The sequence below is a fragment of the Bufo bufo genome, chromosome 2 (assembly GCF_905171765.1).
Source record: "Bufo bufo chromosome 2, aBufBuf1.1, whole genome shotgun sequence".
Taxonomy (NCBI): domain Eukaryota; kingdom Metazoa; phylum Chordata; class Amphibia; order Anura; family Bufonidae; genus Bufo; species Bufo bufo.
In genome coordinates this window covers 803,668,637-803,956,994 of record NC_053390.1, presented here as the reverse complement: position 1 = coordinate 803,956,994, position 288,358 = coordinate 803,668,637, and the positions used below count along the sequence as shown (strand labels likewise).

Below are 288,358 nucleotides of genomic sequence, written 5' to 3'. Positions count from 1 at the left end.
GCAATACAATAAACAGGGTCAGTTCAGGCATCGGAGGGTGTATATGGGTATATAGGCAGATTTTAGCAGACGGGAAGACAACAGAATACAGCACATCTTTGCAGGAACTTAGCAAACCAAGGAACCTATTGCTCAGGCACTCTCCCACTGGGGATGGTGCCTGAAGTACCCTAGGGTTTCTAAACATTGGCTGGTGAATTGGATGCATGCTGGCCTCTCAGAGACTGAGAGAACGCGCGCATGTCCTACGGACACGAGGAGAGGCTTTGCCAGAGAGCAGGCCCACCTGGAAGATGACTGCAGGGGACGGGTTAGAACAATCTGAGAAAGTCATTTAGCTTAATGACGGGAAGTTATGCAGCCACCTATTGAGCAATTTTATTATTGCAGTCTGATCAGCTACCTCTCTAATTAGCATCTTAGGCCTCTTGCAGACGGACGTTGTTGTTCCATTCCGTGCATTGGGGACCGCAATTTGTGGTCACCAATGCACAGGCAACGTCCGTGTGGCGGCCTGGATGGATCCAGACCCTTTCAACTTTTTACATAACGGAAGCACGGATCGTAACCCCACGGAAGCACTCTGTAGTGCTTCCGTGGGGTTCCATTCTGTGCTTCCGTTCCGCACCGCATCTCCGGTTTTGCGTACCCATTCCAGTTAATGAGTCCGGTGCCCCGTGTATTGCGGAACCACCGTATACGGCCGGCAGTACGGCCACGGGAGCACAACGGCTGTGTGCAAGAGGCCTTAGGGGGAGATTTATCATCTTCCTCGCTCTAGAAAAGTGGCTTTAAAAAGTCACAAGCTGTGTGTTTACTCTTTTTAACTGCAACTTTTTAAATGCCAGTTTTCCAAAAGGGGCATGGCAAGTACGGCAAAGGGGGGTGGCCAACAACAGAGACAAATTTATCTTCATTTACAACAGTTTTATGGTGTAAATGAAGCCAGAAATCTACTGCAGATCTGAGCTGCCGTAGATTTCTGTTTAGGCGCATAGCCTACGCCTCGTCATAAAAGTGGTGCATTCTCCGGCAGTACAGGGGATTTTAAAACTGGCAAAGTTATTTCCTGTCTTTGCAAATATCCCCCTTTGTGCTGAAAAAAGCTCTTTGGAAAGACCTCCCCTAAGAAGGTCCTTCAGTTTCAGTGAAAGCATAAGTAGGAGTGCTATGCATGCCTCATGTGCAGAGTGAGAAGAGAATGAAGGAGTGAGCTGGTAACTGCTGCTGGAGACAGATCCAGTGTGTTCCTGCAGGAACTAGCAGAGGTGGTTGCTACTGCCACAAAACCTCAGGGAATTGCTAGCGCAAAAGAAGCCGAATACCGCATAGAGTTTGAAATAGGAGCTCAGGGATAAATAGAAGCTGCCTAGTCCATGCATTGTGAAGGCAGCTGGGGCCTGTAAAGGAAACAAGCCTATAATAAAGACCAACCAGCTTGTAAGCAATATTGTGTGTTGCAAAGCAGAGATACTGCTGCAGTTAAGTGTGTGCACAATGGTTGTAAAATGAGTTATCGCGACCTGGAACTGTGTGTGTCCCGAGGCAGAGATACTGAACAAATCGGGTTCTGATTGCTCTATCTGAACCTGATTCATTTCAAAACTTTGTTTATAATATGCGTTCCATACTGCAGTAAAATGTAGCCGCTCCGCTGAGGCCTTCTTTTTCTAGCCACAAGTAACACAAGACTTGCTTAGTCTCGTGCTTGCACTGTAACGTCACAGGCACGAGACTAAGCAAGTCTCACGTTACTTGTGGCTAGAAGAAGAGGGCCACAGAGGAACCCATACATTTTTCTGTGGTACGGAGCCCATATTCCTAAGAAACAAGCTGCTTCTGAGGTGTCTGACAGTAAATTATGTCCAGTTTAAGAATGAGACTTATTCCAATATCCCATATGATCCAGCACTACATGATCTAGGATGCTTCAAGCATCAAACTCCAAGACCCTCAGCTTTCTGCAGTGCTAAAGTATTGCTAAGCCCTCACAGTGGTACAAATCCGTGTAGAGGCAAACGTGGAAGCATGGAGATGATTCTTCTCTCATCCAATCTGAGAATGACATGGAGAAGGGTAGACATTCCAGCTACTGGGTCATAATACAGTAGTATATCCTGCCTCAATGCAAGGTACATCACTGTGGACCAAAATGCTGACAGATGTGATCTTCTGTTAGGGGTTGTGAGTAATGTCAAGTTTTCTTCTTGAAAGCTGGTCCTCTCTAGCTATGAGGAAAAGTAACATCAGTATTCAAAACTTCTCCCCTTCAAAAAAGGGGAGAAGTTGTTTCTGTTCTTTATACTTTCTCTCCTTTTATGATCTACTTCTGATTTTGGTTTGCAAAACTGCATGCAGAAACCTCTCTGTATGGCTGAACCCTTAGTCTACTCAACAGTGTCTTATTCTGCTTCGATGCTCAGTACACACCATGGACCAAAGGTTGATCTCTCAAGTGAATCCCTTCACCATTGTTTGGAGATTCCCAAAAGTCAGTAATGCTTTACCTAGAAAAATATTTAGAGATTTCTAATGGTTTCCTTTGAGCAGTGCCTAAATAGTTTGGTGACCCACAATTTTGGAACCTAGATCTTAGCTTGATGACCATCACTGAAGTCATCATGTGACAAATTTACAAGAAGGCTACAAATGTTGGCAACATTTTCACCTCAAAAAGTGGGTCATCCAATCAGTCCAGCAGCACCATGCTTGCTATCTTTGAAGACAGAGATGTAACTTGAAGCACCTGGATCCCAATGCAGAATCAGTCAAAGGACTCTCACCTACCACATGCCGCTCATAATACTGGTGTTTTTTGGTAGCAGAGGAGGTCAGAACTTAGGTATAACTTGTCCCCCTGTACCCCCAACAACATCCTGTCCTTAGATGCAATGTTACAATAACCAAGTTATCCATGTGACCACCACCTTGATCCCATCATGCCATCAATGTGGACGCCTATGTTGTCTGTGGGTACAGAATTTTATTCCCCAAGAAGGAAAAAAAATCCACCCGCCTTTTCATACATTTTGAGAAAACGAGCCAAGAACTGAACATTCAGATGAAGAGCCTTTGTGTAAACACGACATCTGCGGCTGACATTTTGGTGCTAAGAATTGTCTGCAGACTGTGTGGAGCTGTATAAATATGCAGTAACCGTCAGTAACAATTCGCATTCGTCTGGTTAACCGCGCTTTGTGGCATCAATTAAAGATGATAAATGTGGGAACGCTTCTCCTTTGGATAGGATGTGTGAAAAGCATTTCTAAGGGCTGTGCAATTATAACAATGGTTGTTTTCTAGGTAGCAATTTGTGCTGATATCGCGTATTATGGTGCTGAAATGTAACATGAGAAAGATATCATGTGCTTTGTTCTTTCTTCATCCATAATAGAAGTCTGAGGATATGGCCACAAGGTCAGGAACCACAGCATCTCATTTCCCAATAGAAGTCAATGGAGAAATAGTTGTCTGAACTTTCCAACTTGTGATGACTGCACTTGTTGTACATGCAGTCAACTGCTCATAAAACATGTCCACCTGCTTGCGGCTGCTGGTCACACTGGTTACACAGTTGATCAGCCGTTTGCGGTATATGTTTATATCATTGACCAGAATGCTAAAGAACCGCAAAAATTCACAACAGTCCATAAACAATCGCGGACAAAAAACACACCCTAAAATCATGACCACGTGTGGCGTTAATGCACTAGAATTGTGTGCAGAAAATCTCTAGCATTTTACAGTAGCTGCAAAGTAGGCGAGTTTTCAATAAATCTCATCCACACGCTGCGTAAAAAAAATTGCTGTGGAAATTGACCATCTAAAATCCACAGCATGTTGATTTATGCTTCGTTTTTTTACAGTGGATTTTGTCCCGTGTGTACAAGGAGAAATTTCCTACGGATTTCTCATTGTTTAAACACCAAACCCACACGTGTTACTTGCCAGATATACGCACTAAAAATCTGCAGAAACAATCGATATGCAACAGGTTTCAATATCCACATAGCAGGTCAATTTCCACAAGGAAAAGATACGGAAATTGTACACGTCATTCACTTTGCGGAAACTGCATTTGTTCCGCACGAAAATCCACGTGGAAAAACCATTTGTGATCAGCAACATATGCAGGTGGGGGATTGCTGATGTCTTAGTCTGAGTTCACACGGGCGTGGCGGGAAAAGGTGCGGGTGCGTTGCGGGAACATGCACATTTTTTCCGCGCGAGTGCAAAACATTGTAATGCGTTTTGCACTCGCGTGAGAAAAATCGCGCATGTTTGGTACCCAAACCCAAACTTCTTCACAGAAGTTCTGGCTTGGGATCAGTGTTCTGTAGATTGTATTATTTTCCCTTATAACATGGTTATAAGGGAAAATAATAGCATTCTGAATACAGAATGCATGGTAAAATAGCGCTGGAGGGGTTAAAAAAATAATAATAATAATTTAACTCCCCTTAATCCACTTGCTCGCGCAGCCCGGCATCTCTTCTGTCCATCTTAGCTGTGTGCAGCTACGGTCATCACATGGTCCGTCACATGATCTTTTACCATGGTGAGGGATCATGTGATGACCGGAGTGACGTCACCACAGGTCCTTTTCCTACACACAGCAAAAAAGAAGACAGAAGAGATGCCGGCTGCGCGAGCAAGTGGATTAAGGTGAGTTACACTTTTTATTATTTTTTTTAACCCCTCCAGCCCTATTGTACTAAGCATTCTGTATTCAGAATGCTATTATTTTCCCTTATAACCATGTTATAAGGGAAAATAATAATGATCGGGTCCCCATCCTGATCGTCTTCTAGCAACCGTGCGTGAAAATCGCACCGCACATCCGCACTTGCTTGCGATTTTCACGCAGCCCCATTCATTTCTATGGGGCCTGCGTTGCGTGGAAAACGCACAATATAGAGCATGCTGCGATTTTCACGCAACGCACAAGTGATGCGTGAAAATCACCGCTCGTGTGCACAGCCCCATAGAAATGAATGGGTCCAGATTCAGTGCGGGTGCAATGCATTCACCTCCCGCATTGCACCCGCGCGGAATACTCGCCCGTGTGAAAGGGGCCTTAGGGCATGTTCACAATGAGGATTTTTCTATTCTGAGGCTGACCCCAAATTTCTGCTGCAGATTTGCGGGAGCACACGCTGTGGATTTAACCCCATTCAATGGGAGCTAATCCGCGTGTGGTCAATTCTTTTTTATTTATGCGGCACAACTGTGGAAAATCCATTCCATATGAACTACGCCGTGGATTTCCATGAAAAACAATAGGAGGCTGAATACATGAGGCTATCTCATAACAAAAAATCTGTGCCATGTCAAAATAAAATCCGTCTTGTGAACGTACCCTAAATTTAATATTCCTTCAAAAATTAGAAAAATTCTATCAAATCAACGTCTTCATGTTAGAACATATCCCCATTAGGATAACTTGCAATCACTCCTGTCCCTGCACGTTTCCTCCTGTTTTTATTTTAGGAAGTCTCCTTCTGTCAGCTTTGGACTGAAGTCCCTTGGACCCAGAATCTGTGTATACAGGACCTCCCAACTTTAGAATAGAAGGAAGAGGGACACTACGTGCCCAAGGCGACTTTCACACTTGTGTTTGTTGCGGATCCGTCATGGATCTGCAAAAACGGTTCTGTTACCATAATATAACCGCATGCATCCGTCATAAACGGATCCATTTGTATTAGGTCTTCTATAACCATAACGGATCCATCTTGAACACCATTGAAAGTGAATAGGGGACGGATCCGTTTTCTATTGTGCCAGAGAAAACGAATCCGTCCCCATTGACTTACATTGTGTGCCAGGACGGATCCGTTTGGCTCAGTTTCATCAGGCGGACAGCGATTTGGTGTCCGCCTCCAGAGCGGAATGGTGAGTGATCGGAGGCAAACTGATGCCTTCTGAGCGGATCCTTTTCCATTCAGAATGCATTAGGGCAAAACTGATCCGTTTTCGACATGCCTCCCCCGTACCAGGACCGCCACTGAAATCCGGGACTGTCCTGCCGGATACTGGAAGGAGGTATGGCTTTAGGCCTCATGCACATGACCATAGCCTGCCTGTGCCTGTATTGTGGTCAGCGAACAGGGGGTCCGCAATATACAGGCACCAGCCGTGTGCGCACCGTATCAAGTGATGGGTCTGAGATCCGAGAGATACGGTGTGGTCTGGAATGGAAGATCGGAAACCTATATGGAGTGCATCCATGGGTTGTCGGATACAGATTGCAGACCCCATTTAAATGAATGGGTTCATGTCTGCAGACAGTGGACACACTGTCGGCACCCATGCATTGCAATATATACACACACACACACACACACATGTGTAAATATATGTATATAAATATGTATATATACATATGTGTATGTATATTCATATATATATTTATATGTACACATACTTAGGCTCCATTCGCACATCCGCAATTCCATTCCGCATTTTGCGGAACGGAATTACGGACCCATACATTTCTATGGGGCCACACGACGCGCGGCCCCCGATCCGGAATTGCGGACCCGCACTTCCGGGTCCGCAATTCCGATCCTGAAAAATAATAGAACATGTACTATTCTTGTCCGCAATAGCGGACAAGAATAGGCATATTCTCTTAGTGCCGGCAATGTGCAGTCCGCAAAATGCGGAACGCACATTGCCGCTGTCCGTGTTTTGCAGATCTGTGGATCCGCAAAACACACACGGATGTGTGAATGGACCCTTAGACAATACATACACACACATACATATAGATACATACACACATATATACATATATATATATATATACACATACGGTCAGTGCCCATGCATTGCGGACCGCAATGTATATACACATATAAATATATTAAACACATGTGCTATATTTTGTGTATAAATATGTGTGTGTATATATATATATATAAAGCAAAACAACAGCACTCTCATTAGATGAAAATAGGAAAAAGATTTTTCACCCATGTGGACGCGATGTTTGTGTATATATATATATATATAATCCAAAAAGCAGGCAGCACTCCAAGGTAAAGGTGTATATATATATACACACACACAAAATCATAGTTCCTGGCTAGATGTCCTGCTTTTACTGTTGGTTGCAGGGGCGTGGCCTAACGGAACCGGTGGGCGTGGCTTAGCGGGTCGGCTGTGTGGTGATAGTGCAGGGGGGGATGGGGATTGACTAAGTATCTTCTGCAGTAGGGACTCTGAAGGGTTTTATCACAGCCAGCTTCTGACAGGAATCAGCTGTTTGTAGAGAGGGAACAAGCAGCTGATTCCTGTCACAGTTGGGGCGGGCAGCAGGGAGCCGACCACTGACAGGAGCAGACTGCGCATGCGCATGGACGAGCTTCCTCTCAAGCAGCCATGGACGAACTCAGCTGCAAGGTAGAGCTGGGCTGAGGGGGAGGGGCTTATAACTGAGAGAGAAGCAGGCAGGTGTGTTTAATGAAGTATATTAGGGACTTTATTTTTTCCCTGCCTGCCACACTGTAGTGGAGAGTATTTAATGAGTGGCCAACCCCTTTAAGGGCCCTTTTTTTTTTATTAGGGGTCCATTATTGTCAGAGCTCGTGCCCAGCGCAGGATCCTCAGGTACTCTGGAGGTCCAGTCCGACCCTGACTCCTGCCTCCTGTACCCATAGTGGAAGGGACTGAAACAAGTCTGTCTTGTATGGAGAGGCAGGGCACTGTGTAGCACAGAGCTTTTTTTCTTCTGATACAAAGCTCCAAATCTAGGTAGACATAGACAACTAATGGTTTGCTGCTTGCAGCTGCCACTAGAGGGAGCTGAGCTTTGTGCGTAGCATGTTATGATTGAGTTCGGTATATAAGGTTGTGCAGAAAACTTTAGGTCCCTTTCTTCCTAAATATAACGGAGATATTACCCCCTTTTACTAACATTGAGCTATAACATGACTTGATTAAAGGGTATTGATATTTTTGCAGCCAAATTCTTTATTGATCCAATGTATCTAAATGAAAAATGATCTGATTATAGTCTCCTACTCTTTTTTGTTTACAGGTTAAAAGGAGACCTATGCGTCTCCATGGTAACAGACTACAAACAAACACTGTGCAGTCAGATCCTGCAGTCATACCCTCTTACTTCTCAGGAAAATACATTTGGGAGATCAGCAAAATGTAAGGAACAGTTGGGAGCGAGGTGATGAGATTACACGGACAAGTCTTGTCCATACTGTTACCATGGAGACTGATTAGGAGCTGTGTACACAAAACGATAAGATTTAAATCAAGACTTATTGGAAATTGACTACATTTCTCACTTTCAATACATTTGTTGTGAAGGTGGACATTATGTGTGGAAAAGGTGACTCCAGGAACAGCAGTTATCGGCGTGGCGCTTGGCTTGATACACAGTCCATAATAACAGAGGTCTAGGCGAGGAGAAGTATTCTGATATACAGTATTAGTATGAGAAAAACTACCCTCACAGATGGAAGTCATTTGTCAGTAGAACTTCAGTGAGATAGCCCCATTTCTCATCCAATAAAGTTTAGAGTCTGTGACTTTCGAAGAATTACAGATTTCCCAAAATGTTATTATTAGTCTAAACAGTAAGCATAGATACAGAAAAGGGATATTTTGATGTGTTTATATAGTTACATAATACGGCTAAAAAATGAAATATGCCCATCATGTTCAACCAAGGGACGGGATAGTGCATGGATAAAGGTCAGGGGTGTGGGTAAAGGTTAGAATTTTGTTGTTTCCACTTATTGATCCAGAAGAAGGTAAAGAAAATGCCATGAACCAATCTACCCAAAAATTGGAAATGTCCCTCCTGATCCCAGGTGGAGTTCAGACTGGAACGGTATTCATACAAGAGATATACCCACTTACAAAAATGGCCAACTTCTGAGGTGTTTATTCCACAGATCCACTGCTCTAAAAGGACCAGCTCCTGAGGTGACTATTCTACAAAATTAACAGCTCTTACTGTGAAGAACCAGCACATGATCTGAATAGTCCACATATCCACTGTTTTCACAGTAAAGAACTATCTCCTGAGGTGACTATTCTACAGATTCACAGCTCTTATAGTGAAGAACCAGCTCATGAGATGAAATATTCCACATATCCTCTGCTCTTACAGTAAAGACCTATCTCCTAAAGTGACTATTCCTCAGATTCACTGCTCTTACAGTAAAAAACCCAGCCCCTTAGATGACTACTCCACGGAGCCACTGCTTTTACTGTAAAGAACCAACTCCTGAGGTGACTATTTTATGGATTCACTACTTTTACAAAAATTAACCACCTCTTGAGGTGACTTTCTACAGATTCACAACTCTTAAAGTAACGAACCAACTCCTGAGGTGACTGTTCTACAGATTCACTGCTCTTACAATAAAGAGACTGTGAACTCATTCTTCTCCAGTCAGAGGCAGTGTCCCCTTGTCTTTTGAAGGCATTTGACATGAACGAAATTGCGGATCCTGAAAAAATGGATGCGGATCCCAAAAAAAACGGATGCGGATCCAGGAAATGTGGATTTGCATCCAATCCAGCCCCACTGAAAGTGAATGGGTCCGCAAATTGCGGAACGAATGCGGACCCAAATTACAGACGTGTGAATGGACCCTTATTGTGATAATCTGTTTTGCCTTTTTGTAGAAAAGTGTCTTTCAATTCTTATGTAAATAAAGGCTTCATTGCATCGAGGGGTGGGCCCCTTGGTGTACCTTGTCACTTCTGTTTTCCAGGCTCTAATCAGTTCTCCCCTTGGCTGACAAGGCCACGAATCATCATTGTCCTTTACCTGGCCCTGTAAGTCCATTCCTGTGTTGCACAACTGCAATGTGCGCCGCTCCCCAGGGCCCTCCGAGCGGTGTAGTGCAGCCTAAATGTCTCTTTATGTGTGTCATGGTGCTCCTACCTGGATACCGCTGGACCCCAGGCTTTGGCTCCGAAGCAATAAAAAGGGGAAATAATTGAGGGATTTGAAAGAATAACTTGAGTCAAGACCTTGAGATAAAGTTCAATGGCAGTTTACTTGAATAAACGTTTCTTCAAACTGTTTTTAAGCTTTGTCTTGGTTCCAGCATGCTTTAGCATGAACTGGCAGGCAAACTCAACTCTGCTTTATCTCTTTCTCTCTGCTGTACTGACAGGCTAGCTTAGTAACTTTGATTCCTTCTTTATGCTGCACTCCACTCTTTAGTCTGACTTAGTTTCAGCCAAGGGACTATTCTCCTGGCTCCTGAGGCTTCCAAGCTTCTGCGTCCATTGCCGGCAGAGCTTTAGGGTGCTCTGGCTGGCGTGGGCACGTCAGGCAGTGACGTGTCTTTTCACTCCCTTCCTCTGTCTAGGGAAGACTAGAACTAACTGGAAACTACTGCCCCACCCTTCCGGCAGGAACCATGACTGGCCCACTTCTGCCCCAAGGGGGATAGAATGGAATGGTAAGTTCCATTCTCTCTAATTATAGCTCTGCCATATTTGCTGCCACCTGCTGGTGAACCAGACACCTTACATGTTATAAACAGTTACATAATATTATCAATGCACAATATAGAGAGGACCTGGAACAAAATACATAAGATGATATTGTGTTAGCCCACTAGAGATAGTAGCAGGGTGCAGGAGTGTTAACACCACTCTGGGGTGTTACACAACCAACCGTTCACGCATGAACAGTAATCATCTGTGCAGCAGAGCAAGTTGAAGCAGATGTACTGTGCATGCTCTGATATCTATACGATTTTCTGTCTTTTGCTAAGTGTATATGGAGCACCATCAACAGCAGAAAAGTATCTTCGTGCAAAATCCTCAATAAGAAAAATATAAAATAATAAAATAATATTAAATATATAGTGAAGTTCCACAACATAAGATATAACAAGGACAATTTATTCACTCACAGGATAAAACCTTTTCAACAGCATATAAAATAGATCATCACCAAAAGTCCAGATATGCCCGACCCGGGTTTCGCTCCAGCTGATATGAAGGTTTGCCCCTGAAGATTGGCGATAACAACGATCTCAGACATTAAATCCTTCATAAAAAAAGGGAAGGCTGGGAGTAAAAAGCGGAAACACAAAAACTGAAAATCATCCAGGGCTGAATGGGTTAATGAACATCATTTATTTTTATCTTACGCTACATTTTAGATGGTTCAAGCTCAGCCCTAGACCTATTGTAATCTACACGTGACCATATATACACTGTGCCATGTATTCCTGTTTTGGAGCCGGATCCGGACTATTTGACACTGCTCTCCACTAGAGGGCAGTGCAACACAATAGCAATGTGGTAGAATGCAATAGGGCTGTGCTGATCTTAGGGTCAGTGACCCGTCCACTCAGGTGAGGTCAGGGAGGACAGGGCTGCATGTCACAGGGACAATATCATGATGTGAGGAGGAGATCTATACAATGACAAGTCACAGACTGAGAGTTATATAGTGAGAGGAGTAGGAATACCAACAGCACAGAGTATTTCAGATGGGAAATATGATCCTGTGGGTGGCAGAAAACTTTACCTAAAGTAAGTATCTACAGTACGAACAGGGTGCAAGGGGTTAATCATGGGGGGGGGGCACAGCAGGAGTGCAGAAAGGAGATAAAGGTGGAGGTACAAGATGTAGCAGGGTTAGCACTCAAGCTCTTAACTCAAATTTCTTAACTCATCGTGTTATCTTGAGACAAAAGCCATTGAAGGTGCTTGCTTAACGCATTTAGTTTAGATAACACGTCTCATAAATCATGAGTGTTACCTCTACTACATCTGAGTGCTGGATACTAGGAAGCTTGATGTAAGAGTATAAATACACGGGTGTATGTGACACGAGTACTGTAGATAAAGGTGCAAATATTGCATCAAACCATTTTTTTTATCATTCTAAATAAAGCTGCTCAAGAATTTGTCATTTCTGCAGACTGTGATAGAAGAGAGGATCTAACATTTTTGGCTCTATACACCACCACAATGGATTTGAAATGAAACGAACAAGATGTGCTTTACCTGCAGACTGTCAGCTTTAATTTGAGGGTATTTACATCCAAATCAGGTGAACGGTGCAGGAATTACAGCAGTTTGCATATGTGCCTCCCACTTGTTAAGGGACCAAAAGTAATGGGACAGAATAATAATCATAAATCAAACTTTCACTTTTTAATACTTGGTTGCAAATCCTTTGCAGTCAATTTCAGCCTGAAGTCTGGAACGCATAGACATCACCAGACGCTGGGTTTCATCCCTGGTGATGCTCTGCCAGGCCTCTACTGCAACTGTCTCCAGTTCCCTCTTGTTCTTGGGGCATTTTCCCTTCAGTTTTGTCTTCAGCAAGTGAAATGCATGCTCAATCGGATTCAGGTCAGGGGATTGACTTAGCCATTGCATAACATTACACTTCTTTCCCTTAAAAACTCTTTGGTTGCTTTTGCAGTATGCTTTGGGTCATTGTCCATCTGCACTGTGAAGCGCCGTCCAATGAGTTCTGAAGCATTTGGCTGAATATGAGCAGATAATATTGCCCGAAACACTTCAGCATTCATCCTGCTGCTTTTGTCAGCAGTCACATCATCAATAAATACAAGGGAACCAGTTCCATTGGCAGCCATACATGCCCACTCCATGACACTACCACCACCATGCTTCACTGATGAGGTCGTATGCTTAGGATCATGAGCAGTTCCTTTCCTTCTTCATACTCTTCTCTTCCCATCACTCTGGTACAAGTTGATCTTGGTCTTATCTGTCCAAAGGGATGTTGTTCCAGAACTGTGAAGGCTTTCTTAGATGTCGTTTGGCAAACTCTAATCTGGCCTTCCTGATTTTGAGGCTCACCAATGGTTTACATCTTGTGGTGAACCCTCTGTATTCACTCTGGTGAAGTCTTCTCTTGATTGTTGACTTTGACACACATACACCTACCTCCTGGAGAGTGTTCTTGATCTGGCCAACTGTTGTGAAGGGTGTTTTCTTCACCAGGTAAAGAATTCTTTGGTCATCCACCACAGTTGTTTTCCGTGGTCTTCCGGGTCTTTTGGTGTTGCTGAGCTCACGGTGCGTTCCTTCTTTTTAAGAATGTTCCAAACAGTTGTTTTGGCCGCGCCTAATGTTTTTGCTATCTCTCTGATGGGTTTGTTGTGCTTTTTCAGCCTAATGATGGCTTGCTTCACTGATAGTGACAGCTCTTTGGATCTCATCTTGAGAGTTGACAGCAACAGATTCCAAATGCAAATAGCAGACTGGAAATAAACTCTGGACATTTTATCTGCTCATTGTAATTGGGATAATGAGGGAATAACACACACCTGGGCATGGAACAGCTGAGAAGCCAATTATCCCATTACTTTTGGTCCCTTAACAAGTGGGAGGCACATATGCAAACTGCTGTAATTCCTACACCGTTCACCTGATTTGGATGTAAATACCCTCAAATTAAAGCTGACAGTCTGCAGTTAAGGCACATCTTGTTTGTTTCATTTCAAATCCATTGTGGTGGTGTATAGAGCAAAAAAAAATAGAATTTTGTTGATGTCCCAATATTTATGGACCTGGCTGTATCTATCTATCATCTACAGTTGAAACCAGAAGTTTACATACACTATATAAAAAGACACATCTGCATGTTTTTCTCGATATCTGACATGAAATCAGAATAATCCTTTCCTGTTTCTGGTCAGTTAGGATTACCATAATTATTATTTGCTAAATGGCAGAATAATTAGAGAGAGAGAATGTTGTAAGGCATTTTTATTACTTTCTGCAAAGTCAAAATTTTACATACATTTCATTAATATTTGGTACCATTGCCCTTAAACTGTATGATTTGGGTCAAACATTTCGTATATCCTTCCACAAGCTTCTCCCAATAGTTGGTCGGAATTTGGGCCCATTCCTCCTGACAAAACTTCTGTAACTGAGCCATGTTTGTTGGTCGCCTTGCTCGCACCTGCCTTTTCAGCTTTGCCCATACATTTTCAATAGGGTTGAGATCAGGGCTTTGTGATGGCCGCTCCAAAACATTGACTTTGGTTATCCTTAAGCCACATTGTAACCAGTGTTCTGTCTTCATACACGTTCCCACAGTGTGCATTCTGACATTCAGCATAAACCATTCCTGTCTTCCAAATAAGAGGACTGTTTTCTGTAGTCTAACTTGTTTATTGGTCAATAGGATTGTGAATTGGTAAAACTGCAAGAATTCAAATGGCTTCTATAAGTATAACATATAGAATAGCATGTACAGTAATACATTGACAGAGAAAGCATATGTCTAAAATGGCTGCCTATACATAGAACTGCATGTCTAGCTAACAGAAATAACTCCCTGAGTGACACTTATACCTAGCTAAACAGCTCTGCATAGTATAATGTCTCTAAAAGAAGGTAGATCTCACTCACCAGATATACTTGCACAAAGATGGTGAAGTTTAAGAAGCAGAACTGCATGGAACAGCTCTGCTGATGTCCTGTAGTCTGTATGAAGACTGGGCTTCTCCTTACCAGAATGCCTAGCACCTCCCACAAAGCGACAATCTTTATTAACAAGAAAACAAGGTGCAATACATTTTTACCACCGCTAGATGGTGCTGTTACCTAACTAATAACTGCAGGAATACAGAAAGTGCAGCAGAATGAATTAGAAATGAAATAGACTGAACTGATATGAATATCTCACTGCTGGAGGCAGAACAATTAGTTTGGCAGTAAGCTTCGGGTCATTGACCATTTGGAAGACCCATTTGCGCCCAAACTTTAACTTCCTGGCTTCAGTATTTCCACATAATCTTCTTTCCTCATGATGCCATCTATTTTGTGAAGTGCGCCAGTCCCTCCTGCAGCAAAACAACCCCACAACATGATGCCGCCGCCCCCGTGTTTCACAATTGGGATGGTGTACTTAGGCTTCTAAGCTTCTAGCCTTTTCCTCCAAACGTAAAAGTTTTTTTAAAAAATTGTCAGACCACAGGACATGTCTCCAAAAAATGTAGGTCTTTGTTCCTGTGTGAATTCCCAAACATTAATCCTGCTTTTTAATGCTTCTTCCTGGCAGAGGTGGCCTTTCAGCCCATGTTGATACAGTACTCGATTCACTGTGGATATTGACACAATCTTACCAGCTTCTGCCATCATCTTCACAAGGTCTTTTGCTTTTGTTCTTGGGTTGATATGCACATGTTGGACCAAAGCATGTTCATCTCTGGGACACAGAACCCGTCTCCTTCCTGAGCGGTATGATGGCCGGACGTCCCCATCTTGTTTGTACTTGCGTATAATTGTTTGTACAGATGAACGAGGCGCCTTTAGATATCTTGAAATTGCACCCAAGGTTGAGCCAGACTTGTGCAAGTCCACAATTCTCTTCCTGACATCTTGGCTCATTTCTTTAGACTTTCCCATGATGCTACACAAAGAAGCAGTGTGTTTCAGGTGTGCATTTAAATTCATCCACAGCTGTGTCTCTAATTAACTCAGATGTTGCCAACAAACCTAACAGAAGCTTCCAAACACATGACATCATCATATGGGCAGTCCCGAATTGTTTAAAGGCATAGTCATCTTTAGTGATGAGCGGGAGGTGCCATATTCGATTTCGCAATATTTCGCGAATATTCGAATGAATATTCGTATTATTTTCGTCGAAATCGAATATTCGTAATTATTTTATTTTTCGCGAATAATATGCGATTAAATTAATCGTATGATTTTTTTAAATATTTTTTTCCTGTATAAGGCAACGTTCCTACGACTATGGCTAGGCTAATATGTGTATTTTACGAAACTTCTTAATATTGCTCTAACTCCGTCTTTTAGAATATTCGTAATATTGCTCTAACTCCGTCTTTTAGAATATTACGAATATTCTAAAAGACGAAGTTAGAGCAATATTAAGAAATTTCGTAAAATACACATATTAGCCTAGCCATAGTCATAGGAACGTTGCCTTATACAGGAAAAAAAATAATAATAATAATTTGTACGATTAAATTAATCGTACGATTTAAAAAAAATAAAAATAAATATACGAATATTCGATTTCGCGAATATTTGGAACTATATTCTAAATATTCACGAAATTGCGATATTCGAGAAAAAAAAATCGAAATTCGAATATTCGCGCTCAACACTAGTCATCTTAGTGTATGTAAACTTTTGACATTGCAGAAAGTAATAAAAATGCCTTAAAACATTTTCGCCCTTATTATTCTAGCATTTGGCAAATAATAATAATATTCTGATTTCATGTCAGATATCGAGAAAAACCTGCATAGGTGTCTTTTTATATAGTGTATGTCAACTTCTGGTTTCAACTGTATATGTACAATGGAATCTGTCTGCATTTTCCATATCACATACCATTTGTAATGACCCTCTTGTTTATGCCTACGGTAGAATGTTCCACCGGTACGTGTCCTGGTGTTTGTTACGTGAGTGCGGTAGAACAGGTCCAGGAGATTACCTTCACTACGCCAATATAAGTGTCACCTTGTACGTGAGCCAGGTTTCTAGTCTTTTTGTGTCTGTGTATCACAATAGACTTCCAGGCTTGTGCAGACTTGCAGACACTTGTGGGGTCCTATGAATGTGAACGTGTAGCGTACAAACCAAGCGTACCCACGCAATTTGGTTCTTCTGTGTAAATGTCATTTGGAAACATTATCCGCCTGGAGATGACGGTAGCTAACCCCTCATTGTTCTGTAAGAAAAGGAACGTGGTGCTGGATTCAACAAGGACATATTAGACTACAGGTACAACTTAATTGGGGGGGGGCACTATTTTAGTTACAATAAGTACTGAGCGGTGGGAACACTTCTCAGTATTATGTAACCCAATTCATTGCTACTTAATGACATGGTGCAGGCTCTAAGTGTTATATGGCCTTGTAGACTACATGGTGAAGCCTGTGCCGTGAGGGTATCTACAACTGGTGCACAGAAGTAAATGGTATAAGGCTATTTATTATTTATGGGACTGGGCCCCATGTCGAAATGTTGTGATGCTGCTTATCAGCTACCTAAAACCACCACTAGAGGGAGCTCAAGCCACTAAGCACACTTATTAAACTGTAAAAAGTAAAATTGAGGACATTTTTGCTCTGTCCCCTAAGACCAACAGAGAATATATGCAAAACACGCTGGAAGGCACAAAAAAAAAAGTTTACTGTTGTCAAGTAGACATATAGATTTGAAATAGCTCCCTTTGAACTCAGTGAGCACCCCCCAGTGGCTGCTAAATGTAGCCAGAATTAAATAATTTGTAATGTCAGAAAAAGCTCTACAGATATACACTGCACTTTAAAATGGCTTTGCATGATGTAAAGTTGGTCATACACATGAGATATCTGTTGCTCATTAGGCTAGCAGTTATCTAATTCGTATAAAGAATGGAAGTGGGGCACACTCTAAAAGTACAGGGATCTTTTATTATATATAACACTATTAATAATAATAAATTGAAAATAAAAGTCACAATAGGATATCAACAAGAATAAAAGAGCAGCAGATAAAATGTTAATACCAACGATGGGATAGGGGATGGGTTTAAGAAATAAAATAAAAAGTAAAATTAGATTAAATCAGACAGTATGAATTGATATAAATATGGATCCCAATATATGAATAAATAAAAAATTTTTTTGAAGATAAAATGTTATGTTCGGATATTCAGTAATAGTCATACGAATAGTTCACTGATCATACTTGGTATATTGTTCCATACAGGGTTTTTCAGTAATATAGATAATCCTCTCCTGCCACCAGTCCTTTTAGCAGCTATTGGTTATAATGGTCGGAGTCCCAAGCGTATGCAGCCTTAAGGTTTTTTTGAACAGTAATTCGGCTGCTCATACGCACAGCGGCGTCCCGCTGTAATGATATAGGAAGCGATCGCTTAGATGAGATATGCAAAGTCTTACCCGAGGATCTTTTACGCTGGATGGTGAGCCCTCGACTCGGCGTGTCTCTCCTAACTCCGGTCTCAAGGGCTGATGTCCAGATTCGAATTTGGCGCCAGTGAGGTTGTTTGCTGCACGTGGTTTGGTTACCTGTCGTATATTAGCGTTTGTTCACTTCGGCAATTCGCTGGTTATGTGGCGGTCTCCAGACTTCCTCAGTCTTGCAATATCTCTCTTCTTGATGGGGGGGATTAGTACCAGACGCGTTTCGGGGATTTAAAGGAATGACCACTGAGGAAGCTAGGAGCCCTTGAGACCGGAGTTAGGAGAGACACGCCGAGTCGAGGGCTCATCATCCAGCGTAAAAGATCCTCGGGTAAGACTTTGCATATCTCATCTAAGCGATCGCTTCCTATATCAATACAGCGGGACGCCGCTGTGCGTATGAGCAGCCGAATTATTGTTCAAAAAAACCTTAAGGCTGCATACGCTTGGGACTCCGACCATTATAACCAATAGCTGCTAAAAGGACTGGTTGCAGGAGAGGATTATCTATATTACTGAAAAACCCTGTATGGAACAATATACCAAGTATGATGAGTGAACTATTCGTATGACTATTACTGAATATCCGAACATAACATTTTATCTTCAAAATTTTTATTTATTTATTCATATATTGGGATCCATATTTATATCAATTTATACTGTCTGATTTAATCTATTTTTACTTTTTATTTTATTTCTTAAACCCATCCCCTATCCCATCGTTGGTATTAACATTTTATCTGCTGCTTTTTTATTCTTGTTGATATCCTATTGTGACTTTTATTTTCAATTTATTATTATTAATAGTGTTATATATAATAAAAGATCCCTGTACTTTTAGATTGTGCCCTACTTCCATTCTTTATACTATTTATTCTCCTCAGACTGGGTGCTGTCTGTTAGTGGGTGCACCTTATTTTAGTGCGACATTACCTTTATTTATTATAGTTATCTAATTCGATTACCCCCTGCACGTGCTAACCAAGAGTGCCTGTCTTGTGAATGGGGAGAGGGTAGAAAGCACCTGCCAGAAACCTCTAGCAGTGGCTTATTTCAAGAACACAAGGATGAGGCAATTGAAATCCATCTGCCTGATTATTGGGAGGCCCTTATACACATTAGATCATCATCTGATTCCATCCAAATCCACAGGTCTGTCACAGAATATAACTACTATAATACTGCTCCTATGTACAAGAATATAACTACTATAATACTGCTCCTATGTACAAGAATATAACTACTATAATACTGCTCCTATGTACAAGAATATACCTACCATAATACTGCTCCTATGTACAAGAATATAACTACTATAATACTGCTGCTATGTACAAGAATATAACTACTATAATACTGCTGCTATGTACAAGAATATAACTACTATAATACTGCTCCTATGTACAAGAATATAACTACTATAATACTGCTCCTATGTACAAGAATATAACTACTATAATACTGCTCCTATGTACAAGAATATAACTACTATAATACTGCTCCTATGTACAAGAATATAACTACTATAATACTGCTCCTGTGTACAAGAATATAACTACTATAATACTGCTCCTATGTACAAGAATATAACTACTATAATACTGCCTCCTATGTACAAGAATATAACTACTATAATACTGCCTCCTATGTACAAGAATATAACTACTATAATACTGCCTCCTATGTACAAGAATATAACTACTATAATACTGCTCCTGTGTACAAGAATATAACTACTATAATACTGCTCCTATGTATAAGAATATAACTACTATAATACTGCTCCTATGTACAAGAATATAACTACTATAATACTGCTCCTATGTACAAGAATATAACTACTATAATACTGCCTCCTATGTACAAGAATATAACTACTATAATACTACTCCTATGTACAAGAATATAACTACTATAATACTGCTCCTATGTAAAGAATATAACTACTATAATACTGCTCCTATGTACAAGAATATAACTACTATAATACTGCTTCCTATGTACAAGAATATAACTACTATAATACTGCTCCTATATACAAGCATATAAATACTATAATACTGCCTCCTATGTACAAGAATATAACTACTATAATACTGCCTCCTATGTACAAGAATATAACTACTATAATACTGCTCCTATATACAAGCATATAAATACTATAATACTGCCTCCTATGTACAAGAATATAACTACTATAATACTGCTCCTATGTACAAGAATATAACTACTATAATACTGCTCCTATGTACAGGTATATAACTACTATAATACTGCTCCTATGTACAAGAATATAACTACTATAATACTGCTCCTATGTACAAGAATATAATTACTATAATACTGCTCCTATGTACAAGAATATAACTACTATAATACTGCTCCTATGTACAAGACTATAACTTCTATAATACTGCTCCTATGTACAAGGATATAACTACTATAATACTGCCTCCTATGTACAAGAATATAACTACTATAATACCGCTCCTATGTATAAGAATATAACTACTATAATACCGCTCCTATGTATAAGAATATAACTACTATAATACTGCCTCCTATGTACAAGAATATAACTACTATAATACTGCTCCTATGTATAAGAATATAACTACTATAATACCGCTCCTATGTATAAGAATATAACTACTATAATACTGCTCCTATGTATAAGAATATAACTACTATAATACTGCCCTCTATGTACAAGAATATAACTACTATAATACTGCTCCTATTTACAAGAATATAACTACTATAATACTGCTCCTATGTACAAGAATATAACTGCTATAATACTGCCTCCTATGTACAGGTATATAACTACTATAATACTGCTCCTATGTACAAGAATATAACTGCTATAATACTGCCTCCTATGTACAAGAATATAACTACTATAATACTGCTCCTATGTACAAGAATATAACTACTATAATACTGCTCCTATGTACAAGAATATAACTACTATAATACTGCTCCTATGTACAAGAATATAACTACTATAATACTACCTCCTATGTACAAGAATATAACTACTATAATACTGCCTCCTATGTACAAGAATATAACTACTATAACACTGCTCCTATGTACAAGAATATAACTACTATAATACTGCTCCTATGTACAAGAATATAACTACTATAATACTGCTCCTATGTACAAGAATATAACTACTATAATACTGCTCCTATGTTCAAGAATATAACTACTATAATACTGCTCCTATGTACAAGAATATAACTACTATAATACTGCTCCTATGTACAAGAATATAACTACTATAATACTGCTCCTATGTACAAGAATATAACTACTATAATACTACACCTATGTACAAGAATATAACTACTATAATACTGCTCCTATGTACAAGAATATAACTACTATAATACTGCTCCTATGTACAGGAATATAACTACTATAATACTACACCTATGTACAAGAATATAACTACTATAATACTGCTCCTATGTACAAGAATATAACTACTATAATACTGCCTCCTATGTACAAGAATATAACTACTATAATACTGCCTCCTATGTACAAGAATATAACTACTATAATACTGCCTCCTATGTACAAGAATATAACTACTATAATACTGCCTCCTATGTACAATAATATAACTACTATAATACTGCTCCTATGTACAAGAATATAACTACTATAATACTCCCCCTATGTACAAGAATATAACTACTATAATACTGCCTCCTATGTACAGTAATATAACTACTATAATACTGCTCCTATGTACAAGAATATAACTACTATAATACTGCCTCCTATGTACAAGAATATAACTACTATAATACTGCTCCTATGTACAAGAATATAACTACTATAATACTGCCTCCTATGTACAAGAATATAACTACTATAATACTGCTCCTATGTACAAGGATATAACTGCTATAATACTGCCTCCTATGTACAAGGATATAACTACTATAATACTGCCTCCTATGTACAAGAATATAACTACTATAATACCGCTCCTATGTATAAGAATATAACTACTATAATACCGCTCCTATGTATAAGAATATAACTACTATAATACTGCCTCCTATGTACAAGAATATAACTACTATAATACTGCTCCTATGTATAAGAATATAACTACTATAATACCGCTCCTATGTATAAGAATATAACTACTATAATACTGCTCCTATGTATAAGAATATAACTACTATAATACTGCCCTCTATGTACAAGAATATAACTACTATAATACTGCTCCTATGTAGAAGAATATAACTACTATAATACTGCTCCTATTTACAAGAATATAACTACTATAATACTGCTCCTATGTACAAGAATATAACTGCTATAATACTGCCTCCTATGTACAGGTATATAACTACTATAATACTGCTCCTATGTACAAGAATATAACTGCTATAATACTGCCTCCTATGTACAAGAATATAACTACTATAATACTGCTCCTATGTACAAGAATATAACTACTATAATACTGCTCCTATGTACAAGAATATAACTACTATAATACTGCTCCTATGTACAAGAATATAACTACTATAATACTGCTCCTATTTACAAGAATATAACTACTATAATACTACCTCCTATGTACAAGAATATAACTACTATAATACTGCCTCCTATGTACAAGAATATAACTACTATAACACTGCTCCTATGTACAAGAATATAACTACTATAATACTGCTCCTATGTACAAGAATATAACTACTATAATACTACCTCCTATGTACAAGAATATAACTACTATAATACTGCCTCCTATGTACAAGAATATAACTACTATAACACTGCTCCTATGTACAAGAATATAACTACTATAATACTGCTCCTATGTACAAGAATATAACTACTATAATACTGCTCCTATGTACAAGAATATAACTACTATAATACTGCCTCCTTGCTGTGAGGACGTGTGTCAGTAGCTCTCCTGAGGCTTTGGATGTCTGGAGAAAGCCCAGGGCGGGGCCACTCTGGGTGGGGATGCTCCCCAAGCAAGGCCCAGGCTCCAAGGCCTATTCTGGGAAATAATTCCCAGACCTCTCACACCATGGATAATTATCCAAAAGTTTCTTTGGAAGGAAGGAATGTTCCGAGTGTTGCCAGTCCCAGTGCAGCAGGAAGCAAAGATGAAAAGAAAATGTTGGAAGTAAAGAAGGAAACATCACTGAGTAAGACCATGGCTGCAGGTGTGCAATCCACCCCACCCGCAGGCAGACAGAGGAGAACATCCCTGGAGAAGCAGACCATGCAGGAGAATCTGCAACAGCCTGTCCTCATGCGGTCTGACCGCACACGTTACGGGAGTGGGAACAGCGCAAAAGTCGCCAACACGACAGATGAGACCAGAGGGAATACTGAAGGAAGGCTTCATGGGGCCACAAGTGCAGTCACTGGGAAGAACCAGGGGCCCAGTCCCCAATCTGGAGATAGCGACCTCGCAGCAGTGACCGCGGCTGCACCAGGTCCAGTGCAAGGACCAAGCAGAGGGACGCCTGTAAGGAGCCATTCTGTGAGTACACAACCCCCCAATACTCAGCGTGCACCTGAACTATGTCTGGCCGAGCGGATCCCAGCTCTGGTCAAGAGACTAGAGACATTAAAAAAGACAAAACTACAGCTGCAGAAACAGATAGATTGTGTCTATAAGCTAAAGGCAGCAAACCCCAACAATCAGGTTGTCCATGACAAGAAGCTGAGCTCCCTCGCTGTGCAGCTCGCTGAGACTGTGCAGGACATGGAGGCTGTACTGGAGCAGATGGGACCAGTCGCTGAATCCTTCAGGAACCAGCAAAGACTTGAGGGACATGGGGGAAGACCTGCGCCAGAACCATCTCCATCTAAACCCAAGTCTCCAACCTGTCCAGATGACACCCAGCAGGCCTGTGCAAGACCAGTCCTCAGACCAGCCAGCTTCCCTTTTGAGAAAGGGAATTTGTACAGAGAAGTGGGAGAAAGTGTCCAGCAACAGCAAAGACCTGCAGAGACTCCTCAAAAGGTACCACAAGTCCCAGCGGTTTGTGATGTGAAGCAGGACTATGGACTCTCGCCTGAAGGTAACTCTGCAGTAGCAGTGCAGTCACCACAAGCCCTGGGGGGCAGTAGAGAGCAGCAGGACTGTGGACTCTCGCCTGAAGGTAACTCTGCAGTAGCAGTGCAGTCACCACAAGCCCTGGGGGGCAGTAGAGAGCAGCAGGACTGTGGACTCTCGCCTGACGGTGACTCTGCAGTAGCAGTGCAGTCACCACAAGCCCTGGGGGGCAGTAGAGAGCAGCAGGACTGTGGACTCTTGCCTGAAGGTAACTCTGCAGTAGCAGTGCAGTCACCACAAGCCCTGGGGGGCAGTAGAGAGCAGCAGGACTGTGGACTCTTGCCTGAAGGCAGCAGTGCGGCAGAGAGCTCACAGGTCATGGCTCAGCAGGACTGTCGGGGCTCTGTAGAGCAGGATCATACTGCTAGTGACTGCATTGATATGACTGTATGTGATGTTACTGATGATGTTTCTGCAGAGGGGAGCGCTTCACAGTGTGTGTGGGATTTGGGGTCATCTCTAGAGTCGGGTCCACCATTAGATCAGCCTTCAGAGGCTTGTGACCCGCAGAGTATTATGGATGATGGTGGGGAGGGGGCTGTACAGTCTGATGCACAGCACTTCCCCCCTTTAGTTACACCAGAAGTGTCAGACCCCCATAGTGCAGGCGGTCAGCAGCCACCACAGCGCCCCCAAGTACAGCAGGAGGGTGGAACTGGTGGTGTCTCCTCTGGTAATGCCTGGAGCCGTGGGTCACCATCCTTCAGGTCTAATGTGAACTATACAGGTCAGGCTTTTAAGAGGAGGAACGTGGTCAGGTTCAGACATAGAGGGGCCAAGGAGGAGTTGCCTGACAGGAGGTTTGTGGTCCGTGAACTTCTGTGCCACCAAATGGGTTTCCTGCCATCTAACATCCTGGCAGTGATAAACCTTCCTGACAGGCAGGGGTATGACGTCAGTTTTAAACTCATGTCTGACCTGGACCGCTTCTGGGCTCATTTCGCCCGGGTGAGAGATGCTGATGGCTGGAATAAGTTCAGCCTCATCCCCATCTCTAGACCAGACACAGCAAACGTCACCATAATATTCTGGAACGAGTCGGTACCACACCAGGATATTGTTGTATGGCTAAAAAGACACTGTGACCTAATGTCAGATCTGACCAAGACTAGGGACGAGGATGGCATATGGACTGGGGGGTGGAAGGTCCTGGTAAAGTTACGGCAGGTTAACAACATCACCCAACATCTGCCCAACTCATTCTTTATTGGCCGGGAGAAAGGGGTATGCTTCTATGCGGGTTAGCCTAGAAAATGTTTTAAATGCGGAAAGGCCGGTCATATTGCGAGTGTGTGCACCCTGGTAAAATGTAACTTATGCGGGGAGATCGGCCATGTCAGCGCCACCTGCCAGAACATCCGGTGCAACCTCTGTGGTAGGATCGGTCACTCCCACAGGGACTGTCCAGACGCCTGGCATAATGTTTGTAAGGACTTCCCTGATGAGGACTTGCTGGAAGTGGCAGATGACCTAGAGGAGGAGACGCTGTTGTCAGGGTCAGCAGTGACACCGCCCGAGCCTCAGCACAACATGGGTGACAATATAGGTGACATAGTGCCTGACCAGTCCCAGCCAGGAGACACTGAGGGGAACGGGGAGGTCACTGAGCAGGTTGTGGGCACGTCATCTTCTGCCCCTGCATCAATAAATCCGCAGAAGAAACGGAAGAAGGACAAAACCAGCCGTAAGCCTGAGGGGGAATGGACCACTGTCCAAAAACCTTCCAAAAAGAAAGTAGACCCCGGGTCAGGTGTCATGACTATCACAAATAGGTACGGTGTCCTATCAGAGTCAGACGCTGAGGAAGAGATGGAGAGAGAGTTAAAGAGGGTGGTAGATGAATTTAATGAGGACCAAGAGGGCGATCCCCCCACAAAAAGGAAACCCCCGCGAGCTAAACGTCTGTCCGAATCAGACATGGAGACAGGTGGTCGGCAGGTGGGCTCAGACTTAGATCTATGATGATGGGGGTAATATCTCTGCTACTTGTGCTTTGCTTTGCTTTGATGGCTGACTTTACCCTTAAAGTGTTCTCCAGTAATGTGAACAGTGTCAGAGTGAGGAGGACCAGGCATGTGGTTTATGAACATCTAAGGTCTCTTGATGCTGATGTCTTTTTCTTACAAGAGACACGTTTGAATACTTTAGGACTCTTACGGGAAGCCGAGCGTGAATGGCGGTCTGGTCCATCCTTTTGGTCACTGGCTGTAGAACCAAGTGCCGGGGTCTCTATCCTCTTTAACACCAATGATGTAACTATACATAGGTTGACAGAGGTATTGATGGGAAGGTGCCTAATTCTGGAAGTTACTATTCGGGGTAGGAGGCTCCGTCTTATAAATATCTATGGTTCGCAGACAGTGACTGAAAGGGTTAACCTTTATAATGAAGTGAAGCCATATCTATTCACATCTATCCCTGTCATCATGGCTGGAGATTTCAATGCCACCAGGACATCTTGTGACAGGACCTCTAATAGGCCTCTTACCAGAGACTCCAAGGTCCTAAACAGAATTATTCAACAGGCCGGGTTGTCAGATGTGTTTGTGCAGGGTGGTCGGAAACCAAAATTTACTTATTTTTGTGGTGAAAGAAGAAGTCGGATAGATTTAGCTCTGGTGAGTCCCACAGAGACCATTGGTGAAAAAGATGAGAAGATCGTCCCTTATTCAGACCATCTGGCCTTATATTTCTGTTTAGGTGTCACAAAGTGTTCTGGGACAGGTAGAGGGTTATGGAGACTTAATTCCAGTCTATTAGAAGACCCTTCGGTTCAGAGTCATGTTCACTCTCTTATACAGAGTCAGCTAGAGAGAGTGGACTTTTATGACAATATAGCCGACTGGTGGGAGGATGTCAAGGATGAGATCAGATCCCTCTTAAAGAGACTGTCAGTTATAAAGGGGAAGAGTAAGTATGGCCAGTATCTCAAGCTGCGGAAAGAATTGGAGTCACTATATTCGGCGGGAGGGGATGACCAACAAAGGATAGACCGGCTGAAATCTGAGATAAGGCAGTATCAGTACAGCAGGTATACCTCCCTGGTTCTTGAACGGGATTATGGGACCTTAGGGTCTCCTGATCCCTTTGAGAATTGCCGGGAGCGAGTGGCAAATAAATCTGTCACCGGTCTCACTGACCCCCAGGGTGTTTTGCAAGAATCTCGGGAGGGTATCCTGGGGGTGGTGAGATCTTACTATGCTGACTTGTTTCAGAGGAAGGTTTTGGATAGAGACAAGATGACCCAATTCTTGGAGGCAACTCCGCTCCCTGATACTAATGATTTGGACTTTTCTCCTTTGACAGCAGATTTGACGGTGGCGGAGGTTAAAGAGGCAATTGATAAGTTACATCTGAAGAAGGCACCAGGTCCAGATGGGATAACAGCAGAATTCTATAGGACATTCAGAGACCTCTTGGCCCCAATCCTCGTGGATGTATATACAAATTGTCTAGAAAGTCACCTGATGCCTCCATCCATGAGAGTGTCCTCGCTGATTCTGCTGTCCAAAGGTAAAGAGCCGAGTGACATCAAGAACTGGAGGCCGATTGCCCTCTTGAATGTCGACAGGAAGATTCTGGCAAAAATTCTGTTTTCTAGATTAGTTTGTCTGTCCTCAGCACTGTTGGCAGGCTGTCAGTTTGGCACAGTAGAAGGGCGGAACATCTCTGGAGCAGTCATCTCGATAAGGGAGATGTTTGAGAGATGTAAAGCCCTGAGGGGTGGGAGATATGTTGTGAGTCTTGACCAGGCTAAAGCCTTCGACAGAGTAGATCATGAGTATCTATGGGCCACTTTGTCAAAGTACGGTATTCCGGGGCATTTCATCGATTGGCTGAAGACTCTGTATTGCGAGGCTGAGAGCTTTCCTCTGGTCAATGGTTGGCAGGGTGATACCTTCAGGGTTGAGGCAGGGGTGAGACAGGGTTGCCCACTGAGTCCACTGCTGTATGTATTTGCCTTAGACCTATTCTTGAGGTCACTGCAGGAGTGTGGTTTTCAGGGGGTGCCAGTCCCCCATTGCCTGCCCCTGAGTGTTGTTGCCTATGCGGATGATGTGACTGTAGTGATATCTAAGCCTCGTGAGGTGGAGATGTTGTCTGCGGCCATCAGAAGTTACTCGGAGGCCTCAGGGTCTCTGGTCAACCTTGAGAAGAGTCAAGCTCTCTGGATATCAGACAGTGATCCAGACTTTGATCTGCCACAATTTGTGAGAGCCTCCACCTATATTAAAATCCTAGGGGTCAAATTTGGGAGGAATGATAACGCCAAACTAAATTGGGAAGAGAAGTTGGAAGCCGGAAATGCAAAGGTTCAGCGATGGAAGAACTGGAGGCTGACCTATAGAGAAAGGGTTAAAATGTTGAAGACTTACCTGGTCCCTGTCTTCTTGTATGTCTCTGTCGTTTTTCCTTTGCCGGAATCTTTCTCCGCTAAGCTCTTTAGCCTGTTCTTCCAACTGTTGTGGGGGAACAGGTTGAACCTGATAAAAAGAGGGATCACCTACCTACAGAGGAGAGAGGGTGGGTTGGATATGCTGAATCCAAGGGTGTTCTTTGACTCCATGTTTCTAAAAGTTAATTTTGGTTGCCTGGACTCAGAGAACAGCTTCCTGTGGGTGAATAGTATCAGGGACTGGATAATGCCTTTTGCAGAGTCTTGGGTGCGAGGCGGCAGTCTCAAGAGGGGTCGATGGACGAGTGACTACCTCCCCCAGTACCTGGACTATGGGCTGAAGTGTGTGAGAAGGTGGAAGATAGAGAAGTCCTACATTGAGGGTAAGCCAAGGAAAGATCTATATGTGAGGGTCTGTAGGGCTTTCTTTTGTTCTCCACTTGTCTTGAGGGATTGTGTGACTAGCACTTTACAAGAAAGTCTGAAGCTCCTCAATGGGAATCGACTCCCCGCCAAATTATTTGACATAGCTTGGTTGTCATTACATGGAAAGCTATTTGTTAGGGGTAACCTGAAATTTTTAAGTGTTTCAGATAGGAACTGTCCTCTCGGTTGTCAGCAGGAGGAGACGATGGAGCACTTAATATCTGACTGCAGGGGTGGGAGGAGAATATGGGAAGAGGTGTCACAAAAGCTAAACATCCCATTACTGCAGTCCCTGACTTATCCTGATATAATCTATGCTGTTCCATCCAGAAATAGGAATGTAGACAGGGGGACAATGTACCTGATCATTTCTGTCATAAAATATTATTATTGGCACATGAGAACCCGCGTGTCTATACACAATGAGCCATTCCACCACACCACAGCCGTAAGCCAAATAATGTCTGAGCTCCAGTGGGTTAAGTCATTAGAGATAAAGAGTAACCCGAATAATAGGAAATTATGGAGAAATGTGTCTTTGGTTTAAAACAGAAAATATGATGTTATTTTGTGTGTTTTTTTTCTCTCTTCTTTTTCCTCCCCAGCAAATGTGGACTTTCTAAGTTTAATATCATTCTATAGTCATTTTAGTTGAGTAGTCATTGTGTGTACAATGCCTGTTATTTTTTTTTTTTTGTAAGAATGTATTTTAATTGTATTTTTTTTGTTTGTTTTCACAATAAAAATTGCCTCCTATGTACAAGAATATAACTACTATAATACTGCCTCCTATGTACAAGAATATAACTACTATAATACTGCCTCCTATGTACAAGAATATAACTACTATAATACTGCCTCCTATGTACAATAATATAACTACTATAATACTGCTCCTATGTACAAGAATATAACTACTATAATACTCCCCCTATGTACAAGAATATAACTACTATAATACTGCCTCCTATGTACAGTAATATAACTACTATAATACTGCTCCTATGTACAAGAATATAACTACTATAATACTGCCTCCTATGTACAAGAATATAACTACTATAATACTGCTCCTATGTACAAGAATATAACTACTATAATACTGCCTCCTATGTACAAGAATATAACTACTATAATACTGCTCCTATGTACAAGGATATAACTGCTATAATACTGCCTCCTATGTACAAGAATATAACTACTATAATACTGCTCCTATGTACAAGAATATAACTACTATAATACTGCTCCTATGTACAAGAATGTAACTACTATAATACTGCTCCCATGTACAAGAATATAACTACTATAATACTGCTCCTATGTACAAGAATATAACTACTATAATACTGCCTCCTATGTACAAGAATATAACTACTATAATACTGCTCCTATGTACAAGAATATAACTACTATAATACTGCCTCCTGTGTACAAGAATATAACTACTATAATACTGCTCCTATGTACAAGAATATAACTACTATAATACTGCTCCTATGTATAAGAATATAACTACTATAATACTGCCTCCTATGTACAAGATTATAACTACTATAATACTGCTCCTATGTACAAGAATATAACTACTATAATACTGCTCCTATGTACAATAATATAACTACTATAATACTGCTCCTGTGTACAAGATTATAACTACTATAATACTGCTCCTATGTACAAGAATATAACTACTATAATACTGCTCCTATGTACAAGAATATAACTACCATAATACTGCTCCTATGTACAATAATATAACTACTATAATACTGCTTCTATGTACAAGAATATAACTACTATAATACTGCTCCTATGTACAAGAATATAATTACTATAATACTGCTCCTATGTACAAGAAAATAACTACAATAATACTGCTCCTATGTACAAGACTATAACTACTATAATACTGCTCCTATGTACAAGGATATAACTACTATAATACTGCCTCCTATGTACAATAATATAACTACTATAATACTGCTCCTATGTACAAGAATATAACTACTATAATACCGCTCCTATGTATAAGAATATAACTATTATAATACTGCTCCTATGTATAAGAATATAACTACTATAATACTGCCTCCTATGTACAAGAATATAACTACTATAATACTGCTCCTATGTATAAGAATATAACTACTATAATACTGCTCCTATGTATAAGAATATAACTACTATAATACTGCTCCTATGTATAAGAATATAACTACTATAATACTGCTCCTATGTATAAGAATATAACTACTATAATACTGCCCTCTATGTACAAGAATATAACTACTATAATACTGCTCCTATGTAGAAGAATATAACTACTATAATACTGCTCCTATTTACAAGAATATAACTACTATATTACTGCTCCTATGTACAAGAATATAACTGCTATAATACTGCCTCCTATGTACAGGTATATAACTACTATAATACTGCTCCTATGTACAAGAATATAACTGCTATAATACTGCCTCCTATGTACAAGAATATAACTACTATAATACTGATCCTATGTACAAGAATATAACTACTATAATACTGCTCCTATGTACAAGAATATAACTACTATAATACTGCTCCTATGTACAAGAATATAACTACTATAATACTGCTCCTATGTACAAGAATATAACTACTATAATACTGCTCCTATGCACAAGAATATAACTATTATAATACTGCTCCTATGTACAAGAATATAACTACTATAATACTGCTCCTATGTACAAGAATATAACTACTATAATACTGCTCCTATGTACAAGAATATAACTACTATAATACTGCTCCTATGTACAAGAATATAACTGCTATAATACTGCCTCCTATGTACAAGAATATAACTACTATAATACTGCTCCTATGTACAAGAATATAACTACTATAATACTACCTCCTATGTACAAGAATATAACTACTATAATACTGCCTCCTATGTACAAGAATATAACTACTATAATACTGCTCCTATGTACAATAATATAACTACTATAATACTGCTCCTATGTACAAGAATATAACTACTATAATACTGCTCCTATGTACAAGAATATAACTACTATAATACTGCTCCTATGTACAAGAAAATAACTACTATAATACTGCCTCCTTGCTGAGAGGTTGTGTGTCAGGAGCTCTCCTGAGGCTTTGGATGTCTGGAGAAAGTCCAGGGAGTGGCCACCCCCGGGGGGGAAGCTCCCCAAGCAAGGCCCAGGCTTCTAGGCCAAATCTGGGAAGCACCCAGACAACTCCGTCAGGGGATGTAAATCCCAAAGTTTCTATGGACAGAAAGTATGTCAGCAGTACCAGTTCCAGCGTAAGAGAAGAAGAAGGAAAAAGTAAGTGTCCGGTGAAACCACCTGCCAGTGTGAATGAAGGGTCACCTGTGTGCAAGACCAAAGTGTTGGAGAGTCCAGAAGTAAGAACCGTGCAGAGTGTGCAGGAGCTGAGACAATCTCCATTGCCGGCCTCAGGTGGACAATCCACCTCCACCCCGGGGAGGCAGAGGAAGACATCTCTGGAAAAGCAAACCCTCCAGGAGAATCTGCAGCAGCATGTGGTGATAGGTTCTGAGCGCAGAAAGTCTGGGGGCATGCAAGCTGTGAAGGAGATCAAAGGCAGTAATGGAGGAAGACCTCAAGGTGCTACCAGTACCGTCTCTGCTACACAGCCGGGATCCAGTCGCCCACCAGGAGATTGTGACCCAAGAGCAGTGACAGCAGCCGCAAAACTCCAGGGACTGCGAGGCTCTGCACCAAAAATGCAGATTCTTGTTCCAGGACAGACAGAAACCTGTACTGCAAACAAACAGCCTGCAAAACTCCCCAGCAGCAATCAGAGGCCTCCGGAGCAGCCACCTGAGCTCCACCTGGCTGAGCAGATCCCAGCACTGGTGAGGAGAATGGAGACGCTGAAGAAACATAAGCTGTACCTGCAGAAACAGATAAACTGCACATACAAACTAAAGGCTGCAAACCCAGGGAAGCAGGCCTTACTGGACAAGAAGCTGGACTCACTGGCCAAGGAACTCGCTGACAATGCCCAGGAGATCGACTCTGTCTTGGAGAAAATGGGACCAGTGGGAGAGACATACCGGAACCAGCAGAGGTTTGAGAAGGACAAAAACTCTGGGACCAAATCAACATCTAGGTCTGAAACCCTGCAGTCCCACGTAAGACCCATATTACAGCCAGCAACTCTTCCCTTTGAGGAGAGAGAGTTGTACAAGAAAAGTACATCTAAGAAACAAGAGCCAAGTCCTGCATCAGCCCCCGGTGAGGTACTACAAGTCCCAGCAGTAAGTACTGCACAAAATGAAAACTGTGGACTCTTACCTGATTACAGCAATGAAGTGGCAGTGCAGACACCACAAGTCCCAGGAGGCAGTGCACTGCAGGAGGACTGTGGACTGACACCTACAGGTAACACTGTAGCAGCACCTCAGGGTGTGTCTGAGCAGGACGCTCAGGACTGTGGGGTGCAGGGGGTTAATACTGAGGACTGTAATGCTGCTGAGATGTCTGATGTCCCTGTGGATGATAATGTCCCAGCTGAGGAGTCCTCTATGGCTGCTGAGATGTCTGATGTCGCTGATATTTCTGTGTGATAATGTCCCTGTGGAGGAGTCCTCTATGGCTGCCATGTCTGATGTTGCTGATGTCTCTGTGGGTGATAATGTTCCAGCGGAGGAGTCATCTATGGCTGCTGGGAACATAGAGAACCCTGGTATTGATGGTGGGGAGGGGGCAGTGCAGTCTCAGGCTGAGGAGTTCCCCCCTTTAGTTACACCACAGGCAGCAGAGTCCCACAGTACGGGCGGTCAGCAGCCCACACGTCGCCCCCCGCAGGATACTGGTACTGGTCAGACATCTGGGAATGCTTAGAGTCGGGGTTCTCCATCATTTCCCTCTAACGCCAGATACACAGGCCAGGCCTTCAAGAGAAGGAACGTTGTCAGGTTTAGACATAAAGGGGCAAAAGAAGATCTCCCTGACAGAAGGTGTGTGGTCAGAGACATGTTGTGCACCCAGATGGGCTTCCTGCCAGCCAACATCCTGGCAGTAATAAACCTCCCAGACAGACAGGGCTATGATATTAGCTTCAAGCTCATGTCTGATCTGGACCGGTTCTGGGTTCTCTACACCCGGGTCAGAGATACTGAGGGGTGGAACAAGTTCAGCTTCATTCCCATCTCTAAGCCTGACACTGTAAATGTCACCATCATTTTCTGGAACGAGTCTGTCCCCCCTCAGGATATTATTATCTGGCTCAGGAGGCATTGCGACCTCAAGTCAAACCTGACCAAGACCAGGGATGAGGATGGAATCTGGACTGGGGGGTGGAGGGTCCTGGTTACATTACACCAGCACCAGAACATCACCCATCACCTTCCCAATTCCTTCTTCATTGGCCGGGAGAAAGGGGTTTGTTTCTATGCTGGTCAGCCCAGGCTATGCTTCAAGTGTGGGAAATCAGGTCACGTGGCGAGTGTCTGCACCATGATGAAGTGCAGCCTGTGCGGGGACATCGGCCATGTGAGCGCCACCTGCCAGAACATAAGGTGTAACCTGTGCGGTAACATCGGTCACCCCCATAGAGACTGTCCTGAAGCGTGGCATAACATCTGTAGAAATCTCCCTGATGAGGACTTGGTGGAAGGGGCAGATGTCCCAGATGAGGAGCAGGAGGAGGAGGAAGCGCTATTGTCAGGGTCATTATACACAGTGCCAGAGACCCCACACATGAATGATACTGTGCCGGACCACCCGCAGGCAGGTAACACCGAGGGGGACATGGAGGTTGTGGAGCAGCCTGTAGAGCATCCAGTGTCTGTCTCCTCGCTTGCCCCAGCACCCACCACTGGGGAAAATAAAATCCTTAAACGGAAAAAAGATAAGTCCAGCCGCAGGCCTGAGGGTGAATGGACCACCGTCCAAAAACCCACTAAAATGAGAGTGGACAGGCAGGCTGATGGAACTGTAACAACCAACAGATACGGTGTGCTCTCCGAGTCAGATGGAGAGGCAGAAATAGAGAGAGAGCTGAAGCGTATGATGGCGGAATGTGATGACGACCCAGGAGGGGATCGTCCCACAAAAAGGAGACCTCTTCATGCCGAGTCACAGGCTGTATGGGATATGGAAACTGGTAGTCAGCAAGAAAACTCTGACCCTGATTTATGATGATGGGGGTTATCTTTCTTCTTCTTCTCCTGATGGCAGACTTCCATCTTAAAGTGGTCACCAGCAATGTGAATAGTATTAGAGCTAGAAAGACCAGACATGCCGTCTACGAACACCTGAGATACCTCAAGGCCGATGTGTTTTTCTTGCAAGAGACACGCTTAAACACCTCAGGTCTCATACGAGAGGCAGAGCGAGAGTGGCAGTCTGGTCCGTCCTTTTGGTCGATGTCTGTGGAGCCTTATGCCGGGGTCTCTATCTTGTTTAACACCCATGATGTAATTGTACATAGACTAACGGAGATCTCGATGGGAAGGTGCCTTCTGCTAGAGATTACCATCCGAGGTAGAAGACTCCGGCTTATTAACGTCTATGGGCCACAGACAGTGAGCGAAAGGACTCAGCTTTTTAATGATGTTAAGCCATACTTATTCACATCTATTCCTATTATCATGGCTGGAGACTTTAATGCCACCACTACAACCAGTGACAGGCCTAGTGGTAGACCCCTTACTAGGGACTGTAAGGTCCTAAACAACATTATTCTGCATGCCGGCCTGTCTGATGTTTTTGTACAGGGTGGTAGGCGTCCAAAGTTCACTTACACCTGTGCAGGACGCAGTAGTAGGATAGATCTGGCTCTGGTGAGTCCTACTGAAGCCATCAGTGAAAGAAGGGAAAAGACAGTCCCTTATTCTGACCATTTGGCCTTGTACTTTTGTTTGGGCGCCACTAAGCATCCAGATCTTGGTAGAGGGCTATGGAAACTGAACGCTAGTCTTTTAGATGATAGCTCTGTCCAGGAATACATTTACTCTTTCTTTCAGAACCAACTTGACAGAGTGGATTTCTATGAGAACATGGCTGACTGGTGGGAGGATGTCAAGGAGGAGATCAGGTCCCTCTTACAGAGACTGTCAGTTAAGAAGGGGAAGAGTAAGTATGGCCAGTATCTGAGACTGCGCAAAGAATTGGAGTCACTCTATTCGATGGGTGGGGATGACCAACAAAGGATTGACCGGCTGAAATCTGAGATAAGGCAGTATCAGTACAGCAGGTACACCTCCCTGGTAGCTGAACGGGATTATGGGTCCTTAGGAGCTCCTGATCCCTTTGAGAACTGCCGGGAGCGCGTAGCTAAAAAACTGATCACAGGTCTCACTGACTCCCAGGGAGTTTTACAAGAATCTCGGGAGGGTATCCTGGGGGTGGTGAGATGCTACTATGCTGACTTGTTTCAGAGGAAGGCTTTGGATAAGGAAAAAGTGACCCAATTTTTGGAGGCAACTCCAGGGCCTGATACTAGAGATTTGGACTTTTCTCCTTTAACAGCAGAAATAACGGTGGAGGAGGTTAAAGTGGCCATTGATAAATTACATCTGAAGAAGGCACCAGGTCCAGACGGTATTACTGCAGAATTTTATAAGAAGTTCAAAGACCACTTAGCTCCAATCCTCGTGGATGTGTACAAAAATTGTCTAGAAAATCACCTGATGCCTCCGTCCATGAGGGTGTCCTCGTTAATTCTGCTGTCTAAAGGGAAAGAGCCTAGTGACATCAAGAACTGGAGGCCAATTGCCCTCTTGAATGTCGACAGGAAGATTTTGGCAAAAATTCTGTTCTCTAGGTTAGTTTGTTTGTCCCGGGCACTGTTGGCAGGCTGTCAGTTCGGCACAGTAAAAGGGCGGAACATCTCTGGAGCAGTCATCTCGATAAGGGAGATGTTTGAGAGATGTAAAGCTCTGAGGTATGGGAGATATGTTGTAGGTCTGGACCAGGCTAAAGCCTTTGACAGAGTAGACCACGAGTATCTATGGGCCACTTTATCAAAGTACGGCATTCCGGGACAATTTGTAGATTGGCTGAGAACTTTGTACAGAGAGTCTGAGAGCTTTCCTCTAATCAATGGTTGGCAGGGTGACACGTTCAGGGTTGAGGCTGGGGTGAGACAGGGTTGCCCGCTGAGTCCACTGCTGTATGTGTTTGCCTTGGACCCGTTCCTGAGGTCACTGCAGGAGTGTGATTTTCAGGGGGTGCCAGTCCCCCATTGCCTGCCCCTGAGTATTGTTGCCTACGCGGATGATGTGACTGTGGTGATATCTGAGCCTCGTGAGGTGGAGATGTTGTCGGCAGCCATCAGAAGCTACTCGGAGGCCTCAGGGTCTCTGGTCAACCTTGAAAAGAGTCAAGCTTTCTGGACATCGGATACTGACCCTGATTTTGATCTGCCACAGTTTGCGAAGGCCTCCACCCATATTAAAATCCTTGGGGTTAAATTTGGTAGGGAAGATAATGCCAAACTAAATTGGGAGGAAAAGTTGGATGCCGGAAATATAAAGGTTCAGCGATGGAAGAACTGGAGGCTGACCTATAGAGAAAGGGTTACTATGCTGAAGACTTACCTGGTCCCTGTCTTCTTGTACATCTCTGTCGTCTTTCCTTTGCCAGAATCTTTCTCGGCTAGGCTCTTTAGCCTGTTCTTCCAGCTGTTATGGGGGAACAGGTTGAACCCAGTAAAAAGATTGGATCACCTATCCAAAGAGGAGAGAGGGTGGGCTGGATATGTTAAATCCAAGGGTTTTCTTTGACTCCATGTTTCTTAAAGTTAATTTTGGTGACCTGGACTCAAACAACAGCTCCCTGTGGGTGAATAGTATCAGGGATTGGATATTGCCTTTTGCAGAACCTTGGATGCGAGGCGGCAGTCTCAAGAGGGACCGATTGACTCGTGACTTCCTCCCCCAGTACCTGGACTATGGTGTAAGATGTCTGAAGAAATGGGGTATAGACAAGTCTTTCATTGAGAGTAAAACCAGGAAAGATCTATACTCCAGAGTATGTAGGACCTTCTACTGTTTACAGCTAGCACTTCCAGACTGTCCAACCTCAACCTTACAGGATAGTCTGAGGCTTCTGAATGGACCAAGGCTGCCCCCTAAGTTCTGTGATATTGGCTGGCTCTCATTGCAGGGAAAACTCTTTGTCAGGGGGAATCTAAAATTCCTCAGTGTGTCAGATCGCATGTGTCCCTTAGGTTGTCAGCAGGAGGAGACTATGCTCCATTTTATATCAGAGTGCTGGGGTGGGCGGACAATCTGGCATGACATATCCGCCAAGCTAAAAATCCCATCATTACAGTCCCTAAAATACCCAGAAATAATTTATGGTGTCACATCTCATGTGAATAACATCGACCGGGGGACCATGTATCTGATAATCACCGTCATCAAATATTACCACTGGCAAACCAGAACCCGAGTGTCCATCCATAACGAACCATTCCATCATACCACAGCTATAACCCTCATCATGTCAGAACTCAGGTGGATCCGGTCATTAGAGGTCAGGAAAAAAGGGGAAAATATAAAACTATGGAGGAACGTCCATCTAGACTGACGGTTCAAGTGTACGATGTAACTGTGTTTGTTTCTTATTTTATTTTACTTTTCTTCTTTTTCTGCTTTAGCTAAAATGTGCTTTTAAGTTACAGTTAATATGCATTTTATTTCCTGATGAACATGTATAATTTATTCTGAATGATGAAAAAGTCTGATTTATTATGATGAAAAAGTATTTCTGTATTTATGTTTGTTTTATACCAATAAAAATTGCCTCCTATGTACAAGAATATTACTACTATAATACTGCTCCTATGTACAAGAATATAACTACTATAATACTGCTTCTATGTACAAGAATATAACTACTATAATACTGCTCCTATGTACAAGAATATAACTACTATAATACTGCTTCTATGTACAAGAATATAACTACTATAATACTACATCCTATGTACAGGAATGTAGCTACTATAATACTGCCTCCTATGTACAAGAATATAACTACTATAATACTGCTCCTATGTACAAGAATATAACTGCTATAATACTACCCCCTATGTACAAGAATATAACTACTATAATACTGCCCTTATGTACAAGAATATAACTACTATAATACTGCTTCATATGTACAAGAATATAACTACTATAATACTGCTCCTATGTACAAGAATATAACTACTATAATACTGCTCCTATGTACAAGGATATAACTCCTATAATACTGCTCCTATGTACAAGAATATAACTACTATAATACTGCTTCTATGTACAAGAATATAACTACTATAATACTACATCCTATGTACAGGAATGTAGCTACTATAATACTGCCTCCTATGTACAAGAATATAACTACTATAATACTGCTCCTATGTACAAGAATATAACTACTATAATACTGCTCCTATGTACAAGAATATAACTACTATAATACTGCTTCTATGTACAAGAATATAACTACTATAATACTACATCCTATGTACAGGAATGTAGCTACTATAATACTGCCTCCTATGTACAAGAATATAACTACTATAATACTGCTCCTATGTACAAGAATATAACTGCTATAATACTACCCCCTATGTACAAGAATATAACTACTATAATACTGCCCTTATGTACAAGAATATAACTACTATAATACTGCTTCATATGTACAAGAATATAACTACTATAATACTGCTCCTATGTACAAGAATATAACTACTATAATACTGCTCCTATGTACAAGGATATAACTCCTATAATACTGCCTCCTATGTACAAGAATATAACTACTATAATACTGCCTCCTATATACAAGAATATAACTACTATAATACTGCCTCCTAAGTTCAAGAATATAACTACTATAATACTGCTCCTATGTACAGGAATATAACTACTATAATACTGCCTCCTATGTACAAGAATATAACTACTATAATACTGCTCCTATGTACAAGAATATAACTACTATAATACTGCCTCCTATGTACAGGAATATAACTACTATAATACTGCTCCTATGTACAAGAATATAACTACTATAATACTGCTCCTATGTACAAGAATATAACTACTATAATACTGCTCCTATGTACAAGAATATAACTACTATAATACTGCTCCTATGTACAAGAATATAACTACTATAATACTGCTCCTATGTACAAGAATATAACTACTATAATACTGCTCCTATGTACAAGAATATAACTACTATAATACTGCTCCTATGTACAAGAATATAACTACTATAATACTGCTCCTATGTACAATAATGTAACTACTATAATACTGCCTCCTATGTACAAGAATATAACTACTATAATACTGCTCCTATGTACAAGAATATAACTACTATAGTACTGCTCCTATGTACAAGAATATAACTACTATAATACTGCCTCCTATGTACAAGAATATAACTACTATAATACTGCCTCCTATGTACAAGAATATAACTACTATAATACTGCTCCTATATACAAGAACATAACTACTATAATACTGCCTCCTATGTACAAGAATATAACTACTATAATACTGCCCCCTATGTACAAGAATATAACTACTATAATACTGCTCCTTCATACAAGAATATAACTACTATAATACTACCTCCTATCTATAAGAATATACCTACTATAATACTGCTCCGGCGTACAATTATGTAACTACTATAGCACTCTAATATACTTATTGTATATGACTATTACCATTGATATATAGCACGTTATAATAAAACCTGACATCCTCCGACTATGTGGTTAATTGCCGTGTATCATATTGCAGGATAAACAGAGATTATTCCCCCTGTCAGTGATGATTTAGCTCTGCTATCTATATCAAAGCAGAAATCTATTAGCGGCTAATAAAATTACGGATGAAGCTCTCCGCTTTTCTGAGCCGTCCCTGGGGGACAATTGTTCCGCTTTGTTTACTTCCCACACTAATCCTACGAAAGGATGAAGATAAATACTTACCCTGTAACCAAACGCAACCGCAAAACTATCTACAGGCAGAATAGAAGCTTCATCCCTGAGAGATTCCATGGAACAACAACACCCATCATTTCTCTAACACACCATTCTCTGCATTGTATCGTCCTGTATGAACTTTATCTTTCAATATATCTTTATTGAGAATTTTTTCATAAATCCAAAAAAATACAGTGATCAGAGGGATCGTACATATCACCCGTGCAACGGGTTATATTATATTACATTAATATGCGTTGTTCGCATGTATCAGGTGGAATCATGTACTCCAAAGATTACATCTGTACAATAGGTTGGTATAGCGTCAGTACAATCCAATGACCATATCTTACAGAATAAACATGGAGAAATGAACGGAGAACGAGAAAATAAATAAATAAAGAAAAAGCAGAGAGGCAGACTCTGTGTAGAATATCGAGGCTTCCGAATATACATCAAAAGCATAAATTAATGCAAGCAAGTATTGACTGTGTAAATGCCCTTTATGTTTATAGGTTGTTAGAGACAATCTATTGATCACTGGAGTTACCACTCCACTGTGCCCACTCCCTTTCAAATTTGCGTACCGCAAAGTTTTTGTGTGCTAACATTTTTTCAAAAGACCTAGTAGTGTCCACTGAGTTGATGATTTCCTGTATGGTCGGAATTGTTGAATTTTTCCAGTTCCTAGTTATAGCCAATTTTGTGGCTAGGAATAAGTGCATGGCAATGGTCCTAAAATCATATGGGATCTCTGTAATGTTAATAAAAAGCAAGGCCAAAGCTGGGTCACTTTTTAGCTCGCGGCCCGTTACTTTTGACACTAGCTGGAAGATGCCAGCCCATAAATCCTTAAACACCATAATATGTGTATAAGGGACCCTTTGCCCCCACGTCCCCTCCAGCACAGCGGCTCCAAGCCAGGATAAATGCGGCTCAATTTCAGAGGGGTAAAGTACCACTTGAGTAGAGTTTTTGAGTATGCTTCAAGGTGAGATACACATTTCAATCGTTTAGTTGCATATGTGATAGCTGTGGACCACTGCGCTGGGGGGATGCTACGGCCAAGATCTTGTTCCCATGAGATAATGGGTGTGGTTTTTACAAAGGAGTTTTTCTTGCCTAAGAATGTATATAGAGGGCGGATTCCCTTCCACTTGGGTTGTGTCAAGTTCCATTGGCACAGGAGTTCCGCATGTGAATGAACCATCAGCGTAGGATTTGTGGCTAAGAGGTGGCGAACTCTCAAATACTTATAAAAGTCATTTTTGTGTATTTTGAACCTTTTTTGCAGATTTTCAAAGGAGTCAAGATCCTTCGAATTGAGCAAATCCGCCACCGTTGCTATTCCCTCCTTTTTCCATCCCTCTAGAGAGAGGTCAGGGATAAGGTATTGCAACGCCTCTATTGGAGTGATTTTTGCTATGGAAACAGTTGTTCTATGATCACTGCCATGGTATCTTTTCCAGGCTTTCAAAGAAGTAGAGAGTAAATACGGGAGGGAATGTGGTGATAGTTCTTTGAAAAGAGAGGCTAACAATATAGCCTTCAGGTTATGAGTAGGGGGCCAGTGTCTGTTCAATATGGACCCAATGTTTGGGATTATCAACGACCCACCATTCCCTAAGTTGGTGTACTCTAGTGGCAAGATAGTAATCAAAAATATTTGGAAGATTTAGGCCTCCCACTTTCCTAAATTTGGACATTATTGATTTAGCGATGCGAGGTGGGCCCTTGTTCCAAATAAACTTATTCAGTAGTTTGTTAACAGTGTTAAAGAAGGAGCTGGGAAGGTCCACTGGGAGAATTCTGAATAAATAAAGAAGCTTAGGGAGCACATGCTGCTGAAAGGCTGCCACCCTGCCCAACCATGAAAGTTCCGTTTTCATTATGTTATCCAATTCTTTCTGGAGGTCTAGGAGGAAAGTAGGAAAATTTGCTTCGTACAATTTTGGGATAGTAGGGGTAAGTTGGACCCCAAGGTATTGAACTCCTGCTGTCTGCCAATCCCAAGAGTAGGACTGTTTTAACTGGTTCAGGGTATGATTGGATATAAAAAGGGGGAGGGCTTGGGACTTGCTCTCGTTCAACTTATAAAATGACAAAGAGCCATATGTATGTATGACCTTTTTTAGCTCATGGAGGGACACGGCCAGGTTGGTTAGGGAAAGAATTATGTCATCCGCATATAGTGAAAGGGTGTGTTGCCTATCACCTATCCAGACTCCTGAGATGTTCCCATTTTGTCTGATAGCTTGCGCTAACCGCTCTAAGGATAAAATAAAGATGAGGGGGGATAGGGGACACCCCTGCCTTGTTCCATTTTAAAAGGATAAAGGGGTCTGACAGTTCCCCATTAGTTAAAACTCGAGCAGCAGGGCCCCTATACAATGCTCCTATAGCTTTGATGGCATCTGCAGGGAATCCCATCTTTTGGAGCACCGAGAAGGCAAACGACCAATTAACTCGGTCGAATGCCTTCTCGGCATCCAGCGTAAGGAACACCGTGGGTATTCGTAGATTGTTGACTCTATCAAGAAGGTTTAATACTCTTCTAGAGTTGTCAGTGATTTGCCTACCCGCGACGAAACCCACTTGGTCAGGAGCAATCAGGGACGGGACAATCTCCGCCAACCTGTTCGCCAATAGTTTAGCGTATATTTTCAGGTCAGTGTTGAGGAGGGAAATAGGCCGAAAATTTTGGGGGGCGGTTGGTTCCTTGACAGGTTTTGGCAAAGTGACAATAGTGGCCTCTAGCATCTCTTTGGGCATATGACCATCTGACATAGTTCTCAATAGGGATGAGTGTAGGTGCGGTCCTAGGATCTCTGAGAAGAGTTTATAGTAGGAGTTAGACAGGCCATCCGGGCCGGGACTTTTTTGATGGGGTAGTTGCTTAATAATACGCAGTATTTCCTCCTGTGTGAAGGGCATGCAGATTTTAGTTTTCTGTTCTTCAGACATGGAAGGCAATGAGAGGGAGTCGAGGAATTTATCTATGTCCTGCTCAGAAGGTTGAACCACCTCCTTATTATCAGCTAGGTTATATAGTTGTGAGTAAAAGGACATGAAACTGTTTGCAATTCCTTTTGGGTCATATATTTTGTGGGTTTTTGAGGGGTTCCAGAGAAAGGCGATCCGGGAATTTTGGGCCTTACATTTGATTCTGTTGGCTAGTAATTTCCCAGCCTTATTTGCTTGTGAATAATACATAGCTTTCACTTTTTTCAGGGACATTTCATATTTATGCAGCATGTGCTCCCCCAGCTGAGCCCTAAGAGAGCGAAGCTCCTCCGAGTGGCTAAGAGTAGGAGATGCTTTATTCAGAATCTCTAATGCACGGATTTTGTTCATTAGATAAGTAGTGAGGTGTTCCCTTTTCTTTTTAGCTCTGTGCCCAAGCTTAATAAAAATGCCCCTAATATAGGCCTTGTGTGCTATCCAGGTGATAGATGGATTATCTACTGAGTTAACATTGTTCTGAAAATATTCAGATAGTGCGGTTTTCACCTCTAGCTGGCAATCCAGGTCGGCCAGTAAATATTAATTTAATCTCCAAGTCGGGTTCGGAGGGCGGTTATATTCTTCTGAGACTGTCACTGAAACGGGTGCATGGTCTGACCATGATATGGTACCTATTTCGGAATTTGTGATAGACAGGAGTGAAGCTCTGTCCACCAGCACAAGGTCTATGCGGGAATACGACAGATGTGAGGGAGAGAAGTACGTGTAATCACGTTCCGAGGCATGGTGTAGGCGCCAGATATCGTATAAGGCCATTTTGGAGAGTGTGCCCGTTAGTGTATTAGAGTCCCTTCTTGTGAGGGAGGATGAGTCTACAGAAATATCTGGGACTATATTAAAATCTCCACAAATAAGGACCCTTCCTTGCTGAATGGATTGGACCTTATTCAGGAGCCTTTGAAGGAAGCGTTGAGGATGTGTGTTGGGTGCATAAAGACTTACCAAGGTGTATAAGACGTTGTTCAGATAACATACGTGAATAATATACCGCCCACCGGAGTCGACACTGGAGGATACCGCAGTATACGCCACCGTGTTTTTGATTGCTAGCAGCACTCCTCTTTTCTTTTTGGTGCAGTGAGCCTGGAGGATAACTGGGAAACATCTGTGTTTAAGACGGTCAGCATCAGCAGCTAATATATGTGTCTCTTGGGCACAGAAAATATCACATTGCAGGGAGAGGGCCTCCCTCCACATCAGGTTGCGCTTATAAGGGCTATTTAGCCCCCTAACGTTTAAAGTGCTAAGCTTCAGTACCATTTTTAATCGTCAGAGCTTTTGGCGCAAAAAATATATCCCGATGCGGAGGGAGGCACAACCCCAGCAGCCAAGGATGCACACCAGTAAGTATAACATAGCATAGAATTCTGCCTAGAACATAAAAAAAGAAGAAAGGTGAAAAGGTGAAAAACGAAAAGTCAGACAAAAACAATGACTGGGAGAACATAACACATAGTAAGGCACTGATTTGTGCCTTAGCACTTTTTGGGGAATGAGTCCTGCCAAAAGCCAGAACAGAGGCTAGTAGGACTGCTGCTCCATATCATTAGAAGCAGAAAAGATGTCCCCTTTAATGTGTTTTCTTGCGTCGTCTATTCTCCACCAATTGCCAATCTCCATAACTATGATGATGCCTAGGAGCCTCAGGATCATGAATGGGTTCCACTGTAATGTTCCATGAAGCGAGAGTTGCTTTTCCCTCAGCTACTGATCGGATCACTACCATTGAGCCCTCCTTGTGAATTAAAAGCTTTACCGGAAAACCCCATCTATAAGCGATGGAGTGTGCTCTCAAGGCAGTAGTGATAGGGGCCAGGGACTTCCTAAGCTGTAGTGTCGCTGCTGAGAGGTCCACAAATAATTTCACCCCCTCATATGGGGCCGGGAGAGTTCCCAATTTCCTTGCGGCCGTAAGGAGTTGCTCCTTAATGTGAAAAAAGTGCACCCTTGCTAGCACATCTCTTGGTACATCATCCGGCAGGTGCTTAGGCTTGACAATCCTATGTGCTCTGTCGATTATCAGATCACTTTCAGCGCTGTTAGGTAGGAGCAAGCGTATCAGCTTCTGTATATATCCTGTTAATTCAGACGTGGTTACATCTTCTGGGACTCCCCGCATTTTGAGGTTGTTCCGGCGGGAACGGTCCTCTAAGTCCGCAATTTTAGCTTTAAGTTGGGTGACTTCATCAGAGAGGAGCTCATGAGAGTCGATTAAAGTGTTATGGGAAGAGGCAAATTCGCCCATCTTCGTCTCCACATGTTCCATCTTATCCCCCAGCTCTGTTACTGTAGCCTGGATCGGGACTAGTGATTTAGCTATTTGTGCAGTGATGGAATGGTGAAATGCTAGAAGCATGTCTTTTAATAAAGTTCCAGAGGCTGGTTGGTCTGATGTCTGCAGACTCTCAAGCGCCTCTTGTATAGATGGGGAACCCGGCTGACTCCCAGATGGGATTGTACACTCACCGGAGTTGCTGGGGCCTCGATACCGTGGCCTCTGTTTGTCAGGGCTGGCGGACGGTGAGGTCTGGGTAATGGCGTTCTCAGGAGGCGCGGGAAGGTCTTCCACCATCATTCTGTGCTCTCTATGTGAGGCTGTAGCTGGAGGGGATTCCACAGGAGGGGTGCTGGATGGAGTATGCTGTTGCTGGTGACCGGACGGAGAGTGCGCTCCTGATGAAGAAGAAGGACTGGAGCCCGGTGTGCTGCGCACTTCTTCTCCGCCGGCGCCATCTTTGAACTTCTCCTGGGTGAAGTAAAAGTTAAGTTTGCCCTGTTGTTTTAGGCTCTTCTTGCCTCTGGTCATCATGGAGGCATACAGGAGCTTGGAGAGATGAACAGGCGGCACTTTGGTGGATGTGAATGGGGTTTAGCAGGACTGTAACGCTGTAATGGAGCAGGAGCTCAGGTTCATGCGTCCATCTCCCTCGGCTGCTTGGCCACGCCCCCCTGTATGAACTTTATACCTGACAAGGAATAAAGCCAGGAGCTGGAGGTGACCGGTGGTTATGGCCAAGGAGGTTCAATGGGAGCTGTGTACATTTGAATGCGGTGAGCTCCCCCTGGTGGTGGCTGCAGAAACCTGACATTTTATAATTTATAGCTGCATGAAGTAAAGCACGGGCTCTCCTAGATAAGGGAGATGTTGTTACCTCTGAATATTACTTACCTGTAAAATAGACTCCTAAACCAGCTGGATTTCAGACCAGTACCTCCATACTGCTTTTTATTCTCTTTTAGTATTGGATGCTTTTTAGTTCTGTTCCACTAGGGTGCAGCTCCAATCAGCAATTCCTAGTTTGCTCTATTATATCAGACCCCAGCGATAAGATATTGATGACCTATTTTGACGATAGGCCATCAATATAAAAATCCCCAGACAATCCCTTTAATTGTTGTACTGGAATAGTGTTCATGCACCAGGAAGAACAGGATGAACAGTATCCTAAATTCCATCATCTTTTTAATTCCAGTGACACGGAAGCAGCTGCTGTCACACCTAACCCTCTGCCTGGCATCAGGTTGTGGCCATCTGAGTGACAGCGCCCTGCAGGCCGATCCTCGCCTGACAAACAGGTTCATTAACCAGGGCCAGCAGCCGATTCACAGGCAGCAGATGCAGACATGGCAGCGAGAGATTAAGGTCTCTTGCACACGACCATATGTCTTTTTCAGTATTTTGCGGTCCGCAAAAAACGGATCCACAAAAATACGGATGACGTCCGTGTGCATTCCGTTTTTTGCAGAACGGAACATCTGGCCCCTAATTGAACAGCACTATCCTTAACCATTATGAGTTCTTTGAACAGAACGGAAATATGGAAATGGAAGGAATACCGTTTTTTTTGCGGGTCCATTGAAATGAATAGTTCCGTATACGGTCCGTATACAGAACGCAAACAAACGGGTGCAAGAGGCCTAACCCTGTAAACGCTGGTTGCAAGTGAAGGAGACATCAAGACAGACCATCACAGCAGTTATTTTGCCAGGGCGTCCGTCCGTCTCATCGCCATATTTTTCACGTAATGTCGTTTTTTTTCGGCAAAATTGTTCCCATGTGTCATAAATTTAAGGAGGAAGCGGATCAAACTCCAGAATGTTCTCCTGCAGCGGCACACATGGAAGATAATCGTGAAATGGTCACGGTGAAAACATGCAAGTATGTAAGGAAAATATGGTACTTAAGACATTAAAGGGAATGTAAACTTTTCTTACAATTTTCTTTTAAACTGTTCTAAATAGCCCTTCACATCATTTTTGTAATATACTTTATTAATGAATTATGCTGTTTTCCATCTTAAAAAAGGACTCAAAGCCCTGGATTTTGCAGCTTCTGAAAAAAAATCACCATTCTGGTACAGTGCTGGCTTGCCAGGCTTTATTGGTGAACGGATTACTGGTTGCAGTGGAGAACGCTGCACAGGACGGAGCACAGATCGCTGTCCTGCCTGTGCTCCCCTCAAGCTAATTCTGGCACAGAACATCAGTGCCCGGTGCCCTGTACCTATGTGTTCTGCCGGGATGTAGCTGAGCGGAGTGGCCTCCAGCCTGTGCCCGCACTCCTCTCAGTTCCAGGCTATAACTACTATAATACTGCTCCTATGTACAAGAATAGAACTACTATAATACTGCTCCTATGTACAAGAATATAACTACTATAATACTGCTCCTATGTACAAGAATATAACTACTATAATATTGCTCCTATGTACAAGAATATAACTACTATAATACTGCTCCTATGTACAAGAATATAACTACTATAATACTGCTCCTATGTACAAGAATATAACTACTATAATACTGCTCCTATGTACAAGAATATAACTACTATAATACTGCCTCCTATGTACAAGAATATAACTACTATAATACTGCTCCTATGTACAAGAATATAACTACTATAATACTGCTCCTATGTACAAGAATATAACTACTATAATACTGCTCCTATGTACAAGAATATAACTACTATAATACTGCTCCTATGTACAAGAATATAACTACTATAATACTGCTCCTATGTACAAGAATATAACTACTATAATACTGCTCCTATGTACAAGAATATAACTACTATAATACTGCTCCTATGTACAAGAATATACTACTATAATACTGCTCCTATGTACAAGAATATAACTACTATAATACTGCTCCTATGTACAAGAATATAACTACTATAATACTGCTCCTATGTACAAGAATATAACTACTATAATACTGCTCCTATGTACAAGAATATAACTACTATAATACTGCTCCTATGTACAAGAATATAACTACTATAATACTGCTCCTATGTACAAGAATATAACTACTATAATACTGCCTCCTATGTACAAGAATATAACTACTATAATACTGCTCCTATGTACAAGAATATAACTACTATAATACTGCTCCTATGTACAAGAATATAACTACTATAATACTGCCTCCTATGTACAAGAATATAACTACTATAATACTGCCTCCTATGTACAAGAATATAACTACTATAATACTGCTCCTATGTACAAGAATATAACTACTATAATACTGCCTCCTATGTACAAGAATATAACTACTATAATACTGCTCCTATATACAAGAATATAACTACTATAATACTGCTCCTATGTACAAGAATATAACTACTATAATACTGCTCCTATGTACAAGAATATAACTACTATAATACTGCTCCTATGTACAAGAATATAACTACTATAATACTGCTCCTATGTACAAGAATATAACTACTATAATACTGCTCCTATGTACAAGTATATAACTACTATAATACTGCTCCTATGTACAAGAATATAACTACTATAATACTGCTCCTATGTACAAGAATATAACTACTATAATACTGCCTCCTATGTACAAGAATATAACTACTATAATACTGCCTCCTATGTACAAGAATATAACTACTATAATACTGCTCCTATGTACAAGAATATAACTACTATAATACTGCTCCTATGTACAAGAATATAACTACTATAATACTGCCTCCTATGTACAAGAATATAACTACTATAATACTGCTCCTATGTACAAGAATATAACTACTATAATACTGCTCCTATGTACAAGAATATAACTACTATAATACTGCTCCTATGTACAAGAATATAACTACTATAATACTGCCTCCTATGTACAAGAATATAACTACTATAATACTGCTCCTATATACAAGAATATAACTACTATAATACTGCTCCTATGTACAATAATATAACTACTATAATACTGCTCCTATGTACAAGAATAGAACTACTATAATACTGCTCCTATGTACAAGAATATAACTACTATAATACTGCTCCTATGTACAAGAATATAACTACTATAATATTGCTCCTATATACAAGAATATAACTACTATAATACTGCTCCTATGTACAAGAATATAACTACTATATTACTGCTCCTATGTACAAGAATATAACTACTATAATGCTGCCTCTTATGTACAAGAATATAACTACTATAATACTGCCTCCTATGTACAAGAATATAACTACTATAATACTGCCTCCTATGTACAAGAATATAACTACTATATTACTGCTCCTATGTACAAGAATATAACTACTATAATACTGCTCCTATGTGCAAGAATATAACTACTATAATACTGCTCCTATGTACAAGAATATAACTACTATAATACTGCCTCCTATGTACAAGAATATAACTACTATATTACTGCTCCTATGTACAAGAATATAACTACTATAATACTGCTCCTATGTACAAGAATATAACTACTATAATACTGCTCCTATGTACAAGAATATAACTACTATAATACTGCCTCCTATGTACAAGAATATAACTACTATAATACTGCCTCCTATGTACAAGAATATAACTAGTATAATACTGCCTCCTATATACAAGAATATAACTACTATAATACTGCTCCTATGTACAAGAATATAACTACTATAATACTGCTCCTATGTACAAGAATATAACTACTATAATACTGCCTCCTATGTACAAGAATATAACTACTATAATACTGCCTACTATGTGCAAGAATATAACTACTATGATACTGCTCCTATGTACAAGAATATCACTACTATAATACTGCTCCTATGTACAAGAATATAACTACTATAATACTGCTCCTATGTACAAGAATATAACTACTATAATACTGCTCCTATGTACAAGAATATAACTACTATAATACTGCTACTATGTACAAGAATATAACTACTATAATACTGCTACTATGTACAAGAATATAACTACTATAATACTGCTCCTATGTACAAGAATATAACTACTATAATACTGCTCCTACACTATATAAAAAGACAGATATGCATGTTTTTCTCAATATCTGACATGAAATCAGAATATTATTATTATTTGCCAAATGCTGGAATAGCACATTGATGCAGAAACTCTCAGTTGAGAGGAGCGGGCACAGGCAGGAGCCCACTCTGCTCAGCTGAATCCAGGCAGAGCTCCTCGGTACAGGGCACAGGGTACCCATGTGCTGTGGCAGAATTAGCTTGAGGGGAGCACAGGCAGGAGCAGCGATCTGTGCTCCACCCTGTGCAGTGTTCTCCACTGTGGCCAGTAATCCGTGCACCAGTAGAGCGCTGTTCCAGAATGCTGATTTTAAGAAGCGTTAAAATCCAGGACTTTGGGTCCTTTTTCTAACATAGAAAATGCATAATTCATTAATAAAGTAGATTATAAAAATTATTTTGGGGCTATTTAGAACAGTTTCAATAAAATTGTAAAAAAAAGTTTAGTTACTCTTTAAAGGTTACATAAACTTTTGCCAACTTTATTTTTTATTATTAAAAACACCTACCGGTAAAAAATAAATAAAAATGATTAAAACTTTGAATTAGATTTGATTTCAAAATTCTAATTTTGCTTTGTGTATGCAGCTCCTATGCAGGACTCTACATCATCATGGATACAAGACTACAAACATAAATAAGTAAGTAAATCCAGTGTGTAGTGTCATCCTCAGACTGGAGGCTACAGACTGATTACTGTCCTTTCTGATTCATTATCCGGGGCTGATCGAGGACTTGCGGAGTAGATTAGGACTGGAGAACTTGTTAGACGTGACCTCAGAAGACAAGCTTATTTCTTAGCTAAACTCATCTGTAGGCTGGGAATGAGGTTGGGACGCAAATGTAGAGACATTTATCAGCATCACTCTGGATTACACAGGATTATAGCCGTAAATTTGATGCGCGGATGAGATGATTTTTATTCCAGGTCAACCCTGGATTTTTATTAGAGAATCTAAAAAAAAAATCAGTAGCTCGCTGTTCCCTGTGCTTTTGTTTTCTCATCAGTTGCAAGATCCTTGCTGGGTGTCAGTGAATGGAAACATTATTCTTTACATTAACATTAAGAGACTTTTTATCCTGAGTGAGTCCTGCAGACGGTTTGTTACAATGTATGAGTGCTGGTCAGAGCTATCAGCCTGGGGTCCAGGCTGCTGTGTTTAGCTTAATGGCAGGTACCTTCCTTGCCTAACCTTATTAGTGAATTGTAGTAATTGCAGCCCACCTTGTACTGTAGTAAATTATACTGCCGTATAGTTTCCACATAAAACTGCTATAATGCTTTTCCACATAATACTATCATATAGTTACCACATAATATTGCCAATTAGTTCCCACATAATATTGCTACATATTTTCTCCACATAATACTATCATGTAGTTTCCACATAATACTGCCACATACAGTATTTTCCACATAATATTGCCAATTAGTTCCCAAATAATACTGCTATATATTTTCTCCACATAATACTATCATATAGTCCCCACATAATACTGCCAATTAGTTCCCACATAATACTGCTATATCTGTTCTCTGCATAATACTATCATATAGTTCCCACATAATACTACCAATTAGTTCCCACACGATACTACAATATATTTTCTCCACATAATACTATCATATAGTTTCCACATAATACTGCCACATACAGTATTTCCCACATAATATTGTCAATTAGATCCCACATAATACTGCTATATATTATCTCCACATAATACTACTATATACTGTAGTTCCCACGTAATACTGCCAATTATTTCCCACACGATACTGCTATATATTTCCTCCACATAATACTATCATATAGTTCTCACATAATACTGCCAATTAGTTCCCACATAATACTGCTATTTTCTCCACATAAGACTATCATATAGTTTCCACATAATACTGCCACATACAGTATTTCCACATAATATTAACATATAGTTGCCACTTAATGCTGCTATATATGTAACGCAGCAGGTGTGGATTCCCTGTGCCACTGAATGGACTTGACTTGGGGCTACTCCTGAGGGTGTTGTCAAGGTGGTCCCCTGATATTTACCATTTCACCCCTGTATGGAGATCTGGACTTCATTTAAGGGGGCATCAGGCCCCTGACACTGACTGGTACTAAGGGGTTCAGCCCATTTCTCTGGAGATTTTTCATTAACACTTTAGAAAGTTTCTTAATATTGCATTTAGGAAGCAAATTAAGTATTTAAAAAAAAAATCAATGTAAAGGTGCCGTAAGTCTTTATGAATCATTTTTTGCACCCACTAATGATAAGGATAATAATCATGGAGCACCATTCCAAGTCTTGGTTACGTATTGTGCCCCTTATAAATTAAAATGTAAACGTGTTACAGATTAGTGAGTGTGGACCCACTGCTCCAACTAACTGGTTTGGCTTTGGGCTAATCCTAAGGGTGTTATTTTGGTGCTTTCCTGGTATTCATCCTTTAACCCCTGCAGGATCTGGACTTCGCTGTAGAGGAGCCACCAGACTGCGTCTTCTTACGATAGCCCTAGTATAGTTGGCAGCTCACCCAATGAGGTCCGGGACTCTGGTGTAAGCACCAGAGGATCTAGGCACATAAAACGCACCAAAACACATCAAATCCATAGGTACATTCTGAATAGTCACTTATACTGATTATGTGGTGTGGCGAAACCAACCTCGCCACTGGGTTTTGGAGAGGCCTGTTTACCAGCCTCTTGCCCTACGACTATGGCCCCGGGACATATTACCCTTCAAACACAGTGTAACAGAACTATGCCGCATGTCTGGACTGTTAATAGGACCGAACGCGGTCAGCGGTGTATACTAAAGATTCTGTGGAACTAAAATCGGATGCGCAAATACACGAACACCGCTGACCCTTACCTTCTTCCATACGGAACTTTCAGCTCCAGAGACTAAGTCCCGTTCGAAGATGGGACTTAGTCGTTTTTCTGCATGAAATTGACCGACCGCACAGCCCAAATCTATGGAACTGTTTTGGGCAGGAAATTGTGCTTGTGGTCGGTCATAAAGGACTTCCACTTAACTTTTGATCCGCTGGAGGGATTTGTGTGATTTTTGGAAGTGGTTATATTTGATGTATGCTTAGTTTAAATATGTAATTTTTATGGAGATGGAATGTATGGTTTTAAAGTTATAGAGTATGTTTAAAAACTGTATTTTTACTGTCTGTGATAGTTATGTTAATCCATAATTATATCACAGACAGAAGGGAGGATTTTGTGTGTTTGGGTGGGGATTCTTGTCCTGTTGTTCCACATGTGTATTGGCGATTTCCCTTTGTCCTGAGAGATAATTGGATTACTCCCCGGTTGTCTCCAGGACAGAGAGGAGGAAACCATGATGCATTGTGGGGATATGTTGTGTCTGTATCCTGAATTGCTACATATCTGTCCTGTGTCGCAGTCTCCCTTCTGGTCCCCTAGGGGCGTGAACGATTGGTTGCTGTACTTACATTGTATGTGTTGTAATATATTGATTGGTTGTATTGTAAAACCCTGTGGGCAGTACTATGTTTTTGGGTTGTGAATAAAAGAGGCTGTACGTGAAGTACAGTCAGTTCCTGTTTTATACCTTCATGAAGTCTTGGCTCATGTTTGGCTCATGGGATAACTACACTCTTGGGGATTGCTATATCATAATACTCCCCTGAGTATAAGCTCTTGTGAGAGCTTGCTCCTCATTCCTGTCTCTGGATTTAGGAGAGGTTCACCCACTGGAGCCTGGAGCCTTGTCGTAGGTCCAGGGTGGGTAGGAGACGGCGGGACCTCCACCAAGCTTCGGCGGTTCGTGGGGTCTGAGGTGCTGACGGTGTCGAGTGGAGTGCTTGGAGTCCTCTGGAAGCACTAGGAGCATCTATCGACGGAGGTACCCAGTCGGGGTGCTAGGCGTTCCGTTACATGTGGTATTTGGCGGAACTTGACTGTAGGGAACTTGGCTGGAAGGCTGAAATACAGGGAAACCACACCACAATCATAGAAGGAGTTTGAATAGTCTCTAATATTGGAATGGCAGATAATAGCAACACAGAATTGAAGACACTAGGAGAGATTGCAGGCAAGTGTAAGGTCAGGAGTACACAGGCAGGATGGGTACACGGCGGGAACACAGATGGGAAAGCAGATTGGACAATGCAGGGAAATCACAAGGGAATCGTTGAAGCATTAAATCTTCCAAACACCATTGCTGATCACAGGAACCATAAAGCTCAGGCACCCTCTGCCTGAGCGTTATGGTTCCTGTGATAAGCAATAATTCTTTGCACAGCAGCAGAGTCTCTTATGCCATAAATGAGTCAATACCTTGCTGTGTGAGGCTTGCACGGCCTGTAAGGTTCTGGACCTCCTAACATGTCTGATCTCTTTCCTTCAGGGGTAATCTTATAGTGAAGCTGCTCCTTTGGCAGCTGTAGCCTCAGAGACTGAGGTTCTCTGAGCTAGGGTCATATCTGCAGGAACGTTCTCACACTTATGCTTCCTGTAGCTTTCCTCAGACTTAGATTCTTCAACACTAAGTAACCATGGGGCAGACCTGGTCCATCGCCCCGGTAACCTAAACAGTCTGACAATTTGTTAACTGTTTGGTTGCCTATACATTGCTATTACGTACAGATATATACTGACAGAGCACAATAAATCACAACATTTAACTCAATAACACTGCTTTAACCCTATTAACTTTAGTTAACCCTTTGCAGTAGTCCCTCCTAGGGTATTGCACATGCTCTTGAGACTGTGCTGGAAGACAGCAGGTATGGATGTGCCATCCTGGAGAAGCAGGACTACCTGTACAATTTGATTAGGCTGCGGGTACCGCCTCATGCTATCAGTAGTGACAAGGACACTAGGAAAACTAGAGAAGACGAGTCAGGAAGAATAAGGAGAGAGTGGTGTCTGTGGCCAACACCTGCAAAACCGTTCACATTACGGGGGTCGTCTTGCTGTTGCATCTCCAGACACCTACTGTCAAAGCAGGTGAAAATAATTTCCAATGGCTTGCCAGATGGATATCCCTGTCAAAGGAAGTATACTTACCTGCTTCGGATTCGTTGGTGCAACAGTGTCTTCACTGCACTTCGATCCCTACATGTAGAATTTTGGCACGGACAGGGGTCATAAGTACAGCTACGGCCTTTGACTCAATGGTGAAGTGTCCCCAACCGTGTCACTGTTAGGTCACGTATTGCTTGAGCCAGTCATTGGAAGAATTGACCCCCATCCATTCTGGATGTTTACATGCGGGGCGAAGTGCAGTGAAGGCAGTGTTGGCCTGAAAGAGCCGGAACCGATCAGTTGGGGATCAGGTAAGTATGCTTCCCATGACAGGTCCTGCTGGGTGAGGGGATAATTAAAACTCACTTAGAAGTTGGACAACCCCTTTAGGTGACTTGGGGTTATACTCTGATAGTTTAGAGTTCCCTTAACTTCATTGAGCAGTGAATGTATGTTCTCACAGATGGATTTTTATGAGACCTAACTTTTTTTTGGACGCCAGTATGTTCATCCACTCAGAGAAGACGGGGCTCCGCGTCAAGTAACACTAATACAATGATGCATGACATGCGCTGATATATGATATATGTGATATCATGACATGGAAAATAATAGAGGAAAGTATCATAACTCATTATGGCCATCTGTGCAGATAAAGCAAAGCAGAGGTCAGGAAAGCAAAAAGTTCCCAAAGTGAAGAGTAAAGCTGAGGAGATAATGGGACGTTCAACTATTCGAGACTACTGACTTATGTCTTCTTTCCACCATACAATACAAAGGCAAAGACGTTCCATCTGTCATGATGCCTAAAACAATCAAAAGTACCTAGAAATCCTTGAGACATCCTCTTAAAGGGGTTCTCCGGGCTTTTATGATTGATAACCTCTCCTCAGGATAGGTCATCGATATTAGATTGGTAAGGGTCCGACACCTGGCACCACCGCTGACCAGCTGTATGGAGGAGAATGTGTGCGCAGTGTCCACGTGCCCTCTCTCTTCCAGCTCACTGCTGCTGTGTCTATGGCGAGCAGGAAGAGAGAAGGGAGACGGCGCGGCACAGGTGTCGGACACCCGCCGATCCTGAGGATAGGTCATCAATATTAAAAGCCCGGAGAACCCCTTTAATATTCTGTGTGTCCTACACTGAAGATGTTACTACCCATATGACTTGTTTTTCCTCCTTACTCTGATCTGCCAGGTCATATTTTCATTTACAACAGGAGGATCAGGATGAACACAACAGTCGGTAGAGTTGTTATTCATTGCATGCACTTAGGGAAGCTAAATTCATGCTCTCAGTGCAGCTTTTCATCTAATACTTGCTCTGCCTCATGAAGCAGGAAACACAGGATGAACAATGCAAAAAGTCCCTCTTAGGTAGAGGAGAGCAGTGGTGGGAGGAATTGTCGGAAGGCTGCCCTATCATTAAAGGGGGGGGGGGGTCAGATGATTTAACCCTGCCAGATGCCAGCATCTGGTAGGACATGTATCAGGCCCCCTTCCTGTGCCCTCTTTGACAATACCAGCATTTCCACCACAGCCATGATTGACTGGCGCATGCACAGTATGATCAGTGACTAGGTGATATATATTGTTTGGATGGTATATGACATAACAGTGGAGGCATGTATACTTTTAAGCAGCAATATAATTCTTTCAGTCCAATGTAGTCTAAGGATGGAGCTTCCTGGCACAGTGGGCATGTTAGGCTGAAGGAGGCGTCTGGCAGTTCTGGTCTCTGCTCTGTTCTGTGGAACCTGTTCCCTTGCATCTAACTGTGGGCAGATTGGGGGGTATAAATATCGGGGTATACAGCTCCTCTTCTCACTCTTTACACTGAAGCCTTCCACAGGGGCGACTTAAAAAGGCCCTGCAAAAACCTAAAAGTGGCCCCCATGTTGTAGGCAGGTGGTAGGGAGGGACAATAGAGGTGGTCAGGACCAGCAATACCACAGTGCAGCACAATATACTGCCCCAGCAGAAACAACTACCACAGTGCAGCACAATATACTGCCCCAGCAGAACCAACTACCACAGTGCAGCACAATATACTGCCCCAGCAGAACCAGATACCACAGTGCAGCACAATATACTGCCCCAGCAGAACCAACTACCACAGTACAGCACAATATACTGCCCCAGCAGAACCAACTACCACAGTGCAGCACAATATACTGCCCCAGCAGAACCAGATACCACAGTGCAGCACAATATACTGCCCCAGCAGAACCAACTACCACAGTGCAGCACAATATACTGCCCCAGCAGAACCAACTACCACAGTGCAGCACAATATACTGCCCCAGCAGAACCAACTACCACAGTGCAGCACAATATACTGCCCCAGCAGAACCAGATACCACAGTGCAGCACAATATACTGCCCCAGCAGAACCAACCTCCACAGTGCAGCACAATATACTGCCTCAGCAGAACCAGATACCACAGTACAGCACAATATACTGCCCCAGCAGAACCGACTACCACAGTGTAGCACAATATACTGTCCCAGCAGAACCAACTACCACAGTGCAGCACAATATACTGCCCCAGCAGAACCAGATACCACAGTGCAGCACAATATACTGCCCCAGCAGAACCAACTACCACAGTGCAGCACAATATACTGCCCCAGCAGAACCAGATACCACAGTGCAGCACAATATACTGCCCCAGCAGAACCAACTACCACAGTACAGCACAATATACTGCCCCAGCAGAACCAACTACCACAGTGCAGCACAATATACTGCCCCAGCAGAACCAGATACCACAGTGCAGCACAATATACTGCCCCAGCAGAACCAACTACCACAGTGCAGCACAATATACTGCCCCAGCAGAACCAACTACCACAGTGCAGCACAATATACTGCCCCAGCAGAACCAACTACCACAGTGCAGCACAATATACTGCCCCAGCAGAACCAGATACCACAGTGCAGCACAATATACTGCCCCAGCAGAACCAACTACCACAGTGCAGCACAATATACTGCCCCAGCAGAACCAGATACCACAGTGCAGCACAATATACTGCCCCAGCAGAACCAACTACCACAGTGCAGCACAATATACTGCCCCAGCAGAACCAACTACCACAGTGCAGCACAATATACTGCCCCAGCAGAACCAACTACCACAGTGCAGCACAATATACTGCCCCAGCAGAACCAGATACCACAGTGCAGCACAATATACTGCCCCAGCAGAACCAACCTCCACAGTGCAGCACAATATACTGCCTCAGCAGAACCAGATACCACAGTACAGCACAATATACTGCCCCAGCAGAACCAACTACCACAGTGCAGCACAATATACTGCACCAGCAGAACCAGATACCACAGTGCAGCACAATATACTGCCCCAGCAGAACCAACTACCACAGTGTAGCACAATATACTGTCCCAGCAGAACCAACTACCACAGTGTAGCACAATATACTGCCCCAGCAGAACCAACTACCACAGTGCAGCACAATATACCGCCCCAGCAGAACCAGATACCACAGTGCAGCACAATATACTGCCCCAGCAGAACCAACTACCACAGTGCAGCACAATATACTGCCCCAGCAGAACCAACTACCACAGTGCAGCACAATATACTGCCCCAGCAGAACCAGATACCACAGTGCAGCACAATATACTGCCCCAGCAGAACCAGATACCACAGTGCAGCACAATATACTGCCCCAGCAGAACCAACCCTCGCTGCAGTGTACAACTACATTGCTTTACTGAGGATGGTTATAACTGGATATGTGGATGTGCATGGTAACATTTATAAGGAAAAATATATGGCATATGGCCAGGCGGTCCCTGGCCTTCCAGACACTGTCCTCCTTGCTCCTACAGACTCCACTTTGCGTCATCTTGCTCTGTCTTATGTGACCATTTTCTGGTCACCACTGCAATGATGACTGACACCATGCATTACTATGTAAAGAAGAGGACCGGCACTCGCAAATGGAATTTTCACTGCTGTGGTTTATTCAGTCACTCTTAAAGACATAGTGACGCGTTTCAGCACATAGAAAGTGCTTTCATCAGACCATACAACACACTACTATCATTGTGTCTTATATACATTCAAAAGGTAAAGGGACTGACGTCATGAGATGTAAGGCTCCTCCCACATGGAGGCCGATACAGGTTCAGTTGTGTGCATACCATAGACCATGGGAATCAATGTAAAGCGGTGGAAAAATTCAAGTCCGCTGAAAATCAAACATAAATCAAAGTATAAGCATTATGCATATTATGCAAACATGATCAAGCATTAGATAAAGCCAGAAATATTGTAATCCCTGTTGAGGCCTCTTGGTTCCACCGTTTGAAGTCGGTGGATCCAGTACGCCTCTCTCTTTAGGAGCATTTTATTCCTATCGCCACCGCGGCGGGGTAATGGTACATTTTCGATCACTTGAAATCGCAGTTGGGATATTGCATGTCTTTTCTCATGAAAATGGTGCGGTAAAGGAAGCAGTAAATTCTCGGTGCGAATAGTGGACTTGTGTTTGCTTAATCTGTCTTTGATGCGCATAGAGGTTTCACCCACATAGAGCAAACCACAGGGACATTTGAGGATGTATATGACGTGTTTGCTGTCACATGTGAACATGCCCTTAATTGGGATCTGTTCACCGGAATGGGGATGTGTAAGATAGGCGCCTTTAATGACACTGGAGCAGTTGTTACAGTTCAGGCATGGGAATGTGCCCTGACGTGGAGTGGTCAGTGTGGTCTGTCGCAGACTGGGTTTAATGGTGCCTATGTCGGCTCGAATAATTTTATCCCGGATATTATCTGATCTTTTGAAGCACATCATGGGCGGAGTCTGGAATGCCTCTATCTGGGGGTATGACCTCGAGACTACGTGCCAGTGTTTATTAATAATGCCTCTGATCTTCTGTGTCCATGGGTGATATTTCACCACTAATGGGATGCGGGGTGGTTTATTTGTTTTCTCTTCCTGCGGTTGATCGAGTTTTTTCTTTTGGGTTTCTAGTAGATGTCTGGGATAGCCTCTATTGAGAAATTTATTGGTCATCTCTTTCATCCTTGTTTGACAGGTGTCAGGATCCGTGACGATCCTTTTTACACGTTGGTACTGTGAAAAGGGGATACTTTTTTTAATTGCTGGGGGATGACTACTTGCGAAGGTAAGCAAACTATTGCGATCCGTTTCTTTAGTGAATAGATCGGTACACACCGTGCCATCATCACTGCGTATTACCCACGTATCCAAAAAAGATATTTTCCGATGATCAAAGTGCATGGTGAACTGTAGTTCACTCCAAATGGAGTTAAGGTAGAAATTGAACTCCGTGAGGGATCGAACGTCGCCTCGCCACACGCAAAACACGTCATCAATAAATCTACGCCAAAATGTACAATGTTTCAAGAATAAAGGATTAGAATAGACAAATTCGCTTTCAAATGATGACATGTAGCTATTTGCATAGGGCGGCGCGACGTTCGATCCCATCGCGGTCCCGCGACACTGTTGGAAAAACGTATCTTGAAATAAAAAATAATTTCTTTCTAGTATGAATTTTAGAAGGGTCAGAAAAAATTCTTTTTGGGGTGCTGTGTGATGGCTGGTGTTGAGCAATCTGGACGCTGCTTCCAGACCTTTGTCATGAGTGATGGAGGTGTAGAGGCTGCACACGTCAAACGTGACGAGTATGCAGTCTCCATCCATTTTAAGGAGGCGGACCTCACTCAGAAAATGTCCTGTGTCGCGTATATAGGAAGGTGATTGTATAGTCAAAGGTGTGAGGATTTTCTCAAGAAAAATAGCAGGGGGGGAGAGAATTGAATCGGATGAAGCCACTATGGGGCGTCCAGGTGGTCTTGTCATGGATTTGTGAATTTTAGGAAGGGTGTAAAATACTGGCGTGATTGGGTGCTGATTTATTAAAAATTCACATAATTTATTATCAATAAGACCTTCTTCTCTGGCCCCTGTCACTATTTTCTGCAGTGTATCTTTTATAGAGTATACTGGGTCCGACTGTAAGGTTTTATATGTATCAGTGTCATTTAATTGACCTAGGATCTCGGATATATAATACTCTTTATCAAGAATGACCAGGGCCCCCCCCTTATCTGCTGGTTTAAATACAAGGGATTTATCATCAAGTAGATGGTTCAATGCATGTTTCTCTTCTGAAGTTAAGTTGTGTCTTATATGTAAATGACCCTGTCTACAATGTTGCAACAAAGTATTAACATCACGTTGAACTAAACTGGCAAAGGTTTCCACAGGGTGATATATTTTTGGTGGTGAGAAATGACTTTTTACTCTCAATGCAAATTGTTTCAGGGTTAGTTGATCACAATGTTCCTCAATACCGATGCGGTCATCATTAGTGTCATTGTCATCTTTGCAAAAATGCGCTTTAAGGCGCAGATTGCGAAAAAAACGCTGAAGGTCTATGTCTAAAGCAAAGGTGTCCAGCGTCCCAGTGGGGCTGAAGGACAATCCCTTCTTTAGTAAGTTCAGTTGTGCAGGGCTCACGGTTTTACTGGATAAATTAACAACTAAGTTCTCTGCTGTACCTGCGATCGTGTCATCCTCGGTGCCTCTGCTTCTCCTATGATGGCGGCCGGCTCTCCTGGTGTTGCTCTTCTTTTGCCGCGGCGCTTGGCTAAAAAATGAGTTGATGCTCCACCCGAGGTGTCGCTGCCAGAACCGGAGGACGCAGAACCTGCTCTGAGGTCTCTTGTATGGAAGAAGGGAATAGCTGTTCCGGACTTGTCCTGCCATCTGTATACGCGCTGTGAGGAATAATCTTCCACATCTCTGAGGAACTTGGAGCGCTTGGTAGCTTCTATCTTCATCTTGAGGTCTCTGCATTGTTTCTCTGTCTTGTCTTGTAAAGCTGTGAGGTCTTCTGCCTTGAGGCAATCTCTCAATTGTTCTTTGGCTGAGGTAATGTGTGCCTTGCATTCTTCTATAGCGATGTTCAGGTATTCCACAGTGAGGACTATTAGATCCAAGGAGCATTTATTTAGGATATTTGCAAAGCGTGTGCAATATTCCAGGTTATTACCAAAGAATGTAGGTCTCAGTTTCACCCGCAAGCCGCGTGGTATTCTTTGAGTGCGGTGATATTCTGCTAAGGTAGCTGCATGCAGTTCTAGTGCGATCAGATGTTTGCTTTCTTTAATTAAGTTCCTGCTTTTCAGTTCACTCGTGGGGATCTGGAGGAAATCTGTAGAAGCTGTAACTTGTGATACGATATCACGGGCTTCATCCTCTGTGTAGGCAAAGTTACTCATTGATAGGAGTTGAGATAGCGTGCTCGGAACCCAAGGCCAGTTAGAATATTGAAGATAAGGGTCGGCACTGCCTTGTGATGGCTGCGGTGCACGTGTCAAGAGGTCGGCGTCCCAGCAAACAATGTAAAGAAGAGGACCGGCACTCGCAAATGGAATTTTCACTGCTGTGGTTTATTCAGTCACTCTTAAAGACATAGTGACGCGTTTCAGCACATAGAAAGTGCTTTCATCAGACCATACAACACACTACTATCATTGTGTCTTATATACATTCAAAAGGTAAAGGGACTGACGTCATGAGATGTAAGGCTCCTCCCACATGGAGGCCGATACAGGTTCAGTTGTGTGCATACCATAGACCATGGGAATCAATGTAAAGCGGTGGAAAAATTAACCATTAAACCCAGTCTGCGACAGACCACACTGACCACTCCACGTCAGGGCACATTCCCATGCCTGAACTGTAACAACTGCTCCAGTGTCATTAAAGGCGCCTATCTTACACATCCCCATTCCGGTGAACAGATCCCAATTAAGGGCATGTTCACATGTGACAGCAAACACGTCATATACATCCTCAAATGTCCCTGTGGTTTGCTCTATGTGGGTGAAACCTCTATGCGCATCAAAGACAGATTAAGCAAACACAAGTCCACTATTCGCACCGAGAATTTACTGCTTCCTTTACCGCACCATTTTCATGAGAAAAGACATGCAATATCCCAACTGCGATTTCAAGTGATCGAAAATGTACCATTACCCCGCCGCGGTGGCGATAGGAATAAAATGCTCCTAAAGAGAGAGGCGTACTGGATCCACCGACTTCAAACGGTGGAACCAAGAGGCCTCAACAGGGATTACAATATTTCTGGCTTTATCTAATGCTTGATCATGTTTGCATAATATGCATAATGCTTATACTTTGATTTATGTTTGATTTTCAGCGGACTTGAATTTTTCCACCGCTTTACATTGATTCCCATGGTCTATGGTATGCACACAACTGAACCTGTATCGGCCTCCATGTGGGAGGAGCCTTACATCTCATGACGTCAGTCCCTTTACCTTTTGAATGTATATAAGACACAATGATAGTAGTGTGTTGTATGGTCTGATGAAAGCACTTTCTATGTGCTGAAACGCGTCACTATGTCTTTAAGAGTGACTGAATAAACCACAGCAGTGAAAATTCCATTTGCGAGTGCCGGTCCTCTTCTTTACATTGTTTGCTGGGACGCCGACCTCTTGACACGTGCACCGCAGCCATCACAAGGCAGTGCCGACCCTTATCTTCAATATTCTAACTGGCCTTGGGTTCCGAGCACGCTATCTCAACTCCTATCAATGAGTAACTTTGCCTACACAGAGGATGAAGCCCGTGATATCGTATCACAAGTTACAGCTTCTACAGATTTCCTCCAGATCCCCACGAGTGAACTGAAAAGCAGGAACTTAATTAAAGAAAGCAAACATCTGATCGCACTAGAACTGCATGCAGCTACCTTAGCAGAATATCACCGCACTCAAAGAATACCACGCGGCTTGCGGGTGAAACTGAGACCTACATTCTTTGGTAATAACCTGGAATATTGCACACGCTTTGCAAATATCCTAAATAAATGCTCCTTGGATCTAATAGTCCTCACTGTGGAATACCTGAACATCGCTATAGAAGAATGCAAGGCACACATTACCTCAGCCAAAGAACAATTGAGAGATTGCCTCAAGGCAGAAGACCTCACAGCTTTACAAGACAAGACAGAGAAACAATGCAGAGACCTCAAGATGAAGATAGAAGCTACCAAGCGCTCCAAGTTCCTCAGAGATGTGGAAGATTATTCCTCACAGCGCGTATACAGATGGCAGGACAAGTCCGGAACAGCTATTCCCTTCTTCCATACAAGAGACCTCAGAGCAGGTTCTGCGTCCTCCGGTTCTGGCAGCGACACCTCGGGTGGAGCATCAACTCATTTTTTAGCCAAGCGCCGCGGCAAAAGAAGAGCAACACCAGGAGAGCCGGCCGCCATCATAGGAGAAGCAGAGGCACCGAGGATGACACGATCGCAGGTACAGCAGAGAACTTAGTTGTTAATTTATCCAGTAAAACCGTGAGCCCTGCACAACTGAACTTACTAAAGAAGGGATTGTCCTTCAGCCCCACTGGGACGCTGGACACCTTTGCTTTAGACATAGACCTTCAGCGTTTTTTTCGCAATCTGCGCCTTAAAGCGCATTTTTGCAAAGATGACAATGACACTAATGATGACCGCATCGGTATTGAGGAACATTGTGATCAACTAACCCTGAAACAATTTGCATTGAGAGTAAAAAGTCATTTCTCACCACCAAAAATATATCACCCTGTGGAAACCTTTGCCAGTTTAGTTCAACGTGATGTTAATACTTTGTTGCAACATTGTAGACAGGGTCATTTACATATAAGACACAACTTAACTTCAGAAGAGAAACATGCATTGAACCATCTACTTGATGATAAATCCCTTGTATTTAAACCAGCAGATAAGGGGGGGGCCCTGGTCATTCTTGATAAAGAGTATTATATATCCGAGATCCTAGGTCAATTAAATGACACTGATACATATAAAACCTTACAGTCGGACCCAGTATACTCTATAAAAGATACACTGCAGAAAATAGTGACAGGGGCCAGAGAAGAAGGTCTTATTGATAATAAATTATGTGAATTTTTAATAAATCAGCACCCAATCACGCCAGTATTTTACACCCTTCCTAAAATTCACAAATCCATGACAAGACCACCTGGACGCCCCATAGTGGCTTCATCCGATTCAATTCTCTCCCCCCCTGCTATTTTTCTTGAGAAAATCCTCACACCTTTGACTATACAATCACCTTCCTATATACGCGACACAGGACATTTTCTGAGTGAGGTCCGCCTCCTTAAAATGGATGGAGACTGCATACTCGTCACGTTTGACGTGTGCAGCCTCTACACCTCCATCACTCATGACAAAGGTCTGGAAGCAGCGTCCAGATTGCTCAACACCAGCCATCACACAGCACCCCAAAAAGAATTTTTTCTGACCCTTCTAAAATTCATACTAGAAAGAAATTATTTTTTATTTCAAGATACGTTTTTCCAACAGTGTCGCGGGACCGCGATGGGATCGAACGTCGCGCCGCCCTATGCAAATAGCTACATGTCATCATTTGAAAGCGAATTTGTCTATTCTAATCCTTTATTCTTGAAACATTGTACATTTTGGCGTAGATTTATTGATGACGTGTTTTGCGTGTGGCGAGGCGACGTTCGATCCCTCACGGAGTTCAATTTCTACCTTAACTCCATTTGGAGTGAACTACAGTTCACCATGCACTTTGATCATCGGAAAATATCTTTTTTGGATACGTGGGTAATACGCAGTGATGATGGCACGGTGTGTACCGATCTATTCACTAAAGAAACGGATCGCAATAGTTTGCTTACCTTCGCAAGTAGTCATCCCCCAGCAATTAAAAAAAGTATCCCCTTTTCACAGTACCAACGTGTAAAAAGGATCGTCACGGATCCTGACACCTGTCAAACAAGGATGAAAGAGATGACCAATAAATTTCTCAATAGAGGCTATCCCAGACATCTACTAGAAACCCAAAAGAAAAAACTCGATCAACCGCAGGAAGAGAAAACAAATAAACCACCCCGCATCCCATTAGTGGTGAAATATCACCCATCGACACAGAAGATCAGAGGCATTATTATTAAACACTGGCACGTAGTCTCGAGGTCATACCCCCAGATAGAGGCATTCCAGACTCCGCCCATGATGTGCTTCAAAAGATCAGATAATATCCGGGATAAAATTATTCGAGCCGACATAGGCACCATTAAACCCAGTCTGCGACAGACCACACTGACCACTCCACGTCAGGGCACATTCCCATGCCTGAACTGTAACAACTGCTCCAGTGTCATTAAAGGCGCCTATCTTACACATCCCCATTCCGGTGAACAGATCCCAATTAAGGGCATGTTCACATGTGACAGCAAACACGTCATATACATCCTCAAATGTCCCTGTGGTTTGCTCTATGTGGGTGAAACCTCTATGCGCATCAAAGACAGATTAAGCAAACACAAGTCCACTATTCGCACCGAGAATTTACTGCTTCCTTTACCGCACCATTTTCATGAGAAAAGACATGCAATATCCCAACTGCGATTTCAAGTGATCGAAAATGTACCATTACCCCGCCGCGGTGGCGATAGGAATAAAATGCTCCTAAAGAGAGAGGCGTACTGGATCCACCGACTTCAAACGGTGGAACCAAGAGGCCTCAACAGGGATTACAATATTTCTGGCTTTATCTAATGCTTGATCATGTTTGCATAATATGCATAATGCTTATACTTTGATTTATGTTTGATTTTCAGCGGACTTGAATTTTTCCACCGCTTTACATTGATTCCCATGGTCTATGGTATGCACACAACTGAACCTGTATCGGCCTCCATGTGGGAGGAGCCTTACATCTCATGACGTCAGTCCCTTTACCTTTTGAATGTATATAAGACACAATGATAGTAGTGTGTTGTATGGTCTGATGAAAGCACTTTCTATGTGCTGAAACGCGTCACTATGTCTTTAAGAGTGACTGAATAAACCACAGCAGTGAAAATTCCATTTGCGAGTGCCGGTCCTCTTCTTTACATTGTTTGCTGGGACGCCGACCTCTTGACACGTGCACCGCAGCCATCACAAGGCAGTGCCGACCCTTATCTTCAATATACCATGCATTACTGTCATGGACTTTGCTTCCAGGCCTGGGCTGAGGCCATCTCTCCGCCATACCCCCAGCAGGGGAATATGCTTTGCTTCTGGTACATCTGGACACAACAGCTGCTCAAGCCATCTAGTGCAACCTCTCGCAGGAGAATGGACGCAGCACTTCTGATCTACATTGGGCCTTGACATACGTCGTGAACTTACCTGATGTCTCCAGTCACTTACGCCACCTTGCATTTGCAACCATACTTCATGGTCAACAGAGCTCCCCAGCTGGTGATCTCTTCTCTGCCTACCTCCAGTCTCTGGAATTGGGCTCTGTGACACCACTCTCCTGCAGCAGCCACCACAGCAGGCCTTCCTCGGCACACACCCCCAGCAGGTGGATAAACCCTCTTAATGACCTAAGATGGCTGCCCCAATCCTTACATACTGGCCCTATGCTCTCTTTCTCCTGGCACTCTCAGCTTCATCAGAACAGCATACGAGCAGTAGCACCACCTATATTCACTAGTAGGGGCCCTCCTGGATGGTAAGACCACTGGGGGGAGGTCGACCCCCTTACAGTTTCACAGAAGGGAAGTCAAGCTTGGTCAAGGGGGAGTCAATTACAATGCTGCAATTCATAGGAACAAACAAACCGTGTCCCTTTAATACCTCACTCATTCTGTAACTGCATTTTTCCCATAGTCCCCACCACCATCCCTTGTAGTAACCTGTAGACTGCACAGTGCAGTCTATTCCCAGGAGCTCAATCTATAGAAACATTCCCATGAACATAACTGGATAATTGGCATCGTAAATGGAAAATAGCAGGATTGTGTCAGATACCCATCTCGCTGATTGCACGGCATGATATTTATATATAGGTCACATATTTGTACTTCATTATATACCATTATCCACCAGAAAGTGAACGCCAGCCTCCTCCATCCTCATGGGGTTGCCAAGACTGAGCTCGACTGACCAACATTCACTGCTCCTTTAAAGAGAGGTTCTGTAGGAGCTTCGGTTTGTCATCCAAAGAAGTTCAAAATGTTGTTCTAATTAAAAGGGTATTCCCATCACAGACAATGGGGGGCATATCGCTAGATATCGCAGTATATCAGTGTGATCAACCAGTGCTGATGGTATCAGACAGTGCAGGGACACATCCCTTTCACTAAGTTCTATTGCACACGACCGTATGGCTTTTTCAGTGTTCAACGGATCCGCAAAAAATACAGAGGACATCCGTACAGAGGACATACAGAGGACATGTTCTATCTTTGAACGGAACGGAAATACGGAAAGGCAATGCATACGGAGTACATCATTATTTTTTTGCGGACCCATTGAAATGAATGGTTCCATGTATGGACCGTATACGGAGCGCAAAAAACAGAATGTAAACGGAAGAAAAAAAACGGTCGTGTGCATGAGGCCAATCGGTACTTTCACGCTAGTGTTTTCTTTTCCGGTGTTGAGTTCCGTCACAGAAGCTCAATACCGGAAAAAAATGATCAGTTTTATCCTAATGCATTCTGAATGGAGAGTAATCCGTTCAGGAGGCATCAGTTCAGTCCCTCTTACGTTTTTTGGCCGGAGAAATTACCGCAGCATGCTGCAGTTTTCTCTCCGGCCAAAAATCCTGAACACTTGCCGAAATGCCAGTTCCGGCATTCATTTCCATTGAAATGTATTAGTGCCGGATCCGGCATTAAGTGTTCCGGCAAAACGGATCCGGTTTAAAAAGGCAGACCTTTAAAAATGCAAAAATTTCATAAATACCGGATGGATCAGTTTTTCCGGATGACACCGGAGAGACGGATCCAGTATTTCAATGCATTTGTCAGATGGATCCACATCCGGATCCGTCTGACAAATGCCATCCGTTTGCGTCGGGATTGCATGGGGTGTGGATACAAAAGAATGCTGGGTTAAGTCAAGAATGTTGTGATGAATCAAAATGTTGGGATGAATGAACAGAATGTTGGGATGAATCAATAGAATGCTGGGATGCTTAATCCGAAGTCGCTTCGTTCAAAACTTCAGAAAAATAGTCTAAGGAGATTTGTCTCCGTACAATATTAGAATGTATGGGCTCCGATGAGCCGAAGTAAGTTATACTAGTTGGAACCGAAGCCGAGTCCGGTTTCAAGTTTTAAAGTGGTTTTCAACTTTGAAAATCAACTACCGAAGTTATTCAACGAAGTCACGTGCGATTTCGTGAATAACTTAGTTCGGCTCATCAGAGCCCATACATTCTAACACTGTACGGAGAAGAATCTCCGTACAGTATTATTCTGAAGTTTTGAACAAAGCGACTTTGGATTAAGCATCTGAAGCTGACTTCGCTCAAGTCTAGCTGAGATCATGAATCAATAGAATGCTGGGATGAATCAATAAAATGGTGGGATGACTGAATAGAATGTTAAGATGAATCAATAGAATGCGGAGATCATGAATCAATAGAATGTTGGGATGAATCAATAAAATGGTGGGATGACTGAATAGAATGTTAAGATGAATCAATAGAATGAGGAGATCATGAATCAATAGAATGTTGGGATGAATCAATAGAATGTTGGGATCGTGAATCGTGCTGGGAGATTAATCAATAAAATGGTGGGGTGAATGAATAGAATGTTGGGATGAAAAAAAGGCCAGAATATAATATTGTGGCTCAAAAATTAATGAAAAAATGCATACTCTCTTGGATACTTGCACACTGTAAATAAAATGTTCTAAATTGCAGAGAACTACTTGTTCTTGTCTGGAATGCTATAGAATTTCCTTATCACTTCTGGTTAACTGGAGATTGAACCCACAGAGCAGGAATAGATGAATCTTTAGCAGGTGAGTTCAACTTTTCTTCATTGGTTTAAAAAACTGGCTGCTCCAATTTTACAGACTGTCGGACATCCCCGTTAAATCTATGTCTATGCAAAGGGATTGGTGCTCGGTAGCCCAACACACATCCAGCTTGTCCAGACCATATGAGCAGTGCTGGCCAATCCAAAGAAATTGTCCTGGACTACTAAATGCACAGTATGTGCAGCGGCCCACAGGGGAGGTGAGAGCATGTGAATAGTGGCAGTCAGAGGATGGTGATAGTAGTACTCACAGTGGCTATGGTCTTCTCCGGCACTTCCTGGGCCATGCACAGTGAAGATAGGGGCGCCTCCTCGGCAAATGCCCTGCTTACAGGGTCTCCTGCCTGTTGGTGTTCCTTTGGCATTGGTGAGTTATGGGGTGCAAGCAGTGGGATGTGAGCCATTTGCTCTCAGCTAGCAGAGGAATCAGGCCCCTAGGTGGCCCTGCTTCAAAGCAGACCACGTGTCTACAGTTCACACCCTACTCAGCCAGCATGGAGGCTAACTCATCCTACAGGTCTGAGCTAACTCATCCGTGTCGGGTCTGAGCTAATTACATAGATCTCTCAAATCCATCAGACATCAGGTAACCGGGAGTTTGTAAGGGATTGTGAATTGACCGTCCATCACAGAAATAAACCGATTGCATATCGGGACATTCTCCTGGCCTTCCTTTGCGGGTAGGGTGCAAGGAAGGGGAGATACGGAGAACTCCAAGTAGGAACCAAATAATGGCGCCATGTTTGGTCTCCACTTGTAGCCAGAACCCAGCCAGATCTGTTGCTGCCAGAACCATCTCCATATGATCTTCCACTGGGGAGCTATGATCCATAATGGGTTTTTGGATTCTTAGCTGCCTCACTGGAGCAAGGGGGAGTGGGATCCTCCCTGGGGGAGGGAGAGGAGTGACCAACTACAGGTGAAAAGGCCCATGCAGGCCAGAGGCCAGGGTCTTTCTCTGAAAGGGGTCACATCATGTAATGTGTTTGGCTATGGTAAACCTGCTGATGTCACTGCTCCCATGTGACTATAGCTTTCATCATCATAACCCAAAGGATTACTCATCTACCCAGTAACTGACTTTCTAACTGTTAACTTTGAATGTACCATATCATCTGTATTTGCACATCTGACCATTGTATATATCTGTGTGTATATAGTGCTGTGTCTAGTGCGCCCTTAAGGCAATTAAATATATAAATTAATCTTGCGCTATTCTGTATCTCGATCCCGAATCCCCACATCAGCGTTTCGTCATAATGTTGTACACTACCTGGAGTTAGTTCCTGACCCGATATAATCCCGTTAATGGACCGAGCTTATATCTAACAAGGAACTGGTGGCAGTCTACTGGGCTGGCAGGGCTCTGTTTCACTGGGGCAGTGAAAGGACCCTCTCAGCTTGTCAGGGTTGTGAGCGAGTGTTGTGTCGCGCTGGAGGTAGCATGGACCATCCTCTCTCACTACCTGTGCCTCTCTGTGCCCATGTGGACAGGAGGTGTCTGTGTAAACTGTGCCGAGCTGATCTTACGTACTCCCGGTGAGGGCGTAACATCACGTCGAGGTGTGGCTTTCGTCACACAATTCTTTACCAAAAACTTTTCAGTTTGCATATACACATTGTTGGAGAAGTAAGCACAATTCTTAAACATTGGTTAAAAGTTCCTGAGGCTGCATATATGAGGGACAGTGTAGACGCTCACTGAGTCACTTTCCAAAGTACAAAAGCTATCTTTCTAATACAGCCAGAGGGTGCAAATCTCTCTCTTCAAATATGAGTCCACTATCCCAGCTGTGAGGTGCAGACCTTTAACAGACTAGCAGTCTGTCTCTCACTTATGACTGCAAGCCTGGAGCCTCTAGCCTAGCCCAATGCTGTAAACTCCAAAGCCACATTACCTTCACAGTCTTGTTTAATGCAGCATCCCTCTTATGACTGCTCTACCATCTTAATTAGATCCAAATCCCTCTCTCAGAGGATGCCACCAGCTGTCTGATCCCAGCTATTTCTAGTGCTTCTCTCTCTGCTTGCTTTTCTCGCTAGATCACACACTATACTGTGTGACTAATGAGAGCTCCCAACTAGAGGGGTGGTCCTGCCACCACCTAGCAACTATATCTAAGGGGAGATAATTAATGCCATATCCATAATTATCAGGGTAGAAATGGAATAAAATAGCATTAATGCAGCAGAGATAAAATATAGCCCCTTTTGCAGTTAACCACTGGGTCACTGCATACCCCCTTATTTTAATATAAAGAAAAATTAAAACTCCTGTACTCCACTAGATTGCTTCAAGTGTTGTATTTTATTTAACAAGCGGATTTCGGCATTTAGCCTTCTTCAGAACACTGGAATAATTTACAGACATGCAATCATTATAAAATAGTGCAAAACATAATTTAATATAACGTGATATACACACAATAATCAAGTACTAAACTGCTGTTCATTGTTTACTACAACTACGACAGATGATACCCCCACTAGTCAGCTACCGGTTACCTATTGCTGCATTATACTACCACAATGTGTTGCCATTGACGATATCCCACCTAATATTACTGCCTTATTGCTCTGATATACTGCTGGCTTTTGAATCTCTTTCCCACATAGTGAATATGCAACACAGTGACTATGCTACATTAATTTCCTTTACGTACGGCTAGATACTTATGTATATGGATTTTATCCAGCTAACCCCCTGGACCCAGCCGAAGACATCCCTCCCCCATTAAGCATATTGCTGTACAAAGATTATTATTGTTTATGGTCTCTCGGGACTACTCACTTTGCAATTCGATGCTTTGACTAGAACATTTTCTATTTGATTATTGTGTGTATATCACGTTATATTATATTATATTATGCTTTGCACTATTTTTTAATGATTGCATGTCTGTAAATTATTCCAGTGTTCTGAAGAAGGCTAAATGCCGAAAACGTTCATTTGAACTGGAAATCCGCTTATTAAATAAAATACAACACTTGAAGCAATCTAGTGGAGTACAGAAGTTTTGATTTTTCTTTTGATTAAAATAAGGGCGTATGCAGTGACCCAGTGGTTAACTGCAAAAGGGGCTATATTTTATCTCTGCTGCATTAATGCTATTTTTTTCAATTGCAACTTGGCCTGGGAACCGTCTCCTGATACCTACGTATCTACCCATTTGGAGTGTTACCCAACCTGTTACCAATTATCTTAATCAAAGCCATTCCTAATGTACAGGGTGGGCCATTTATATGGATACACCTTAATAAAATGGGAATGGTTGGTGATATTAACTTCCTGTTTGTGGCACATTAGTATATGTGAGGGGGGAAACTTTTCAAGATGGGTGGTGACCATGGCGGCCATTTTGAAGTCAGCCATTTTGAATCCAACTTTTGTTTTTTCAATAGGAAGAGGGTCATTTGACACATCAAACTTATTGGGAATTTGACAAGAAAAACAATGGTGTGCTTGGTTTTAATGTAACTTTATTCTTTCATGAGTTATTTACAAGTTTCTGACCACTTACAAAATGTGTTCAATGTGCTGCCCATTGTGTTGGATTGTCAATGCAACCCTCTTCTCCCACTCTTCACACGCTGATATCAACACACATGGGCCTAGGCAACAGCAAAGCCCTGGCTAGCAGGGGCATTAAACACATCTTTGGGATTCCTCAGTTATGGACAAATTTAGATAAACACAGATGACTTGGTATGGACGTCCTTCTCTGGGCACATTGATTTTAGTTGCACATATCAGATAAAACCTTAGATGGAAGGGAAGAGGGTGCAATAATAGAGTCCCAAGGGAGGCCGAATGCTGCGTTCAATGGGAATACTGGTCTACTTACTGTCCTCAGCAGAGGGTGCTGCAGAGTCAGTAGCTGCTGGTGGTGTGGGTTGCTCTTTAGCAGCTGGTGAAGATGGCAGCTTGGAACTGGGGTCAGCAGCAGATAACGGTTCGGATTTGATCATGGTGGCCAGTTCCAGTCGGTAATTAAAAATTTGCATCTGTCTTCTGGGCTGGTGCTAATAGTTGCACATAGCTCGCTCTGCCTCCACTTGGGTAGCTGCAATTCGGAGAGATTCATTAGGCCCTCATCAGAGAAGATCAGTTGGTAAAAGATGTTGGCCCTTGAGACTGTGGTATATCCTATTTGTGATGCCATTTTTTAGATATGCAATAGCCCGCAGGGGAGGCAAGAGGATGTGAGTAGTGGCAGTGATAGCTGCCAGGTGCAAACCTCTAACAGACTTGCAATACGTCTCTCAAGTATAACAGGGAACCTGAAGCCTCTAGTCCAGCCCAATGCTGTGAAGTCCAAAGCCAGAATACGTGCATTACCTTCATAGTCTTGCTTCATGCATTTTCCTTCTTCTGACTGCTCCATCACCTTGATTAGATGGAAATCTGTTCTCCTTCAGAAGATGCCACCTGATTCTTCTGTGGGTCCACCAGCTGTCTGCTCCGGCTATTTCCAGTGCTGCTCTCTTTGCTTGCTTTTCTCTCTACATCACACACTGACAAGTGAAGATCACGTCCCTCTGGATTATTTATTTTAATTTATTTCACAAAATTTCTTAACACATGCCAATATTTTTTGTGAAAACAATTAATGATTCATGTACATAGTTTGTTGCTTTTAAATTTCATTAAGAAATTTAGAGACATAAATGAAAATAAATAATCCAGGGGAACATAATCTTCACTTGATCCTTTATCACAATCACTTGGATAAGTAAAAGAGCTCCAAAGTAATTACCACATTATATAACACGTCAGATTTAACAAATGAAGGCCGAAATTCTCAATGCACACAATGCAGATTTTTTCCGCACCGATTTTGACCTGCGGTGCGGATTTTAAAAACCGCAGCATCTCAATTTATTTAATTTTTCCTGACCGGATTTTCTTCATTCACTAAGGAAAATCCGCATGCGGAAAATCCGCACCAATTGATGCGGATTGACGCGAACACCTGCGGATTTCAGTGAATCCTGACCGTGTGCATGTACCCTTAAAGTGCAAAAAGAGTTTCTAGTCTGGAATATTTATTTAAGTTAAGTGTGCCCTGGGCTCTGCAATAAGGACGGGTCTGTTCTTGGATCTTTAATAAGGTGGAGGCCAAATGTTATATACTACTTTATCTCTAAATCTTTGCAGGGAAAGTATCATCTAGATTTTGTTTTTTACTAATTATATCCAGATGAGAATCCATTTTCGATTTTCTGTACATGATTATGGGGGTAGACATCATGCCAGAGCTTCAGTTAGATATGTGCTTTACAGCAGCCACATTGGTCTAAGGAGACTGTAGTCTGGAGTTGACTCATTGATTTCTATGTGAGAGTGTTGTGGGCATGGTCTATGACCTGTGCAGAGGTGATTGTGTAGGGAGGGGGAGTAGATAAGCTGTGACATCACCTATTGTGAATTAAGTCATTTTCTGCCAGTACATTTGCTTCAAGAACATTTTATTCCATATGTCTTGGGTTTTTATGTAAGATGGGGAACTATGTGACAAGAAGGAAAATTGTAATTCTCACAGTACTATATGAGAGCCAGTAGTGGATGTGAAGGCCTTTTCCATCATTAGGGGTGCAGCTATAAGGGTGTTGTGGTAGAAGACACACCCATCCTTGGTGCCTATGAGGGCCTTCTGCTGCCTAAGTAGACACCAGTATTATAAATGACACATAGTAGATTGGAGACCTGCTACCGATTTTGCACTTCAGCTCTGTCCATCTTGTTGCTGATAAGATACACCAGTGAGGCAAATATTGTCTACTTTGAAAAGTGGGTTGCTAACGAGGACAGAAGGATAGGTGTTTGTTTCCCCCTTCAGCAACTGCAGCAGAGTGGCCCTGAGGAGCTGGTGCATTGGATGAGAGTGGTAATGGCGCTGATGAGATGTTGTGCCACAGTGTGCTACCTCTGGCCTTCACTCCCTGGGGTTCAGTGCGGGGAGTCAATAAGTGATGTGAAGGAACCAGACAGAGATTATGGAACAAAGCAAATCTTTCTTTACTGAATGCAAAAAAACAAATAGCAGCACATTCAGCAGCAGTTTGTACAAAGTGCAATTTTTCATCCCAAATAATAGGGTATGGTGGCAGGCAATGTGGCAGAAGAAGAGACTCAGACGTCTGCTAGTTGACAATGTCTCCTGATCTCTCCTGATTCCCTCCCCCACTGCTGTACTCTGGCACCTATGACTATCGGTGTCCGCTGTATGATGCAGGCTTCTAGCTATGCCAGTCCTGAACTGGAGTGTTGGTGTCTTAACGTGTTACCCACCACCTTGCAGCAGAGTCTGTATAGCTTGATTGCTTGATCACTCTGCTGGCTATGATACTCTGTGGTCTCCAAAATGTTTGTTGCCTGGGATCCTGCAAGCTTTCATGAACAGTTGTCCTCCCGTATGAGCAGAATCTGTGGTCCTCATGGCCTGGAGGTACAGAAGCTGGATCTCGTGCTCCCTAACTCCTCACTCTCTTCCTTCTAACTCTAACTAGCTTTACCCCTCCCTTGGCAGGAAGTCTGACCAGCTCACTCCTACCAAGAGGGGAGTAATGAGAGGCTGAGTCCCATTCCTGTTGCCAAACACTACCAACCGTACCTCACTTGCTTGTGTACAAAGTTATAGCATAAAGTGTGACATAACATGAATATTAAAAAGCCTTACATTATAAACCATTACAATTGTAGGTATGGGGTACTACAGGATCCTTTGGCCAATTGCCCACCGTCCCTGAAATGTCCTCTTATATCCCATAATAAGGACTTGGACATGCTGGGAGTTACAGTCCTCTCCTGTTATACCCCCTCCCTGTAATGTCCTTTGACATTAGTATATAGATTATAATTTCCATTCTTTGTGCGTTGTATCGTCATTGTCCCAGGCGACGTCCTCTTTTTGGGGGTCATGAAAGTGGTCACCCTTGTGCTGCCTGCCTTGTTAATTTATCTTTTATGAGGAAGGAGCTCTATTTTTCTGATACAGAGCTCCAATTGTATCGCACACTGTAGCTATAAATGAAAAAAACTTCTGTCTGCTTGCAGCCACCACTAGAGGGAGCTGGGGAGCTTACTGTATACTGATTATACACCGAGTAATGAAAAACACACTTATGAGCACATTCATGAGATCCTCCTCATCGGTTGAGTGCATTTTAATGTCTCACTCTCTATAATTAGATTTCATTTTCAGCTGGAGGTGAAACATGGAGGACTATTTATACAAAACATCTGACTTTGTGGACTACGTTTAGTTTCGCACTTTCTCTCGGCCATGTTTCACACCGTCCTCTGCCAGCAATAGAGTAATCTGAGCAATGGACTCTATTTTTAGAGCAGACCGACGTGCTTATCATATCAGTGTGGCCAAGTGGAACATAGTGCGGTCTGTCTGGGGAGGCTGGAATACATTAAGGAATAAGAACAGCGTACACAAGGGCGAGCAGATTCGTTTTCTGAATGTAATGATACAGTGCAGAGCAGTCATTCCATTTCTAACCTTTGAACTGTCCTAAGTGTCATATGCTCCATGAATTTACTTTAAGTGTTTTGGTTACTGCTTATTAAACGCTTATCACGAAGCTGTTGAGTGGTGATGGAGCGGGGTGACTTTGGCATTTACCACCCCCAATGTGGAATTTTAGGGTCAGGCAGCACATTTGCTACATACTCCTCCAACCCCATCCTGCATCCACTGGCTGCCACATCGAGGTGGAGAATAAACGGAGAGGTGTCCATATCCATTACCCTCTTTGGGTGCAAACTGGGCAGCTGGGGAGGCACGGTGGCTGGAAGTTGGAGAGAATGGGAGTGGTGGGGATGGCAATAAGGGTAGTTGTAGTCCTCAGGGTGGCTAATCCCTCTCCCTCTACCGCCCCTCAAACCACGCATTCAGCAATGTGAGGGATGCACCTTTTCCTTCCCTCTGGGGCACTGCCTGGTTTGGGGGCTCCTGTCTGTGATAGATAGGTGGGATGCCCTTGGTGTAGATGGGTTTTGCAAGGCAGAAGGACAGGATGATAGCGGCTATCAGATGGATGGTGGAGTCAATGACCAGGCCCATTGGGTTACAATAAATAAAGTCTCTCTATACTGAATAGATGATGGAAGTTGCAGTAAATGCAGTGGTGCTTGAAAGTTTGTGAACCCTTCAGAAATTTCCACATTTCTTCATAAATTTGACCTAAAACTACATCAGATTTTCGCACAAAGCCTAAAAGTAGATGGAGAAAACTAAATCAAAAAAATGAGCGAAAAATATTGAACTTTGTTATTTATTTATTTCCTTTTGCCTCTCACTGACGTGTGATATTAGATCATTTTCCTCAATAAATAAATAACCAAGTTCAATATTTTTCACTCATTTGTTTGAATTCGTTTTCTCCATCTACTTTTAGGCCACACTGGTCGGTATTACTTCTTTTATTACCTACCCTCTGATGGACTCTATATATGATATATTGCATATATATATATTTTTTTATGTGATTTGTTGTAGGAATCTGATTATTCCCCCCAAAATGTATTTTTGTATATTTGCATGAAAGGGTTTTTGGGTATTTCTCCAATCCCTTTTAATGGTGGGGAGGGGTACTACACATTGGCGCCAAATTCATCAATGGGTTTCCTTTTTGGTACATGGCATATCCACTGTGGTTCTTTTCTTTTCTGTTGTGTATATATGCCGCTGCTACTAGAGTTTAAATGTTATTTGATATGAAATAAAGTATTCATTTATAATGTCTTTTTTTTTTTTATCTGATATTTTTTATTAAAATCATTTTTCAAAATTGTACAAACAATAGGGACTCCTTCATTACAAGTAATATTGTAGCAAGATATAAAAATGAGATACGGATCCATTAAGTAAGCCCCCAAAATCCCCATCCAATACCTCCCATCCCCTAGCGAAGAGACGGTCCGCCATTTGTAACAAGAGTATCACACCTCATCATGCTTATCATCTGATAATCAACTAAATCATATCCATCCTATGTAGGTCTTATCTAGATCCAGACCTAGCTACTCAGTCAGGGCTCCTGGAACTTTCTCCAGTCCAACCTGTTCCGATTCCTGTCATATCTAACTCCTACGCAAATACGGCTATCCAGTCACTCATCCCGGTCTGCCCCCCCCCCACCATGGCGAGGGAAGTGTAGACAGGCCCAGGGGAGGAGGACCCGGTCCTGGCGCAGAGCCACTTATCCCATATTGCTGCAAATTTGGCTTCGCACTTCCGCATTGCATACACCATCATGACGGAGTATAACATTCATCCTGTTAAGGAATTGAGCTACCGAGGCAAGCTGTGGACGAATCCAGTACCGAGCTATCAGCTTCCGAGCTTGGAATAATAGGCGTTGTACATCAAGACGCACATCATGGCTCGCAACGTTCACCACCCCCAATAGACAGGCTCTAGGACTAAATGGCAATTTATAATGTCTGTTTTGGTGTGGGATTTGGGGCTGGTTCTAGCTTTGTTAGAAAGGTTTTGTTGTGGACTTTTGTCTGATTTTGATTTTTTACATCAGTTATGGCATCACCCCTTTAAGTGGTTCCCTGGAAGTTTGGGGGTGTCATTATAATTATCAAGAAATCCATAGTTTATGCTACAGACTAAAGAATATTACACAACCGTTTCACAGTTTGCAAAACTCTTGCTGCAGTGTGATACAATCTAACATATGCTTCATTTTAGCAGGGAAAATACGTCGTCAAATCAGAAGAGGAACGGCTTCTCCCGCAGCCCGCCATGTGCAGCTAATGATCCACACCAGGATTCCCTCGACCAGCTGCAATCAATTCCTGTCCTGCGTTAAAGAGGCCTCTCGTTTGATAAAATTTATAACAGAGATGATCTGAATTCCAGAAAGCCTCATGCATGAAGAGTCACCTAATCTATATCGGGTTAATGGAGGTCCAGAAATCAGACAGCCATAGCTATCGATCCGTCAAAGCGCCAGTAAAAAAATCCTCTAGGACACATAACACAATAAATTTAGTGCCTCAAGGAACCAGAAAATCTAGAAAAATAGTGTTACCTGTTTGTACTGATCTGGATGAAGCTTTAATATATTGTTATCTATTTACGTGAATGAGCGTCCAGTTGTCGGGAAGGAACGCTGCCTTCCCCATAATCGTCTGCTTCTCGGGCAGTGTAAACCAGACATGACTTTTTCATTCTTTAGTCAGTTAAAGTTTCCAGGAGCCCCAATGTTTAAAGGGGTGTTCCAAGTTTTTTTTACTGATGACTTATCCTATGGATAGGTCATCAGTATCTGATCGTTGGGGGTCCGACACCAGGAAACCCCCGCCGATCAGCTATCGAGAAGGCAGCGGCGCTCCTGTGAGTGCCATGGCTTTCTCTCTTCTTTTCCTAGGCCATTGACATCATGTTCCTCGATCCTCTGGCCTAAGAGCAGCTCAGCCACATTCAAGTGCATGGGGACGAGCATGATACCAAGCACAGCCGCTATACAATGTAGGGCGCTATACTTGGTAAGCTGGTGCTATGCCTGAGAGCTCCGCTGAATTCTCAGAAAAGCTGATGTTGGACCCCCACTGATGAGATACTGGAAAAAAGTCTTGGAAAACCATTTTAAGTGCCAAAAAGCTACTTTAACCAGGCCTTGCACCAAAAAGAATGTTAATTGTGCATGTGTTCAAAATGCTAATTTGAACCACTTTCTTCAATAGTCTATGTTAAAAATTTTCCACTGTTTTGTTGTGGTGGAGTCTGTAAAACTCCAGTTCGCTGCCCTGCATTTTCTCACCTACAGTAGATAAGAGATCACATTGATCCTAAGAGTGTGGAGAGGGGGTAAAGCACCCAAGTTAGGCTAAGTTCACACTTCAGTTATTTGATCAGTTATTTCCATCAGGTATTATGAACCAAAACTAGGTGGGGGTCAAAAACACATTTTTCCATTATAACTTATCTCTGAGTAGGCTTCACTACTGGTTTTGGCTCACAAAAACTGATGGAAATAACTGATCAAATAACTGAAGTGTGAACCTTATCAGGTAGGGCAGATCACATGGGCTGTATTGTATCAGAATATAGACAGAGGTGAAATCACAGGGGGAGGGAGGGGTAATCACACACTCCTTTGCAGTAGTGTCAGTACGAGGAACAGGAGATCCCTTATGAGCTATAGAAGGTGAAATCAGCCCTTGAATGAAGCTGTGCTGATACATGAGAGCTAGTGAAGACAGCAGCATGCTGGACACACAGGTCCAGGATGTATTAGAAAATGAACGTGCAAAAAGCTGTTTTCCCGAGGTATCCATAACCTTTAAAATTAAGTGTGAATTTTTTGGGTTCAAAACTGATTTATAAAATTATTTAAATGTCACTTTTCTAACCTTAATAAATTGTTGTGACATTTTAAGAGGCAAACTTAAGCCAGGATTTTATTTTTATTTTTTTAAAATTTGCATTTAAAATGCTCTAAAAATCAACCTAATTGCTGATCATCGTTAATAATGGCAGAAATCATTTTTCAGAAAGATGGTAATTTCTACAATGTTAACGTTGTGCCCCGAGGGTTTCAACTGAATATATCAAAAATCTTTTGCTGAACGTGAACCCAAGGGCTTAACGTGATAGACAATGTTAAAGTTCATATGTCATTGAATTTCATCTCACGGCCGAGGAGACGACTAGAAAAATCAATAGCGTCATTTCTTTGTCCAACATTGGTTTGAATGTTACTAAAAATAGAGGAAAATAGTTTCCTGGAGAGATCCATAAATATCCGGTGAAAATGGCCTCTCCGTCCGGAGTCAGATCACACAGACATAAATCGATTAAAGTTGCATTCACAAGTTTTTGTATATGGCTAAATCTAGACAAAGGCTGAGACTGAGTGTGGGAGTGATGCAGAATGGAGGGCAATTGGTTGTCCACTAAAACTTAAAGGGGCTTTTCATTTTTAGGCAAATTAGGGTTATTTTTGCGTATTCATTGAAAAGTTTTGGAAAGTTTTGAAAGTGTCCCATTCACTAACAGCAAGATAAGGTATTGGAAATTGGCAAAGACTTGAAAAACAAAGTCTATGGTCGGGCTAGAAGTGAGGGCTACTATATGTGATTTATAACATTGTGGCAGAGGAGATTTTGGGGTCCCTTAGGGACCATGGTGACTATTACTTCTGTATCCATAACTATGCACCGGGCTAGCTCTAGACTCATTAGTATTAATAGAAAGCTATGCAACAATGTAACATAGATTCCTGCGGTTCTGAGATGGCTGAGCTATGTGCCAATTTCAACTGTATCTGTGCCATGATAACGTAGATACAGTTGAACACAATGGTGGAGAAAGGAGCCGTCACCCCCAGCAGTCACCCGGCTGGTACTCTCCACAGCAGCAGGCGCCATGCGGTGACATCATTCCAGGCTTGTTTAGCTCAGCAGGTTCAATGATGTCATTGCTTCTTGCTTCCTGCTGGTAAAAGCAAGATGTTCTCTGTTCATCAGTGGAATGGGGCTATTTGAGTATTACTTTATTTCATTTTATTAACACTACAGGGACAGTACTATTGAAAGGGGGGCACTAAGAGGGCCTCACTACTGTAAGATGGGGACCATGGGGTCAGCACTACTGTGTGGAGGCACTCAGGGGGCATCTAAAGAAGCGTAACTGTGGAAGCACTAAGGGGGCATAACTGGTGTATGGGGTTATTAAGGGGGCAACACTACAGTGGGAGGCACTAATGGGACATAACTGCTTTGTAGTGATACTAAAGGGGCATAACTACTGGTTAGGGGTATTAGAGCAGCACTGTGTGAGGGCACTAACAGGACATAACTACTGTGTGGAGCACTAAGTGGGCATAACTACTGTGTGGGGGAACTAAGAGGGCATAACTACTGTGTGGGGGATCTAAGGGGGCATACCTACTGTGTGTGGGAACTAAGGGGGCATACCTACTGTGTGTGGGAACTAAGGGGGCATACCTACTGTGTGTGGGAACCAACAGGGCATAACTACTGTGTAAGGGCACTAAGAGGGCATAACAACTATGTGGAGCACTAAGTGGGCATATCTACTGTATGGGGGAACTAACAGGGCATAACTACTGTGTGTGGGAACCAACCGGGCATAACTACTGTGCAAGGGCACTAAGAGGGCATAACTACTATAATGGGGACACTAACAAGCCATTCTTACTGTTTGGGGGCACAAATGGAACTGGGTGGGACTGGAGGTGTATAGATAGTTGTTGGGATTGGAGAAGTGAGGGAAGTGGCTTAATGTGAAAAAAAGAAAATTGCCGCTGATGTTGTCCCTCCTTGGGCTTTTCAAAAGTGAGGAGGTTTGGCAGTTGCTGTCATTGAATAGAACACGTCTGTTTTCATCCAGAGGCTACTCATGTCCAGATGACAGAGGAACTGCTTGTTACATTGCCTCTCTTTTGTAACTAGCTTTGCACTTGTATCAGCTGGACCTGATCAACAGAAGTTTTTCTGGAAAGAAGTAAGAAAGTTTTTATTCACTGACGGCAAGCATGACATTTGAGAAAGAATGAGAAATTGAAGTACAAAGTTGAATTTTCTACCTATTATAATTATCACTGAACGACAGCACTGTTATGGATATAGGACGTCCTTGTCACAGTTCGGATACAGGTGCGTGGAGTCAACTGATGTGTCCACCCTCATTCATTTTATTGCTTGCATTTTGGGTAAAAAAAAAATTCACAATAGGTTTTATTTAAATTTGGGGAGCATTTGGCTTCCAAGACATACCAGTCTGACACCTTGGACTCCAATCCCTCTCTCTCCTCTCCTGAACGATCTTCTAAGCTGATTCATGACCAGATCCAAGTACTGTATATTAGAAAGCTGCAGAAGTTTTCCTTGATATTAAGAGAAACCCATCAGATTACAGGGGATCCTTCACCAGGTACCTGTAACTAAAACAGATCTGCACTTGTATCTATTGTGTAATGTTATTTCTCCAATCAATAATGCCTTTTACTATATGCTTATTATCCCCTGGGTGCAATGAGGATGATGCCATTGCACTTAGTTGCACCCGAGGATCCACTCACTTGCATTGATGACCCAAGCAGTGTAGGCTCCAGTGGCCGGACGCTCCAGCCATGTACAGTGTGTGCGCCGAATGTCCGACCCATCCTCTGTGATGTCCAGGAGAAAGGCCGCGAAAGTCTAGACACACGTTGGGTAACTTATGTGAGCATCCCCTACCTGACGATGCTCCAGATCAGATCTTTACAAATTGCTGTCCTCCTTGAGATGAACATCCATGGGAACATTCAAAAAGTTTTCTAAAATGGTTTAAGGGACACCTTCAAGAAACTTTTGCTGAGTTGAAATCAGGTCTTAAAGCGTTTGTCTCACTCCAGCAAGTGGCATTTATCATGTAGAAAAAGTTAATACAAGGCACTTACTAATGTACTGTGATTGTCCATATTGCCTCCATTGCTGGCTGGATTCATTTTTCCATCACATTATACACTGCTCGTATCCAGGAATTACGACTAGAGATGAGCAAATCGAAGTTGACGAAGTGGAATTCGATCAGAATTTCAGGAAAAATTATATTTGCACTGAATCCGAATTTCCTCACGCTTCGTGGTAACGAATCACATTTTTTCCTAAAATGACTGCTACACATGTGAGGACATGGAGAAAGGAACTCTGGGAAGGCAGGATCGCCCATAATGCCATGCATGCACCCAATCAGCAGCCAGCCCTGTGATGTCACAGCTCTACAAATACCTCCAGCCATTTTGGATTCAGCCATTTTCCAGTGTACTTAGTGCAGGGAGAGACGTCAGCAGGCGCTAGGGACAGTGCTAGGAAAGACTTCATTGTGCTGAAAAAAACGATTTACAAGTGCAGGGCAAGATTATTCAAGGTGTAGGGAAAGGATAGGGAGGAATCATTCCACAGCATTGATGTAGAACAGGGTTTAGTAGGGGAGGTTATAGCCTGAGTAATATGAACAATCCTATTACACCTTGCTGCACTGACTGCGGACCCAAATTGCCATTATACAGCTCTGTAATTCCAGCAAATCGTTCTTGCTATTGGGGTGCAAGTGCTGTTTGATACAGCCATTAACAGGGTTTATTACAAGGAAATATTTCTACGGCTTATTTGCCCTTGTGCGGTGCAGTTATATGTTCTAAAGAATTTTTTGTCTTGTATTAGTGGGGACAAAAAGGGCTTATTAGCCGTTGTGTGGCGAAGTGAGAAAATTACAGCCCTTTTTGGGCTTATTAGTGGCAAAAGAAAAATAGATTTGCCGTTCAACGATGCAGTTATCTGTTCTAAAGCCCTTTTTGTTGTGTATTATTGGCACAAAAAAGTATTTGCCGTTGTGTGGTGAAGTGAGAAAATTACAGACTTTTTTGGGGTGTTATAATTTCCTTTTTATTTATTTATTCGATTTTTTTTGGGCATTAGCAATACTGATGGATCACAATACTGATCAAATGCTGACCGAGTGAAGGCGGATGCTCCACAGACAGGATCCGTTTTTTGGGGGTTATTGTTCTGACGGATCAGAGGAAGGACAAAATAATCAGTGACATCAACACAAGCTTACTGCTGACCCCCTCTCCACTCTGTCGGGGGAGGGCTCTACTTGTATAAGCGTTTAATAGAACAGGTTCTGTAGACATCTAGATGGAATCAGCTGACGACGGTGTAAAAAGAGTGCGCTTGTTCTTGGCGCTAACATTGACCTGTAAGGCTGAGTTCACACTTGAGTTATTTGGTCACGACCACTGCTGCAGCGCAGATATGAGATGGTCGGGACGGGGGCTGCTGTGCATGCATACCTATGCATTCTCATGGTCGTGGCCACCAGAGAGGTCGACACCTTTTCCTGTAATGTGCAAGCACAACCCCTTTAAGTTTTGAAAAAGTAAGTCTGCAAGACACCATACTGCATAGGGAAGGTGCCATTGACTATAGAGATCAGGGGAGGATAGTGGTTAGAAGGGTCAGCATGTACTGGGGTTCCTTCCTATACCCTCTTTGGTTACTTGTTATAGTTGCCCCCTTCCTTTATATACTGTCACACAGTACAGGGAAGGAAAGAGTTGGCCCCTATGCAGCCCTGCCCACAGGAGAGGCTTATAAACCCAACCTTGGGGGAATCAGCCTGAGAAAGTCCCGCACTTCCGTTCTTTCGTTTTCAATCCCTTGCTCCTTGGTTTTTGATAATGTTTCTGGTTACTGCTTTAGAGTCTGCTGTTCTTCTGATGGTAAGTCACAGCTGGTGGTCGGTAGATCATTGGAGATAGTGTATGGAGCTGAGGGTGGACTTGCCCACTGGGAGTCCAGTTGTTGGCATACCCCTTCAGGCATTTTGAAAAGTTATATCTATTACGTTAAGATCTGCATAACAATGTTTTATTAATATGAAAAAAAAAGCTGTGACCGACCCCTGTCCAATAAAGGTTAAATCGTTTTGTGTCTCTATTTTCGGAAAGGGGAGATAGGCACGGGTTGAGGGTCAGCGTTGTAGTTCTCTGCAGTCAATGCATACTATCTCCTCTTCCTCGGATTCTGACAACAAATGGCCATGCTCCTCTGTTTCTTCAAGCTCAGACTCTGAGGAAGAACCTGAAAATGTATTCATCTTGAAAAAACAAAATTCTTCCAAGTTTCTAAAAACTGATGGAAGTTTATTCTTCTAAACTACCAAAAGACGATAAAACAGTCTCTCTTTTTACTTCCCTAAAACATCTGAAAACGTGTTTCCTTCGCAACCATTTATGAAAAAAATTCTTCAAGAAGAATCAAAAAAACCTAAGAAGAGAACTGATGTGGGTGCATGCTTCAAGTCAATGTATTGACTGGAAGAAAAGTTTCAGAATCTTGGGACCAATAAAGTTTATCATAGTATTTAACAAGGTGATCTCTTCTCTCCTCATCCCTTCCTCTGCTTCTTAAATCTCTAAGTGCTGCCAAGAATGATGAGGAAGAGTGAAATTTACTTACCTGAAATTTCCTTTTCCTCGAGTCCGAGGCAGCACCACTTTCCCTCCCATTAAATATTTTTGAACAGTTAATAGGCTTGTTTAAATTTTTTCACCCTGTTCTGTGAGATGGATGGAGTTTTTATAGGACTGGTGTCTTAGGTTTAACTGTTTAACTGTTTTTGTGCTGCTTTACCATGTTCTGCCCCATAGGCTTGTATGGAATAAAACCTTTAGGTGCTGCCTCGGACTCGAGGAAAAGGAAATTTCAAGTAAGTCAATTTCATTTGTTTCTTTTTTTTCTGTCTGGTCTGGGGTCTGAATTCATTTTACAGGTCTGGTTTGGGGTCTTGCCGACATCTTTAGTCTTGGTGTTCAGTTCGGACCTTCATCTGACCGTCACTCAAAAACAAACAGACCAGCCTAATTGGCACCTAATTGGCCCAGGCAAACAGCTGTAAAATGCCTGGACTTCACTGACAAAACCGCAATCCTTCATGCCTTCAAAAGCCGTAAGAATGCCTAGGAATTTTGCACTACTCTATCCTATCACTTTGGATGTGTTTAACCCGGACGGTTCCACGACTACCTTCTGCATTCCGCTGGAAGCGAATGAAGCTTTTGGTCTGATCAATATGGATCTTTTTAATCCACAGCCAACTTGCAAAAGAGATCATTAATCAAGCCCTCGGGATTGGAACTTACCTACCAAGGATTCCCATGCAGGTAGCACCCGCTGGACACTGGAATAGAGCACCCCAAGAACACCTGTACAATCAGACTGATGAATGATAACATGCGCTGTCATTTCCTACTATACTGATGGATAGACACTCTTGATGTGTCGGGTCCTGTGAGTATTGATGTGCTGAACCTTACAGAAGACTGTACTTCGGTACATGTTATGTTGTAGTCTATAATAGTATTGGGCCTTAATGCTTATCTTTTCAACTAGTCAGGGCTGAAGTGAGACTAAAGTCTAAACAGCGAAGTCTCAGTTGAATCTCATGCATGAAAAAAAAGGAATCCAGTGGAATCTATCTGAGCAACGGAGGAAGGAGATTGTTTCTGTTGACTACATTTTGCTCTATGTTTTCTTTTATTGTTTTCACATTTTTTCCTAGCCTAAGTGGAAGTGGGGGTTACAAGGAATTGTCCATGTGTCAGACAATTTGGGGAACCTACTGGGCTTACAATGCCAAAGGTAAATGTCTATGAGGATAGTGTTTTTGGAACATTAAGGGGCTGCGCTGCCCTCATAGGCACAATATCGTTCTCAGGCAGCTAGAAGAATTGAAGCACCATATGGCCTTGTTGCAGGAGATGTGTCTTTCAGCCTTAGACATGCATTGTCTGGATAGGATGTGGGTGGGGACCTAAGAGCAGGAGTTCAGACTTTACCTAACAAACACTTGTCCTACACGAAACATGTTCATTGGCAACATCTGCATGCGGGGAGCCCAGTATCTATAATATTTAGAACAAAAATTTATTTTGCGATCTGACGGCTCTCTTTGTAAGACATCTGGGCCTACTTGACCCCTGGAGACTAATCAGTCTAGAGAGCACAGTATATACCTTTTACTCCACGTCCCACGGTTCTTGGTCTCATATTGATTATCTGTTTACTCACAACCACTATGGAGGAGAAGAGAAGATGCTGCTATTAACATGATAATATCTGATCACTCACCAGTCACAATATCACTTCATGACCATTTTTCCAGAGGACAGGATTTTTTGTGGCGCTTTCCCTCCTTCCTAGTGAATGATGAATTCTTTTAGGAGTTGTTGCCGAGTGGGTTCCTACAGTTCACTGTCGATAACGCGGAACACGCCAATGTTTCATCATTATTCTGGGACATGGCAAGAGCCAGGGCTTGAAGAAAAAGACAAATTTTACACTTTTTACCTCCAGCCTTGCCTTGCACAGAGCTTACACATCTTTCTTGGACTGCCCTATGCCTCAAATAAAAGAGGCATGGCAAATAGCGAAGCGAGAGTATGAACTGTGGTATGAAAAGAAAGAAACTTTTTATAAGACCCAAACGGAAGCCAAGCTCTTTCGTTTCAGTAATAAGTCTTATGGCTCATCACTTAGTTGACTTTAGGCCCTATCTGGTAGGCCCCTCGCAGGCAGGATTTGGTAAGGGTTGCTCCGTCCTTTATAATATCACAAAGGTCTTAATGGTACTGAAAAGTGTTCAACATCTCCCGAGTCCTTCTCTTGTCCCGTCATTATTGACGATCAATGCGGTGGTCGGCCGTGCTGGACAAGTTCCATATCTCGGGTGCCTTTGACACACAGCTCCTAGAACTTGGATAAATATTCATGGTTTCCTGCCTACCCCTTTTCCATTCCAGAAGGGGACGAGACAGGGTTGTCCCCCTTCTGTTCAATCTAGCTATGGAACCTCTGGCAAGTGTCCCAAGAGACCCAACCCGATCTGCACTCTTTCACCATGAATGAGTTTAGCATCAGAGCTTTTCATGCTCCGATGCTCCCCCTTGCCCTGCGCTGAATCGCTTAAGGCAATGGAATTTTCTTAAGATACGGTGATGTCCTGGGATCTCCATGGGTAAGGAGGAGGCTCCTGCCTAGCAGTGAGCCCATTGATGTCATCGGCACTAACGGGCAGTATTTAGTGCTGCCCTGGCCTGTTTTTGTAGTTTAATCTTTTATTTTTCTGTTTTACTGGAAAATTCTAAATAATGTTCACTCTTTTCTATTGGATCTATGCTGCCTCTGTATAATTATTTAGATGTGAACAAATAAAAACTTCCTTAAAAAAAAAGAATGCCTCTGGATTCTACTCATTAGATAACACAAGTAATTAATTGCAGGTTAAACACAATGGAGGAAATAAATCAAAACTGGTGAAAAGGAAAAGTCGAGCTGTCTGGATGCAGAATTCATTTATCAATGGACCTCTGAAAAACAGGAGCCAGAAGCTAACTGTTTGCTAGGAGCAACTGCTTCACTTTCTCGTCGCAAAAGTTTTGATAAGATTAGCTGACACAATTTTTTTATACTATTGGTCCACAAAAAAAAACCTAAAAACTTCAACTCCTTGCCAATCCAGTGCTGGTCCTCAAGCGGTTTCCCGGTCTGAGTGTAGACATCACTAGAGGGAGCTCAAGAGCTTCAAATCACCTGCTTCTTCTTACATGGGTATACAAATACATGATACAATTCTGGCTGTCTGCATTCACCACTAGAGGGAGCTAAATAACTTACTGCATACAGATATTTACCATTGGGTAGCAATACTGCAAGGGAAGATTGGAGGCTTTGTCTATAACCACTGTAACTGCTATAGGACCCAAAAGAGACGCATTGGAAAGTAAAATGTGGAAGAAGCCTCTGTAGTTTGCCATTTCCTTTATTTTAGCCCCAACATTAGGGCTGGAGTGACCAGTAGGGCAATGGCCAGAATTCAAGTAAAGGGTCTCAAGTACATGGTCTCTAAACAATAAAACGGATACATAAGATATATTCTACACAAAACCATTGTGTGAACATTGATTAAGGGGGTTGTTTATCAAACTGGTGTAAAGTAGAACTGGCTTAGTTCCCCATAGCACCAATCAGATTCCACCTTTTATTTTTCACAGCTCCATTGGAAAATGAAAGGTACAATCTTATTGGTTGCTTTGGGCAACTAAGTCAGTTCTACTGTACACCAGTTTGATAAATCTCCCCCTAAGTGTGGTTAGAAAAGGCCGGTAGCGCAGACAACGTTGGATACTGTCATACAGAAACAGTGACTAGCGGCATTATGTTGGCACTGTACACACCATATTAGGGGTCAGCAACCTCTGGCTTTCCAGCTGTGATCAAACTACCACTCCAAGCATGCAAAACTCTCATAGAAGTGAATAGAGCATGCTAGGAGTTGTAGTTTCATAACTGCTGGAGTGCTGGAGGTTGCTGACCCCTGCATTATATGGTACCACTTTTGTATGCTGGGGCTTGAATATTCAGTGTTGTGAACCAGACCCCATTTGGCACAATATAGTACTATATATATGGGCACTGTATAGCAGTATTCCTTGGGTGGCCTTTTTGGCACAATGTATGAGCACTCAGTGGCAGTATTCCTAAAGACCTTGTATGGCACTATTCATATGAATCCTGTATGGCACTATTTATATGGGCACTGTGTGGCACTAATGATATGGTCCCTTTGTGGCAGTATTTCTATGGACCATGTATGGCACTATTCATATCGGCACTATATGGCTGTATTCCTGTGGACACTGTGTCAGTAACCCCATGGATCCTGTATAGCAGTATTTTTATAGACCCTGAAGGACACTACTCATATGGACACTATACTGTACTATTCACATGGGCACTGTGTGACAGTATTTATATGGACTCTCTATGGTACTAATTACGGTATATGGACACTTTTTGAAAGTAATCCTATGGAGCCGGTATGGCGGTATTCCTATAGACCCTGGATGGCACTATTCATATGAGCACTATATTGTACTGTTCATATGGGCACTGTCTGGCAATATTCCTATGAACTCTGATTGGCACAGTACATATGGACCCTGTAAATTCCAATTTATCAGGACACTATCTACAACCTACCGTAATACAAAAATGAACTGGAACTGTTTTGGAAATGTGGCCCTTAGTTTTGTGGGCAATCTGGAAAATTCCTATGATATTGACTTTAAAATAAAATAAACATTTCTTTAGCACCCCATTAATTCATGCAATTAAGAAAAGTTCTATTAGATGGAATTTAAACTGTATCTAAACTTTGGAATAATTTTATTAAAACCTATACTAATTGGCATATACCTGTAGACTGGAATGCGAATTCCCCTTTAAAAGGGGCTGTTCGGAAGACATATTTTTTAAGAGGTTGAAAATGCTGTAAAAAATTTCAATTATAAAGTCATACTCACATCATCTATTCGGTTGTGATTATTCCTGGGTCCTCCCAGTCTATGCTTTCTGGTCCTTCTCAACATGCAAAAAATGACCACTCAGCCAATCACTGGCTGAAGCGGGTGACCACTTTGTCCAGTGATTGGCTAAACCGTCATTTCCAATGTGTCCACAGGGACCAGTAAGCAGGAGGAAGCGGTGGAACAGGAGCGAGGAGGGATAGGTGACATATGACCTTAAATTTTTTTGTTCACCATTCTGAGCCTGTTTTCAAAAAATATCGACCGGACAACCCCTACCATGGCCTTCATAAGCATCCAAAAATGGTGGAACAGAGTCAGGTTACAATGAGTTCATTTTAATGGCCTTGGACCATGGACAGAAGAGTTACGTCAATATACCCAGTAAGACACGGGCACCAAATCAAAAATGTATACTCAGAGGTAAAAGCCAATTTCAGTTCAACCCTACAAACTAGTCTTCTCTCCGGTGATAGGGTTCAGCCACCTGGATACAGGATCCAAACATAACGGATATATGACTAGCAGTATGACATTTTAACATCAACCACTGGTAAGAACACCAAAAACTCAATATAGTCAAGCCACCATCTTAGTCTAATTTTTTTAAATTCTTATATTAATACCAAAAATTCATTTACAATAATTTTTTCTCACAAAATCACACACACCCCCCCCCCCCCCCGCAAAAAGAAACAACAATAAAATCAGGACAATATAGATATATCTAGATATCAGTTTCTCGTAGCCCGCAACAGTCTGCTAGGTCATACATTTGATACTCTAGTTCCGTAAAGTCATTGGAAACAGCCATGGAGATGGACTCCACCTCGTTCTTGTAGGCCGCCGACATGTTGCTCTTCGTTGAGCTGTTCCTTATTTTATTAGAAAGGCTGTTCATTTTTTCTTTCAGTTGAGAAGAAGAGTTTTGGAAAGGAGAGATGAGTTTCCAACCGTTCTTCCTCCTTGTAGTAATTCCATTGTTACCCGGGTTGAAAATAAACGAAGAGTTTCTGGAGGAAAACTCTGCAGGTTGCTCTACATCTGATCCCCTCCTGGAACTGGTCATAGAAGTTCTCCATTGATTGTCGTAGACCCTCCATAGAGGACGCCGTTTTCTACGGCAGCGACATCTCAGCAGTCTTATGAAGGCTCTTTTGAATTCTTTGCTGGAACATGGGTATATAATAGGGTTCACGCAACTATTAAAGTATCCCAACCAGAAGATGACTTTAAAGACGCCATCTGAAGGTCTCAGAGAAGGAAAAAATGACCCTAAAAAGACAGAAAAAGACAAATAAGAACAATGGTTCACTTGCATACATCATAGCACCATAGCTGCTTTCTTCCATATACAGTGCCACACCTATCCACAGGTTGTGTGTGGTATTGCAGCTCAATCTCAGAGACATAACATGCAAATTGTGTCCAAACTAAGGGGCACCTATTCCATTCTCAAATCTTCATGTAACACATTTTGGCAGTGACTGTGCTGCAGATTTCCTGCACATTTTATCGTATAGAAATTTTGAAAACCCCATTCACATGCATTGTACTGTACACCACTGTGGATCTGCATTGTGGAAACTGCACAACAACTATGTGAAAGTCCGTCGCATCTGAACATGGCCTTATAGCGTGCTCGAGTTTTCACAAAATCTTGCATAATGTCTGTACTTAATTGTGGAATCATACCTGTGAAGTCTTGTCTTGCCTAATATCTTCCTCAGCCATTTTATTCCCTGTTTCACTTGCACAGCTAGATGCATTTCTCTCACAAGCAGGGGGTGTCTCACTTCTGTTAAATCTGCCAATGCTGTGTGCAGCAACCTTACTTCCCACTATGTTTGTTTTCTTTTACGGAGGGAGAGATCACACACAGGAGCTTCTCTGCTCTTCAGAAACGGTGTAGAAGCAGTTCCTCTATGAAGCTCAGTAGCTTAGCTAGCTCTGTTACTAGAGATGAATCTACTGTAGCCTGGCAACAGGCAGTGGACTGCAGGTTAGGTGGAACTGAGACCCCTAGTGGCCATGACTTTCTAGCATTTTTTTCTGGTGGATGTTTTTATTTTTTTTAAGTAGTAATTTTAGAAATTTGCTGGATAAACAATTCTCTACTAAATGAAATTGTGCAAAAGTACAGTGACTATTTAAACGTAGGGTGCCCTACCACAAAGAACTTAAAATGCAGTTGAACCTATTGTAAGGGTAAGCTCACTGCTTAGAGATTGTTACAGCTCCACTGAGTTCTATGGTAGCTATGAAAATTCATATCCACTGAGCACCCCCTAGTGGAGGAGACAGGCAGCCAGAGTTTTACTAAGTACTATGTAAAGAGATGCCGGGGATTTGGAATTTATGGAGATTTATCTATGTTTTATGACAGTTGTTGCCATAATCCATTGAAAATGTTTGTAATAAGACTGAACACCATGTTTAGGAAGTTCAGTCCCTGAGATACACATAAGGAAAAGACGGTGAGTCGTACAGAGACCCCAAAAAAGGGTAAAAGAAACAAGATGGGGTCTTGCATTTGTTGCATTGGGTGGGCACACCGCTTCCCTGGTGCAATAATTTTAATAGATCTCTAGTTCTCTCAGTATGGGGCAGACAGTTTTCTATGGGTTGACAGGTTTCCATAAGTTGCTCCTGGCAGCTGCTCCACTTTTACTTTGCATACATTTGACAAAAGATTTAGAAAACCTTTGTAGTCTTTGGTTTATGACAAAAGGGGCAAAGTACATGTTCCTAGGAATGAATTCATAAGTAATGTAATGTATGTACACTGACTCCATCAGCAGAATAGTGAGTGCAGCTCTGGAGTATAATGCAGGATGTAACTCAGGATCAGTACAGGATAAGTAATGTAATGTATGTACACAGTGACTGTACCAGCAGAATAGTGAGTGCAGCTCTGGAGTATAATACAGGATGTAACTCAGAATCAGTACAGGATAAGTAATGTAATGTATGTGCACAGTGACTGCACCAGCAGAATAGTGAGTGCAGCTCTGGAGTATAATACAGGATGTCTCTCAGGATCAGTACAGGATAAATAATGTATGTACACAGTGACTGCACCAGCAGAATAGTGAGTGCAGCTCTGGAGTATAATACAGGATGTAACTCAGGATCAGTACAGAATAAGTAATGTAATGTATGTACACAGTGACTGCACCAGCAGAACAGTGAGTGCAGCTCTGGAGTATAATACAGGATGTAACTCAGGATCAGTACAGGATAAGTAATGTAATGTATGTACACAGTGACTGCACCAGCAGAATAGTGAGTACAGCTCTGGAGTATAATGCAGGATGTAACTCAGGATCAGTTGAGGGTAAGTAATGTAATGTATGTACACAGTGACTCCACCAGCAGAATAGTGAGTGCAGCTCTGGAGTATAATACAGGATGTCTCTCAGGATCAGTACAGGATAAGTAATGTAATGTATGTACACAGTGACTCCACCAGCAGAATAGTGAGTGCAGCTCTGGAGTATAATACAGGATGTAACTCAGGATCAGTATAGGATAAGTAATGTAATGTATGTACACAGTGACTGCACCAGCAGAATAGTGAGTGCAGCTCTGGAGTATAATACAGGATGTAACTCAGGGTCAGTACAGGATAAGTAATGTATGTACACAGTGACTCCACCAGCAGAATAGTGAGTGCAGCTCTGGAGTATAATGCAGGATGTAACTCAGGATCAGTACAGGATAAGTAATGTAATGTATGTACACAGTGACTGTACCAGCAGAATAGTGAGTGCAGCTCTGGAGTATAATACAGGATGTAACTCAGAATCAGTACAGGATAAGTAATGTAATGTATGTGCACAGTGACTGCACCAGCAGAATAGTGAGTGCAGCTCTGGAGTATAATACAGGATGTCTCTCAGGATCAGTACAGGATAAGTAATGCAATGTATGTACACAGTGACTGCACCAGCAGAATAGTGAGTGCAGCTCTGGAGTATAATACAGGATGTAACTCAGGATCAGTACAGAATAAGTAATGTAATGTATGTACACAGTGACTGCACCAGCAGAACAGTGAGTGCAGCTCTGGAGTATAATACAGGATGTAACTCAGGATCAGTACAGGATAAGTAATGTAATGTATGTACACAGTGACTGCACCAGCAGAATAGTGAGTACAGCTCTGGAGTATAATGCAGGATGTAACTCAGGATCAGTTGAGGGTAAGTAATGTAATGTATGTACACAGTGACTCCACCAGCAGAATAGTGAGTGCAGCTCTGGAGTATAATACAGGATGTCTCTCAGGATCAGTACAGGATAAGTAATGTAATGTATGTACACAGTGACTCCACCAGCAGAATAGTGAGTGCAGCTCTGGAGTATAATACAGGATGTAACTCAGGATCAGTATAGGATAAGTAATGTAATGTATGTACACAGTGACTGCACCAGCAGAATAGTGAGTGCAGCTCTGGAGTATAATACAGGATGTCTCTCAGGATCAGTACAGGATAAGTAATGTAATGTATGTACACAGTGACTGCACCAGCAGAATAGTGAGTGCAGCTCTGGAGTATAATACAGAATGTAACTCAGGATCAGTACAGGATAAGTAATGTAATGTATGTACACAGTGACTGCACCAGCAGAATAGTGAGTGCAGCTCTGGAGTATAATACAGGATGTAACATAAATCATCATAGATTTATAGGACAGATTACACAGTACATAGATAGATAGATAGATAGATAGATAGATAGACACCTAGCCTGTATCAGTCTCCAGCGATACAAATGGATACATACTGGTGCTCATTCTATGCCAGTCATAAAACCCCATGCCTGCTCCTATCTGTCTTACATAAACCCCAGCCTGTTGACTTTGGCTGTACCTTTATTCCACAGGCTCGGCTCAATCCTAACAAAGCAGAAAGAAAGGGTTTCAGTTCCATATTTCTTCCAAATATTTAACTCAATTCACTGCTTGGCTCCTCAGCGACTAAGATCAAAGAACCAACCACGACCTCCTGTAAACCACCCAAAACAGTGAATGCGACAACTATTCACCGTGTGGTGAGCAAACAGAGAGACACAGCAGGTTATGTGGAGCTCACATCTGCTCCATCCAAGGCGGAGGAGAACTTCCCTGAATGTTTACCTTTCATTAACTCCAGTCATACACCGTACGTTCTTATTGTAGCAAAAGATAATCACGGCCAGCTCCAATACAGAGGCCCCGGGCGCGGAAAAGCGCGGCACTCCAGCAAACGCAAAGTGAAGAGAATGTTCATTCCAGCCTCCGAATAAGGCCTCTTTCACACGACCGTATGGCTTTTTTAGTGTTTTGCAGTCCGTTTTTCACGGATCCGTTCCGTTTTTTTGTTTCTGTTGTGTTTCCGTTCCGTTTTTCCGTATGGCATATAGAGTAATTACATAGAAAAAATTGGGGCTGGGCATAACATTTTCAATAGATGGTTCCACAAAAACGGAACAGATACGGAAGACATACGGAGTACATTCATATGTGTTCCGTTTTTTTTGCGGACCCATTGACTTAAATGGAGCCACGGAACGAGCAATAATAGGACATGTTCTATCTTTCAACAGAACAGAAAAACGTGAATACGGAAACGGAATGCATACGGAGTACATTTCGGTTTTTTTGAGGAACCATTGAAATGAATGGTGATGGACCATGTGATGAGCGCAGTGACGTCACCAAAGGTCCTTTTCCTCCCAGGTCATCAAAGAAGAAGAAAGAAGACGAGCTGGGCTTCGCGAACAAGTGGATGAGGTGAGTTTAAAAATTTTTATTTTTTTTTAACCCCTCCATCTCTAATTTACTTAGCATTCTGTATTAAGAATGGTATTATTTTCCCTTATAACCAAGTTATAAGGGAAAATAATAAAGATCGAGTCCCCATCCCGATCGTCTCCTAGCAACCGTGCGTAAAAATCGCACCGCATCTGCACTTGGCTTGCGATTTTCACAGAGCCCCATTCACTTCTATTGGGGCCTGCGTTGCGTGAAAAATTCACAATATAGAGCTTGCTGTGATTTTCACGCAACGCACAAGTGATGTGTGAAAATCACCGCTTCATAGAAAAGCACAGCCCCATAGAAATGAATGTGTCCGGATTTAGTGCGGGTGCAATATGTCCACATCACGCATCGCACCCGCACTGAATTCTTGCCCGTTTAAAAGGGGCCTTAGCAGTTTTAAGCCTCCTGCACACGACCGTATGGCTTGTTTTGCAGTCCGTTTTTTACAGATCCGTTCCGTTTTTTTTGTTTCCGTTGTGTTTCCGTTCCGTTTTTTCATATGGCATATACAGTATACAGTAATTACATAGAAGAAATTGGGCTGGGCATAACTTTTTCAATAGATGGTTCCGCAAAAACGGAACCGATACGGAAGACATACGGAGTACATTCCGTATGTGTTCCATTTTTCTTTGCGGACCCGTTGACTTGAATGGAGCCACGGAACGTGATTTGTGGGTAATAAAAGGACATGTTCTATCTTTCAACGGAACGGAAATACGGAAACGGAATGCATACGGAGTACATTCCTTTTTTTTTTTGTGAGAGTCCTGAACGGATCTCACAAACGGAAAGCCAAAACGCCAGTGTGAAAGTAGCCTTACTGTCCTGTGCAGTGACTGGTCTATTGGACTATAACAAATCCCTTCTATTTCTTGACTTTACTATGTTCTCTGCTCTATTTGGCATCCATGAGGTATAACCACGGTTGCTCAGTTTGCTCCTAATGTGAACAGACTCCTGTTTAAAACCATCATCAGTAGAGCAGTTCCTTTTGGCACCAGTAAATTCACCAATCGGGACTGACTTGATAGTGCTGAATGAGTGACCGGAGTCTGCGCGCAGTATGGTGTGGTGTTGCGCGCTGTACTTTTCCTGCGGGTTGTACTTATGACCTTTTGGGTCATCCAGTCTATTTGTAAATTTAAATCCAAACAAAGTGATATGTTCCTGGTGATGATGATGAGTAAAGCTAAGGAAATGGATGAACCTCGGTATGTCATCGCCACGTCATATAAACAGCAGGTAATCGATGTAGCGACCATACCAGAGCAGCCACCGAATAAAGGGGTTAGTGTCGCCAAATAAATATTCACTTTCAAATATTGGCTAAAGATGGCAACACTTTAGCGCCCATGGATGCTCCTGAAATCTGCAACAAAACCTCCTTATCAAACATAAAATAACTGTGTTTTAGGAGATCCCAGAGAGCAGAACACAAAAAATCCCTCAGATCAGAACTATAATCACCACACATGGACAGGAACCTGTCACGGATGGTGTACAGAAAACTAGAAGACACAAATGAAGATCCGACTGACTTGATCCAAAACTAAGGAACCAACGGGTAAGCCCTGTAACAACGCTAGCTCTCTCCCTTACTTTGTCAGCCTATGCAAAAATCTCAATGGTAGAAATTTGCATACCCTCGTTCCTCGACTGTATGACACCTGAACACCCTATAATAGTGAGGGGACACGACCACCGGCTCCCTACACTTAATACGGAGGGAGTCAGGGTCACCTCGGATCAAGCAAACAGGAAAACAAAGATAAATGAACAGACTTATCTGTAGAAGCATCAGTTGTAGCATCCAGCATGCACACACTCCAGGAAGTTGTATAAACCGCAAAGTGATGCAGTATGGGAGGGGATTTAAAGGGATGCAATCAGTGCAACTAGATAACAGCTGAGAGAGGGAAACGAGATGACAAAACGAAAGCAAAACAAAAGAACCTCAAGCAGGTTCTAAAGAACGTCTGTCAGAGCTTCACAGATGTCTGGCGGTGACAGAACCACTGCAGAGCAATGATAGCAGACTGATGGGCTATAGCAGTGTATAATGACCCCACGTCATCTGACAACCAAATATCGTTTTCTGTCCATGAGATATTATTTAATGCACCCTGGACCTGTTTTGCGTCCTGGAAATATCCAGGTATAAGCTCAATGAGCACACTCGTTGAGAGACCCGATTTCGGAAACTATGGAGCGGAGTGGGGGTAGAAGGATCAGTTTATGAATTTTAGGTAATGAATGCAGTACATGTAAAAGTAGGCAGTCAGGGACTATGTACTCGGCGGGCTTGGGGGTGAGAATACCGAAAGAGGTCCCCTCCCCCATCCATCGTGGGGTCACTTTTGAGTTTTTTCTGAACAGATTCATCATTTCACATCTGTAGGTTTAGAGTCCAGTATTACAATAGTTCCTCCCTCGTCCGCCTGTTTCACCACAAAGAAGTGACAGCGTCATTTTGTTCTTTAGTTACATTAGATTAGTTTTTCTGTAGATTTTTAGATAACAATACTAGGTTGCGCTCCACAAGCTCCTGGAACTTGTCCAGGGCTGCAGAGCGCCACTGTATCGGATAAAAAGACTGATTTTTTGTGGTGAAAGAAGTGGACAGAGAGGTCAAACTATCAAAATGAAAGTCTCTCCGTAAAGTCATCAATGCATGTGTAGCAATGTGTTCAGGAAACAAAAAAGTGGAGAAAGAAGACATGGAGAGATGGACACTAGATGACAAGGTGTTCTGCACCTGCTGTCCCGTATCAACATATAAAAAGTGCTTCTAAACAGTTAAATCAGATACATTATAAACAGGAACGGATCCTATGTCTTGTAACGGCGGGTAGACCGCTGACTTTTCTTTATGATGTTTTCTCCCACTGCGCCTCCGTTTTTTCTATTTTACATTGTGCCCTGAATCCTCCACTTGGTGTTTCTGTTTGAAATAGTTATATGTTGCTACGGCTAAGGGTGTTATGTACATCCGAAACGCGTCACAGGAGGTGCAGTATAATAGTAGTTAGATTTTGGTACATAAGAGCAGTATAATAGTAGTTAGATTCTTGTACATAGGAGCAGTATTATAGTAGTTATATTCTTGTACATAGGAGCAGTATTATAGTAGTTATATTCTTGTACATAGGAGGCAGTATTATAGTAGTTATATTCTTGTACATACGGAGCAGTGTTATAGTAGTTATATTCTTGTACATACGGAGCAGTATTATAGTAGTTATATTCTTGTACATAGGAGCAGTATTATAGTAGTAGTTATATTCTTGTACATAGGAGGCAGTATTATAGTAGTTATATTCTTGTACATAAGAGCAGTATTATAGTAGTTATATTCTTGTACATAAGAGCAGTATTATAGTAGTTATATTCGTGTACATAGGAGTAGTATTATAGTAGTTATATTCTTATACATAGGAGCAGTATTATAGTAGTTATATTCTTGTACATAGGAGCAGTATTATAGTAGTTATATTCTTGTACATAGGAGCAGTATTATAGTAGTTATATTCTTGTACATAGGAGCAGTATTATAGTAGTTATATTCTTGTACATAGGAACAGTATTATAGTAGTTATATTCTTGTACATAGGAGGCAGTATTATAGTAGTTATATTCTTGTACATAGGAGCAGTATTATAGTAGTTATATTCTTGTACATAGGAGGCAGTATTATAGTAGTTATATTCTTGTACATAGGAGGCAGTATTATAGTAGTTATATTCTTGTACATAGGCGCAGTATTATAGTAGTTATATTCTTGTACATAGGAGCAGTATTATAGCAGTTATATTCTTGTACATAGGAGCAGTATTATAGTAGTTATATTCTTGTACATAGGAGCAGTATTATAGTAGTTATATTCTTGTACATAGGAGCAGTATTATAGTAGTTATATTCTTGTACATAGGAGCAGTATTATAGTAGTTATATTCTTGTACATAGGAGCAGTATTATAGTAGTTATATTCTTGTACATAGGGGCAGTATTATAGTAATTATATTCTTGTACATAGGAGGCAGTATTATAGTAGTTATATTCTTGTACATAGGAGGTAGTATTATAGTAGTTATATTCTTCTACATAGGAGCAGTATTATAGTAGTTATATTCTTGTACATATGAGGCAGTATTATAGTAGTTATATTCTTGTACATAGGAGGCAGTATTATAGTAGTTATATTCTTGTACATAGGAGCAGTATTATAGTAGTTATATACTTGTACATAGGAGCAGTATTATAGCAGTTATATTCTTGTACATAGGAGCAGTATTATAGTAGTTATATTCTTGTACATAGGAGCAGTATTATAGTAGTTATATTCTTGTACATAGGAGCAGTATTATAGTAGTTATATTCTTGTACATAGGAGCAGTATTATAGTAGTTATATTCTTGTACATAGGGGGCAGTATTATAGTAATTATATTCTTGTACATAGGAGGCAGTATTATAGTAATTATATTCTTGTACATATTAGCAGTATTATAGTAGTTATATTCTTGTACATAGGAGAAGTATTATAGTAGTTATATTCTTGTACATAGGAGGCAGTATTATAGTAGTTATATTCTTGTACATAGGAGCAGTATTATAGTAGTTATATTCTTGTACATAGGAGCAGTATTATAGTAGTTATATTCTTGTACATAGGAGGCAGTATTATAGTAGTTATATTCTTGTACATAGGAGCAGTATTATAGTAGTTATATTCTTGTACATAGGAGCAGTATTATAGTAGTTATATTCTTGTACATAGGAGGCAGTATTATAGTAGTTATATTCTTGTACATAGGAGCAGTATTATAGTAGTTATATTCTTGTACATAGGAGCAGTATTATAGTAGTTATATTCTTGTACATAGGAGCAGTATTATAGTAGTTGTATTCTTGTACATAGGAGGCAGTATTATAGTAGTTATATTCTTGTTCATAGGAGCAGTATTATAGTAGTTATATTCTTGTACATAGGAGCAGTATTATAGTAGTTATATTCTTGTACATAGGAGGCAGTATTATAGTAGTTATATCCTTGTACATAGGAGCAGTATTATAGTAGTTATATTCTTGTACATAGGAGCAGTATTATAGTAGTTATATTCTTGTACATAGGAGCAGTATTATAGTAGTTATATTCTTGTACATAGGAGCAGTATTATAGTAGTTATATTCCTGTACATAGGAGCAGTATTATACTAGTTATATTCTTGTACATAGGAGCAGTATTATAGTAGTTATATTCTTGTACATAGGAGCAGTATTATAGTAGTTATATTCTTGTACATAGGAGGCAGTATTATAGTAGTTATATTCTTGTACATAGGAGGCAGTATTATAGTAGTTATATTCCTGTACATAGGAGCAGTATTATACTAGTTATATTCTTGTACATAGGGGCAGTATTATAGTAGTTATATTCTTGTACATAGGAGCAGTATTATAGTAGTTATATTCTTGTACATAGGAGCAGTATTGTGATACATTTTATAAGGTTGCCTTATAGTATTCCCATTTTCTCACATTGCAGATTATTAATGTCACGGTCAGGAATTTGTTCAGAATTGTTTTTTTTTCATGTATTATTGGGGAATGTCTTTTGCACTGTAGATGGTAATCTCAGTATTGACTAGGATTTCTCTGTAACACAGGTTTGCTGTGTAAAGCATAAAACACTAATATTCTTCGGGGACATTTCCAAGTTCTTGTCCCTTGGAATTTATAATTGTAGAAATGTCTGTGTTTTCTTAGGATTGGCTCACTATACAAACATATCCCTCCAATTATTTATACAAGACTTCAGTCTCACCATCATGTCATCTTCCCCAACTTTTTAAAGGGCAGCTTCATAATTCTGTTCTGTTTAGCTGGCTGGACATATGAACAGTTGTCAAAAGTTGGTGACTAACTGTTAGCATTATGTTTTAAAGCCTATGAGGTGGAAATGTAATGTTACATAACTGCATTGTCTGAACTGGGCCATATCAAGGGTCCCGGGCAGAGGTCCTAGTAGAGCAGATGGACAGGATTTGCCTTCACAAATATATGTGGCAGGGGCTCAATAGAGGAATCTAACTCTCGTTAGAAATAGGACTTTTCTTCTTTGTATGGAGTTATGATGGTGGATCTCGCTTCTTCTTTCCCAGTAACTGGCACCATGGAGGTAAATTTAGTTGGTTTTCATTGTATTTCTATTTTGATGGGATATACAAATACCTTGATCTGAAAAAATATAGTGCTGGCGACATTATCCCTTTAAGGAAATGTATCTAGCTCTTACGTCCTATTCTTGGTGTAATCTAGTGAAAAACCATGCAATTAATCTAGAGTCGCAAGATTCAGCGCATGGACTAATATAATAAATGCAATGAAAACATAATATGAAATGGTTGAAAACAATCCAGAATTAATATATCAGGATTTTAACTGCATCATGAGGTTATAACTTTTTGACAACCCTTGATGTAATCTCACTGTCTCTATGCTTTAGGTAGGGGGGATGTTACACGTCTATATACCGTATATCACTGCTGTAGCACAATGGCTGATTGACTTTTTTCAGCCCCTAACTGGTGCTTGAAGTCATGCTGGGAGTTCCTGTTGGGAGAGGGGAGATAAAGCTGCTCAATTTACAAACTGGACCTGCAGCTTTTCACAAGGCAGCACCAGAGATAACACATTAAAAGGGTTGTTTTTTGAAGACAGTCCATGTTCATGTCTACTATTAGAAAGAATGGGGACCCCCTTCTTTATCCAGAACAGAGACCTGCTAAACAAAGAGCAACTCTGATGGACGTTATCTCTCTATTAAAGGGGCTGTCTCATCATGGACAATAGGGGCATATAGCTAGGATATGCCCCCATTGGATGGGACCCGCACCTATATCGAGAACGGAGCCCCTCAAGGTGGTGGCTGGAGGACTCCGGTCCGGCCACCACCAAGCCGGCTCCTCATAGAATTGAATGTGCGGCCCCCGCTCCCTTTCATTTCTATGAGGCCAACGAGCTAGCGCTCGGCTATTTTCACCGGCCCCATAAAAAAATGAATGGAGGGCGGCTGCGCATGCGCAGTGCTCCCTCCTTCACTTGCGCGGCTCCGTTCTCGATATAGGTGTGGGTCCCAGTGGCGGGACTTGCACCTATAAGACAATGGGGGCATATCCTAGCAATATGCCCCCATTGTCCATGATGAGACAACCCCTTTAGAGCTAGTTGGCTATTCACATAGACTGTATGGCCAGATGTGGCTCCCCAGTGACAGAGCTGGACCAGGTTTCAAGGCCTCAAAACTTTTGGTGACAATTTCACAGAGAGGCACTTTGGGTTCCACCTTATGGTGCCTACATGAGCTACCATACTCTAGCATTTGAATAGACCACCAGGCACACAGATGTGCAGGACAGTCTGAAAGATTTCTATGACTGCCATATCATGACTTGGATCCCTATAGTATCTATATTGCCCATAAAATGGGATGGACAATGTCAGGTTTTCATTTTTTTATTTTTTACTATGGGATCTGTAAACCTTTGAGAAGGGATTGTTGCAAGTGATGCGAATGTGGAAAGTTGGGAAGGATCTTGGGGGAGAATGCTGGGATTTGCTAGTGTGTACAGGGTGCAGTGAGTGTAGCACCATGACGTACCACCACCTTATATATTTTTTATACTATTAAATTCAAAAATTCGTTTTTTTAAACTTCTAGTTTTGGCTTGATGGAAACTTTATTACATCTGTTACATTATAACGATGTGGTCACAAACCTCTCAGCGTTAAAGCCAGGAGACAGCGTTATTTTTTCCTGCTATGATTACATTTTGTTTGTTTCCCCAGAAGTTTGATATGTTCACAAAAAGTGGAATAACAAGCCAGCCATTAAATTGAAAAGCAAACGCTTGATTGCTCTATGTGGTCTCTCCAATCCACAGGGGTGAGATCTCTCCAGCAAATCACGTTTTTTAAGGTTATGTCCCAGATTTTGGGAACATATCAGAAAGCAAGGCTGGCTGCTGCTATTGATGGTATATAAGTAAAAGCAAAGAGTTTACCCGACGGCTGTGATTTCCCAGAAGTGAGTTTTGCAAAAGAAAAACATTAAGATTAATTTTGAACCTACACTAAAAGCGTCATCAAACAAACACTTTGTGAGGGTCTAATTAGAGCAAGGGGAAAAAGCCTGAAAGCAAGATAAAAGGATCTTTCAGGAAATATGTAAAATAAATAACTTTATTATTTATCTTAAAGGATAATACAGGATAAGAGAAACATGGCTTTTTTTTGGGAAACAGCGCCACCCCTGTGCACAGGTTGTGTGTGGTATTGCAGCTCAGCTCCATTGAAATGAATGCTGCTGAGCTGCAATAACACGCAACCTGTGGATAGGAGTGGCGCTGTATTTAGAAGAAAGAATTCATACTTTTCTAACCTTGCACAATCAGTTTAAATATTCATGATATTATGTTCATTGATCTGCATTCATCTTTATATGATGCGAGAGATAATAGTCTATAAACTTTTTGATTTGCAGTCACTCTGCTTTGGAAATTATATCGGTTTCTAGAAGACAGCACAACATATAGCATTGAAATCTTAAGGGTACCGCAATGGCCACATACAAGGCTCCAATGATTTACTAAAAGCACCAGTATATTTATAGAATAACTGTAAAATATCTAAATTTTCATGAAACAAGCTCTTCTTCACATCCCCCAAAACAGGTTTAATTTTCTTTGTAGAATAGTGGGGGAAACGTGCAAATGGTAAAATGAGTATGCCTACTTCCTGGCTTGTAGCCTATAGATTCATGACCATTTTTATAATGGTTGGTAAGCCAATTTGAAGCAAAGCATAATACTAAGGTTGCATGAAGTAGAATTTGAGGATAGCTATCATAGGTTTTTATATGAGTCAATGTTTTGATAGGTAAGTTAGTCAGAAGTAGAGGAATAGATGCAGGTAAAGAAGAATGCATTTTCCTAAACTAACAAGTTCAACAGTTAATGTAAAAATATACTTTCCATAGTCACCTGTTTTTTTTTAGCAGTTTGACATCTATAACAAGAAAGGGGCCTCATTCAAGTACATGGACACTATGCTTACCATTGCCTTTATTTGGTCTACTGGGTTGTTGAGTGAAATATACAACTTGGGTCACATGAAAGTCACATCAAGCAGTTTGGATCATCTAACTCCCTATGGGGTCATCCACGCATAGTATGAAGGTGTCCACCTTTGTGCACTGTCATACAGGCTCTATTGGATGCCTTATGGAGATATTCTCCTCTAGAAGATATACAGAGCTACAGTACAGCTCAATGTACTTCTAACTCTTTACAAATATAATATGTCTGTAATATGGCCATGTACATAAGACCTTAGGAATGGGATGCATTTTTGGCCAAAGTTGGGATTAGATGTCTTTAGAGGAAAGAAGAGACCCCCTTGGTACTATGGAACCCATCTTACAGTAGATCACCATAGGATGTATTTTTGGCTAGAGTTGGGATTAGATGTCTTTAGATGAAAGACGTGACCCCCTTGGTACTGTTGAACTGAGCTTAAAGTAGATAACCATTGAACTCTATGGTTATCTAAGTTCAGTTCAAAGGAACTGCAAGGGGTCCTGGTGTTAGACCCATATCATGGCCACATGGAAGCCTTAGACTAAACTCTCAAGCACATATTGTGGGTTCCTGGTGGAGTCACAACAATGTACGTTTAACTCTATACAAATATAATATGTCTATAATATGGCCATGTGCATAAAACCTTAGATTGTGTTTTCGGCCAAAGTTGGGATTAGATGTCTTTCGAGGAAAGGAGGGACCCCCTTGGTACTATTGAACTGAGTTTACAGTAGATCACCATAGAACTCTATGGTTATCTAAATTCAGTTCAAAGGAACCGCAAGGGGTCCTGGTGTTAGACCCATATCATGGCCACATGGAAGCCTAAGAGTGAACTCTCATGCACATATTGTGGGTTCATTGTGGAGTCACAACATGCTTGACAACAATTTAGGGGAAAATAATCCTGTAAGATTGACCTGATGCTGGTCATTGCTTGAAGCTAGTTACTATTTATTTTCACTGCCTTTTCATGCAAGTTCTAATTGTTATAAAAGATCTCTGCTAGTAATTGCCATTAGCAGAAGGTGATGTTTTCATTAGACTAAGCCACTTTTTATTTTATTTTTTCTCTCGGGAGGTTGAACAATGAGGACTTTAAGACTCTAAATGCTCATGAAAATCACATCAAAACTATAACTCTTGTGAATATAATTGCGCTCAAATTAGAACCGGAATTATTTGGGTTCTTTGAAAAATCTCTTTTTGGCTCCAAATGAACGTTTGTTAGAAGACAAATATTACTGTCAACACTCTCACACGAAGGATTATGTGAAGCTATAAAAGGAATACTCTGGCAGAAAGACAGTGGGGCATTTGTAGTAGAGACCGGCGTTTTAAATAAAAAGTTTTCTGGAGTAAGATGCTCAAATTTAGTAAGAGGCGCCCCTTCTTAATAAATGTGTTGCATCCTATTCTGTCTGTGCGCCACAAACTTAAATCTGTGCCAAATTATGCTAAACGTTTCAGCCTGTGGAGGCCAATCCCCTTTCGATAAGCACCACCGACCTTTTAGAAAGTGGCAAAATCACAGATGAATCGGAAAGCAAATTTTTATGCAAATTTCAATTTAAAAAAAAATTCTGATTTTATGCACTAGAAAACTATTGTACAACATTTGTAAATAGGTCCTGGTGTCTCTTCTGCCCTGGAGACCTCACTTCCCACCACCACCGTGGCCAATCCCCTCTGGCTAAGCACCACTGACTTTTTAGGAAGTGGCAACAGGTTTGAAGAATCAGAAAAAATTAGCACATTTTTACACAAATTTTGGCTCAAAGAATTTGAGCCAAAAACTGGTGTACAAGTTACAACTTTTGTAAATTGGCCCCAGTGTATTCTCTGACCTGGAGACCTCACTTGCACCCTCCACAAAGAGATGTCCTGGCATTTTGGACCAATTTCCCTCTTCAACTTTGTAATTCAGGGTGGTGATCTTTTTGAAAGTAATAAACATACTTCTCAGAGCTCCAGTGACATGTCTTACTGTTTGAAGGTGCCACCACACTGAATCTTATGGTATGCCTGGTGGGGAACTCTGGTTGAGCACGACTGTCCAAGAAATCAAAACCTAAGGTGGACCATTTGAAGGAGTCTCTGACTGTCCTCAGGTATACTGTTAATACTTAATTTGATCTTTGAGAGTTTTGTCTCCTGATACCTGTAGTGACCTGACCTTGAATTGTCTGACTACTATGCTGACTGCATGGAAGTGCATACCTGTTCTGACTGACCTCCGTTACCGAACGTTGACTAGTATGACTACATTCCTGACTGCTCTACGTTACTGCATTCTGGATCAAGCATCGTTACTGTCCTGCACTGTGTATGACTATAGACTACTTGACCTCATCTTCCCCAGTTCATGGACCTTTCCTTACTGTTAGGTTTCTGCATTGACTTTCATTGATGCTGCACCTGGCGAGACTTTCACAAAACTTATGTTTATTAACCAAGATTACAAGACCCATGTATATGAATAGAAGCTTGCAGAATTATAAATGCAGTTCTGAAGTATCAGCATGGAGCTTGTATGTCCTCCCCGTGTTTCCGTGGGGTTCCTCCGGGTTCTCCAGTTTCCTCCCACACTCCAAAGACATACAGATAGGGACCTTAGATTGTGAGCTCCATTGGGGACAACAAGTGATGATAAAGTCTGTAAAGTGCTGCGGAATATGTCAGCGCTATATAAATTCTTAAAATAATCAGCGGGGGTCTGACATCCTGCAACCCAGGTGATCAGCTTTCTGATTAAGATCGCCGCAGAGGTGGGACCAGGCATTTATGGCACATCCATGCAGCCAACACTAGATGGTGTATAAGAAGGTACGCATACAGTTTCTACATTGAACTCTATCATTCACAGTATGTAGAAAGCTCCCCCTAGTGGTGGCTGCAGTCAGAGAGTATTCTATAATTTGGCTCTATGTGCACTAGAATTTTGGATCTATTGAGAAACAAAAAACCAAGATGGTGGACATTCACTTTAAAGGGGACCTGTCAGCTCTACTATGCTACCCTCACTGAGCATTTCTAAATGTTCATTGTGTTACCCTAAACATATAAATTACACTTTAAATTTCATTTGCAGACAAATTAAATAAGTATTAATCATTTTTGTATTTCCTGCCTTTTATGCAAATTAACATAAAAGATAGTGTTGAGCGCGAAATATTCGAATTGCGAATTTTAATCGTGGATATCGCCACTTCGAGAATTTGCAAATATTTAGAATATAGTGCTATATATTCGTATTCGCAAATAGTGTTAAATATTCTAATCACGAATGTATTGCGAATTTATCGCGAATATATTACATTGCCGATTTTCGCAATCAAGTAAACAATGACTGGAGATCACGAATTCTCGAATTTGCAAATATATGGCGAATATTCGGCCAAAAATTTGCGAAATATTGCGAATTCGAATATTGCCTATGCCGCTCATGACTAATAAAAGAGTCATATCTTACTTGTGTGACCAGAGAAGAGTCATATTTTCTCGGAGTCTCGCGTGAGCTTCCTTGCTTCGAGTCAAGGTAAGCACGCCCCCTAACCGTCCCCGCTTTTGTTAGATTGACAGCCTGCAGTGTGGGCGGGATCGCATAAGTCTCGTGCATGCACGGTGAGCTCCTTGTTAAGGCGCGATCCTGTCTCCGGCTGCCGCTGTTAGCCGGGTTTCAGCGGCGCACTGCGCATGCGCGAAACTTATGCCATCCCGGCCGCACTGCAGGCCGTTAATATAACAAAAGAGGGGGCTGGCGGTTTATGATCCATTTTGGTGCTGACAGGTTCCCTTTAAGGCTGGTAACGGGTAACTCGCTTGTCTCTGATTGTAAAGCAGATGCAGTAAGGACACTTTTGAACAGATGAACAGAGAAACCGGATGAAATCCGCAGACTGGAGGCTGCCAGGTAGACACGTCATGGACATGAGGGGTGGGGGCTGCATGAAGTATGCAGAGTGATAGCTCTGCTATTCCAGCGCCGCACACTGTGCATGTCTTGAGGAGGATGCGGTCCTGGGGGACATCATGAAGTATGTAGAGCAATCAGTGAGAACGTGAAGTCTGGAGATTCCCATGTAAATAAATACATGAAACCTAGAAACTGGAGCACAGCAAAGTCCACATCTCCTGCACCTGTGACATGATTTCTCTAAAAAAGGCTCCGTTATATAACACGTCCGGCAGGTCTCCTGCACAACAAGTCCCAGAATATCTTATACCACGTGTTTGGAAACATAAATGACCCCTGTGGTAGTAAGATTTAGTCTGTCACCTGAAGGTCCAAGAATCCAGCAGGGGGTGAAGAAGACACCTTATCTGATAACCTTCAGTCCTTCTACAGCTACACAGTGATCGGGCTGAAGGACATGCACTGTATGGAGAACCGGAAACATCCACCTACAGGAGCTACTATGACATCCCATTCTATCTATCTATTATCTATCTATCTATCTATCTATCTATCTATCTATCTATCTATCTATCTATTCATCCAATATATATCTATTTAATATCTATCTATCTATCTATCTATCTATCTATCTATCTATCTATCTCATATCTATCTATCTCATATCTATCTATCTATCTATCTATCTATCTATCTATCTATCTCATATCTATCTATCTATCTAGATACAAAGCAAAAAAAGGCAGCACTCCAGGTAGTGAAAAAGGTGGACGGTTTATTTACCCAACCAGCAGCAACGTTTCAGCTCTCTCTATGGAGCCTTTGTCTCTCTCTATGGAGCCTTTTTTTTAAATCTATCTATCTATCTCATATCTATCTATCCAATATCTATCTACAGTTGTGTTCAAAATTATTCAACCCCCCAATGCTGTAAAGGGTTTTAGGGAATTTAGTGTACATTTGTAATTGTGTTCAGAATTAAATCTTACAAGGACTTTTTAAAGAACCAAATGCAACTAAAATGACATCAATTGTTTTTGTAATACAGTATTAAATGTTTTTTTTTTGTGATTTCTGCATTGACACAATTATTCAACCCCTTAAAGACTACCACTCTTAAGAACAGAGGTTCATTCAAGTGTTTTCGATCAGGTATTGAAAACACCTGTGGATGTCAAGGAGCAGCAATCAAGCATAATAAGCACCAATTAGGCCGATGTAAAAGGACTGTGATACTCAGCTCCTTCTAGACATTTACTGGTGTGTTTACAAACATGGTGAAGTCAAGAGAATGGTCCAGGAAGACAAGAGAAGAGGTGATTTCTCTTCACAGGAAGGGCAATGGCTATAAGAAGATTGCAAAGATGTTAAACATACCAAGAGACACCATAGGAAGCATCATTCGCAAATTCAAGGCAAAGGGCACTGTTGAAACGCTACCTGGTCGTGGCAGAAAGAAGATGCTGACCTCGACTGCTGTGCGCTACCTGAAGCGCAAAGTGGAGAAAAGTCCCCGTGTGACTGCTGAGGAACTGAAAAAAGATTTGTCAGATGTGGGTACTGAAGTTTCAGCTCAGACAATAAGGCGCACACTGCGTAATGAAGGCCTCCATGCCAGAACTCCCAGGCGCACCCCCCTGCTGTCTCCAAAGAATAAGAAGAGTCGACTGCAGTATGCCAAAAGTCAAGTGGACAAACCACAAAAGTTTTGGGATAGTGTTCTGTGGACTGATGAAACAAAATTAGAACTGTTTGGGCCCATGGATCAACGCTATGTTTGGAGGAGGAAGAACAAGGCCTATGAAGAAAAGAACACCTTGCCTACTGTGAAGCATGGCGGGGGGTCAATCATGCTTTGGGGCTGTTTTGCTTCTACAGGTACAGGGAAGCTTCAGCGTGTGCAAGGTACCATGAATTCTCTTCAGTACCAGGAGATATTGGATGAAAATGTGATGCAGTCCGTCACAAACCTGAGGCTTGGGAGACGTTGGACCTTTCAACAGGACAATGATCCCAAGCATACCTCCAAGTCCACTAGAGCATGGTTGCAGATTAAAGGCTGGAACATTTTGAAGTGGCCATCGCAGTCACCAGACTTAAATCCGATTGAGAACCTCTGGTGGGACTTAAAGAAAGCAGTTGCAGCGCGCAAGCCTAAGAATGTGACTGAACTGGAGGCTTTTGCCCATGAAGAATGGGCGAAGATACCCGTACATCGCTGCAAGACACTTGTATCAAGCTATGCTTCACGTTTAAAAGCTGTTATAACTGGAAAAGGATGTTGTACTAAGTACTAAGATTGAATGTCACTTGGGGGTTGAATAAAACTGATAATGATGTGAGCACAGAAAAGACATTTGTGGTTATTTCATTATAAATGTTATGTTATACAGGGAATGCAGAATTATTAGGCAAATGAGTATTTTGACCACATCATCCTCTTTATGCATGTTGTCTTACTCCAAGCTGTATAGGCTCGAAAGCCTACTACCAATTAAGCATATTAGGTGATGTGCATCTCTGTAATGAGAAGGGGTGTGGTCTAATGACATCAACACCCTATATCAGGTGTGCATAATTATTAGGCAACTTCCTTTCCTTTGGCAAAATGGGTCAAAAGAAGGACTTGACAGGCTCAGAAAAGTCAAAAATAGTGAGATATCTTGCAGAGGGATGCAGCACTCTTAAAATTGCAAAGCTTCTGAAGCGTGATCATCGAACAATCAAGCGTTTCATTCAAAATAGTCAACAGGGTCGCAAGAAGCGTGTGGAAAAACCAAGGCGCAAAATAACTGCCCATGAACTGAGAAAAGTCAAGCGTGCAGCTGCCAAGATGCCACTTGCCACCAGTTTGGCCATATTTCAGAGCTGCAACATCACTGGAGTGCCCAAAAGCACAAGGTGTGCAATACTCAGAGACGTGGCCAAGGTAAGAAAGGCTGAAAGACGACCACCACTGAACAAGACACACAAGCTGAAACGTCAAGACTGGGCCAAGAAATATCTCAGACTGATTTTTCTAAGGTTTTATGGACTGATGAAATGAGAGTGAGTCTTGATGGGCCAGATGGATGGGTACGCGGATACAGACACTAACCATCTTAGCAGGATAGAGCGCATCCATCCAGAGACTACTGCGATACATCCGTACATCCGCAGCACTCACCGATGACACGGACTCGCAGCACGGACCCAAGAAGCAGTGGTTGGGCACAGTAGCCAGTGCGGCACCCTGACTTGTATTTTGCTGAACATAATGAATGCTAATAGCCACTGACTGTGCCGCTAACCGCATACACAGCATTGTCTGTATCTAAGCCGCATTGGAGCCGGTGTTCCGTGATATTTCCCTACCCTCGACACTTCCTGTTGTGACGCGGCCGCACCGGATATGACGTTCCCAGCTTTGGAAGGAGGTGTGCCGCGCCGCGCAGGCGCACAACGACTGGGTAGGGAAATTTCCCACCAGAGTCGGGGAGAAGGGGCCACCTAATGCGCTTACGCCTTACCTCTCAGCTGGACACCGGCCGACACTGCGCATGCGCCGGGAGCCTCACCAGCGGTTAGAGGGTAGGGAAAAATAACGGGCCAGTGCGCAAGCACGGCTAACTACTGCCGTCGGGATGCACCGCGCGTGCGCACCAGCGGACAGGGAGATCTCTTATACTGAACATCCATCCGATCACGTGTCTGCGCAGTGTGGGGGTAGGGAGATCTGATGGCCATTTGTTCTGTTAAATCTCCCTACCACTCACTGCGCACGCGCGGTGTTTGATCATCTGGAGCAAGCTGAGAGGTAAGGCACAAGCGCATTAGGTGGCCCCTTCTTCTCAACTCTGGTGTGAAATTTCCCTACCCGTCGTTGTGCGCCTGCGCGGCACACCTCCTTCCAAAGCTGGGAACGTCATATCCGGTGCGGCCGCGTCACAACAGGAAGTGACGAGGGAAGGGAAATATCACGGAACAATGCGGTCAATGCGGCGGCTCTGACAAGAAATAACCTTTATTGAAGTGCCAAAACAATCTATACGTATTATACGTGTTGTGCCACACGGGGTCTTATGGACCTACAGGGGCGATTGAACCATATGCAGTGTATGATTTCATGTATACTTATTACAGATCTGCAGAGCAAAGACCCCGTGCAGATAAGGATTACACTATATGTACAGCAAAAAACCGTGCACATCATTTCAAATGTGTGTAATTTTAAATGTTATCTTTTATATATTTTTACTTAACTATATAGTATTGTTGCCCTCCTACATTTTAACATTTTTTTACACATTTAAATACCAATTATATCAAATATTATTTAACACTATCTATCCCATATCTATCTCATATCAGTTGAGTCTATGATTATTCTGACGTTCATTCCGTCAAGCTGTTAACCCCTGATCCCCTGGCTGGCCGGCGGCAGCGTGCCCCTATCCGAGGTAGAAGTAAATCTTCAGCGGTCGGTGACTTTACCTTCTCTTTATATCTATAGAAATTCATGTCACATCTACAGATAATCTGGACTAATTTTGTACAGACCTCGTGCTATCATTTACAATCACCACTTATACTCCAGTCACATCCAAAGCCATTACTGACACATTTCTTATGGTTCCTAACGTTCAATGTCCTTTTTGGATTGCATTAATATCTTATGCTCCAGTCACATCCAAAGCTGCATTACCAGTTTTACATGACATGTACAAAGTGAATAGGTCAGCTGGGCTGGTCATGATATACCACGGGGGGAGTCTGGAGGACAACATATATCGGCTGCACGTTGACCGACAGCGACGTCATAACCCATACATAAATGTGTGCTGCTCAGAGGACCCGTCCCTTCTCCTGTCGGTTTTAGTAACCATTTGCATTCCCCATGTAATACCAATTCTGGAGCATGTAGTGTTATGACTGTATGTTGTGCCGTTCCTCTATTATTCCTACTAGAAATGTTTAATTCATTACTAGCATATTGCAATGAAGGTCTAGCTAGATTGTATCAGTTGGGGGGGTGTCCCTGTGCAGGCCACACCCCCTAACTGGTAACACCCATCTGGTCCTTCACTGCAAAGTGCTAGCAATTCATTCATGGCTTCTAGCAGGGTTTGTTTGTGCAGTGATCTTGGTCAGGATTGCTGTGCTAGCATAGAAATAAATGGGGTTTCCGCGTGACTCACTCGTGTGACTCGCACTGCGACCCCGTTCATTTCTACATCGCTCCATTCATTGCTGGTTACCGCTGATCCATTCACTTCAGTCTTGTACTAGTTCTCAAGCCACAACACAATGTAACGTCTCTAAACCGCCACTAGGTGGCAGCATCGCCCAAACCTATAAAAGTCCACCTACCTACACACGTGTACATGAGGCATGAGCGAACTTTATATTTTGAAGTTCGTGTGCGGGTTCGTGCTGTGGTATTTACCGAATTGCGTTATGTCTTATGACATAACGCAATTAAGAGACATTCCGTTATTCATTCCGTCATCATAGAAGTCTATGGGCTGCATAACGGATCCGTCCGGTTTACATTATGCTGGAGTCCTCACGCAGGCCGACGAATACTGATTTAGGGGATGAATGATCGTTACTGTGATCATTCATTCCCCATATCCGGGGGAAAAAAAAAATACAGTTTTGATGAAAGCGCTCACTTTTCCAATCATCAGCTCGTGCGAAAGGGCCCTTAGAAAGGTGTAGAAGATAAAAATTAGAGCCAATGAAATGAGTGATGAGCACCACACCAGCCAATCAGATTGCAGGGACTTGATTCTTCCCCCATTTACCTTGGCAATTTTTATTTTTATTTTTTGTGTATTACGATCCTTGGGACAAATCATTAATAAAAAATATAATTAAAATAGTAAAAAAATATAGTAGAAAAAAAAAAAAGAACATAATAAACAAAAAGCTTCTAAATATTTTTTTTTTGGTCATATTTATTTTATATCATTTTTCTATAACTGTTTATTATGATTATTTCGTTATCGTGTGGAGGATATTGGCCACCAAAATCCAGCATTTTAGCTATTTTGTCCTTTTTATCGGCTGAGATCTGGTTTCCTCTGCGTGGCGTAACCTCTGACCTGACAATGTTATTACGAGGAGTGTGAGGCGTATACAGCGACATTTTACACGAGGCGCAGATCTCATATTACATAGACCCCTATGGGGATGGGGGGGGGGGGGGTAGCCTGCGCCGAGCGCCAGGGAATTTGCAATTCGGATATTAACACACGGTGGCACGTAGAGGACACTGTCTACGTGCCGCCAATACTGAAGAGCTGTGCAAATATCACTTGTGTACCAATACTGGATTACATGATGTCTTATACTCCAGTTACATCCAGAGCTGCACCACTAGCAGCTTAGTTGACACACTGTCTTTCAGTTCCCACCCTCTGCTCTATATACACACAGCACCAGCAGGAGGCAGGAGTGAGCTGCGAGACTGAACAGCCCAAGAACTAACAGGTAACAAGTTTTGAATGCAGCTTTGAATGTGACTGGAGCATAAGAGCATACCTACAGTGTTCTTAAAGTATATGGACATTTCGTGCTAAAAAATACTTTTTTCATTTTGTCTTTATTAAAAATGTTCAGCCGTTTCGGAGATACAAGGCTTAAAAATAAATCGGTCTCTTTGCAGAGTATCAATTCTAAGTCCCGTCCGTTGACGGCTCATCGGGGGGGGGGGGGCCTTGTCTCTGATCTCCTGACCTCTCAAACACTCATTATAGCTAAACTTTTATCCAACTGATAAGACTATGGCTTAAATGAGTGGTCAGGAAATCAGAGATAAGAGCTACACATGAGCCTTCAGCTGACGGGACTGAGAATTGATGCTCTGCAAAAAGACAGATTTTATTAACCCTTGTATCTCAAAAATGGTTGAACATTCTTAATAAAAAAAATTTTTTTGCCGGAAATTAGTAAATTGCCCCGAAGATGTCGAAGCAACGACTTGAGATCGATACAAACACACCTTTTGTAAATTTTCCAAGAAATGGGAGCTCATGATAGGTAGTGGGTATCTGTGAGTTTTTGACTATCTGTATCTGATGTGGCAGGATGTGGCAGGGGTGCAGCATGCACCCCGAGTGCTCTGTGCTAGTAGGGGGGCAGATAAAGCCCTCCTTTATGCTTTATACTGCAGCTTAGCTTTCTCTGATTGGCCTCCATATTGGAAAGATTGCTGCTTCTCTCTGACAAGGGGAGAAGACGAGGCAGTAACATACAGGTCGTATCCCAGGGACAGGAGGTTATTTGCAGTGTAAGGGCTCATGCACACAACCGCATGTATTTTGCGGTCCGCAATAAAAACGGATAATGTCCGTGTGCATTCCGTATTTTGCAGAACGGTACAGTCCTATCCTTGTCCGTAATGCGGACAATAATAGGACATGTTCTATTTTTTTGCGGAACAGAAATACGGTCATACGCAAACGGAGTAACTTTCCGTTTTTTTTTTCGGACCCATTGAAATTAATAGTTTCGCACACGGTCCGCAAAAAAAAAAAAAAACTGAACGGACACGGAAAGAAAATACCTTCTAATAACTAATTATAGGAGAAATGGGCAAAAATTTGAAGAAAATAATCATATTTTTTCCCTTTTCACCCTTGGCCGATGGAATGACGAATCTGACCAGATAACATCTCCAGCCTTGACATAATTGGGCGTCAATGTAACCAGAGGCCCCAGACATGATGCAGAAGGTCTGACCTTCAGAGTCATGTGTCAAGGTCGTTACCCATAATCCTTCATGGTTTCTTAGGTTTCCCCCCCCCCCCCCCCCCAATTATATGAGAAGATGAAGAGGAAAGAGCAGGTTTTCTGGGCTCCGCCAGTGAATGAAAAGCTAATTAAGGCCTGACGTCGTTATCCGGCAGTGAATGATGTAGTCATCAGGCACGAGGGCGGCTCTGATACCAGGCAATTACTCCTAAAAGCAAAATGGACAATGCTTCATGTCAATAAGTCATTTAGTCGTCTTCTATGGAGGAGACACTTGAAAAAATAAAAAGAAGAATATTCGCCGTCTCGGCGCTGTGTGGCAAGAGAATAGAGATATGACAAAGAAAAAGGTCTGTCCTTTCTTGAGGTGGTCACGGCTTTAAACCACCAGGATTCGAGCTTGAAATCTGCACCAAAATCACCAAAATGTGAATGGACAGCGTGTAATGCCTTATTTCTCCAGTGGGGGCAGCGCAGGAAAAGTCAACACTTCCTGCCAGATTTCCCCATGGATCACAGCCGATCGTTGGTGCCGATCGCTGGTGATCCAAGAAGGAAGACACTTTCTGATCACCTTAGGGTCTTCATAGTGGTGTGAAGGAGACCTCTCTCTGGGAAGCCTCGGAGCCATTCAGATGATCAGAGATGCGGTCACATGACACTCTCCTGCGGTTAGATCTTAAAACTAAGGAGTCCGGGAGGCGGAGCTACCTTCTAGTCCCATTTTTTTTTTTTTACTTTTAGGGGCCATTTATTGGGTTTAATGGTGTCAATCACATCTGATATGTAATTTCATGTGAACCCGGCCCGGTGAAAGGGTCAAGGCTGTTCGGGCCTCAAATGATTTAACTTTTTGTGGGTGGTTGTTTCTTAAAGGTGGGGGGAAGAGGGGGAGTGACCAATAAGAGCCAGTTTTCATTCACTGTTAGGAAGCAGAGATTTTGAAAACAGCAACAAAAAAAACTGCTTGTCCTCAAAGTGAAACTCAACCTAAATGTAACGTGATGTTGGAAGAATTTTTTTTAAAAAAAGTGCGTCAAAAATGTTAATGAGTCCGTTCAAGGAGGAGGTTGTATTGTCTTTGATGGTTATCGCCCCGGTATCTGTACATTGACAGGATCTATAGCAGCTCGAGCACTTTGGCTCATAAATAAAATTCCAGAAATACAGTAAAGACTGACACATGTCCATGCCAGCAGTACGGAAGGAGTAGGAATGGAATGTACATCCATCTGAAGAAGGCTGAGTGACCGAGATAACCGCAAAAACTGTTGTACAGATAAGAGGAAGAGTCACGCACTTCAGGTCCTAACATCTGGAAAGGATCCGCACTCCTCCATTCTCTTTCCATGCATCATCCTTTCATCCTGCCGGTTTTACTTGTTCTCATCTCTCCCCTAGTGGAGGTGACCCCCTGCTGTCCTCAGCCGACCTCCGCAGTGTACACATTGGAAGCATCGGTCATGGGCCATACCAATGAACCCCACACGTGCCCGTGAAAAATCGCACATTAATATATAGAGAGCGGGGGAGGGGCGACCAGGTGTGAAAACTGCGCAAAGAATACCTTATAGTGACCAAGACAGATCAGGGGGCATTATTGGTGGGGGGTGTGATAAGCCACTACGGTTCCTTAGAAGTGTCTGCTACATATGTGCCGTACAGTGTCCGCCACACATATCCCCTATACTGCTACATGGAGTCCTGTAGGTCCCAAATAATGCAAGTCACATATATCCTGACCGTGCCACTGATGCCCCCAAAATAACCCACCCAGGCGGACCATTTGCAGAGGGTTGACGATTCTGCAGTCACTTCCACTTGTCTGATGCCACGCTGGGACTCTTCTATCCCTGTCCAGACACTTCATAACAGTTTACCTGCACATTTCAGAGCAGAAATCTCCTAGCATCCCCTGCTTGTTCAGTATCACTCTGAACCAGACTTGATCTGGTGACAGTGAGTGCAGCTCTGGAGTATAATACAGGATGTAACTCAGGATCAGTACAGGATAAGTAATGTAATGTATGTACACAGTGACTCCACCAGCAGAATAGTGAGTGCAGCTCTGGAGTATAATACAGGATGTAACTCAGGATCAGTACAGGATAAGTAATGTAATGTATGTACACAGTGACTCCACCAGCAGAATAGTGAGTGCAGCTCTGGAGTATAATACAGGATGTAACTCAGGATCAGTACAGGATAAGTAATGTAATGTATGTACACAGTGACTGCACCAGCAGAATAGTGAGTGCAGCTCTGGAGTATAATACAGGATGTAACTCAGGATCAGTACAGGATAAGTAATGTAATGTATGTACACAGTGACTCCACCAGCAGAATAGTGAGTGCAGCTCTGGAGTATAATACAGGATGTAACTCAGGATCAGTACAGGATCAGTAATGTAATGTATGTACACAGTGACTCCACCAGCAGAATAGTGAGTGCAGCTCTAGAGTATAATACAGGATGTAACTCAGGATCAGTACAGGATAAGTAATGTAATGTATGTACACAGTGACTGCACCAGCAGAATAGTGAGTGCAGCTCTGGAGTATAATACAGGATGTAACTCAGGATCAGTACAGGATAAGTAATGTATGTACACAGTGACAGCACCAGCAGAATAGTGAGTACAGCTCTGGTGTATAATACAGGATGTAACTCAGGATCAGTACAGGATAAGTAATGTAATGTATGTACACAGTGACTGCACCAGCAGAATAGTGAGTGCAGCTCTGGAGTATAATACAGGATGTAACTCAGGATCAGTACAGGATAAGTAATGTACTGTATGTACACAGTGACTCCACCAGCAGAATAGTGAGTGCAGCTCTGGAGTATAATACAGGATGTAACTCAGGATCAGTACAGGATAAGTAATGTAATGTATGTACACAGTGACTCCACCAGCAGAATAGTGAGTGCAGCTCTGGGGTATAATACAGGATGTAACTCAGGATCAGTACAGGGTAAGTAATGTAATGTATGTACACAGTGACTCCACCAGCAGAATAGTGAGTGCAGCTCTGGAGTATAATACAGGATGTAACTGAGGATCAGTACAGGATAAGTAATGTAATGTATGTACACAGTGACTGCACCAGCAGAATAGTGAGTGCAGCTCTGGGGTATAATACAGGATGTAACTCAGGGTCAGTACAGGATAAGTAATGTAATGTATGTACACAGTGACTCCACCAGCAGAATAGTGAGTGCAGCTCTGGAGTATAATACAGGATGTAACTCAGGATCAGTACAGGATAAGTAATGTAATGTATGTACACAGTGACTCTACCAGCAGAATAGTGAGTTCAGCTCTGGAGTATAATACAGGATGTAACTCAGGATCAGTACAGGGTAAGTAATGTAATGTATGTACACAGTGACTCCACCAGCAGAATAGTGAGTGCAGCTCTGGAGTATAATACAGGATGTAACTCAGGATCAGTACAGGATAAGTAATGTATGTACACAGTGACTGCACCAGCAGAATAGTGAGTGCAGCTCTGGAGTATAATACAGGATGTAACTCAGGATCAGTACAGGATAAGTAATGTAATGTATGTACATAGTGACTGCACCAGCAGAATAGTGAGTGCAGCTCTGGAGTATAATACAGGATGTAACTCAGGATCAGTACAGAATACTGTTCTGGCAAAATGCAATTTGGTGCTCCACGTTGGACAGACCCCCCTTGATCCTTATGTATTGGGACGATCCTGTTCCTTGGTATAGACTGGTTATAGGACTGTAGTGAGATAAGAGGTAGGGACTTGGAGAACACACAGTAAAAGCTGCTGCTGAGAGTTCGATATGAAGGATCTGAAGACTGACGCAGCTGCTTTTAATTTACCTTCTGTCACCCTCTTAGGCCCTGTCATCTCCATCTTGTATCTCACCACTCTGCTGCCTGCCCTGTGCCCTGTGACCCCGCCATGTGCTGAGATCGCCAGCTCTGCAGCGCCCTGGGCAGCAGCTGTGCAGAGACTCAGGCTATGTATATATATATATATGACTGCAGTCCCATGTAAAATTCCACTTAAAACAAAGTAACCATGAGTTATACCACATGACAAACCCAGCTCCACTATATCTGACAAAGTGTACATACCATATGTAGATTCTGCCGAGATGAATTGTTAGAAGAGCTCATTTTGTTTGAAGCAGCAGAGCTGAGGATGTCATTTGGCACAATCCATTAGAATCCATTCATCTCTGCTGCTTAAACTCGGTTGCTGGGGGTCCGACGGCCTCAGACCCCCACAGGCCTCACATATGTACATCTGTGATGCAGTTCCTTGCACAGCAGTGAGTCATGAGCAATGTTCTACAACTTAGGGGACCTCAGTCCCTTAAATTGCCAAAATTTGATGGTCGGACCCCCAGCAAATATAATCCTATAGCATTTACTAGGGTGGGGTCTGCCTGGAAATTAAAGGGGCTTTCCATTTGTATGTCAGTAGAACGTAATGATTGTCTAATAAACAGTTCTGCAAGTTCTTTCCTTTAGCTCTGTCTTGAAATTCCTCATGTTCAGGATCTCTGCTTGCTGTCAGTATATGAACACATTCAGGAGGCTGAAATACTTTACAGGTATAATACTTCTCAGAGTCAGCACAAACCTCTCCCGTCCTGATAGTTTGCTACAATGTATCAGTGCAGGTAAAAGTATCACGCTGGAGTCTAGGCTTTCAGTTCCCTGAGTCCTGATTAGACTGAATACAACTATAACAGACCCTCAGCTGTCTAAAGCACTAGCTTTACATAGAATTTTAGCCTCCGGGTGTAAATGCCAATTACCACTTTCCACTGCTTGCTGTCAGTGGATGAAAACTTCCATTCGGAGGCTACAAACACGCCATGATCTAATACTGTGTGTTTCACAGCTGAAGGTTTGCTACAGTGTATCCAGTTTGCAATGGTTTTGCCCATCTTCCCCTATCTTCGGAGCTTGTTTGCCCACCTGCTCGGAAACTAGGGATAGTCCCTTAATTTTTCTTTACCCTTTTTTGTTCTCTATAGACCATGGTGTCCCCTTTAAGGAGTTGAAAATCATGACTGCTTTCTTCCATCCTTGTCCAGGGGCTGTGTCTAATTTTGCAACTCATTGAAGTAAATGGGGTTGAGCTGCAGTACCGCACACAACCTGCAGACAGGCGTGGCGCTGTTTCTTCTTGACCCCTTTCATTTTGACAGCAGTAGGCCTGGCCTTACAGGGTCCCACGATGTCATCTTCTGACCTATCTATATAAGAAGAGATGAGCGTAGTTCTCAAAAATTCGATTTGGCTGCTTCATCACGAAGCGCTGATGGCGGCATCTGAGCTCTCTATTAAGGACTTTCAGGGGATATTTTAAAAAAATAAAATAAATTGAACTGACCTTATCCATTTGGGCACGAAGAGGCCACCGCGGTCATCTTAATTGAAGATCCGGCCAGCGTGGTGACGTCATATGTCACCACGCATGAGATCTTGCACGGGAGCTCCAAGAAAGATGGCTGCAGCAGCCTCTTCCAGCTCAAATGGATGAGGTAAGTATGATTTCAGGAATTTTTACCACCATGTCAGGGAAAATCGATTAGTTATCACAAAGCGCAAGGAGATTCGGCTTCGCGGTAAATTACCGTATTTTTCACCCTATAAGACGCACCTAGGTTTTAGAGGGGGACAATAAGAAAAAAATACTTTTAATTACACCTCAGGTCAGTCCAGCAATCAGACCCCCAATGTTAATAAGACCCCAATAAGACTCAGATCAGACCCCCAATCAGACCTCAGCTCAGACCCCAATGTGAATGACCCCCAACAAGACCTCAGATAAGAGCCCCCATATGCCTCATATCAGCCCCCACATGCCTCATATCAGCCCCCACATGCCTCATATCAGCCCCCACATGCCTCTCTTTAGCCCTATATGCCTCTCTTTAGCCCTATATGCCTCTCTTTAGCCCCCCATATGCCTCTCTTCAGCCCACATATACCTCTCTTTAGCCCCCCATATGCCTCTCTTCAGCCCACATATACCTCTCTTTACCCCCCATATGCCTCTCCTTAGCCCCATATGCCTGTCTTCAACCTCCATATGCCTCTCTTTAGCCCCCATATACCTCTCTTCAGCCCCCAGTGCCTCCATCAGCCCCAAAATATAATAAAGAAAACACTTACCTTTCCCTGCTCCAGATGCCGCCGCTCCTCAACGCCCGCAATGTGAGGGTCCGTCACAACGCACCCTCACATGTGCGCAGCCTTCACATCAGAGCGCTGAGGACCAGGAAGAGGTGAGTATAGCGCTTTCACCGCTTCCCGGTCCACCGGTACTAATAGCGCTTCCATAATGGAAGCGCTTGATTAGTATTCGCCCCATAAGACGCAGGGGCATTTTCCCCCCACTTTTGGGGAAGGGGGGGGGGGTGCATCTTATGGGGCGAAAAATACAGTAAATTTTTCCTGAAATTCGGATCGAATTCCACTTTGCCAGGTTCGATTCGCTCAACACTATATATAAGACCTTCAGGTTGTTCTCCACATGATCACAGCTGGAGGGTTTCCCAAGGCTTCATAAATACGGATGTGAGAGGCGCTGTCTGTCTGGATCATCTACAGCCGGATTAAATTACCACTTTCCCGGGAAGAAATCCCCGGCGTGTGTAGTGATAATCCAGCACATGTGCCGCGGCCTCCTGTCTCCTCACACAACATAATAGAAACCAGGTAGACATGAGCACAACTTGTTCCGACCGCTCGCCGCCAACAGTGTGAACATGTCACCTTGAGAAAACTTAACAAGTCCTTGCCACGTCCTGAGAGCTGACTTGTCACGGCGTCTTAACCTCAGGAGGAATGGAAGACGTTTGGATGTGTCTTAAAGGGAATCTACCTTTATCATGCCCTTTGTGAGGGCGCGCTGATGTGTGACCTCTACAGTTTGTATTCATCAGTGGTGGCCTCCCCCTACCTCTCTACCCTGTGGATAGGGAGAATGATGTCAGTCAGAGGAGGGAGCGGGGTTCGTCCGCAGCTAATGAATATTGAGGACTCACCGCCGGACTCCTTCCTCACGAGCGCGGCACCTAGTATAGTGTAGATGCCTCCATGTCTGCCACTACCTCAGAAGGTCATCGTAAAAGTGGTGACAGATACCTTCTAAAGAACATTCCCACATGTGAAAAGTAAAATTCAGCTGCCCCATGGAGCCCACAATAATGCACCAAACTCATAAAACCACCACCTTGAGGCTGGGCTTTGCATACGCCCCGCCATTTCGTGGCCCAGTTCACTCTGGACTGTAAGCAGGTATGTTTTTGAGTTGTTTTTTAGATATATCTGTTTATGGGAAACCTGTGAGACAATCAACATGGCCGCCATGGCTCTCTCTTTTCTAGATTCCTGAATGTCAAAAAAATATAAGAGACATAGAAATATGTCAGGCTACTTTCACACTGGCGTTTTGGTTTCCGTTTCTGAGATCCGTTCAGGGCTCTCACAAGCGGTCCAAAACGGATCAGTTCAGCCCCAATGCATTCTGAATGGAAAAGGATCCGCTCAGAATGCATCAGTTTTCCTCCGTTCCGCCTCCATTCCGCTTTGGAGGCAGACACGCTGGTGTCCGTCTGACAAAACTGAGCCAAACGGATCCGTCCTGACACACAATGTAAGTCAATGGGGACGAATCCGTTTTCACTGACACAATCTGGCACAATAGAAAACGGATCCGTCAAGATGGATCCGTCTTGGCTATGTTAAAGATAATACAAACAGATCCGTTCTGAACGGATGCACGCGGTTATATTATCTGAACGGATGCGTTTGTGCAGATCCATGACGAATCCGCACCAAACGCGAATGTGAAAGTAGCCAAACCTATGCCCCACTCATTTAGATAGAACATGTACTCAACCGAAGGCATCTGAATCATAATTAGTGAATACGACACCTCCCATCACACCCCATAATAAATACAGACCCCAGACAAGACCCCTAAATGCATAAAGACTCCAGCAAAAAAAAAAAAAAAAAGACTGTAGATCAGACGTCTAAACAAATTACAGATCCCAGACCAAATCCCCTAAATCAGTACAGACCCTAATCCAGACCACCCGAAACAGAGACCTCACGCCAAACCCCCTCAACAAATACAGTACATACACCAGACTTCTAAACAAATACAGACCTAAACCAAGACCCCACTAAACAAACAAGGACAGTAGTTCAGGCATCTAAAGAAAGACCCCAGACCAGACCGCTAAACAAATACAGACTCCAGATCAGACCCCTAAAGAAATTCAGACTCCAGGTAAGAACCCTAAACAAATAAAGACCCCAGACCAGACCTAAAGTATTAAAGATCATAGATTACCGGTACATTCCTAAATAAATACAGACCCTGGGCCAGACCTCCTAAAGTAATACAGACTCTAGACGAGACCTTCTAAAGTAATACAGATCGCAGACCAGATCCTCTAAAAATATAGACCCTAGCCTAGACCTCCTAATCCAGACCCTAAACAACTACAAACTCCAGACAAGACCCTAAAGGTCCCTTTACACAGCACAATCTGCTGTCGGGAAATGAGGATTTTTGTGTTCGCTCGTTCATCGGGTAATCGACATTTACATTACCAGATCATAGCTAAGGAACCGCAAAATGCATACTGGCTTGTGCATGAGCCCTTAATAGATACAGCTGCCACACCATACTCTTAAATAAATACAGACCCCAAACTAGACGTCTAAACAAATACAGACCAAAGACCAGACCCTAAACAAATTCAGACCTCAGACCAGACCTCCTAAATAAATACAGATCCTAGACTAGTCCTCTAAGAATACAGTCTCTAGTCCAGACCCCCAAACAACTACAAATACCAGTCAAGTACAGACCCCAGACCAGACTCCCTAAATAAATACAGGCCCCAGACCAGCCTCTGCAGATACTGGCCCTTTCTCAGTCCTGCAGTCCTCTTTACTCCAGGGCTCTTCCTCACACAGCATCATGATTCTGTCTGTGGAGGTACTCAAAGTGAGAAGGACTGCAGGAATCGGGAGAGTATTTGGTCAGTATGTAGTACTTGGTTGAAATGACAACTTTTCCGAGAGGTCACCACTACGTTTAAGAGCCTGCTGGACATTCTGGGAAGGTTGACTGGTATGGTTTTGAGGTTTCCAGTCAATAATCGATCACACGGTATTGTGGCAATGATGCACTGGTTTGCATTCTTCCTCAGCGCTTCACCCTTGACATTGCATTCCTTTTAAGAATGACTTCTCTACTTGGACACCTCTGACACACAGATGGTTTCCACCTGACCATGACAGGTGAAGATATACTACAGGCAATGTTATGGGTACAAAGCACATGAGGGGAAGGAATGCTTCTGTGTCACTCAACGTTAGAGGCCAGGAGTTACTACATCCTTTCTCCTTTTTAGAAGTTGACAGAATAAACGAGCAAAAAAGTTCAATGAAATGTGGCCATAGCTATGGGGCCCGATTAGGGTTGCCACCTTTTCCAACAGGGGGTGTGGCTGTGGGGGCATGGCTTAACATGGGGTGTTAGGTCGTTATGTCATAATGTGGCTCCTAGTATTAACAATGCCCCATTAGTGCTCCCTAGTAATGTTAATTGCCTCCATTAGTGCCCCCCAGAATTAATAATGCCATCCATTGGTGTTCCCCAGTAATACTAATGCCCCCATTAGTGCCCCCCAGATTTAATAGCGCCCCCATTAGTGCCCTCAGTAATAGTAATGCCCCCAATAGTGCCCCCCAGAATTAATAATGACCCATTAGTGCCCCCCAGTAATATTAATGCCCACATTAGCGCCCCCAGATTTAATAATGCCCCATTAGTGCCCCCTGTAACATTAATGCCAGAATTAGTGCCCCCACAATTAATAATGCACCCATTAGCCCCCCCAGAATAGCACCCCCATTAGTGTCCCCAGTTATAGTAATGCCCCATTAGTGCCCCCAGAATTAATAATGCACCCATTAGCGCCCCCCAGAATAGCACCCCCATTAGTGTCCCCAGTTATAGTAATGCCCCATTAGTGCCCCCCAGAATTAATAATGCCCCCATTAGCTCCCCCCAGCAATAGTAATGCCCCCATTAGTGCCCCCCGGAATTACTAATGACCCCATTAATGCCCCCCAATATAAATAATGCCCCCTTCTCTGCTTATTCAAAAAAAAACTCACCTTATGCATTTGATGACGCCTCGGTGAACACTCTGCTCATTGGAAGCTCAGGAAAGGACCTGCGCCCCAGGCTGATGATGTTTTGCAGGTCCTGCTGCTTCCAGTCAATGCTGTGAAACGTCATCACACTGGAGTGCAGGTCCTGATCCCGTCGCCATCATGGATGAGGTGATTTTTTTTTTAACACAAGGCAGGGGAGTTAAAGGCTGTACTAAAGAGCGCTCCACAATGGAAGGGCACATTAGTAACATTTCATGTAGGAACACGAACAATTATTATTTCCAGTAGAAAGAAAAATACCTTCACTAGAAGGGGCACTAAAATACCGGCTTGGCCCATGGAGTTACCGGTCGGGTGGCAACCCTAGGGCCGGTACATTTTGTAGTGATATTTTACGAGCCACAAAATAAAAATTAGTTTCACAAAAATAGAGAAATAATTGCACAAAATTATATTCAGTATCACAGAACATAGGGGGAGATTTATCAAAACTGATGTCAAGTTAAAATGACTTAGGGTACTTTCCCACTTGCGTTATTCTTTTCCGGCACTAAGTTCTGTCCTAGGGGCTCAATACCGGAAAAGAACTGATCAGGTATATCCCCAGGCATTCTGAATGGAGAGTAATCCGTTCAGGATGCATCAGGACGTCTTCAGTTCAGTCATTTTGACTGATCAGGCAAAAGAGAAAACCGTAGCATGCTCTGGCGAAAAAAACTGAAGACTTGCCTGAATGCATTTTTTTCCATAGGACTGTATTAGTATTAGTATCAAAATACCGGAAAGCCGGTATGTGCAGACCAAAAAAAGGTGAATAAATTAAATGCCGGATCCGTTTTGCCGGATGACACCGGTAAGACGGATCCGGCATTTCAATGCATTTTTTTGACTGATCAGGCATTTTTAAGTCTTAAGTCTTACTAATGCCATCAGTTGACATACGTTTTGCCGGATCAGACAGGCATTTCCGGCGATGGAACTGCCCGCCGGATCACTCTGCCGCAAGGGTGAACGTAGCCTTAGTTGCCCATAGCAACCAATCAGATTCCACCTTTCATTTTTTCAGAGCTGTTTTGGAAAATGAAAGGAGGAATCTGATTGGTTGCTATGGGCAACTGAGCCAGTTCTACTTTACATCAGTTTGGATAAATCTCCCCCATAATTTTTCCCTGTAATTCCGTAACGCAGAATGACATTTTGCCATGACGCGGTATAATTTGACTTCTGTTATATACTTTATAGCAAATCCATGGGTCTATGTGAAAGTGGCCCATACATATCACATTTTATGGCCTCCATTTTAAGCATATGGCATGCCGTATATGTGAAATTTACGCCCCCCCATAGGGTTCTATGATTAACGTATACTTCTTTTTACTGACTATCTTTCTATGGAATAGAGCTCTCTACGGCGCTATTCCATAGGGGTTTTGCTTACCGTATACTGATGCATACTTACCAACATTTCAGTCGGTAAAATCGTGGGCATCTAGGCCCCGCCCCTGGGAACGCCCCGGTCCCACCTTTGAGGTAACCCACCCATTTTCGCCCCAGGACAGCACAAATTTCCCAGGGACAGTCCTGCAAAATTCGGGACAGTGGGCAACTATGCTGAAGTATCGGCCCAGACGGAGGCTGAATGGACACTGTTTTGACCTCCATTAGAACCCTATGGATACATGCAGCATGTATATTAAGAGCTGGTGTATATACTATACGGATATCACAGATGTGTGTGAACAGAGACTAAGAGCGCCCACAGAATTCGGTGGCCCTACACTATAACCTCTGCATGAAAAAAGTCATGGCGTGCTACATCACGCACCGTATTATGGCGGTATGGCGACTCATAGGGACGCCACGCACCACCATATTGCCAGGGACTGACCCTAATTTTCTGAGACAGTCTCTGCAAATGGGGGCTGTCCTGGGCCAAAATGGGTGGGGGGTATGTAAATTTCATCCATAGGTGGGCAGTCGTTTACGAAGTTGGTAAGTGTGATACTGGCTCGCAAATGGCGAAATACCTGCGTAGTCAGGGCTAAGGGGGTAGGCATAGGCGACCCAAAGGTTTTAAAATTTACCGACATAGCAGGGTGGAGTTTGCATGGAACAATTGGGGTGATACATAAGGGGATGTTCAGTAGAAATTTTTTACAGGCTGAAAAGAAATCCTTGTGTTTTCACCATGTGGATTTTAAATCTGCGGCGTAGAAGTTTGCACTGTATGAACTACGGCTTTTCCAATTGAAATGAAAGGGACACGGTTTTTGGGCATATTTCACACATAATATGTGCATATTCTGTACTAAAATACACGTAGATCCATAAAGCCATAAAATAAAGCGAGAGCTTTCATTTATCTTGAAAAATGAATGCTGTGCTCTAAATGGTTGCTATGGGCAACGAAATCAATTTTAGGAGAGATTTATGAAACTGCCTGTTTGTTGCCCACAGCAACCAATCACAGCAAGGCTTTCATTTTGTGTTCTGTGTTGGAAAAATGAAAGCAGCCCTGTGATTGGTTGCTATAGGCCACAAAGGCTGCTTTTCTTGTAGTTTTCATAAATCTGACCAATCAGCTGCAATTTTCCATAGGTCTGTCACTGACCCCCCCCCCAATCAAAGCAGTCGTTACAGTGCTCATACAACCGCCACGTTGTATAGAGCTGTATTAAGGAGCACCTGTCAGGAGGATCAACGTTATTAAAGCAGGCACACAGTCTGGTATAAGGTTGATCCCGCTGATTAAAATGACACCTGTCTTGTGAAAATCGGATGTGACGTTCCCAAGATAAAAGACATTTTATTCCTTATGCAAATTAGGTCTTCAGTGCACTGAGGGGCGGGCACTAGCTTTTTAATGCTGGCCACACCCCTCAGTGCATGGAAGCCCTCATAAGTACACAGAATGAAAGTCTTTCTTTTTCAGGAACGCAACAACCAATTTTCACAAGACAGGTATCATTTTAATTGGCAGGATCAACCCTACCATGCAGTATGCCAGATTTAACAGAGTTGATCCTGCTGGTGGGTGGGCTTTAAGTCATCCATACAAGCCTATGGGGTCCTACTGTACTCCACAGGATGCCATATTTGGTGGATATTCACTACAATTCATTTTTGGCCGGGTTGTAGCAAAAATCGCAAATGCGCAGAGCCTTTAATCCCAGACTTTACTCACATACTATTTTACTGGGGCCTCAAGCTATTTTATGCTATATCATGCAGCTAATAATGCTCAAATCTGAAAGTTAGCCAGTTCTCTACATAAAAATATGGAGTACGTGCTCTCGCGATGTGAATGGAACGATACCCAGATCTCTTCTCAGGCTACTGACATCTCCTTCGCTTTACATATAGACACTTCACTCTTCCAGGGCTATCAGAAGCATTATACACATATCTTGGGACAGTATCCAAAACTACTACATCATAAATCACCTCAAAATCCGAGCAGAACCAAAGACGTTCCATCATAAAACAAATGAATTGTGACTGCTCCGAGGGAAATAGTTCTTTACAGATAGCAGAAGACAATTGTCTCCATGACGAGGGGTCAGGCCACCACAGTCATTGGTTATTTTGACAAGGCTGGAAAATGGCTGTCTCAAATAAAACCCTGAGCCAAAAAATATGTCAGCGCTGGATTAAACCTCCCCCTCCTTCTCCTTGAACACATTTCTTGACTCCTCCAAAGTGAATATAAATCTGCCCATCAAAAACATGGATAAGGTGAACTGTTTCGGTCACTTTCAGCTCTCGGGCATTTCTTTTACTCGCGAGAAGTCCTTCAATATTCCGTTCAGCTGATTTTACTGGGTGACAACTAGTGATGAGCTGTAGGGGTGATATTCGAATTCACGATTATTTTCTTGATTGCGAAAATCGGCAATGTAATATTCGCGTAATGCGTGCACAATACAGGCGTGGGTCACTTTAGCGAAATTTTTCAATTTGCTAGAAGTTTCCTGAGACTGGAGAAAATGGTTGGCACGGCAGAACATTACAATAGCTTTATATGCAGTTAGAGTGCTCCAATGTATTCGCGATTGTGCAAATCGGCTCTAATAATGCGCATATTTTTGCGTAATACGTGCAACTTCACATTTTAGCAGGTCTGACTACATATTACTGATTGGTGCACTAAGTATTGTTGTGACATCACAGCACTATGTCTGTAGCCTGTATGTATGGAGAGCAGAGAAACAGTAATCCCTATCACACTACCTAACACCCTGCACTGGAACCTATCAGCTACACTATATCAGGATATAACCTACACTTACTATCTCCTACTAACTATCTGTATTATATATATAAGCTAACTAACTAACTAACTAACTAACTATCTAATGTAATGACACAATAAAGCACAGAGCACAGCAATGTCACTGCTCTCTCTCTCAGAACTGCAAAAAACTACTGCTGGGGAGGTTCTTATATAGTGAGGGGTAGGGAGCTTTCCTATTGGTTGCTAGGGATGTTGCTAAGCTCTGACAAAGATATCGCAGCCTTCTCATTGGCCCACAAGCAAGAAGGGAGGTTACTGACGAAAAAAAAAATCTAGAATATTCGAGATTACGAATATATAGCACTATATTCTACATCTTCGCGAATTCTCGAAGTGGCGATATTCGCGAATAAAATTAGCGATTTGAATATTCACGATTAACACTAGTGACAACCACTGGGAGCAGTCATGACACTGCCCATAACGGTTGTCACCTAGTGTATATATATACATTGCTATGGATACATTAAGGGAAACCTGTTGACTTGAAATGTGTGAGCTCTATGAAAGTTTAACTAGAGGGCACAGTTGAGTATCATGCTATAGATGAACAGGTGGGCCAAGTGAAGTGAGTCCTGGCCCATCCTTTAGATTCTAAGACAATGGTGCAAGGGAATGCATGCATACAGCAGATCATACTACTGTTATGAGACCCTTGGAGTGAAGGAGCCCAGCCCCAGTTGATGTTATTCCTTTTGCTATTAGGTGGTGAGAACTTGTGCAGGATTCCTCTCTAAGGCTCAAGATACACTGTCAGTAAACAAGTGGTGAGAAATTGACCCAAGGGTCATGAAAAGAGTATGGATGAGAAAGAAATGCAAGGCCCTTCTGTCCTGTGTAGCAAAATCAGGCATCATCATAGGGGCTTCTTATGGATCTCCTTCTCTTCTGTGTACAGCACTGGGCCATATATACAACTTCTACAGCTCCACGGTACAGTGCTTTAGTCCTAAATTGTACACCAGTGTACCTCCTAAAGAGAAGACACTCTTGCTTGTGGAGATCCAGTTGATGTAGGAAAAGAATGCAATTAGCTCTTCTGTGGAGAGAAGAAAACCTATAGGTGGCACTAGAGAGACCGTTTTCTGCATTTTGGAGGAGAACTAATTTGGAAAGAAGGTATATGAACCTATTGGGACTATGTTGTCGAACAGCCTCCATGCACTGAACTAACCTTATCTGAAATCTTACCAGCCGAGACACTACAATAGCACAGCAACAAATTCCAAACACCTTGAACACACTAGACTCCGTGGAACTACAAATTCCAGAATGCACAGAAAAACAAACTTAACTCAGTGGAAGTACACATGGCAAGCACTATACCTGACACACAAACTGAAGTGAGACCTGGGTATAAATAGTAGGGATCGACAGATTATCGGTTTTACCGATATTATCGGCCGATATTCAGTATTTTGACCGTTATCGGCATCTATTTTGACGATATTCTGATAACGTATTGGAAACACAGATCGCGCTGCTGACAGCGCTCTCTGTGTTCCCTCAGCAGCACAGGGGAGAAGGAAGCAGTGTCTCCCTCCCCCCTGATATGCTGCTGCCGCTACCGCCAATGTGAGGGAGGAGGACAAGAGAAGGGGCGGGGCTGTGGCCGCTGCGCCACCAATGAAGAGAAATCTCTCATTCATTCATATACAGGAGGCGGGAGCTGGCTGCAGAATCACATAGCCGGCTCCCGAGCTCTATGAGTGGTAGCTGCGGTCTGCGGTAGTTAACCCCTCAGGTGCCACGGATCGCAGCTACCGCTCATAGAGGTCGGGAGCCGGCTATGTGATTCTGCAGCCAGCTCCCGCCTCCTGTATATGAATAAATGAGAGATTTATGTTCATTGGTGGCGCAGTGCACCCCCCAAGCCACCCTGTATGAAAAACATTGGTGGCGCAGTGCACCCCCCACCCAAGCCCCCCCCCAGTTTTAATAATTGGTGGCAGTGGCCACAGGGTCCCCTCTCCCCTCCTCCTCCGATGGAGTGTAAGCAGTGTAAGCCTGGGGCTCCGATCAGTTACCATGGCAGCCCGGATGCTATTGAAGCCCTGGCTGCCATGGTAAGCTCCATGCTGCTGTGTGCACAGAGCAGCAGGGACAGTGTGAGATCCTATTCACCCTGATAGAGATCTATCAGGGTGAATAGGACAAGGGTTCTAGTCCCTAAGGGGGTTAAAAGTTAGTAAAAAATAAACACCAAAATATTAAGTATAAATAAAAAAGAAAGATTTACAAAAAAAAATAAAAACTACACATTAACAATAAAAATATTCATTTTCAGCAGATGTGTGTAGGATTTTTTTTTCAAAAATGAAATTTCACAGAATATCGGTATAAATTATCGGCTATCCGCATGAAAGATCACAAATTATCGGTATCGGCCCTAAAAAATCAATATCGGTCTCAACAATCTGTGCTCAACAATCTGTGCTCTACTCTTATCAACCAGAAATTAGACGATCACTAAACCTAGATTCAGATATAAAACAACTGCATAGCAATTGACCAAACAAAGTTGATAACCAGGTAAAACAAGTAGACCCTGAGAGAGATGGGAGAAAGAGGTGGGCTGTCTAAGTGACCAAGTTACACAAAAAGAAGCCCCATGAGAAAAAATACGGCTGCACATGGTTACTGTACATGATTCAGGAGCACAGAAAGTCTTTGCTGGGCTTAAACTAGAAGCAGTGCATCAAATGTATCACTTCATGTCCTTAAATTAGAGTGTGGAAGCAGCAGTGTGGGAAATCAGGTGATATTCTGTATACTCGAGGTATTATGTATAGTACACAAAAATTCACTTGTCTCCAGTCCACAAGGGCGCCTCAACGACCGTGTCATGCTCACTGGCCTGTATTTTAATATACAATAAAAGCTGGCCTAGATGTTCCTGCAGATAAGGAGACTCCAGTGAGTAGTTATCTGTTTTGAGCTTTTATTGGGGCACGATGTAGCCCATGTCTCTAAGAACAAAGCAGTAAAGCTGCTGTCTCTAATGTGCACTGTATGGACTGAAAAACTGGTTCTAAAACTGGAGATTAAAATTATGAAAGTGGAGCACAACCATGATGGAATAGGAAGAAACATAGCAAATAACCCAACATGCTATGGGCCCTGATTTTATGGATTAGTTCCATCAAAAGTTCCTGCAAAAATGATTCTAACACTACACAACTTTAGTCAGGGGCGTGTACTCAGGATGGACAGCCTCTTAACAAAATGGGACCCTACGCTTTGTTCTAGCCCCACATCAGTCTCCACAGGCATTTCAGGCAAAAAAGTTGGACAATGGAAATGGATGGAAGGTGCCATGATGGAAAGTAATAGATTTTGACCCGTGTGATCTATTTCATCCCAACACTAGCCAATGGATGATGTTTCAGAAACCCCTAAAAATACTGTATATAAGTGAATTCTTAAAGAGGTTTTCTCTTTAGTAGGGCTGTGATCTAGTAACTCAACCATGTCATACACACAGCAGCCTCTAATGGACCCAATGCCCCACATCGATATCCCCAAACTTATGGTGGGTCTCTATTACAGTCTATAGGAGCTATGGAAACTAGTGAGAATGTGTCCATAGACCAGTGGTCGGCAAAGTGCGGCTCGCGAGCCACAAGCGGCTCTTTAGACCCTTCAATGCGGCTCTTTCCCACGGCGACCCATCCTGCACTACAGAGGAATCGAATCTTGCCTGTGGGACGCATTTGCGTTCCACAAAGCAAGCGCACGCGCATCACAGTAGGGCCTACTGTGATGCGCGTGCGCTAAAACTAGTTAGCAGACACGCCCTCTCTTGCTTTGTGGAACGCAAATGCGTCCCACAGGCAAGATAACTAGTATGGGGGCGGCAGTACGCACCTCCTAATAGACGTCAGAACGAGGAGGAAGTGACGAGGGGTATTGAAAACGTCCCGGGCAGTGAAATCTGCCAGAGACAGAACACCGCTGCAGGCTACAAGTCAGAGTCAGTGTACCTCCTTCTACCTCCTTCTACCTCCTTTCAGAGTCAGTGTACCTCCTTCTACCTCCTTTCAGAGTCAGTGTACCTCCTTCTACCTCCTTTCAGAGTCAGTGTACCTCCTTCTACCTCCTTTCAGAGTCAGTGTATCTCCTTCTACCTCCTTTCAGAGTCAGTGTACCTCCTTCTACCTCCTTTCAGAGTCAGTGTACCTCCTTCTACCTCCTTCTACAGGTGACTCAATTATTTGGCATCAGCATTTACTTGGCATGTGTTTAAACAGCAAAAGTAATGTCTGCAGACAAGTTTAATAAAAGTAAAAAATGATAAAGATAAAATGAAATAATAATCAAGATCCAAATAAAAGAAAGTACATATAAAAGTATGTAAAAACACACTCTGGGCTCATGCCCACGAATGTAAGGGCGCCGTGCCTGTGCTGCGGACCGCAAATAGCGGTCCGCAATGCACGGACACAGACCATGGGGCAGCTGCATGAGGATCGCGGACCCATTCACTTGAATGGGGTTCGCGATCCGCATCCGACTGCCCGCACCGCAAAAAATTAGCGCATGCTGAAGTGAATGGGTCCATGATGCGGGCTGCACACGGCCGTGTGCAGCCCACATCATGGACCCATTCACTTCAATGGGTCCAGGATCCGGGATATGAGTGCTACAGTGTGCTTCCGTGGTGCTTCTGGCTGTGCCCCGTACCGCAAAAAAGTAGTGCATGCACTACTTTTTTGCGGTGCGGAGGCACAGCCAGAAGTACCACGGAAGCACTCTGTAGCACTCATATCCCGGATCCTGGACCCATTGAAGTGAATGGGTCCATGATGTGGGCTGCACATGGCCGTGTGCAGCCCACATCATATACCCATTCACTTCAGCATGCGCTTCCTTCCTATATATTTTAGGTTTTAAAAATGTGGCTCTCAAAACAATCAATCGTGGTTTTGGCGATATTTGGCTCAGTTGACAAAAAAGTTTGCCCACCACTGCCATAGACAATACTGAAGAGTGATTACAAATGCAGGCATTGGGCATCACAATTAGATCGATGAATATTACAGGGTAGTCATTGTATTGTCTGAGACCTCAAGGACGGATCAACCTCTCTGGCTGAGTTTTTATGTTCAGAGGGGTTCTAGTATTATCTCTAGATCTTCTCTTTGCTGTAAATATGTATTGCGTGGCATTGTTCTATATATTTTGTCCTCCAGCAGAATGATGATTGCTTACATAGTAAACTGCTTTGAAAACACAACTGAAGATTCTTTCCACTTGATGCACTAGATGGTCGCAGGTCAATTAGACTAAGCTGTTCTTTTCTTATTAACAGACATAAAGTACAAATGGAAATATTTACAGTACTTAGCCCCAAACTGTGCACATCATGGGTTGATTTTGAGCTCCATTCCTCATGGGTGGGGTTAACTTCCATAGGACCTCCCCTCTACAAGCACCAAAACTAAAAAATACAAATCAGTGGATAGATCAAAGATCAACTAGGCCCAAGGATCTAGCCTCTTCTTTTAAAAAATGAGAAGAACCAATTAAATATTCCCATATTGGACCTTCTCATCTTGCTATTGGGTTATTGTGGTGGCATGTACCAGGAAGTGAGACACTTTTATTTTCAACAAGTTCCAAGAAACCTATTAAAGGGGTGTTCCCATCTGAAGTATCTTGTGCATTTTCCATAAAATGCCTTAAGAATGATCGACCTCTGCCTTTCAGGAGCACTTGGGTTTCTTGACTGGCTTCCTTTGACGTCTATGCCAGTTACTATACTGGCTCTGCTATTTCTGTAACTCCCGTAAGCTTTTATGGAAAGAGCCATGTGCAAGGACATCTCCTCAACATTGATTAGACTGGTAAAACTGAACAATGAGAGTCACTTTGAATAAAATATATGGGTCATGGACCCTTGGTGTCTTGATAGGTGTCTTGATAGGTGGTGGCCCACCCTGTTAATGTGCCATTCATGTCTAGGCTAGCCTTACACATTAGGCAGAATTTGCCAATTTTGGCATGACTGGACGACCATGAATGATTATGGAGGCCTCCTGAATCTCACCAGAGGGCAGATGTTAGGGTAGAGAATGGCCAGGCAGTGGGAATGCTGCTTTAAACCCATTTTCTTTTTAAAATATTTTTGATACATCTTAAATGCAGCCCAGATGCTTGAATTCTCATGTTCCCTAAATCTCAGTTCGCTCCAGTGTCAGTATACAGGATAATCATGGATGACAGGGCAGACACATAATAGCTTCAGCTGGAACATAGGGTGACATTGGGGGAAGTATCTGGATATCTGTCTGATTGCCGCAGCTAATCTAAGGATTTATCAAAGCTCCAAATGATGGTGATTTTCTGTAAGCATCACCTGCGATCACCGACTCAGAGACACAAGTTAGGACTGACATCATCTTTATTGAATGCAAAGAATTCCTCTGCTATTGGCTTTTCTCAAAAGCTTGGGTTAGAGGTCACCTCATTACATCTTGGCCTTCATTGGCCAATAATCAGATTTCTAGATATTTGGTCTTGTAGATCTTGCAATGTAAATCTGATTATCCAAGGAAAATGATGATTTCCTGTGACATGTAGAAAAACAATAGCAAAGAAGCAATGTGCTGCTGTTCTGCCTTTTAGGGTAAATTGCTTCTGCCAAGGGGGCCATTATGTCTGGCAAAGTGGCGCTTTACTAAAAAAAAGGGTACGTAGTGGAGCATTCTTCTTGGCAACAGGAAGCTTGGCAGATATTGCATGGGACATCCTGTGGCTGGCCCTGTATGAAGCACTCTGGATCCAGCACTGTATGGTACACACTATGACTGGCACTGTACAGGGCACACCAATGTCGGACTAGGGTACCATGGACCCACCAGTAAAATCCATCCTGGAGGCCCACCGTGTAGCTACATGGAAATACTACCTGCTCACACAATGACAGACGGCAGCCTCTGCACCTTTAACGCCCCAGAGCGGCATTACCACCTTTGTATGGCCCCCACTATCTTTAATGGTGCATCCTGTGTCATTTTGTACATCTAATATCATGTCCTTCATAATGTGTATATATATTTCCTTGTAAATGACTGTTAAAGTGTTATGTGCCTGGTTCACCAGCAGATGGCGGCAACAGTGGCAGAGCTAGTTTCCCTGGAGTGGAACCTTCTAGCCATTCCAGCCCTCTCTAGAGAGGGAGGAGTCCAATGTTAGTGAGAGGCAGAGTAGCTTACCCCCTGTTGGGGAAGCAGAAAGCCCTCGTCCCTCCTGGACGAGCCTGCAGAAGTCAGTCTAACCTACCCCATCTTGGGGAGAGGTTGTGTCCAGCTTACCCCTTGTAAGGGAATGGCTGTGTGCCAGCCAGCAGAGCACTGTCTGCTCGGCTAGGCCAAAGAGGAGAAGTAAAAAGCTTCTGAGCCAGGAGGAAAGATTCCCTGGATAAAGAGAAAGATACAGATACAGACAGAGTCAGACTACAGAAAGTTAAGTACAGCAGAAGAGAAAGGAAAAGTTTCTTTTTATTCCAGCCAACATAGCAGAGCTGAGAGAGTACAGATGTAGCAGAGCTGAATGTGTTTGCCTGCCAGAAGTTAAGCCTAAATCTGCTGATAACCAAGATAAAGTTTGGAATACTGTTCTCTGATGAAAATTTATGCCAAGTAAAGCTGTGTTCAACATTAATAAAAGTCTGGACTCCACTTCTTCTACCAAATCCCTCAAATGTTAAACCCTTTATCACTGTTTCGGACGACCACGCTTGGGATTCTGGATATCCAGGTAGGAGCACCGTGACAAGCTCCGCACCTAAAGGGACACTATAGGCAACCCTCATACCACTCTGGCAGTCCTACACCTGGGTTCCACCATCACCTTCTACATAGGGGGACTTGCTGAAATGCAACTGGCGTCACAACAAAAACTCTAAAAAATCTCATAACACCTGTAGAAGAGGCCCCCAGCATCGTTAATAGCCCGCTGCACACCCCCAATAGCTACTCCCAGCATCCATTCACTGATGCACTCCAATATAACCCCAAATTCCTTTCCAAGACATCTTATAAATCTATCTGGAAATGATTCCTTATGAAAGGAACTCAGACAATTTCTTGCTCTACTTGTTGTCTTAACTGATCCACTTCTCTGGCCAAGATATTTATTACCCTAGTGAGGAGCATGACCCCACTGTCTCTACATCTGGCTCCCAAATCCCACCTGTTTCCCATTTCTCTCCATTCTCTATATGGATGTCATATGTAACATGGCTAATAAAATAATACTGCAGTTCAAGGGTTTAAATTGCATGATGAACGCCAAACGAGACGACCCATTACAGTTGCAAGAACCTTGCATTGCCTTCTTAGATGTCAACCTGTCTACAAGACGCTAACAGTGCATTATGTAGTCCATACTATGAAGATAGAGCAAGGAAGTTTAGATTACCGGTATATGTATGTTTGCTTAACATTTTATGAGCAGATGCCCTCCGGCTTAGGATGGTCCACCATAAAGGCCAACTCAACATAAAGGACTTTCACCCGTCAACATTTATCGATGGTCAAAGTGTCTTCAGACTTGTTCTTCCATTACAACTAATTCAATTATTTACTACATACATTTCCTTAAAACAAGAAAGGCCCTAGAGCGAGAATTGACAGAGAGTAAACTGGTTTCAGGTCACGGATAGATGAAGAAGTATAAATAGTGTATCTGAAAAAGATTGTCCGATAAGGAAACTTTCGCTCTCCGCCATCCGCTGCCGTACAGGACTTCAAGTATAGATTTAAGGGTCGAATAGATATGAAAACACTTTGTATAAATGTTAAAAATTCCTCCTTTGCTGCATTCTCCATCTCTGGAAATAAATGGGGTGACTGAACTTTGAAGAAGATAGAAGAAATACGTTAATACGGAAGAACGTATTTGAGAACACAGGGTCATTACCATATAGTCACACTGTATACTTTACATTCTTGGGATTTATAAAACAAGGTCTTGAGGTCTTGAGCTGCCGGACACCTACGGTATTTGTCAATGTCAAGCAGATTCAACTTCCAAAACTTTTCACAAGTTCTGCAGTAAAGTAGTGACAACATGTTTTTTACACATTGTAGTAGGCTGGTCAAGCGTAGCAGCTATCCATCTGAGCACCCCTAGTGGACAACGCTTCTGCCAGACATCTCTAGGGAAGGTTATTCTTCCTGAAAACAAAAGGATCGGGTATATGGAAACCAAAAATCTGCTGTTGGGAGGCTACCATTCATGTTAGATGGTCAGCCAGTCCTGCCAGAATCGGTAGGGTCGGCTGATACACATCAAATGCATAAGTCCAATTGTAGTAGGGGCATAAATGTCCCATAGTTTTCAGAATCTACAAATTACATGATCAGCATTCAGCAATTTATACCTACTTTCAAGCATTAACATATTAGATGACCATATGTAGGGCAGCTTTTAGCATCCACAGAATTTTGAACCTTGGAGATGCCATTATAATACATGATCAAACATGGTTGTGCTGGATTACAAAAACATTGGTTGCTTTTGTCCAAAAACAGTGCCAGGTCTTTCCACGTATTGTGTCTGGTATTCATTTGAAGTATATGGGACTGAGCTGTGATACAACACAGAAACTGTGGAAACAGCCAAAAGCAGCCAAGTTTTTTTTTTTTTAAACTAGGACCTGTGCTAGGACTTCATGCTGGGAGAGGGGGAGAGAGAGCTGTCCCATTCACAGTCTGGACACAGAGCTATTTACATTATGAATTACTGAGATAGGTGCATTTTTGGAGCCTGGGGGCAATTGTGGGTGAGAGCTACAGTACATAGTGAAATCTTAAAATTTACAATTCTTGTTTGATTATTCCACTGAAATCCCAGTGTACTGTACGTGTTCATGATCATAAGGACATGGGACTTTTATCCAGAACATAAAGTGGACTGTGTGAATCGAAATGGGATATTCCCGCACCCAGCGTCGGACTAAAGTCCTTTGGGCTCACCAGAAGAAATTATTCTGAGGGCACACCCTTTGTGTATATAGGATGTTAAGGGCCCTGTTTTATTAGGGATACATTTTTGTCGGAGCTTGGCCCAATGGTGGATCCTTTGGTACTCTGGTGGGCCAGTCCAACCCTGCCCTCAACTCAAAATGACCAGCTCCATGACCGTGGACCGTGCATGAACATGGACCTACTCCCAAGTCCAGTCTATTGTTCTGTTTACTTCCAGAACAAATCCACCAATTCCTCAAATTAGCCCCTTGTCCTTATTTTATCTGGAATCTTAGTGTATTATTTGGCAATGATACGAAACATCCAAATTCCCCAACCTCTTGCGAAAACAGAGATTTGGCAATGAGTCACTGAGCAAACGTGATTTCTGTTAAGCTAAACCACGTAATAAACATTTCCAGTAGTGGTCCATTGCCAAGTTCCCACTTTTTGCATGGAAAACCCCATATTTTCCCAGTATTTTTCCTCAAGTGATTAAAGGGGCTGCACAGGATTAAGTAAATATGGCTGCTTTGGATCAGTGCCGCACCTCTCCGCTGTTTGTATGTGGCACAACAGCTCAGTGCCATTCACTTCATCAAAACTAATTTGCAATATTACACACGACATGGCACTGTTTTTGAACAGCCACGTTTTCCTAATCCAGCCACTACAGCAGGCAGATGAAGACCATTCAGGAGGAGAGGGATTTTTGGTCTTGCAGTAGAGGGAACTGATAAGAGATATGGTGGCAGGAGAAGGAGTCTCTCTCCCACTTGTATCTGCTTCAGAAATGGCACACTAGTGCCAAGTATTGCTAGGCATGTGCAAGAAGAGAAGGCCCAAGTCAGGATTTGCACCTAGGGCCTGAAGATGACCCGAATTAAAGTCCCTGGCTAGGGAAAAGTGACCAAAAGATACTGCATATGCAATAATGGCCCACAGAGAACAGGAGGAGAGAGATTCTTCATCCCTGCAGGTGTGCTACTGAAGAGGACAGCTGCAGATACTGCAGGAGAAACAGCTGGGTCTAAGCAAACCATTCCCAACGTAGACACAAGGCCACCAACCACACCTAGTTACAGATGAGTTTATGAAGAGCACTGGAAGAGAAGTATTCCCCTTCTGCCACAAAGTATCAGGTTAGAGAGCCAGGTCTGTTTGGAAAGCAGCTAGGAAATGTAAGATTAGTGCTGCAGGGCCTGAAGAGGGGAACCTGGCCCTGGCGTTAGCCCCTAGAATCAGGGGATATGTAAGTTGACTTTGCAGGAGCCTGGGAGATGCACTGGTGCTGCAAGATAGAAGAGACCATCCATGAGAACATGGGGCCTGCAGGCCTATAACATCTCCCTTGGATCAAGTAGGTCACTTTTTGCACTGGTGTAATGGAGTGTATATAGTTCAAGGGGTTGTCCGGGTTCAGAACTGTACCCAGACATAACTCCCTCTTCACCCAGGCAGCCCCTCTGAGTTGAGCGTCGGAGGATTTCATGCTCCGATGCTCTTCCTTGCCTTGTGCTGAATCGTGCAGGTCAAGGGCTTTTTCAGCAGATCCGGTGACGTACCCGGTATCACCACGGGTATGCTAGGTGGAGGCTTCCACCTAGCAGTGAGCCTGGTGAGATCACCGGCACTAATAGGCGGACTTTAGCACTGATCTAGCCTGTAAAACAGGCTAGGCCAGCGCTAAAGCCTGCCTATTAGTGCCAGTGACGTCACCGGTGGAAGCCACTGCCTAGTAGTGTAAAAATATAATCTAAACAGCCCTTGTCCTGTGCGATACAAAGCAAGGGAGAGCATCAGAGCATTTTAACTCAAAGGGGCTGCCTGGGTGAAGAAGGGGTTTTGTGCGGGTTCATCTAGGAACCCGGACAACCCCTCTAAAGGACTATGCCTTTAAGAGATTATAAATACTTATTGAGAAACCACAAGGAAAACGGAAAACAATAGGACACGTTCTATAATTTGCAGAACGGCCACACACATGCGGACAGCACACGGATAATATTCGTGCGCTGTCTGCAATTTTTGGGACCCTGTAGAAATGAAGGGGTCCAAGCGCGATACGCAAAAAAATACGAAACGGACCCACATTATGGTCGTGTGCATGAGACCTAAATCACATAATTTTCTTTAGTATGTGATATATTTACAGGCCAGACCAGAGTTTTCAAAACCACAGAACATATTATTTTTTTCCCAGTCAGCGCAGGAATGCAGTGATATTTCCGCAATGTTGACTATGGGAAGACACGAGCTTACTGAAGAATTCCGAAAAATAATAAAGATACAAACCTGATTCCACACCATACAAAGCTGAGCAGATAAAGACTGACATTTAACGTGATATCCCAGAGCCCGGCCCTCACGCGTAATGTTCCCCGTCAAGCCGCTTATCTGCAGACTCCAAGCATAATGAAAATCTAATTGTCCTTTGATCGGCGGCCGGATCGCTTTCAGTATATGAGCCCCGGCAGACAGGAGGAAATATTAAACAATACTTTGGCACGAGGAGATCTGTCCCTCAGGGTCTCTTTGTGATGTAGCAAACACGTTTCAGTGACTGATCTGTGAAATACGATATATCTCGTTCACTCAACTTTACAAAAAAATTAAAGCTTGAGATCATTAAAGCCAGGTTCTGGCACAAAGCTGCTTTAACAAAAATGTATAGAAGAAGTACAGCGGCTCACCTCCTCAGTATATGGAAAAGGTGCTCACCCCCAGGTCCCACCCTCAGGACCGAGTGAGAAATTGAATGTAAAAAGGCAGGTGTGGGGGGGCACACTACAAAAGGGAACACCAAACAACAAATTAATAGTACACTTTATTCCACTAAATTGTGGTAAAATCCTAAAAACATACCCCTAAAATACAAATAAAATATAGACCATATACAAATCTATAAAAATGCACACAAGGGAATGACACGGTTAAATACCCAAATAGCAGCTAGTAAACTTGAGCGGCACACCAATATTGTCCACAGTCGCAAAATGTCCCGTAGGTATCCAAATCTAGTGGATTAGTGTAACACAGTTCTTACTGGGTTACCCCCAATTCAAGCCTGTGGGGCCCAATAGTTTGCTGGGTATGGCCTATGATAAACGGCTCACTACCGCTGCCACAATACCTGCACGTGCTGTCTCTGCTCAGACTCAGCTCGGTCTTACCGGTCTTCACTGCTAATCCTGCAGCGGTGGTATGGAAGGCCGCACACCCGCAGCGTCCCACGAGGTGTGCTTCCGCCTGCACGTATCGTCCCACGTGACCGGGTATCCAAGGAGACCGGATGCTTTGCTACTGTGACGTCAGTATTGTGCGACAGCTTTCACAGCGGCGCTGTTCAGTTCACTTTATCTTCTTTTCTTTGCCGGCTTTGTTTTCTTTGGTATGCGGTGGATCAACGCTCACTCTAACTACCGCCAGACGCGTTTCGGGGTCCCTCGCCCCTTCCTCAGTGGCCTACTGAGTGAACGGATCCTCACTCTTTATAAATGGTTAACTCCACCCCCATCTATAATTGACGGAGTGGATTCACCCTTGATATGGCTATACATCTGTGCATTACCATTTGTATATATTTCAGCAATTCATTACATAAAATATAAATATAAAACAATAAATATCATTATATATCCCATTAAAATATAGGTCATTGGAGAAGACTACTGAAACAAATGGAGAAAACTATTAGAGTGCCATGCACACAAACCGCATTGAGCTGCATGCGTTTTCAATTGCGTAATTGTGGCTCAGTATGCCTAGGGGGTAATTCTGTTACTGTTATGGCTTATTGTAGATTAAGAGGAACCGTCCCGCAAGGAGGGGAGATCACAGTGTCGATAGACGACCAAACTGCGATGTCCCATCCCTACCGGACAGGCCCTCACAAAAACCCGAACACCTCCATCTCAGCATTGAGGCCCCTGGGGATGATGGTATCATATTCAAAAATCCTCCGGGATTCCTGACGTGACATATGTGCAATATGATTCCCACCTCTCCAGGGTTTTTTAACCTTTTCAATTGCCACAAACTTCAACCCAGTAGGATCACTATTGTGTACTACTCCAAAATGTCTGGATAGGGAGTGCGTCTCCAGGCCTTTCTTAATATTTGCCACATGCTCCGCTACTCTCTTTTTTAATGTTCTTTTTGTTCTGCCGATATATTGTTTCTTGCATCCACATTGTAACAGATATATCACGTCTGTGGAATCGCAAGTGAGGCATTCCTGTATTTCCAAACTGAATGGGTTGACAGTCGACTCTACTTTTGTGGTCTTTTTTGGGAAGCTAGTAATTTTGCAATTGGCACACCTCCCACATCTGAAGAAACCATTCACTGCTAACCAATTATCTTTTTTCTGAGTTTCTTTCCTCAATTTCACTGTGGGAGCTATCTTGCCGGCCAAATTGTTTGCCCTAGTATATGTAATTTGAGGGGCTGCACTCAAGAGGGGACCAATGACTCTATCATTTAATAAGTGTCCCCAATGTTTGCGAATACTTTTTTCCATTGTTTTATACTGAGAATTAAAAGGTAGTATAATTCTCAATACCTCATCTTGTGGTGGGGGATCTCTCGCAACAAAAAAATCTTTCCTCTCCATTCTTTTCACTTTTTCAAGTGACCTATCTATCACTTGGACCGGATAATCCCTTTCTAGGAATTGTTGCTTCAACACAGTTGCTTCCTCCTCAAATTGATTATCATCTGTACAATTTCGCCTAAGTCTCCGAAATTGACTGGTAGGCACATTTACCAACCAGCGAGGTAGGTGGCAGCTAGCATATCTGATAAAGCTGTTCTTAGCAACTGGTTTGAAGTAGGTGTTGCAAAATAGTTGTCCCCCCTTTACCTGTATTTCCAAATCTAGGAATTCTACTTTCAGCTGACTAACTGTGGGGCTGAACACCAGATTTTTATCATTCTTATTAATATCCTGAAGGAAAATATCCAAGGATTCAGACGTATTCTGCCATATGAACAGGATGTCATCTATGTAGCGCCGCCACAGTACCAGATCCGTCCCCAGCCTGGGCTTGATGACCTCCTCCTCCCATACAGGAATGCCTCACTTGCGATTCCACAGATGTGATATATCTGCTACAATGTGGATGCAAGAAACAATATATCGGCAGAACAAAAAGAACATTAAAAAAGAGAGTAGCGGAGCATGTGGCAAATATTAAGAAAGGCCTGGAGACGCACTCCCTATCCAGACATTTTGGAGTAGTACACAATAGTGATCCTACTGGGTTGAAGTTTGTGGCAATTGAAAAGGTTAAAAAACCCTGGAGAGGTGGGAATCATATTGCACATATGTCACGTCAGGAATCCCGGAGGATTTTTGAATATGATACCATCATCCCCAGGGGCCTCAATGCTGAGATGGAGGTGTTCGGGTTTTTGTGAGGGCCTGTCCGGTAGGGATGGGACATCGCAGTTTGGTCGTCTATCGACACTGTGATCTCCCCTCCTTGCGGGACGGTTCCTCTTAATCTACAATAAGCCATAACAGTAACAGAATTACCCCCTAGGCATACTGAGCCACAATTACGCAATTGAAAACGCATGCAGCTCAATGCGGTTTGTGTGCATGGCACTCTAATAGTTTTCTCCATTTGTTTCAGTAGTCTTCTCCAATGACCTATATTTTAATGGGATATATAATGATATTTATCGTTTTATATTTATATTTTATGTAATGAATTGCTGAAATATATACAAATGGTAATGCACAGATGTATAGCCATATCAAGGGTGAATCCACTCCGTCAATTATAGATGGGGGTGGAGTTAACCATTTATAAAGAGTGAGGATCCGTTCACTCAGTAGGCCACTGAGGAAGGGGCGAGGGACCCCGAAACGCGTCTGGCGGTAGTTAGAGTGAGCGTTGATCCACCGCATACCAAAGAAAACAAAGCCGGCAAAGAAAAGAAGATAAAGTGAACTGAACAGCGCCGCTGTGAAAGCTGTCGCACAATACTGACGTCACAGTAGCAAAGCATCCGGTCTCCTTGGATACCCGGTCACGTGGGACGATACGTGCAGGCGGAAGCACACCTCGTGGGACGCTGCGGGTGTGCGGCCTTCCATACCACCGCTGCAGGATTAGCAGTGAAGACCGGTAAGACCGAGCTGAGTCTGAGCAGAGATATCATGTGCAGGTATTGTGGCAGCGGTAGTGAGCCGTTTATCATAGGCCATACCCAGCAAACTATTGGGCCCCACAGGCTTGAATTGGGGGTAACCCAGTAAGAACTGTGTTACACTAATCCACTAGATTTGGATACCTACGGGACATTTTGCGACTGTGGACAATATTGGTGTGCCGCTCAAGTTTACTAGCTGCTATTTGGGTATTTAACCGTGTCATTCCCTTGTGTGCATTTTTATAGATTTGTATATGGTCTATATTTTATTTGTATTTTAGGGGTATGTTTTTAGGATTTTACCACAATTTAGTGGAATAAAGTGTACTATTAATTTGTTGTTTGGTGTTCCCTTTTGTAGTGTGCCCCCCCACACCTGCCTTTTAACAAAAATGTATTCTAGAAGTCACTTACTTACATTTTTACATGTAGAATTAACCCCTTAAGGCTAAGGCCACATGGGGAGGAATTTCTGCTGTGGATTTTGCTGAGTTTCCAAGCAAATGTGTTAAATGCAGATTATTCACGGATTTTGCTGGAGATTTGCAGCTTATTGCAACCTAGGCATGAAATGGATTACATTTCTTAAACTCTGATCCACTTTGGAATGCTCATTTCCAATGGTCTGCCCATGTAAAGGTGCCGCTGATCACCCGATGAACGAACGAAACGCCTCAAACGGACAAACTGTTCAGACTGTGTGAAGAGCACTCTGCTTCCCAGAAACAATGAATCTGTATGAGGACTAGCGATAGCAGTAGACATCCTTAGTACACATGCAGTGAAGGTGATTACTACATGTACAGTGCCTTTCAAAAGTACTCACCCCCCTTGACTTTTTTCATGTTTTGGTGCCTCACAACCTGGAATTAACATGGATTGTTTGAGGATTTACATCATTTTTCATTTATCTTTTTTTATTTTATTGTGAAGCAAACAACAAATAGGATAAAATACCAGAAAAAGTCAATGTGCATAACTATTCATCCCCCTAAAGTCAATACTTTGTAGAGCCACCTTTTGCGGCAATCACAGCTCCAAGTCGCTTTGGATAAGTCTCTATGAGCTTGCCACATTTTACCACTGGGAGTTTTGCCCATTCCTCCTTGCAGAACTGTTCCTGCTCCTTCATGTTGGATAGTTTGCGCTTGTGAACAGCAATCTTTAAGTCTGACCACAGATTTTCTATTGGATTGAGATCTGGGCTGTGACTCGGCCATTCCAACACATTTACATGTTTCCCCTTAAACCACTCCAGTGTTGCTTTAGCCGTGTGTTTGGGGTCATTGTCCGGCTGGAAGGTGAACCTCCGTCCGAGCCTCAGATCACGCACAGAGTGGGGCAGGTTCTGCTCAAGAATCTCCTTGTATTTAGCACCATCCATCTTTCCCTCAAGTCTGACCAGTTTACCAGTCCCATCCCCCCAGCATGATGCTGCCACCACCATGTTTCACTGTGGGCATGGGGTTCTTTGGGTGATGTGATGTGTTGGGTTTGACCCAGACATAGTGTTTTCTTAGATGGCTGAAAAGTTCAACTTTAGTCTCATCAGACCAGAGCACCTTCCTCCATACATTTTGGGAGTCTCCCACATGCCTTTTCGCAAACTCACAAAGTGCCTTTTTGTTTTTTGCTGAAAGTAATGGCTTTCTTCTGGCCACTCTGCCATAAAGCCCAACTCTATGGAGCGTACGGCTTAATGTCGTCCTATGTACAGATACTCCAGTCTCTGTTGTGGAACTTTGCAGCTCCTCCAGGGTTACCTTAGGTCTCTGTGCTGCCTCTCTGATTAATGCCCTCCTTGCCCGGTCCGTGAGTTTTGGTGGGCGGCCGTCTCTTGGCAGGTTTGCTGTTGTGCCATTGTTCCTTCCATTTGGTTATGAAAGATTTGATGGCGCTCCTGGGGATCATCAAAGATTTGGATATTTTTTTATAACCTAACCCTGACTTGTACTTCTCAACAACATTGTCCCTTACTTGTTTGGAGAGTTCCTTGGTCTTCATGGCAATGTTTGGTTAGTGATGCCTCTTGCTTAGGTGTTGCAGCCTCTGGGGCCTTTCAAAAAAAGGTGTGTATATGTAATGACAGATCATGTGACACTTAGATTGCACACAGGTGGACATCATGTCACTAATTATGTGACTTCTGAAGGTAATTGGTTGCACCAGAGCTTTTATGGGCTTCCTAACAAGGGGTTGAATACATACTCACATGCCAATTTTTTGTTTTCTATTTCTAAACAATAGTTTTATTTTTCATTTTCATTTTACTTTACCAACTTAGACTATTGTATTCTGATCCATCACATAAAATTCAGATTAGCAAAACATTGAACTTAAGGCTGTAATGTAACAAAACACAAAAAAAGTCAAGGTTGTGAATACTTTTGCAAGGCACTGTAAATGCAGCTCTTCACCTTCACTGACGAGCAAGCAATTGTAATGCTTCCTTCCAAACAATCATCTGCTCACGGGGTGGTGTAAATGCACCTTAAACACTAAGGGCAAGACAGCAACTGTTCTCCTATTTTCATCTACCTTATAATCCTTGGGAAACCCTTAGCAACATGCGATGGGCTCCATATCAGCATTAAATGGGTTGACCCCTGTGTGGGAACATCTGGTTATAATGAAGCGCATGTGGGTCTGCTGTGTCACTTCAACAAATTTGGCTTGGGGCTACTGTTATCTAAGTAGACTCCTTGGTCTTCACCTTTACAGGAATCTGGAAACTGCTGCAGGGTAACCACCAGGCTGATACGTCTTGTAGTATTCTCTGTTCAAGTCACTGCTGATCGAATGGGGTCATGAGACACTGGTGCCGAGCACCAAGAGATCAGGCAAAACCATAGCCAGGGGCAAGTCGGGGTCAGGGCAGGTATAGAACATGCAATCCGATAAACAGTCTGAGGTCAAGCCAGGCAGCTCAGCGTCGGAATGGAGATAAGGCAAGTGTCAGGTAGCAAAGGTCAAGCAGACTTAAGTGCACAGAACAGACAAACAATCTAACAGCACACCTTTGCAGGATACTAGAGTATTAGAACCTATTGCTCAGGACCTTCCTAGAGGGTAATGTGCCTTAAATACTCAGAGGTGAGCAACCATAGGCTAGGGAAGAACATGAGAGTTGGACAGAGCACATGCCCTATGGGCAGTGGGGGGCATCACTGGCATGAAGAAGGCCTCAACCTGCAAGAAAAGGAGATCAACAGTAAGCAAGTGGCCAACCCTGCAAGACAGAGAAAGAGGAACGCTGAATGGTCTGGAGTGCTGGAGTGCTGGAGACCTGGAGCCTTGGAGCGAGTGGCCTAGCCCCTTGAGATGAATGGAGTGGCAGTGGGCATGGACCTCTATCATAACACTGGTACTTTGGAGGGACCAGACTGGCCCTGCTGGTAGGTACACAAATGTTACATAAGGGATTTGTTTTTCTTAGTCAACCATAATGAGCATTTGGCAGAAACCCAAGAATTCCCAAAATACTGAATGGTATCCACTAACAAATTTGGTTTCTTGGGATTGGCTTCAGCAAGTCACTTCAACGATTGAAGAAACCTGTCCAGTCACTGAACCCTAATCAAACATCAAAATAACATAAATGAAGAAACAATTCTCAATGGACGGGTGTTTGTGAGAAACGGATTTGAGAATTGGAAGAAATCTTTATGTTTGTGTGACAACAGACGGAAATAAAATCATGTAACGTTGCAAAATCACTTGCATTTGGCATCTGGTTCTACATTACTTGGCTCCAGCATTTTTTGAGCATGGCCAAAAATTTCCCCTTCCTCTTTAACTTTCTGGCACGTATAACCTTTCAGAGGATATTCTGCCAAATTACATCTTCTGAGAATTATTTAAGTACTTTTGACATACACTTTATGTCTCGCTGTTACTATACTTAATTATTTAAAGAACTGATACCTCAAGTGTCAGCAGTAATTTCCTCCTTTGAAAATCACAGCGAAAAGCTGCAAAGCTAAATCTGATTCTCATTATTAAGGGTTCCCTTGTGAAAATCTTTAACTGACTACTACTTACATCTTCTCCATGATCTAAGAAACGGGCCGCTAAGAGGGTCTTGTAGCTTCGCTGAGAGAGGTCAAAACTCAAACATAACACCAGTAGGGATCTACAAATTTTAATCTACAACACTTTGGGGCCAAGACACATTGTAACTGCACATGTAGTGGGCCCAGGAAGGGGGTAGTGTAGAGGACAGGGGTGGTGGCAGTGGCTATGATGTTGTACCCCCTGTGGCAGTCCTCACTGAGGTGCTCCTTGGGCAATGCACTGAAGGGAGGGCACACCCTTCCTGTCCTCGGGACACATCCTGGACTTTTACGGGTTCCTGCCTAGTGGTGGCTGAGGTGTCCTTGATGATAGATTGATGAGCAGTAGGGGGCAAGGCAGGAGGGAAAGTGACAGGGGCCAGAGGATGGGTGGTGGAGTCAATGACCAGGCCTGTTTGCTTATAATAAATAAAGTTTCTTTTTCCTGGATAGATGATGGGGGTTGCAGTACAAATACATGTAGCAGGCACAGTTCTCAGGTGGACTTTTCCTAAAGGCTGTATGTAGGAGGTCCCAATGATGGTAGTAGCCCCACTGAATCCCTCTCTAGATACAGTACGCAAATTAACCACAGGTGTACAATCACTCTCAATATACTTTCTGCAGTTTCATGTTGCAGGACGCAGTCCAAGATCAGATGGCCAGTCCATCTCAGAAGTCTGGTGGTTGTCAGAAGCCATTAACCCTTTCCACATGCAGTAAAGTCTATTGCCATAAATATGCATTTACCTTACTGTCTCAGTCCAGCACAACCTTTAAAATGGTTCTCAACCTTCTGTAAACATTCAATGCTTTCTTTCCTCGGGGATGGGATGAAATAGCTTTTTGGCGATTTTCCACTTATTACAGTTTCCCGGATAAGGCATCTGTTTAGGTCAAATTTTTTAGCCACACACACAAACAAGTCTTGTCTCTAGCTCAGCTTGCTAGCAACTCTCTACGCTAAATACTGCCAGTTTAACTATTTGCTCCCATACCCAACCTTTTCGAGTACTTTTTGAACAAATCATCATAAAAGTAAACATTTTAAAGTGTTTATGGTATTAACCGTTTAACAGTGAATCATAGAATTAACCCTTTATCAGTGAACGAGTGGGTCACTGCACACAGACCCCTTTGACACTGCTAAGAGACTTTGATAACTTGGAATCTTCCGCAGAGAATGTCTTCAGAATCCATGATGATTTCAAAGAATTCAAGCAGTGGTGTGCATCATCCACAGTGATCACTTACAAGCTATGGAAGTAGGCCTCCATAAATGATAGGTCTCATATTTAACAGGATATGCCCAGAACTAGAATATGCCATCACTTTATAGTCGGTGGCAGTCTGACCCCCACACCGATCCTGGGAATGATCCTGGTGTATCACTGTGTCCCCTTCTAAAGGTCGAGAATCGAGACAGTTATTGGAGATGAGCAATCATACAACTGCTCATTCTCTATAATTAACCCGTGTAAAAGTTTCACCAACCCCTGATGAATGACCAAACAATCACTTGTTGGGTGGAAAAAAAAATGGTGCAGGGGCAAGAATGATTGGGAAGAAACAAGTCTTGTTCCGATTGGGGACTACGGTTTGAGGCCCAAGAAGGAATGCTTATTTATATTCCAAATGGATCCCTGTTGGGCAAGTCTACCATAAGGAAGGATTTAGGTTTAATTATTGATAGTACAATAAAGTTTACCACTCAATGCCAGTCTGCTGCTGTGTTCTAAGCAGTATAACTAGATAACTTGATACTTTAGTTTTTGCAATTTAAGACACATTTTCCCCCCCAAAAGTGGGGTGAAAATGGCAATGCGTCTTATAATACTAGCAAATACTCATGAGCCCTTTCATTATGTATAATGCTTATTGGTATACAGGAGGCACAGGGAGCGGTGACTGTAGTGCTGCTAGCACTGGCTACTCTCTCTGGTCTTCTAACAATTGCCAGCTATGCTGCGTCAGGGTGTAGGGCATGTAGGTGTGCACTATGACCTGATACTGTGCGACGTCAGGTCACAATACTGCTCGGAGACAATAGAAGACCAGGGACTGGTGAGTGCTGGAAGATCACGCTGGTTATGCTGAGTGGTGTGGTGCAGGACAGGAAAATGTATTTATTGAATGTCTGATCTGAAGTTTGATGAGAATTGGGGATCTGATTGGGGGGTCTGATATGAGGTCTGATACAAATTAGGGGGTCTGATCTGAGGTCAGATAGAGATTGGGGTTCTGATCTAAGGTCTAATAGAAATTGGGGGTCTGATCTGAGGTCTGATAGAGTTTTGGGGTCTGACCTGAGGTCTGATACAGATTGGAGGTCTGATCTGAGGAGTTTGGGGGTCTGATTGGGGGGTCCGATCTGAAGTCTAATAAAGTATGGGGGTCTGATTGGGGAGTCTGGTCTAAGGTCTAATAAAGATTGGGGGTCTGATTGGGGGTTCCATTCTGAAGTCTAATAAAGATTGGGGGTCTGATTGGGGGGTCTAATCTGAAGTCTAATAAAGACTGGAGGTCTGATTGGGGGGTCTGATCTGAAGTCTAATAAAGATTGGAGGTCTGATTGGGGGGGTCAATTCTGAGGTCTAAAAGATTGGGGGTCTGCTTGGGGGGTCTGATCTGAGGTCTAAAAGATTAGAGGTCTGATCTGAGGTCTAATAAAGACTTAGGGTCTGATTGGGGGGTCTGATCTGAGGTGTAATAAAGATTGGGGGTCTGATTGGGGTGTCTCATCTGAGGTCTAATAAAGATTGGGGGATCCGATCTGAGGTTTAAAAGTTTGGGGGTCTGATTTGGGGATCTGATAAAGATTGTGGGTCTGATGAGGTTTGGGGCGTCTGAACTGAGGCCTGATGAAGATTGGGAGTCTGATCTGAGGTCTGATGAAAAATATATTTTTCTGATTTTCCTCCTCTAAAACGTAGGTGCGTCATAATCAGAAGCAAAAAACACAGTAATCGTTATAACTGTATTTTAAGCAGTATAACTAAGCCAATTAACAATGTCTCAATGAATGAACAATACTGGCAGGTGAAGGAATTTTAATCTCGTTGTCTGCACTGTCCAGACCTCTCACGGAGTTGGCATCACATACGTCCAACGTATTTACCCTTCGACCGTCACTAATCAGAAATTATGCTGCATTAGGAGTCCATAATAAGCACGTTCAAAAATGTGAAATGGGATAAGCTAATAATTTAGCAATCACATATTTTTTTCAAAAATTTTAATTAGCAGAGCGTTGTATACTCTCCCTTTATAGAAAGCCCTGGGATCCAAACTTTTTTTGCTTTTGATTTTCACTTTTTGTAAAAAAATATCTTCTCATGGAAGGAACAAGTCTTCTAATCTTTGGCACGTCACGTTTTTTTTGCTACGTCTCAAGAAAGTCAAATTCCCGTCCTTTATAATTGTTAGTTTTTCATCCCTGGGTCTTTATTTCTCCTGCTCGAGGAATGGGGACGGTGAGTCACAGTTTGCGCACTTTCATTGCCTGCAGAAGACATTTTACTCTATTTTTAGAATTCCCCTGAGCAATGTCAAAAGTTCTGATCACAGCAGGTTACTTTTATTTCATCCGCAAAATTAACCACTTGTGAAGCAAGGACTTAAAGAGGTTGTCTCATCTGATCTTGTCTAAGGAAAGGCCATCAATGTCAGATAGGTGCATGTGACCTACTCCTATCGCCACCGCTCACCTCTATAGGAGTTTCGAAAATAGCCAAGGGTGGACTTGGTTGTTTATGGAAGTCCCATAGCAGTGAATGGAGCTGTGGTCGTGATTGCATTGCCCCTCTCCACTCTCCACTCACCACTCACCGATATGGGCGTTCAAAAAATAGCCATGTGCACTCGCTTGGCCATTTCTGGAATGCCGCCCAGAGTGATGAATGGAGACGCATGCGCTGATTGCTCTTCTTCACCTTGGGGGTCCCATTATGGAGATAAGAGCAAAACCCACACCCATCTGACATTGATGGCATAGCCTAATGATATCCAATCAATGTGTTAGATGAGCCCTTTAAGGGGTTGTTAGATGTCAGAAAAAATGGCCACTTCTTCCAAAAATACATCAGTCCCTGGGTTATATCTGCTGTTTTAACTATGTCTTTCTAATCCTGTGCAACCCCTGTGGGAACTAAACACTGATCTCATTGTCATATCACTAGAAATACTCACTGAACATTATTTATACTACATATGGGTAAAAATACTGTAAAAATACCGTACAATTCCAGGAAAAAGTAAGTTAACCCCATGGAACCAACAAAAAATGTACAAGCAAGAAAAATGCATCAATCTTTCAATTCTTTCTCTATTGGAAAAGCAAAAACTATAGTGCCTCCAGAGGTGTAACATGTTTGTTTAGTATGGACTCATCTCAGGTTAATTTGCATATGTATCAAATCGTTTTTTTTTACACAATAAAGCACACAGAGCTATGGGGACTGGGTATTGTGGATGTGCTAGCGGCCATCTAGCAACCCATGTCCTCAGCTCTATACACAAAATCCCGGTGACAGGTTCCCTTTAACCTATTTAAACCTCATGGGGAAAAATGCCCCCTCAAAAAAAAAAAGTGTGGCACCATATTGTCCTGATTGAGCCTGGTGACAGCTGTGTGGTTAGTACAGTAGTTTAAAACATCTGCCATGAAGCTGATGATAAAGGTCAGCTTGCCGCCATGCTGTTCTCATCACAGCTTTCAACAGCTGTAGGAGGCTTTGATCACAGGATGTTGGATCCTGGCTGCCATGTGCAGGCTCTTCAGGCCATACCGAGAACATCCTTACATTTTCAGATAGCAAAGATCAAGTAGCCTGCAAGTCTCTAGTGTTTCCAGGACATTTCGAGCCAGGAAAGTATGTGTTACTTATTGTGTTGACTTGAGATACTCAGATTAAAAAGTAAAGATACGACTAGTGTTGGGCTAGCATGCTCGGGCGAACACCAGTTCGTCTCGAACATCGCGGAACATCGCTTTGTTCGGCCGAATATGGCGTGTGCTTGAGCTCGATGCTCGAGGCAGTGTATTTAAATCTAATTTAGCCTCTATTTCTGAAAAGTGTCTGGCGGGATTTGAACTCACAACCTTCTACATTACAGCCAAGAATGTTAACCACTACACTATAGAGCTGCATGGCCAGCTACTTACAAAATAAAATAAAATATGAGACTTCTGCTGTATAGGAATACTTAGTATTAGTAAGTATTCCTATACAGTAGAAGTCTTATATTTTAGTAACCGGCCATGCAGCTCTATAGTGTAGTTGTTCAAGATTCTTGGCTGTAATGTAGAAGGTTGTGAGTTCGAATCCTACCAGAAACTTTTCAGAAATAGAGTGTAAATTAGATTTAAATACACTGGGTGTCCCCAAGCACTGACTCCATATATGGACATAGCTATATATGGAGTCAGAGCAGGGACTCCTAAGCTGAACTAGAGTCCCAAAAAAGAAAAGTCAGTCCTGTGTCCCAACACGGACAATTACTTGCGCTGCTGCTGGTCCCGGAGTAGTGTGGTAGGTCGTGCACACTGATAGGTACAATATGAAGGGTTGTGGAACCGCGCTGCTCTGGACTGTGTCTCCCGATAAATGTGGATGGTATAGGGTGAGCCCCTTTTCCCAGCACCCAAAGGATCCAATCCTCCACAGATCTCCTCTTCTAAGGGTTCAAATGGGATAGGCAGATTAGTGAAGCACCCTTTGCAATCTTTTGTTAAAAGATTTTATTATACTCACAAGAGTTGGTAGACAAACCATGGTCCGGAATCACACCGGCTTATTGATTGAGATCAGCTGGGCTATTTAAGGGCCTGAGTGTAAGCATGCGAGGCAGCGAAACCCGGGTCGGGCAGGAACCTGACGTTCTGATATTTGTATTACATGCTTTTTGTCTACCAACTCTTGTGAGTATAATAAAACCTTTTAACAAAAGATTGCAAAGGGTGCTTCACTATTCTGCCTATCCCATTTGAACCCTTAGAAGAGGAGATCTGTGGAGGATTGGATCCTTTGGGTGCTGGGAAAAGGGGCTCACCCTATACCATCCACGTTTATCGGGAGACACAGTCCAGAGCAGCGCGGTTCCACAACCCTTCATATTGAACTAGAGTCCCGACACCCTCCCCTCTTCAGAGCAGGGGGTGTCTGGTTTAATGCTCGGGTTCTCCTACTGACTTCCATTGTGCTCGGGTGCTCTTTAGAGCACCCGAGCATCGGGAAGTGCTCAACTCGAGCACCAGAGCACTTTGGTGCTCGACCAACACTAGATACGACAAGTTAAATATGGCTCCTGGGATCCTGGCTTGGCAAATCTTACAGAGTGAATGAAGCAAACACACAAAATGGTCCTTTAAAGGTCTTGTTTGCGCGGAAAATGTAGGATATTATGATGGAACTTGTGCTGATGCAGCACCAATGGGACTGGAAGCCACCAAAATGGTGATGGAGCGTGATGAAATCTAACTACCATAAATGTATTGGCTTACAAAGGGATGACAAGGCCCTATCTCAAAATTTACAATGGGACCTCTTCCATGTGGTGGGTCACATGGATGAAGCTCACCATACACAAGCCAAGCCTGCCAATTTCGGCAGAGGCTGCCTGACCATTTACCATTTACTGTTGAGCGCGAATATTCAAATTACGAATATTTATCTTGAATATATCAACTTCGAGAATTTGCGGATATTTAGAATATAGTGCTATATATTCGCTATATCGAATATTCGTCATTTTTTTACATCTGAAAACGTGATTCCTCCCTGCTTCTTGCTTGTGGGCCAATAAGTCATTGGCCCACAAGTAACTTAAGCAGGGAGGAATCATGACTTAAGATGGGAAAAATGACGAATATTCTAAAAAACGAATATATAGCACTATTACGAATATATTAGTTTTTTAGACTATTCGTCTTTTTTTTTTTTAATCTGTACAGTTGTTCCACTTCGGCATACTCCTCCCCGACAAGCGTCCCCGTCACCATGGGAACGCCTGGGGGTTAGAATATACCATCAGGACTGAGTTTTCACGATCTCACTGAGATCGTGAAAACTCAAATCCGATGGTATATTCTAACCCCCAGCCGTTCCCATGGTAGCGGGGACGCTTGCCTGGGGGTTAGAATATATCATCGGATCTGAGTTTTCACGATCTCAGTTAGATCGTGAAAACTCAGATCCGATGGTATATTCTAACCCCCAGGCGTTCCCATGGTGACCGGGGCGCTTGTCGGAGAGCAGTATGCTGAAGTGTACTGTACAAATTTTAAAAAAAAAGACGAATATTCTAAAAAACTAATATATTTGTTTTTTAGAATATTCATAATATGCTAAAACAAGAATATATAGCAATATAGCGAATATATAAAAAAAAAAAGAATATAGAGTAATTTAGCTAATATAGTGCTATAATCTTTTTTTTTTTATTCATAATTTTTTTGCAATCTGAACTTCAGATGAGAAAAAAATTACAACTATTAGACAAAGAAGATTATAGCACTATATTAGCTAAATTGCTCTATATTCAGTTTTTTTCCCGAATATTCGCTATATCACTATATATTCTTGTTTTAGAATATTATGAATATTCTAAAAAACAAATATATAGCACTATATCGAATATATTTGTTTTTTAGAATATTCGTCTTTTTTTCCATCTGAAGTCATGATTCCTCCCTGCTTAAGTTACTTAAGCAGGAAGGAATCATGACTTCAAATGGAAAAAAAAGACGAATATTCTAAAAAACTAATATATAGCACTAAATTCTATAGTGCTATATATTTGTTTTTGACCCACGCCTGTATTGATCGCGTAATATTCGCATATTATGCGATCATTACCTTGCCGATTTTTCGAGTAAAAAAAATGAAAATTTTAACGAATATTCGAATTCGCGAATATTCGACGAACACTCTACAAAATATTCGCGAAATATTGCGAATTCGAATATGACCTCTGCCGCTCATGACTAGTTGTGGAGATAAGTAGTGTTGAGCAAATGGAAGTTAACAAAGTGAACTTTGATCCGAATTTCAGGAAAAATTCGATTTATCACAAAGCCAAATTTCTTCCTGCTTCGTGGTAACGAATCAATGGTGGTAAAAAGAACTAAAAACTTACCTCATCCATCTTGATTGAAGAAACCGCGCCAAATCTCTCGCACGCTGAGGTGTGGCGTCACCATGTCCGCACTGGCCGGGCGTGTGGATGTCATCACGTCAGTGCGCGTGAGATTTGGAGTGTTTTCTTAAATCAAGATGACCACTGCAGCCTCTCCGCGATCAAATGGATGAGGTGAGTATGTATTTTTTAGTTTTTAACCTCTGATTAACCCCTTAAAGGCCTTAATGTGATATTTAGATGCCGCGATTAGAGTTGAATGGGGCATCTAAGGGGTTCAATGACGTGGGGCGGCGTCATCTCTGTTCCCCATGATTGCGTCCGCTACACACAATGGAATGCGATTCGTGACAAAGTACGTAGTCACAAATCAAATTCCTTGTTGAAGTTCGAAGCAGCCGAATCAAATTTTTGAAAACTTTGCTCATCTCTAGAAATAAGGATTGGGCTGTTGGAATTCCAGCCCATCAACCTGACAAAAGCACTAAAATTATTTGCTGCCTGAAGGTCACCTTTGGGTCAACAGTGCAAGAAAGAAAGAATTACAGTATAAGCAGCTATCCACTGGGTCACTGAAAGGTCTATAATTTACCCATGTGCATCAGGTGTAAAGGGATTATTTCAAGAAGAATATTCTATATTTTTCAAACCAGCACTTGGATCTGAATACTTCTTAATTGCATGCAATAAAAAATTATGTATAGTCACTGAGTTATTTAATAAAATGTATCTGTATAGCGCCACCTGCTGTTTGTTCTTTATCAAATCTCTATGTCCACCTCAAGAGCTGTGCCCTTACAGCCAGAGAGCTGTAGAAAAATGGACACACTCCCTGTTCTGGCAGTTTGACATAAATCTAGCAGAGCAATTAGATAATAAATGGGGAGATCTCTGGATCCATGTGAGGTACACGGCTGGTTCTAGCTTTGTTAGAAAGAGATTGTCATGTACTAGATGATATTTTTTTATTTTTGAAATTAATTATGTGATAGCCTCTCTTCAGGTTGAATTTGGGGTATTCAATTCAGTAGAATTTCATTGCCATGATACCTGATCCCTCCATAGGTCTTAATGCTTGCTACACTATATTGCCCCAAACCTAGGTGGTGAAGTTGATGAAACCTAGGGATATTACTAGCTACGTCAATTCAGTGTCTTCATAATTATTGGCCCTTTGATTCCCACATAGCATTACATTCCATAAACAGTAGGCCCCTCGAAAATAATGGGACCCTGATTGCCCTAATGTACATTTGGGCTTCTTAGTGCTCCAATTTAGCTATAAGACCAGCCATTTCCCCCCAGTTGCATGTCCAACATCAGTGGCTATCTCCTGTAATGTTCTTGTGTAACTCTTCCCGGAGCTAATTTCTAAAACCTCTGTACTGAGCCAGGGGTCGTGGGCTCCAATATGAGCACCGATTTGTCAGTGGTCTATTTGTTTCCCCCCTCCATGTGCTCAGACGCCGATTCCGTCCTACCGCCAACTGTAGCGGCTATGTGCCCAATACATGTTATCCATAAATTTCATTGTGTCTGCTTTCTATGATCCTCTCTGTAGCTCGAGCTATGAGCTATGACAAATTGGTGCTCATATTGGAGCCCCCGACCCCTGGCTCAGTACACTCCAGCAAACGGTGTTCATTGGCTCAATAGCACACAGTAGCTACTGGCACCCTATCTGTCAGTAGGCGTTACAGCAGACAGGACATGATCTAGGGCCAGTTACGTAGCTACAGTGTGAATTTGCGTGCAGTGTATAAAATATCCACGCTGCAGTCTACAACATGTAGTAGTCACGGGTCCCTCATCTGTCATAAAGCACCACAGCAGGCAGTTTGAGTTGTAGGACTTGTTACGGATTAACCGATTCAGCATATGACTCCAGGCAATATGTCAGGGTGAGAAGCTACACTCCCTGGCAATTATCTGTAAAGTGGGCCAATGCTAGGAGGGGTTATAAGACACAGAGACGAAATTACATAATGAACATGAGCTTTATCTTTACCTCCTTCTGTATAATACAGAGGTACAGCCACTTGAACAATCACAAATCTCACAGGAACCACTGGATATTGAGTGATATACTATACATTCTTCTGGTATTTACACATATTTCTCATTTCTTAGAGGTCAGCTCGGCTACTCAGGGACGACTTCTCTGTCTCCGCCAGGCTTGGATTGCCCATGTCTTTCCCTACACAATTACTCCATCTCTCTTCTATACAGCTGTCCCAATATCACAGTCAACCCTTCTGTCTGACTGCCATCTATCTATTCAACTGACTCTGTCCTGTTCACTGTCACTTTCCTCTCCCTGACCATTAGTCTTGTTTGTAGAAGGTTCTCATGTCTTAGATACATTTCCAGAACTTTTTCTGATATTAATTGTATTTTCGTACCGTACGTAAAATCTAGACATGTCTCACAGAATATACAAAAAGGTAGGTTTTGTGTCTACTTGACAAAACTGCCACTAGGAAAACAGTTCTTGCCCAGTACCCAGATGGTTGAGTGTTTTTATGAGGACAGTAGGGGGAACCGACTATACTAATGATAGCTGTCTGAGGGTATTCATGTGCATGCTCAACCACCTTAGTTAAGGAGCAAAAATGAGCCACCAGACATCATGGAATTGTTCAAACAGTTAGGCCATGCATCTTACCAATGATATCTTCAAGCACATGGTGGAGGGATCAGCAGCGGTATATCTATGGTGGCACAAAGGTAGCAGTGACATCTAAGCCATGGTCAATGAGGGGCTCAAATAGAGATGAACGAATTGAAGTTGACGAAGTGGAATTTGATCAGATTGGGGTGTATTAGTGGGAAAAAAAGGGCTTATTAGCCGTTATGCGGTGCAGTTATATGTTTTAAAGCCTTTTTGTGTGGTGTATTAGTGGGGAAAAAAGGGCTTCTTAGCCTTTGTGCGGTGAAGTGACAAAATTACAGCCTTTTTTGGGGTGTATTAGTGGGAAAAAAGTCTTATTAGCTGTTGTGCGGTGAAGTGACAAAATTACAGCCTTTTTTGGGGTGTATTAGTGGGAAAAAAGTCTTATCAGCCGTTCAGCGGTGCAGTTATATGTTCTAAAGCCTTTTTTTGTGGAGTATTGGGGGGGGGGGGGCTATTAGCCGTTGTGCTGTGCAGTTATGTGTTTTAAAGCCTTTTTTTGTAGTGTATTAGTGGAAAAAAGGCTTGTTAGCTGTTGTGCGGTGAAGTGACAAAATTACAGCCTTTTTTGGGGTGTATTAGTGGGAAAGAAATCTTATTTGCTGTTCAGCAGTTCAGTTATATGTTTTAAAGCCTTTTTTGTGGTGTATTAGTGGGGGAAAAAGGCTTATTAGCCGTTGTGCGGTAAAGTGACAAAATGACAGTCTTTTTTGGGGTGTATTAATTTCCTTTCTATTTATTTATTTGATCTAACAGTATGTCAGACAGAGAGGTGCCAGGCCCAGCACAGGGGAGTGACAGAGGCCTAAATGTTTCTGGCGCAAGCACAGGTCGCAGCAGAGTAAGGGGGCGTTATTCTTTATTTCTTCATTTTAAAAAATGTATAAACAAGTAATCCTCCTGCATAAAATCAACGCGTTTCAACCATAAAACAGGTCTTCTTCATGGATTCATAGTATAAAGTATTCAGATACAGGCATGTTTCTTTTTTTTTTGAGCAAAGAGGGAGGAATGAAATCAATTGAAAGTGAAAAGAAAGCTCTACACAATAGATTGTCAGCGAGGGGTTACCCTAATTGGATGCTAAAACAAGCCACTGACCGTGTTAACAAGTTACCACGACATGAGCTTTTAACAAAAGAACATAATGAAAATTGGAACAAAAATAAAAGCTCACACCAACACTTACTTTACAATATAATCCTCTTTTTTTTAATCAAGTACGCTCTTTAATTTACAAATATATACCAGTACTTTATGAAGATTAAAAATTACACCACATATCATCAGAATGATTTAGGAGTGACTTACAGGAAAGCTCAAACAATAGGCCAAAAAAATCAATTTAAAAACAAATTATTCCAAATCTCTCACATGGCTATCCAATTTAGGATTTATCCCTGTGGGAATCATCCCTGCAAAACCTGCTCTTACGTTCACTCAACCAAAGACTTCCCACATACCCAAAAAGAAATAAAATATAAAATAAAAAGCTACACAGAAGGCATCATACATATGATCATGTGCACACTATGCAATTTAGCTTACATAGGCAGTACAACCAGGAAACTTTAGGTGCGTTTTCTTGAGCATCTGAATGATATCACAAACAAAAATAAAAATCGTAACATCTCTGGCGCATCTAAATACTTTTTGGAACAACATAATAGTAAGGTTGCGTGCCTCAGTTTAATTGGTATCGAAAAAGTAAAATTATACAAGCAAGGGGGTAGTTTCAAAAAAATATTATTGAAGATTGAAGCTTTCTGGATTTTTACCTTAAACACAGCTCACTCTTATGGAAAGTAATGGCCAGACTGGGGGCGGTAGCCTTTAGGGGGGGGGGGGCTATCATGACGGGGGGTTGGTTTAAGGGAGACCCCAGGGGTGACGATTGGCTAGTTTAATTTAAGGGGCGGGAACTAAGGGGTTAAGTAGCTGAGGTTTGGTTGAAGAAAGAGGCCATTTTGTTTGGAACTTGAGCTCCCAGCCACCCACCCCTTTTTTTGGGGGGGAGGGCTTCCTGCAAAGGGTTGGAGGTAAGGTGGGGTCTTAGGTGGTGGGTTGCGGGGCAGGGTGAGAGTAGGAAGGCAATTTGTCACAGCGGCTGTAGCGGTGGGAGGTCCTTGAAGTTAGAGAGATTCTCAGTTGAGGAGGATGGGAGGGCTCTACGGTTGGGGCTGGACTCCCATGGTTGGTGGTCGGTTGTGGCAGAATTTTGGGGGGCCGTCCGAGCTGGCGCTTAATGGCTGTAGGCAAGGCGGCTCAACCTGGCGGGGTAACTCATTTTGTTTGGGGCTTCAAGGACCTCCCCCATTTGGATTCAGGAATATATGTTATACATATGTTATGGTTATGGTATTTAAAAGGTTATTTATGCCATATGTATTTTATGTTAATAAAACGGCTGCTGTGGCCGATATAATCCAACATGGTGTTCGTGTCTTATTGGGGTTGGTCAAGTCCGGGTTATGAGGGGCTTGGGGGAGGCATGGGCTATTTAAGTAGTTAAAGGGGTCGAGCAGAAAATAAAAACATGAATTATCATACAGATATATTATTACATTATTAATATATGATTGTTTCTCATTCCTGTATTATTGTATATTGTGTAATTATATTATTTACTCATAGATTTTGTTAGTACAAGTCAATCTTTAGCTACAGGCATGTACATCAAGAGTTAATATTATCTACATTTTACCCTACACCTGCACTGCGGACGTTCCTTAACACTTTCAATTGATTTCATTCCTCCCTCTTTGCTTAAAAAGCAGTTACATGCCTGTATCTGAATACTTTATACTATGAATCCATGAAGAAGACCTGTTTTATGGTTGAAACGCGTTGATTTTATGCAGGAGGATTACTTGTTTATACATTTTTTTTAAATGAAGAAATAAAGAATCATTGATTTTACTCGCTGGATCCATTTGGACTTTTTTGCTGCATCTACGTTAGGTGTGAACCCAGCCCGGATCTGTGCAGAGCAGGTCAGAGCACCTTTACTACTTGAGACCTGGACGTTGTTCTATTTACAAGGTCACTTCCAGAGGACTGAGATCCCGGTGTCATTTAGCAGTCGTGTCTTGTCGGTGGGTTTGTCAGACACAACCCTTAGTTAGCATGGCCCGGGAGCAGGCCCTGTGCCCTCACCTGTCCTCAACCTGCCTCTGTCCTTTTCTGTTCCCTCAGCCAGAGAAGTATTATATGCTGTGGGTACAGCTTCACTATACAGTGAGGACGAGCTACTAGAGGACAGTCAGCAGCTACTGCCCAGCCAATATCTGGAAGAGACATCTGCCGCTTCCTCCGGTAGGCTGGCAAATAGTGATGAGGAGAGTGGCATGGGAGCTGGTGTTGCGAGAGTTTAGGCTCCTGGCTCAGAGACCATTGAGGAGGACATCAGTGACATGCAGACAGTACTCGATGATGATGTAGCCGATGGCAATTGGGAGCCGAAGAGGCTTCTTTATCATCGGGAGAAGAGGGTGGAAGCTTGCCCATCAGTCAGCGGCGGAGCCAGCAAGTCGGTAGCGTGGCTGGGAGTCAGTAGGGTGACAGCAGTGGGAGGTCGGGAGTCAAATGTGCCAGGGGTAGACCACCCGCTTCGCAGGAGCCTACCAATCTGGAAAATAGTGGTGCAGGGGTTCACGGAGGCAGCAGCGGTAGCAGTCAGTTAGTGCGGAGTGTTGCGGGTAAATAAACCTACTGGGTGGTGTGGCAGTGTTTTGTTAAGACGCAGGAGGAGGTGAACATGGCAATTTGCCGAATCAGTGGGCAGAAGGTGAAGCATGACCAGGGTGCCAATGTTGGCACCACGGCCCTGCGTAAACATATGCAGCGTCACCATAAAGTGGCCTGGGAGAACCCTGGCTCTGATGTGGTGGTCCAGCCTGCCGCAGAAACTGCTGCATCACCCAGTGACACGCACCCGATTTCAGGTAGTCAAGGCTCCACCACCTCAGCCGAAGGGAGCTGTCTGTCCTTCCCATCATCTGCTGGTCCTGATGATCCTGCTCTTCCTCCTCCTACTCCTCGTCAATCATTCCATCAGCAATCAATCAACAAAGCGATTGCCAAGAGACAACAGTATGCATGCACTCATCCAACGGCACAGAAGCTGAATGTGCTCCTGGCCAAGTTGCTGGTGCTGCAGTCCCTCCCTTTCCAAGTGGTGGACTCTGCACCTTTCAGAGAACTGATGGCTTGTACCGAGCTGAGGTGGAGAGACCCAAGCCGTCACTTCTTTGCCAAAAAAGCAGTACCAGCCCTGCACACATATGTGGAACAGAAGGTGGGCCAGTCCTTGAGCCTTTTAGTCTCTGCTAAAAGTGCACGGCAACGCCGATGTGCGGAGCTGTAACTACATTCAAGGACAATATATGTCCTTTACGGCCCACTGGGTAAATGTGGTTCCTGCCCAGTCACACCAGCAACATGGCCAGATGATGCCGCTTCCGCCTCCACGTTTTCACGCCGTTGGTGCTGCAAAAATGTCCGCCTCTGCCTCCTCATCCACCACCGTATCCTCAGCCTCCACTGCAGGGACAATTCACAGTGCTCCTCCAGCATACCATATGTGCAGGGCTCGGCGGTGTCACGCTGTTCTGCACCTCGTTTGCCTGGGAGAATGGAGTCACACAGGGGAGGAACTGCTCCGTGTCCATCATCAATAAAATCATATCCTGGCTTTCTCCGCGACAACTCAAAATCGGAACCATGGTGACAATGGGAAAAACATGGTGTCGGCGCTGCGTCAAAGAGGGCTGAGCCATGTGCCCTGCATGGCGTACGTGTTCAATCTGGTTGTCAAGCGGTTCCTGAAGCCTTTCACCCATCAGCAAGACATCCTAAAAATGGCCAGAAAACTTTGCATGCACTTTTGCCACTGGTACACCCAAAAGCACACCGCTCTTGAGCTACAGCGGCAGAACGGCATCCCCCAACATAGGCTTCTATGCGAACATAGAAAGGCCATAAACGATTTCTTGATGATGCAAGCGGACAGGAGGGTGTAACTTCGATGTCAGCCAGTGGCAGCTCATGCGTAACACCTGCCATTTGCTCAGGCCCTTTGAGGATTCCATGTTATTCGCCAGGACTACGGGATGAATAAAATCATTCCACCTCTTCATATCCTGGAACAGATGCTGGTAAATCTGGCTGGTCAGGGGACTAGAGACGTGGCGTCTATCTCACGGCCACATGATGCCTGTGGGGGCTGACCTGGAGGAGGAACACATCAATGCACAAGCAATGTGTAGCGAAATGGGTGCTTTTTCTACACAGGTGATAGGAGATGAGGAGCAAGGCAGATGACCCACGCACACCGTAGCAGTATGCAGTGGAGATGGAGGCAGGGAGTCCCTCCAACTCACTTGCGCAAATGGCCCGCTGCATGCTCATTTGCTTGGGTAGTGACAGTGACATTGTCACCATTTGCAGAGTGATGACTTCTGGCTCTCCACCTTGTTGGACCCTCGTTACCGGTCCAAAATGGGGGCCTTTTTTACACCCGCTGAGAGGGAGGACAAACCGAACTACTATAGAGACATCCTATGTAGTCAGTTGGCCGCTGCCTATCTGCGCCATCGTCCATCCTGTCGCAAAGTCTGACCGGGGGGGCCCTCTGTGCTCTCGTTCCACTGCCATGGCTGCTGTGGGGAGTGGGGGAGAGGTAGGAGCAGTACCAGCTCCATCAGCTGCAGCTTGAGTCTAGAGTCGATGGTGAACAGCTTTTTTAACCCGCCTAGTGAAGAAACTACTCACCAGCAGCAGCAGCTAGATCTGGAGCAGAACCTGAACCAGCAGGTGGTAGCATACTTGGACAGCACTCTGCCACCCCACATTGAAGATCCGCTGAACTACTGGGCAGCCAAACTGCATTTGTGGTCGCAACTGGCAGAGTTTGCCCTGGAAAAGCTGTACTGCCCAGCCAGTAGTTTGGCATCAGAGTGGGTGTTTAGTGTGGCGGGGGCAATTGTTACCCCAAGAAGAACTCGCCTGTCCACTGAAAATGTGGAGAGACTGACCTTTGTCAAGATGAATCAGGCATGGATCAGCCAGGATTTCCATCCACCAATGCCTGATGCATCAGATTAGATCATCCATGCTGACTCACCCAAACCTTGACAAACTAGATCGGTTTCTTCTGGCTACCTGCCTCAGCTGCTATTCTGATGCTGCCACACGCCTGATGCCACACATCTGATGCCAAGTGCTCCTTCATACATCCACCATCATCAGCGGGTACCCACCTCCCTACCGGGCCACTCTGTGGTCTCCTCATGCTGCTGCTGCCACCTCCACACTCTGTCATTGTGCCACTCTGTGGCCTCCTCATGCTACTGCCACCTCCACACTATATCACCCTGCCAGTCTGTGGCCTCCTCATGCTGCTGCTGCCACCTCCACACTCAGTCATTGTGCCACTCTGTGGCCTCCTAATGCTGCTGCCACATCACCACTCTGTGGTCTCCTCATGCTGCTGCTACCTCATCACTATGTCACTGGGCCACTCTGTGGCCTCCTCATGCTGCTGCCACCTCCACACTCTGTCACTGTGCCACTCTGTGGTCTCCTCATGCTGCTGCCACTTCACCACTCTGTGGTCTCCTCATACTGCTGCCACATCACCACTCTGTGGTCTCCTGATGCTGATGCCCCCTCTACACTATGTCACCTTGCCACTCTGTGGTCTCTTCATGCTGCTGCCACCTCACCACTATGTCACTGGGCTACTCTTTGGACTTATCATGCTGTTCCCACCCTCCCCACTCTATGACGTGCCACTATTTTGCCTTTTTGGCCTGGTTGATATCATCATTTATTTGACCCTTCTGATCTGTCAGAAGGGTCAAACGGATTCTGTCTATGTAACAGCTGTAAGGCCTGCATGACATGGTCCCATCAGAATTGGCTTACGATTTGGTAGCCAAAAGCAGGAGTGGGTACAAAACACAGAAGACATGCAAATATTCCATTCACGTGTCATCTCTGTTTTGGATCCACTCCCCTTTTTTTAAAATCATTTTGGTCCTGTAGATTTTGTTTAAAACATGCTTTTAAAATATGCAAATTACCTTGCTACCAGCAAGTAGGGCGGCTACTTGCTGGTAGCAGCCGCATCCTCCGATCCTAAAGACGCCCCCTCCGCATTGTGATTGACAGGGCCAGGGAACGAATCGTTCTCTGCTGGCCCTGCCTGTTAGCATTCAATATCTGGCGCCTGCGCCGCGGCCGTACCTGTCTTCAATCGGCGCAGGCGCACTGAGAGGCACCTGCGCCGGGTGTAGATGTGACGTCATCGGCGCAGGCGCATTGAGGATGGAGCGGCCGAGCGAGCGGCCCCCTCTCTTTGCGCCTGCGCCGATTGAAGACAGGTACGGCCGCGGCGCAGGCGCCAGATTTTGAATGCAAACAGGCAGGGCCAGCAGAGAACGATTCCGTTCCATGGCCCTGTCAATCACAATGCGGAGGGGGCGTCTTTAGGATCGGAGGATGCGGCTGCTACCAGCTAGTAGCCGCCCTACTTGCTAGTAGCAAGGTAATTTGCATATTTTAAAAGAATGTTTTAAACAAAATCTACAGGACCAAAATGATTAATTTGATTATGTAGGCATAAATCGCAGTGTGTGGATTATAAGTAAGCAAAAAAAAATATAAGTTTAGTGGGGTGACAGAAGCCCTTTAAGTTATTTCCCCTGGAGAGTTGCAATCTTGAACTCCTAGACTCATCTGATCTAGGAGATTTCAAACTTTGGACCTAAAAAAAATATAATTTGGACCTTATCTAAAGTAAGTTACGGAGACTTTATGGATTATAATGCTTACTCCTTACCATTCACCAAACCCTATAATATTAAGACAGAGGACAAAGGTCTACCAGAATGATGTGGACACCTCCATGGAAATGTCAGAAAGGTTACATTAAGAAGGGGACGCTATATTGATAAATGCACAACTGTAGCTTAGCCTCTAACACTAGACAATACTGTGGCAAGGGAGAAATTACCTAAAACACAACTTTGAAATACGTAATTTGTCTTCCTGCAGAGACAATATCATATTTCATACAGATAAAAATGTTGAATTTCATAGTTCGGATGAAAAATGTCTTCTCCACCACAAAGCAAATGAGGAGTCTTTCATCTACAGCCACAATCCCTATGTCAAAACTTCAGCTCGAATAAGTACTGTTGTCCACTGGAAGCAGTGTTATAGTAATCATTTTCTTGCACTGTTATAGTAATTATATTATTGTCCTGCAGAGGGAGCAGTATTATAGAAGTTATATTATTATACATAGGAGCAGTATAGTTATATTCTTATACATAGGAGGCAGTATTATAGTAGTTATATTCTTGTACATAGGAGCAGTATTATAGTAGTTATATTCTTGTACATAGGAGGCAGTATTATAGTAGTTATATTCTTGTACATAGGAGGCAGTATTATAGTAGTTATATTCTTGTACATAGGAGGCAGCATTATAGTAGTTATATTCTTGTATGTAGGAGGCAGTATTATAGTAGTTATATTCTTGTACGTAGGAGCAGTATTATAGTAGTTATATTCTTGTACATAGGGGCAGTATTATAGTAGTTATATTCTTGTACACAGGAGCAGAATTATAGTAGTTATATTCTTGTACATAGGAGGCAGTATTATAGTAGTTATATTCTTGTACATAGGAGGCAGTATTATAGTAGTTATATTCTTGTACATAGGAGCAGTATTATAGTAGTTATATTCTTGTACATAGGAGGCAGTATTATAGTAGTTATATTCTTGTAAATACGAGCAGTATTATAGTAGTTATATTCTTGTACATAGGGGCAGTATTATAGTAGTTATATTCTTGTACATAGGAGGCAGTATTATAGTAGTTATATTCTTGTACATAGGAGCAGTATTATAGTAGTTATATTCTTGTACATAGGAGGCAGTATTATAGTAGTTATATTCTTGTACATAGGAGGCAGCATTATAGTAGTTATATTCTTGTATGTAGGAGGCAGTATTATAGTAGTTATATTCTTGTACGTAGGAGCAGTATTATAGTAGTTATATTCTTGTACATAGGGGCAGTATTATAGTAGTTATATTCTTGTACACAGGAGCAGAATTATAGTAGTTATATTCTTGTACATAGGAGGCAGTATTATAGTAGTTATATTCTTGTACATAGGAGGCAGTATTATAGTAGTTATATTCTTGTACATAGGAGCAGTATTATAGTAGTTATATTCTTGTACATAGGAGGCAGTATTATAGTAGTTATATTCTTGTAAATACGAGCAGTATTATAGTAGTTATATTCTTGTACATAGGGGCAGTATTATAGTAGTTATATTCTTGTACATAGGAGGCAGTATTATAGTAGTTATATTCTTGTACATAGGAGCAGTATTATAGTAGTTATATTCTTGTACATAGGAGGCAGTATTATAGTAGTTAAATTCTTGTACATAGGAGGCAGCATTATAGTAGTTATATTTTTGTACATAGGAGGCAGCATTATAGTAGTTATATTCTTGTACATTGGAGCAGTATTATAGTACTTATATTATTGTACATAGGAGCAGTATTATAGTAGTTATATTCTTGTACATAGGAGGCAGTATTATAGAAGTTATATTCTTGTACATAGGATGTAGTATTATAGTAGTTATAGTCTTGTACATAGGAGCAGTATTATAGTTGTTATATTCTTGTATATAGGAGCAGTATTATAGTAGTTATATTCTTGTACATAGGAGGCAGTATTATAGTTGTTATATTCTTGTACATAGGAGGAGTATTATAGTAGTTATATTGTTGTACATAGGAGCAGTATTATAGCAGTTATATTCTTGTACATTGGAGCAGTATTATAGTAGTTATATTCTTGTACATAGGAGCAGTATTATAATAGGTCTACTCTTGTACATAGGAGGCAGTATTATAGTAGTTTTATTCTTGTACATAGGAGGCAGTATTATAGAAGTTATATTCTTGTACATAGGAGGTAGTATTATAGTAGTTACAATATTGTACATAGGAGGCAGTATTATAGCAGTTATATTCTTGTACACAGGAGCAGTAGTATAGTTGTTATATTCTTGTACATAGGAGGCAGTATTATAGTAGTTATATTCTTGTACATAGGAGCAGTATTATAGTTGTTATATTCTTGTACATAGGAGGCAGTATTATAGTAGTTATATTCTTGTACATAGGAGCAGTATTATAGTAGTTACAATATTGTACATAGGGGCAGTATTATAGTAGTTATATTCTTGTACATAGGAGGCAGTATTATAGTAGTTATATTATTGTACATAGGAGCAGTATTATACTAGTTATATTATTGTACATAGGAGCAGTATCATAGTAGTTTTATTCTAATACATAGAAGGCAGTATTATAGTAGTTATATTCTTGTACGTAGGAGCAGTATTATAGTAGTTATATTTTTGTACATAGGAGCAGTATTATAGTAGTTACAATATTGTACATAGTGGCAGTATTATAGTAGTTATATTCTTGTACATAGGAGCAGTATTATAATAGTTGTAATCTTGTACATAGGAGGCAGTGTTATACTAGTTATATTATTGTACATAGGGGCAGTACTATAGTAGTTATATTATAGTCTATGTATATATATATATATATATATATATATATATACAGTACAGACCAAAAGTTTGGACACACCTTCTCATTCAAAGAGTTTTCTTTATTTTCATGACTATGAAGGCATCAAAACTATGAATTAACACATGTGGAATTATATACATAACAAACAAGTGTGAAACAACTGAAAATATGTCATATTCTAGGTTCTTCAAAGTAGCCACCTTTTTCTTTGATTACTGCTTTGCACACTCTTGGCATTCTCTTGATGAGCTTCAAGAGGTAGTCCCCTGAAATGGTCTTCCAACAGTCTTGAAGGAGTTCCCAGAGATGCTTAGCACTTGTTGGCCCTTTTGCCTTCACTCTGCGGTCCAGCTCACCCCAAACCATCTCGATTGGGTTCAGGTCCGGTGACTGTGGAGGCCAGGTCATCTGGCGCAGCACCCCATCATTCTCCTTCATGGTCAAATAGCCCTTACTTTCAAAGTTTTCCCAATTTTTCGTCTGACTGACTGACCTTCATTTCTTAAAGTAATGATGGCCACTCGTTTTTCTTTACTTAGCTGCTTTTTTCTTGCCATAATACAAATTCTAACAGTCTATTCAGTAGGACTATCAGCTGTGTATCCACCTGACTTCTCCTCAACGCAACTGATGGTCCCAACCCCATTTATAAGGCAAGAAATCCCACTTATTAAACCTGACAGGGCACACCTGTGAAGTGAAAACCATTTCAGGGGACTACCTCTTGAAGCTCATCAAGAGAATGCCAAGAGTGTGCAAAGCAGTAATCAAAGCAAAAGGTGGCTACTTTGAAGAACCTAGAATATGACACATTTTCAGTTGTTTCACACTTGTTTGTTATGTATATAATTCCACATGTGTTAATTCATAGTTTTGATGCCTTCAGTGTGAATCTACAATTTTCATAGTCATGAAAATAAAGAAAACTCTTTGAATGAGAAGGTGTGTCCAAACTTTTGGTCTGTACTGTATATATATATATATATATAGTAAAATGCTGGAACATAGGAGGTAGTATTATAACCAGTAATTAGTCACATAAAAGTATAACTTTGCTTAACCAACAGACATTGGCTGAAAAATCTGCATTAGTTCCATGTTGATTTGTTATTGATTTTGTTGCAGATTTTTTGCCTACATTTCTGAAGGGGAAAATTCACGGTGTATCCTTCCCATGGGAACATACCCTATGAATATAATAATAATGATAAACAACTCTTCTGCAACATCTAAATAAGTTACAAACAAGTAACTACAGATACTCTTTGTTCCTTCTTCATGCAACCAGCTGCTTTCCCTTTGCCACCTTTCTACAGGGTCACATGTTTCCAAAAAGTGCCAGGCACAGGGACTCTGTGATTTGCAATATATATATATATATATATATATATATACTATTTTCTTTACATAGTTTCAGACACATGTCCCCGGTAGAAAGTGCCAGCTAGATGGGCTGAGTTGGCTTTTATGAGATAGTCTAGTTTAATGGGGTCAGTCGTCCTCCAGAAGCTGGTTGGATGTGTAGGTAACGCCACTTTCTGATTTACTGCTATTGGTTGTTGTATTTCAGGCAGATTGAGTTTTATACAAATGTGAAACTAAGTGAATGATGGGCCGGGAAGTTGTACAATGACTTTTGTCACATATTGTGTGGCAGAGCTCCTTGTCTTATTCACTTCCTTCCCTAAATTTTACTGCTTTAATACTTTTGTGATCTTCTTCTAAAAGTACCTGGCAAATAAGGTTTATAAAATTTGACTGCTCCTCCAACTCACAAAAGTTTTATGTGTAAATCTATTGAAGACGTTTCTTACAGCATAAAAGAAAAATAAATCCTCTCGTCAAAACTTTTCTTGAACTTTTGTAGCAAAATCCTTTGAATGCAGTTAGAGGGTGCACAGACATAGATGAACTGGAGGTCTTTTCTTCCTTTTAATCTCCCCTTTTAATAGCTCCGAATTATTTGTTGTCAGGGATTTAGCCAAGAAACTGCAGTAGAGGGCAATTTATTGTCAGTCGGACCTGCTGGAACATTGCATTGAGCCTTCCGCTCACCAATCACTATGACGCCTCCTGTATTTGTATTCTGAGAATGTCTCCCTCTAATGTGGGTCACTCACTAATTACAGTTTGCAAGGTTTCCAAAAGTACAAAACGTATTGTGCTCGGGAGAGATTTTCAATACAGCGGGACACGCATATCATACAAACTCTTCAGCTTTCCATTCTGTTACAGTTCCTGGTTGATTAATGATGAATAAACAAGACTACAACTCTCAACAACATCAACTTAACCAGTGTTGGCTGTGATAGAGCTCATTCAACCAGACAGCTATGCAAATGTAGTATTCTAGGAGGAAATGATTAGTCTAATCCAAGCACATTCATAGCAGATATTTCCAAACGGTATTTATTCCCAGAATTATAGATGTAACAGTGCTGAATTCTTCATTCCTTTCCTCCCATTCTTCATTTCTTTTCTTTTCCTTCCCTCCTTCTTTTCCTCTTCTTCATTTCCTTCCTTTCTTGGGCTTCTTCCTTTCTTCTTCTTCCTTCTCTTCCCTTCTTCCTTTCCTCTCTTTCTTTTCCTTCCCTGCTCTTCCCTTCTTCCTTTCCTCCTCCTCTTACTTTCCTTTCCTTAACTTTCCTTACCTCTTCTTCCTTTCCTACTCTTCCTTTCCTTCCCTTCTTTCTTTTTCTTCTTCCTTTTTTTACCCTCTTCCTTCCCTTCTTTCTTTCCCTCCGTTTTTCCTTTCCTTTCTTTCCACTTCCCCCTTTCCCTTCTTTTCCCTTTCTTCTTTTCTTTTCCTTCCTTCCCCCTTCCTTCCTTTCCCAAGGTCCAATATAGACTTTAATGTGTATGGCTGTGTCTGTAAATGATCATTCACCAGATGATCGTTCATTCATTGGTTGTTCAGCCATCAACTTATTTCTATGTAATGTATAGGTTCCAAAACCCGACACCCCCATCTATTAGCTTTTTGAAGAGGCCACAGATATTATGCCTACTATTATTATTTATTATTAAAGCGTCATTCATTCTATAGCACTGTACATATAATAAGGGGTATACATACATAACACAGACAATTGCACTAAGCATGAACGAGATGAGTTACAAACTGGTACAGAAGGAGAGAGGGCCCTGCCCGTGAGGGCTTACAATCTACTTGGTATGGGAGAAGGACACAGTAGTTGAGGGTGAAGCTGGTCATGGCGGTATAGAGGCAGCAGGGTCACTGGTTGTAGGCTTGTCTGAAGAGGTGAGTTTTCAGGTTTCTTTTGAAGGATTCCACTGTAGGTGAGAGTGTGATATGTTGGGGTAGCGAGTTCCAGAGTATGGGGGATGCACGGGAGAAATCTTGGAGGCAAATTTGGGAAGAGGTGATAAGAGGAGAGAAGGAGGTATGATGAGGATCGGAGATTGCGTGTGGGGATGTATCGGGAAAGTAGCTCAGAGATGTATGGAGGGGACTGGTTGTGGACGGCTTTATACGTATTTGTTAGAATTTTGAACTGAATTGGCTGGGCAATGGGGAGCCATTGAAGGGATTGGCAGAGGGGAGAGGCAGAGGAGTAACAGGGTGAGAGGTGGACTAGTCGTGCAGCAGAGTTAAGGATAGATTGGAGGGGTGCGAGAGCGCTAGACAGGGGGCCAAAGAGGAGGATGTTGCAGTAGTGTAGGCGGGAGATGACAAGGGCATCTACAAGCATCTTTACAGACTCATGGTTGAGGAAAGCGGGGATGCAGGAGATATTTTTGAGTTGGAGGCGGCAGGTGGTAAAAAGGGCTTGGATGTGCGGTCAGAAGGAGAGGGCAGAATCCAAGGTCACTCCAAGGCAACGGACTTGGTTGACCGGGGAGAGTGTACAGCCATTGATTGTGATAGGTGTGTTGGGGGGGTTGAGCAAGATGGGGGAAAGATGATAAATTATGTTTTATCCATGTTAAGTTTAAAAAAGCGAGAAAAGTAGGAGGATATGGAAGATAGGCATTGTGTGATTCTGAATAGTAAGGTGTAGATGTCTAGACCAGAGAGGTAGATTTGGGGGTCATCATCATAAAAGTGATACTAAAAGCCATAGGACTCTATGAGCTGTCCCAGGCCAAAAGTGTAAATAGAGAAGGGCAGGGGTCCTAGGACAGCAACAGAGAGGGAATGATAAGACTAGTTGCTGTGAGAGTGGGAGACGCTAAGTGTCCGGTCTTTGAGGTATAATGTGATCCAGGAGAGGGCCAGGTCAGTGATGCCAAGAGATGAGAGAGTTTGTAAAACAGAAGGGAAAGGTCAAGGAGGAGGAGGACAGAGTAATGTTTTTTAGTTTTGGCTGTTAGCGGGTCATTGGTGACTTTGATAAGGGCAGTTTCAGTTGAGTGGTGGGGTCGGAAGCCAGATTGTAGTCTGTCAAAGAGGGAGTAGAAGGAGAGTACAGTTTAGAATGGACATGTTGTTCAAGTAACTTTGAGGAATATGGAAGAAGTGATATGGGGCAATAACTCGACAAAGAAGATGGGTCAAGTGAAGGCTTTTTGAGGATGGATGTAATGGTAGCATGTTTAAAACCAGATGAGAAGACATCAGAGGTTAGTGATAGGTTGACGAGATGAGTTAGGGATGGGATAAACACTGTGGTGAGGTTAGGGATGAGGTGGGATGGGATTGAGTTAAGTGCACAGGTGATGAGATGTTATCTGGAGAGTAGAGTGGAGAGTTTCTCTTCTGTAATGGTTGAGAAGTGGGTTTTGGGAGAGGAGTACTGAGAAGTTGTGTAGAGGGTCTGTGGGGACTGTGCACTGAAGCTTTCTCTGATGTTGACAATCTTTTGCTTGAAGTATGTGGCAAAGTCCTCAGCTGAGATGAGAGGTGAGGCGCTGGGGGACGGAGAAGAGACTTCAAAGTGTTATTGTTTAGGGTTGTGGGACAGAGAAGATATGAGAGATGAGAAGTAGGTCTGATTTGCATCAACAAGTGAGGAGTTGAAAATGATGAGGGATTGCTTGTATGTGTTAAAGTGATCCTTAGAATGGGATTTCTTCCATCGCCAATCTGCAACCCTGGAAGCTTGTCTGAGTTTTTTGGTCAGGTTGGTGTGCCAGGGTTGAATTGGATTTTTTGGGTTTTGTTGTTTGTGAGGGGGCAGAGCAGAGTCCAGAGCTGTACTTATTCTGGTGTTATATACAGTGGTGGCAGCATCTGCGTCCTGGAGGGAACAAATGGTAGAGAGTGGCAGAAGGGAGTCAGTAAGCAAGCGAAAGTCAAGAAGTTTAAGGTTCCTGCGAGGGTGTGTTAGCGTGTGGACTGTTGGAACAGCAGAAGAGATCAGTGAAGAGAAGGTGAGTAGGTTGTGCTCAGATAGGGGGAGAGGCGAATTAGAAAGGTTAGATAGGGAGCAGAGGTGGGTAAGGATCAGATCCAGAGTGTGAACATCTCTGTGGGTGGGAGTGGAGGACAACTGTGAAAGGCCGAAGGAGGAAGAGAATGATATAAGCTTAGAGGCGGCTGAGTGGCAAGTGTCAACTGGGATGTTAAAGTTACTCATGATGATAGTGAGGTGAGGATGTCAGCAGAAAGAAAGTGTAGGAGCCAGGTGTTGAAGTGGTCAAGAAAAATGGTGGTTAGGCCTGTAGGGCAGTAAATGACAGCTATTTGGAGGTTGGAGGACGAGTAGAGGCCAACGGTGTGTACTTCAAATGAAGTGAGCGTTATTGTGGGTTTTAACTTTCTTTATTATTATTCCAATATTAACAAACAATTTTATAAACACATATCAATATTAACATCATTTTCCAACCCAAAACCCCCTACCTAATTCCCTCCCCCTCCCATCCCATGATGTGTCCTACTTCTCCACCGGCCCTCCGTAACATGACCGCGGAATGATGGAGAAGGATGGAGAGCGGAGGGAGCTCTATAGATTCCATTCTCCCCAAATTCTACTCCATTTTATCTCAGTATCTCTTTGCTTATACAAAATGTATTCATATCTTGTTGGTATTTACCAAATTTAACCATGTATTAATACTAGGAACATCTCGCGCAAACCAAGAGCGTGCTATTAGGAGTCTTGCCAGAAACATTATTTTGAACAGAAGATTTTTTTTTATATTGGTGACAGCCCACCTTGGGAAGATCCCCCAATACCCAACATTCAGCAGTAAAAGGAATCCGCACATTCAGTTTTCTCTCTATGTAGTCGTGAATAGTCTCCCAATATTGTTTCAACTCTGGACAAAACCAGAACATATGCAAATAATCCGCATCAGGAACATCACACCTAGGACAATTAGAATGATTCCTAATACCACATTTATACCACATTTATTAAGCCAGAGAGGGGTAGCATAAAGTCTATGTAGAATATTAAACTGCACCAAAACGTGATTAAAATTATGTGATACCAGTTTTAGATCCTGAGCTAACTTCTCCTGATCCTCCAAGTGTGTCATTAAACATTTATTTTGCCAAGCCCTCTGTCCCGGGGACCAAATATCACTAAATCGTGCCGTAATTAAACTTTTATAAGGTTGAGAAATCTTCATCTTTTGCCCCAAGTTCTCTATCATTTCATTAAATTGTGTACAGGTGTTAATTTCCAGCCTATTTTTTTCTTTACTACTTAAAAGTGCCGATCTTAGCTGTAAATACCGAAACCATGATCATTTCTGTGATTTTTGTCTTTGTGATAATACCGTGAATGAAACAATATCCCCTCTTCCTACTAACTGTCACATATAAAATATTACCTTTTTGCCAATATAAATCTCTTCTTAATTCAACTAAAGTTTGCAAGTGCTTGTTGTACCACAACGGAGTACATCCAATTGAACCTTTCACTCCCCACCAAAGTCTAATCGAATACCATGACTTCATAAACAAATTCCTGGCGGATTTAAATTCTCTGTCGGAGTCGGTCAATTGATCAGACTCCAATAGCGTAAAAGAAATTGTCATATGGAGATCTATTCACTAAATACTTGCAGAATGGGCTATCAATCCACTCAAGGAAAAAACAGAACTGCGCGGCTAAGAAATAAACCCTGAAGGAAGGGAGATTAACTCCTCCTCTTTCCAAGGGCTTATACCAATAGTCTAATTTAAGTCTTACGCGTTTCCGCCCCCATAGTAAGTCCCTAATAATTATTTCTATTAATTAAAAAAATCTATCCCCAATCCAAACTGGAGAATTCTTGAAGACATACAATAACTGGGGGAGAATCACCATCTTAATTAGAGATACTTTATCAGCTTTCGATAGAGATAACCGGAGCCATGTTGTTATTTTTGACCTTTGCTTATTTATCAATGGAATCAAGTTAAGCGAGATGCAATCTTCCACCCTAGGAGAGATTGTAATACCTAAATACTCAAAAGACTCTGAAATTTTCAGTGTTCATAGGGGCCTCATTAGGGAGTAAAAGGTTATCTAAGGACATGATCCTATTATCCAAAGGCATGAGGGTAGTTTTTTCCCAGTTTACATCCAGACCTGAGACCTCTCCAAATTGATATATCGTTTGAATGATGTTCAACAAAGCAGATTGTGTCTGTTGAACATAAAATTAAATATCGTCTGCATAAAGATTCAGATTCAATTCCTAGTACCCCAAACCCCAGAATCCTAGAGTCCTGTCCAACTATAGCGGCCAAGGGCTCAATATAGATATCAAATAAAAGAGGAGAAAGTGGACATCCCTGGCGAGTGCCTCTAGTCATAGGAAAACTTCTTGTAAGATACTCATTTATATTCAATCTTGCGGTAGGAGATCTATACAGACGTTTTATCATACCAATAAACCTAGGGCCAAAGCCCATCCTATGAAGCACTCTTCACAGGAACCTCCATTTAACTCTATCGAAAGCCTTAGAGGCATCTATAGACAAAATAAATAGGTCTATATGTTCCCAAATCATTAGGGTCTTTACCCTTCTTTAATACCAATGTAATGACGGCCTCTGTCATTGTTTCTGGGCTTTATTGAATCAGAGAGAGTTTCCCACAAATAAGGAAGAATAGTCTCCCTATATTTACGATAAAACTCATATGGAAGTCCATCCATTCCAGTAGAAGAATTGCCTGACAAAATTAATCCGGTTATGAATTAAGACTGTAACTCCTCTGGAATAGCTAGTATTTGTAGAGTTGTAAACCTGTGTGGCCCATTTCCCCCCAAGTCGAACAATCGTATCCTGTGTGAAATGGGTTTCTTCTAGGCAGGCAATAGCTGGTAAATGTCTCCGTATCAAATCTAAGACCGCCTGCCTTTTTATCTTCTACACCAAGCCCCGAACATTCCACGTGAGTATTCTTGCTGCCATTACTTATTCTTAAAGTATCCAATTAATAAATTCCCCGAACTTCGCTCCGCTCCCCACCTCAAGTATAGACACATCATAGCCCAGCCTCCCCTCTGAACCCCCCTTCCCCCCACCCACGAACCCCGTGTCCCCCTTGCTCCATCACTAAAAGTGAACAGACCTCTTAACTAGGACCATCCCTCCCCCATTCCCTCAGCCAAACCTCCAAAAAACAGAAGTAAATAATACAGATTTTAAACATTGTTCCGATCTAACCAATCAGTGGCCGCTTCTGGAGTATCAAAAAAGAGCACAGTATCGTTGAACACAATCCTTAACTTGGCCGGATATAGAAAGGAGTACTTAATATCCTTGGTCTGAAGGCGTTTTTTAACATCCAGAAAAGTGCGCCTCTTATCTTGAACTTCTTTTGAGAAATCAGGAAAAAAAGAAAGTTTACATCCAATATACAAAATCAAAGGGGGATCTCGTGCTCGCCTCAGAATCATATCTCTATCAGAAGCGGCTAGCATCTTAATTATTACCGTCCTTGGCAGCCGCCCCGGAAGATGTTTACCCCCAGGAATTCGATGGGCCCTTTCAATTAAAAATAAGGATAAAAAATGTTCCTTCCCAAAATTATCAAAAATAATAGATTGTATTGTTCCTGCTAGATTTTTATCATCAGCATTTTCTGTTAGACCAATAATTCGTACATTACATCTTCTTGACCGATCTTCTAGATCAACCGTTTTTTTTTCCAGATAATTATAATCTATTTTTACTGTAGTGTTCTCCGCTTTTAATGCTTTCACTTCTTGTTCCAAGTTAGTCACTGTATTTTCTAATTCTTTAATTCTATCACGGATCTTTGTCAAATCATCTTTTATAATAAGGACATCTGTCTGAATTGACCCCAATTGAACAGCCATGTTTTGTATCGCTATTCAATTGTTTTTAACAATAGATAGAATTTCCTCTAATGGAGAGGAGTTGTCCATGGGCATCTCCCCATCTCCAATATGGGGGTCACCCTGAAATGCCTCCTCCGATCTATGTTCAGAAGTGTTTTTTTGATGAGTGAGCGTTATGGTGGGTGGCAGTGGAGTTGGGCTGTAGGAGCAGTTGTCTGATAGGAGAAGACCAACCTCTCCACCATGTTTGCAACTTGGGCTGGGGGTGTGAGTGAAATGAAATCGCTATAAGTGAGTGCAGCAGGGAAGGCAGTGTCAGAGGTTGTCAGCCATGTTTCTGTTAGCTACAATCTTGCATAGTATAGAATTCATCATCACATTGATTGTGGCCAGTGGGATCTAAACTGAAGAAAATTCTTGAGATCGATGACTATGTCCATTTTATATCTGCATCACAGATCACCTTGACAATGCTTAGGGTAGGTTAGATACTGACAACTAATTCACTGGGTCAAGCAAGCTAAGAAATTGTCACATGTCTACTACCATTTTGTAGTCCCAAGCGTAATTTTTTTTGTAATTCTACAGTAATACATATAAAAGAAAAAGAAAAAAGAATCGCTACAAATGTAGATTCATCTTCCACTGTATTATGGTTTTCAAAAAGCCAATCTTGGGCAATTGGCTCAATATTTTAGTTTTGATAGAGAGGGCATGACCCTGATTGTCTCAGAATTCTTGATATAAATTTTAGATATTGAAAGCACAGCCAGAAGAAGACAACTGAAAGCCTACACATTAGTCTACATGATCAGAATCGGAAACCTTTGGCTCTTGAGTTGATGACCACCATATTATGCCAACTGGGCAGCATGGTGGCTCAGCGGCTAGCATGGTTTCCTTACAAGCTGTGGTTTTGGGCTTGAATTCAATCAAAGGCAACATCGGCATGGATTTTTTATGTTCTCCTCATATTTGCTTGGTTTCCGCCAGACAAAATAAAAATAAAAATGATACTAATGGTTGAACCGATATAAGCGCCGACGATCTCTGTACTATTGTATGGGGAGATAATTCTTCTTTAGGTGGAAAAAGGACCATTGGCAGAATCATCAGCCTGTGAGTTGACAACCACCACCAAAACCATTTCACGAGGATGTAACACCACTTTGACTCAGTATGGCACACCCATGACTAACACTAAAAAGGACAATATAGAGAAATGTTATCATAAGGTTCCTACACAAGATAAATTAGTTTTACAAATTTGGAAAAGCATCACATTGTTTTCACGCAATACTTAAACTTCAAAGGGATTTTTTTACTGACTTGCCAAAAGCACAAAAGGGAACAGCTGTCAAAATATGGCTTAAGAAAAATCATTAATCTTATATTTTTCCTCAATAGAATAAAATAATCTGATCTAGAAGTAAGTGTTAGGAATCTTTGAGTAAACAGCAAATTGGAGTCAAAATCTGCTGAAGTGACATGTTTTCTTTGTATTTTTGGATAAATCTATGGGACAAAGCTATTTACTGACATGGCCAAAGGATATAGAACATAGTAATCAATAAGGTTATTCATGCCTTTGTCCAAAGATGAAGGCACAAGGCTGGACACAGCTGTTCGCACAAAATAGAGCAACTTGAAGATGAAATGATCTCCAAAAGGCATAAAGTTAAAGATGACACAGTCTCTTTGTATTTTAAGCAAAAAATATTTATTTCATCATTTACATTTTTAAAATAAGAAAAAAGGAAAAGGGCCTGAAGCAAAAGTTTGGGCACCCTGCATGGTTAGTACCTAGTAGCACCCCCTTTGGCAAGTATCACAGCTTGTAAACACTTTTTGTAGTCAGCCAAGAGTATTTAAATGGCCATCACAGTCTCCTGATCAGAACATCATTGAAAATCTGTGGATAGACCTCAAAAGAGCAGTGCATCCAAGACGGCCCAGGAATCTCACAGAACGGGAAGACTTTTGCAAGGAAGAATGGATGAAATCCCTCAAACAATCATTAAAAGACTCTTGGCTGGCTACAAAAAGTGTTTACAAGAAGTGCTACTTGCCAAATGGGGTGCTACTAGCTACCAACCATGCAGGGTGCCCAAAATGTTTGCTTTGGGCCCTTTTCCTTTTTTGTTATTTTGAAATTGTGAAAGATGAAAATAAAAAATTGTTTTCTTTTGCTTAAAATACAAAGGGAATGTGTCATCTTTAACTTTATGCCTTTTGGAGAATATTTCATCTTCAACTTGCTTAACTGTAACAGTAATTTTGACCAGGGGTGCCCAAACTTTTGCATGCCACTGTATGTTATCACTGGCCAATTGTCTGGCCCAATGAGATCAGATCCTCTCTTCTATATGTATAGGGCTGGCTGGACTAAAGGTGTCCATACACCATAAACTGCTGTTGGTCAAAATCTTGTTCAGATGACAGCTATCTCCTGACTCCTCCATAAATATACACGTTTAGCATGGCAACAGGTTTACATATATAAGGGTGCAAATTCATTTTAGGGGAAAGTTGACCATGCAATGTGTATAGGATCATCTTGGGGGAAGAAGGGTTTGCCATATCGGATTTCAAAATGCCTACTGTCTGGTTCTTCCCATTGTGACACTCTTCTGGCAGTGGCTTATTCTCCTCTCCCCACTGAAATTTTTTTTTTGATCAAGCCAAGTGTGCACATATATAGAGGAATAGCTGCCAGTCTAATAAGTGTTTGGCCGAAAGCTAAAGTCTAAAGTGCAGCTTTAGTCTAAAGTGCATCTCCTTCAGTATAAGTAGATATGCAACTTGACTTTGGGTTTTGGTTGCCATTTCTTGATGAATTAGTCCAAGAAAATCATTTGAAGCCCAAAACTATGACTTCCACTACTTCAATCCCATAAGACCAGGACTCATTTAATCAGACCATGTTATGTTTAGAACCCATGATTATTACTTGTCTACCTCCGGTGGCCCCAATGGTCACTAACGGTCTTGACTCACTGGAAGCTGAAATTTGAATGCAATTAGGACAACTTCTTGATAGAGTTCGTATGACCTTCACGTGCTTGTGTAGTTTCCTAGGTTCTCTAACGTTCTCCAGTTTCCCACCATAGTCTACAATAATTCCAAAAGTTTAATAAGTATACTATTAAACTGACTTTAGTCCGAGTGCAATGTGTATATCTAAAGGCTTATTTACACAACCTGATGTATGGGCCGATTTTCAGGAACGAAGGTTACTATGAATGCTCGTTCCCGATAATCGACCCCTCTAAAGGTGCCGCAGGTCACCCAATGAACGCTTCCTTCCTGACAATCATCTACTCATAGCCCCATGTAGATCCATCTTATGGCTAAAAGGGCTGCATGGCGGTGATACTCTTGTAGCCAAAGATCACAGCCTTGTGAAAATAATGTGCTTTGCAGAGCAATACAATGAAAGTGAAGAGGGTTGCATAGTGATTCAAAATTCTTCACAATCCAACAGCTGGTTTGGGTTTCTTGGCAACTTTTTCAGCAAATTGAATGTTTTCACCAAATTGCGTCACGGCGATTATGTTGCCATGTACAGTAGCATAGGATGCCGCACTTTTTGGCTGCACAACTTGTGGGGTGGCCAAAGCTGTCAGGTAAACCCAGCCTAAAAGTGGCCATAGTCATCAGATATTTCTTGGTAGAGCTAGTCAATTTTGGGGCCACTGAACAACAATCTGAGATTGTAGGTGGCTGGTTGATAAGAAATTGGGAGAAAAAAAATTACTCCAACAAGCTATTCCTTCCAACTCCACCATACACAAACACAATGGGTTTGGAGAAGTTTGGGTTGGGACTGAGGATTGGGTAGGCAGAAAAAAAGGGGATTTGTAGGTGTAGGGCCTTGAATTGGTGTTCTGGAAGTTGCCAGTGCATGCAGGTACAGGAGAAGGAAGGGGTTAAAATGACTGAGAAAGGTATTGAAAGGAATCCTGAGGGGGTAACATATTACATATGTAAACAAGAGAAGTAAGAATTCCAGATCTACAATAGAAGGGCGGGACCATGGCGTTACAATAAAAGCTTTACATCCATCCATCATTTCTCATAGGGAAGGCCAACAAATACAAGGAAACATCAACATAGCTATTGTCATCGAGCAATTAGTATTCAGTAACCAATAGTTTTATTAAATTGGATAGGAGGAAGTAGAATGCTTAAGGAAGACTGGCTTAAGCTGAGAGGAACCAAGAAGAACTTGTAAGATTCAACACCAAAACAGACTATAATGTCCATGAGGTCCCCATACATCCTCTATAGCCATTGGTCAAATGCTCATTTGGCCCACAGCTATCTATCTGGACAAGGAGAGGAGAAGGCCAGTGCTAGACATCTCTGGGCGCTTATCTCCTGGGAGAACAATCAACAAAGGATCGGGTGTTAAAATTCAAAAAGTCAATTCCATCACCAATGCCATGTGCCAGAGGAGAGTCAGAAGCCTCCAATACACATTAGATTCTCAATGACATGAAAACTGGGAGTTCAGCTAACAATGGTCTAATGTTTATGGGGGCCTACAGACATTAGAAGACCACTAGTGACGTGTCGCCTTCAGTAAATATTTGGATTACATATGAAATGACAAACCTGGTGCATTTATTCATATGACTATGTTCTGAGGTGCTGTTGCTCTGTAATTCTTACTAAAGGTTTATGAATGAATTTCCAACTAGGAGTTACTAGTTGGGAGGGGGGGCAGTTTGACCATGTCCAATCAGTACAGACAAGTTGTCCAGTTGTTATTTGAAAATTCTGTATCAGAACATCTCTGCATTTTAGGGGTTATACTTCTTGATGAGGTATAAGACTCTGCAGGTGGAATGTGATGTATGTTACAGATGACCATGTGTCATGTACAATTAAAGCGGTGTGATAAAAATATAATTGTCCCAGCAGATAACATGTACACCACGTTACGTTGAGGTCATCCTCCTCCTGTTTTTATCGTTGGCTTCCACAACCACAAGATATTTGGATAAAAAGCATTTCTCCAAACATCATGTTCAGAGTCAGACCGTCCCACCAGAGGACAGGAGGACTCATCAGTGGGCCCAGGTTCTGCCTTGATAACGAGGGGCCATACGGTCTAGCAGTGGGAAGTTTCATTTGATGCTCATTACAGTAGATGTCTGTTTGGAATTTGCCTAGAAGCCATCAATAACCGAAACCCAAGGAGCAAACTCAAACCAGCCAGTATTATTTAGTGGTGTATGGTGGTAATAGTAAGGAAATTAAACTATGTGGCTGTATTACATGGCAACTGTATGGCGGTATTAGTGGACCTTATACAGTCCCTGACAAAAAGTCTTCTTGCTTCTCTATTTTGTAGAAACTCCTGCTATTAACCTGGCTTTTAATTAATCAATTGGTGTTAGAAATAGCTCATATGAAAAGCTAAAGCCCTCCCAAATGATGTTTAATGCACTGAAATAAATTAGTTTCACTGAAAAAAGATTTATCATTTAATCAAGACAGAAAGGTCAAATTTTGGCAAGACAAAAGTTTTGTCGGCTATACAGAAATTGAACAACTTTACTGCAAATCCAAAAATATGTCAGCAAATTAAGTAGTGGTGCTGTGAGATCCAAATTTAATATCTTGTATGACTTCCATGAGCTTGAAGGACAGCATCCATGCGGTTTGGCAAGGATTCATACAATTTATTGATTAAGTCATCAGGAATAGCAAAGAAAACACTCATGCCTCCCAGAGTTCATCAATATTCTTTGGTTTCGTCTTCCATGCTTCCTCTTTCCTCCTACACCACATATGCTCAATGATGTTCATGTCCGGTGACTGGGCTGGCCAATCCTGGAGTATCTTGATCTTCTTCGCCTTAAGGAGCTTTAATGTGGAGATGAAAGTATGCGATGGAGCACCATCCTGCTGCAGAATTTGGCCTTTTTTATGGTTGGGAATGTAAGAGGTAGCTAAGATTTCTTGGTATTTTAGACTATTGATGTTGCCTTCCACCCTGCAGATCCCTCGCACACCCCCATACTGGATGTAACCGCAGACCATGATTTTGCCTCCACCAAACTTCACTGTTTTCTGGGTAAATCTCCGCTCCATGCGGGTTCCAGTAGGTCTCCTGCAATATTTGCGGCGACTGTGGTGTAATTCAACAGAAGATTCATCTGAAAAATCCTCCTTCTGCCACTTTTCCAGCGTCCATCCTTTTAGCAGGCTGTGGCCCTTGGGAAATGACACACGGTTTTTCAATTGTCTTTTGTTTAGTGCTGGCTTATGGGCACTGATTCGACCATGGAGGCCATTTCGAGACAGAATCCGACAAACTGTTCTGGTTGACACAGGGACTTCAGGTGACCAGGTCTCGTGGAGCTCTGCTGCAGTGGAAAATGGGCTGGCCTTGGATTTTCGAGCCAACAAGTGGTCCTCTCGAGAAGTTTGTCTTGCGGGGTCGGCCTGACCTGGCCTTGTCCAAAACGTCTCCAGTCTGTTCAAATCTTTTTTTTATCCTCTGAACTTGACGCTGAGACACATTGAAGGTGTCTGCCACATCAGCAGTGGATCTGGTCTTCAGCCTCTTGATAATCAACACTTTAGTCTCCGGGTGAATCTTAGGCATGTTTGCAGAGGTCTAGTTGCAGTTGATGTGAAGGTCTAGTGTACTGGGGTTCTTTTTATACACACTTGAGACCTAATTGATCCATTATGTGGTAATTATATGGCAGTATTATGTGGAGACTATATGGTGGTATTATGTTGAAACTATATGGCAGTATTATGTAGATACTAAATGGTAGCATTATGTGGTAATTATATGGCAGTATTATGTCGAGATTATATGGTGGTATTATGCTGAAACTATATGGCAGTATTAGGTAGATACTATGTGATTGAGTATGGGAACTATATGGCAGTATTATATAGGAATTATAAGGCAGTATTATGTGAAGACTATATGATAATCTGTGAAAACTATATGGTAGCATTATGTGGGAACTATATGGCAGTATTAAGCGGAGACTATATGGCAGTATTATGTAGCGACTATATGGTAGTATTATGTGGCAGCTTTATGGTAGTATCATGTGGCAGTATTATGTGGGGACTACTATATATGTATATACAATATAGTAGTATTATATATAATCTCTGTGTTAGTAGCGTGTGGAAATGATATGGCAGCATTATGTAGATACTATATTGCAGTATTATGTGTAAGCTTTAAGGCAGTATGATGTGGGAACCATATAGTAGTATTATATGGGAACTATACTGCAGTAACATATGAAAATTATATGGCATTGTTATGTGAAAACCATATGACAGCATTATGTGGAAACTAAATGTTAGTATTATGTGGATACTATATGGCAGTATGATCTGGGATCTTTAAGGGAGTATTATTTGGATGGATACATACTATTTGGGCATATGATAGATGGAAGCAAATCCAGCACATCCGGTTCATATAAAAATCTTCAGCTTTATTCCAAATATGTTAATAAGGTTGCAGCATGTACGCTTTAGGATGACATGTTTCGAACAGATAACTTCTTAGTCATGGCATGACTAAGAACCTAAGAAGCTATCTGTTCCAAACATGTCGGCCTGAAGCGTACATGCTGCAACCATTTTAATTAAAGCAGCTCTGAGGAGTTAAATACACTCATTCATGTCCTGAAGACACAGAACAGAACCTCCAGGACTGGGCTTAGGCCTCATGCACACAATCCTATGTATTTTCTGGCCCTCAAACCGCGGATCCGCAAAATACGGATACCAGCCGTGTGCATGCTGCATATTTCTAATAGAACTGGCAATTATTTTTGCAAAACGGACAACAGGACATGTTTTAGAGAATCTGTAACTGGTCAGGTCTAGAGAACCACACAAAGTGCATAAACTTCATGATAAGGTCAGAGCAGAGATCACGGGACCATCTTATAAGGACTTGCATGCCTCCTTGGACTGTCCGTAAGATCACTGCATAACATTGCAATTTTTTGTATCCATCTCGTCAATGAGCCTTAAAGGAAATGTCCACTTTTAAACACCAAGTCAATTTTTGCTTCAAAACTGTGCCCCGATTAATTTTCTAATATATCTTTATAGTGGTCTGAGCTCCGAATCACCGACATTAACATGTATGACTGCAGTCACCACTAGGGGAAGCTTGAGAGTTTATTGCCTACTGCAATGTACATTCAGTATACAGTAAGCTCCATCTAGTGGTGGCAGCTGACATCTAGAATGTTATCATTTAACTCTATGTCCATACAGGGGGAAAAGCTGCTCCATATTAATAAGATGGGGCTCCGACTGCTACAGAAATATACAGTTGCAAGAAAAAGTATGTGAACCCTTTGGAATGATATGGATTTCTGCACAAATTGGTCATAAAATGTGATCTGATCTTCATCTAAGTCACAACAATAGACAATCACAGTCTGCTTAAACTAATAACACACAAAGAATTAAATGTTACCATTTTTATTGAACACACCATGTAAACATTCACAGTGCAGGTGGAAAAAGTATGTGAACCCCTAGACTAATGACATCTCCAAGAGCTAATTGGAGTGAGGTGTCAGCCAACTGGAGTCCAATCAATGCGATGAGATTGGAGGTGTTGGTTACAGCTGCCCTGCCCTATAAAACACACACCAGTTCTGGGTTTGCTTTTCACAAGAAGCATTGCCTGATGTGAATGATGCCTCGCACAAAAGAGCTCTCAGAAGACCTACGATTAAGAATTGTTGACTTGCATAAAGCTGGAAAGGGTTATAAAAGTATCTCCAAAAGCCTTGCTGTTCATCAGTCCACGGTAAGACAAATTGTCTATAAATGGAGAAAGTTCAGCACTGCTGCTACTCTCCCTAGGAGTGGCCGTCCTGTAAAGATGACTGCAAGAGCACAGCGCAGACTGCTCAATGAGGTGAAGAAGAATCCTAGAGTGTCAGCTAAAGACTTACAAAAGTATCTGGCATATGCTGGCATCCCTGTTAGCAAATCTACAATATGTAAAACACTAAACAAGAATGGATTTCATGGGAGGATACCACAGAGGAAGCCACTGCTGTCCAAAAAAAACATTGTTTACAGTTTGCACAAGAGCACCTGGATGTTCCACAGCAGTACTGGCAAAATATTCTGTGGGCAGATGAAACCAAAGGTGAGTTATTTGGAAGAAACACACAACACTATGTGTGGAGAAAAAGAGGCACAGAACACCAACATCAAAACCTCATCCCAACTATGAAGTATGGTGGTGGGGGCATCATGGTTTGGGGCTGCTTTGCTGCGTCAGGGCCTGGACAGATTGCTATCATCGAAGGAAAAATGAATTCCCAAGTTTATCAAGACATTTTGCAGGAGAACTTAAGGCCATCTGTCCACCAGCTGAAGCTCAACAGAAGATGGGTGTTGCAACAGGATAACGACCCAAAGCATAGAAGTAAATCAACAACACAATGGCTTAAACAGAAAAAAATACACCTTCTGGAGTGGCCCAGTCAGAGTCCTGACCTCAACCCGATTGAGATGCTGTGGCATGACCTCAAGAAAGCGATTCACACCAGACATCCCAAGAATATTGCTGAACTGAAACAGTTCTGTAAAGAGGAATGGTGAAGAATTACTCCTGACTGTTGTGCACGTCTGATCTGCAACTACAGGAAACGTTTGGTTGAAGTTATTGCTGCCAAAGGAGGTTCAACCAGTTATTAAATCCAAGGGTTCACATACTTTTTCCACCTGCACTGTGAATGGTTACATGGTGTGTTCAATAAAAACATGGTAACATTTATATCTTTGTGTGTTATTAGTTTATGCAGACTGTGATTGTCTATTGTTGTGACTTAGATCAGATCACATTTTATGACCAATTTGTGCAGAAATCCATATAATTCCAAAGGGTTCACATACTTTTTCTTGCAACTGTAGTAGGAAATGTACGTTCAGGGTATTCAGGGGTGGATATTCCCTATAAGAAATACTGTATTGTGTAAATATAAAATCCAGCATATTTTTGTATCCGTGCTATAAGGCCATTTGCAGTCAGTAAAATTCTGCTTCATAGAGTTGATATAACGTGATGCCAAGTCTTAATGTAACGTCAGTAGCTCCCGCGCGTTTCAGATGTTGTCTACACTCCAGATCCGGCAGCGCCCCTTTCAACAATATGTCATCTCAGCTGTGATATATACGGTGCAGGGAGAGGAGATAGTCTGTGGTTATGCTGCCATATGAAAGCCTTCCCTCACAGAAGCCAGACAGATGTGTCCCATGTCATTATTATCCAATCAATTATCAGCCGACGACTCAATGGAGACGATTACAGGGAACGAGCCTCGTCAGCTGCCAGGCCGAGGATGGGATCCAGGCAGCCGGAGCTGAGCCTCGGCTTACTGATTGTTTAAAAAAGGGAATTTATTACAGATCCAATCTTAGTTTTAGAAATCAAAGGTATTAAAATAAAGCCCCGTCTTCCTAATATACTTTGGATGGAATTTATTAAAGGAGTTATACTATGAAAAGTATTCTACAGTTTTCAAACCAGCACCTGGATCTCAATACTTTTGTAATTTAATGTATCTAAAAATTTTAGTTATTCAATAAAATGTATCTGTATAGCGCCACCTGCTGTTTGTTCTTTTCCTTATTTATCTGTCCACCTCACTAAGGGTACTTTCACACTTAAACGTTAAACGTTTCCGGTATTGAGTTCCGTCCTAGGGACTTAATACCGGAAAAAAACTGATCAATCCGTTCAGGATGCATCAGGATGTCTTCAGTCACTATATAGTTTTTGGATTTTTTTTTCCGTCCAAAATTCCGGAACACTTGCCTGAATGCCGGATCCGGCATTATTTTCCATTGAAATGCATTAATGCCAGATCCGGCCCCAAGTGTTCTGGAAAAACGTATCCGATTTTGCGGTCTGCAATGCATTTGTGAGACGGATCCACAAATGGTATCCGTTTGCATACAGATTGTCGGATTCGGCAGACAGTTCCGGTGACGTAACTGCCTGCCGGAATCCAGCAACGCAAGTGTGAAAGCACCCTAAGGTGGTCGTACGCACTAAGTTTAAATTTCCAACTGTGGCAGTTATGGGGAGAGGGAGAGCTGCAGCCGAAAGGACATGTACCTGAGAAAGCACATGCCCCCTGATCTGCCATCTTGAAATAAATCTAGCAGAGCAATTAGGGCAATGAATGGGGTACTGGGCTGGTTCTAGTGTTGTTAGAAAGAGATTGGCATATGAGCTGATTTTTACTTTTACATCAATCATGGCATAACCCCTTTAAGACTGGTGTTTCATAGGGAGGGCTCAAAGCTAAAGTGCAGTAGAAGGTGCCAAATGTATGAAAAGGCTCATCTACCAGAAATTGAAATCAAGGTCTGCCTTGAGTAGGAGGAGCTCGAATTTGCACCACTTTCTGGTGGTAAAACTGCCGGTCATGGGAGGAACCACCCAGTCCCTCGAAATTATGCCCATTTTTTGCACCAATTTTGAACAGTAGTGAGAGGTGTGAAATTATAGGGCTAATGTGGTGACCCCAACTGATTGGTGTCCCCCTAATTAAAGGGGATAGGCATGTGGCTATGTATTGTACAACCCATTACCTTCAGAAGTATCAAATATGGCCATATGCATATGTTCACCCTGTATTGCAATGAAGAGGCTGCGATGCACCAAAAACAAGAGTTGCTTACTCTTCATTCTGCTGACCTATGTATACACTGAGAGCCTAACCTAAGGATAGTCCATTGAGGCACAATCCCAGAATGCATGGTGCTGTGTCTGGTAAACAATAAAAGTGATAGACAATCAAAACTATAGTCCCAGAAAATCCATCTACTAAAAGGTTGAAACTCAGGAAGAAATTATTTAACCAGTGCAAACACAAGATGTGATCCTTTTAAAGAAGATGGTTGACTTCAAGATTAAATCCATTTAACAAACCATGGAAAATCCAGGTAATGTCCTCTTCTATGGTTAGTAAGTATAGGCTTGGTCTTGGTCATGCTTTTCTTGTTGAAATAAACCCATCATCCTGGCTTACTATGCTTCTTGCCAAGCCCTTGGCCCTTTAAGGTGTAACGACCACTACATTTGAACACCTGACCAAATCTGTATCTAAAATTCAAAACTATACCATGAAAATTAATTAGATTACTCTGTAGGGAAGATCCTTCTTCATGAAACAATCAACAGAGATCCAAATGGTGGAACCTCTGCTGGTACTGCTGGTGGAAGATGTCCACGTCTCCCATGTAGACCTGTCCTGTTAAGACAACCACTGCCCATTATGTTATGCATTATATGTTTGTCTATTATTTTGAAGGTTGTTGTCAACATGATTTATGTAAAATTGGTCATACAGAGGAAGAGGCCTCACCAATTCCATCTGGCACACCATCATCAAGTCCTCTAAGCACCAACGACTGTTTGAGAGGATAGGGGGCATATATCTTTTTTTTTACGAAATTAGTTTTGAAAACTCTCTTTGTATGGTAAGTGGTTATGACTTGCTATCTTACATAACAGTTGCACGAAAAAGTAAGTGAACCCCTTGGAATTAACTGGATTTCTGCATGGATTACCAATAAAATGTGGTCTGATGGTGCTCCAACTCCATTAAAGGCACACAAAGCCTGGTTACTAACAAATTTGTCCTTTTGTTTTTGTAGGAAAGACTGGTTAGGGTGAACCATACCTTGATGCAAACAACTTTCAGAAGACCTCAGAAGACGTGTTATAGTGATGCATGATGGTGGAAAAGGCTAAGAAAAGCTGGAGACCTCAACGTAGATCAATCCATGGCTAGACAAGTTATCTACTAATGGAGAAAACTCAATACTGCTGTGAATCCATTTAGGAGCTGGTGTCCTGTTAAGAAGACTCCAAGATCCTAATGGGCAATCCTCAAAGAGGTGAGAAGAAACCCAAAGGTAACAAACACCAAAAGACGTACAGAAGACTTTACAAACTGTAAAAACCTGTTCACGTGTCTACTATTGTAAAACAAGAATAGTGTTGATCATGGGAGGGCACTTCGAAGGAAGCCTCTGCTGTCCAAATAGTATTTGATCAAGTTCATGACTCTATTACTGCGTACTGGTTGTGTCTCACCTTTAGTGTTGACCACTAGCTTGTTTGACTACACTCCGGTATCCCTGGCTCATTACCGTAGCCTCCCCATTATAACCTGAACTTCACCCCATTCCTGTTATATCTGGTTTCACCTCAGCTAGATGTTATCTGGGATACCAAACACTGGCTTATTAGGGCACCATTGTCCTGGGGCCAGCTGAGACACTAGTCTAAGTGAAATCATGGTAAAGTAGGTGAATTGGCCATCCATTAGATTTTTTTCCCTGGGTATTAGAAAAACAAGACTAGTTCCTTTAGAAAAATCTGCAGCAGCTCTAGTTTTCCTTGCCAAATTAAGGAGAACATCTGTTTTAGGCTTCATGCAGCGGGTCCGCAATATGTGGGCACCGGCCGTGTGCTCCCCGCATTCACACATGTTCTATTTTTTTGCTGTGCGGACAGATCATGGACCCATTCAAGTTGAATGGGTCTCGAATCGATCCATCCCGGCCGCTGCACAGTCGTTGCCTGTGCACACAACGGCCGTGTGCATGAGGCCTTAGGATGAAGATTCTCGTTAGAGTATTCTCATTGAACTTAATTTGCCCACGTGTATTGCTTGAGACATCAAAAATGATATTACATATTGCAGAATATTTTTCTCTGTCTCCAGAGGTCACATTCTCTGTTCACAGTGCAAGAAAAAACAAATTGTGAAGTTAGGAACACAAATGATGGAACGTCAAGGAACTACATGGTAAAGCGACAGTGGAAATGAGCAGAGGCTACGATGCTAGCAGAGCATATGAATAAGCTGGATGACTTGGATGATAATTAGATCATTGCATTCTGCTAGACAAATGTGAGTTTCCAAATATAATCCCATTTAACGGAGTAAGGCAGGTCGTACATTAGCGATTTCAGGCGGACGTTTTCTGAATGACCTCCTGTTCATGGTTGCTCCGTGATTCAGGCTGTCATTCAGGATGAAGATACCATAAGTTAAATCGACAGATCCATGTTGATAAGAATACACTACAGGAAAATGAGTGAAAAACACCTGAAAAATGTAAAGTATATACTGCTAGTGGTGCTTGGTCAATGATCACACAACCAAGGTGGTGCCCGTTTTATTTTGGTATCTGCAGAAGGGTATATGATGAGGCAGGGTCACATCAATATTGGGTGGCATCTCCCCTAGCTGCGATATAGTCTGCAAGTCTGGCATGGTAATGGTCATACAGACGATGGATATATTCTGATGCAGCCATCAATGGTGTTTAGTGATGAAAGCAGGTTCTGCCTTGGTGCTAATGATGGCCACATCAGAATTTATAGGACGGATGGACCTACTGCCATCATGCATAGTGTGGAGACACACAGGACAAACTCCAGATGTCACGGTGTGGGGTGCCATTAGCTACCATGGCAGCTCCAGTCTGGTATTCACAGAGGAAACATTGACCAGTCTTTGGTATGTCCAGGACATTGTGGAAAGAGGCCTACTGACTTTTTTGACTCAGTTAGAAGACATGGTGTTCCAAAGAGATAACACCTTCCACACATTGCCCATGCTGCATAATGTGCTCTTCAGGGTATCGAGCAGCTCCACTGGCCAGCTTCGTCAGCAGATCTCTCCCCCATCGAAAATGTCTATGACTGAGTTGGGCAACAGATCTCTCCTGGACAACAGCCAACAACCACCTTGGCTGAACACCTTGGGTTCAGGTTCAAAAAGCTTGGCATGTCATACCACAGGAAGATATCCATCATCTGTTTGACCATTACCATACCAGAGTGGCAGCCTGTAATGCAGCTAGGGGAGATGCCACCCAGTATTAGGGTCCATTCACACGTCCGTAGAATGTGTCCGCACCCGTTTTGTAATTATCCGGAACGGGGGGGGGGGGGGGGGGGCCATTCATTCTCTATGGGGCAGGGATGCTGTCCGCATCCGCATTTCCAGAGTGCGGCCCCGAACTTCCGGTCCGCGGCTCAGAAAAAAAAATGGAACATGTCCTATTCTTGTCTGCAATTGCGGACAAGAATGGGCAGTTCTACGGGGGTGCCGGCCGGGTGTATTGCGGATCCGCAGTACACTATGGACGTGTGAATGGACCCTTAATGTGATCCTGCCTCAACATATACAATGCTGAAGACCCTAGGTGCACCACCTTGGTTGTGTGACGATTGACCAAGCACCACTAGCTGTTTATACTTGGTTAATCTCAGCTCAATCACATTAAGTTTTCCAGGTTCTTTCTTCCTTTTCTGGTACTGTATATAATCTTGCGGTAATCTTGCGGAGACCTTTTAGGCTAACGGAGAAAACACAGCGCCACCTGGTGGCCCCTGTACAATGAAAAAAGATGCATTTTATGCCCTAAACATTACATTTTTCTCAGAACATCAGCCAATGATAAAATGGTAAGAAGAACTATGAGATATCTGATCGTTTTTGTTCCTCTTGAGAATTGCAGCCAGAGGTGTACTGATACATAAAAGTTTAGAAAGGTGTATTGGTCTTGAGTTACCGCCCTCTGATAGCCCAGAGCAAGGTTGTTCTCAGACGCAGGTGAAAGGGATTTTCTGGTTACGTTTTTTTAAGTTTGAGACAACGCAATGGCAGGATCTGCATGCGGATTACCCCTAATTGCTGGTCTGCATCTCTATATACCAATGTTTCAAATTAGAGCATATCCCTATGTAGATATGAGCCACACCAGGCATGGACACCCTTAAAGGGGTTGTCCCTCCATAACAACTTATTACCTAGCCACAGGTGATCTCTTAATCACTGAAGGCCATGAGAATGGAGCACCTGTGCTTTAATGGAGCAGTGGTCATTCACTCTCTAGACCGCTAACAGGCACAGCCAAGGGCTAGCCGTGTAGAAATTAAAGGGGTTCTGCAGTTTCTTTAAACTGATGATCTATCCTCTGAATAGATCATCAGCATCTGATCGGCGGGGGTCCGACACCCGAGACCCCTGCCGATCAGCTGTTTGAGAAGGCAGCGGCTCTACAGCAGCGCCACGGCCTTCTCACTGTTTACCGCTGGCCCAGTGACATCACGACTAGTATCAACTCACCTGGGCGGGGCTAAGCTCTGTTCACTTGAATGAAGCTTAGCCCCGCCCACGCTAGTTGATACTAGTCGTGACGTCACTGGGCCAGCGGTAAACAGTGAGAAGGCCGCGGCGCTGCTGGAGCGCCGCTGTCTTCTCTAACAGCTGATCGGCGGGGGTCTTGGGTGTCGGACCCTCGCCGATTAGATGCTGATGATCTATCCAGAGGATAGATCATTAGTTTAAAAAACTGCAGAACCCCTTTAAATGGAGCGATAGAACGAATGCTCAAATGTCCGGTGCATAAGTGATACCTTTCTTTGCGGTGGGACAAACCTTTTAAAGGGGTTGTCCAAGACTGTGATATCAATGGCCTATCCTCAGGATACATCATCAATATCTAATTGGCGGGGTCCAAATCTAAGCTCTCCGCCGATCAGCTCTTTGAAGAGGCGGCAGCACTCCGGTGAGCACTGCAACCTCTTCCTAGGCCAGTGATGTCACATTCATTGGTCATGTGACCTGGGGGAAGTTCAGTTCCATTCAAATGAATAGGCTGCAATACCAAGTACAGCCACTATAAAATGTATGAAGCTGTGCTAGGAAAACTGTTAGGAGGCCCCAGCCCTTAAAACAGCTGGTCGTTGGGGGTGCCAGGAGCCCACCAATCAGATATAAATGACTTCCTGAGGTTAGGCCATCAAGATCAAGATCCTGGACAACCCCTTTAAGTCAGCTAATTACATCAGCAGCAGCTACACCAACTACATTGTATCAGTCTGAAGGTAAAGATCCTTTAAACCTTCCCTGTGTGCATGTCCTTTAAAGGGAGTCTGTCACCTTTATGCAAACAAGGTTTTAGGTGCACAGTGGGCGGGGCCACTCTGCTCAATGCACCCGATGTCGCCTAGGTCATCAAAACCTCTTGTAAAATCTCAAACAGTGTCAGTTAAACAAGAGGATAGTCACTGTACGGTGTTACTAACGAAGAGTTGGAGAGCCAAGAGGAACAGCCCCGCCCACAGTGCACCGAAAATTTTACTTGCATACTTGGCGATTTGCATAGCTTGAAATAAATTTTCGAGTTGACCGACTACTTTTAAGGCCGTCATAGGGTTTGGTATAAATCCGTGCATAATAATGTATTTTCCTTAGTTCCCAGTTCATCACAATCCATTGTTTTGCATCGCATTACTAAATCCTGCCGAAAATAGAAATGCAGCCGTTTATATGCAAGAGAGGAAATCTATTAGCAGAATGTTTATTTCCCGGTTAAGAGGACAAGTGTAGACCGTACACTGGCTGCCCTGAATAAGACACCGGCGGAGCGCAGCCTCGTAATTGTTCACAATTGTTACCATGTGCTAGAAAACACGATATAAACTGATGTGGCAAAGCAAAACACAACAAAATAGCTCTCAATCACAGGGATTTAGGAAACATGTCCCGGATACTGATACCAATCACTGCAATCACGCAATCTGCGGTCTGTAGAAGTACGCTCTGGCGATGCACACGAGACTGCAAATATACCGCAGACAGTTCATTTATCAACTGCACTGAAGAGCAATCTCAATCTCAGAGGGAACCAGTGATATAGTAGTTATATACCTGTACATAGGAGCAGTATTATAGTAGTTATATTCTTGTACATAGGAGCAGTATTATAGTAGTTATATTCTTGTACATAGGAGGCAGTATTATAGTAGTTATATTCTTGTACATAGGAGCAGTATTATAGTAGTTATATTCTTGTACATAGGAGCAGTATTATAGTAGTTATATTCTTGTACATAGGAGGCAGTATTATAGTAGTTATATTCCTGGTCATAGGAGCAGTATTATAGTAGTTATATTCCTGGTCATAGGATCAGTATTATAGTAGTTATATTCTTGTACATAGGAGCAGTATTATAGTAGTTATATTCCTGTACATAGGAGCAGTATTATAGTAGTTATATTCCTGTACATAGGAGCAGTATTATAGTAGTTATATTCTTGTACATAGGAGCAGTATTATAGTAGTTATATTCCTGTACATAGGAGGCAGTATTATAGTAGTTATATTCTTGTACATAGGAGCAGTATTATAGTAGTTTTTTTCTTGTACATAGGAGCAGTATTATAGTAGTTATATTCTTGTACATAGGAGCAGTATTATAGTAGTTATATTCTTGTACATAGGAGGCAGTATTATAGTAGTTATATTCTTGTACATAGGAGCAGTATTATAGTAGTTATATTCTTGTACATAGGAGGCAGTATTATAGTAGTTATATTCTTGTACATAGGAGGCAGTATTATAGTAGTTATATTCTTGTACATAGGAGGCAGTATTATAGTAGTTATATTCTTGTACATAGGAGGCAGTATTATAGTAGTTATATTCTTGTACATAGGAGGCAGTATTATAGTAGTTATATTCTTGTACATAGGAGGCAGTATTATAGTAGTTATATTCTTGTACATAGGAGGCAGTATTATAGTAGTTATATTCTTGTACATAGGAGGCAGTATTATAGTAGTTATATTCTTGTACATAGGAGCAGTATTATAGTAGTTATATTCTTGTACATAGGAGCAGTATTATAGTAGTTATATTCTTGTACATAGGAGCAGTATTATAGTAGTCATATTCTTGTACATAGGAGCAGTATTATAGTAGTTATATTCTTGTACATAGGAGGCAGTATTATAGTAGTTATATTCTTGTACATAGGAGGCAGTATTATAGTAGTTATATTCTTGTACATAGGGGGCAGTATTATAGTAGTTATATTCTTGTACATAGGAGCAGTATTATAGTAGTTATATTCTTGTACATAGGAGCAGTATTAAAGTAGTTATATTCTTGTACATAGGAGCAGTATTATAGTAGTTATATTCTTGTACATAGGATCAGTATTATAGTAGTTATATTCTTGTACATAGGAGGCAGTATTATAGTAGTTATATTCTTGTACATAGGAGGTAGTATTATAGTAGTTATATTCTTGTACATAGGAGCAGTATTATAGTAGTTATATTCTTGTACATAGGAAGCAGTATTATAGTAGTTATATTCCTGTACATAGGAGCAGTATTAAAGTAGTTATATTCTTGTACATAGGAGCAGTATTATAGTAGTTATATTCTTGTACATAGGAGCAGTATTATAGTAGTTATATTCCTGTACATAGGAGCAGTATTAAAGTAGTTATATTCTTGTACATAGGAGCAGTATTATAGTAGTTATATTCTTGTACATAGGATCAGTATTATAGTAGTTATATTCTTGTACATAGGAGCAGTATTATAGTAGTTATATTCTTGTACATATGAGCAGTATTATAGTAGTTATATTCTTGTACATAGGAGCAGTATTATAGTAGTTATATTCTTGTACATAGGAGCAGTATTATAGTAGTTATATTCTTGGACATAGGAGCAGTATTATAGTAGTTATATTCTTGTACATAGGAGGCAGTATTATAGTAGTTATATTCTTGTACATAGGAGGCAGTATTATAGTAGTTATATTCTTGTACATAGGAGCAGTATTATAGTAGTTATATTCTTGTACATAGGAGCAGTATTATAGTAGTTATATTCTTGTACATAGGAGGCAGTATTATAGTGGTTATATTCTTGTACATAGGAGCAGTATTATAGTAGTTATATTCTTGTACATAGGAGCAGTATTATAGTAGTTATATTCTTGTACATAGGAGCAGTATTATAGTAGTTATATTCTTGTACATATGAGCAGTATTATAGTAGTTATATTCTTGTACATAGGAGCAGTATTATAGTAGTTATATTCTTGTACATAGGAGCAGTATTATAGTAGTTATATTCTTGGACATAGGAGCAGTATTATAGTAGTTATATTCTTGTACATAGGAGGCAGTATTATAGTAGTTAAATTCTTATACATAGGAGACAGTATTATATTATTTATATCTTTGCACATAGGAACAGTATTATAGTAGGTATATTCTTGACTGGTTGAAATTGGCAAAATCGACTGCCTTTTTTTGGTGGCAGGCAGCATAATGGGGGAAGTGTTTAGAATTTTTCAAACCGAATTACCATACAATTGCCTTGTTCTCTGTGGCACTGAGATAAATTTGAACAGTGTCTTGAGTTACCTTTATCCTGTTTAGTCTGTGTATTACTGGCTTTATTGGCTGATATATGCTGTCGTTAGTGACCCTTATCTGTCTGGATTAGGCCATAAACTTGATACAATGAAAAGTCTTTCAGTGGATGGAGCCAGTCTAATGTCATTCATGGACTGGGTAAACACTAGGTGTTACCATGTTAACACATCATTGAGGAATTTTGGTGTTTCTTAAAAATTTTACAAAAAAAAAAGTAGTTTTCAAGTAAATAAAAACATGACTTTACAGTTGTTTTCTGGAACATTCTGTGGACATTTATAAGGTATATGTAGAGATTGCTTCCAAGTTACCCCTTCATTTCCTGGCATTACTTTTGTGTTTTTCTGATACCAACCAGTATAGGTGCTATTGCCTTTAGGAGTTACCCTCTGCTGTCAAAAGGTGTGTTTTGGGGGGTCAAATAATGGTAAATAATGTAAAACGTTTAATATTTGAAATTTAAGACAATGATGATTTATAATATCATTATACTGCCTGATACTAGAATTCACTATACATAAGAACATGCAGCAGATGCTAAAGTCCTCAATGGAGTTGTTCAAATATACTAAAAACCCCCAAACGGGGTGAAATAAGATTGTATACGTAACTCCTAATCCCCCATGTTCCCAGTGCTGCCGCAGTGGTCATTAATGTCTTCAGTCTGTGTTTATAGACTTAGCTGTATACAGCATTTTACCACAGCAGTCAATCACTGGCCTTACGGGTATACGACGCAACCTCTTTAATGATGCCATAAATCTCTACTTTCGGCCAGCCATGGCTGAAATTGTCCAACCTGACAGATCAAATTCTCAGCAGAGGGAAGTCTGCCTTCAGCCTTCTGTTCGTTGTTCAAAATAAAGTTGGCCAAAATGGGATAATTGCTATAAACTGAAGTAGCAATGGTACACTATGAAGCCTGAAGGACAGGAGATGTGCGGCTTTGTAGGGGTAGTAGTAGCGGCGGCAGTAGCAGCACAGTATGGAACAGATAACATAGAAACATAGAAACATAGAATGTGTCAGCAGATAAGAACCATTTGGCCCATCTAGTCTGCCCAATATACTGAATACTATGGATAGCCCCCGGCCCTATCTTATATGAAGGATGGCCTTATGCCTATCCCATGCATGCTTAAACTCCTTCACTGTATTTGCAGCTACCACTTCTGCAGGAAGGCTATTCCATGCATCCACTACTCTCTCAGTAAAGTAATACTTCCTTATATTACTTTTAAACCTTTGCCCCTCTAATTTAAAACTGTGTCCTCTTGTGGTAGTTTTTCTTCTTTTAAATATGCTCTCTTCCTTTACCGAGTTGATTCCCTTTATGTATTTAAAAGTTTCTATCATATCCCCTCTGTCTCTTCTTTCTTCCAAGCTATACATATTAAGGTCCTTTAACCTTTCCTGGTAAGTTTTATCCTGCAATCCATGTACTAGTTTAGTAGCTCTTCTCTGAACTCTCTCTAGAGTATCTATATCCTTCTGGAGATATGGCCTCCAGTACTGCGCACAATACTCCAAGTGAGGTCTCACCAGTGTTCTGTACAGCGGCATAAGCACTTCACTCTTTCTACTGCTTATACCTCTCCCTATACATCCAAGCATTCTGCTGCCATTTCGTGCTGCTCTATTACATTGTCTTCCCACCTTTAAGTCTTCTGAAATAATTACTCCTAAATCCCTTTCCTCAGATACTGAGGTCAGGACTGTGTCAAATATTCTATATTCTGCCCTTGGGTTTTTACGCCCCAGGTGCATTATCTTGCACTTATCCACATTAAATTTCAGTTGCCAGAGTTCTGACAATTCTTCTAGTTTTCCTAAATCCTTTTCCATTTGGCGTTTCCCTCCAGGAACATCAACCCTATTACATATCTTTGTGTCATCAGCAAAAAGACAAACCTTATAAGGCAGTAGATATGCTCCTGTGCAATTGTCAGACATGTCAGAGCTTTTTGTGAAAATCCTCATGGATCCATGCCTCTTTCTTTTTCAGAAATGTAATGTTTTGTACACTTGCAGAGGGCGCTTTTGTCCAAGTCAGTGTGACTACTCCACCTCCTGCACAGAATATCCTCTCAGACAGTAGACTGGAGGCTGGACAAGCCAGTAGACAGATTGGAAACTAAGCCAGTTCCGACCACTGTTCCAGTCTGGCTGATCAGAAGTCCATGGGATCAGGGAACATGGAATGCGCCACAGAAAGGCCAGAGTCCAGGCTGGACTGATCCTGGTTGTTCAGGTGGTATATCTCAGTTTGATGATCAGTTTGGCCTCCTGGTCAGAAACGCGAGTGGCATGCGTCTTGCCATAGCTTGCCACAGCTTTAGATGAGCAGCTGTTTGCCGCCTGCGTGTCTAGCCCCTCTCTGACTCCTGCAGGGTCACACACCTACCGCAATCTCCACTACCATAAGTAGCAGAAGCTGCAGCAGCAGCCAGTTCAGTATCATGATGTAACATGATGGAGAATTTTCTCATATGCCATGCCAGGCCGATGCAAATTATTAAATGGAGATGTACCGCCAGAGAGTCAGAATAACCAGATTCAGTCCTACCTGGGCTGTGGCCCCTGGTGCATACCATGTTCAATGACCCCATAGACTGTCCCAATATGCTCTCTCTGTACTGTCTTGTCCAACCTCCAGTGTCATCTCAGAGAGGGTCTTTATTGCAGCAGGTGGTGTTATCACACCCAAACAGAAAAAGTTGTCCTCCGCCAGTGTAAAAAACATCACTTTTGTCAAAATGAACAAGCCATGGATCCGTAAATATTTTCAAGCACCTGCGGCCGATGCCAATGAATAGATCTGCCTTTGCTGATAATGCCTCATCATGCCACTGTCTGCCTGTCATTATGTTCCATACCATAAGGTTGCTACCACCATCACCCACATCTGCTACTCCCCACTGCTAATCCCCGTAATGCCACTTGAATTACCCCTACTGCCAACACTACTACTATTCTATTTAGTAGCCACACACACGTCTACTGCCTTGTCTGTTCTATGCAGTGGTGCTACTGCTGCCGCTAGTATTACAGCCCCATGCCATTATTACCCTACTCTTTCCACACTGCATTGCTCCCAATTTTTCCAGGCTTGTTCAGAACAAGCCACTGTTTTTCTGACACACTAACAGTTGTGTGTGTATTAAAAGTGGCAGTAATCTGCCACCATAAGGGCATCATTTTTGAACACCATGTGTGTTTAATCACCATCTTCCCCCATAAGGGGAACAATTTTTGGAAGAGTTCTAATATAAAAAAGCAGGACAAATATGACAGCACAGTATTTTTTTATACAGGCCGTATGTTAACACTGTCAACCATGTGTTTACCCATAGCTATATGGGTGAGTGCCAATCTGCTCATATTTTCTATTGCTGTCATTGCATTAAACAACTTAACGAGTTTATCCAAGACTAAAAAATGCCCCTCCCCCCCATATGCCTGGGCTCCTCACACTGCATCTACTTACCTGATTCCCCGCTCCCTGCGACGCTCCTGGTCCTCTCACCACCGCAGCTGCTTCTCCCCATGCGCAGAGGAAAACATTCATTGTCGGGGGAGAAGCCAATGGCAGGCGGTGACGGGGACGAGCCTCCCATCGTGGGTGACACTAGGGAGGCTCGCCTCCGTCACTGCCTGCCATTGGCTGCTCCCCCCGACACCGGATGGTTTCATCCATGCACGGGGAGAAGCAGCAGTGCAGGGACCAGGAGAGACAAGGGGAACCAGGTAGATTCAGTGTGAGAGGCCCGGTATATGGGAGGCATTTTTTTAAAGTCTCGGATAACACCTTTAAAAGTGATGGTGGGGGTGGGGGGGGGGGGGGGTTTGCAAAAATTTTAAAAAATAGGGAAAAAAGAGAGAAAGACAAGAGTGTCATATACCAATGTTTAAGACAATTGGAGCGCTACTAAATAGTGGTAGAATCTGGACACATCAAATCTTTTGAAAAACTCAAGAATCGGACATAAAATGAACTTCAAGAAGTTTGCTCATCTCTATAACAGACCTTACGAGGGCCACAACAGTGGTGGAGAAATGGTTGTACTTTTGCTTGTTTGTGGTTAGGAGGACATGATGTTGAGCAGGCACAAGGTTGGATCAGTGAGCGGCATGTCCATTAGACATTCCATTTGACTAATACTCTGGACTAATGTAACACCAGTGGTGAGCTTATCAAAGAAACAACATGGTGAACAAGCCTGGAAGTACTCTCCACGATAAAGTCTTCCCTCCACTTCCTCATGTACAGAAGAATGGAGACAAGAACGGACATTAAAAAATATTTAGGAAATTCTTTGTAAAGTTTTCAAAGGGGCTTTTTTGGTTTTCCAATATCAAGGAATCCCCAAGTAGTGACACTTTATGTACATGACTGAAGGCCCTTCCACCTCACAGCAAGAATTTATGACGAATTATGAGTGAGTTTAAGTCCTTGATAAATGTTAGGCTATTATCAACCAAAGCTGTTGTTTCAGGTGGGACCAACCTAATATACTGTATATGGGAAGCTCCCAACATCATCTGTCAGGGAGAGACAGATTGTATGACCTGAATTTCAAGCAACCGCCAGGCATCTCAGAGTTGCTTTCTGCTTTCTCCCCATTTAAAAACACATACAAACTTATACTGTTCTGCAGAGGTAACATTATTACAGCAGTTATATTATCATATACAGGAGCAGTATTATAGTAGATATATTCTTGTACATAGGAGCAGTATTATAGTAGTTATATTCTTGTACATAGGAGCAGTATTATAGTAGTTATATTCTTGTACATAAGAGCAGTATTATAGTAGTTATATTCTTGTACATAGGAGCAGTATTATAGTAGATATATACTTGTACATAGGAGCAGTATTATAGTAGTTATATTCTTGTACATAGGAGCAGTATTATAGTAGTTATATTCTTGTACATAGGAGCAGTATTATAGTAGGTATATTCTTGTACATAGGAGCAGTATTATAGTAGTTATATTCTTGTACATAGGAGCAGTATTATAGTAGTTATATTCTTGTACATAGGAGCAGTATTATAGTAGTTATATTCTTGTACATAGGAGCAGTATTATAGTAGTTATATTCTTGTACATAGGAGCAGTATTATAGTAGATATATACTTGTACATAGGAGCAGTATTATAGTAGTTATATTCTTGTACATAGGAGCAGTATTATAGTAGTTATATTCTTGTACATAGGAGCAGTATTATAGTAGTTATATTCTTGTACATAGGAGGCAGTATTATAGTAGTTATATTCTTGTACATAGGAGCAGTATTATAGTAGTTATATTCTTGTACATAGGAGCAGTATTATAGTAGTTATATTCTTGTACATAGGAGGCAGTATTATAGTAGTTATATTCTTGTATATAGGAGCAGTATTATAGTAGTTATATTATCATATACAGGAGCAGTATTATAGTAGTTATATTCTTGTACATAGGAGCAGTATTATAGTAGTTATATTCTTGTACATAGGAGCAGTATTATAGTAGTTATATTCTTGTACATAGGAGGCAGTATTATAGTAGTTATATTCTTGTACATAGGAGCAGTATTATAGTAGTTATATTCTTGTACATAGGAGGTAGTATTATAGTAGTTATATTCTTGTACATAGGAGCAGTATTATAGTAGTTATATTCTTGTACATAAGAGCAGTATTATAGTAGTTATATTCTTGTACATAGGAGCAGTATTATAGTAGATATATTCTTGTACATAGGAGCAGTATTATAGTAGTTATATTCTTGTACATAGGAGCAGTATTATAGTAGTTATATTCTTGTACATAGGAGGCAGTATTATAGTAGTTATATTCTTGTACATAGGAGCAGTATTATAGTAGTTATATTCTTTATCAAATTTCTTTTTATTTGAGAAAAATACACAGTCATGTAGGAAGTCATACATCTTGTGTCCAGACGCAGCTGGATAAGTGCATAGTCATCTAACACAATGTATTCAAGATGATTGCATACACGACCTCAGATATTGAAGTGGAATATGTAAACAAATATCTGATGAGGGGGGGGTATAACGAGACAAAGGGAGGTGAGTTAAGGGAGAGAGGGGAGGGGGAGAGTTGGATGTCAAACAAAATCTTAAGTCAAGACATATCTAAGTCTAGAATTTGCGATATAGCTTCCAAGGAGACCATAGTTTAACAAAAACTACTCTAGAGTGATTCTCCCAGTGGGCTAATTCTTCAAACCGATATATTTGGTCAATTTTTTCGGTCCACATCAAGAACGAGGGAGCTGATTCATTTTTCCATAATAGAGGGACCAGCAGTCGAGCTGCTGTAATAAGCATGGTTTGTAGATTATACTTTGAGGGGGTAAGCGTGCTATTTGGACACCAAAGCAGCAGGAGTTTTGCATCTAAGGTAATCTGGACATTACATATCCTGTTTATAGCTGCTTCTACTTCAACCCAAAAAGGTTTTATTTTCTCGCAGCTCCACCAAATATGAGATAAAGAACCAATGTCTCCTCCACACCTCCAGCAACTGTTTGGGATAGCGGGATTCAGCCTGTGAAGGAATTCCGGTGTCTTATACCATCTTGTAAGTAATTTATAAGAGTTTGCTTGGATTTTAATACAGCGGTTGAAACCATGTGAGTGTGTGAGGATGAACGCTTTTTCAGGTTCTGATAGAGTCAAGGATAGTTCCTTTTCCCATGCTGCAAGGAACCACAGATCTGGAGGTGCGGAGGAGAGTAGCTCCCTGTAAAATGTGGAGAGAGGTTTCTTGGGGCGAAGGGCGTTAGAGATCTTCCCCTCTATCCATGAGGGATCTACCGCAGGCCTAGGAAATGATTCCAAGAGCGCCAAATCTTTCTTAAAAGCCATAAGCGCTAGGAAAGAGGCACCTTGGACCCTCGGGATTTCACATATTTTACTCCAATTTAAAGCACCTGAGACAGTCATGATGTCTTCCAGCTTAAAGTTAGATAGTATAGCCTAAATTCCTGTTGCTTCAGAGGTGGTAGGGTGAACATATGCCTGCAGCAGATCTAAGGGGAGATTCAAGCTTGGGAACTTGAGGGTCGAGGACCCATATAGTTTGGTCCATTCCAATAACAGACCTTTCCATAAGGGCGAGGTATACTTATTATTAGCGGTACATTTGCGTAAGCCCCATAGAACTAACCTGTCTCTATATGAAAGCAAATCACACTCCAATCGGGAGACAAGGCCGAGAGGGCGCCAAGAGATGAGGCTCAAAGCTCTGTTCAGCATTGATGCTTTATAGTAGAGGTAGATGTCGGGTAGGCCGAAGCCTCCCAACCTCCTCCCCCGAGTGAGAGTGGCATAAGCCAACCTGGGGGACTTGCCAGACCAGACAAAGGATGAGATGACCCTGCGGACCTCCACAAAGAAGGAATGGGGTAGCCAGATAGGGAGTGTTTGGATGAGATAGAGCAGTCTGGGGACAATAAAAGCTTTAATGAAGTTTTTCCGCCCAATCCAAGAGATAAACGGAAGTTTTAGAGAGTGTAAGTGTGCTCTAATGGATTATAGTAGTTATATTCTTGTACATAGGAGCAGTATTATAGTAGTTATATTCTTGTACATAGGAGGCAGTATTATAGTAGTTATATTCTTGTACATAGGAGGCAGTATTATAGTAGTTATATTCTTATACATAGGAGCAGTATTATAGTAGATATATTCTTGTACATAGGAGGCAGCATTATAGTAGTTATATTCTTGTACATAGGAGGCAGTATTATAGTAGTTATATTCTTGTACATAGGAGCAGTATTATAGTAGTTATATTCTTATACATAGGAGCAGTATTATAGTAGATATATTCTTGTACATAGGAGCAGTATTATAGTAGTTATATTCTTGTACATAGGAGCAGTATTATAGTAGTTATATTCTTGTACACAGGAGCAGTATTATAGTAGTTATATTCTTGTACATAGGAGACAGTATTATAGTAGTTATATTCTTGCACATAGGAGCAGTATTATAGTAGTTATATTCTTGTGCATAGGAGCAGTATTATAGTAGTTATATTCTTATACATAGGGGCAGTATTATAGTAGTTATATTCTTGTACATAGGAGCAGTATTATAGTAGTTATATTCTTGTACATAGGAGCAGTATTATAGTAGTTATATTCTTGTACATAGGAGCAGTATTATAGTAGTTATATTCTTGTACATAGGAGCAGCATTATAGTAGTTATATTCTTGTACATAGGAGCAGTATTATAGTAGTTATATTCTTGTACATAGGAGCGGTATTATAGTAGTTATATTCTTGTACATAGGAGCAGTATTATAGTAGTTATATTCTTGTACATAGGAGTAGTATTATAGTAGTTATATTCTTGTACATAGGAGCAGTATTATAGTAGTTATATTCTTGTACATAGGAGGCAGTATTATAGTAGTTATATTCTTGTACATAGGAGCAGTATTATAGTAGTTATATTCTTGTACATAGGAGGCAGTATTATAGTAGTTATATTCTTGTACATAGGAGCAGTATTATAGTAGTTATATTCTTGTACATAGGAGGCAGTATTATAGTAGTTATATTCTTGTACATAGATAGCAGTATTATAGTAGTTATATTCTTGTACATAGGAGGCAGTATTATAGTAGTTATATTCATGTACATAGGAGCAGTATTATAGTAGTTATATTCTTTTACATAGGAGCAGTATTATAGTAGTTATATTCTTGTACATAGGAGCCGTATTATATTAGTTATATTCTTGTACATAGGAGCAGTATTATAGTAGTTATATTCTTGTACATAGGAGGCAGTATTATAGTAGTTATATTCTTGTACATAGGAGGCAGTATTATAGTAGTTATATTCTTGTACATAGGAGGCAGTATTATAGTAGTTATATTCTTGTACATAGAAGGCAGTATTATAGTAGTTATATTCTTGTACATAGGAGCCGTATTATATTAGTTATATTCTTGTACATAGGAGCAGTATTATAGTAGTTATATTCTTGTACATAGGAGCAGTATTATAGTAGTTATATACTTGTACATAGGAGCAGTATTATAGTAGTTATATTCTTGTACATAGGAGCAGTATTATAGTAGTTATATTCTTGTACATAGGAGCAGTATTATAGTAGTTATATTCTTGTACATAGGAGCAGTATTATAGTAGTTATATTCTTGTACATAGGAGCAGTATTATAGTAGTTATATTCTTGCACATAGGAGCAGTATTATAGTAGTTATATTCTTGTACATAAGAGCAGTATTATAGTAGTTATATTCTTGTACATAGGAGCAGTATTATAGTAGATATATACTTGTACATAGGAGCAGTATTATAGTAGTTATATTCTTGTACATAGGAGCAGTATTATAGTAGTTATATTCTTGTACATAGGAGCAGTATTATAGTAGTTATATTCTTGTACATAGGAGGCAGTATTATAGTAGTTATATTCTTGTACATAGGAGGCAGTATTATAGTAGTTATATTCTTGTACATAGGAGGCAGTATTATAGTAGTTATATTCTTGTACATAGGAGGCAGTATTATAGTAGTTATATTCTTGTACATAGGAGCCGTATTATAGTAGTTATATTCTTGTACATAGGAGCAGTATTATAGTAGTTATATTCTTGTACATAGGAGCAGTATTATAGTAGTTACAGTGGGATGCGAAAGTTTGGGCAACCTTGTTAATCGTCATGATTTTCCTGTATAAATCGTTGGTTGTTACGATAAAAAATGTCAGTTAAATATATCATATAGGAGACACACACAGTGATATTTGAGAAGTGAAATGAAGTTTATTGGATTTACAGAAAGTGTGCTATAATTGTTTAAACAAAATTAGGCAGGTGCATAAATTTGAGCACCACAAAAAAGAAATGAAATCAATATTTAGTAGATCCTCCTTTTTCAGAAATTACAGCCTCTAAACGCCTCCTGTAGGTTCCAATGAGAGTCTGGATTCTGGTTGAAGGTACTTTGGACCATTCCTCTTTACAAAACATCTTTAGTTCATTCAGGTTTGATGGTTTCCGAGCTTGGACAGCTCTCTTTAAGTCACACCACATATTTTCAATTATATTCAGGTCTGGGGACTGAGATGGCCATTCCAGAACATTGTACTTGTTCCTCTGCATAAATGCCTTAGTGGATTTTGAGCAGTGTTTAGGGTCGTTGTCTTGTTGAAAGATCCAGCCCCGGCGCAGCTTCAGCTTTGTCACTGATTCCTGGACATTGGTCTCCAGAATCTGCTGATACTGAGTGGAATCCATGCGTCCCTCAACTTTGACAAGATTCCCAGTCCCTGCACTGGCCACACAGCCCCACAGCATGATGGAACCACCACCATATTTTACTGTAGGTAGCAGTTGTTTTTCTTGGAATGCGGTGTTCTTTTTCCTCCATGCATAACGCCCCTTGTTATGGCCAAATAACTAAATTTTAGTTTCATCAGTCCACAGCACCTTATTCCAAAATGAAGCTGGCTTCTCCAAATGTGCTTTAGCCCACCTCAAGCGGCACTTTTTGTGCTGTGGGCGGAGAAAAGGCTTCCTCTGCATCACTCTCGCATACAGCATCTCCTTGTGTAAAGTGCACCGAATGGTTGGACGATGCACAGTGACTCCATCTGCAGCAAGATGATGTTGTAGGTCTTTGGTGCTGGTCTGTGGGTTGACTCTGGCTGTTCTCACCATTGGTCGCTTCTGTCTATCCGAGATTTTTCTTGGTCTGCCACTTCGAGCCTTAACTTGAACTGAGCCTGTGGTCTTCCATTTCCTCAATATGTTCCTAACTGTGGAAACAGACGGCTGAAATCTCTGAGACAACTTTCTGTATCCTTCCCCTAAACCATGATGGTGAACAATCTTTGTCTTCAGGTCATTTGAGAGTTGTTTTGAGACCCCCATGTTGTTACTCTTCAGAGAAAATTAAAAGAGGAGGGAAACTTACAATTGACCCCCTTAAATACTCTTTCTCATAATTGGATTCACCTGTGTATGTAGGTCAGGGGTCACTGAGCTTACCAAGCCAATTTGAGTTCCAATAATTAGTTCTAAAGGTTTTGGAATCAATAAAATGACAACAGTGCCCAAATTTATGCACCTGCCTAATTCTGTTTAAACAATTATAGCACACTTTCTGTAAATCCAATAAACTTCATTTCACTTCTCAAATATCACTGTGTGTGTCTCCTGTATAATATATTTATGATTTATACAGGAAAATCATGACGATTAACAAGGTTGCCCAAACTTTCGCATCCCACTGTATATACTTGTACATAGGAGCAGTATTATAGTAGTTATATTCTTGTACATAGGAGCAGTATTATAGTAGTTATATTCTTGTACATAGGAGCAGTATTATAGTAGTTATATTCTTGTACATAGGAGCAGTATTATAGTAGTTATATTCTTGTACATAGGAGCAGTATTATAGTAGTTATATTCTTGTACATAGGAGCATTATTATAGTAGTTATATTCTTGTACATAGGAGGCAGTATTATAGTAGTTATATTATTGTACATAGGAGCAGTATTATAGTAGTTATATTCCTGTACATAGGAGCAGTATTATAGTAGTTATATTCTTGTACATAGGAGCAGTATTATAGTAGTTATATACTTGTACATAGGAGCGGTATTATAGTAGTTATATTATTGTACATAGGAGGCAGTATTATAGTAGTTATATTCTTGTACATAGGAGCAGTATTATAGTAGTTATATTCTTGTACATAGGAGGCAGTATTATAGTAGTTATATTCTTGTACATAGAGGGCAGTATTATAGTAGTTATATTCTTGTACATAGGAGCAGTATTATAGTAGTTATATTCTTGTACATAAGAGCAGTATTATAGTAGTTATATTCTTGTACATAGGAGCAGTATTATAGTAGGTATATTCTTGTACATAGGGGCAGTATTATAGTAGATATATTCTTGTACATAGGAGCAGTATTATAGTAGTTATATTCTTGTACATAGGAGCATTATTATAGTAGTTATATTCTTGTACATAGGAGGCAGTATTATAGTAGTTATATTTTTGTACATAGGAGCAGTATTATAGTAGTTATATTCTTGTACATAGGAGGCAGTATTATAGTAGTTATATTCTTGTACATAGGAGCAGTATTATAGTAGTTATATTCTTGTACATAAGAGCAGTATTATAGTAGTTATATTCTTGTACATAAGAGCAGTATTATAGTAGTTATATTCTTGTACATAAGAGCAGTATTATAGTAGTTATATTCTTGTACATAGGAGTAGTATTATAGTAGTTATATTCTTGTACATAAGAGCAGTATTATAGTAGTTATATTCTTGTACATAAGAGCAGTATTATAGTAGTTATATTCTTGTACATAGGAGTAGTATTATAGTAGTTTTATTCTTGTACATAGGAGCAGTATTATAGTAGTTATATTTTTATTTGTACATAAGGGGTAGTATTAAAGCAGTTATATTCTTGCTCAAAGAGATCAATATTATAGTATTTACTGTAAATTCTTTAATATAGAGGAATTATTGTGGTAGCAGTGCTTCATTATTTAAACTAGGAAACACAATTATGTCCTGAGGGATGGGACTGAATCCATGAACGCAGCAGTGATGATCATCTCTTACATGCCAGTGTTTGCCAAGATGTAATGTCAGGTCCATGGAAGCTGTAGAAACACAGTAACCATGTAATGCCAATAGCTGCCAGCTCCCAGTCTGTAGATGCACAAATAATGACATCATAACCGGCAGGAATACTCATCCTAAGTCACAGTCCATAGGAAGGGCCTTCTATTTCCCCAGGGCATGGGTGCGGTGTCTAATCTTTACCTGTCTTATGTAACCTCATCAAAAGTGGCATTCTTGGCAGGAGAAGAATTTACTCTAGGGTATTATTACTACTCATTGACAGGAATTCCCTTTTTTTATCCTGTGTCATCTCTTACTGACTCAGTGGTGGAGACTGAGAGGAAGATAAGACTTATATGGAGCATATGCCGTCCTGTCTTCCCCATCAGCTCTGACTTTACATAGATAAGAATCGTAAACCAATGCCGAGAGGTTGGGGGAGTTCTCTCAGATGGTCACTGAGGTTGTTTACAGGGGCAAACACCAGAATCGTAGGGTCTCAATCCCCATCTCAAACTAGTGAAACAAATACAGGAGCACTGTGCAACAGAACATGATCTATCTATCTATCTATCATCAGTGGGAGATAATTGGGTAGGGTTGGGAGATGAGCACACATCCAGGGTGGGGGTATAGGGTAAGTTTGGGGGACGGGGACACATCCATGGTGAGGATATAGGTGTATCCATGGTATATCAGGCTCCTCTCAGTCTATGGCAGGCAGTAATATACTGTGCTGCTAGGGCCGCTGTGTTCTCCTCTTCCCCCAGCAGTATGGAGAGTCTCTCTTTCTCCTCCATGGAGGTGAAGTCTGGTGTCACGGACGTACCTCCCTTTGGAGGAACAGGTAGACTCAGTCCTGACATTAGTTCCAGGGTCCTATGAGGGTGAGATAGGATTCTAGGTATGCGGTGTATGAACTTGCCTACCTTTGGAGCCTGTTCATACTGGTAGTCTGTCAGGACTGGAGTTAGGTTTTCCTCTAGTCTAGGAGGTGTCCATCTTCCTTCCCTAGTTTCCAGGCATTATTCCGGTTTCCCTTTCCCTCCTATGCTCCGTGTGGTGTTTTCCTCCCACACACAAGCGTGACATCTGGGCAGAGATCAGACAGTCTCCTGAAGTGAGTCTCCCTCACTGCTGAGTATTTGGGGCCCCGCAGCAGGAAATGAGCCTCATCCTCCACGGCCTCCTGGTCGCACTGCTGGCAGAGTCTGCTCTTCCTGGGCATGTACCTCTGTCGGTGACGCCCGGATTCAATGAGCAGGCTGTGGGCGCTCAGTCTGTACTGGCTCAGGATCTGTCAGTCTCTGGGGTTGGGGCATTTCTCCAGATATAGGGCAAGTTTGTACATCTATCTCCTATCTATCTGTCTAATATCTATCTATCTATCTATCTATCTATCTATCTTCTATCTATTATCTATCTATCTATCTATCTATCTATCTATCTATCTATCTATCCAATATCTATCTATCTATCTATCCAATATCTATCTATCTATCTATCCAATATCTATCTATCTATCTATCCAATATCTATCTATCTATCTATCTATCTATCTATCTATCTATCTTCTATCTATCTATCTATCTATTATCTATCTATCTATCTATCTATCTATCTCTCTCTATCTATCTCTCTATGTTCAGCAGTATTACAGCCTGGCTTTCCCCATGTACCCGCCGCACAGTGATACTGATGACACATTCTCTGACCTCCACCAGCTCCAGGGGATTACGGTTAGCCGTGTGCCCGCTGCTCTGTACCACACACATCGTTGCCAGGCAGGAGCAGACAATGCCTATTATGTCTAGCCCGGATCAATGACGATATAGACCTTACATAATGGCTGGCTTGTAAAGTGGCAGTGAGGGGAGAGGAATATAATCACGACGCTGCTCCACCTTCTATAACATACTCATTATTACTACTCTGAGGAAGCTTGATATTTATATAATCAAAGGGCAAGCCGGGTTCTTGGCACCGACACTTTATTTTAACCCTTAAAGAGCTAAGGTGGCATGGACTTCAGCAACCCAGTTATATCCTATCATGGTAGAACCTAAGCTTTCCTCATCCCGAGCCCCTTGACTTATGAACAGAATGCCAAAATTGCACTGAAGACTGACACTTGACTACAAAAAAGGTTACTTGACTCCCCCATTGTCATGTATGTTTAGACTGAGGTGTTATTTAATAGGGGACACCGCGGGCACAGAAACGTACTAAATAAAACCTTAGGACAATGTCTCCCCCTCCTCCCCAACACATTTGTATCAGATCTCAACGGAATCCGAAGGACCCCCCATAATACATGAAAGTGATCAGACGGCCGCAGAAGCTGTGGGGCCGATGAGAGTTGTAGTTGAACATCAGCTAGTACCTACGAGAGATACCACTGACATCCTGGAACTTGTCCTGGAAGAAATGCTGAGACTTGTAGTTCTTCTGAAAACGGCCGTTATAGACTCACATTTATGATGCCCAACTGTTTTCTGGCAAGACATTTTATCATTTGCCAACTCATGACAACAAAATGATGGGACTTGTAGTTCCCAAATACTCAAACTTGTAGAGAACACATTTTGTCAAATAACTACATCTAATCTATCTATTATCTATTATCTATCTATTATCTATCTATTATCTATCTATCTATCTATCTATCTATTATCTATCATCTATCTATTATCTATCTATTATCTATCTATCTCCTATCTATCTATTATCTATTATCTATCTATCTATCTATCTATTATCTATCTATCTATCTATCTATCTATTATCTATCTATTATCTATCTATCTATCTATCTATTATCTATCTATTATCTATCTATTATCTATCTATCTATTATCTATCTATCTCCTATCTATCTATCTATCTATCTATCTATTATCTATCTATCTATCTATTATCTATCTATCTATCTATCTCCTATCTATTATCTATCTATCTATCTATCTATTATCTATCTATCTATCTATCTATTATCTATCTATTATCTATTATCTATCTATTATCTATCTATTATCTATCTATCTATTATCTATCTCATATCTATCTATCTATCTATCTATTATCTATCTATTATCTATCTATCTATCTATCTATCTATTATCTATCTATCTATCTATCTATTATCTATCTATTATCTATTATCTATCTATTATCTATCTATTATCTATCTATCTATCTATCTATCTATCTATTATCTATCTATCTATCTATTATCTATCTATCTATCTATCTATCTATCTATTATCTATTATCTATCTATCTATCTATTATCTATTATCTATCTATCTATCTATTATCTATTATCTATCTATTATCTATCTATTATCTATCTATTATCTATCTATCTATCTATCTATTATCTATCTATCTATTATCTATCTATCTATCTATCTATTATCTATCTATCTATTATCTATCTATCTATCTATCTATTATCTATCTATTATCTATCTATCCATCTATCTATTATCTATCTATCTATTATCTATCTATCTATCTATATGTTATCTATCTATTATCTATCATCTATCTATCTATCTATTATCTATCTATCTATCTATCTATTATCTATCTATCTATCTATCTATCTATTATCTATCTATTATCTATCTATCTATTATCTATCTATCTATCTATTATCTATCTATTATCTATTATCTATCTATTATCTATCTATTATCTATCTATCTATCTATCTATTATCTATCTATCTATCTATTATCTATCTATCTATCTATTATCTATTATCTATCTATCTATTATCTATCTATTATCTATCTATCTATTATCTATCTATCTATCTATCTATCTATTATCTATCTATTATCTATCTATCTATTATCTATCTATCTATCTATCTATCTATCTATCTATCTATTATCTATCTATCTATCTATTATCTATTATCTATCTATTATCTATCTATTATCTATCTATCTATCTATCTATTATCTATCTATTATCTATCTATCTATCTATCTATTATCTATCTATTATCTATCTATCTATTATCTATCTATCTATCTATTATCTATCTATTATCTATCTATCTATCTATCTATCTATCTATTATCTATCTATCTATCTATTATCTATCTATTATCTATTATCTATCTATTATCTATCTATTATCTATCTATCTATCTATCTATTATCTATCTATCTATCTATTATCTATCTATCTATCTATCTATCTATTATCTATCTATTATCTATCTATCCATCTATCTATTATCTATCTATCTATTATCTATCTATCTATCTATCTATATGTTATCTATCTATTATCTATCATCTATCTATCTATCTATTATCTATCTATCTATCTATCTATCTATTATCTATCTATTATCTATCTATCTATCTATCTATCTATCTATCTATCTATTATCTATCTATCTATCTATTATCTATTATCTATCTATTATCTATCTATTATCTATCTATTATCTATTATCTATCTATCTATCTATCTATCTATTATCTATCTATCTATCTATTATCTATCTATTATCTATCTATCTATCTATCTATCTATTATCTATCTATTATCTATCTATCTATCTATCTATTATCTATCTATTATCTATCTATCTATTATCTATCTATCTATCTATTATCTATCTATTATCTATTATCTATCTATCTATCTATCTATCTATCTATTATCTATCTATCTATCTATTATCTATCTATTATCTATTATCTATCTATTATCTATCTATTATCTATCTATCTATCTATCTATCTATTATCTATCTATCTATCTATCTATCTATTATCTATCTATCTATCTATCTATTATCTATCTATCTATCTATCATCTATTATCTATCTATCTATCTATCTATCTATTATCTATCTATCTATCTATTATCTATTATCTATCTATTATCTATCTATTATCTATCTATTATCTATCTATCTATCTATTATCTATCTATTATCTATCTATCTATTATCTATCTATCTATCTATCTATTATCTATCTATTATCTATCTATTATCTATTATCTATCTATCTATCATCTATCTATCTATCTATCTATCTATTATCTATCTATCCATCTATCTATTATCTATCTATCTATTATCTATCTATCTATCTATATGTTATCTATCTATTATCTATCATCTATCTATCTATCTATTATCTATCTATCTATCTATTATCTATCTATCTATTATCTATCTATCTATTATCTATCTATTATCTATCTATCTATTATCTATCTATCTATCTATCTATCTATTATCTATCTATCTATCTATTATCTATCTATTATCTATCTATCTATCTATCTATTATCTATCTATTATCTATCTATCTATCTATCTATTATCTATCTATTATCTATCTATCTATTATCTATCTATCTATCTATTATCTATCTATTATCTATCTATCTATCTATCTATCTATTATCTATCTATCTATCTATTATCTATCTATTATCTATTATCTATCTATTATCTATCTATTATCTATCTATCTATCTATCTATCTATTATCTATCTATCTATCTATCTATCTATCTATTATCTATCTATCTATCTATCTATTATCTATCTATCTATCTATCATCTATTATCTATCTATCTATCTATCTATCTATTATCTATCTATCTATCTATTATCTATTATCTATCTATTATCTATCTATTATCTATCTATCTATCTATCTATCTATTATCTATCTATTATCTATCTATCTATTATCTATCTATCTATCTATCTATTATCTATCTATTATCTATCTATTATCTATTATCTATCTATCTATTATCTATCTATCTATCTATTATCTATCTATCCATCTATCTATTATCTATCTATCTATTATCTATCTATCTATCTATATGTTATCTATCTATTATCTATCATCTATCTATCTATCTATCTATTATCTATCTATCTATCTATTATCTATCTATCTATCTATTATCTATTATCTATCTATCTATTATCTATCTATCTATCTATCTATCTATTATCTATCTATTATCTATCTATCTATTATCTATCTATCTATCTATCTATCTATTATCTATCTATCTATCTATTATCTATTATCTATCTATTATCTATCTATTATCTATCTATCTATCTATCTATCTATCTATTATCTATCTATCTATTATCTATCTATCTATTATCTATTATCTATCTATCTATTATCTATCTATTATCTATCTATTATCTATCTATCTATCTATCTATCTATCTATTATCTATCTATCTATCTATTATCTATCTATCTATTATCTATCTATCTATCTATCTATCTATCTATCTATCTATCTATCATCTATCTATTATCTATCTATTATCTATCTATCTATCTATTATATATCTATCTATTATCTATCTATCTATCTATCTATCTATCTATTATCTATCTATTATCTATCTATCTATTATCTATTATCTATCTATCTATTATCTATCTATCTATCTATCTATCTATCTATCTATTATCTATCTATTATCTATCTATCTATCTATTATCTATCTATCTATTATCTATCTATTATCTATCTATCTATCTATCTATCTATCTATTATCTATCTCTTATCTATCTATCTATCTATTATCTATCTATCTATCTATTATCTATCTATTATCTATCTATCTATCTATCTATCTATTATCTATCTATTATCTATCTATCTATCTATTATCTATCTATTATCTATCTATCTATCTATCTATTATCTATCTATCTATTATCTATCTATTATCTATCTATCTATCTATCTATCTATTATCTATCTCTTATCTATCTATTATCTATCTATTATCTATCTATTATCTATCTATCTATCTATCTATCTATCTATCTATCTATCTATCTATCTATCTATCTATCTATTATCTATCTATTATCTATCTATTATCTATCTATCTATCTATCTATCTATCTATCTATCTATTATCTATCTCTTATCTATCTATTATCTATCTATTATCTATCTATTATCTATCTATATATCTATCTATTATCTATCTATTATCTATCTATCTATCTATTATCTATCTATCTATCTATCTATCTATTATCTATCTATCTATTATCTATCTATTATCTATCTATCTATCTATCTATCTATCTATTATCTATCTCTTATCTATCTATTATCTATCTATTATCTATCTATTATCTATCTATCTATCTATTATCTATCTATTATCTATCTATCTATCTATCTATCTATCTATCTATTATCTATCTCTTATCTATCTATTATCTATCTATTATCTATCTATATATCTATCTATCTATCTATTATCTATCTCTTATCTATCTATTATCTATCTATTATCTATCTATTATCTATCTATATATCTATCTATCTATCTATTATCTATCTATCTATCTATCTATCTATCTATTATCTATCTATCTATCTATCTATCTATCTATTATCTATCTATCTATCTATCTATCTAATATCTATCTATTATCTATCTATCTATTATCTATCTATCTATCTATCTATCTATCTATCTATCTATCTATCTATCTATCTATCTATCTATCTAATATCTATCTATTATCTATCTATCTATTATCTATCTATCTATCTATCTATCTATTATCTATCTATCTATCTATCTATCTATCTATGAATTGTGACTACAGCTTCTGGTGCAGATACAGCAAGACATTAGGATTCCCACCGTTATACCCCCACATAACACTTTGTGATATTACAATGAGTGGAGTCATATAGCAAACTCAGCTCTGCACCATCACTTTCCCTTAGTTAGTAATGCTCCTGTCTATTGATAAGAACACTGGAGGCCGGTAGTAAGAGTTTCCAGCTGCTCCTGTCGTCTCCTGTAGCTGCAGCACCTTACGGCAGAAACCCTGAGTCTGATGTAGCTGAGCTAAATGTGTCATCTGTATCCCTGCATGTCACTATATCATTTACGCACTTATACACTGAATAGTCAGTGCCAGGTGAGGAATCCATCGCGGCTACATCTGCGTATTCAGCCACCATTCCCGGCTCCTCCACCTCAGGAAAGTGTTTGATGCAGATGAGTGGACATGAAGCCTAGTCCTCTCCTCCGGCTCTTATCTCCTCCGGCTGCTGAAGTGTCTATGACACAGGACAGCACAGCCTCCCTATGATACCAGAAACGGCCTCACTGCACCAAAACAGCACCACAGATGTAGCAGAGCTGAACTTATCACTTCACCTTTCACTGATCAGATAAGGGTTAGTCATAAGCCCATGGTGATAGCAGGAGATGGAGACCATGATAGGTTAATTCAGCACCCCTACCTCAGACAACTTCAGCTCTGCTACAACTAGCAAACAGTATGATGCAGTGAACATGCGCTATCGCTTTATTTGACAACATCAGATATCGGACACTACACGGTCCTGTTACTATAGTAAAACCTGATGGGCACATGACATGTGCGCATGAGGAACCACTCGGAAGTGCACATTTAGCAGAGTTGAGTTTGTCATTTGACATAAGCATACTACATTGTCTTATAGTGTTGCCACTCCTATTATGAAACCCATGCGGCACTTTCTGCAATGCGACAGGTACAACTAGGTACAGTATGGATTTACCACCAGTATAACCAGTATAACCCATAGTACATAAAACTCAACCACAACCAACCGTGTCCAATACTAGAACTCCAGTAAAGTACACCTGGGTATGATAGCTGTGTGTATACATTCCTGTGTGTATTATGTAGGAATTATGAGAAGGCTACTTTCACACTTGCGGCAGAGAGATCCGACGAGCAGTTCCGTCAGCGGCAAAACGTAAGCATCAGTAAGACTGATCAGGACCCTAATCAGCCTGAAAAATGCATTGAAATGCCGGATCCATCCGGCAAAACGGATCCGGCATTTATTTTTTTCACCTTTTTTCTCGGTCTGCGCATGCCAGTATTTTGAATGCCGGATCCGGCACTAATACATTCCTATGGAGAAAAAAAAAATGCCGGCATTCAGGCAAGTCTTCCGTTTTTTTTTGGCCGGAAATAAAACCGTGGCGTGCTGCGGTATTATCTCCGCCCTGATCAGTCAAAAAGACTGAACGGATTTCTCTCCATTCAGAATGCATGGGGATATGCCCGACCAGTTATTTTCCGGCATTGAGCCCTTTTTGACGGAACTCTATGCCGGAAAAGAAAAAAAACGCTAGTGTGAAAGTAAGCTTATAGGACTGCTACGTCTTTGTATGGACGTACAACTTCTCGCTTTACATAAATTCTTGTGTGTGTACAGGTGAAACTCGAAAAATTTGAATATCGTGCAAAAGTTCATTTATTTCAGTAACGCAACTTAAAAATTAGAATATTGTGAAAAGGTTCAATATTCTAGACTCAAAGTGTCACACTCTGGTCAGATGATTAGTCCATACCCCCTGAGCAAAGGGGACCGGAGATTGTGACTTTGGGGTTTCATAAGCTATAAGCCATAATCGTCCAAATTATACCAAATAAAGGCTTGAAATATCTCGCTTTGCATGTAATGAGTCTATGTCACATGTTAGTTTCGGCTTTTACGTTGCATTACTGAAATAAATGAACTTTGCACGATATTCTTATTTTTCGAGTTTCATCTGTATATGAATTTTTGCAGCTATGCATATACTTGTATGAATCCTTACATGTATGTTTATGTACTGCATTTAATGTATGTATGACATGTCTTATATGTGGGCATGCATACATTTCCGTGTATGTATGAATGCATGATGATTGTTTTATCTATGTATCAATCCTTGCATGTGTATCTATGTATTCTTGCACACAGTATATGTAGGACTTTTTAAATGTTTGTACATATCTGAATTCTTATCACTATATAAGCATGCACCTACAATATATACTGTATGTATGACTTTTTTTTATGTGTATATGCATGCATGCATGAATGGCTGTGTGTACTGTATGCATTTTTTGCATGTATACATGTATGACTATATATACAAGTCTTGCCTGTGTGCATGAACACATGTTTTATCTATGTATTAATGTATGGATTCTGCTATGTATGTACGACCAGCACAACAGGTAGTAGTATAACATGGACCATACCAACCATGACACAAAAGCAGTTCATGCAGTACATCACAAGGACAATGATTATACTCATCATGACCCTTGGGCTACTTACCTAGGGGCAGCACGATGAAGAAGGGCAGCCAGCACAGAATAAATACCCCTACCACTATGGCCAGCGTCTTGGCAGCTTTCTTCTCCCTGGAGAATTTGATAAGTCTGACAGAGAGTGAACTCCTGAAGGTATGTCCCTTGGACCTGGAGCTGGCATTAGACTCCCCCATGACACTACTTCTGCAATGGATCCTGAGGACAACTTCCATGGACTTATTCCTTTCCTTCTTGACCCCAGCTTCTAAGCTCTTGGTGGTCCTTCTGGCAACTATATAGACTTTGAAATACATGAAAAGAATGACCAACAATGGTAGGTAGAAAGAGCAGAGGGAAGAGAAGAGGGCATAGCCCGGTTCCTGAGTGATGTTGCACTGGCTGTCATCTGCTGGTGGAGGTTCCTTCCATCCCAAGAGAGGTCCAATGGAGATGACCATGGAAGAAACCCACAGAATGATGAGAATGACCACAGCCTTCTTCTCAGTCATGATGGTTGGGTATTTCCAAGAGTACTTGACCCCTACATACCTATCAATGGATATGATACAAAGACTCATAATAGAGGCAGTGCAGCAGAGGACATCCACAGCAGCCCAGATGTCACAGAAGATCCTTCCAAAAGCCCAAAAACCGAGAACCTCCAGGGTGGCAGAGAAAGGCAGCACTGTGGTGCTGAGCAGAAGGTCAGCAATGGCCAGGTTGATGATGAAGTAATTGGTCACAGTCTGTAGCTGCCTGTTGCATGCCACTGACAAGATGACCATGATGTTGCCCACAATAGCAAACAATATAAAAACAGCCAAGACAATGCCAACACTAAGCGCCTGCAGGTCCAAGCCATCAGCCAGAGAGGTCCCATTGAGTGTCCCATTGCCACCAAACAGGTGGTCCTCCTGTTCCGAAAGGTTCCAGAAGCTTTCATTGATCAATAAAGTCATGTTAACTCAGTCTCATCTCCATGTAAGAACGATCCAGGTCTCAAACTCCTTGCAGAAGAAGCTTCGGGCATGATGTCCCTTTGAAGATGTCTCCACAAAGCCCCTTCTTTGCTAGCACTCCTTGGTACCCCATGCCTCAGGAGATCTTCTGCCTCAGACAGGCTTCAGGAGGCACAGGAACTCACGAGAAACTTTTGCAGTGTGGTGCACCTCCCATGCCTGACATTGTGTCTGAAGCTGCTACTTGTCTGAATCAACAACAGCAGGGATTGCAGCAGCTCCTCCCCAGTGTGAGCCTAATGATGCTTCAAAGCCCAAGTGGGTGCAGGAGCCCTGTATGACCTGGTGTTTCCTGGACCATCTAGCTGACTCCACTCTCCATGGCAGAAGCTCAGGGCACTACATGGGCTCAGCAGCTTAGAGCAGCTTTGCAAAAACTCAAGACTGCATGGACAAGGAAGCCTCATTCACTTTGGCAGCCAGGTCTCCTCCCCTCGCTTCCCTCGATAGCTGCTGTTCTTCAAGCCATCTGAATGGCTCTTGCATTCTGCTCAGCCGCCGCTAGAGGTCAGCAATAGGCTTGAGTTCTTGCTACTTTGTTACAGATCAAAGCTGTTACTTTGTTTTTATTTTAATACTTATTTTTTTGCAACTGTTTATTTCTTTGCTACAACATGTGATCCCACTTAACCTGCTCATATAGTTCCTTTGTTATTGGGAAAGTCAATGTTCCTTGCTAATGATACCCTGAGAAGCTTATGTTTTCCAATTCCACAGTGATTAATTAGGATGCTTGAGTTTAGATTTTTTTTTTCTTCCACCTCCAGGCACTTTTTGCTACTGTTGCTCGTCCAGTGGCTTATTGATCTGAACTACTGATCTCTATTCAAAGCTTCTGCAGCCACAGGTCCCAGCAGGCACCTGCAATCAAGAGTGAGGCTTGCAGGTTGCACCTCTTCTGGTGTAGGGTGTCTGAAGGCAGATGCTGGGAATTCTCCATAGCTATAGCTGGAGATGTAAAGGGAGCCTGCAGCACAGTGCATAGCATGTGAAGACACGCTGAGACTTGTAGTCCCACCGCAGTACCTATAGATTACTCAAGTCTTAGGCTAATATGACATATCCAAAACTGAAGCATCTAACTTGACTAAATATGCTTCTGCCCTTCACCATAGGTCGATGCCAGAGTGAAGTATATCCGATGCAACCGAAGAGACCGTATTATACAGTCCTTAAAGGGGAACTACACACACCTGGCTTCTACTTGAAACAAATAAGTGCACTTCTATTGGTCTCTTAAAGGGGTTGTTCAGCCCCGGGGATCTTTTCTGCAGACCCATCTGGACAGATAGGTGCGGGTCTCAGAGGTGGAACCTGCACCTATCTCCAGAACGGGCTACTTTGGTGGCATATTGCTCGGGTATGACACCAATGTCCGATAGGTGCAGGTTACATCTCTGAGACCCACACCTATCTCCAGAACGGGCTCCTTTATCGACATATCTCTAGAATATGCCACCAATGTTCGATAGGTGCAGGTGCCACCTCTGAGACCCATATCTTTCTCTAGAACGGGTCCCTTTGGTGGCATATTGCTCGGGTATGTCACCAATGTCCGATAGGTGCAGGTTACATCCCTGAGACACGCACCTATCTCCAGAACGGGCCCCTTTAGAGGCATATCGCTAGGATATGCCACAATGTCCGATGGGTGCAGGTTCCACCTCTGAGACCCGCACCTATCTCCAGAATGGGCTCCTTTATCGACATATCTTTAGGATATGCCACAATGTCCGATAGGTGCAGGTTACATCTCTGAGACACGTACCTATCTCCAGAAGGGGCCCCTTTAGAGGCATATCGCTAGGATATGCCACAATGTCCGATAGGTGCAGGTTACATCTCTGAGACACGTACCTATCTCCAGAAGGGGCCCCTTTAGAGGCATATCGCTAGGATATGCCACAATGTCCGATGGGTGCAGGTTCCACCTCTGAGACCCGCACCTATCTCCAGAACAGAATCCTTTAGGAGCATATTGCTAGGATATGCCACCAATGTCTGATAGGTGTGGGTCCCACTTCTGAGAACCACAACTATTTCTAGAACAGGCCCCTGAAAGTGAAGGGGAGCACACCGAGCATGTGCAGAGTGCTCTCCATGCACTTCTGTGGGAGTTCCAGAAATATCTGAGTGAGCACACATGACTATTTCCAGGACTCCTATAGAGGTGAATGGAGACAGCACTGCGCAGGTGCAGCCGCCTCACCGTTCACCTCTATGGGAGTTATGGAAATAGCCGAGTCTGCGCTGTGTTGGTGTTGCACCTCAGCCCCATTCACTAGGCCATATGACCGATGAACGCGATGTTGTAGGTCTAGAAAGAAGCCAAAGAGCTAACGAGGGCACCATGGCCAAGGTATGGTGATGTCACCAGATTGAGAAGAGACCCAAGAGCACATGGAGGTCTGCAGCTTCTTGAAACAGCTGATAGGTGGGGGGCCCGGGAGTCAGACCTCCACCGATCTGATATTAATGGCCTGTCCAGAGTGAAACGGCAGCCAAATACTCTACAATTTTGTAGTGGCTGCACGAAGTTCACATTTATTGATTTTTAGTGACCTGAGATTTTCGCAGTCCTATGTAAACAACAGAAAGATTTTAATGAGCCGAATGGCTAGAGATTGTGACCAGTGTTCCTGCAGTCCTTCTACAGTTCCCCCCATGAATGGCACATGAAATTTATGGTGACACTTAACACTATGTAAACACTGCTGGCCTTGGTCCCATTGCTTGCAGACCCCTGCTGTCTCTTTGGCAGACAAGTATGGGTTAGCCTGAAAGTTCAGAGTCACATATCCCTCCCCCACCAAATTCTTGGTTTGGGCAAAGTCTGAGGCTGTTTGAACTCAGAGTCCTTCAGTTTCCCCAGTCCTGGCTTGATTGTCTCACTGCTGGCTCCAGAGTCTGCACCTTTGATAGTCCTGGAGGCTTCTGGAGACTTTTCTCAAGATTTTCCCTGGGCCATCTCCACAGGCTTCTCAGCATGCTTGATGCTCCCACCACGAGCATGAGATCTTGTGTGGCCTGAGCACGCCATGTTGGACACCACATAATGCTCCTGCAGGGTCTCCTATAATGTCAGTCTTTCCAGGGAGGTTCTGTGCTGTTTCTGACCTGGAGGGGTTAGCTGCACACCTGCTCCATAGGACAAGCTCTGTCTTCCATGCTGGGCACCTTGCTGGATTTCAGTATTATAGTAGTTATATTCTTCTACATAGGAGCAGTATTATAGTAGTTATATTCTTGTACATAGGAGCAGTATTATAGTAGTTATATTCTTCTACATAGGAGCAGTATTATAGTAGTTATATTCTTGTACATAGGATCAGCATTATAGTAGTTATATCCTTGTACATAGGAGGCAGTATTATAGTAGTTATATTCTTCTACATAGGAGCATTATTATAGTAGTTATATTCTTGTACATAGGATCAGCATTATAGTAGTTATATCCTTGTACATAGGAGGCAGTATTATAGTAGTTATATTCTTGTATATAGGAGGCAGTATTATAGTAGTTATATTCTTGTACATAGGAGCAGTATTATAGTAGTTATATTCTTGTACACAGGAGCAGTATTATAGTAGTTATATTCTTGTACACAGGAGCAGTATTATAGTAGTTATATTCTTGTATATAGGAGCAGTATTATAGTAGTTATATTCTTGTACATAGGAGGCAGTATTATAGTAGTTATATTCTTGTACATAGGAGCAGTATTATAGTAGTTATATTATTGTACATAGGAGGCAGTATTATAGTAGTTATATTCTTGTACACAGGAGCAGTATTATAGTAGTTATATTCTTGTACATAGGAGCAGTATTATAGTAGTTATATTCTTGTACATAGGAGGCAGTATTATAGTAGTTATATTCTTGTACATAGGAGGCAGTATTATAGTAGTTATATTCTTGTACATAGGAGCAGTATTATAGTAGTTATATTCTTGTACATAGGAGCAGTATTATAGTAGTTATATTCTTGTACATAGGAGCAGTATTATAGTAGTTATATTCTTGTACATAGGAGCAGTATTATAGTAGTTATATTCTTGTACATAGGAGCAGTATTATAGTAGTTATATTCTTGTATATAGGAGCAGTATTATAGTAGTTATATTCTTGTACATAGGAGCAGTATTATGGTAGTTATATTCTTGTACATAGGAGCAGTATTATAGTAGTTATATTCTTGTACATAGGAGCAGTGTTATAGTAGTTATATTCTTGTACATAGGAACAGTATTATAGTAGTTATATTCTTGTACATAGGAGCAGTATTATAGTAGTTATATTCTTGTACATAGGAGCAGTATTATAGTAGTTATATTCTTGTACATAGGAGGCAGTATTATAGTAGTTATATTCTTGTACACAGGAGCAGTATTATAGTAGTTATATTCTTGTACATAGGAGGCAGTATTATAGTAGTTATATTCTTGTACATAGGAGGCAGTATTATAGTAGTTATATTCTTGTACATAGGAGGCAGTATTATAGTAGTTATATTCTTGTACATAGGAGCAGTATTATAGTAGTTATATTCTTGTACATAGGAGCAGTATTATAGTAGTTATATTCTTGTACATAGGAGGCAGTATTATAGTAGTTATATTCTTGTACACAGGAGCAGTATTATAGTAGTTATATTCTTGTACATAGGAGCAGTATTATAGTAGTTATATTCTTGTACATAGGAGGCAGTATTATAGTAGTTATATTCTTGTACATAGGAGCAGTATTATAGTAGTTATATTCTTGTACATAGGAGGCAGTATTATAGTAGTTATATTCTTGTACATAGGAGCAGTATTATAGTAGTTATATTCTTGCACATAGGAGCAGTATTATAGTGTTTTTTAGAGATAAGCGCATTTTTCTAAAATTCGATTCGCCTGGTCACTGAATTTTTCGTAAAAAATTTGGTTTGATCCGAATAAATTAGCGTTGAATTATGTTAAGAAAAACTGCTATTTCTGGGCTGCAGAGAACCTTTATAGGGGTGTAGAACACTGTGCCTTGCAGTAACATGCATGGGGAGTCTGCTGTGGTAGTGAAACAATACTGTGAGTCCGTATGACATGCTGATGACAGGCGTCGCTCTTAGAATCACTGCACACTTCACTTATTTGGGCAGTCACGGAGCCAAAACTGACCAAATAACTCAAGTATGAACTCAGCCTTACAGGTCGATGTTAGCGTCAAGAAGAAGCGCACTCCTTTTACACTGTCGGCAGCTGATTCCACATAGATGTCTACAGAAGCTCTTCTATTAAACGCTCATTCAAGTAGAGCCCCCCTGACAGAGTGGAGAGGGTGTCAGCAGTAAGTTTGTGTTGATGTCACTGATTATTTTGTCCATCCTCTGATCCGTCAGAACAATAACCCCAAAAAAACGGATCCTGTCTGTGGCGCATCCACCTTCACTCGGTCAGCATTTGATCAGTAATCCAATTATTGCTAAAGCAAAAAAAAAAAACAGGAGTGGATCCAAAACAGAGACGACCGAGTCAACCATTCAAGAACCGCTGGGTTGATGGTCATGTCATGGTGGGGAGTGGGGGAAACCCCCCACCATACAATGTCAGGTATAACGGGGAACCAGCTAGGCCAGGACGCTGGAATCAGGCAGCAGGTCACCTCCTAAAGCGGAATATTTGCATGTCTTCTGTTTATACCCACTCCTGCTTTTGGCTACCAAATTACAAACCAATTTCATTTATTTTTTGAACAGGGGCGAAAAAACAACGTTTATTTAACAAACAGGACATTAACACACATAAAATTCAACACAAAAGGGGCAAGACTACAAGATTTAAAAGACAAACTGGAAAAACAAAGTGCTTCATCAACAAGAATGGATTGACGACCAGTGTCGGGGTGACCACGATGGTAATGCATATGGATCAAGAAATACACACAATAGAGCTAAGAAATGGGGGTCATTCTAAATAAAAGTGGTGGAAGCTCCTAGCGCACATATTTGATCAAATGTGTGTCGGGCCCATCTACCAGGCGTCAAGGTGGCTTCCGCAGATGGGTCCCTAACACTAGTATACTGCCTCTCTTTGGACTTACCTAAGCCTACAATATTACATGTTATGTTTGTCTATATGCTCCTGATGAAGGGGACTTTTATGTAATCCTCGAAACGCGTCGAGCTCTTATTTAATAATAATAATTAAAAAGCATCCTTTTATGTGGAAGTCCTCAAGCTCATCTGTTCAACAAGGACGGGGTGTGCATTCATCTTACAGGCGATCTCACCGTGGAGTTTAGGGGGACAGGTGTCTTGAGTTTATCTGTCCGCCCTCCTCCCCGGTGAAGTAAGTGCCTGGACTCACCTGGCTTTATTTTATTTTATTTATTCATTTTATTAATTTACTTTATCGTGTAATGTTTTTAATATATTTATATTCTCTATTGTATTGGAATATTGCTTAGTATCACTATATATTCCATATGGTATGCCCATTATTTAGGATCTAATCCTTCTCACATGGGTCTTGGCCTATTTACCATTTTAGCCTCTAACACCAAAATCTGCTAGATTTTCTTTCATCATCTTATTCCCCTCTTCTCTCCACAACCAGGTATCAGTCTTGGCGCCCCATCAACTTTTCTTGAAACCAGGTGCAGAACAGCGTGAGAGTGATGAGAGGGGTCGCACATGACTTGCATACACTACATGCCTCCAACATAATTCTTGGATCTCTACATGAAAATAATGCATTTGGTATAAATCGCAGGCATATTTGGAGACATTGACTTCACAAGAGATACAGAGCAGCAGAGTTTACTTTGAAATTAAAAATGTCAACACTGTGTAATTCAGCCCATACAGCAAAAGGAGGTGTGCAGTCACCCATCAATTTTCCCAAATAAAGGCCGTTTCACATAACACATTTCACCACTATATAATTTGGCCCATACCGCAAAAGGAGGTGTACAATCACCCATATATTTTCAGAAAAAGAATCAGTGTCACATAAAGAATTTCACCACTAAGTGCTTCTGTCCATACCGCAAAAGGAGGTGTACATTAACCCATACATTTTCTGAAAAAAAGCCAGTGTCACATAAAGAATTTCACCACTAAGTGCTTCAGTCCATACCGCAAAATGAGGTGTACATTAACCCATACATTTTCTGGGGGAAAAAAAGCCAGTGTCACATAAAGAATTTCACCGCAAAAAGGGCTTTACCACATATAACTGCACCGCTGAACGGCAAGTAGGCCCTTAATTGAGAGGGGTCACACATGGCTTGCATACTCTACATGCCTCTAACATAATTCTTGAATCTCTACATGAAAATAATGTTTTTGCTGTAAATCATGAGAGGGGCATAGCTAGAGACATTGACTTCACAAGAGATACAGAGCAGCGGTGTGCAGCCACCTATATTTGCTTCCCACTGTTTACTGTTCCTGAATTCAAATTGGGGCAACCAGCTTCTGCTTCCTCTGATGTGTATGCCTACGGAGTCTTTTTGCTATGGCTTTGCACAGGTAGCAAGATTGTTACGCACAATTCTGATGGAACTCCTGATCTTAAGAAACTGGACTTGGACTCCAAAGCAGAGGCTCGCCTGTCATGTGTTGTGTGCTGTGGAGATCGAATGCAGATGGAGCAAATAAAAACACATGAATGTTTTCAACTTAGTGAAGCTGCTTGATTTAATTGTGAATAGATAGTAAAGGCAAAGTCCGCTGGTATGTTGTCATCAGCTTTTTCATTATGTTTACTGCAGGACCCTCGACAATGTAATTCGGTCCATACAGCAAAAGGAGGTCTACAATCACCCATCAATTTTCCCAAAGAAAACATGTTTGAAATAAAAAATTTCACCAATGAAAGGATAATGGAATTCGGTTCATACAAAAGAAAATCTACTACCACCCATGAATTTTCCCCCAAAAAGTCTGTTTCTCATATAAAAGATCACCACTACGTAATTTGGTCCATACCGCGAAAGGTGCTTACCCACATATAACTACACCGCTGAACGGCAATTAGACCCCAATTTTTCTATTTTCACACAAAAGGCTTTTCAACAGATAAGTGCAACGATGAAAGGCGAATTTATTTGTATTTCGCCACTAATACACGGCAAACTGTGCTCTAAAATATCTCACTGCACTGCTGAGCGGCAAAGATATTTTTCCTTTTTCCACTAATACATGCAAAAAGGGCTTTAAAACATATAACTACAACGCTGAGCAGTATATATATTTTTTGCGCTAATACAGGTTACAAAAAGCTTAACAAGAAATAACTGCACCGCTGAGCGGCAAATGTATTTTTTCTTTTTACGCTAAAACACCTCACAAAAGCCTTTACTACAGATAACTGCACCACAGAGCAGCAATTTTTTTTTCTTTTTGCGCTAATACACGTCACAAAAGGCTTAGGCTTCTTTCACATCACCGTTTCTGCTTTCCGTTCTCTGGCTCCGTTGAGGAGCAGGAGAACGGAAAGGACGGATTCTGCAGATAATTGAGACCTAACTGAGTATAACGGAGCCTAAAGACCCCATAGACTATAATGGAGTCAGTTCGGTGTCCGCTCAGAATATGATTTTTGAGTCCTCCAGGACTTTCGTCTCCGCAAAAAAAATCATATTCTGAGCGGACACCGAACGAACCCCATTATAGTCTATGGGGTCTTTAGGCTCCGTTACTCTCAGTTAGGTCTCAATTATCTGCAGAATCCGTCCTTTCCGTTCTCCTGCTCCTCAACGGAGCCGGAGAATGGAAAGGAGAAATGGTGATGTGAAAGGATCTTGCCTGATTTTGCACAGAAGAGTTTCCATGACTATCACGAAGAGGGAGGGACAACCTTTCCTAGTGCCATTCGTAATGGCAAAGGCGGGTGAGAGGGTGCCGTTGACCTTGACCCTGGCAGAGGGGGCTGAGTACAGAGAAAGAATAGCCGAAATAAGTTGATCAGGAAAGCCAAACTTCGACAGAGCCAGGGACATATACTGCCAGCTCACTCTGTCATAAGCTTTCTCTGCATCAGTGCTTAGCAGGGCTAGCGGAGTAGAAGTAGTCCGCGCCCAATTCATGAGATGAAGGAGGCGAACGGTATTTTAATTTCCCTGTCTGCCAGAGACAAAGCCAACCTGCTCCTTATGAATAATGTCAAGAAGGACTTTCTGAATCCGCTGGCCTAAGATCTTAGCCCACCATTTAATGTCCGTATTTAGTAGAGAGATAGGGCGGTAACTGCCACAGTGCAACGGGTCTTTGTTCTCTTTACGAATAATGGTGATATGAGCTGTAAGTGATTGGGGAGGGAGGTGGCCACCACCTAGAAGAAAATTACAGAAAGCTTTATAATAGGAAATAGTGAAACCGTCGGGTCCAGGACTGCGTCCGGAGGGGATAGTGGCCAGGACCTTCAGGACTTCGGGACCGGAAATGGGAGATAGTAATTGGGAGGACTGTTCTGAGGATATAGAGGGGAGTTGAAGGGAGGAGAGGAACTTATTCGAGGCATCCGTGATAGAACAGGGAGATGAGCCAGGAGGGGCCGGGAGATTGTAAAGGTCCTCATAAAAAGCACAAAATGCTTTGGCTATATCAGAGGTAGATTTAAGATGATTACCTGCAGCGTCTTTGATTGCCGGTATGAAGGAATCAGAATATTGTTGTTTAATTAGCGCCGCCATAAGTTTGTTCCCTCTGTCCCCGTGGGTGTAAGATTTAAAGCGCGCACGTAGGAGCAGTTTAGCCGAGGTAACGTTTAGCAGATTCTTGAGTTGGGTTCGCACGACCGAAAGCTCCTCCTCAAGGCTTATAGCTTGGGATTGCTTATGGCTAAGCTCAAGAGTGGAGATACGGGACAGGAGGGTGCATATAGCTTAGGCCCTTTGTTTTTTAATATGGGAGCCGAGGGCGATAAGCTCTCCACGGATCACAGCCTTATGAGTCTCCCAGATTACAGCAGGGGAGGGACCTGCGGTGTTGCTACTGAAAAACTCCTGTAGAGAGGTGGCTATTTTCTCGGATGATACCTGATCCTGAATGAGGGTTTCATTGAGATGCCAGTTCCATTCTCTTGTAAGGAGAGTGGACAGCGAGACCATCAAAAAGACAGGGGCATGGTCTGACAGTGCAATGTTGCCTATTCGAGTGTGTACAATCTGTCTAACATGTTCAGAAGAAAGGAAGACATAGTCTAGTCTATGGTGTGAGGATTTGGCATGGGAGTAGAACGAATAGTCACGACCCATAGGATTCAGGGTACGCCAGGTGTCAATGACACCCAATTTACGCAGAGCTGCTTTCAGGCGCCTAAGACGAACATGAGTGATGGCCGATCTCCCCGAGAAGGAGTCAAGTAGTGGGTCTAAGGTCACATTAAAATCTCCCCCCAGAATTACCATACCATGTTTGAATGCAGCAAGCGCAGAGAGTGTCTGAACCAGCCATGCAACTTGTCCCCTGTTAGGCGCGTATATATTGGCCAATGTAACCAGTGTGTTCGCTATAGAGCCCTTCACAAACAAGAACCGGCCATCAGGATCCGAAGAGGAGGCTGCAACCGCAAAGGGCACCTGCTTGTGAATGGCAATACTGACACCCCGGCTAGCGGAGGTCTGCGCGCTATGGAACCATTGAGTGAATTTCTTGGAAGGAAGATTAGTGATCTTACCTGCCCGAAAATGTGTTTCTTGGAAAAAAGCAACGGAAACTTTATCTTTTTGTAGCAAGGAAATCACCTGGGATCTTTTGCACGGCTAGTTTAGGCCCCGGACATTCAGGGAGGAAACTACAAGAGAAGCCATTTGAAGTCAGTGGAGAAGCACACAGCAATCAATATCCGAGCAAGCCAAATGAGAGCGTGAAGATGGGAGAAAAGGACACAAAAGGGGAAACACATAGGGGCAAAAGGATAAGGAGGTAGACAATGAGAGAGAGAAAATAACAAAGACAAACAGGAAAGCATAATCACATAGCGCAGAACTAAGAGCTCCACAGAGCGCCTGAAAATCAGAGGATCCATCAGGCGGGGGGTCTTGTAGAGCTGAGGTAGGCCACGGGAAGGCCATCAGGTAACAAGGAAATAAACAAGGAGAACAGCGGCTCACAAATCCCCTGTGCAGAGGGGGCAGGAAAAGGTAGAAAGCACTCAGGAAGGTAAAGTCCTTAAAGAAATAAACAAAGGCCTGGAGATGTCCAAAAAGCCAAGTCAAGGACTAAAAGGCATCGGTGCAAGTCCTGAACCGCAAGAAAGAAAGATCCGCAACTTCGGAAATCCAATTCAGGAGTACACCAGAATTGTGTCCGGCAAAAATAGTGAACATCTCATTAGGTAGGCTTCAGCGATAAGGAGAGCGACCCGCTGCGGTGGAGGTCTGATAACTCTGGCCGGGTCGGGATTTCTTCCCGGTAGGAGCAAGGGACCAGGTGTCTGCTTTCGGAGGCGAGGGTACAGGATTTCCCTGGTCCGCCGGCATCCAGGACGGAATTTCTATCGGAGCTATACCCAGATGGACCCAGGCCCCGGATAAGTTCTGGGGAATGCGTATGGTGAGCTGCCTCCCATTTTTGAAGACAGCTAAGCCAAAGGGGTTCAACCACCGAAACTGGGTCTCCGAGGTTTTGAGAGCAGCAAGAAAGGGACGCAGAATACGTCTCTTTGCCAGCGGGGAGGGTGCTAAGCGAGCCTTCATATTCCAGGCGGTCAGCCTCCCTACTGGCCTTCAGTAAAGCCGCAGTGTCCACAAAACTGAGGAGGCCGCAGATAACATCCCTCGGAGGATCCAACACTTTAGGCTTGGGACGAAGAGCACGGTGGATGCGCTCAATGATAATAGTCGCTGCTCTTTCTGGGCTTAAGAGATTCGCAAATATTTCTTTTGCAACTTTTTCGAGAACTTCCGATGCGAATATTTCTGGAAGGCCACGAATACGAATATTACGTCTGCGGCTGCGATTTTCCTGGTCTTTGATTCGCAAAAGGGCATCGTTGATAAGCTCTGTATGAGAGCAAAGCGCCGTGCACGTTTCTTCACCGAAGCGAATAATCGAGTCCTGCGAATTTTCCAGCGCAGCAACTCTCTGGTCGATGGAGCGAAGATCGGTCTTTATTTCTGCAAGGTCTTGCCTCAGAGGTGCCAGGGCGGAATCCAGGATCTCACGAAGAATCGCTTTGGAAAAAGTCACGCCACGCTTGCGATTTTTATATTCGGATGCATCCGATATACTTCCCGCTTCCGAAAATTCGTCCGCATCAGAATGAAGAGAGGGAGCCGGCGCCATCTTAGGCTACTTTCACACTTGCGTTTGGAGCGGATCCGGCCGGGAGCTCCTCCTACTGGTAAGTGAAAGGTCTGTGCGGCGCATTGCCTATAGCACACATTCCTGTCACTTACCAGTAGGAGGAGCGCCCAGTCGGACACAGACATCGCAGCTCGCAGGTAAGTATAATGCTTCTATTTATTGCTAAGTAACCATGGCAGCCAAGACTGCAATAGCGTCTTGGCTGCCATGGCAACCGATCAGAGCCCCAGCGATTAAACTGGGACTCCGATCGGAACTCTCCGCTGCCACCAATGATGGGGGGGGGGGGGTGATTTTAATTAGGGGGGGGGAGAGGGGAGGCCGCACTGGTCACATTTAATACTGGGAATCCGCACTGGCCACCAATGAATATAGAGGGAGGGGGGCCGCACTGGTCACATTTAATACTGGGGAGGGAGGGAGGGGGGGCCGCACTGGCCACCAATAAATATAGAGGGAGGGGGGGCCGCACTGGTCATATTTAATACTGGGGAGGGAGGGGGGCCGTACTGGCCACCAATAAATATAGAGGGAGGGGGGCCGCACTGGTCACATTTAATACTGGGGAGGGAGGGAGGGGGGCCGCACTGGCCACCAATGAGTTAAATACAGGGGGGGGAGGGGGGTCTGCCCCCTGCTTCCTGGCAGCATCTGCCAGGCAGCAGGGGGCAGTCATGTACACAGTTCTCAGTATATTCTAACTTGAAGCGTCCCCATCACCATGGGAACGCCTCTGTGTTAGAATATACTGTCGGATCTGAGTTTCACAATCTAACTCAAATCCGATGGTATATTCTAACATAGAGGCGTTCCCATGGTGATGGGGACGCTTCAAGTTAAAATATACCATCGGATTGGAGAAAACTCCGATCTGATGGTATATTAATAGGGGACTCCTGACTTTACATTGAAAGTCAATGGGGGACGGATCCGTTTGAAATTGCACCATATTGTGTCAATGTCAAACGGATCCGTCCCCATTGACTTGCATTGTAAGTCTGAACGGATCCGTTTGGCTCCGCACGGCCAGGCGGACACAAAAAACGCTGCAAGCTGCGTTCGGGTGTCCGCCTGCTGAGCGGAACGGAGGCCAAACGGTGCCAGACTGATGCATTCTGAGCGGATCCTTATCCATTCAGAATGCATTGGGGCTGTACGGATCCATTCGGGGCCGCTTGTGAGAGCCTTCAAACGGAGCTCACAAGCGGAACCCCGAACGCAAGTGTGAAAGTAGCCTTAGGTGTCTCCGCAGCGAGGCCTTTGGAAGATTTCCTCAGGAATTGCTCCATATTAGGCTGCTTGGAGCGGCTCACAGGTGGGTCAGCAGGCTCCCTGGGGCGATCTCTCCCCACTTTGCCCATTTTGTGCGATTTAAGAGTGTTGTAGAAGGGTATTTGTGCCAGCTAGGATGAGGAGCTCAGAAACAGGCAGCCATGCAGCTCAGCGGCCAAGCTCCGCCCCCCATAGTAGTTATATTCTTGTATATAGGAGCAGTATTATAGTAGTTATATTCTTGTACATAGGAGCAGTATTATAGTAGTTATATTCTTGTACATAGGAGCAGTATTATAGTAGTTATATTCTTGTACATAGGAGCAGTATTATAGTAGTTATATTCTTGTACATAGGAGGCAATTTTTATTGTGAAAACAAACAAAAAAAATACAATTAAAATACATTCTTACAAAAAACAAAAAATAACAGGCATTGTACACACAATGACTACTCAACTAGAATGACTATAGAATCATATTAAACTTAGAAAGTCCACATTTGCTGGGGAGGAAAAAGAAGAGAAAAAAAAAACCACACAAAATAACATCATATTTTCTGTTTTAAACCAAAGACACATTTCTCCATAATTTCCTATTATTCGGGTTACTCTTTATCTCTAATGAGTTAACCCACTGGAGCTCAGACATTATTTGGCTTACGGCTGTGGTGTGGTGGAATGGCTCATTGTGTATAGACACGCGGGTTCTCATGTGCCAATGGTAGTATTTTATGACAGAAATGATCAGGTACATTGTCCCCCTGTCTACATTCCTATTTCTGGATGGAACAGCATAGATTATATCAGGATAAGTCAGGGACTGCAGTAATGGGATGTTTAGCTTTTGTGACACCTCTTCCCATATTCTCCTCCCACCCCTGCAGTCAGATATTAAGTGCTCCATCGTCTCCTCCTGCTGACAACCGAGAGGACAGTTCCTATCTGAAACACTTAAAAATTTCAGGTTACCCCTAACAAATAGCTTTCCATGTAATGACAACCAAGCTATGTCAAATAATTTGGCGGGGAGTCGTTTCCCATTGAGAAGCTTCAGACTTTCTTGTAAAGTGCTAGTCACACAATCCCTCAAGACAAGTGGAGAACAAAAGAAAGCCCTACAGACCCTCACATATAGATCTTTCCTTGGCTTACCCTCAATGTAGGACTTCTCTATCTTCCACCTTCTCACACACTTCAGCCCATAGTCCAGGTACTGGGGGAGGTAGTCACTCGTCCATCGACCCCTCTTGAGACTGCCGCCTCGCACCCAAGACTCTGCAAAAGGCATTATCCAGTCCCTGATACTATTCACCCACAGGAAGCTGTTCTCTGAGTCCAGGCAACCAAAATTAACTTTTAGAAACATGGAGTCAAAGAACACCCTTGGATTCAGCATATCCAACCCACCCTCTCTCCTCTGTAGGTAGGTGATCCCTCTTTTTATCAGGTTCAACCTGTTCCCCCACAACAGTTGGAAGAACAGGCTAAAGAGCCTAGCGGAGAAAGATTCCGGCAAAGGAAAAACGACAGAGACATACAAGAAGACAGGGACCAGGTAAGTCTTCAACATTTTAACCCTTTCTCTATAGGTCAGCCTCCAGTTCTTCCATCGCTGAACCTTTGCATTTCCGGCTTCCAACTTCTCTTCCCAATTTAGTTTGGCGTTATCATTCCTCCCAAATTTGACCCCTAGGATTTTAATATAGGTGGAGGCTCTCACAAATTGTGGCAGATCAAAGTCTGGATCACTGTCTGATATCCAGAGAGCTTGACTCTTCTCAAGGTTGACCAGAGACCCTGAGGCCTCCGAGTAACTTCTGATGGCCGCAGACAACATCTCCACCTCACGAGGCTTAGATATCACTACAGTCACATCATCCGCATAGGCAACAACACTCAGGGGCAGGCAATGGGGGACTGGCACCCCCTGAAAACCACACTCCTGCAGTGACCTCAAGAATGGGTCTAAGGCAAATACATACAGCAGTGGACTCAGTGGGCAACCCTGTCTCACCCCTGCCTCAACCCTGAAGGTATCACCCTGCCAACCATTGACCAGAGGAAAGCTCTCAGCCTCGCAATACAGAGTCTTCAGCCAATCGATGAAATGCCCCGGAATACCGTACTTTGACAAAGTGGCCCATAGATACTCATGATCTACTCTGTCAAAGGCTTTAGCCTGGTCAAGACTCACAACATATCTCCCACCCCTCAGGGCTTTACATCTCTCAAACATCTCCCTTATCGAGATGACTGCTCCAGAGATGTTCCGCCCTTCTACTGTGCCAAACTGACAGCCTGACAACAGTGCTGAGGACAGACAAACTAATCTAGAAAACAGAATTTTTGCCAGAATCTTTCTGTCGACATTCAAGAGGGCAATCGGCCTCCAGTTCTTGATGTCACTCGGCTCTTTACCTTTGGACAGCAGAATCAGCGAGGACACTCTCATGGATGGAGGCATCAGGTGACTTTCTAGACAATTTGTATATACATCCACGAGGATTGGGGCCAAGAGGTCTCTGAATGTCCTATAGAATTCTGCTGTTATCCCATCTGGACCTGGTGCCTTCTTCAGATGTAACTTATCAATTGCCTCTTTAACCTCCGCCACCGTCAAATCTGCTGTCAAAGGAGAAAAGTCCAAATCATTAGTATCAGAGAGCGGAGTTGCCTCCAAGAATTGGGTCATCTTGTCTCTATCCAAAACCTTCCTCTGAAACAAGTCAGCATAGTAAGATCTCACCACCCCCAGGATACCCTCCCGAGATTCTTGCAAAACACCCTGGGGGTCAGTGAGACCGGTGACAGATTTATTTGCCACTCGCTCCCAGCAATTCTCAAAGGGATCAGGAGACCCTAAGGTCCCATAATCCCGTTCAAGAACCAGGGAGGTATACCTGCTGTACTGATACTGCCTTATCTCAGATTTCAGCCGGTCTATCCTTTGTTGGTCATCCCCTCCCGCCGAATATAGTGACTCCAATTCTTTCCGCAGCTTGAGATACTGGCCATACTTACTCTTCCCCTTTATAACTGACAGTCTCTTTAAGAGGGATCTGATCTCATCCTTGACATCCTCCCACCAGTCGGCCATATTGTCATAAAAGTCCACTCTCTCTAGCTGACTCTGTATAAGAGAGTGAACATGACTCTGAACCGAAGGGTCTTCTAATAGACTGGAATTAAGTCTCCATAACCCTCTACCTGTCCCAGAACACTTTGTGACACCTAAACAGAAATATAAGGCCAGATGGTCTGAATAAGGGACGATCTTCTCATCTTTTTCACCAATGGTCTCTGTGGGACTCACCAGAGCTAAATCTATCCGACTTCTTCTTTCACCACAAAAATAAGTAAATTTTGGTTTCCGACCACCCTGCACAAACACATCTGACAACCCGGCCTGTTGAATAATTCTGTTTAGGACCTTGGAGTCTCTGGTAAGAGGCCTATTAGAGGTCCTGTCACAAGATGTCCTGGTGGCATTGAAATCTCCAGCCATGATGACAGGGATAGATGTGAAGAGATATGGCTTCACTTCATTATAAAGGTTAACCCTTTCAGTCACTGTCTGCGAACCATAGATATTTATAAGACGGAGCCTCCTACCCCGAATAGTAACTTCCAGAATTAGGCACCTTCCCATCAATACCTCTGTCAACCTATGTATAGTTATATCATTGGTGTTAAAGAGGATAGAGACCCCGGCACTTGGTTCTACAGCCAGTGACCAAAAGGATGGACCAGACCGCCATTCACGCTCGGCTTCCCGTAAGAGTCCTAGAGTATTCAAACGTGTCTCTTGTAAGAAAAAGACATCAGCATCAAGAGACCTTAGATGTTCATAAACCACATGCCTGGTCCTCCTCACTCTGACACTGTTCACATTACTGGAGAACACTTTAAGGGTAAAGTCAGCCATCAAAGCAAAGCAAAGCACAAGTAGCAGAGATATTACCCCCATCATCATAGATCTAAGTCTGAGCCCACCTGCCGACCACCTGTCTCCATGTCTGATTCGGACAGACGTTTAGCTCGCGGGGGTTTCCTTTTTGTGGGGGGATCGCCCTCTTGGTCCTCATTAAATTCATCTACCACCCTCTTTAACTCTCTCTCCATCTCTTCCTCAGCGTCTGACTCTGATAGGACACCGTACCTATTTGTGATAGTCATGACACCTGACCCGGGGTCTACTTTCTTTTTGGAAGGTTTTTGGACAGTGGTCCATTCCCCCTCAGGCTTACGGCTGGTTTTGTCCTTCTTCCGTTTCTTCTGCGGATTTATTGATGCAGGGGCAGAAGATGACGTGCCCACAACCTGCTCAGTGACCTCCCCGTTCCCCTCAGTGGCTCCTGGCTGGGACTGGTCAGGCACTATGTCACCCATATTGTCACCCATATTGTGCTGAGGCTCGGGCGGTGTCACTGCAGACCCTGACAACAGCGTCTCCTCCTCTAGGTCATCTGCCACTTCCAGCAAGTCCTCATCAGGGAAGTCCTTACAAACATTATGCCAGGCGTCTGGACAGTCCCTGTGCGAGTGACCGATCCTACCACAGAGGTTGCACCGGATGTTCTGGCAGGTGGCGCTGACATGGCCGATCTCCCCGCATAAATTACATTTTACCAGGGTGCACACACTCGCAATATGACCGGCCTTTCCGCATTTAAAACATTTTCTAGGCTGACCCGCATAGAAGCATACCCCTTTCTCCCGGCCAATAAAGAATGAGTTGGGCAGATGTTGGGTGATGTTGTTAACCTGCCGTAACTTTACCAGGACCTTCCACCCCCCAGTCCATATGCCATCCTCGTCCCTGGTCTTGGTCAGATCTGACATTAGGTCACAGTGTCTTTTTAGCCATACAACAATATCCTGGTGTGGTACCGACTCGTTCCAGAATATTATGGTGACGTTTGCTGTGTCTGGTCTAGAGATGGGGATGAGGCTGAACTTATTCCAGCCATCAGCATCTCTCACCCGGGCGAAATGAGCCCAGAAGCGGTCCAGGTCAGACATGAGTTTAAAGCTGACGTCATACCCCTGCCTGTCAGGAAGGTTTATCACTGCCAGGATGTTAGATGGCAGGAAACCCATTTGGTGGCACAGAAGTTCACGGACCACAAACCTCCTGTCAGGCAACTCCTCCTTGGCCCCTCTATGTCTGAACCTGACCACGTTCCTCCTCTTAAAAGCCTGACCTGTATAGTTCACATTAGACCTGAAGGATGGTGACCCACGGCTCCAGGCATTACCAGAGGAGACACCACCAGTTCCACCCTCCTGCTGTACTTGGGGGCGCTGTGGTGGCTGCTGACCGCCTGCACTATGGGGGTCTGACACTTCTGGTGTAACTAAAGGGGGGAAGTGCTGTGCATCAGACTGTACAGCCCCCTCCCCACCATCATCCATAATACTCTGCGGGTCACAAGCCTCTGAAGGCTGATCTAATGGTGGACCCGACTCTAGAGATGACCCCAAATCCCACACACACTGTGAAGCGCTCCCCTCTGCAGAAACATCATCAGTAACATCACATACAGCCATATCAATGCAGTCACTAGCAGTATGATCCTGCTCTACAGAGCCCCGACAGTCCTGCTGAGCCATGACCTGTGAGCTCTCTGCCGCACTGCTGCCTTCAGGCAAGAGTCCACAGTCCTGCTGCTCTCTACTGCCCCCCAGGGCTTGTGGTGACTGCACTGCTACTGCAGAGTCACCTTCAGGCGAGAGTCCACAGTCCTGCTGCTCTCTACTGCCCCCCAGGGCTTGTGGTGACTGCACTGCTACTGCAGAGTCACCTTCAGGCGAGAGTCCACAGTCCTGCTGCTCTCTACTGCCCCCCAGGGCTTGTGGTGACTGCACTGCTACTGCAGAGTCACCTTCAGGCGAGAGTCCACAGACCTGCTGCTCTCTACTGCCCCCCAGGGCTTGTGGTGACTGCACTGCTACTGCAGAGTTACCTTCTGGCTTGAGTCCATAGTCCTGCTTCACAATACAAACCGCTGGGACTTGTGGTACCTTTTGAGGAGTCTCTGCAGGTCTTTGCTGTTGCTGGACACTTTCTCCCACTTCTCTGTACAAATTCCCTTTCTCAAAAGGGAAGCTGGCTGGTCTGAGGACTGGTCTTGCACAGGCCTGCTGGGTGTCATCTGGACAGGTTGGAGACTTGGGTATAGATGGAGATGGTTCTGGCGCAGGTCTTCCCCCATGTCCCTCAAGTCTTTGCTGGTTCCTGAAGGATTCAGCGACTGGTCCCATCTGCTCCAGTACGGCCTCCATGTCCTGCACAGTGTCAGCGAGCTGCACAGCGAGGGAGCTCAGCTTCTTGTCATGGACAACCTGATTGTTGGGGTTTGCTGCCTTTAGCTTATAGACACAATCTATCTGTTTCTGCAGCTGTAGTTTTGTTCTTTTTAATGTCTCTAGTCTCTTGACCAGAGCTGGGATCCGCTCGGCCAGACATAGTTCTGGTGCACGCTGAGTATTGGGGGGTTGCGCCGGCAGTGTACTCACAGAATGGCTCCTTGGTCCTTGCACTGGACTTGGTGCAGCCGTGGTCACTGCTGCAAGGTCACTATCTCCAGATTGGGGACTGGGCCCCTGGTTCTTCCCAGTGACTGCACTTGTGGCCCCATGAAGCCTTCCTTCAGTATTCCCTCTGGTCTCATTTGTCGTGTTGGCGACTTTTGCGCTGTTCCCACTCCCGTAACGTGTGCGGTCAGACCGTATCAGGACAGGCTGTTGCAGATTCTCCTGCATGGTCTGCTTCTCTGTCTGCCTGCGGGTGGGGTGGATTGCACACCTGCAGCCATGGTCTTACTCAGTGATGTCTCCTTCTTTACTTCCAACATTTTCTTTTCATCTTTGCTTCCTGCTGCACTGGGACTGGCAACACTCGGAACATTCCTTCCTTCCAAAGAAACTTCTGGATAATTATCCATAGTGTGAGAAGACTGGGAATTATTTCCCAGAATAGGCCTTGGAGCCTGGGCCTTGCTTGGGGAGCATCCCCACCCAGAGTGACCCCGCCCTGGGCTTTCTCCAGACATCCAAAGCCTCAGGAGAGCTACTGACACACGTCCTCACAGCTAGGAGGCAGTATTATAGTAGTTATATTCTTGTACATAGGAGCAGTATTATAGTAGTTATATCCTTGTACATAGGAGCAGTATTATAGTAGTTATATTCCTGTACATAGGAGCAGTATTATAGTAGTTATATTCTTGTACATAGGAGCAGTATTATAGTAGTTATATTCTTGTACATAGGAGCAGTATTATAGTAGTTATATTCTTGTACATAGGAGGCAGTATTATAGTAGTTATATTCTTGTACATAGGAGGCAGTATTATAGTAGTTATATTCTTGTACATAGGAGGCAGTATTATAGTAGTTATATTCTTGTACATAAGAGCAGTATTATAGTAGTTATATTCTTGTACATAGGAGCAGTATTATAGTAGTTATATTCTTGTACATAGGAGGCAGTATTATAGTAGTTATATTATTGTACATAGGAGCAGTATTATAGTAGTTATATTATTGTATATAGGAGCAGTATTATAGTAGTTATATTCTTGTACATAGGAGCAGTATTATAGTAGTTATATTCTTGTACATAGGAGGTAGTATTATAGTAGTTATATTCTTGTACATAGGAGGCAGTATTATAGCAGTTATATTCTTGTACATAGGAGGCAGTATTATAGTAGTTATATTCTTGTACATAGGAGGCAGTATTATAGTAGTTATATTATTGTACATAGGAAGTAGTATTATAGTAGTTATATTCTTGTACATAGGAGGCAGTATTATAGTAGTTATATTATTGTACATAGGAGGCAGTATTATAGTAGTTATATTCTTGTACATAGGAGCAGTATTATAGTAGTTATATTCTTGTACATAGGAGGCAGTATTATAGTAGTTATATTCTTGTACATAGGAGCAGTATTATAGTAGTTATATCCTTGTACATAGGAGCAGTATTATAGTAGTTATATTCTTGTACATAGGAGGCAGTATTATAGTAGTTATATTCTTGTACATAGTTGTTAATAAATACCCTGTTAAATGTTACTATATAATGTAGAAATTATTTTTACCGATCTAATTAAATGAAACAAAATAATAGCCTTCCAGGTCTGATACTTTTTAATAGCTAAGGGCTCTTTCACACTTGCGTTGTTGTGTTCCGGCATTGAGTTCCGTCGTCGGGGCTCTATGCCGGAAGAATCCTGATCAGTTTTATCCTAATGCATTCTGAATGGAGAGAAATCCGTTCAGGATGCATCAGGATGTCTTCAGTTCCGGACCGGAATATTTTTTGGCCGGAGAAAATACCGCAGCATGCTGCGCTTTTTGCTCCGGCCAAAAATCCTGAACACTTGCCGCAAGGCCGGATCCGGAATTAATGCACATTGAAAGATCGCATGGACCACGTCATCCATGCGCATGGGGCGCTCTGACGTCATTGTGGAGCGCCCCGGGAGCCGCGCGGACTGTAAGTATACTGCTCCCCCGCTCCCCACTACTACTATGGCAACCAGGACTTTAATAGCGTCCTGGCTGCCATAGTAACACTGAACGCATTTTGAAGACGGATCTGTCTTCAAATGCTTTCAGTTCACTTGCGTTTTCCGGATCCGGCGTGTAATTCCAGCAAATGGAGTACACGCCGGATCCGGACAACGCAAGTGTGAAAGAGGCCTAACAAAAGTATAAGCAATGATGTTACATAGCGATCTTTTGAAACAACTCTCACCTACAGTAGAATCCTTCAAAAGAAACCTAAAAAAACCTCCTCTTCAGACAAGCCTACAACCAGTGACCCTGCTGCCTCTATACCGCCATAACCAGCTTTACCCTCTCCTACTGTGTCCTTCTCCCATCCCTTGTAGATTGTAAGCCCTCACGGGCAGGGCCCTCTCTCCTTCTGTACCAGTTTGTAACTCGTCTTGTTCATGCTTAGTGCAATTGTCTGTATTATGTGTGTACACCCCTTATTATATGTACAGCGCCATGGAATGAATGCTGCTTTAATAATTAATAAGAATAGGAATAATTACTCACGTGTCTTCCTCAGAGTTAATATCAGTCTGAAGATACAGCAGGATTTATATACAAGAAGAACAGAGACATGGTACAATGAATGGACATTTGAAAAAAAAACAGACTATCAAAAAAGCTTGAGAGTGAGTCCTTAATTTGCTTACAGATAAGCGGTGTGAAAGTTTTATGGTCTCTAAATTGATGTTAGCTCTGAGACCTGGTGCCCCCACTATCTCTGGTGTAGACTCTTTAGATCTTGTAGTGTGCCATAAATCCTTGAGACAAATTCAGCCTTGTTTCCAATGTGTCAAAAAGTGTCATATATTTATATTCCCAAATTCTTCAGTCTCTTTCAGATTTGAAATTTCCCTTTCCTATGACTACTGTTATGTGTCTTTCATTGTGTCCTGGGCTACCAAAATATTTAGCCACAGAAAAGTGTACCTTTTTCACATTAATTGGCGATGAGACCTCATGTTTGCTTTAAGTTTCTCTCCTGTTTCTCCAACATAGAGATCCCCAACAGGACGTATAGTGCAGAGAATCAGGTACAACATTGGATGTAGAACACGTGAATGTTCCAGGGATCTTATAGTCCTGCTGAGTGGTGGGAATCTGGATCCTGTCTGTCGTCTTTACATGGGAACAGGTTTTGCATTTCCTCACATATCAGGGATGGGCAATGTGAGATGAGCAAAGTTCTTAAAAATTCCTTTGCCGAATTTTGCAAAAAAAAAAGTGTATTTATTTGTAAGTAAAGGGTGCAATGACAGCGATCAGCGATTGGGCCGACCCCCCGTCATTGAACCTCTCAAATGCCGCCTTCAACGCTGATTGCAGCATCTGAGATTAATATTCAGACCTTTCAGGGGTTAATCATTAAAAAATAAAAATAAATTGTACTTACCTTGTCCATTTGAGCGCGAAGAGACCACCGGGGCCATCTTGCTTGAAGATCCAGCGCAAAATCTTACGCGGTGCCTGATGACATCATCACACTTGCCAGCGTGGTGACGTCATACTTCACCACGCACAAGATTTTGCGCGCAATCTTCGAGCAAGATGGCCGTGGCAGCCTCTTCACGCTCAAATGGATGAGGTAAGTATGATTTTTAATTAATTTTTACTGCCATTTCGGAGAAAATTGATTAGTTGGCACAAAGCACAAGGAAATTCGGCTTTGCTGCGAATCGAATTTTCCCTGAAATTTGGGTCGAAGTCCACTTTGGATACTTCGATTTGCTCAACACTAGTTGTCAGTAACATAGCAAGGATGGGTGTGGGAATATTATTTTTAGCTGGTCATCCTTACGTAGAACATGATGTGATTTTTAGCATTTTGTCTTACTACCTCTAGATGTGGGCTGTAGGTCACTACTAGAGGTAGACGCTAGTTCTCTTCTTTTTTTCTGGTTTTGGAGAAGTTGAATTCTGGGGATGCTGGGGGCTCTTGCAATTTGATTTATGTAGAAATGATGACTTGATTATCAGTAGCGTCAATACCGTGTGTGATTAGAATTACCCTTTAACTGGACAGTCAATGTGTGTTTTCTTAGAGATGTTGGGTTCCCGTGAAGAATGACAGATAGGATAGCTGCCTTACATCTGGGGGCGATAGAGGCAGAGCTTTTTAAGATTCCATTTGCATCCCTTTCTTCCTCGAATGACAGATAAGGACTGGGGGGAGAGTTCACTAGCCATGGGTTATGGTGGAGCTGCTCTCTCCTAGTTACATTTGACCTCTTGAACCTTTACATGTACTTTTCATAGTCTTGTGTGTTGGTGATGCTTCACTGTATGCCTTATCTCTTCTGGGTGCTACTCCTTTTACATACTAACAATGTAAACCCTCCTAAGCTGTGTCTTCATCTCCAAAAAAAATAATATCTGCTTCACATTGGCCGACAAGGGACAAGAAAGTAATGTGTCTTAGCAGGACGTTGATTAACATGCACCAAAATTGCTCCAAAATTCACAATCTCCTGTACTAGAAAAATTTAATTTTTGTTCAAATAATTTTTTACTTTTTTGAAAAACGAGTAAAGAGGTGTACAACAGATTGAAAAAAAGTCGCAGCAAAAAGGTGGTGTAAGAAGTGTAGTAACAGTTCTAGACAAAAGTGCAATTATCAAAAATTGTTAAAATTTATCAAGTGACATTTGATAAATTTGGTGCATATTTCACCAACAGGGACTCGATACATTTACCACTTGGACTAGGCTGTCAAAGATGCACCATATTTACCATCCAGCATCCATGGATTTCTAGAGTGATTGGTCTTCCAGCCCCCATACAACCCAATTTTGGCAGGATAGGCCGACAATCTAGTGTTTATAAGGAGCTGCCTCTTCGCCTCTGCCAGATGATGTTGGGGAAGAGAAGGATTGGGAGAATTTACATTTTAATTTTGTTTGCTCAAACCTTTTACTCTCTCGGGAGATAAGAAGTGTCTGGCAGAGACTTTCTCCTCACTTGCTTTTGGAATGACATACACACTGGCTGAACCAGGCATGGACAGGGGTTGGGGGAGGGAATTGGGAGAAATAGCTGAAATAGTTCAGCCATTGAAGTTGTATGGCCACCTTAAGTTTGCACTTATTATTATTATACATTCAAAAATACTTCACACACTTTCACTTTTTCACATTTTTTTAAAATAAAAATAAATCAATTTTTTCCTCATTTTTCTGCACTCAATCCCCATAATGACATAGTGAAAACAGAATGTTAGACATCTTTGCTAATTTATTGAAAAGAATAAAACTAAAAATTTGCACTGGCATACAGTGCCTTGCAAAAGTATTCGCCCCCCTTGACTTTTTTCCTATTTTGGTGCCTCACAACCTGGAATTAACATGGATTGTTTGAGGATTTGCATCAGTTAATTTACAGAACATGCCAACAACTGTGAAGATGTTTTTTTTTTAATTTTTTTTATTGTGAAGTAAACAACAAATAGGACAAAATAACAGAAAAAGTCAATGTGCAGAACTATTCACCCCCCTAAAGTCAATACTTTGTAGAACCACCTTTTGCGGCAATCACAGCTCCAAGTCGCTTTGGATAAGTCTCTATGAGCTCGCCACATCTTACCACTGGGAGTTTTGCCCATTCCTCCTTGCAAAATTGCTCCAGCTCCTTCAAGTTGGATGGTTTGCGCTTGTGAACAGCAATCTTTAAGTCTGACCACAGATTTTCTATTGGATTGAGTACAGGTTTTGCTTAAGAATATCCCTGTATTTAGCACCATCCATCTTTCCCTCAACTCTGACCAGTTTCCCAGTCCCATCCCCACAGCATGATGCTACCACCACCATGTCTCACTGTGGGGATGGTGTTTTTTGGGTGATGTGATGTGTTGGGTTTGCGTCAGACATGGTGTTTTCTTTGATGGCCGAAAAGTTTAATTTTAGTCTCATGAGACCGGAGCACCTTCCTCCATACATTTTGGGAGTCTCCCACATGCCTTTTCACAAACTCACAATGTGCCTTTTTGTTTTTAGCTGAAAGTAATGGCTTTCTTCTGGCCACTCTGCATAAAGCCCAACTCTATGGAGCATACGGCTTATTGTCGTCCTATGTACAGATACTCCAGTCTCTGCTGTGGAACTCTGCAGATCCTCCAGGGTTACCTTAGGTCTCTGTGCTGCCCCTCTGATTACTGCCGTCCTTGCCCGGTCCGTGAGTTTTGGTGGGTTTGCTGTTGTGCCATTGTTCTTTCCATTTGGTTATGATAGATTTGATGGTGCTCCTGGGGATTATCAAAGATTTGGATATTTTTTTTATAAACTAACCTTGACTTGTACTTCTCAACAACATTGTCCCTTACTTGTTTGGAGAGTTCCTTGGTCTTCATGGCAGTGTTTGGTTAGTGATGCCTTTTGCTTAGGTGTTGCAGCCTCTGGGGCCTTTCAAAAAAGGTGTGTATATGTAATGACAGATCATGTGACACTTAGATTGCACACAGGTGGACACCATTTCACTAACTATGTGACTTCTCAAGGTCATTGTTTGCACCAGAGATTTTTATGGGCTTCCAAACAAAGTGGGTGAATACATACGCACATGCCAATTTTCTGTTTTCTATTTCTAAACAATAGTTTTATTTATATATTTTTCTCATTTCACTTTACCAACTTAGACTATTGTGTTCTGATCCATCACATAAAATTCAGATTAACAAAACATTGAACTTAAGGCTGAAAAAAGTCAAGGAGGATGAATACTTTTGCAAGGCACTGTAAGTATTCAGATCCTTTACTAGGGACTTAGTTGAAGCACTGTTGGCAGTGATTACAGCCTTCTTGAGTATGATGCAACAAGGTTTGCACACCTGCATTTGGGGATTGGATGGGGAACTGTCACGGCTGTGTCACGGTCTTGATGTTGTGTGCCGTGACATGTTAGCCGTGCATGCTGGTTGCCAGGGGCAACGCATTGTGGTGCACCATGTTTGTGCTTGCCTCCTTCTTCTGGTTCTTTCCCTGTCTGGTGCTGGAGGGATTAGCTTCCTAGCTTGGTGTGTTCTGGGTGTGGCCTCATGGCTCTACTTAGTCTTGTGTTGTGAGCGTGAGGTCAGTAGTACTCCAGCCTTGGTGTGCGCTGGAGCTATGCTCCTGCCCTGGATATTCCATCCAGTGTGAGGTCCACTGGTGTGTTGTCGTTTCACTGGGTTCTTACCTGCTGACCCAGTTGCTGCTCACTGTCTTCCCTTACCTTTGCTGCTTGGCCTGTGAGACTCCTGTTCGTCCGCGTTCTGGAGTAACAGGTCGTCTCTAGCTCCTAACCTTTACTTAGGGATATTCAGGGTGACTCAGGGTCCGAGGTTCCTGTGTATGAGCCCACCTACCATCTGGGTCTGCTCATACGGTTAGGAGTCAGGGCTAGGATTAAGGCGGCTTAGGAGGTGACCTGCTCCCTTTTCCTGGTGTTCAGGCTTAGCTGCTTCCCCATTTTCCCATGTTATACGGTGGGGAGTTTTCCCCCACTCCCCACCATGACAGGACCATCAGTGGATGGCCACTTTAAAGGGTTTCTGTCACCCCACAAAACTCATTTTTTTTTGGATAGTTATATTCCTTATAGCGCGATATAGGAGAATATAATAGTCTTACTTACTTTCATGCGGCCGATTCTTTAGAAAACAAAGTTTTATAATATGTAAATCAGGGCTCTACCAGCAAGTAGGGCGTCTACTTGCTGGTAGCCGCAGCAGAAAACCGCCCCCTCGCCGTGTTGATTGACAGGGCCAGCCGTGATCTCCTCCTCCGGCCGGCCCTGTCAGTATTTCAAAAATCGCGCGCCTCTGGTCATTCGGCGCAGGCGCTCTGAGATGAGGAGGCTCGTCTCCTCAGCACTCCCTCAGTGCGCCTGCGCCGATGACGTCTTCTCTTTCGGTGATGTCATCGGCGCAGGCGCACTGAGGGAGTTCTGAGGAGACGAACCTCCTCATCTCAGAGCGCCTGCGCCGAATGAACAGAGGCGCGTGATTTTTGAAATACTGACAGGGCCGGCCGGAGGAGGAGATCACGGCTGGCCCTGTCAATCAACACGGCGAGGGGGCGGTTTTCTGCTGCGGCTACCAGCAAGTAGACGCCCTACTTGCTGGAAGAGCCCTGATTTACATATTATAAAACTTCGTTTTCTAAAGAATCGGCCGCATGAAAGTAAGTAAGACTATTATATTCTCCTATATCGCGCTATAAGGAATCTAACTATCCAAAAAAAAACATATGAGTTTTGTGGGGTGACAGAAACCCTTTAAGGTCTCTTCAGAGATGTTTGATTGGGTTCAAGTCAGGTCTCTGGCTAGGCCACTCAAAGACATTCAAAGAGTTTTCCCTAAACCACTCCTGTGTTGTCTTGGCTGTGTCATGGTTGGAAGATAAACCTCCAGTATGAGGTACAGAGCACTCTGTATCAGATTTTCATTGAGAATATCTCTGGATTTTACTGCATTCCGCTTTTCCTCAACTCTGACCAGTCTCCCTGTCCCAGCCACTGAAAAACGCCACAGAGCATGATTCTGCCACCACCATGTTTCACTGTAGGCTCCACACAATCTTGTCTCTGTGCTCTATAGGCAGTTCTTTCCTCCTCATGGCTTGGTTTTTGCTCTGATATGCATTGTCACATGTGAGAACTTAAATAGACAGGGCTGTGTCTTTCAGAGTCATGTCCAATCAACTGAATTTATCACAGGTGGACTCCAATCAGGAGAAGAAACATCTAAATGATAATCAAAAGAAATGGGATACCCCAGTGCTAAATTTATGGCAGGCTGTTCTCTGCTGGAACAGCCTGCCAGAATCACTAACTCAGATGTGCAAGTAGCCTAATACAGCGCCAAATACCTCTTACATCCAGTGACATCTCCTTTGATGTAGATGTTCTCTTTCCTCATCTTCTCCTTTCAGACCACACCACCATGATGATTTCTTTCAGCCATCTCCTACTTTTCCATCATCCTCCTAACCACTTTCTAAAAACCCAATCCTGCCAACCCCAATACTGTGACCGTTGTCCTCCCCAATACTATACTGCAGAAACAGTCCTCCTGAAATTACTAGTTACACAATAATAGTACCGCCTTCAGTAATTATTGGCACACAGTGCCCTAAAAAATAACTGCGGCCAAGAAACAGTGTCCCTGACACTAATAGTGTAAACATAATGTCCCCCAAAAATAATTGCGCTAAGCTAGTACAGTGCCGTGGTTCCCCCCAAAGTCCCAACAATAGAAAAAATTATCTGCAAGAGTGCATGTAGTAGTAATACTGCCCCTACAGTGCCCCAAACATGTCCCCACTGTGACCCGGACATAATAATGCTCCTATAGTGCCCATACTAGTATTCATGTCCCTCATAGTCCCCCAATTGTAATAATGCTCACCATAATTCCCCCGGTAGTAATAATTCTCTTTATTATGTGTGACTGTAGAAAAATGCCCCCTTATAATGTGTGCCAGCACATAAAAATGCCCTGTTGTGTGGCAATATAAAAAAATACCCCCTCTTGCTGCCCCTAGTTGAGCTAAGGTCCCTATAGTGCCCTATAATTTTCACCAGTATAAAATACTATAGCCCCCCCATAGTGCTCCTCCCCTCATCCTCATGGTGCCTGACATAATGTGCCAATATAAAATTCCCCCCTAATGCTCATCTCCCTCCTTCTTTATAGTGCCCCTAAAATGTGTGCCAGTATTATGCCCCTAAATATCGCCCCAAAAGTGCTCCCCCCCACTTCTCCATAGTGCCCCCATGTGTGTCAATATATAATGCTCCGTAGTGCTCCTCTCCTCCACTTCTCCATAGTGCCCCCATATGTAACAAGGTATAATGACCCCCAGTAGATGCCCATAGTGCTCCTCTCCGCCACATCTCCATAGTGCACCCCATGTGTTCCAGTATATAATGCCTCCCAGTAGATGCCACATAGTGCTCCTCTCTCCTGCGCCCCTTCTCCATAGTGCCCCCCCATGTGTGCCAGTATATTAAATAGGGCACCCAGTAGATGCCTCCATGGTGCTCCCCCTTCTCCATAGTGCCCCCCATGAGTGCCAGAACATGAGATAGGACCCCCAGTAGATGCCCCCATAGTGCTCCCCCCATAGTGCTCCCTACTATTAACAACATTTCTACTAATAATACCACTTCTGCCACTAGTCAAATATCTGGTAATCATACTACAGCTGCCTATTCATATTAGGTAGTTATCAGTTAAACCTAGACAAGGTCATGTGTATGGAAACTTCCCAGCTTCCCCTAACAGCTCATGCTGGAGGAGAAAAGGATCAGGCAGTTGAATTTGAACTACCCAATCCATAAATTTTTGGGGCAACAAGTCATTGTTAGCGGTGTCTGGTTGTTCCTGACAGCCGAGCCCCTGCTGTATATGCCGGAATCGGTGAATACACCAATGCTGGCAGATTAAACCCTTCTATGCTGCACCCTCTCCTTCCCCATCGGGTCTCCGTGCTAAGGTGAAGGGGACCTGATGGCTGGGTCTCATAGGCACGATGTCAGTGTAATACACTGACAGGCAATGCATTACAATACACAGGTATTGTAATGCTCAAAAATAGTGAGGTCCCCCAGGAATATATTAAATATTTATTGGTCAGGAATATTCGGTAATAAAATAAAAATGAAAAAAACAATTACAAAAATATAAAATATACAGTTATACAATATACTTCTGCACAGATATATGCTGTTGGTCCAGAACCACATATGCTGTGGGCCTAGCAGCTAATGAAAAATAAATGGATCCCTATATGCGATATATTGTGGTAAATATTAAACAACGGCAGCCATTTTTCGGTCACTTTGCCATACAAAAAGTGTAATACCAAGTGATCAAAAAGTCATATGTACCCCAAAATAGCAGCAATAAAAATGTCACCTCATCCCACAAAAAAATGAACCGCCATATAACATATTCGCTCAAAAAATAAAAAAAAATATCTGGCTTTCAAAAAATGGCGATTCAAAAGCATGATTTTTTTTTACTAAAAATGCCTTGCGTAAAAGTGGTAAAACATAAAAAAACTATATAAAATTGGTATCTCTGTAATCGCACTGACCAGCGGAGTAAAGATAATGTTTCATTTTTCCCACATGATGTAGGCCCAAAAAGCAATGGCAGAATTGTTGCATTTCTTTATCCTCCCAAAAAGATTTAAAAAAAGTTGCCCCAAAATTGAACCAATGATGATGGGAACTTATCATACAAGAAATAAGTCCTCACACATCGAAAAACGTATGGCTGTCAGAAAATAGATGTACTGGTGCCACAGAGACTCTTCAATACCAACATGGTGCCCGTAAACCAATCCATCAAAATCTGTGCTGCAAAAGCCATGTGGCGCTCCTTCCCTTCTGAGTCCTGCGGTGTGTCCCTGCAGTAGTTTGTGACCACAAATGGGGTGTTGCTATATTCATATATGGGTAACAAACTATGGGGTGCTTTTTTTGTTACCACATGTGAAAATGAAAAATTTGGGGCTAAAGCAATATTTTATTGGAAGAAAGGAAATATTTCATTTTCACAGCCAAGTGTTTCTAAATTCCGTAAAATGCCTGTGGGGTCAAATTGCTCAGTATACCCCTTACTGAATTTCATGAGGGGTATAGTTTCCAAAATGCGGTCACTTTTTGGTTGTTTACACTGTAGGGATACCTCAGGTTCTCTTCAAATAAAACATTGCGCACCCAAAAAAAATTCAACAAAATTTGCCCTCCAAAAACCATATGGCGCTCCTTCCATTCTGACCATTGCCATGTGCCCATAGAGCAGTTTATGACCATATGGGGCGTTTCTGTAAACTGCAGAATTAGGGTAATAAATATTGAGGTTTATTTTCCTCTTAACCTTTGCTGTGTAGCAAGAAAAATGGATTAAAATAAATAATCTGCAAAAAAAAGAAATTTTGAAATCCCACCTACATTTTTCTTTAACTCTTATGGAACATCTGAAGGGTTAACAAAGATTGTAACATCAGTTTTGAACTTGATGGTGTCGTTTCTGAAGAAACCACAGAATGTTGGCTTAAAATCTCATCGGCTGTTTGTGGCTCCACCCACTTTTTAAAATTTTAACCCAAGTCACCCAATGACTGACTGTGCCAAATTTGAGGACCCTGTCATTAACAGTCAAAGAGTGGCAGTAATTTAAATTTTCTCATAAAAAACGAATGGCTGAAATGTGTTTGGCTGTTAAAGGCTCCAGCCACTTTTCCTAAATTCTAACCACACTCACCCAGCGACCTATGGTGCCAGTATGGGGACTCTGGCTTTCATATTGTAAGAATAACAGCTTTTTAAATTTTCTCATTGAAGTCAATAGGTAAAATCTAATTGGTTGTTTGTGGCTCTTTTTAAATTTGAATTCCCGTCACCCAGTAACCGAATGTACCAAGTATAAAGACCCTGCCATTAACAGTGTAAGAATGGCATCAATTTAAATATTTCCATTGAATAGCACTAGGTAATATTTGATTGGCTGTTTTAAGCTCCGCCCAGTTTTCCCGAATTTTAAGCCCAGACACCCAGTCATGGTTTGTGCCAAGATTGGGGCCTCTGGCTTTAAAACTGTGAGAATGGCAGTATTTGAAAGTTTTACATTGAAGTCAATAGGTGAGATCTGATTGGCTGTTTTAGGCTCCACCCACTTTTCCAAAATTTTGACCGCAGTCATCCAGTGAGTAATTGTGCTAAGTTTGGGACACTTGGCATTTAAACTGTGATAATAGCAGCAGTTAATCTGCTTTTCATTAAGGTCAAAGACTGAAATCTGATTGGCTGTTGCCCCGCTCCTTTTTTTTCCTAATTGTGGACCACAGTCACCCAGTGACTAACACTTTAAGGTTTGGGAATTATGGCATTTAACGTGTAAAAATGGCAGCAGATTTATTGTTTTCTATTGAAAATCAATGAGTGAAATTTGATTGGTTGTTGGTAGCTCCGCCCACTTTTTCTAACTTTGAAGTGGAAACACCCAATGACCACATTTGTGATATTTGAGGTCCATGACATCAATAACGTGAGAATGGCAGCATTTTTAGTTTTTCCCATTTAAATCAGACAAATAAATCTGATTGGTTGTTTTTGGCCCGCACACTTTTCAGAATTTTAATCCCAGTCCTCCAGTGACCAACTGTGCCAAGTTTGAAGACCCGGCCATTAACAGAGCAGCGGCAGTTTTAAATTTTCCCATTTAAACAAATGGCTGAAATTTGATTGGCCGTTGTACACTCCGCCCACTTTTTAAAAATAAATTTTAACCCCATTTACCCAGTGACCCACGGTGCCAAGTTTGAGTATTCTGGCTTAAATACTGTGAGAATGACAGCAATTAAAATTTTCTCTTTCAAGTCAATAGTGAAAATCTGATTGGTTGTTTGCAGCTCCGCCCACTTTTTAGAGTCCCCAAAATGTGACAGAAATTTTCAGGTTGACCCCATGACTAAGTGACCCAAGTTTGGTGAGTTTAACTTCAAAGCTGTACGAGTGGAAAAAGTTAAAAATTTTCCAATGAAAATCTATGACAAAAAGTGGGGTCTTTGGGGGGCCGCCCCAGGGGCCCGGAGGGTGGTATCGGTTAACAAAGCACAAGCAACCTATTCGGGTATGTGCCGAACAAGTGTGCAAAGTTTGGTAATTGTACTCCTAAAACTGTGGGAGGAGTAGCGCATAGAATATAGCTAAAATTTCATTGGCCGTTGCTAGCTCCGCCCACTTATGGGTGTACCCTCAAAATTTTCCCTTTTATTCGGGTTGACACCAACAATATGTGGTCCGAGTTTGGGGAGTGTAGCTTCAAAATTCACTTGAATGGGTCCGCAATTCCGGAGATGCGGAATGGAGTCACGGAACGGAACACCGGAAGCACATCGGAGTGCTTCCGTGGTGTTTCTTTCCGTGGTTCCGCACCGCAAAAAAATATGACATTCATATGACATTCATATTCAAGTTGAATGGGTCCGGCCCGCTGCACGGATGTTGCCTGTGCATTGGGGACCGCAATTGTGGTCCCCAATGCACGGAATGGCCGCACAACGGGCGCGTACATGAGGCCTTAGGGTGGGTTCTATGGATGAGCGAACCCAAACCTCACTGGGTTCGAGGTTTGGGTACTGAAGGAATTCTGTTGTGGATTCTGTTATAACGGAATCTAACGGAATTTGTGGCAGAATGCAAAACTTAAGCCTTTAAGAGGAATTCCATTTTGATCCGTCATAATAGAAGTCCATGGCCGGCATAATGGAAAGGACGGAAAACAAACTTTTTCTGTGTTTTCAGTCCTTCTGAGGCACATATTACTTGTTAAATGTAAAAAATGTAAAAAAAAAGTAGAAATTCTGCCACTCATTTTGCTTTTTCCTTTTGCACCTTTTTCAGCACGCAACGTAACTAATGTGTTCGTTTTATTCTATGGGGCAGATCAATTATGGCAAATGTGGGTAAGCTTGTTTTAAATGTTTTACTACTTTTCTATAATTATAGCACTTGTCATGAAAAAAAAAAAAAAGTTTTTATGTTGCCGCAATGTACAGCGTTTTTATGTAGGGACCAATTCTTCTGTTACTTTGTTTTCCTGTGATTTAATACATTTTATTTAGTTACAAAGCTAGTATTGTTGAAAAAGACACAATACCATCAAATCCACCAAGGGATTGGTGGGGAGGTGAAATTTATTAAAGAACCAGATTTTTATAATAATAATAAAAAACATTTTCATAATACTGAGTGAAGGACGCGCGCTTGCCAGCAACTTCAGTGCGCCTGCACCGATTACGTCACACTAACCCGGAAGAGAAGACTGCCGGCATCAGCGATAATCGCTGGAAGGTGAAGGCAAGCGAGCGTCCTTCACTCAGTATGCCTGCGCTGATCGAGAAACGTTACGGCACAGGCGCGGGAATTCAGCAGCAGACGGGGCCAGCAGGAGGAGGAGAGCGCTCGCTGGCCCTGTCTATCAAGAGGAGATGGGGCGTGTCTAGAAGCGGCAGATGCGGCGGCTACCAGCAAGTACACGCCCACCTTATGGTAGTGAAGAAATTTGCATATGATAAAAGTATGATTTTTACAAGAAATAAGCCACAGACAAAGGTAGGACACGTACAGGGAGTGCAGAATTATTAGGCAAGTTGTATTTTTGAGGATTAATTTTATTATTGAACAACAACCATGTTCTCAATGAACCCAAAAAACTCATTAATATCAAAGCTGAATATTTTTGGAAGTAGTTTTTAGTTTGTTTTTAGTTTTAGCTATTTTAGGGGGATATCTGTGTGTGCAGGTGACTATTACTGTGCATAATTATTAGGCAACTTAACAAAAAACAAATATATACCCATTTCAATTATTTATTTTTACCAGTGAAACCAATATAACATCTCAACATTCACAAATATACATTTCTGACATTCAAAAACAAAACAAAAACAAATCAGTGACCAATATAGCCACCTTTCTTTGCAAGGACACTCAAAAGCCTGCCATCCATGGATTCTGTCAGTGTTTTGATCTGTTCACCATCAACATTGCGTGCAGCAGCAACCACAGCCTCCCAGACACTGTTCAGAGAGGTGTACTGTTTTCCCTCCTTGTAAATCTCACATTTGATGATGGACCACAGGTTCTCAATGGGGTTCAGATCAGGTGAACAAGGAGGCCATGTCATTAGATTTTCTTCTTTTATACCCTTTCTTGCCAGCCACGCTGTGGAGTACTTGGACGCGTGTGATGGAGCATTTTCCTGCATGAAAATCATGTTTTTCTTGAAGGATGCAGACTTCTTCCTGTACCACTGCTTGAAGAAGGTGTCTTCCAGAAACTGGCAGTAGGACTGGGATTGAGCTTGACTCCATCCTCAACCCGAAAAGGCCCCACAAGCTCATCTTTGATGATACCAGCCCAAACCAGTACTCCACCTCCACCTTGCTGGCGTCTGAGTCGGACTGGAGCTCTCTGCCCTTTACCAATCCAGCCACAGGCCCATCCATCTGGCCCATCAAGACTCACTCTCATTTCATCAGTCCATAAAACCTTAGAAAAATCAGTCTTGAGATATTTCTTGGCCCAGTCTTGACGTTTCAGCTTGTGTGTCTTGTTCAGTGGTGGTCGTCTTTCAGCCTTGGCCATGTCTCTGAGTATTGCACACCTTGTGCTTTTGGGCACTCCAGTGATGTTGCAGCTCTGAAATATGGCCAAACTGGTGGCAAGTGGCATCTTGGCAGCTGCACGCTTGACTTTTCTCAGTTCATGGGCAGTTATTTTGCGCCTTGGTTTTTCCACACGCTTCTTGCGACCCTGTTGACTATTTTGAATGAAACGCTTGATTGTTCGATGATCACGCTTCAGAAGCTTTGCAATTTTAAGAGTGCTGCATCCCTCTGCAAGATATCTCACTATTTTTGACTTTTCTGAGCCTGTCAAGTCCTTCTTTTGACTCATTTTGCCAAAGGAAAGGAAGTTGCCTAATAATTATGCACACCTGATATAGGGTGTTGATGTCATTAGACCACACCCCTTCTCATTACAGAGATGCACATCACCTAATATGCTTAATTAATAGTAGGCTTTCGAGCCTATACAGCTTGGAGTAAGACAACATGCATAAAGAGGATGATGTGGTCAAAATACTCATTTGCCTAATAATTCTGCACGCAGTGTATGACTGCACTCAGCTGACATTAGCAAATAGCTAATGTCGGCTAATGAAAATTGCACAATGGGGGGTGACAGAAGCCCTTTAAGGTGGTCGTCCCTAGGTGAGTGTTGGGCTTACCCCGACTTATGCAGATGGCAACACTATTGTCAGCTGCTGACACGTTAAAAAAAGCCCATACTGCGAAGCCATTTGCCGGCATCCTGGGAGCGCAAGATGTGACCGTGCATAGTGGATGGCTCGCTCCAAATACATTTGCAGTCTGCTTTTTGCCTCCAGTGCACTGCGAGTTCTGCCTGCCTCTCCTCCTTCTCCTCCCTATCTGCTGCTCTGTCTCTCCCTCTGAACTCCTCTTCCTCTCTTGTGGGCACCCATGTGACGTCCATCAACACGTCATCATCGTCACCTTCACCACCACTGACATTAGAGATCTCGGAGTAGGCAGCAACAGCGGGGACCACCCTCCTTGGGCTGATCTGGGTACTGTTGTCAGACCACTTGGTGGCGGCCGTTGCTACCTCCTCTTCCTCATCCGATGCCAAGAATGGCTGCGCATCAGTAAGGTCTGGGAATGGATGGGAAAATAATTCCTCTGACTCGAGTGGAGGGGCTATGGTGGTGGAGCTGGTGGTGGTGTCTTTGGGGGTGCACACAGCAGAGAGTGAGGAGGGTGCAGATACAGAGGATGAGGAGGGTGCAGAAGCGGAAGGCTGAGTGCGCCTCTCAACCAACTCTGGTGCGTCCTTTGATGTTATCGCACGCACCTTCTCCAACTTCCCACTTATGCTCCGGCCTGGTGCACCTGCTCGACTCCTATCACCCGTGCGGAACAGCCTGCCTCTTCCTCTGCCTGTCATTTTCAAAATGACCCTGTGCCAAAGTCCCTAGAGAAGAGCAGTATTTGTGGAAGCAGGTATATCAAACCCCTTAATCAGTATTTTGTGAAAGCAGGTGTATCGCCGGTCTCAATCAATATTTGGTGGAAGCAGGTATATCAATCCCCTTAATCAGTATTTTGTAGAAGAAGGTGTATCGCAGGCCTCAATCAATATTTGGCAAAAGCAGGTATATCAATCTCCTTAATCAATATTTGGTAGATGCAGATATATTGCACCCCTCAATCAGTGTTTTGTGGTAGCAAGTGTATCACAGGCCTCAATCAATATTTGGTGGAAGCAGGTATATTGCACCCCTCAATCAGTATTTTGTGGAAGCAGGTATGTAGAACCCCTTAATCAATATTTGGTGGTAGCAGGCATATAGCACCCCTCAATCAGTATTTTGAGGAAGCCGGTATATAGAACCCCTTAATCAAGATTTGGTGGAAGCAGGTATATCGCACCCCTCAATATGTATTTTGTGGAAGCAGGTATATCAAACCCCTTAATCAGTATTTTGTGGAAGCAGGTATATTGCACCCTTTAATCAGTATTTTTTGGAAGCAGGTGTATCGCAGGCCTCAATCAGTATTTGGTGGAAGCAAGTATATCGCAACCCTCAATCAGTATTTTGTGGAAACAGGTGTATAGAACCTCTTAATCAATATTTGGTAGAAACAGGTGTATCGCACCCCTCAATCAATTTTTGGTGGAAGCAGGTATATAGCACCCCTCAATCTGTATTTTGTGGAATCAGGTATATAGAACCCTTTAATCAATATTTGGTTGAAGCAGGTATATCGCACCTCTCAATCAATATTTTGTGGAAGCAGTTATATCAAACCCCTTTATCAGTATTTTGTGGAAGCAGGTATATCGCACCCCTCAATCAGTATTTTGTGGAAGCAGGTGTATTGCAGGCCTCAATAAATATTTTGTGGAAGCAGTTATATCAAACCCCTTAATCAGTATTTTGTGGCAGCAGATATATAGAACCCCATAATCAATATTTGGTGGAAGCAGGTATATCGCACCCCTCAATCAGTATTTTGTGGAAGCAGGTATATAGAACCCCTTAATCAATATTTGGTGGAAGCAGGTATATTGCATTGGTGAAAGCAAGTATATCAATCCCCTTAATCAGTATTTTGTGGAAGCAGGTATATCGCACCCCTCATTCTGTATTTTGTGGAAGCAGGTATATAGAACCCCTTAATTAGTATTTTGTGGAAGCAGGTATATAGAACCCCTTAATCTGTATTTGGAGGAAGCAGCTATATCGCACCCCTCAATATGTAATTTGCTGAAGCAGGTATATCAAACCCCTTAATCAGTATTTTGCGGAAGCAGGTATTTTGCATGCCTCAATCAATTTTTGGTGGAAGCAGGTATATCAATCCTCTTAATCAGTATTTTGTGGAAGCAGACGTATCGCAGGCCTCAATCAATATTTGGTTGAAGCAGTTATATCAAACCCCTTAATCAGTATTTTGTGGCAGCAGATATATAGAACCCCATAATCAATATTTGGTGGAAGCAGGTACAGTACAGACCAAAAGTTTCGACACACCTTCTCATTCAAAGAGTTTTCTTTATTTTCATGAATATGAAGGCATCAAAACTATGAATTAACACATGTGGAATTATATACATAACAAACAAGTGTGAAACAACTGAAAATATGTCATATTCTAGGTTCTTCAAAGTAGCCACCTTTTGCTTTGATTACTGCTTTGCACACTCTTGGCATTCTCTTGATGAGCTTCAAGAGGTAGTCCCCTGAAATGGTCTTCCAACAGTCTTGAAGGAGTTCCCAGAGATGCTTAGCACTTGTTGGCCCTTTTGCCTTCACTCTGCGGTCCAGCTCACCCCAAACCATCTCGATTGGGTTCAGGTCCGGTGACTGTGGAGGCCAGGTCATCTGGCGCATCACTCTCCTTCATGGTCAAATAGCCCTTACTTTCAAAGTTTTCCCAATTTTTCGGCTGACTGACTGACTTTATTAAAGTAATGATGGCCACTCGTTTTTCTTTACTTAGCTGCTTTTTTCTTGCCATAATACAAATTCTAACAGTCTATTCAGTAGGACTATCAGCTGTGTATCCACCTGACTTCTCCTCAACGCCACTGATGGTCCCAACCCCATTTATAAGGCAAGAAATCCCACTTATTAAACCAGACAGGGCACACCTGTGAAGTGAAAACCATTTCAGGGGACTACCTCTTGAAGCTCATCAAGAGAATGCCAAGAGTGTGCAAAGCAGTAATCAAAGCAAAAGGTGGCTACTTTGAAGAACCTAGAATATGACATATTTTTAGTTGTTTCACACTTGTTTGTTATGTATATAATGCCACATGTGTTAATTCATAGTTTTGATGCCTTCAGTGTGAATCTACAATTTTCATAGTCATGAAAAAAAAAGAAAACTCTTTAAATGAGAAGGTGTGTCCAAACTTTTGGTCTGTACTGTATATCGCACCCCTCAATTAGTATTTTGTGGAAGCAGTTATATCAAACCTCTTAATCAGTATTTTGCGGAAGCAGGTATATTGCACTGCTCAATCAGTTTTATTGGGGGCAACAGGTATATCACACCCGTTGCAAAAAGTTGTTCCAATAACGCTTGTCCCTCTATATACCTGCAGTATCGCAGCAGAACCGCACACAACTGCTGCACAATACAAATGCACGATATACTTTCTATGTTAAAAAGTATATTATAGGTATATCACACCCCTCAATCATTTTTTTTGGGGGCTACAGGTATATCACACCAGTTGCTATTAGTTATTCCAATAGTGTTTGTCCCTCTGTATAGCTGCGGTATCGCAGCAGAACTCCACACAACTGCTGCACAATACAAATGCACTATAATATACTTTCTATGTTAGAAAATATGTTATAAGTATATCACACCCCTTAGTACAGTCATGTGAAAAAATTAGGACACCCTTTGAAAGCATGTGGTTTTTTGTAACATTTTTAATAAATGGTTATTTCATCTCCGTTTCAACAATACAGAGAGATTAAAGTAATCCGACTAAACAAAGAAAACTGAAGAAAAGTCTTTTCAAGATCTTCTGTAAATGTCATTCTACAAAAATGCCTATTCTAACTGAGGAAAAAGATAGGACACCCTTGCCCCTAATAGCGAGTGTTACCTCCTTTGGCTGAAATAACTGCAGTGAGACGGTTCTTGTAGCCATCTACCAGTCTTCGACATCGGTCTGAGGAAATTTTACCCCACTCCTCAATGCAGAACTTTTTCAGCTGTGAGATGTTTGAGGGGTTTCTTGCACGTACAGCCCTTTTCAAGTCACCCCACAGCATCTCAATGGGATTCAAATCTGGACTTTGACTTGGCCATTCCAGGACTCTCCATTTCTTCTTTTTCAGCCAATCTTTGGTTGATTTACTAGTATGTTTTGGGTCATTGTCATGTTGCATGGTCCAGTTCCGCTTCAGCTTTAATTTTCTAACTGATGGTCTCACATGTTCTTCAAGCACCTTCTGATACACAGTAGAATTCATCGTGGATTCTATGATGGTGAGCTGACCAGGTCCTGCTGCAGCAAAGCAGCCCCAAACCATGACACTTCCACCTCCATGCTTCACAGTTGGTATGAGGTTCTTTTCTTGGAATGCTGTGTTTGGTTTACGCCAAACATGTCCTCTGCTGTTGTGTCCAAATAATTCAATTTTGGACTCATCTGTCCAAAGAACATTATTCCAGAAGTCCTGGTCTTTGTCAACTTTATCGCTGGCAAATGTCAGTCTGGCCTCGATGTTTCTCTTGGAAAGCAAAGGTTTCCTCCTTGCACACCTCCCATGCAAGTTAAACTTGTACAGTCTCTTTCTGATTGTAGAGGCATGTACTTCTACATCAACAGTAGCCAGAGCCTGCTGTAGTTCTCGAGATGACACTTTAGGGTTTTTGGATACCTCTTTTAGCATCTTGCGGTCTGCTCTTGGGGTGAACTTGCTGGGGCGACCAGTCCTGGGCATGTTGGCAGTTGTTTTGAAAGCCCTCCACTTGTAGACTATCTTCCGGACAGTGGAATGGCTGATTTCAAAATCTTTTGAGATCTTTTTAAATCCCTTCCCAGACTCATAGGCTGCTACAATCTTTTTTCTGAAGTCCTCTGACAGCTCTTTTGCTCTCACCATGGTGCTCACTCTCACTTCAACAGTCAGGAGCACACCAAACTAAATGTCTGAGGTTTAAATAGGGCAAGCCTCATTCAACATGCAGAGTAACGATCTACTAATTATGTGCACCTGGTGTGATATACCTGTGTGAGATCTGAGCCAATTTAAGAGGGAATACATGTGAGGGTGTCCTATCTTTTTCCTCAGTTAGAATAGGCATTTTTGTAGAATGACATTTACAGAAGATCTTGAAAAGACTTTTCTTCAGTTTTCTTTGTTTAGTTGGATTACTTTAATCTCTCTGTATTGTTGAAACGGAGATGAAATAACCATTTATTAAAAATGTTACAAAAAACCACATGCTTTCAAAGGGTGTCCTAATTTTTTCACATGACTGTATATCACACCTATCGATAGCACACCTACACCAGTCCTTAAAATAACTTTTGTGGCTCTATTAGCTAGCGCTTGGTGTCCTTAACAGCCTGTCCCTTCTCCACAAAGCAACCTCTCCCTACACTGGCAAAACACAGAATGTAAAATGGCTGCCAGATCGGGTTCTATTATAGGGTGGGGGTATGTCCATGTGCTGAAACGTCTCAATTGGCTGTCCTGTCCCACCTGATGAATGTGTAATGGGTCAAAGTTCGGCACAATGCAGAAGAATATGGCGCATGCGAACATCGCCATATGTTCGCATGTTGGGCGCATCGCGAACGAGCAAAGTTCGCCATGAAACGATCGCCGGGTGAACCGCAAGGCCATCTCAATTAAGGGCAATTGATATGGAACAGTTTTTCACTGTATTTTTTGTGTCGCCCATTTATATATTTGTATAGGTTAATCATGTCCCCCTTAGGCTACTTTTACACTGACATTTTGGTTTCTGTTTGTGAGATCCATTCAGGGACCTCCCAGCACTGATGTGTCGTATAGAATTATATTGATTTATAATGCTATGTAACCCTTACAGTTCTGGAATGTATTGTATAACACTGTCAGCATTACATTCCAGACCTCTAATGGTTACATAGCATCATAAATCAATATAATGCTATGCGACCCGTCAGTGCTGGGAGGTCAGGACAGGTGCTCTGGCTGACACACCTTGCAAGTCCAATGCGCTCGTGTGAAAGGGGACAATATCCTGCTAGACTTAGAAGTAGCTGATTGACATGCTATTATTTACCCACTTCACATCCGCCCATAGGATATAAACGTCCTATGGGTGGATGTTTATCTCTGAATGGACGTTCTGGAACGTCCATTCAGAGATGGCAGCTGCACGCTAATCGACTGTCAGTCTCCCTCGGAGTGGGGCTCCATGCAAGATCTTACCTCGTGGGGTATCACTGATGATAAGAAAGGTGAGGAATCAGCCCAGAACTACAAGGGAGGAGCTGGTCAATGACATGAAGAGAGCTGGGACCACAGTTTCAAAGGTCACTGTCGGTAGAACACTATGCCGTCATGGTTTCAAATCATGTATTGCACGGAAGGTTGCCCTGCTCAAGTCATCACATGTCCAGGCCCGTCTGAAGTTTGCCAATGACCATCTGGATGATCCAGAGGAGGCATGGGAGAAAGTCATGTGGTCAGATGAGACCAAAGTAGAACTTTTTGGTCTATACTTCACTCGTCGTGTTTGGAGGAGAAAGAAGGATGAGTTGCATCCCAAGAACACCATCCCTACTGTGAAGCATGGGGGTGGTAACATCATGCTTTGGGGGTGCTTTTCTGCGAAGGGGACAGGACGACTGCACTGTATTAAGGAGAGCATGAATGGGGCCATTTGATGTGAGATTTTGAGCAACCTCCTTCCCTCAGTCAGAGCATTGAAGTTGGGTCGTGGCTGGGTCTTCCAACATGACAACGACCCGAAGCACACAGCCAGGATAAGGAGTGGCTCCATAAGAAGCATATCAAGGTTCTGGAGTGGCCTAGCCAGTCTCCAGACCTAAATCCAATAGAACATCTTTGAAGGGAGCTGAAACTCAGTGTTGCGGAGGAGTGGGCCAAAATCCCTGTTGCAGTATGTGCAAACCTGGTCAATAACTACAGGAAACGTTTGTAATTGCAAACAAAGGCTTCTGTACCAGATATTAACACTGATTTTCTCAGGTGTTCAAATACTTATGTTCAGCAGTGCAAGACAAATAAATTCTTTAAAAATCATACAATGTGATTTCCTGATTTTTCTTTTAAAATTCTGTCTCTCAGAGCGGGAATGCACCTACAATGTGAATTTCAGACCCCTCCATGATTTCTAAGTGTGAGAACTTGAAAAATCACAGTGTTCAATAGTGTTGATCGCGAATAGAGTTGAGCGAACACCTGGATGTTCGGGTTCGAGACGTTCGGCCGAACTTCCCGGAAATGTTCGGGTTCGGGATCCGAACCCGACCCGAACTTCGTCCCGAACCCGAACCCCATTGAAGTCAATGGGGACCCGAACTTTTCGGCACTAAAAAGGCTGTAAAACAGCCCAGGAAAGAGCTAGAGGGCTGCAAAAGGCAGCAACATGTAGGTAAATCCCCTGCAAACAAATGTGGATAGGGAAATGAATTAAAATAAAAATAAAATAAATAAAAATTAACCAATATCAATTGGAGAGAGGTCCCATAGCAGAGAATCTGGCTTCATGCCATAGCAGAGAATCTGGCTTCACGTCACCCACCACTGTAACAGTCCATTGTCATATATTTAGGCCCCGGCACCCAGGCAGAGGAGAGAGGTCCCGTAACAGAGAATCTGGCTTCATGTCAGCAGAGAATCAGTCTGCATGTCATAGCAGAGAATCATGCTTTACGTCACCAAACACTGGAACAGTCCATTGTCAGATATTTAGGCCCAGGCACCCAGGCAGAGGAGAGAGGTCCCGTAACAGAGAATCTGGCTTCATGTCAGCAGGGAATCAGTCTGCATGTCCTAGCAGAGAATCATGCTTTAGGTCACCCAACACTGGAACAGTCCATTGTCAGATATTTAGGCCCAGGCACCCAGGCAGAGGAGAGAGGTCCCGTAACAGAGAATCTGGCTTCATGCCAGCAGAGAATCAGTCTGCATGTCATAGCAGAGAATCAGGCTTTACGTCACCCAACACTGGAACAGTCCATTGTCAGATATTTAGGCCCAGGCACCCAGGCAGAGGAGAGAGGTCCCGTAACAGAGAATCTGGCTTCATGTCAGCAAAGAATCAGACTTCATGTCATAGCAGAGAATCAGGCTTCACGTCACCCACCACTGGAACAGGCCACTGTCAGATATTTTTAGGCCCCGACACCCAGACAGAGGAGAGAGGTCCCATAACAGAGATTCAGGCTTCATGTCAGCAGAGAATCAGTCTTCATGTCATAGCAGAGAATCAGGCTTCACGTCACCCACCACTGGAACAGGCCACTGTCACATATTTAGGCCCAGGCACCCAGGCAGAGGAGAGAGGTCCCATAACAGAGATTCAGGCTTCATGTCAGCAGAGAATCAGTCTTCATGTCATAGCAGAGAATCAAGGTTCACGTCACCCACCACTGGAACAGTCCATTGTCACATATTTAGGCCCAGGCACCCAGGCAGAGGAGAGAGGTCCCATAACAGAGATTCAGGCTTCATGTCAGCAGAGAATCAGTCTTCATGTCATAGCAGAGAATCAGGCTTCACGTCACCCACCACTGGAACAGGCCACTGTCACATATTTAGGCCCAGGCACCCAGGCAGAGGAGAGAGGTCCCATAACAGAGATTCAGGCTTCATGTCAGCAGAGAATCAGTCTTCATGTCATAGCAGAGAATCAGGCTTCACGTCACCCACCACTGGAACAGGCCACTGTCACATATTTAGGCCCAGGCACCCAGGCAGAGGAGAGAGGTCCCATAACAGAGATTCAGGCTTCATGTCAGCAGAGAATCAGTCTTCATGTCATAGCAGAGAATCAGGCTTCATGTCACCCACCACTGGAACAGGCCACTGTCAGATATTTTTAGGCCCCGGCACCCAGACAGAGGAGAGGTTCATTCAACTTTGGGTTGCCCCGCAATATAATGGTAAAATGAAAATAAAAATAGGATTGAATGAGGAAGTGCCCTGGAGTACAATAATATATTGTTAAGGGGAGGTAGTCAATGTCTAATCTGCACAAGGGATGGACAGGTCCTGTGGGATCCATGCCTGGTTCATTTTTATGAACGTCAGCTTGTCCACATTGGCTGTAGACAGGCGGCTGCGTTTGTCTGTAATGACGCCCCCTGCCGTGCTGAATACACGTTCAGACAAAACGCTGGCCGCCGGGCAGGCCAGCACCTCCAAGGCATAAAAGGCTAGCTCTGGCCACGTGGACAATTTGGAGACCCAGAAGTTGAATGGGGCCGAACCATCAGTCAGTACGTGGAGTGGTGTGCACAGGTACTGTTCCACCATGTTATTGAAATGTTGCCTCCTGCTAACACGTTCCGTATCAGGTGGTGATGCAGTTAGCTGTGGCGTGGTGACAAAACTTTTCCACATCTCTGCCATACTAACCCTGCCCTCAGAGGAGCTTGCCGTGACACAGCTGCATTGGCGACCTCTTGCTCCTCCTCTGCCTTCGCCTTGGGCTTCCACTTGTTCCCCTGTGACATTTGGGAATGCTCTCAGTAGCGCGTCTACCAACGTGCGCTTGTACTCGCGCATCTTACTATCACGCTCCAGTGCATGAAGTAAGGTGGGCACATTGTCTTTGTACCGTGGATCCAGCAGGGTGGCAACCCAGTAGTCCGCACACGTTAAAATGTGGGCAACTCTGCTGTCGTTGCGCAGGCACTGCAGCATGTAGTCGCTCATGTGTGCCAGGCTGCCCAGAGGTAAGGACAAGCTGTCCTCTGTGGGAGGCGTATCGTCATCGTCCTGCGTTTCCCCCCAGCCACGCACCAGTGATGGGCCCGAGCTGCGTTGGGTGCCAGCCCGCTGTGAACCTGCTTCATCCTCATCTTCCTCCACCTCATCCTCGTCCTCCTTGTCCTCCAGTAGTGGGCCCTGTCTGGCCACATTTGTACCTGGCCTCTGCTGTTGCAAAAAACCTCCCTCTGAGTCACTTCGAAGAGACTGGCCTGAAAGTGCTAAAAATGACCCCTCTTCCTCCTCCTCCTCCTGGGCCACCTCCTCTTTCATCATCGCCCTAAGTGTTTTCTCAAGGAGACATAGAAGTGGTATTGTAACGCTGATAACGGCGTCATCGCCACTGGCCATGTTGGTGGAGTACTCGAAACAGCGCAACAGGGCACACAGGTCTCGCATGGAGGCCCAGTCATTGGTGGTGAAGTGGGTCTGTTCCGCAGTGCGACTGACCCGTGCGTGCTGCAGCTGAAACTCCACTATGGCCTGCTGCTGCTCGCACAGTCTGTCCAGCATGTGCAAGGTGGAGTTCCACCTGGTGGGCACGTCGCATATGAGGCGGTGAGCGGGAAGGCCGAAGTTACGCTGTAGCGCAGACAGGCGAGCAGCGGCAGGATGTGAACGCCGGAAGCGCGAACAGACGGCCCGCACTTTATGCAGCAGCTCTGACATGTCGGGGTAGTTGTGAATGAACTTCTGCACCACCAAATTCAGCACATGCGCCAGGCAAGGGATGTGCGTCAAACCGGCTAGTCCCAGAGCTGCAATGAGATTTCGCCCATTATCGCACACCACCAGGCCGGGCTTGAGGCTCACCGGCAGCAACCACTCGTCGGTCTGTTGTTCTATACCCCCCCACAACTCCTGTGCGGTGTGGGGCCTGTCCCCAAAACATATGAGTTTCAGAACGGCCTGCTGACGTTTACCCCGGGCTGTGCTGAAGTTGGTGGTGAAGGTGTGTGGCTGACTGGATGAGCAGGTGGAAGAAGAGGAGGAGGAAGCTGAGTAGGAGGAGGAGGAGACAGGAGGCAAAGAATGTTGCCCTGCGATCCTTGGCGGCGGAAGGACGTGCGCCAAACAGCTCTCCGCCTGGGGCCCAGCCGCCACTACATTTACCCAGTGTGCAGTTAGGGAGATATAGCGTCCCTGGCCGTGCTTACTGGTCCACGTATCTGTGGTTAGGTGGACCTTGCCACAGATGGCGTTGCACAGTGCACACTTGATTTTATCTGATACTTGGTTGTGCAGGGAAGGCACGGCTCTCTTAGAGAAGTAGTGCCGGCTGGGAACAACCTACTGTGGGACATCAAGCGACATGAGCTGTTTGAAGCTGTCTGTGTCCACCAGCCTAAATGACAGCATTTCATAGGCCAGTAGTTTAGAAATGCTGGCATTCGGGGCCAGGGATCGAGGGTGGCTAGGTGGGAATTTACGCTTTCTCTCAAATGTTTGTGAGATGGAGAGCTGAACGCTGCCGTGTGACATGGTTGAGATGCTTGGTGACGCAGGTGGTGGTGTTGGTGGTACATCCCATGTTTGCTGGGCGGCAGGTGCCAACGTTCCTCCAGAGGCGGAGGAAGAGGCCGAGGCGGCGGCAGCAGCAGAAGAGGCCGAGACGGCAGCAGCAGAAGAGGTAGCAGGGGGAGCCTGAGTGACTTCCTTGTTTTTAAGGTGTTTACTCCACTGCAGTTCATGCTTTGCATGCAGGTGCCTGGTCATGCAGGTTGTGCTAAGGTTCAGAACGTTAATGCCTCGCTTCAGGCTCTGATGGCACAGCGTGCAAACCACTCGGGTCTTGTCGTCAGCACATTGTTTGAAGAAGTGCCATGCCAGGGAACTCCTTGAAGCTGCCTTTGGGGTGCTCGGTCCCAGATGGCGGTGGTCAGTAGCAGGCGGAGTCTCTTGGCGGCGGGTGTTCTGCTTTTGCCCACTGCTCCCTCTTTGTCTTTTGCTACGCTGTTGGCTCGGTCTCACCACTGCCTCTTCCTCCGAACTGTGAAAGTCAGTGGCACGACCTTTATTCCATGTGGGGTCTAGGACCTCATCGTCCCCTGAATCGTCTTCCACCCAGTCTTGATCCCTGACCTCCTGTTCAGTCTGCACACTGCAGAAAGACGCAGCAGTTGGCACCTGTGTTTCGTCATCATCAGAGACGTGCTGAGGTGGTATTCCCATGTCCTCATCATCAGGAAACATAAGTGGTTGTGCGTTAGTGCATTCTATCTTTTCCACCCCTGGGGAAGGGCTAGGTGGATGCCCTTGGGAAACCCTGCCAGCAGAGTCTTCAAACAGCATAAGAGACTGCTGCATAACTTGAGGCTCAGACAGTTTCCCTGATATGCATGGGGGTGATGTGACAGACTGATGGGCTTGGTTTTCATGCGCCATCTGTGCGCTTTCTGCAGAAGACTGGGTGAGAGATAATGTGAACGTGCTGGATGCACTGTCGGCCACCCAATTGACTAATGCCTGTACCTGCTCAGGCCTTACCATCCTTAGAACGGCATTGGGCCCCACCAAATATCCCTGTAAATTCTGGCGGCTACTGGGACCTGAGGTAGTTGGTACACTAGGACGTGTGGCTGTGGCAGAACGGCCACTTCCTCTCCCAGCACCAGAGGGTCCACTAACACCACCACGACCATGTCCGCGTCCGCGTCCCTTACTAGATGTTTTCCTCATTGTTACCGTTCACCACAATAAGAAAAATATTATTCGGGCCAATGTATTGAATTCAAAATCAGGCCTTTTTTTTACAGACACCTAACACTATCTGGCTATCTATTTAGGTACCGTATTACACTAATACATGCACACCAGTAATGACAGGTATACGTTTAATCACAGAATTAGACTTGGATCTGCACTGTAGCGTGTGTGTGAAGTTCTTGAGAATGACCCTATCAGCACCTTGAATCTAATATACCCTTTTAGGGATAGATTTAAAGTAGGCCTGATACAGCAGAAACCACTAATTTTGAGAATTGCAAAATTGGGAATAGTTTTTCAACCCAGAACAAAAACTGTGCTTTGACGGACACTAAATAACTTGACCAGCTAAAACAGTAATGACAGATTTGGATGAATATAAATGTGAGGCCTATTTTTTAGGCGCTGGGTGACAGGCTCAAATTGCCCCTGATGTAGTATATGGCCAAAAAATAACCACACTATTGATAGTTAAATGCACTTGATGAAAGTTTGACCCTGATGTAGGATATAGCAAAAAATAACCATACTATTGATGGTTAAATGTACTTGGTGGTAGCTTGTGCTGGCGCACCACAAGCCACAAAATGGCCGCCGATCACCCCAGAAAAAAGTGATATAAAAACGCTCTGGGCAGCCTAAAAACACTGAGCAATTGAATATCAGCACTTCAATGATCCACAGCTGCAGATCGATCACAGAATGAAGTCTTTTGGAGGAGTTAATCTGCCTAATCTCGCCCTAACGTCGCAGCTGCAACCTCTCCCTATGCTTGAATCAGCAGAGTGACGTGCAGCGCTACGTGACCCAAGCTTATATAGAGGCTGGGTCACATGCTGCACTGGCCAATCACAGCCATGCCAATAGTAGGCATGGCTGTGATGGCCTCTTGGGGCAAGTAGTATGACGCTTGTTGATTGGCTGCTTTGCAGCCTTTCAAAAAGCGGCAAGAAAGCGCCGAACACCGAACTCGAACCCGGACTTTTATGAAAATACTATACAGTTCGGGTTCGCTCATCCCTAATCGCGAATATTCTAATCGCAAATTTTTATCGCGAATATTAGCACTTCGAGAATTTGCGAATATCTAGAATATAGTGCTATATCTTCGTAATCGCGAATATTCTAGATTTTTATCGCTAATTTTCATATTGCAAATTTTTATCGTGAATTTTCCGATTGCCGCTTTTTGCAATCAAGAAAATAATGACTGGAGATCACGAATCTGCGAATATATAACTAATATTCTCCCAAATATTAGCGAAATATCGCAAATTCGAATATTGCCCCTGCTGCTCATCACTGGTGTTCAAATCCTTCTGTTCCGCACTGTATACTTAATCAAGGCACTGTATCACTTCTAATAAAGGTATCAATGTTTCTACTACAAAATAAATAAATGAGTAATAATAATATTAAGTATAATCTGTTAGTATAATATAGTATAACATTCCAGAGCATTGCCAGGCAGATCAGTGAACATGTAAGAGGCTACAACTTGCTATCTATTGCTGTAAATGCAGAATTTCAGGATGTGGACTGTGCGAGGAGCATGATAACAAGATTTTCACACACGCTTACAGAAAGGCTGGTGGGTGAAAATCTCATTATATTTCTCCTGTGCAATCATAATTTAGTGTTCACACCGGTATCGTAAGGTCCACAGGGGGTTCAATCACTTTTCAGGGTAATTCTTTTGTTGCGGACATTTAATGCATTTTCAATTTTTACGAGCAGAGGTGCAACATGGAGAGGCGTAATGAAGATAAGATGGGACAGATCAATCACATCACTCACAGGATCTGTAGACAGGAGGGATATTCCATAACCAAAGTAACCAAAAACTGAAAAGGCTCCCCCTTGCCAATTTCTTAACCTAACCCCTTTGCCACAATGGGCTCATTGCCCATGGCCCTTCCGCTGCCTCCCTCTTGCCCCTACCTGGTGCTGCCTGAGGCGATCGCCTCACCTGGCCTCATTGGTGGGGCACTCTGGGTCCAGTGTCAGACTGGGGTGCCTAGGGCCCACCAGTAAAATGTATTATGGGGACCCACCATATGGATACATTCAAATATTACCTACTCACACAGCATCAAGATGCTACCAGATTATTGAATATGGAGGTCCCTGCAGCAACTTTGAGAAGGAAGTGTCACGGAAGTACAGAGACATACAGACATTCCGGCGACAGGTGGCAGGAGATCTATGAGACTGGCCACATGTGGTTTGATCTGACATGTTTTCCTTTTGGATCAAATGACGTCTGTGTTGTTTCTGGTACTTGCCACTCCTTCTTTCCCCAGGTGTGGCTATTTTGGTAATTTTACCTTCTCTATTTATTGTTGTTTCTCCCACTATGCTATGTAGTTTATAGCTTCTGTTGGACTTGTGGTTAGCTTGTGTTTGGTTCTCGGCTGAATTCCTGGTGCTACCAAAGCTTCATTGAAGATAAGTGTTTCCCTTCCCTTTTGTATTTTGTTTTTATATATATGTGTGTGTTGCCTTTCCCTGTTTGTCATTAGGCCTGAGGGAGACTCCTATTCGTCCTTCTGTTTGGAGGAACAGGTAGACTCAGTCCTGACATTAGTTCCAGGGTCCTATAGGGTGAAATAGGATTATAAGTAGTGTATGAACTTGCCTACCTTTGGCATACTGGTAGTCTGTCAGGACTGGAGTTAGGGTTTTCTCTAGGAGGTGTCCATCTTCCTTCTATAGTTTTCAGGCCTTATTTCGGTATCCCCTTTCCCTCCTATGCTCAGTGTGGTGTTTTCCTCCCACACACGAGCGTGACAGGTAGGTCCTGGGGAGAAGAGGACACTGACGGTTTAACTCTATACATAGAAGTCATCTCAGCTCTGATCGTGTCTATAATAATACACTGGGGAGTTTCTTTAATAATCTATCAAGTTTTTTTATATGAACATAGGCTGGTTGAGGTGCTGAATATATGTATGCAGTGCAGTAAGTCTACTGTGTTATGTGCCACTTGTGCAGGGGGTGGGAGACTAGAGGCCCACCTTGCTCAGGGGCCTACCGGAAGATTCACCTGTACCCCTGTGGGCCAGTCCGATTCTGCCTGGGTCTAAGTAGTCAGTTGCCCTGGGGGTTCCTTTTTACTGGGGATGCCCTAGGATCAGGAAGATCTAAAACCACCCAGTATTAGAGTGTGGCAGTCTTATTCTGGAATTATTTGCGCCATTATGTGGGAACTCTATGACTGCATTACGTTGGCCCTTTAAGGGAGTATTATTGCATATTATTTTGACACTATATGGAGTGTGAACCTGCCTATGGTATCATGCTAAAATTTTGAAAACTGTCCTAAAAGGGGAAGCAAGAGGTGGAAGGATACATAGCTTGTTGCTCAAGGGCCCTCAAGCTGCCACATGAGATGTCTGTTTATTACGTATCCCTAGATAAATGTTAGTATTTGAAAACGGGTTTTATAAACCAGGCATCCGCTTATGTAAGGATTAGTAGGAAGTGATTGCCACTAACTGGAGAAATGCATGAAGAAACCACAGGCACTAGGAGGACACTAACTAGGACATCGTAGATAGAGATGACCGACATATTGGAACATTCGATTCGGCTGCTTTGCTGAATAAAAAATAAAAAAACGCCTTGTGACGAATTACTTTGTCGCGAAGCGCATTTCTTTGTAAGTAGTGGGTGCAATGACAGGAAGTAGCGATTGCGCCGCTCCCATCATTGCACCCCTCAGATGCCACATTCATAGCTGATCGCGGCATCTGATAACAGAGTGGTGAATAAAAATACATTAAAAAAATCATACTTAACTCATCCATTTGCTCTCAAGGGGCCAGCGCCCCCATCTTGCTTGAAGATCTGGGGCAAAATATGTCACGGCTCATGGGACTTTGCGTGAGATTTACAAGCATGATGGCTGTAACCGGCCTGCCGCGAGCAAATGGATGAGGTATGTTTTTTTTTTTTTTTTTACACTATTAAAGGTAAAATCGATTCGCTTCCGTGAAGCACAAGGAGTTTCAGCGTTGTGGCAAATCAAATTTATCCTGAAATTCAAATCAAATTCCACTTTGTGGACTTTGATTCTCTCAAAACTGATCATAGCACAGCCATTATTTGGAATAGTGACTGATATTTCTTAGAACAGGGATGCTCAACCTGCGGCCCTCCAGCAGGAATGCTGGGAGTTGCAGTTTTGCAACAGCTGAGGGCCGCAGGTTGAGCATGCCTGTCTTAGAAGGTACTTGAGCAGGGGTACTTTGAAGTCTGGATATTTGTGGACATATACCCCTATTTCCCCTCCGCAAAGTCATCAACTCCTTACTGTATTACACTTTAAAAGGTTAACTTGCGCTGACTTATATTGTTGAATACTATGTGATTGCATTTTATATGTTTGTTGTGATATAATCCTTTGCACCGTATTTGCACGGCCCTGTGAAAAGAATTAATGAATACTGAGAGACCGAATAATGAGAAGCTGGCAATTTTCCACAGTTACCCTAAGGATTAAAGAAGAGTATAATTTGGAGGGAAAAAGCCAGACTTGTTTACCACCAGACTGACCTTTTGAATGTCTGGTTTAGCTATGTTATTATGTCTGAAAACCTGCTTGTGTCTGGAAAAACTGCTGTGTCATTGCCATTGAGTATCATTGAAGCTAATGTAAGTCTATGACAGACGGGAGTTGTAACAATGTATCTGTTTGTGCTGAGTTTCTCCACTTCCCCCCTCCCACTAGAAGGTTCTAATTCAGCTAGAAACTCTATATAAAGAGAACAGTCAGAGCCCCTAGTGTTCTGCAGTTAGGGAACAGTGCTTGGAAGAGGAGACTCTGCCAAACTACTGAGTGACCAGAAGAAGAGGCTATGACGGGAATACTCTGCCACAGACCCTGGGCCTCCAGTCTTTGGCCAGGGTACCAGCATTCTGAGAGAGGGACAGCAAGCTCAGCATCAAACCCTTCTTCTGCCAGGGAGGAGACTGGAGAAGCCAGCCCTATGACTCGCCTGTATTGTTTTGTACCTGAATTCCTCCAGTACAGAAGCACACTGGTTACTGCAGACTCTGACTTTCTGGACTTATTTCCCATTGGGGGCGCACCACACCTTACCATCCCTTCCGGAGAGCAGCAACACATGGTGACACCTAGACAGTGTCCAGGGGACCCAGTGTAGTGTAGGGGCCACCCCAAACTAGGCCACTGCAGTTTTACTTGTGGAGACCCAACGGGTGTAGGGAGTCTTACACGCAAGGCTTCCTGGGAAACGTATGCAAAACAGCTCTCCTCTAGAAGGAAAATAACTGTCTCTCTAGTGATCAGATCCAGGTGCTGGTTTAAAAACTGTAGAATATTTTTTTGTGAGACATTCCCTTTAAAGGGGTTCACCGGGAATTAAGAAAATTAAAATACTTAAATATTACTTTATTATGAATATATTATCAAATACCTTTCATTGTTTATAATGGCTCGTTTTGCCTGGGTAGCAATCATCAGGGGAAACAAAATGGCCGCTGTCTCATTAGTTCACACAAAACCTGTTCTGATCACATATGAGGACAAGTTTCTTTACAACACTGAGATAAAGAGTTGCCTCCTCCTCCTCCTCTCTGCTTGTCATGGATTATGATCCTGTATACAGATGATAAGAACTTTAGCTGAATCTCTGGGGAATTTAGTTCATGAGGAGACATGAAGAATAAAGAGGACAACAGGACAGGCTGTGGTAATGTGGGGCTGTGGTAATGGAGGCTGCCTACAAAAGCTGCTGCTCATTATCCACACCTCACCCTCCTCTCATGTCTCCTCATCTTCTCCATTCCCACAGAGATTCATCTGTATTCAGGATCATGATTCCTGACAAGCAGAGCAGAGAGGAGGATGAGGCAGCACTATGGCTCATTGTGGTGAAGTAACTTGTCCTCCTGTGTGGCTAGGACAGGTTTTGTGTGTACTGATAGGACGGCGGCCATTTTATTTCTCCTAATGATTGCTCCCTAGACAAAACAAGCCATTCTAAGTAATGAAAGGTATTTGTGAATATATTTATTGTAAAATAATATTTAAGTAATTTCATTTTTTTTTTTTTTCTGGAGAATCCCTTTAAGTGTTATAGAAAAAAAATTAACTTGCTAAGTGATGGGTTGAATAAATTTATTTCTGGAGAATCCCTTTAAGTCTTATAGAAAAAAAATTAACTTGCTAAGTGATGGGTTGAATAAATTATGCAATATACAGTACATACAGAAAGTAGAGTACCACCTGATGGCAACATCTCTCCCAACCGTATTAATCTTTATGAATATAGCCTGAATTAAATGCTATTATTTTTCATTTTAACCTTAATCTCTAGGAATGATCCCAGTGAAGTAAAAAGAAGTTAAAGAGGTCTGGATAAATAATGCAGATCTGCTCTAACGCCGGCTGTAATTATTTCAGGAACTGATTTGTTTTCTGCTCCCCTGGATATTCTGCTGAATAGCCTTGAGTGCGGGACACGGCAGCGTCACCATGTTCACCGTGACCATGAATAGTCTCACAAATGAAATATAGCTGTGAAATCATTTACTATACAGTTGTAACCTTGCTGTGAGTGGTTATTGTAATACATACCCCGGCAGCACCAGCTTCTATTCCGATTCTCTATAAATATTCAGTAAAACAAATGGATTACCTAACCCTGCATTAAAGATGAAGAGCATCGCTCCTTTGTAAGAGCATTCTCTCTTCACTGTACATATGAGTCATCAGCATCTGATCGGTGGGGGTCCAACACCCGCCACTCCTGCCGACCAGCTGTTTGAAGAGACTCCTCACAGCACACCAAGCACAGCACCGTCCATTGGATAGTGGCTGTGCCTGGTATTGCAAACCCAGGCCCATTCACTTGAATGAGACTGAGCTGCACCAGTTGATGTCACTGGCCCAGAAAAAGGTCACAGCTCTCACTGGAGCATTATGGCCTCTTCAAACAGCTGATCGGCGGGGGTGTCTTGAGTTGGGCCCCAACTGATCAGATATTGTTGATCTATCCTCAGTATTCTCCTCTCTGAAAACCACTTTGACTCAGATTTTCTTGATAGGGTCTATGATAATGTTTTTATGAACTGGACTACCCCTTAAATAAGCAAAGAAAGGGTTCTGTGCTACAGTGGTGGAAAGGACTATGATTTGGTCATGTGCATATACAAAGCATTCAAAAAGTCTTCACACCCTTTCACTTTTTTCACATTTTGTTATGTTGCATCATTCTCCACTCAGTACCTGATAATGACACGAGAAATCGTTGCTAATTTATTGAAAAGGAAATGCTAAAATCTTGCATTGACATAAGTATTCAGACCCTTTACTCAGGACTTAGTTGAAGCCCTTTGGCAGCAATTACAGCCTCCAGTCATCTTGAGTATGATGCCACAAGGTTTGCACGCCTGAATTTGGGGATTTTCTTCTTCTCTGCAGATCCTCTCAAGCTCTGTCAGGTTGGATAGGAACGATCAGTGGACAGCCATTTTCAGGGCTCTTTAGAGATGTTTGATTGGGTTCAAGTCAGGGCTCTGGCCGGGCCACTCAAGGACATTCATATAGTTGTCCCTAAGCCACCCCTGTGTTGTCTTGGCTGCTTGGGGTCATTATCTTGTTGGAAGGTGAAACTTCGGCCAAGTCTCAGGTCCAGAGCACTCTGGATCAAGTTTTCATTATGAATATTTCTGTACTTTGCTCCTTTTGATGCTTCCCCTTAAAGGGGTATTCAGGTAAAGTAACTTAATTTTTGAAAAACTACATTGAGGCTGTAAGCTGTGACCCAACCAGAACCCATACCTCTGCCATTTAAGAATTATGGAGGCCATTGTGCTCCTTGGAACTTTCAGTGCAGCAGAAACGTTTTCGTACCCCTTTCCAGATCTGTGCCTGCACACAATCCTGTCTCTGAGATCTACAGGCAGTTCTTTCCTTCTCATGGCTTGGTTTTTAGTCTAATTTGCATTATAACAACCCTAAACAACTTTTTAATACTTTTTCATCCCTTCTTCGTCCCCTAGCGCCCCCACCCTCTCATCTCAGCTGAGGACTTTGCCAAATACTTAAAACAAAAGATCAGAGAAAGCTTCAGTACACAGTCCCCACGGACCCTTTACACAACTGCTCGATCCTCTTCTCCCAAAATAATATTACAGAAGTAAAACTCTCCACTCAACTTTCCAGATCTCATCTGACCACCTGTGCACTTGACCCAATCCCATCCCACCTCATCCCTAACCTCACCACAATGTTTATCCCAGCCCTAACTTATCTCTTCAACCTATCACTAACCTCTGGTGTCTTCCCTTCTGCTTTTAAACATGTTACCATTACACCTATCCTCAAAAATCCTTCACTTGACCCATCTGCGTTGTCCAGTTATCGCCCCATATCACTTCTTCCGTATGCCTCAAAGCTACTTGAACAACATGTCCATTTAGAACTGTCCTCTCACCTCTCCTCCTGCTCCATCTTTGACCGCCTACAATCTGGCTTCCGACCCCACCACTCGACTGAGACTGCCCTTACCAAAGTCACCAATGACCTACTAACAGCCAAAACCAAGAAACAATACTCTGTCCTCCTTCTCCTTGACCTGTCCTCTGCCTTCGACACTGTTGACCACTCCTTATGTTACAAACTCTCTCATCTCTTGGCTTCACTGACTTGGCCCTCTCCTGGATAACATCATACCTCACAGAACTGACATTTTGTGTCTCCCACTCCCTCACCACCTCTTCGTCTCATTCCCTCTCTGTTGGTGTCCCGCAAGGCTCTGTCCTAGGACCCCTGCTCTTCTCTATCTACACTTTTGGCCTGGGACAGCTCATAGAGTCCCATGGCTTTCAGTATCACTCTTATGCTAATGACACACAAATCTACCTCTCTGGTCCAGACATCACCACCTTACTATCAAGAATCCCACAATGTCTATCTTCTATATCACCCTTCTTCACCTTTCGCTTTCTAAAACTTATAAAACAGAATTCAACATCTTTCCCCCATCTTGCTCAACCCCCGCAACAGACCTATCTATCACGATCAATGGCTGCAAGATCAATGGTTAGTATTAGGTCTGGCAGCTCCCCAGCCCTCCTGGAACATTGGGCCATCATTCTCTTGGCAATATGATATCAGCAATCTGCCAAGATCAATGTTTCCTTACATCCGGACGGGGCGCTAAGTAAAAATCTATTATTATCATCCTGTTATCATTGTGCTATCTTTTCCTACCCCTGATGATCCTTGCCTTAGGTGAAACGCGTAGGTTTTTTTTTGTCTAAAGGAAGTGTTGGTGTATGACTACCTGCGGTGCACTATACACTATCCATACATCTATATATCATTTTTTGTTTATCTATCTTTTGTTTGTTATATCCCTTGTCTATAGGGTTTTAACAGGGATAATCTAGGAGTAGGCACGGGGACAGGGAACCTCCACCACTAGGGGGCAACCCTGGGCTGAGGATAGACTAGGGTATTACAGGGATAGTATCCCCTGTGGCCCCCTGATCATCCTCTCTTTTTGACTTATCCTTTTCCCGTTGCCATACTATTTATATATCTCCCTTGGAGGATTACATGACATATTGTTAGTTATTAGGTACCGCCATACCAATACCCATTACTCTACTATTAAAGGTATTTTTAAGTCACGTTTATTTTCTATACTGAACTTGATTTGATTTATAAACGTGATTCGGTTGAATCTTTTTGGATCCTGTTTGTGCAAAATATCAATGGCTGCACACTATCCCCGGTCAACCAAGTCCGCTGCCTTGGAGTGACCTTG

The 288,358-nt window shown here is 42.2% G+C and overlaps 1 protein-coding gene and 1 long non-coding RNA gene across 2 annotated transcripts; both read right to left on the bottom strand.

The window, feature by feature from the left end:
• Nucleotides 1-93,734: 93,734 nt before the first annotated feature.
• ADRA1D (adrenoceptor alpha 1D) lies at nucleotides 93,735-229,545 on the bottom strand. The gene is made up of 2 exons (XM_040419298.1): nucleotides 228,158-229,545; nucleotides 93,735-94,336 (listed from the first exon to the last, which is right to left on the bottom strand). Exons 1-2 carry the CDS (start codon nucleotides 229,089-229,091, stop codon nucleotides 93,789-93,791), a joined length of 1,482 nt encoding a protein of 493 aa, XP_040275232.1. The 5' UTR covers nucleotides 229,092-229,545; the 3' UTR covers nucleotides 93,735-93,788.
• On the bottom strand, nucleotides 138,059-138,548 carry LOC120990470. Its single transcript, XR_005776422.1, has 3 exons — nucleotides 138,363-138,548; nucleotides 138,291-138,321; nucleotides 138,059-138,146 (listed from the first exon to the last, which is right to left on the bottom strand). It is a non-coding gene; the product is annotated as an uncharacterized LOC120990470 (long non-coding RNA).
• Nucleotides 229,546-288,358: the final 58,813 nt, after the last annotated feature.

Bases quoted from the DNA above. Each gene is read 5' to 3' on its own strand.
- ADRA1D (XM_040419298.1), bottom strand. From the start codon at position 229,091: ATGACTTTATTGATCAATGAAAGCTTCTGGAACCTTTCGGAACAGGAG. The intron at 94,337-228,157 runs GTAAGTAGCCCA...CTGTCTTTTTAG, and splicing joins CTTCATCGTGCTGCCCCTAG to GGTCATTTTTTCCTTCTCTG.